This window comes from Talpa europaea (assembly GCF_964194135.1).
Source record: "Talpa europaea genome assembly, chromosome: 10".
NCBI classification, from domain to species: domain Eukaryota; kingdom Metazoa; phylum Chordata; class Mammalia; order Eulipotyphla; family Talpidae; genus Talpa; species Talpa europaea.
Genome location: NC_140077.1, coordinates 64,632,025 through 64,874,394, shown reverse-complemented (window position 1 = coordinate 64,874,394; position 242,370 = coordinate 64,632,025). Strand labels below are relative to the sequence as shown.

The window sequence follows — 242,370 nt, the reverse complement described above, 5'->3', positions numbered from 1 at the left end:
CTCCCAGGCCTCCTGGCTCCTAGCTCTCCCCCCACACAAACACTTCTATTTTAAATTACATGTTATTACATTTTCTCTTTTCTACCCGCCATTATACCAGGAGAACTTCCTGAGTCCCCATAAGTCGTGGTGCATCCCAGTGTTGTGTTCCCTCCTCCAGGAAGCCTTCCTGACCTGCCTTCCGGATCAGACCCTGATATTGTGGATCTTGACTCCTCTGTGCTGACAGTCCTAGCTGTCCAGATCTCTGTTTTGGGTCAGGTATAGTTTTTCACTGACTCAGAACTCAGTGACTAAGTGGAAAACGAATGGCAGACCCATTTCAGGAAAGTGATGTCCCCTCTACCACTAAACACATCCGTTGTCGGACCCTCCAACTTTTGTCCTATTATTGCTCTTTTGAGAGCTCGTGTTGGGTCCTCTTCTGCGTCATCTTTCCCCATCCTAGGCCTTACTGTCCTTTTGTAAGAATGACAATAACGACAGCAACAGCAGCTCCTGTGCCAGCCCAATCCAGACTTGAGAGGCAGTGCTGTATTTATCCCACCTCACCCAGCAGGACGAAATATAACTCCCCTTCCTCATTTCACAGACAGGAAAGCCCAGGGAGCTGAGCCTCACCTGGAGTCAAGACTAGGGTCTGCACAAGTCACACTTAGGCAGGTGCGTAAGTGTGGGGGCCAGACCTGGAGGGTGGCCATGTATGGCTTCCACAGTGGGGATGTTGTCACTGACAGGAGAAGCTCTGAATTGGGCAGAGGGCAGTTTGGGCCCCCTTCAACAATGTGCTGACCCTGAAGCCCCAGACCCACTCTACTCCCCGCGCTCCCTAGCGAGGAAGACAGTGTGCCCCATAAATAACCATGGCTGTGGCTTCACAGGCACTTATTCCTTTAACCTTCACAAAGCCTCAGGAGGAAGTTTCTATTTGTATTATGTCTGTTTTCCAGACAGGGAAACTGAGGTTCAGAGAGGTTAAGGACTCCCCAAAGTCGTACAGCTGAAGAGTGGCAGACTGGGAGCTTGAATCCTGGCAGGCTAGCTCTACCGTGCTGTGCAAAAGATGAGCATAGGAGGAGTGAGGTGGGCCAGGCTCAGCCAACGCCGCGGGTTCCCCAGTGAGAGGTCCGGTCCTATTCTCTGACCCAAACAGTCAGTGAATTTCATTGTCCCAAGTTTCTTGGGACAAGTGGGGATAACTGCAGTGCCCACCCTGAGGCCACCCCCAGGATACCATTGTTACTGGAAACCAGCCACTTCAGCAGCGGGAGCCGGCAGCAGCAGTGTTCTCTCGCCCTGCTGCTCCACCACAAGTCAGTTGTGGTAGTTGGTCCTCAAGCCCCTACCCCCCAACCCTCAACCCAGCAACCCCCCTTTTTATGCAATAGCCCTTTTATTCTTACTTCCATCAGGGAAAGGACCATTCAGGTGTGAGCTATGAGCTGATTGGTGCTAAATGGTCCAGCAGCCACAGGATTGAAAAATGGTCCAATCAGACTTGTGGGTGTGGCACCCTGAAAGAGGATGTAAGTCAGCATTAGAGGGAGCTGGGGAGGATTCTGTTCGAGCCTCCAGACTCTCTGTTCCAGTCTCCAAACTCTGTTCCAGCCTCCAAACTCTGTTCCTGGCCTCTGAGGAAAGAGGAAATAAGAAGGACCAGAAGCCAACATCCACTAGCCAACCTCCGAGGAGGGAAGAAAACCCAAAGACCAGAGAAGCCCTTGACTGACCTCCAGTCCTGTCTCTAATATGAGCTGAAAGGGGCATCAAAGGCTGCTGGTCTGGTGTCACAAAAAGCTGTTAACACTTGGTGTCTCTGACACCTCCTCAGGGGGACCAGTAGTGACCATCACTACTGGCCAGTGCTGTCGGCACTCCTGGTGACAGGTGACTAGTCCTCTGCTTATACTTCTGGTGGACATTATCTGGGTGAGAGAGCCGGCCATTTGTGGCTACAGTAAGCTCTTTGTTTCCCCTGTATGTAAAATAAACCCCATAGTTGTTGTTCCCAGAGCTTGAGCTCTCTTACAATTGTGTGCACAGGTGAGGGGCTGTTTGGTGACTCTTTTGTCTTAGAACCTGGGCAGATGGATAGTCATTCTGGCCTATCCTGGTATCCTGCCCCTATCACCTCTGTTTCACCATGACTGTGCAGAACCATACATGGGACGTGGAGAACAGTCAGGATGTAGTGTGTGTCTATTGGCCTTGGGGTGCCAGAGATGAGATGTGGGACAGGACAGTGTGGGGGTTATAAAGAGTTCAGTGATCTGGGGAGATACCCTGGCACAGGGCCAGTGTAGCCCTATCATAGGTAAATATTTTGTGGCACTCTTGCCCCTGGGGACTGGGTTCCAAGCGCCTGCTGCTCCATAGTGGGGCTGAAATTGCAAGATCCTCAAGGAGCAAAACCTAAAACCAATGGAAGGCTAGGAATGCTGATGGCCCTCATATTTGGGGGTGATGCATGTGAACAAGGGAATATAGGGAGACCCAGGAGGGTTCTGAACCTTGGGCAATCTGAGGTCTTGGTATTGTCCTAAGGATGATTCCGGAAAGGTAATAGCACCCATCCCAAATGCTTTAACAATACCAAATGGGGTGATAGCAAAGAGGCAAATCCTATCCTACTTTGAACAGGGGTGGCTGAGAGCTCCCTAGCTCCAGCAGATACCCTAAAGGCAGGGAGAGGGTTGCCAACATCTGAGAAGCAAGTGTATGGCTGAAGAGAGGGACTGATGCCTGGGTATGCCCAGTTCTGGAACATCTCCATCATGCAGTAAGCCTTTCCCTGTCCTCCTCACATCTACCCTCTTGTCAGTTTCCCATGTTCCCCTCTTCCCTTAGCCTAGAGTCTCCATAGATTTTTTTTTTTTTTTTTTAAGGTCAGAAAGTGAGATCTGGTAATATGTAACATTGGGATTGACACTGGGGCCCTCTGGCGGCCAGTGTGAGGATCAGCAGGGTCTTCTCTGAGTTTTTGGGTTGAGAGCGGGGGGGTTGAGAATGGGGACGTCTTCCCTGCTAGGTTTAGGTAGATTTTCAAATAGGGAGACCTAAGTTTAACCAAGTAATCCCCAGGAAATGTTTGGGGGGATGATACAGCACAGCCAATACCTGAATGGAGATCAGATGAGCTAAGGGAGAAGAGAGGAGAGGTGCCAACAACTACCTGATGATTTATTTATTGAATATATTGGAAGAAGAGGTTGGAGTATCTCCAGGTTAGGGCGCATGGGCTGAGTCTCCCACCTCCCACCTCATCCCTGACTTCCTTCTGGCTATTGCATCTCCCCAACCTAGCTTGTTTGACACAACCTGACCACTGTGTCCTCAATACCCTCTGGGCTGTCTGGAATTCCCCCACTCTTCAGAGACCAGCTCCAGCTTCTGGCTACCTCTCCAGCTCAGCCATAGGCCTCTAATATGATGGTTTTCTGCCAGCACTGTCCAGTTACCAGGCTTTGAGGAAACCAGTTCTAATTCCAATCCTCATGGAGGAATGGAAAGGTCAGGGGGGCTTTACTAGGTGGCTGGAGTAGAGGACAGCTCTGTAGGAGTTCACCAGAGAAGGGAAGTCAGGCAGAAGGAATGTATGGGCAAAGGTAAAGTGGTAAGATGGTCAATTCTGGAACTCAGAGGTACCAGCCCAATCTGGCTTGAGAGCAGGGTTCTCAGCAGTGGCCTAGCAAGGAGGGATATCAAGGAGGAACTTTTTCGCTACAAGTATCTGGCCAAAAAACAAAACAGAAAACAGCAACTAAAACTGGCATTTGGAGTGGAAAGGCCAGAAGGGGCCAGGAAATCAGGAGAAACCTGGGCTGAGGACTGAGCCAGAGTTAACCCAAGGTTGGAGGATATCCGGCGACCCTTAGACATAAGGATTTTCTGTCATCTAAAGATTAGCAATAGGGCCTCCTTCGTGGCCTAGGGGTTAAGTCTCAGCGCTGTCACCACCAAGGCCGGCCTGACTTCGATCCCTGGCCAGGGAGCTAACCCACATATGGTGCACCGACCTCTCCAGTCTCGCCCGCTGCTCCCCTCAGCAGTGTATCTCAGTCAATCTGCCTGCTTTGTTCCCTACTCTGTCTCTGGTGAATCCTCTCACCTCCCGCAACTCTGGCCTATACCCTAGTTCTTCTACACAAAAATAAATAAAATCTAAGAAAAAGAGAGATTGGCAATAACTTTCACCCCCAGTGACAGATGGGCTAGCATAAGCTACCTTAGCCAGAGAGTAGAATATTGTTCAGCCACAAAAAGGTATCTATTGGATGTTTGCACAAATGTTATAAAATTTTTCTTATAAATCACTGGTGAAAGTATAAACTGATTGCTATGTGGCTTTTGGCTAAGATCCAGGCTAGTATTATGTTCTTATCAGTTTAATATCTATAATACATCCTCTCTTCAAGGACAGTACATTAAATCAATTTTTGAAGCAGGGAGATGGAATAGAAGCTAGGTATGTTCATTGTACACATTGACCTGGTATCGCAGCAGCTCCTGGAATGATGTACCTCATTGAGGGAATTAAAAAAATAAAAAGTAAGTGGAAATCGAGGCAGTCCCTACAGAAGGCCATTTGGCAACAGCACTCATAAGTGCAAATGCCCAAAGCCTGTGATTGAGCAATTGCACTCAGGAACTCATTTTATGTTGTTTTTTTTTTAAGCCTATAATGTCTCCATCCCCCCCCTTTTTAAAGGTTTATTTTATTTATGCATCCAAGAACTGGAGCATAGGCTAGAGGTGTGTGTGTGGGGGGGTATGTGTGAGAGGACCCACCAAGGGCAGAGTGGGGAACAGAACAGGCAGATTGACTGAAATACACTACTGAGGGGAGCAGCAGGCAAGACAGGAGAGGTCTGCTGTGCATTGTGGGTTAGCTCCCTGGCTGGGGATCAAACTCATGCTGCAGTGGCTGCCCATAGTTTCATTGTGCTGAGACTTAACCCCTTGCGCCACCAGTGAGGCCCTCAGGAACTCATTTTAATGTACCTGACCACCTGAGCTTGGAAAGGACCTACATGCCTATCAACACTAGATTGTTAAATGAATGACAGTACATCCACCACATGGAATACATACAGCAGTGAAAAGAACAAGGACTCAACATGCTGATTCATAACAATCTCTTTTATAGGTCAGAAGGTGAGACTATTGCAATATCTAATATTGGGATTGACACTTGGATCCCCTGAGGGCCAGTCTGAGGGTCAACAACAGATGGGGAAATAAATCAAGGTGCAGAACAGTAAATAATCTATGCTACCCTTGTGTAGGAAAAACATTGTAAAAGAACACAGGTGGATTTGCTTTTATGTTAGAGAATAATTCTGGAAATATATATAATAAGCTGGAAGCAGGGAGATTCTGGAGAGGGCTGTCACTGGGTGTAGGGAGGCCTTTTATTGGATATTTCATCTTTCCAAACTGCATCCAATGAATGTGTCCCCTCCAATTCTGATGCTAAAGTTAAATTTCTCAAACTCCTCCTAGGGGTGTGTGGGGTGGGGGGCGGTAGGGTGGTGGTAGCTCAGGGCAGATTGCAAACCTCCTTTCCCGGAGGGCTGGCATTGGGTTTGGTTCCTTCTCTTCTTTTCTGGTCACAAAGTCTGACGCAGCCCTGCTCAGGAACCTCCTCTCTCTCTCTCTCTCTCTCTCTCTCTCTCTCTCTTTTTTTAAGATTATATTTATTTATGCATACAAGAGCTGGGGTACAGGCCAGAGATGCAGGGGGTGAGAAGATTCACCAGAGACAGAGTGGGGAGTGGAACAGGCAGATCTACCGAAGTACACTGCTGAGGGGAGCAGCGGGGGAGTCAGGAGAGGTCTGCTGCGCCATGTGGGAAGCTGGGGCGGGGGGTGGGGCGGGGGCGTGGGGGGGTGGGGGGGGTGGGGGGGGTGGGGGGGGTGGGGGGTGGGGGGGTGGGGGGTGGGGGGGTGGGGGGGGTGGGTGGGTGGGGGGGGGTGGGGGGTGGGGGGTGGGGGGGTGGGGGGGTGGGGGGTGGGGGGGTGGGGGGGTGGGGGGGTGGGGGGGTGGGGGGGGTGGGGGGGTGGGGGGGTGGGGGGGGGGGGGGTGGGGGGTGGCGGGGGGAATGAAACTCGTGCTGCAGTGGCTGCGGACAGCTTCATAGGCTGCGTCTTAACCCCTTGTGCCACCAGGGAGGCCCAGGCCCCTGCTCTTGACATGGGCTCTGGACACGGGCCACTGCCTTAGCCGTTCGCTCCACCCCTTCGCCTTCCTTCTCCCCCGGTACTCGCCCCCCACTTTAGCGATTAGCCAGCCAGGGTGCTCCTACCACTTCCTTCCGAACTACAAACTCGCAGGTTACTTAGAGCCAAAGCCCACGGAGACCCTGGAAGGTAGAGTCGTCAGAAGAGCAGCGCTGGCAGCCCCGGGGCCACAGTCCTGTCTCCCGCTTCCCGCTCCTCAACCCACCCCACCCGACCCCTCGGCCCGCCATTCCCGATCGCTACAGCTTCCCTCGCGCTCCGGGAGAGCGCAGAGCTTCTCGTCCCTCATCGCCCCCCCGCGCGGGGCCTTCCGCTCCCTTCTGCGGTGCCGGCCCTCACCCCCTCGGCCGTCCCGGTGCGCCGCGGGCGGCCACCGACGGCCCCGGCCAGGTGCGCGGGGTCTGGAGCACCGGGAGTCGGCGCTGTCCTGCCGGCGGGCGCCGAGGCAGTCGTCGCGGGAGCGGGACGGCGAAGCGGCGGTCCCGGAGGCCGGGGACTGGGCCGCACGGGTGAGCGCCACGGCAGTGCGCCTGAGGGAGCAGGTTCCCCGTCCAGTAGGGGGGGGGGGCAGGGAGCGCGAGCCGCGGGGGTCGGGCCGCGCGCGAGGCGAGGATTCGGCTCCCGGGTCGCGCGACCGGCTTTGGTCCCAACCCCGACGGACCCGGCTTTGTTCTAACACCAAGCGGACGACTGGCAACAGCTGCTAGGTCCAGGGCTCCCAGGGGCTGGCGGCGCGGGAGTGAGGGGATTCGCGGGCACAGTTCTTTGCCAACTAAACGGCCTATCAAGCCCTCTGGAGTTAACAAAGCAACTCCTAAGTCAGAACTTGGGGCAGGACCCGTGCAGCGCGGAGGGGGGCGACGATATTGACGACACCTGAGGGGCTCCCGGGCAAGTCCTCAGTCCCAGTAAGAAGCAAGCGAGTAACGGCCAAGGCAAAGCCAGGAGCTTCCCAGCCCTTGCCCTGAGCTGTTCCCTTAGCCTGGGTTACTTTTACTTCCCCTTCCCTTTCCTTGACTGCTAGGGTGGCTTCTTGAATCCACCTGGGCTCCAGCGCACCCAGCGCACCCTTACCGTCCACCCTACCGCTGTAAACATCACCAAGTCTATACCCAGAGCTTTCCTGGGCTAGGCCACAATAGCTGTGTTCCCCAGCTGACAGCTGAGCCAGAGAAGCAGGGTGTGCAGGGAAGAGCAGGGCCAAGTCAAGTCTCCAGAGGGAGCTGGGTGTGAGAAAGAGCCTCAGTGAAAATCCCCCAAGTGTCATGGTTTCTGATGTCAGGTGACGTTTCAAGACACCTGGCCCTGACCTCTGCCAGAGAACCAACCTGGGAAGCAGGTAGAGGAGGCAGGCTCCAAACCCAGGGGCACTGTAAAGAGTTTGCCCAGTAAATAGGAACCCAGGCCCTAATTGCTGACCAAAATAAACCTTTTCAAACTTAAACGCATTTCATAGGTATGTCATTGTTTCTTCCAGAATGATTTGACAGCTTTGATATTTTCATTCAAGACAAACTTTTCTCACAAGCTCTGCAGAATCCTCAAAGTAGGAGCTAAGTGCCTTTTAGCAGCATAGTTCTGTATAAATATGGATCTGTGTACTTCCCAAAACTCACTTTTCGGAGGTTACAGCAAAATCTCTCAATACACACATCGGTATGGGAACAGGGTACATGCAGCTGAGGGGCTATCAGTGTGAGCCCCTCATGGAAGATAGTGGGCCTCCCCACTTTAAGATGTCCACCTGAAGGTCCCGAAGTTCATCAGGAGGGTCATTCACAGACAGATTTAAGAGAGCTGTTTGCTATCACATCCTGACAGGATGAGTCTGTTTTTCATGTCTCCTTGAAACCCATCCAACTCTGGCTAGCTTGTGCTAAACAAGTAACAGAAGTCTTCCGGTATGGGTGCCTTGAAGAAAATTTTTCCTCGGCGTTACACTGCATGTCAACTGTTGGCACATTCTCAGAATGTGGATGCACCAGTTCCACTGTGCTCATTGGGAGTCAGTGGTCTCTCTTTCATAGGGAGCCCTGAGTGTGGGAAAGGGTCAACACAAGACCCCACTCTGTTTTGTGGTCAGCAGTGTGGTTGGGGCTGGGTTGCAGGATGCATCCTCAAAGAAGCAAGTATCTCACACATGTTTCACCTGGTGTTGAGCTGCTCGCTGGTGGGAGCTGAAGGCCTCCAGGCACTGAGGAGACACCAAAACAGCAAAGCTGCCGCTGCCACTGGCTGATACAAGTTTTATTGAGACAAGGTACAAACAGGCCATGGAAATAAGGGCTCTGATGCTGGGACCAGTAACATAAAATGGAATACAAAAATAAAAAGGCACTAATCTGTTAAGAAAAGACACTCCATGTATTCTAAGAATATAAATCATTTAATACTGTTATTTTTATAGCACAAAATAAAACAAGCTATTATCCTCAAAAATAATTTTAAAAGCTTACACAGAAAATATTGCCTGAAGTTTAAGATCTTTAAGTTACAGGTCAAAAGTTTTTGTGTTCTTTTTTAAAACACACAGTGAAGACCGTCTAGAAGCAAGGCCACTGTTCTTCCTGCAGAGACAACGACCCTGTCTCAGAGAACTGTTTTTCTACTCCTTTAAAATATGTAACTAGCTCAGTGTCCACACTGACAGCAGTTACCAGGGACATAGTTGTCTGATCCCAGAGGGTGAAGTTTGAGGCAGAGCTCAGTGGTGTCCACAGAAAGCATTAGTCTTAGGTACTGTGTTAAAACAATCAGGAATTGACTCATTTGAAGAGGTTAATGAACACAATATTAGGATTAAATTATAAACACCTAGCACAAAACACATGATCCCTTTTCAAAAATAAAATGTTCATATTCCTCTGAGCAAACATAAGAGCAGTGGCCATCTGTCTTGGCCTGCCTTGTCTGTAAACAGCTGTAAAAAGAAAGTTGGCACAGTGCCTGCGATTCTTGAGCTCTAAGGGGGGCAGCTGTCCTTCCCTCCTTTGAGTTTTCCAACCATGAATACAGAGGTGCCTCTTCTAGGCAACCAGTCATCAAATGGCAGCTAATCAATGTGCCCTCTCCATTAATCCTTGTTATCAGGCAGCACCACACCACACAGAAGTGACAAGGATGACTTCTGTGATGGAGGTCATTCCCAGGGTAACTAGGTTTTTAGTCACACTGTCAAGCGCCCTTTAGTACTTAATTCATTCACTTTCCAAGTGAGTTATTTTAATACCCAAATTTTTCTTAAACCACACATAGCAGAGCAGAGCAAGTAGCAATTATGAACGATCTGAAATGGGAATCCACCCAGGAGGGAAGGCAGCTCAGGTGAGTCACATCAATTTATGAAGCACAGATATCTTTCCAGATCATTGGGGAACCCAGGTATAAAGCCCCTCCCCCCTTTTGTTTTTGTATATTTAGTGTGAAAAAGAATTTCCCAGCCTGATTAAAAACCTAAGGTTCTCAGTCAAAAAGGTACTACTTTTGGCACATATCTGGACAGTTCAGAACTCACTTTATTTTGTGCTACGTTTTGGACAGCCCCAGACATATACACAGGCTGAAGGAATAAGCAGACTTCTTATGAAGACAAATCTAGGTTTATGGGGTGTTCTTATTCTGAAGTCTTCCACATGAGGTGGACCTTGCTACTAGTCAGAAAACAGGCTGAAAGGAAACCTTGTTTGCCATACACTTCTTGTGCTCTGAAATCACCCCTTCATAACCACTGTCACCAAAAGGTGCAAGCCTCTCTGCTGAATTTAGTTTAAAAAGGCCTTAGGGCTTGTGCCCTCTTTGAGCATGGCACATATATATTCCTCCTCCTGCCACATCAGGTCACTGGTCGCTAGGTAATCACCATTTCCAGCCAAAGTGCAGGGAACCTGCCACAATGTCACATGTTGGGGGTGGCAGGCTGGGCTCAAACTCAGAACAAGAGGCAAATGCATGGACAGGCACTGTCTGAGCAGAAGGTGGTTACAGTTTTCACTGATCAGGAGGGGGCCGATTTTTTTTCTTCTTCGCCCCAAGGAAATTTCCACAGACAGGCAGCCACAGTGGTTTTTTCCCAAGTGACCATTGATTTTGTCATCAAGATTTTTTAATATGGCAGCTACCTGCCTGATGGAATACTGATTTAAAGATAACCCCCCCCCCCCCAAAATAGCTGATGTGCAGTTTCTGTCATCATGGTACATCATTCTAAACCTCAAAACCTAAGTGGCTCTGGAGACAGGACCATGGTTTATAACTTGATGTTCAGTAAATGATAGTTACTAATTAGGTTGTTGCTACATTTCTAGGTCTGCTATATTCATTCTGAGCAGAAGCCTGTCTTTCACCAGTGTTCAGAAAGGAAACAAGAATGCATAAAGGTTCCAAAATTCTAGTCTGCTACATGCAGATTAGGGTCAGGTCACATATCTGTACAAGCTGAGTTGTATGAATAGGCCTCTTTTTAGCTGACAAGGAAACCTGAACATCACACTGATCAACGGTTAATGGTGAATCAGTTAATGGGTCTCCCTATCACTAAAACATCAGACATCAATTTCATTAACCAATTTTCAAAACTTGCATTTTTTTTCTTTGCTTGGAAGCATGGTGGATGCCTACACTGTGGAATCAGTATTAAGCATCACCATCTTTTCTCTGGCAGCCTTGTGAGTCTGAGCGGAGGCAGGGAGGAATGGGCTTCAGTCTATAAACAAACTCAACTTTTTAAAGAAATTATAGTCCTGCACTTTAAAAGGAGGTGCACTCACTGACACACTGGGCAGAAAATGGGCCAAGTACTCCCTGTCACTGGCAAACAAGGTAAGCAAAGGTTTTCCCCAAGCCGCCCCCTCCCCCAACACACACAAACGGATGCTTTTGAAGACAATGTAATCCAAGAGACTGCACACAGCCTGGCACACTGGGACTGATGGACTTTTTTTGTGTTGTTTTCTGTGGCAACCAAGACAGTAAGGCCTCAGCTTCAGAGTTGATTTTCATATTCCTTTAGTTAGAGCAGCTTCAGTTTAGAAGCTAAGAGGCACGTGTTATTCCTTGTAATATCACAGAAATCCAACCTGCTACTTAAAAACTGTTTAGAACACAAAAATTCTAATTGGTGTTCTAAAACCATATGAAAACGAAATTCAGATCTTGGGAGTTTAAGACAACATTCCCTCTTCTTTAAGGTTCACTTTCTGATCTTCAAAGGAAAACAAAATGGCGACCGAGGCACTGCTTTGTGGAACAGCAATGTGCAGTGTCTTGCCATGGCCTCAAGCTTTCTCTGATGGACATGACAGAATCAGTCTCAGTACAAAGAGCAGTGATGAGAAGGAAGATCCTTTGTTAACTTCTCTCCACTTGTGTGCTTCCACCAGTATTTCCAGTTTATGCTCCAAAGAACTCTACAATCGGCTACTCTTTGACAATACAACTATGATACAAATGCCGAGGCAGCCACTGTGTGCATTCCAAATGTGTATGACAGATGGCCAGTCTGTAAAAAGCTGGATGCCGGCAATGCAGTGTAATTTGCCTATTAGAATACTTTCCCATTTCAAAGGAGACTGTGGCAACGAAGCAGCAGGAAATGGGGCAACAGCAATCACTCATTTTCATCCGGGTTTTGAGGGTCAAAGATTTTGACGTGTGTAAAGGGGAAAAGCCCTTTTCGCCCATTCACCTCGCCTTCCCACTGGCCATTTATATTCATCCTTGTAACTTTCACAATGTCACCAACCTGTAAGGATACACAAAGAAGAGTCAGCATTTTCTCTCCAAACTAAAGAAAAAGTTTACATAAAATTACACATACTATTCTACATAAAGGAAAATCAAGTGGTACCAAAGACACGAAGTACTACACCAAGAAATCCAGTGTTTTCCTCCTCAGCTGTGAGAAAGTGTTGTGAAGTAGCTTCTGAGCACCATCTACCTTCACCCCCCAAATATTGGTTACCAATTCCAGTAGAACAGAAGTGAACATGACTCTTAGAGAATGTCATGTGACACACAAAAAAAATCCATCTTTACCTTAATCCACATGGGCTGGAACTACTGTCACCAAGATCTCTCTCACCATTGCCAACTCCTCTGAGCAGCAGAGTTGTTTTCCTGAGCTGTCCATTCCTGTTCCTAAAAAGGCCCAGTTCTGAGCATCTTTTTAGGTCTCAACTGGAGGGTGGCAGGAATTCTATCTACTGCCACAGGACAGACACCAGTTAGTCAAGGGCTACTTTGCTCATGAAGAGGAAGGCAGGAATTTTGGAAGTGGTTTCCAACTTGTTCTGGAGACTCGCAGAGAGCTCTGGGAAGATGCTACAAAGGCCCAACAAATACCTGATTGGGGGCCTCCCAGGTGGTGCAGCGGTTGAGCGCTGGGTTGCAAAGCTGCCCCCAGCCTCTGCAGCGCCGGTTCGATCCCCGGACCACCGGGTGAGGGTCCCACATGGCGCGCAGACCTCTCCTGCCGCCCCCCTGCTCCCCTCAGCAGTGTACTTCATCAGTCTGCCTGCTCTGCTCTCCCCTCTTGCTCTGGTGAATTCCCTCACCCACCCGTACTTCTGACTGTACCCAGTGCTTGTATAAATAAATAAATAAATCTAAAAAAAAAAGAGAAAGATTTAAAAAATTAAAAAAAAACAAAACAAAAAACAAACAAACAAAAAAAACCTGATTGGGATTTCAACTTTTAACCTTGTATTTTATAAAGTCATAATTAAAAAAAAAAACAACGAACACCCTTCAAATGTGCTATGGCCACTGCCACATATGGCCCTTCCAGCTGCTTTTCAGGTAGACTTTGCTGGACTGAAATTTCTTATATACATCTGATTGAAGATTGCCCCAAAAATGGCAAGGTAAAGGCTACAAGACATCCATCACCACCTGAAACAAAGGACATTCAGAAACAAGATGGATGCAGGGGCTGACATAAGATCACAGCTATCACTCATGTTATTTGCAATTTTGAGGGTCACTTTTTAACTGCCAACTTTCTTCTCAACTGCCTTTTAAAGTAATCCTTAACTTATAAAATTTGTATGTATAAAAAACTTTTTATCTGTCTTATCTGTGTGCATGCACGTTTTCTTTGGGGGGAAAATGGGTTTTCCATTAAAGCTACTGGTCTAGGATCTCAAAGCTGATAAGGCAACTTTATTTTAAAAAGAAGTTTTAGGGACACCCTGGTGGCATGGGTAAAAGGGCTATCAAGCTATCCCCAACCACTGCACCACGACTTCGACCCCCAGCCAGCGAGGGACCAACCTACATGGCACAGCAGACCTGCCTTGCCCTCTGCTCCCCTCAGCAGTGTATTTTAGTAGGTGTCTGCCTGTTCTGCTCCCCACTCTCTCTGGTGAATCCTCTCACCACCCACACCTCTGGCTATACCCCAGTTCTTATATACATAATTAAAAAAAAAGTTTTATTAATCTTCTCATGAAAAATCTGTACAGCCACCACATAGTCATTGCGGAATCTTTTACTCCTCTTTGCCAGCACCAACATTGGCCTCACAGGACCCCCAACTTTCTTCATTCTGTTGTTGTGTTCCTTTCACTGTTTTCTTGAGGCCTTTTCTCATATACAGGCCATGTCTTGTTTGGGTTCATTCTTCTTTGTGTAATCCAGGGAATTGTAAATCATGCCACTATCAGTTGTCTTAACAACATGGGCTCTAAATACAAAGATGACATCTGGAGTAGTCTTGTACATTTTAGCTAGTTTTTTCCACAAATTTTTGTCTTAGGTTCTGTTTGCATTCCCAGCGTGAAGGACATCAATAACCATTTGTTTCTGCCGAAAAGTGGTTAGTTGGTCATAATGTCCTAGCAGTCAGGGAGGAAAAGACAGTCTACTTTAGAAGTCCACCAGCACACAGTTCTGCTCATGCAGGCCACCACCATCAATGTGAAGCCACATCATCCCTTGTCCCAAATCCTCAGTGTTCACAAGCCTTGGGCAGAGTCATCTGCCATTCCCGGTTACGAAAGGAGGAATGTTTTTTTGAGGTGAATCCAGAGAGCAACTGTTTTTTTTTTTAAATAGAGGCATGTTATTTATTTATTTATTTATTTATTTGTTTGTTTGTTTGTTTTGTTTGTACATGCACTGGGTACAGTCAGAAGCACGGGAGGGTGAGAGAATTCACCAGAGCCAGAGCGAGGAACAGAGCAGGCAGAAGGACCGAAGTACACTGCTAAGGGGAGCAGCAGGCGGCAGGACAGGTCTGCGCGCCATGTGGGACCCTCCTCCGGTGGCAGGGGAGCAACTGGGGATCGAACCGGCGCCGCAGAGGCCGCGGGCAGCTTCGCAACCCAGCGCTCAACCGCTGCGCCACCGGGGAGGCCCAGAGAGCAACTGTTTTTTGAAGCAGATTCATTTATTTTATAAGCTGTGAAGGACTCAGGTAGAAACAACATAACCCAGTAATATTGTTTAAATATAAGGTTTAAGATGATGAAAAACCTCAAGATTAGATAAGCTCTAGACTCTAACACTTAACTCATGGTCCAAACAGGTCAGCCATTTTCAAGGAATCACCTAAAGGGGTGATAAAAGGGTTTGGAGATTTGTTGCTTAGGTGATTCTGACTACCTCAATACATGCCACCAGAAAGCTAACAACTCACACTGCAAAGAGCTGGGGGAAAGGCCAAGAAAGATGGAGAAGGAAAAAGAACCCCTGTGGGAAACACTGCACATCAAGAAACCAACCTGTGGCCCTAGCTTTAAGAGCAGTTTCTACCTTCAGGTTCTCTTTTGGACATGTTATTACCCTTGATCTTTCACATAAATCCACCTGTAAGGTAGGCAGGGTAACACACCCATAAAAGGTAAGGCCCTCCCCAAGGTTACAGGGCGGTCTGTCATGAAGCAAAGGTACAAAGCAAGGGAGTTCTCAGTCCTGTACACCTGGACCTGGACCATTCGATCTCTCTTCTTGGACTCTTCTAAGTCACCCTCTGCCTTCAATGTCCTATCTTTGTAACTGCCCCTGTGAATAAAGACTGGCTGCTACGAGTTTTCTACCTTTTCATCCTCCATTCTTTTTCTTTTTTTAAAGATTTATTTATTTATTTATACAAGCACTGGGTACAATCAGAAGCGCAGGAGGGTGAGAGAATTCACCAGAGCCAGAGCGGGGAGCAGAACAGGCAGACATCACAGAACAGCAGTGACGAAGTACAATGCTGAGGGGAACAGGGGCCATGGGAGAGGTCTGCGTGCCATGTGGGACCCTTGCCCAGTGGCCGGGGATCAAACTGGCACTGCAGAGACTGCGGGCAGCTTTGCAACCCAGCGCTCAACCGCTGCGCCACCGGGGAGGCCCCATCCTCCATTCTTAATTGTTACGATTCTACTCTCACTGGGATGTACAGGACCCGGCCATATAGAACTACTTTTTTTTTTTTTTTTTTTAATAGAGGCATGTTTCCTTCCTTTCCTTCCTTCCTTCCTTTCTTTTTTGTTTATACAAGCACTGGGTACAGTCAGAAGCGCGGGAGGGTGAGAGAATTCACCAGAGCCAGAGCGGGGAGCAGAACAGGCAGAAGGACCGAAGTACACTGCTGAGGGGAGCAGCGGGCGGCAGGAGAGGTCTGCGCGCCATGCAGGACCCTCCTCCGGTGGCCAGGAAGCAGCCGGGGATCGAACCAGCGCCGCAGAGGCCGCGGGCAGCTTTGCAACCCAGCGCTCAACCGCTACGCCACCGGGGAGGCCCCATATAGAACTACTTGTAATACCCCAAGTCTACTCAGAAATGGATGCAGTGCCAGCATTTACACAGAAAACAGCACTATTACCAAATGGAACTTCTTGCCTTGTGGGAAACTGGCTCCTTTTGAGCACTTGCCAAAATGAAAATGGAGAAAAAATTTTTTTGACTGTCAAGGGCTCCCTGGTTAGAACACAATATAAATTCAGGTTAAATATAATTTGTTTTGGTCTGAGTCCCTGTCTAAATTCTGACTCAGGGGCCTCCCCGGTGGCGCAGCGGTTGAGCATTGGGTTGCGAAGCTGCCCACTGCCTCTGCAGCGCCGGTTCGATTCCCGGCTGCTCCCCGGCCACCAGAGGAGGGTCCCACATGGCGCGCGGACCTCTCCTGCCGCCCGCTGCTCCCCTCAGCAGTGTACTTCGGTCCTTCTGCCTGCTCTGCTCCCCGCTCTGGCTCTGGTGAATTCTCTCACCCTCCCGCGCTTCTGACTGTACCCAGTGCATGTATAAACAAAAATAAACAAACAAACAAATAAATAAAAAACATGCCTCTTAAATAAATAAATAAATAAATTCTGGCTCAGACTCCTTTCATTTAGAACCATAGTTAAACTCAACTGAAGGATGGCTGGAAAAGAGTTAACCTGTTAATTAATAACTAGATTTTATACAACAAAAGGTCTAAGATAAAAATTAAATATATTTTAGTGTTCAGATTTATGCAGTCAAATACTGTTTGAGATCTGTTTATGAGAAAGTCAACTATTAATTGCATGTATTTATGAATTAAATTATTTTAATTAAAAACTGACTCGATCTTGGGCCTCCCTGGTGGCCTAGTGGTTAAGTCTCAGTGCTATCACAGGTAGGCCTGGGTTTGATCCCTGGCCAAGGAGCTAACCCACATATGGTGCTGTAGACCTCTCCTGTCTATCCCGCTGTTCCCCTTAGCAGTATATTTCAGTAAATCCACCTGTTCTGCTCATTTTGTTTCTGGTGAGTCCTCTTAATCCCAAGTCTGACCTACATCCCAGTTCTTCTACACAGAAGAAAAATTGAGTATCTCATGTCATTACAAGAAAAGATTTTATAAATATATATGGAGATGGACGTTAACTAGACTTATTGTAGTGGTCATTTTGCATTATAGTAGTCCTCTCCTTATCCAGTTTGGCTTTCTGTAGTTTCTAGCTACCTGTGATCAACAACAATCTGAAAATAAGTATTAGGTAAAATAAGCTATTTGGGGGAGAGAGGAGGAGGGCAGAAGATTCATATAACTTCTATTATAACAGAATTTCTATTAAATTGTTGTAATTGATATTTTATTGTTGTTAATCTATTACCATGCCTATCTTACTATTTAAACCTTATTATAGATACATATAGGAAAAAAACATTGTATAGAGTCACGTGCCAATTAACAGAAGCATCTTTATTTTTCTGGCAAGTCCCAAGTGGTTTTAATACACGTGGAAACTATACAAAAGGTGGACCCAGTGAAGGAGGAAAATGAAAGCTCTGCTGCCCTGGTCAGTACACAGGGCCTTAGCATGGATACCCTTCACCTGGAAAGCACTCAGAGGAGGGAAGAGCCCCAAATCCTAGCCTCTGTCTGAGCTAGGTCCCAGGATGGAAGGGGAAAATTGTCAGGGTGGGGGTGGCCTCAGCAGAAAATGGGAATGTCATTAGTCCCCTCACCCTCAAAGTGTCAAAAGTTCAGGGGCCCTAAGTGACTCTATCTCAACCACCTGTATAAAAAAGTGTAACACTTATCACAAAAGGGGGATATCTCATGAAGAGGTCTTTAGACTAGGCTCCTGAGACCCAAGCTCTAGCCCTGCCCTGGACACTGCATCCAGCACAGCTGGATCCTGGGCTAAGGGGTCCTCCTGGGTGATGTGAGACTGTCTTGGGCTCAAACAGGACAGTGCCTTGCAGGTGCCCAGCAGATACTACCTCATTCCCCCATTTCAACTCAGGGCTTCTGCTGTCCATTGCCTGAGACTGTGAGCTGTGACAATGAGTTTAGGGTTGGCTGGAGGTTCTGGGCTATAGGGGGATGGAGGAGTCCACTCTCTGCGCACCCAGCCTGGGCCAGTGCTGCCTCTACTGCACCCAACTCTTCATTGTGCCTTCAGCTTCAACCAAAGCAGAGCTGCATATGTGCCAAAGCAGGATTTCTTAAACTCCAGGTAGGCCTCCATCTATCACTGCTCTTTAGCTTCCTTGCTCTGGGTCTTTTGGTCCACTGGGGCAGCCCACTATTCCCACAATTCACTTGCCATGGCTTTCAAACTTGGCTTCATGGAGTTGCACCTGCTTCTCCAACAGGGATACATTCTGATTAATGTGTCATTAGACTATTTCATCATTGCATGAATGAACCATATAACCAGTAGATTTTAAACATTCAGGGGCTACGATGAATAAAATGAACACAGGATTAAATCAAATACAAGGTAGGTGTGTGGCTGTCAAGAGATACAGTAAACACGAGATGAGGCTGTTCGTTGCCTCAAGCAGCCACAACAGTGGCTAAGGTGTGACGAGGCAGTAGGAATAATGGGACCACTGTTGCAGATGTAGGCCACTGTTACTAAAATGTCACTGTGCTGTACTTGACTATATAGGGTTTGCTACTAGCTGTGAGTTTACTGGGGATCTTGGACCACACCCCAGAGGATAATGGGCAGATGCTATTGTATATACAAATATAGAGCCACTATGCTGAACATATGATGTTATATGTCAATATCCTAATTTTAAAAAAAAAAGGAAGGTTAACAACTAAGAATTCTTTCTTTGGGGGTTGTATCAAAAATTAAGGTACAAAATACCTGAATGGAAAAAAAAATGTTACAACTAAAATGGCTTTTAAAAGGAAATAAAAATTTGGGTTAGAGAGTAAACAGATTTAAAAACTAAGCTTTAAAGTATTTGGGACAGGGCCTCCCTTGTGGTGCAAGGGGTAAACACAGCACTATGAAACTATTGAAAGCCTTTGCATCACGAGCTCAATCCTGATCCCCGGCCGGCCAGGGAGCTACCCACATGGCGCAGCAGACCTCTCCTGCCTTGCCTTTTGCTCCCCTCAGCAGTGTATTTCAGTCAGTCTGCCTATTCTGTTCCCCACTCTATCTATGGCGAATCCTCTCACCCCCTGTGCCTCTGGCCTAAACCCCAGTCCTTGCATGCATGCATAAATAAAATCTTTTAAGTATTTGGGGCATACTTTGCTAATGACTTCTGAAATGCCAACTATTTTAAGATTAGTGCTTGGAGGTCAAGTATTGCTCACTTTCTCCAAGTAACAATGTTTTTATTTGTAGGTGGAAGAAAGCAAAGGGTCTGTCTTTTTATAACTTGGATAATGACACGAATGTTTTTGATCAATTATAGAAAAAATTACATTAGGTCGAACAAGGATTTTATTTTAAAATCTGTCTTGTCTTCTTTTTCTATTGTACAAAAATCATAAAACAGGAAAATTCTGATAATGATTACATTTCTGTTTCTATTGAGATATTTTATGGATCTGCATTTAAAGCAAGTTCTACTGCAAATGAGAACCTTGAGTTAGAGACATTGTAGAAATTATGTAGCTGGAAGGTGAAGTTTATGGGAATCTGAAATCATGAGTTATAGCTAATGTAGTCATCTTATTTCATTTAAAACAAAAGAATAAAACACAAACATAAGACATAATGATATGTACTTAAAACACAAACATACTTAAAACACAAATGTAAGACATAATGATACTTATTTAAAACACAAACTAAATTTGGATCTAGGTGAATAGTTATTGGGATGCCACAAATCCAAGCCCTTGCAGCTGGACTAGAGTAGCTCCCTAATTTCTTGAACTCTGCACTACCTGTCCAGAGACCCTTACCTTCTTTGAGCCTTTTAGTGTGGGAACCTGCTGTCTCATGTTTGGAGTACAATGAGGTCATCAAGGAGACAAACTTCACTGTGAGCCTTTCTCTTTTAACATATTACCATATTTTCCTCTCATTTCCTTTGCAACTAAGAAACAGAATTGTATTTTTTGTCCCTATTTTTAAACTAATAAGGAAAAAAGAATGCAATTCATGAATAGAAAACTATTGCTATTCCAAATTAACTTTTCTTTTTTTAAAGATTTATTTATTTATGCATACAAGAGCTGGGGTACAGGCCAGAGGTGCAGGGGGTGAGAGAATTCACCAGAGACTGAGTGGGGAACAGAATAGGCAGAATGACTCAAATACACTGCTGAGGAGAGCAGCGGGTGAATCAGGAGAGGTCTGCCGAGCCATGTGGGACCCTCGCCTGGCTGGCCGGGAATCGAACTCGTACTGTAGTGGCTGCATCTTAACCCTTGAGCCACCAGGGGGGCCCCCAAATTAACTTCTATTTATTGTTAATAACCCAGTTAATATAACTTACACATTAATAAAACAGACAAAAAGGCAAAGATGTGTTTGTGTATAAAGGCAAGGGCATATGGGTATATATAAGGAGGGTGTGGTGGAGAAAAAGGGGGCCAAATACCCAGGTGAGCAAACATCCAGATGACTCTGTGCAGTATGGAAGGGACAATGACCTTAGGATACCTGGGCATCTGTAGGTAGATCATGATTCAGTGCCAAATCTGATTCTGACAAGATGTTTTTAAAAAAGGCGAGGGCAAGAAGGAGCTAAGACTAAAAGGAAACAAAGCAAGCAAGGTATGCAGTGTGGGGCTGATGGATGCTATAGGCATATGTTGGGAAATCAGTGATTTCTCTGAGACTGCTATTTTGTTTGTCACACTCATTCGATGTCCTATGGAAAACTACTTTGGAATTTTGTCCTTTATCTATACCTTCTCTATCTTGAACTAGACCAGATGCTCAGAAAGCACACTTTGCCTAAAGTTTGTACACTTAGTCTATTTTAGCTGATGTCTGATAAATGTGGAAGAGAACAAAATTTTACCTTCCCAAAAACCTTGCCCCCAGTACTCTCCCATATCTTGGATGAGCTCATCCCCCCAGTTTGGGGACTATGAATGTGCTTTGACATCCTGCTATTTCGCTCACCTCTGTTTCCCCCCAGGTTTCTCACTATTTGGCTCTATCAGACCAGTCCTGAGTTACCTTTGATCATTTTGTTACCCAAGCCCCATTAGTCCAACTCCTCATCACCCTCCTCTCCTGTAGTCAAAATCTACTACTAGACTCTAACTATTGCTCCCATCATTGCACCAAGGACCTCCTCATGGCCCAAGTTTAGTTTTCTACCTATGATGCTTTATGGCACTTGAAGTGAAAACCTTACCCATCCTCCTCACTCCCTGTTGGCCCTATGCCCCTTTTTGTGGTTTCTGTAAAATAACCCTGCCAGGTGGGTGCTCCCATTTGGCAATTGTGGAAAGTTTCCTTGAGGTCAGGGTCAGGTGCCTTGTCCTCCAGTATTCTGGTATTCTTGCCCAAGGAGACCCCATTCTCTGCTCCTCTCCAGTCCCCTCCAGTACACACACACACCACCATACAGCTCTCTCTGAAGGAGACTTGCTTTGTTCAGTTTGTACTTCATGTTACAGGTCTCTTGTAAACTACTTTCTAGAGACATCTGCAGAATCACGGGAAAGAGGAAAAACTGTCCCTAGGCTGATGTCCCTAGAATTCTCTCACCCTCCCGTGCGTCTGACTGTACCCAGTGCTTGTATAAATAAATCTTAAAAAAAAAGATTTTATTTATTTATGCATACAGGAACTGGGGTGTAGGCCAGAGATGTGGGGGGTGAGAGAATTCACCAAACAGAGTGGGGAGCATAACAGGCAGAGCTACTGAAACACACTGCTGAGGGGAGTAGTGGGCAAGACAGGAGAGGTTTGCTGTGTCATGTGGGATAGCTGACTGGCCGGGAATTGAACTCATATTGCGTGGCTGGCAATAGCTTAATAGTGCTAAGACTTAATATTTTATAACAATAACAGCACCCTTGCACCAGACGTTCTCTTCTGGTCAATAATCTACTTCTGCAAAGGATTACATTGCTTCTTCAACCTAAGAATGTTCTTATTAGTGTAACCTGCTTTCCAAAAGCCCTTTCAGGTCTTCCAGCATGGTAGAGTTCTGCTACTGTCACAGAGGGGGAAGCTACTGTGAGATTCACCTGACACAGGCACCAAGAGTTCCCTTTTAAATCAAATCCCAGGGATCAACTTGCTTCTTGAAAAGAGATGAGCAAGCAAGAAAAATGACGATATGAAGACCTGTTTTAAAATCTCTTTACTTTTAGGGACATGCTTTCGAAAACCAAGTTTAATGAGGGGGGAAAAAAGCCTGTAAAACAATTCATGAAAAAAAAGTTCATCTAAACCATCACAGTTCTCTTGTAATAATATCAAGGGAATAAGGAAGTTTCAAATACTGGTACATTTTGTCCTACTCTCTCACCTTTCTCATTTTAACTTTAATACTTTTTCTGGTAACCTAATTGCAACAGTCCCAAGAGAGTTGTTTTAAACAAGATCAGACTATTCTAATAGTTTTAAAAGATAATTCATAGAAATATTTACTATGCTATGCCAAGAGTCTCATTTAAATACACAGAATGAGAAATATCATTAAGTGGAATTTTGTAAAGGTCTATTTATTTCTCAGGTCCTATTTACACGTTCTTTTGGCAACACACTAAAAGGAGACTTTGACAAGGCTTACAAAGCTGCTAATAGTGTTAAAATGAGGCTCAGGTGTGGAGACTGCTCCCTAAGGCCTGAGAGATTAGGAGAGCTGTATAACGGTCAAATATATGGGTTATCTTAAAATACACATCATTAATTGGGCTCATTCTCATCATCCTGGCCTCTATCAGGCACCTGCCTATGTACCATGCTCTAAAATCCTCCATGCTCTAAAATCCCCTCTACCACCTCCCTTGTACACACTAAGCAATACGTACTAAGACAGGGATTTCTAAAACACATGCACATCTTAGAGTCCAAGATCAACAGACAGGAGTCCTAAATGGAGCGGGGTTTTAAATCCTTGCTCAGGTAAGAACCTACTTCTTTTATAGGTTTGGAGTTCTGATGGGGATCCTTCGCCCCTCCATGGTTCTCACTGTGGTATGCCAACATTCAGCTTGCCTGACCCAGCAAATCATACCTACTCTCTGAATCCTAACTTCCTACCCCTATGGTGAGACGACAGATGTAAAAACACCTCAAAAGGCTGAAACCACTATGCAAACTGAAATGTATTTAGAACTCAGAATACCCCAAGTTATTTGAGGGCACTGAGGTATGGACTAGGCCATGTACCTGTATATGGGCAGGTCTGTGTGGGAGTGAGAATCTCAAGGATAATTAGTTAGGACACGCTCTATGGCGGCTTTGAGGAAGCAGTTTTCTCTGGTTTCTTTTCTCTTCCTTCACTGTGACATATAAAAGAACCTAATTACACAATTCCCCTGCTCCCTGCCCCCCAGCTATAAGCCTCCTTCACTCATTCTTTCCTTATAGTCAACATGAAAGACAGAAGTAGTCAGTGTCTCTGAAACAAACTTTAAGGTATAGTTCACTTGAATATTATTTCTGATCCAGAGAAAATTAAGGATAACCATGGGGAAATACATACAAAATAAATTACAGCTAACGTTTATCTGTTTCATGGGTTATTTTACTTTTTTAAGCAATAGGCTCCATTATTTCATCTTTCTGCCATGTACCTGGGCCCATCTTCTAACCCTGCCCTATTTTGACCTTGGGGAGAATACACAGAACAATCACTAAATTAAATCTCAGTTTCTCTAACATATATGCAATTTGGTAAAACTCAGTGTTCAAGTGTAACCATATTATTATGAAATATACATTGTAGTTTGTGATTCAAAGCATTTTCATGAATTACCAATAAAGAAAAAGAGCTAGGATTTGTACACCAAATCCTATCTTCTGATACAATAATATTTAGGGTCCACCTCTTTGTATGTATTTTATACCTCAGTAAAAATAACAAAATATGTATCCATCCTTTTAAAAACAGAAATTTTTGGGGCCTCCCTTGTGGCACAAGGGGTTAAGATGCAACCTATGAAGCTATCTGCAGCCTCTGCAGTATGAGTTCAATCCCCGGCCAGGAAGCTACCCACATGGCACAGCAGACCACTCCTGACTCGCCTGCTGCTCCCCTCAGCAGTGTATTTCAGTCAAGCTGCCTGTTCTGTTCCCCACTCTGTCTCCGATGGATCCTCTCACCCCCCACACCTCTGGCCTGTACCTTAGTTCATGTATGCATAATAAATAAAATCTTAAGGAAAAAACACAGAAAATTTTAAAATGTGTTTTTCAGGGCCCCCCGTGATGGCACAAGGGGTTAAGTGTCAGCACTATGAAGCTATCCGCAGCCACTGCAGCATAAGTTCAATCCCCGGCCAGGGAACTAACCCTCATGGCACAACAGACCTCTCCAGTCTCGCCTACTGTTCCCCTCAGCGGTGTATTTCAGTCAATCTGCCTGTTCTGTTCCCCACTCTTCCCTGGTGAATCCTCTCACCCCCAGTACCTCTGGCACGTACCCCAGTTCTTGTATGCATAAATAAATAAATCTTAAAAAAAAAAAAAAAAGTATTTTTCAGATCCTTCTTGCTTTCTCTCACCCCAGGCACAACATGGGGTTTGGGTTCATATAGGCTTGTCAGATGTCTCATCCAATTTCTACCTTCTGAGATACACAGTTTTACTGACCCCCAAGGCTCATCAACATTATCTTTAGGAGTTTTGTGTCTTTTGGCAAGCCACATTAATATGCTAAACTTTCTGCAAGAGACTTTTTAAAAAACCAGTTAAAGTTCAGTTAGACACATATGACTTGGTAATTAAAATGTTCAAGTTCTATAGTCATGTGTCACTCAACGAAGGAGATACTTTCTGAGAAACACATCATCGAGCAATTTTTGTTATTGTTCAAATGCAACAGAACCAGTGCATTTTGTACACTTAGGAGCAAAGATAAAGGAAAAAAAAATACAAATTTAAATCAAACGCAAGGGAAAATCATGTTATCAAGAGACACAGTAAACATGGGCTACATGAGGTCACTGCCAGCATAAAACACTAGAGAATCATCATGATGGCTACTATATCATCAGGCAACAGGAATTTTGGGAATACCATGGTATATGTGGTCTACTATTGACAAATACTTTGTTCTGCAGCAACATGACTGTATTTCACACTACTATGATTTATAAGTTCTCTAATAAATAAGGTGAGAGATATTTTAAGATTATTCCTCTGCCTAAAGAGGAATTCTAAGACATTTACTCATATTTGTCCACGAATCAAAGTTAGAAATATGTAAGTGCACAAGTGGCAGTGTGTCTCGCTGTTGATTTCATCTCTAGGTCTTGGGTCTTCGTTAACCACCATCTTTCCTTAATGGAAAGAAAGTCAACAATTATGAGACTAAATCTATGAGGTTTCATGACCAGGAGAGAGAGCAAGCAGGGTGAGAACTTGGGAGAAATAAGGAATAGGAAAGGACAAAAGCATCAAGTGAAACATAGTGGCTCTTCAAAAATCACCCAATTATCTTATTCCTGTGAATATAGCTTTAAACGAGCAGCCATTATTTTGCAGAAATGAAGTTAAAATTTAAAACCAAATGTCAAAGGACCCAAAAAATCGGCCTTAGCATATTTTACCTCTAATGCCAAGGCAGTCTTGTCATAAGCACAGGGTACTCTTTTCTGGATTGCTTTTGCAAAGACAGGTCCATTCTGTGTAGATGGCAAGGGGTTGATCGCTGCCCCAGGAGTACTGGAAACTGCAGGTAGAGGAGTTGCGGTCTGAGGTTGAGCATATGCATGAGCAGGCTCTGGGATCCCATAACTGTTGGAATTCCTATTTCCATGCTTTCCGTGTGGTGAAGATCTCACAAGCTTTTCAACATAAGGGACAGGAATCATCCCAACCCGGCCATCTTTGTTCCGGGCACTCCACCACTGTTCTTCAGGCTTCTCTATTATCACCAAGATCTCACCCTTTTTAAAGGGCAGGTCTTCAGCATCATTCCCAGGAAAATCATAAAGAGTCCGTACATATTCCAGATTTTCTTCTGCCATAGGCAGATTGGGTGCTGAAACAGATCCCATTGGTGGGTTCGGATACCTTAAAAGAGAAGAAAATTACTAAGAGAAATTTTATTCTGCACCAGTGTTTAAACTTTTTAGTAAGCCATTCTCCTCTATAAATTATTTCCTTCTCTATATTCTCAGTAGTTAGGAAAACTATGTCACTGCTTTACTTTTTGTAGTTTATATTGCAAAAGAAGTTAATATCCTGAATATATCTTATAACGTCACATGTCAAGTATGTATGTGTTTTACAGATACCTTTTGTTTACACATAAAAACTCTTGGTCTAAATTTATTTTTTAAATCTCCATTAAGTTCAGTAGCTGCCATTTTTAGGACCCTATCACAACTACCACATACCCTTCCTCCTGGTTCTAATCTATGGCATGCATTCTGAACACTTCCTTGGACCCACGGAGGAATGACAAAGGCCTCCGTCTCCATGTTCCTCAAAATACAAAAACCAGGAAGGGGTTTATATACTTGCCAAACTTTAAAAAAAAAAAAAAAAGCCACATTGCATCTTGTATAGGAAATCAACATCTGAACACCAAAATGTGAAGTTTTCACCAAAAACAAAAACAAAAAACCTCACAGGCAAGAGCTCTCAAGTAAACATCAGTATATTTCGTGTATTTACCAAATATAATGTAGAATGTACTTCCAGAGTTGGTATAAAAGTACATTTCCACTTTACAGCAACAACCCATCCATAGTGCCCCTTCTGCAACAGTAACATAGATTTCTCTTCACTTAAAAATGTTCTGAGGGCCTCCCCGGTGGCGCAGCGGTTGAGCGCTGGGTTGCGAAGCTGCCCACAGCCTCTGCGGCGCCGGTTCGATCCCCAGCTGCTCCCCGGCCACCGGAGTAGGGTCCCACATGGCACACAGACCTCTCCTGCCGCCCGCTGCTCCCCTCAGCAGTGTACTTCGGTCCTTCTGCCTGCTCTGCTCCCGCTCTGGTGAATTCTCTCACCCTCCCGCGCTTCTGACAGTACCCAGCGCATGTATAAACAAAACAAGCAAATAAATAAATAAAACATTCCTCTATAAAAAAAAAAATGTTCTGAAAAGTTGCAAATGCAGCAAGTTTTGGAATATTTGATCAATTCTCTTCCCTGCTCCCAGCGTACTTTTTTGCTTCAGAGAATCTATGTCGGAGTAACAAACCGAGGGTTCTGCCCAATGATTCTGTACCTCTTTAGGAGCTAACTTTACCTAGAGGACCATCACCAGATCTCAGTTCTAGAACAGCCCCGAGAGTAAATCCTAGCACTAACCACTGACTGTGGCTTCCAATTTGTTTTATTTTTCATGGGATCATGGCCATTTTCTTCCTTTCTTTCCCCAAATAATCTAAAAAGTTATTTCATAACATGATCTCCAATGCTGATCTTTAGTGAAACTTTAATAAAAGTTTCCTTTATAGAAAGTCATCATATTGCAACATTAAGAAAAGCAAAAGGAAAGAAACACCACAGTTCTTGCTCTAAAGTAGCTACAATTATCCTTGTCTACTCTAAGTGACAGAGTACATGGCTTTCTTAAAAGAGAATCTTGCAGGGGGCCTCCATGGTGGCGCAAAGGGTTAAGACACAGCACTATGAAGCTGTCCGAGCAGCCTCTGCAGCATGAATTCAATCCCCGACCAGGGAGGTGACCCACATGGTGCAATTACACCTCTCCGGTCTCACCTGCTGCTCCCCTAAGCAGTGTATTTCAGTCAATCCAGCTGTTCTGTTTCCCACAGTCTCCGGTGGATCTTCTCACCACCCCCCACCTCTGGCCTGTACCCCATTTCTTGTATGCATAAATAAATCTTAAGAAAAGAAAAAAGAAAGAGAATTTTGTATAAGGCTATGGGCAGTTTTTGTGATCTAGTATCACAGCTCTAGCATTTCCCCACACCACTCTGTCTTCTTCATGATCACTTTATGGCAGAGTAATGTTTCATTTTGTGAGCATGATACAATGAGGCATCCCTGTGTTTCTGGGTATTTAAAGTTTTCATTTACTCCCTACTTAATCATCACTGTCACAAACTAAAATTTTGAGTATATATTTTATTTGTTTGTTAAGCCCAGTTCCCAGATTAAAGAACATGAACATTTTCATGACCTTTGATATATACTGCCACATTACTTCCCAAAAAGACATTAACGATGTGGTAAAACATTTATCTTTTTTAATGTAAATGATTAGCTTCACAGTAGTCAGAATACTACAGTGATTAGGAACTTGCTGTAAAACCTTGAAGACCTTATTACATATTAACAAGCCCTTAACTAAGGAGCAAAGTACTTATAATCAGTAAATCTCAAAAAGAGACAGCAGTAGAAGCAGCAACAGTAATGAGTTGACACTTAATACCTACCCAGGTATTGTTTGCACTCTTTGTAGACATTAAATCATTGATACCCCAGAGCAATTCTGTGAGGTAGGTTATTACCCCCATTTTACAGATCAGAAAGGCAAAGCAAAGGTTTGATTTGCACTAACTTAGCCTGGGTCTCACTCATAACCCCTAAGCTAGTAGCCTCAAGGATAAATCTTACCTCTTCCAGGTGCATGAGAATGAATGTCATGTGTATGAAACATTCACATTAGCTTCCCACTCCCCCCGTTAAAGTACACCCTGTACCTAATTCAAAGTCCACAGAGTCTGTGAAAACTTTAGAGTACTACAAATTTCTCAGATACTGTTCCATTTCAGAAGCCATCCATGGGTATTTTATTTGTACAGCTAAAAAAGAGCAGTTAGTTCTAAAACACAGGTCATGAGGACATTATTTTGGCTTTAGCAATTAATTCACTAAGAATTCATTTATCTAGGTAACCACTGGCCTTCCTCTGTGCTGAGAACTTGGAGGACAAACAATGAACTAAAACCAAATTTCTGCTCTCAAAAAGACTGCCAATTTAGTAGTGAGAGACTGGAAGGAAAACAAGAGCACAAAGTATAATTAATGTGTGTCACAACAGAAGTTGATATGGTCAAGGAACTCTCAAGGAAGGAGTGACTTCTGCTAATATCAGAATACAAACGAAGGTGATGAACCAAAAGCTTAAGTTAAAAGATTCTGTTAAAGATGGGACAATGAGAAGCAGAGCTAAGATCAAATGCATTGAGACTATAAAGTGGTGACTGACACCTCACATTTTGCTTCTGCATCAGAAAAACACTAAAATAGCTAGATATTTCTATAATGAGACTGCTTTAGCTCTTTACCACTCAGTGGCACTGAATACTGAGGACCTTCCACCCTTGGGCATTCACACAAATGGCCCTCCTATGCCTGTGGCTGCCACTCTACCTCTTCCACAGTTTTTCCCCTGTTCATTAGGGGTGATTCCAACTAACCTTAAGACTCCAAAATCTATATAATATTTAGCCTCCGCTTTTCAATTACAAACCCATCACATTGCTAAATATCACTTTGCTTCTAGCAGGCATCTCAAAAATCGGTTCTTCTTGCTGGGGGAAGGGGGAAGAACCAACCCTTTACTCTGATCCCTTCTCTTCTATCTTCTCAAATAATGATACATTCAATCATTCCTGAAGGCCTATCTCTCCTCTCACTTCTACATACAATTGCCCAGTGAGGTGTCGATTACTTTATATTCCCAGTAATGTTGATCAACATAGAATGTGGCACCATGAAAAAACCTTTGTGTTTCTTCTTACCAGAAATTTGAAGCATCTAAATCTTACTCAGGTGAGATACAAAAACACTGTCATTATGCTGGGAATGAAAGCTTGCCCAGTTAAGAGTTGTATTACCACAACACATAAAGCCCTGGTATCATTTGATTTGTTTAAAAGTCAAATCCTTCTCCCTTACTCCTTATTTTAGAACTCCACAAAAGGGAATGTGGGGGAAGGCAACGACTGTGTTGCCTATGGTATCCTTCAGTCCATGGGTTCTGCTTTACATGTGTAACAATCCTCCTTTGAGCACTCAGTTCAGCATCCTTTCTTGGGTCTCCCACAGCTATTTTACCATATTAGGCAGCTTGGATGTGGTCTTTTTAAAAAATCTCAGAGACCAGTAACTCCCTCATGAGCATGACAGGGAATGTCCAATTCTATGTTGGTGCCACATTACCAGCTATATGTTATGTGCAGTGTCTGTTGAGTACAAATAAGATTTTTTCTAAAGATCAACCTACCTCACTTTAAAATTTTTACTTTTCATGATTTTTCCCCTAGCCTTCAAATAATCTAGAAGTGGAAAATTTTATAAGCAAAGCAAACAATGCAAAACACATCTTCAAATTTCTAAAATGTATTTCATATCTGAACAATCCACTTGAAACTTTCTAAAATGTTGTTATACTAGAAACACATTTATATAAACATTCCACCTACTTAAATTCTAACTATAATTTAATAAACAGCCTCTTGAAAATGTTTATGCTTTAATAAAATGCAGGTGAAAACCACCACCAGATTTTTGTTTATCAAACAATTTTTAATATAGAAATCACACTCATGTGCAGAAAGAGAATCTTTTACGATTACTAAAAAGCCACGCAGGAAATATCTTTCAGGGGGTTAAATTTAAAATCCACAATAGGAATACCATAAATAAAAAAACAGTAAGATAAACCTAGAGTATACAAAGTTATTTGAAATACCAAGCCATCTTTGTTTCTTCCTTTCTATTCCCCCATCTGTCTCCTTACCAGCAACATCAATTTTATTTCCAAAAAAGATGTCTAAGCCATAGCTTACTATATCAGTCTATATGATGTCTAGTATGACCCAGGATATATCATCAGTCACCATCATTTTGCACCATATTACAGTAACATCCCCTGTTAACTCTCCTGCTTCAAATGCCTTCCATGGCACCCATTGTACTTTATATAAAACACAGTTTCCTTACTTTGGCCATTGTATCTCCAAACTCTTATGTGACCCTTTTTTTCTTCAAGAGCCACAAAGGTCCTGGCCAACTTTCTCAGGACCTCTGTGGAAGCCCTTCCCAAGGGCTGGAAGGCCCTTTCCTTCCACTTAACTCAAGTCTTTACAATGTTTGCTTCTTCTCTATCCTCAGTTTCACGATTTCTCTCAGTATACTATTCCAGGTAGGTCCCCTGTTACATTCCTTCAGCCTAGGTTTTTTTTCCATCACAGCTCTTTTTTATCTTTAATATTTTTAGCATCTATTTATCTTACGAGTATTTTTCTACTTTTCAGTCTGTCTAAAGTATAATATGTAAGTTTCATGAAGAAACATGTCTGTAACCCATCTTTCCTAGTATCTATCACTGCAATATAATTATCTTATAAATATTTGAATAAAAATATAAAATTAAAGGTTAAGGAACATTCCAATAAAAAAGATCAGACTAGAACAAAGTCCTTAAACTCTGTGTAAGTCACTATAGTGATGACCTCTAGCTAAGCAAAACAAACAAAAAAGAACTATTAGCCAAAGGGCATGAAATCCTAGCTTTAAGAGGTCAATTTTGAGGCCTAAGGAGCTAAACCACTTATACTAGTTTTGCACTGGTCAAGGTTTTACTAAGTTCTACCTATGCTAATAACATCTAACAACATATCGGGCCTCCCTGGTGGCGCAGCGGTTGAGCGCTGGGTTGTGAAGCTGCCTGCAGCCTCTGCAGCACTGGTTCGATCCCCGGCTGCTCCCCGGCCACCAGAGGAGGGTCCCACATGGCACGCACACCTCTCCTGCGCCCGCTGCTCCCCTCAGCAGTGTACTTCGGTCCTTCTGCCTGCTCTGCTCCCTGCTCTGGCTCTGGTGAATTCTCTCACCCTCCCGCGCTTCTGACTGTACCCAGTGCTTGTATAAATAAATAAATAAATCTTTAAAAAAAAAAAAAGAAAGAAAAAGAAAAGAAAGAAACTTCTACACTTAAAAAAAAAAAAATCTAACAACATATCAAACCAAATCTGTGAATTTCAGGCTTGAGAGAGGCAATCCAAATATTCAGTATAACTAGATCCAAGATACCAAGAAAAATTAAAAACTAAGTTATAGCTACATACCTCGGGCAGAGGGCATAGAGAAGGAAACAAAGTTGAATATGAGGGGGAAGTTCACTGGAGAGGGCCTATTATTTGAGTGTATTGAAGCAACAGGCAAAATTTCAATTGGTGAGAAACGGGTGGGGCTAGGTGATTTAGTGAAGGGCCAACAGCCTAAGCAAAGGTACAAAAGTTGAGTAGGTGTGTTGGGGCAGCTACCAGGAAGTGAGCAAGCAGCCCTGTGGGCTGCACTAAAGGAGAAATAAGAACAGAAAAGGACAAGCATCAAGGACAGTTTCATTTGGTGTCTGAGAAGACACCTATACCAAAAATTTGGAGTTGTTTTGCACGCAGTGGGAAATCTCAGCATAATATTCCTTTTCCCCTCTCCAAAAAGGGTAATATTAAGCTCTTAACTGACACTTTTGAAATAACTATTTATAATACCTGTCACTTCAAGTAGCATAACGCTTTGCACATCACATGGCTTAATGCCTGAAATTAATGAAATTCACCTATGCTATTAAGGAATTTACTTAAACATATTAAAAAACCTCATTGCAGTGGGTCCTAACATAAAAAATCTCATGGCAGCGGGTCTCTCCAACTTCTTAAATTGTAATTATATTATGCTGGAAGTTGCCTCCAATTACCAGCTTCTTTGGGGATCTGGAGGTTTCACCAATCAGATTCTTGGTATCTAGGTCTTTGTTTTACGGTATTTGATTTATTGTCACTTTCTCCCAGCTTTTAAAGTTCATTTAGTTCAGAAGTTAACCTTACTCTGTCATGTTTCTTCTCTATTACACAGAAGCATTTAGGCATCTACTAGGTCCTCCTTAATTAATTTCAATAGCTCTTAATGTTTAAAGCTCATAATCTTTTAGCAAATAATAGAAATAGCTCATCCTGAAAAATTTGTATTAGCACCCTGTCCTTCTAAAGTAGACATTTCAAGAAAAAAGTGGGCAGTAAAATACCTTTTATTTTTTAAAATTCTACACAATTTCTTCATCTCATAAGTAGTATAATTTAAATAAATCTCTAGTAAAATAGTGATTAAGGAAAAGTAAATCAAATAAAACATTTTACTTGAAGAAGAGGAGACTTAATGTTCAGTGTCACTTTGGGTTCTTAACTTGAAAATAGATCTTAAACTAGAATAGGAATAAAATGTGTCATTCAAAATTTCCTTTAGTAACATTCTAGTCTTCTTCCTTGTAATTTAACCAAATGGATTTCCAGCCTATTCATGGTGGAACCTGGAGGAAAACTACAATATAAAATTGCAAACAAAACGCTAACGAACCACTTTTAAAAAAAGAAAACATCTGGTTCATTTCAAACCAGGCACCAGGGTAATCAATATATAGTTTTGACATCTGAGTTAAAGGCTTTTGTTTCTAAACGTTAGAACGTTTTCATTTGTCCATTGTCTCGAAGGTTGCAGACTAGGAGTTCTTAAACCTGTAATTCAGAGATATGCAGGGAGCCCAGAACCTTGAATGTTGTGCAAACTTGTATGTCTCTGCATTTTCAGGGGAAGGAGAACCAAAAAAATAAAAAGGTTTAAAAAAAAAAAACAAAAACAAAACCCTGCTTCAGTGAGGAAATCAAATGGAGAACGTGACGAAAGGCAAAAAGCGTACACTTTAATGAAAAGCTTCCCCACATTCACAGTGACCCATATCCGACACTAGTCTTCCGTTCGGAATGCCTTCTGAAAAATAATTTGGTTCAGAATAGAGGGAAATGGGTTCAACAACCCCCTCCTTCACCCTCCTCCCCCCGCCCCGGTCTGACTCTTTCCCCGATTTTTCCAAGCGAACCAGCCCGGCCATTCTCGACCCTCCTGCGAATTCAAGGCGGGATGCGCGCCGCAGAAGAGCGGGCGCTCACCTACCTGGGCGCGGGCTCGATTAGGGTGGTGGTGTCCAGGTAATGGATCTTGTAGAACTCCAGCAAAGCCGGTAAGTGCTCAAACTCCTGGTCCCCGATCTTAAAACGGCGATTGGGCAGCGAGTTGATGATATAGTGGGAGACTCGCGAGTTCTCGGACACCGACAGCACGTAGTCCCCGGGGCAGGTGGAGGAGTCGCGGACTAGGAACATGCCATGGCGCTGGCCCTGAAGCCGGGTCTGCGCCTCCTGGCGAGACACCGGTCCCATGTACCAGGCCGAGCGGTCTGAGGAGTCGAACCTGGCGGAGGACATGATGCTGGGCCGGGGCTCTGTGGCGGGCCGGGGCAGCAGCTGCTCTCGCCTGCTATGGACTCCTTTGCCCAACAAACGGCTCTAGGGCCAAAGAAGGGCCTCTCGGAACACCTCGAGACGCGCTTAGAGGGCCGAGCCAGCACCTTCCTCTCGGTTCCGGGATCGCAGCATCCTCCGCCGCCGCCCGCTTGCGCCGGGGCCGCCTCACGGAGGGAACCCGCCCGGAGGGTGCGGGCAGAGCCCGAGGTCAGGGCGGGCGAAGCCGAGCCGCAGTGGAGGCCGGCCAGGGGTTCTCGGGCTGCCCTGAGTACCAGGGAGGGTACCTCTAGGGATTCCTAGTCTGGAGCGCGTCCCCCACGGCTCTGCAGCGAATCCTGCTGCCCCGCCAAGCACCAGAATCCAAAGAGCGTCGCGTCTCCGGTGCGGTTTTATCTAACCCGTTCCCAAGAGCCACAGCAACAAAATGGCGGACGCGGGAGAAGCACCCAGCCACCTCCCCCTCCGCTCAGTGCACTCAGACTGCGCACGCGCGGACCACCGTACACGCCCCCCCCACCCCAGCCGCCGTCCGGGCCTTCCTTGGGACGTCGCGCGGTGCAGCCAATCAGGAGCGCGATCGTGACGGTCGGGGCGTGCGCCACTCTGGCCTGCTCCCGCCTTCGGGGAATAGGCGGAGTAGGCGGGCTGTGGCGGCGGCGGACACGCCCTGCCGGGGCGGAGGTGTCCCGCCGGGGGCGCTGCAGCTGTCTCGTCTACCCGCGCTGGCAGGGAAACAGCTGGAGCCGAGAGGGAGCGCCTTTTTGAAAACCTGTTGTAGGAACAAAGCATAATTGCGGGCCAAATCTCCGGTCAGGGAGGCGTGGCACTGTGGTCACCTGGCCAGCCAGGGGGCCCGAGGAGGCCGCTTTGAAGGAGATCCACTGGCGGACAGAGCCGGATGGGCCCATGTGGCTCTCAAAGGAGATGACTAGACAGGGTCGAGGTGGATAAGCTAAGTGACCCAAGGGGCCGGGCGACCTGTCAGGCAAGAATGGGGGGATGACGTTGAAGTGGCAGGATTAGGTAGTCTAGGGTATCTATTGATAAAACCTGGTCGTCTGTAGGCTGTGAATTGATGCAAGTAAAATGCAAATGCTTCTCGGGCGTGGTCTGAGGGCCTGTCTGCTGCTCCATATTCACCTTGCTTCTGCGGAGTTAATCTAGGCCCTCCCATTCCCCCTTGTTTATCCATTTCCAGCTTTGACCTCCTAGTCTGCCCCAATCACTAACCTCTTCTCCCCCAACTAGAATGTAAAATTTAAGAGGTGGTGGTAGGGGAAGATCTTGTCTATCTTGTTCATTTCTGGGTCTAGTGCAATGTCTCATCCCAAGTTAGTGCTCAAATATTTGTTGAATTAATGACCACCAGGCTACTAAGGCTTGATTATTGGTGGCACCAACCCTGGAACTGGACAGACAAGAAAGCATGTCCAAAAAGGGAGACATGGGGGCAGCACAAAACCATACTTAGATTCCACTGTCAACAGAATTTCATTTTGGTTGTTTTGCACTCATCCAGGTTGAATATATCTTAAATTTTAAGGCGATGGTCAGTAATATCCATGCTAGGGTGAGCTAAAGGGAAATGCCATGGTCTAGTGCCTTTTGTTACTCAACATAAGCAGGTTTTCATCTTCCCCAAAGATGTTACATTAGTTGCAAGTACAAGTTGAATAGCACATAATTTGAAGCTGATTGCTTGGGCTGGAAACCTGGCTGAGTGGAATGACTAATTGGGTGACCTTGGGCCAGTTTCTTAATTATCAAATGCCTCATATATTAAACAAGCGAATATAGGTAAAATGTTTAGATTACTGCCTTACAGTATCATCATATAAGAGTTTTTCTTTATCATCATTCAATCTTTTCCTGGGTTTTCTATCTCCAGAACCTAAAACCATGCAGATCTCTCAACTAGTGAATAAAGTTGGGGAGGAAATAGTTACTTTTCACTGCCAGATTTTACCACTTCATTATCACTCTAGCCTTTTTCATCTGTCCTCCATCCTTTGACTGAAGCTGGCCTTTGGAGAACATCAGTGATTTCTAAAGACCCCATCATTTTCCTTGATCTATTGGGCCCTATGTGTTTTTATTGAAAAATATTTTTTGGAACAACTTTTTTTTAACTCCTAGCACTCTAACATACTTTCTTCCACTTCTGTGTATACTTCTTCAATTTCTTTCTATAGCACTTTTGTCTTCAAACTTTAAGCGTAGAAACTCAGTCTTTAACCTCTCTACATTTTCTCCTTCGGTTGGCTGGTCATTATAAAGGCATTAGGGGGTCACCTCTCTGTTGATGACTCTAAAACCTATATATTCTAAAAGTGGAACAAAAACTAGCCACACCTTATAATTACTGTGCAAACACATGGTGGAAGCCTAAATTAATTCTTATCACATTCTATTATAATTATAAGTATCTCTCCCTTCCTAATCTGAGCATCCTCGAACCAACCTGTAGTATTATTTTTGTATTCCCAGTGTCCTAGCACAGTGCCCAGCATATAATATATATTTAGTAAATGATTTTGAACGTAGGTGGATAAAGATGGAAAGAAACCAAAGAAAAGCGAAAATTTATTTTAGGGAAGCTAAGGAGATTGTGTAATTGTTTTTTATTATAAGCATAATAAATGTATTTAAAATAGATATTTGAACCGAAAAATTTCAGCCCTATATTGCCTTTGTTTAATCTTCCATTTGGATTAAACTTTGCTTTTGAGTTTCCTTTTCTCTTTCAATAGCATCATTGTTTTCCTAATTCACAAACTCAAATCTGAGTCATCTTTTACTGAATTGAAGAACTCAATAGTAATACTAATTTATGTAGTACATCCCCAATTCAAAAAATTTCAATTCATAAAACTTCACACAATTGTTTTACATAATTCAACCCAAATCCCATGAAGTACACATTTGTAATTAATCCAGTATAGAGAAGCTGAGAGACTTACTTATGTTTTACATAATTTGCAAGAGTCAGAGCTGTCACTCTTAAACCAGTTCTTTCACTTTTTTCCCCAGCAAAGTCCCTTATACCCCTTTGACCCTTTCTCCCCCAGTCCTCCCTCAGCCTTAGAAGCCTCGTTTTGTACTGTTTTCTAGTTTTAATAAGTATTTTGCTTTGTCAAATTGTCTTCTATGTAAACACCCAGTATTTGTTTTTGTCTGCTTTGATTTGCTTTACTACACATAATTCCTTCAGTTTTCCTGTAAATTTTAGCATTTCATCTTTCCTTCTGGCTGTATAGTATCCCATGGTGTGGTTATACCAAACCTCTGATCAGTGGACACTTGGGTTGCTTCCGTATCCTATTATAAATAATGCTACAGTAAACATTATATAGAATATAATTTTGGCATTGATGGTTTCATATTCTTCATATAGATGCAGATAGAGTGGGATGGCTGAGTCATATGGTATTTCCGTTTTAGTTTTTTAAGGTAAAGCTGATCACTTTTCAAAATGGCTGCACTAGTTTACATTCCCGCCAATATAATAGGGTTCCACTTTTTCTGAATACTCTCCAGCACTTGTTGCTGGGGGTCCTTTTAATAAGTGCCATGCTCACTAGTGTGAGTGATAATGCACTGTGGTTTTGACCTGCATCTCAATTATTAAAAGTTATCATGAACTTTTTTTCCACGTGTCTATTTGGCTTTCTAGATATCCTCTTTGGTGAATTGCCTGTTCAGATCTGCTGCCCATTAATTAATTGGGCTTTTTTTTAAAAAAAGATTTATTTATTTATGCATACAAGAGCTGGGGCATAGGCCAGAGATGCGGGGTCGGTGGCGGGGTGGGGGGGGTGGATGGGGGGGAATGAGAGGGTTCACCAGAGACGGAGTGGGAAAAAGAACAGGCAGATTGACTGAAATACACTGCTGAGGGGAGCAACGGTGAGATAGGAGAGGTCTGCTTTGCCATGTGGGTTGCTCCTTGGCCTGCAGGGGATCGAACTCGTGCTGCAGAGGCTGTGGACTACCTCATAGCATGGTGCTTAACCCCTTGCGCCACCAGGGAGGCCTAATAAATTGGGCTTTTAAAAATTGATAAATTGTACAATATTTTAGTATATTTTGTATATTAACCCCTTATCTGATGTGTGCAATATGTTTTCCCATTCAGTAGGATGTTTTTTTAGTCTACTTATATTTTCCTTTGCTGTATAAAAGCTTTTAAATTTGAGGTAATCCCAATTCTTTATTTTTGCTTTTATTTCCCTTGCCATAGGAGTCATCTCCAAAAACATCTTCATTATGGATGTCATGATCATATCACCAGTGTTTTCTTCTATGCATTCTATTGTTGAAAGTCTTATATCTGAGTCTTTAATCTATTTAGAATTTGCTTTTGTGCATGGCGTCACAGTACATGTGACTGTTGAGTTTCCCAGTACTGCTTGTTAATGAGGCTCTCCTTCCCCCATTGTATGTTCATGAATCTGTTAGTGTGTGATGGGGTACCCAGGGACCCCAAACTATTTAGGGGTACATGCTTTAAAAGGGGTCCTGCCATCCATATGCACAAGGACAAAGGAAGCAGACTCTTCATGTGATATATATTTTTTTGGTTTTATAGATTTTTTTCAAAGGGAAAAAACACTTAGACAATTTAAATACAAGTCAAAACAGAATTACTCTGTCAAAGTCAGCGATGATGCCAAATGTGTTCTCACTTGCAGACACTTGCCAGCATCTTCTGAATCTTCTCTCAGTGGAGAAAGGGGGTCTGCTATCTTATTCATATACATCCTTTTTATCTGCAATGTAATCTACTATTTCTTGTGGACACATTAACTTTTCTGTGTGCTGAGGGGCCGGGCGGTGGCCAGCATGGGGACACGAGGCAGTGGCGCGAAGGGCGCGGGTAGTCGTCGGACACAGGCTCAAAGAACACGAGCCACCATGGCTACACTGACCCAGGATCCATGTGATATATTTTTGATAGAATTAGTGTGCATAGAAAGCAAATAGGAGAAAGGTTATTCCTGATATAATTGAAAATTATCCATCCTTTTGTGGGTAAATGCCCAAACAAAAGGCTTAGACTGGGGGCCTCCCTGGTGGCACAGGGTAAGGACAGTGCTATCATGCTATCTCCAGCCACTGCAGCACGAGTTCGATCCCCAGCCTGCCAGGGAGCAACCCACATGGGGCAGCAGACCTCTCCTGCCTTGCCCACTGCTCCCCTCAGCAGTGTACTTCTGTCGATCTGCCTGTTCTATTCCCTGCTCTGCCTCTGGTGAGTTCTCTCACCCCCTACACTGCTGGCCTGTACCCCAGCTCTTGTATGCATAAAAAAAAAAAAAATCTTTTTTTTTTTTTAAAGGCTTAGCCTGAAACCTAAAAGTCTGCCACAAGCCTAAGGTGCATTCTGGGAGGGAACCATAAGAAAGGTGTTAAGCAGGTCCCAGACGGGCCTCTCCTGGGGGCTCAGCGGTTGAGCGCTGGCCTGCGAAGCTTCGCACAGCCTCAGGAAGCACAGGTTCGATCCCCAGCCTCCGCAGGAGGGTCCCACATGGCGCGCAGACCTCTCCTGCTGCCTGCTGCTCCCCTCAGCATGTACTTTGTCACTCTGCCTGTTTTGCTCTCTGCTCTCCGCTTTGGCTTTGGTGAATTCTCTCACCCTCCCGCACTTCTGACTGTACCCAGTGCTTGTATGAATAAATAAACAAATCTTTGAAAAACAAATAAATAAATAAATAAATAAATAAATAATTCTTGGGGGAAAAAAAAAAAAAAAGCAGGTCCCAGAGATCAGGGACAGAAGGAGAGAGAGAAAATGCAAAATATAGCACAAGATAACAGCTGCCAATATCTCTACCAAAGACCAGAAGCAGCCTCACCACATGTCTCTCATCCATGTGTCTCTTCCAAGTATCTCTAATGTCACTCCTCCACCTGTCTCCTCCAAGTCCCTACATGAAAGTCAAAGCCAGAGAACCAAGAAAGCAGATTCACCTGCCTTCCATGTTATACAGATCCTCCTGGCACTCAGCTCTGTCCCTAGTTTCCAGTAGCGCTCCTGTTCGGGAAGTCTGGTTCATGGCATACTAGCACTTATAGTGTAAGGTGCCTGCATGTAAGTGGGGGCAAGGAAAACGGCACCTCCCTTTCTGTATCAACTCCTTTATCATTAATTATTAATATATACATGGATTTATTTGTGGATTTATTTTGATTCTGTCCCATTTATCCTTGTGCCTATTTTTATTGCAAAACCATATTGTTTTAATTACTGTTGCTTTATAGAATGGTTTTAAGTCAGGAAACACAGTGCCTCCATTTCTACTCTTAGGATTACTTTTGCTATTTGAGGCATTTTATGATTCTGCATATATTTTAATATTTTTATTCAATTTCTTTGAAGTATATTGTTGGTAGTTTTATAGGAATTGCATTGAATTTATATAAAACTTTTGGTAGAATAGTCACTTTGACTATTTTGATTCTCCACATCCCTGTACATGGGATCTCCTTCCATTTTCTTATACCATGACCTATATCTTTTAATAACATATTGTAGTTTTCATTGTACAAGTCCCTAACCTCCTTGGTTAGGTTAGTTCCTAGATATTTGATTTTTTTAATCTGACCAGGATTTTATAGCAGCCATCATAAAAATGCTTCAGTGGGCAAATATGAAAATGCTTGAAAGAAATAGAAATCTCGGGACCTCCCTGGTGGCACAGGGGTTAAGCACCGCACTGTGAAGCAATCCATAGCCTCTGCAGCACAAGTTCGATTTCCTGGCTGGCCAGGGAGCTACCTACATAGCACGGCAGGCCTCTCCTGTCTCGCCCGCTGCTCCCCTCAGCAGTGTGTGTTTCAGTCAGGCTGCCTGTTCTGTCCCCACTCTGTCTCTGGTGGATCCTCTTACCCCCCCTGCATCTCTGGCCTGTACCCCAGCTCTTATATGCATAAATAAATAAATTTTTAAAAAAATAAATACAAAACTCAGTACAGAAATACAAAGTGTCAGCAAAGAGATATTTTCAGTTAAAAAAAAGACATAAAAATCATAAATTTTAGAATTAAAAATACAACTGCAATATAAAAACCAATGGATGGGCTCTACAACTGAATGAATTAGACAGAGAAAGAACTGATCAACTTGAAACTAGAACAATGGAAATTATCCAACCTAAACAAAAGAGAGAAAATACACTGGAAGCAAAATTGAACATAACCCCAGGAAGATATATGATTCTTTTTGAAGCAATTGTTGAATGAAATTATTCTCTTTATTTCTTTCACTTCTAGTTCACTGTATATAAAAATGAAACATTTTCGTGTATTGATTTTGTAACCTGCCAATTTGCTATACTCATTATTTCAAATAGCTTTTTGATGAAGTCTTTTGAGTATTTTATCCATAGTATCAGACCATAGTTTCACTTTTTTGGATTCCTTTTAGTTCCTGTTGTTTTCTGATTGCTCTAGCTATAACTAAACAGAAGTGGATACAGTGGACTGCTTTGTCTTGATATTGATTTTTTAAAAAGATTTATTTATCTATGCATACAAGATCTGGGTGCAGGGGGTGAGACGATTCACCAGAGACAGAGTGGGGAGCAGAACAGGTGGATATACTGAAACACACTGCTGAGGGGAGCAGTGGGCAACACAGGAGAGGTCGCTGCACCATGTGGGTTAGCTCCCTGGCTGGCTGGGGATTCAACTCGTGCTGCAGAAGCCACACATTGCTCCATAATGGTGTGCCTTAACCCCTACGCCACTGGGGAGGCCCCCTTGATATTGATTTTAAAGGGCAAATTTTCACCATATTGACTGTAGGTTTGTGATAAATGGGCCTTATTAAATTGAGATACATTCATTCTATTCCCATCTTGTTTATAGTTTTTATTATAAATGAATGCTGAATCTTATCAAATGCTTTCTGTGAATCTATTTCTAGTATAGGATTTTTATCTTTTGTTGATGTAATATTTTCCATTTATTGCTTAATGTATATTAAACCATCCTTCCATCCCTGGGATGCACTTGATGTATATTCTTTGTAATTTATTGTTGAATTCAATTTGCTATTATTTTGTTGAAAATTTTCACATCAGGTTTCATCAGGAATATTGGTCTGTTTTTCTTTTCTTGTGCTGTCTTTATCTGGGTTTTGGTGTTAGAATAGTGTTGATATCATAACATATATTAGGGGGCTTACACTTTTCTTGCACTTTTAGAAATAATTCCAGTGAAAATGCCTAAGTTCTTTAAAAGTTGGATAGAATTCTCTTCTAAGGCCATCTGACCCTGAACTTTTGTTTTGGGGAGATTTTTGATTGTTTCAATTTCCATAATTGTAATTAATTTATCCAATTCTTCTGTTTCTTCCTGCTTTAATCCTGGTAAGCAATATTTTTCTAGCAATTGTCCCTTTCTTCAAGGCTATCAAATTTATCATGTATACTTTACAGTAATTCTCTACGATGCTTTGTACTTCTTTGCCATCTGTGGTAATCTTATTGCTTCCATTTCTAATTCTATTTATTGTTTATTACCTTTTTTTTTTTTTTTGGTTAACCTAGCTAGAGGTTTATGTATTTTGTTTATATTTTCAAATAACTGTTAGTTTCATTGATCTTTCATATGATCGTTTGTTTATCTCCACCCTTATTTTTTACAAATTCCTTCCTTCTACTGACTTTGAGTCTTGTTTGTTCCTCTTCTACAAGTTGCTTCAGGTGTAATATTTGGGATTTTTTCTTGCTTCTTAATTTGGGCCTCTACTGCAGTCATCTTCCATCTTAATGCCACTTTGCTGTAATAATAACTTCGTATCCTTATTTTCATTTGTCTTGAGTAGTTTTTGATTTCTGCTGTAATTTCCTTTTAATTTAATGGCTACTAAAAAACATTGTTTAGTCTCCCTATATTTATAGTTTTCTTTTTTTGTGGGGCGGGGAATGGATGGTTGTCCAAACTTTTTATTTAATAATCTGTAGTTGCTTAACACACACTTAAATGGTCTTATTGGAGGAGAGGGAGAGAAGGAGGTTCTTGCAGGTTCTCAAGGAAATGTCAGAAAGGGAAATATGGCAAGAATTATCCATTTTGGGGGATGGTTACTGAGCATATAGCACTTTTCCCTTACATAAGTATTTCATCACAGGTTTTTCATAGTGAGAACTTTGAGATTTCAGTTTGAAGACATTTTAAAATCCTAAAAATAGCGTATTCCAACCACCCTCCAGTAGCTAGCTTGTTTGTATAGGAAGAAGGATTCATCTCTCCATTTTAGATGGCTGGATGTTTGTGGAAGTTCTTAGAATTGCTTGCCTTATTTACTAGTAAAAATCAGAAAGAAGCCTTCAGGACACTTTTACTTGGAAAATTACAACACTAGTACACAAGTCAAGTCTTAACACATTAAACATTTGTTTGTTGAAAGGAATGTCATAAGATCAAATAAAATTAAGCATGCTTTACTTTTTTCCTCACAAGAACATAACAATTATGGAGGGGAACTTAACCAAAAATTTTAAAATGGTAACAAAATTTTTTCTTTTAGCAGTCCTTGGGTAATTTGACAGAATAGGTTCCACTTTAACAGGTATTTTGGTTCAAAGTTTTGTTTGTTTTTAGTATTTACTTCTTCCTCCCTCACTATCAAATCTGCTTTCTCCATGGCTACCACCTCTTGAACTGCTGTCAGAATCTACCATAAAAGGGGGAAGCCCTCTGTCTTGTCTGCCAACCCAATCATAACCATTTGACTAGAGATCATTAAGGGTACTTGAGTAACTGTCTCAACTTCCACTATATCCATCATGTGAGCTGCTGTAATCATCATAGCCACTGCTCCCACCATAAGATGGTGGGGATGGGGGTGGTTCACCTGGGTGGGGCACTAGAGTGTTACCATAACTCTCATATGAATCTCTATAGGAACCTCCACTTGGATGATCTGAATAGTCATGATCACTTGATGGATAGATAGTCCTCACATGAACTAGAATGACCATAATGATGATAGGCATAATCTGTTGGTAGTGGTGCATAATCTCTTGTGTCATGATAACTTGGGTAATGTCTGCTTGAATAGCTGTCTTTAGTAGAATATTTTTCATTTCTTGGGGACAAATAAACATCTCTTCAAGAAGGCAGGTGTTCCTACCAGGTTTCCATAACTGTCTCTTCCACAGGACAGGAGCTCTTCCTCCCGATCCACTGCTGCTTCAAACTGGTGCTAAGAGGACAGATCTTTTGGGAAAAGGACCCTGACTTCAGAGTCCCCTTTTTACTGGAAATGGTGCCCTGGAAGAACTAATTAATATCCACCATCATCCATGTGCCCTCCATGTAAGGGAGGTGCCCTGGGTGCTCCACTTCCTCTTGGAGGGACTGTGCTTCTTGAAGATGGAGACGGTACACATCTCCCATTTTCAAATGATGGTTTAGTAGCTTATTCTCCCTTGAAGGCTTTCCCATCTAGGGACTTTCCATTCATGTTTTTAGCATCCTTAGCATCTGCTGGGCTCTCAGAGGTGATAGAAGCAAATCCTCTTGATTTGCTGTTTTCATGATCTTTCATCAAGTCTACTTCCACTATTTGCCAAATACTGCTTTAAGGACTTCCTCTTTCTTTCTATATTGAGCCCACCAATGAGAAGCTTTCCTGGGCCATCTGCTTCAATGATTTCCCCCCATGAGTCATAAGGGCGAGAGGAGATGTCATGCTCCCACAGCTCATGGCAGGGGCATTTTCTAGCATCTCAGCAGGCAAGAGTGCTGCTTGGTGCCAGGGCAGAAAGGGGAAGCTTAAAGAGAATTGTCCTTTTTTGTTTGCTTGTTTATAGTTGATTTCCAGTTTTATGACATTGTGATCAAGAAGACTAATTGGTATGATGTCAATCTTTATAGTTTTATTGACAATGATTTATGCCTTAACACATGGTTAAGGGTAACACATGTTCTTGAAAATATTCCATGTGCACTTGAAAAGAATGTCTATACACTGGTTTTTGTGTGGAGTGTTCTATAGATACCTGCTAACTTATTTGTTCTAGCTCCTGAATTAAGGCATTGTTTCCTTATTTACTTTTCATCTTGTTGATCTGTCCATAATAGTAAGTGGAGCATTAAAATCACCTAATATTATGGTATTGCTGTCAATATCTCTATTTAATTCATTTAATAATTGATTCCTTTCTAGATTATAAATCTATTGTAACTGATATAAGTATAGATATAGCTGATATTTTTGGTTGCCATTTGCTTATAGGATTAGCCTGTGCTTGTCTTTAGGGTAAGATGGATTTCCTGTAAACAGGAGAAAGTTTGACTTTAGTTTGTAATCCACTCAACCACTTTATACCTTTCAGTTCATGAATTCAAGTCTTTTACATTTAAGGTCATTATTGAAACATAAGTGTTTTTTGGCCATTTTTATTTTTCAGTTAGTCTTTTTCTTTTTTTGACTTTTTTTAAAGGTTCTATTTCCATTTTTTATGTGTTACTTCCATTGACTTTTTCTGAAGGTCCTGCTGAGATTGCTTTGATGGACTATATTTGTGTTTTGATTTCAAACTCATTTTGAAGGGCCACATTTATACTCTCCTCTTCCTCCATATTGTATAATTTAGGTGTCTGTGTTCTACATTTTTGTTTTGTTGCTTTATATAGTCCCCTTAGTACTTCCTTCATGTCCAATTTAGTGTTGATATATTCTTTTAATTTTTGTTTTTCAGTGATGTGATGCTCCTTACCGTTCCTTCTATCTTGAATGATAATCCAGGATAAAGGATTCTAGGCTAGAAATCTTTTTTCTTTATTTTGCTCTCCTATCATTTCCTTCTTGCTTTTAAGGTTTCTGCCATAGAGTTCACAGGCAGTCTAAAAGGAGTCCTGTGTAGGAGACAGGTTACTCTTCTTTCCCTCGCTGCTGTAATATTCTGTTTTTGTCATTGACTGTCAAATGTTTTAATATAATGTGTCTTGGAGTGTGTAAGTCTGGTAATATTTTGTTTGGAATTCTTTGGGCCTCTTGGATCAACATGTCTTTTTTATCTTCCAGATTGAGATGGTTCTCAACAGTTATCTTTTTCTTTTTAAAAATTATTTTATTTTATTTATTTATGCATACAAAAGCTGGGGTATAAGCCAGAGGTGTGGGGGTGGTGATGAGAGAATTCACCAGAGACAGTGGGGAGCAGAACAGACAGATCTGCTGAAATACACAGCTGAGGGAAGCAGTGGGTGAGACAGGAGAGGTCTGCTGTACCATGTTGGTTAGCTCCCTGCCTGGGGATGGAACTCCTGCTGCAGTGGCTGTGGATAGCTTCATAGTGCTGAGAGTTAACCCCTTGTGCTACCAGGGAGGCCCCTGGGAATATTTTTTGAAAAAAATTCTAATATTTCAGTTGTGCTAGGAAAGAACAATGGAAAAGTACTCTTAAAATTTTTCATTATGAAAAATTTCAAATATATACAGTTCTACAGTTAGATTTCTAGGGGTTGTTTTGCTTTAATTTTGTGAACTCATCTGGTATTTGTTATTCCAGGTTTTAAGGGGTGGTTATGTAAACCCTTTGCTATTTTCTAACATCCATTTTTTAAAATGTAATTTTAATTGCTCTGTTACCTGTTTTATATGTCTACTTCCTTGTCACTTAGCTGTTTTGGGATGAAAGGCAAATGTTCTTGTTTCCCTGGACATCTAAGCACTCTAGAGTGTCATTAGTAAGATGCTAAATAGTATGGTCTTTCCAATGGGGGACACTAATTAGGTTTAAATGGTTCAGTGTTATACATTTTAGACCTGAAGCCATGAAATTTTTCTCTAAAGGGCCGGATAATGTATATTTCAGACTTTGAAGGCCACAAGGAAAATCAAATTTTGTAGGCACTTGAATAACAAGAGAAAACACATTTTCTGTAACTTAAAAAATGAAATTAAAAATGTAATGCTGTCAAAATGACTGCTGTAGTATACATTTCACATATAAGCATTATTTGCTGGGTCATCTTAGGTTGAATTTATCATGAAGTATTAAGTCTATAGGAAAAAATAATTTCCAAGGCCATTAATTACATAGGAATAATGGTTTAGTATGGTTTCCTATTTCAAAAAATTTCAGTCTTGACTTTGAACTGAAAAAATAAAAGCAACAAAACCACTGCTAAGTCATCAGAATGCTATGTAGTAGGGCAAGTGAAGTATTTTCTGCTTCTACTTTTCACAAAAATTCCTAGACCTGATAATTATTCAATATTCAATTACACATGATAGATTGAAGCATTTCATGCAAATTAGCTCTTCATGAGTACTTTGAATGCAATCAGTAAGCATAGACTCTAAATGCCTTACATTTTCTAGAGTTTTAGCAACTTGTCTAACTAAACCTTTTTCCTACTTCATACATTTTACCTCCATTAAGTGTAACAAATCTTAGTGGATCCCCCTTCAGGTTGCATCTAATTAGTGTTTTCTCAAATTTTTTGGAAATATTGTTGTCTATTGTTGAAGTCTTTAGTGATGTCTAGCACTGGCACCTCAAATAAATATCAGCAACTGAGCAGTAGAGATGTCTAGAACCAGGGAAAATCACTCAAAATTATTTATCTTTTTTTTAAATTGACTCCTGATATAGTACCAAGATCATCATATCTTTGAATAACTATTCTCAGTGACTGACTAATAGTCTAAAATATGTTTATTTTCTCTGGGATCATTCCTTCAGCTGCTGCAACCAAATACAGTCTCATTAACTCAGCATCAGTAGCAGCTTTCTTTGTTTGACTAACAGATGAGTCACTTGGAAACTTACTTTATTTGTAACCTCTTTTTCAGTTTTTTTTTTTCTTTCAGTTTTTGTTTTTGTGAAGAAATTCTGGTGAGATAGTCCATTTGAGATTTTTAATATTTCTAACTACTGCTTTCCTGGCAGTTGTGAATACTATGATGACTGCTTAGTCTAAATTGATATATAATGTGTTCTTTTAGTACAGATATAGTGTCATTGCATTAAAAAACACAATGTTTTGTCATCCAATTTCAGAACAAAATAATCTACACTCCATTTTGCCTTGAAATGTGATATTTAAGGTTTACTTTTCTTCTTTTCACAATGCATGTGCACTGACAATAAAGACAAAAAAAGATATTCTGGTACAGTGACAAAAGATGGTATTCAAAACACTATTGCATTATATCTGCATCACTGTAACTTATATGCACCAAGCTAAGCATCGTGCAAAGGGATGAGCATCACATATAGTCTCTCACCACTACTGGACTCTGCCATTATAGTGGAAGCAGCCATAAACAAGATATGTCCTGATTCCAGTGGGTGTGAGTGAAGCTTTAGCCAATAAAGCTTCATTTATGGAAACTAAATTTGAATTTCATTTAATTTCCATATGTCAAAAATATTTTTTCTTTTGATCTTACCCCCAACCATTTAAATAAATGAAAAAAGCATCGTTTTTTTGTTCATGAGTAATACAAAAACCATCAGTGGGCTGGATTTGACTCATGGGCTATTGTTGTCTACAGACCCAAAGTCTTACTGAATGTGTTTCTTTTGTCTTGCACCATTGAGACCCAGAATTTTTTTTAAAGATTTATTTATACAAGAACTGGGTACAAGCCAGAAGCGTGGGAGGGTGAGAGGATTCACCAGAGACAGAGCAGGAAACAGAACAGGCAGACGGACAGAAGACATTGCTGAGGGGAGCAGCGGGTGAGACAGGAGAGGTCTGCCGTGCCATGTGGGTAGCTCCCTGGCTGACCTGGGATCGAACCCTCACTGCAGAGGCTGTGGACAGCTTCACAGTGCTGCACTCAACCCACTGAGCCACTGGGGAGGCCCCTGACCCAGAATTTTTTAAAAAAGATTTATTTTATTTATTTATGCATTCAAGAACTGGGATGTAGGCCAGAGGTATCGGGTGGGGGGTGGGTGAGAGGATTCACCAGAGACAGAGTGGGCAGCAGAACAGACGGATTGACTGAAATACACTGCTGAGGGCCTCCCTGGTGGCGCAGCGGTTGAGCGCTGGGCTGCAAAGTTCTGCAGCGCCTGTTTGATCCCCAGCCGCTGGGTGAGGGTCCCACATGGCGCGCAGACCTCTCCTGCCGCTGGCTGCTCCCCTCAGCAGTGTATTTCAGTCAGTCTGCCTGTTCTGCTCCCTACTCTGTGTCTGGTGATCCTCTTACCCCTCGCACCTCTGGCCTGTACCAGTTCTTGTATGCATAAATAAATAAATCTTTGGGAATAAAAGCAATTTGAGCAAGATGGGTATTAATTCTTCTTTAAAGGTTTGATAAAAATCATATGTTAAAGCCATCTCTTCTGGTCTTTTTTTTTTTGAAGATTTTTTTTAAATTACCATTTGAATTTCTATGCTTTTGACCTGTCTGTTAAGTTGATCTATTTCTTCCTGGGTTAGTCTTGGTAGATTATGTTGATCTAGAAATTTGTACATTTATTTGTTGTTTAGTTTATTGGCATATATTTGTTCCTAGTAATTTCTCTTTCATTTGTGATTGCGTTTATTAATGCTCTCTCTCTTTTTCTTTAAGATTTATTTATTTATGCATACCAGAACTAGGGTGTAAGCCAGAGGTGCGAGGGATGGGGGTGAGAGGATTCACCAGAGACTGAATGGGGAACAGAACAGGCAGACTGACTGAGATACACTGCTGAGGGGAGCAGTGGCCAAGGCAGGAGAGGTCTGCTGTGCCATGTGGGTTGCTCCCTGGCTGGCTGGGGATGGAACTCGTGCTGCAGTGGTTGGCAACAGCTTGATAGCGCTGTCCCTAACCCCTGCACCACCAGGGAGACCCTCTGTCTTTTTTTTTGTTAGCTTAGCTAGAGGTTTATCTATTTATCTTCTTAGAGAACCAATTCTTAATTCCATTGATTTTGTTGTTATCATCATTTAAAAAAATCTTTTTCATTTATTTCTACTCTTATTTTTATTATTTCCTTCCTTCTAACTGTGGGTCTTGTTTATTTCCCCTTTTCAAGTTGCTTTAGGTGTACATTAGATTGTTGATTTAGGATTTTTGTTGCTGCTTTATGTGGGCCTGTATTGCAGTTATCTTCTCCCTTAAAACTGTTTTTACTGTATTCCACAGATTCTGGTAGCTTGTTTGTCTAAAGGTATTTTTAAATTTCTGCTTTGATTTCCTTTTTTAACCAATAGCGATTAAACAGCATTTGTTTAGTTTCCATGTATTCATTTCCCTTTTTTCCCCTTGTATTGATTTCGAACTTTTTTTTTTTAACTTTATTTATTTATTTATTTTTTATTTGTTTGTTTGTTTTGTTTATGCATGCACTGGGTACAGTCAGAAGCGCGGGAGGGTGAGAGAATTCACCAGAGCCAGAGTGGGGAGCAGAGCAGGCAGAAGGACTGAAGTACACTGCTGAGGGGAGCAGCGGGTGGCAGGAGAGGTCTGCGCACCATGTGGGATCCTCCTCCAGTGGCCGGGGAGCAGCCGGGGATCGAACCGGTGCCGCAGAGGCCGCGGGCAGCTTCGCAACCCAGCGCTCAACCGCTGCGCCACCGGGGAGGCCCTTGATTTCGAACTTTATGGCATTATAGTCAGAGAAAACAATTGGTATAGTTTTGATCTTTACAGTTTTGTTTAAAATTGGCTTGTGCCCTAAGATATGATCTATTCCTGAAATTGTTCCATGTGTACTTGTACAAAATGTGTATGCAGTGGCTTTTGGTTGCAGTGTTCTGTAGATTTCTGCTAGACCTATTTGGTCTAATTCCTCATTTAAGGCTATTGTTTCCTTATTTATTCTTTGTCTTGTTGATCTGTCCATAGCTGAATTGGGGTATTAAAGTCTCCTTGTATTATTTTGTTATCACTATCTCTCTTAAGTTCTGTTATTGTCTATGTATCTTGGTGTTCCTTCATTCAGTCATATATATATATATATATGTATATATATGATCTTTTGTATATATACATATACATACATACATATATATATGAGTGATATTTTTTCATGTGTTAGACCCTTAATCATAATATATCCACCTCGAGCTCTTATTTACTTGCTTAATTGGAAGTCTATTTTATCAAATAAAATGGACTGTATAGCTGTTTTGGTTTTTTATTTTGGTTGTAATTTGCTTGTATAGCTATCTTCCAGGCTTTTACTCTAAGTCTCTGCTCTTCTTTGTTGGTAAGATGGGTTTCTTGTAAACAACAGAAGGTTTACGTTTGTTTTGAAATTCATCCAGCCACTCTGCATCTCTACATCTTTTGACGGTAAATTCAGGTCTTTTACATTTAACATTATTGAGACTCAAGTACTCATTTTCATTTTGTTATTTTTTTGTTTTCTTGTTTTGTCTTATCTTTTTTTATTTTTTGAGGACTCTTATTATATTTTGTGTGTGTTCATTTCCTCTGTTTCATGTGTTACTGTTATTAATTTTTGTTTCAGTTTCTACTGAGGTTAGTCTAGGATGGGTTATTTGAATGACCTGTTAGATTTTCTGGTCTCTGACTTTTTCTGATGGACCACATTGTTCTTCTCCCCTTCTCCCCTCCCCATCTTCCCTTCCATCCCCTCCCCTTCTTCCCCCTTCTATGTTAACTTACTTAGGTTATCTGTAGCCTTGATATTTGCTGTTCTGTTGCTCTATAATAATTACTGTCCTAGATTTTGTTTCATGTGAGGCTTGGTGTTGATAAATTCTTTTAGTTTTGCTTTTCAGTGATGTGCTTTACTCTTCCTTCTGTCTTGAATGTTAATCTTATTGAGTAGAATCTTTTTCTATAAGTAATTTAAATAACTCCTTCCAGACCCTTTGTGCCTATAATATTTTTTCTAAAAAGTCTGCTGACAGTCTGACTGGTCCTTTTTCTCTTGATGTTTTTAAATATTCTGTCCTTGTCATTGGTTTTCAACAGCTTTATCATAATGTGTCTTAGTGTATGTCTGTCTGGTATTTTGTTTGGAGGTATTTGGGTCTGTTGGGTCATATCTGTTTTTTTTCCCAGATTGAGATGATTTTTTCAGCAATTATTTCTTTAAATGAAATTTATGCCTTTTTCTTCTTCTGGAACTCCCATGATTTGGACATTCTCTTGAAGTTGTCCCAAACAACTTTGTTTGAGTTCACTACTTCTTTCCATTGCTTCCGTTTGTCTGCAGTTGAGGCTTTCAATGGTATTTTTCAAAAGTCAGCTATAGTAGCTGCTGCATATTTTCTTTAACTTACTCTGTTGCTTTATAGCCTTTTTTTTTTTTTTGATTACCATATGCATTGTTAGAACTGTCACCTTGAACCCCCCTTCTGTCATGTTGTTCAGGTCTGCTGGGTTGGGGCTCCTCTCAGGGTGTTTTTGCTCTGGCATTCGTGGTGCCATTTTAAATTTTGTAAGGCTTGTAACAAGAATAGATTTTCAGACTGCAGTCTTCACACCAGGTGAAGTAATCTTAGGACTGGTACGGGCAAGGGGTAATAGGTCTAAAGGAGGACTAGGGCAGTAGGGAGCCAAAGGGTCATCTCCAGGAAACTCAGGCATTCAAACTTCCTTTTGCACTGTGGGCGCTAGAGTTGTGTGGTAGGGATCCACAGCAATCACTTTTTTTTAGGTCAGCTCCTCAGTTTTATTGTTTCTTAGAGTCTTGTGTACACTCTAGTCTAATTTTAAGCACTAGATGCAGCACTGGGCATGGATGTAGGTGATATGGGGGTCACAGGCTGGGAGTTTTTTTTTTCCAGCACAGATCCTTAATCCTTGATGTTTGCTCCTGTTCATTGACAGGTGCTTGAGCTCTAATTTGTTCAAGCATTCCTTTGGTTTGGTTTTAATATTGGGCTGTTGCAGGGTGCCAGGTGTTTTAAATGGCCCAGGCTTGGCTGAATGATATCCTTGTCTATGAGGAGACGTAGGTGCTTTGACCTGCTTCTCCCTGACAATTCAAGCTCCATCTGTTATATATTCGGAGGTGCAGAGTCAAGCCACTATTCCTTGCTCTGCCATACACCATGCCACTCTCCAACAATGCACCCTCTGTGCTGTATGCCACCTCATACACCCCTAGGCAGTGCAGTGCTGGGTCCTGGGAGTCTGTGCTCTTGGCATGTGCCCTAGTCAACAACTATAAGGGACTCTGCATAGCAGCTGCCACTCCCTCTTGTGGGTTGTACTGCTCTTTTATCACTACAAGAAAGTTCACGAAAAGTTTTTCCTGCCCCTTTCCACCAGACAGTTGCTCCTGGTGGTTCTTTCATTGTCAGGGGTTTTGGCTTTTGTTTTACTTCAAATTAGTTGTGATTGTTTGGAAGAGGTGAGTCAGGCATCTTCACTCTGCTGCCATCTTCCAGATCTCTTCACCCAGGACTTTTTAGGGTTGCTACCACAAATAGACTTCTTTCCTGAAAAAGGCCCCTGATGACAATCATACGGCCCTGGAAAATCCAACATTGGTTTGTATTTCACTCCATCACTATGCCTGGCCAATTCTCTGTTTCACACTATTCAGCCCCAGACAGCTCAGTAGATGATCTGCTGTAACATCCCACAGCATTATCAACATTTGTCCCAGATGGAGCTCCCTCGTCTAGGTATATATTCTATCCATAATGTGTTCCTTGAGCAAAGGTCTAATACGACACCCACAACACTGGTTCTTTGTTTCATCTGAGATTGGGGCACAGAGCAATGATTTTTTTTTAAAGATTTATTTATTTATGCATACAAGAACTGGGGTACAGGTCAGAGGTGTGGGGGATGAGAGGATTCACCAGAGTGGTGCATATGACTTTGTGCATATGTCATTCACATGTATGCAGAGACAGAGTGGGGAACAGTACAGACAGACTGACTGAAATACACTGGTGAAGGGAGCAGCGGGCGAGTCAGGAGAGGTCTGCTTTGCCATGTGGGTAGCTCCCTGGCCAGGGATTGAACTCGTGCTGCAGTGGCTGTGAATTGCTTCATAGATTGAGTCTTAAACCCTTGCGCCTCCAGGGAGGCCCACAAAGCCATGATTTTTAATCCTTGCTGAACATTTGTTCATCTGGGCAGCATGAAAAATAGATTCACTTAACAAACTGGGGAGAATTGAGTACTACATTAAAAAAAAAAAGTACTGCTTTCATATGGTTCAAATAAAATAATGATACAAATGATATTCATTGAGAAGTCTTAGTCCCACTTCATCTATCTCAGAGGCCCCTATAATTTACAACTTTTTAAAAAATTTTTTTTAGAAGATTTATTTATCTATTCATACTAGCATTGGGTACAGTCAGAAGCGCGGGAGGGTGAGAGAATTCACCAGAGCCAGAGTGGGGAACAGAACAGGCAGACTGACGAAATACACTGCTGAGGGGAGCAGCAGGCATGGCAGGAGAGGTCTGCGTGCCATATGGGACCCTTGCCGGCAGCCGGGGATTGAACCAGCACTGCAGAGGCTGTGGGCAGCTTCGCAGCCCCAGTGCTCAACCGCTGTGCCACCAGGGGAGGCCCTAGTTTACCACTTTTATACTTCTCGTGTGTGTTACACAATTATTTATGCAAGTAAAAATAAATCATATTATCATTTTCTCCCTTTCTTACACTATGGGAAATATTTTGTCCACTCTTCTGCATCTTGCTTTTTAAAAATCTAATATATCCTAGAAATTTCCTATATGGGTATGTAGAACGTCTTTGTTTTTTACATTTATGCCCTACTCCATTGTGAAGAAGTATAGTAGTTTAACCAGTATTCATAAGTAGATATTTAAGTTATTTCCAAATTCTTGCCATTACAAACAGTGCCACATGTCTAACTTTGTGCATATGTCATTCACATGTATGCAGGTACCTTGGCCTATTTGGGCTTCTATGATGGGCCACTACCATAGCCTGGGTGGCTTATAAATTTATTTCTCACAGTTCTGGCAACTGGGAAGTATAGGAGCAAGACAGATATATTCAGTGTCTGGTTAGGGACCACTTTCTGATTTCTATGTCCTCACATGGCAGAAGAGGAGAAGGGAGATCTCTGAGGTTGCTCTGTCTCACACTCTCTCGTTTTGTTTTTCTGCAGTATATCTTGAAAGGGCATCTCATTTTTGATATCTTTAACTTTATGACCTAATCAGCTTCCGGAGGCCTCACTTCCAAATGCTATCACATTGAGGATTAGGTTTTAACATATGCATTTTGGGGGACACACACACATACAACCTATAATTGCAGGTATTCCTATAGAATCATTTTCTAGAAGTGGGGCTGCAGCTTAAAGGGCAAATGCAATTCTATGGATATGATTTGGCTGTCCTGCCTAAAGTTTGTGCCATTTTTGTACTTCAGCAATAATATAAGAGAATGCCTCTTTCCCCACAGCCTCATCAACAGTGTGTCTTAGAATGTTGGGCTAATGCAGCTGAGGCTTAATACAACAAAGGTTTATTTCTGAAAAATACAGGGTAATGTTCTGTGCAGTGACTCAGCAATCCAGGCTGGTGGAAGCTTCATCATCTTGAGGCTATGTCAAGTGGCACACTTGACCTTCTCCCTTGGTAGTTGAAGTGAACAAAACTGGGTAGTTGATTTAGTTTAATAGCACAAGCTATTAAATGCGTTAGCCCTGAGGAAATATGTTAATTCTACTCCCATTTTATAGACTAGAATAAGTCACATGCCAAACATAAATTAAACAGGAGCATAAAATTATATCCGCCGAGTTCTCAGAAGAGAATCAGATATTGATGAAAAATTATACATCCAACTTTTAGATTATTGCCACTCTGAAAGGTAAAAAGAATGTTCAAAGTAGTTTTATTTTGCATTTCTCTTATTAGGAGTGAAGGGAACTCCTTTTCCTGTGTTTCAGGGCCATTATCAATATTTTTAAAAGCTTTTGGCTAATTCTAATGTGCAATCAGACTTGCACTCCAGCTTTCTTAGATCTTCCATGGGAGAGAAACATCTTTTCCCCTTCATGACTGACTCCAAGAGACTTGCCCTATAGTTGAGACCCTGCCTTTTAAATAATAGTCATAGTTTGTTCTCATCATAAAATAACTTGCTTTCTGCAACCGTAGAATTCATGCTATGTAACTTACATACTATGACAGGAAGCAGGGTGATCCTTCTGTAATGGAGCGAGAACTAGAATCTTTGTCTAAAAACAACCAAAACTTGATTCTGATGTGTTAAGAGTCTTGTTTCAATCCCTGTGATCACCATCTGTATTTGAGGGAGAAATTATTTTATAATTGTTCTTCATTGTAATCGTATCTCTTTAAGGGTGAACTCGCCTTCTGATGGTGAAGACAGCAAAAGGAAGACTTCAATCCCAAGTTCCCCTTTCCCAGCGCAAGACAAAAACCTCAAAAACATGAACACTTCTTTTTCACTCAGGTCTTTGTTTCTACATTTTTATTTTCTACCCATCATAATAGCAGTCCCTCTGGATATCTTGCATTCTGAAAATGACATCCTTGTTTTTATTTAAACCCCCAAGTCACCTAGGAGCCTCCCACTCAATTCCTAGTGCAAAAAGTAGTCATGACCTAGGTCAGGGACTAACCCTCTTAGGATTAGGCAATCAAGATCTGTCTATACCTGCAACACCAGAGTGACTCAGTGATCTTACAAAAGTTTACTCATCATTGAGTCATGGTATAATCATCTTAACTAGGCAAACTTTCTGCTGCAATAACTAGACACCCTGATTCAACATATTTTAAGCATAGTTTGTCATTTCCCTAAGCACTAAGTCTATAATAGAGCAGCACATTATAAATATCCAGACCCTGGGTTTACTTCTCTGTAACTTCCTTGGTTCTAACTACCTTTAGATTTTGGTCTCATCTTATGGTTGGTGGCTAAATGGCTGGAGTCATCTTCGGCTTTACATTCAGTCATGACAGTGTCGAGAGGACTCTATCCCTTCTTAAGAGCAAAGAGCATTTCCTCCAGAAACCTGAGAGATTCTCCTACCCTTTTCTACTCCATAGGTAACATGCCCATTCCTAAAACACACACTGGCAAGATGGTGCCACCCATGTCCAACTGAGACCAAACAAGACTGTGGTTTGGTCACTGGGAAGTAGAAAAATGACTCCTGATAGACACTCAAGCAAATGTGAATTAAAACTTTATCTTACTGGGATTCAGAAAAAGAATTCCTTCCCAGGATCCTGAGATAATGGACATTTAGGTGGTTAATTAATACACTTAGCACATATGTACCAAGCATCAGTGTGACCTTGTCTGGTGGCATTCAGTCTAGTGGTGAAATTAGCACTAATTGATTTTCTGATTTCAGTCTGGCTCCTTGTTTAGCCATCCTATAAAAAGAGAATGGGTTTTTCAGTTGGGACGAGAATTTCACTTTTTTGCTTTCTATCAATTTTCCTATTTCCTTTTTGACCATACATTCTATAAAAACCTATTGAAAGCCTACTCTGTGCTAGGCACAATGTACTAGAGTACAATCTTCAGAGAGTTTATATTTGTTTAAATTGTTTATTTGGTAATTATATTGTTATAAATGAATAATTATGGCCTTCCTTCTCATTTTAAAATTGATGGTGACTTTGGTTAGTATCTGTAAGAATCTAGCTGCCTCTGGGTCTATGGCCCTGGTTACCACATTTGAGGCCATGGAGGCTGAGACTGTTACAGGTGGTGCCCCTGGAGGGGAGTTGCTGGTGAGGCTAGATAGCCCCAGGGAAAATGCTAAAAAGTGGGATGGAGTGGCTGAGAAGTAGTATAAGTGGTTGTAGAAGGGCAGTGGGGGGGTTGGTGGTGGTGGTGGAGTGGGGGGGGGGGCAACCAATCTTCATAATTTAGCACAGAAGGCTCTTGTGGCCTGGCGAAGAAGACAGAGACCCAGAGCCAGGCCTTTTACTCAGATACTTGAGTGTGGCCGTTTTTTAGGGCTTTGCAAGTAGTCGAGCAACTGAAATGGTTTCTGGTTTTGCTGTTGTGGCGGCCTTGTGGAGAAGGGGAAGACCCTGGAGCCAGCTGTCTTACTGAGCAGCGGCCTGGCAGAGAAGGCGGAGACCTGGAGCCAGGTGTCTTATTGAGCTGTGGCCTGGAGGAAAAGGGAATACCCGGGAGCCTGGCATCTTACAAAACTGCGGCCTGGAGGAAAAGGCAAAGACCTGGAGCCAGGCATTTTGCTGTGATGAGTGAGTGTGGCCACTTGTTGAGTGTTTGGCTGCTATTGTTTTAGCTGCTATTGTTTTGAGTGTCATGCTTGTCGGGTGTTGTGCTGGGGCATCCCAGCAGCTCATGGAGCATCTCCTGTTGTGTCTTTTGTTGTCTTCGTGAGTCGGAACCTGAGTCTGGCTGCCGCATGTCCATACTTGCAGGAAGGCGCCCTCTTGGACACATGGCCCATTGTTTGGGTGAGGAGCTCTGCGTCCTCAGTGGCGAAAAGACACCATTTTAACTGCTTTTGTACAGGACTGAGTAATGCTGGACATGGCTCTGGCTAAGGTAAAGGCCATTATTGGCCTCAGTAACTCTTTGTTTTTCCCTGGTTTGCTAAATAAATTCCTTTGTTGTTGTTTTCTGAGCCTAAGTAGTCTTGCAATTGTGCGCTCGGGTAAAGAACTCAGACAGTGGTAAACTATTTGGGCAGTGTCCGTGGCCAGTTTTAGTGTCCCTTGCTGCCCTGTATCAGCTAGTATCTGCAAGAATCTAGCTGCCTCTGGGTCTATGGTCCTGGTTACCACATTTGAGAGTGTGGAGGTTGTCATGTGCTGCATCAACTCTGGCTCTCCTAAATGACACTTGTGTCACCACCACAGTGGGAACCAACAGAGGCTTTTAAGCAGTAGAATGACATGATTAGCATTAGCTTGTCTCAGAGAATTGAAACTTAAAAAAAAAACAGAACTCATCATTCCTTATTTATGATGCCTCCTGGGATGGTTTTTGGGACACAAGCGCTGAATTATCTATTATCCACTATTAGTATAATTATCTATTACCCATTAACAGATAATTCTAAAGTGAGCTAATCCAGTCTACAGGTGCTTTCTCAGAACTTTCAGACCCAGAAGCAATTCCTAGGTCTGTGGTCAGCCTAGATGAAAAGGGAGGCTGGATGGTGGAGACAAGGCTAGCCTTGCTTGGGGGCTGTAGTGTTACCCAGGTCAGGAGCTCTGAGGGGGAAATCACTTGTAAAGTAGCCAGTCATTCTTTATCTCTTCATCTGCAGGAATCCCTTTTGGCAGTCTGGACAGGGTGTGGCAAACTATGTATGGCTCATGGGCCCAACACAACCCACCAACTGTTTTGTACATCCTGTGATTTGTTACATTTAAAAAAATTTTTTTTTTAAGATTTATTTATGCATACAAGAACTGGGGTACAGGCCAGAGGTGCGGAGGGATGAGAGGATTCACCAGAGACTGGGTGGGGAACAGAACAGGCAGATCTACTGAAATACACTGCTGAGGGGAGCAGCAGGCAGACAGGACAGGTCTGTTGCGCCATGTGGGTCACCTCCCTGGCTGGGGATTGAACTCATGCTGCAGTGGCTGCGGATAGCTTCATAGTGCTGCGTCTTACCCCTCGAGCCACCAGGGAGTCCACTACATTTTTAAGTGATTTCAAAGTCTTAAGGAATAGTATTTTGTGACTGTAAAAATTATATGAAATTCAAATTTCAGTGTCCCTAAATAGTTTTGTTGGCACACTCTTGCTTATTTACAAATTGTGTTTGGCTTTTGTGGTACAGTGGTAGAGTAGTTTTAACATCATTTGCCTCGTGAGCCTAAAACATTTACTCTCTGGTCCTTTACAGTTTGCCAACCACTGATTTTGAGAATGCTGAAAAGTGGGTAGGGTGGTAGGAGACAGACTGGAAGAGCACTCCAACAGAGGAGATGAGAGGATATCAAGAAGGAAGCTCGTTTTGGGGGCTAAATGTGGCAGTGAGGATCAAATACATACGGTCCTGCATACAATTACTACAAGGAGGAAGCTCTCCAAAATGACCATAACTCTGAAAATGACCATAAGGAAACAGAATTTTATTAAAAAAGAACTTTGCATTTTATTTTATGGACTGTGGTCATTTGTTGAATTGAAGGCATAGAACGTAAAGAATTGTTCTGATACAGACTCTGAACAAAAATTCTGCCTCTCCCCTCCATACCCCATGAACTAGTAATGACTAGTTCATAATTATGTACAGACATTTCATTCATTAGAGCTGAAGATGCTAACATTGGTAACTTTAAAAATTCTGCAGTAAAGGCCTATATAAAGTAGATTTTTATTAAATTGGTGTAGTGTACACTTAAAATTATATACTCACAGAAAAAAGGTTAGAGAAATTAAAATACACTTGTGTATTTTTTCTTGCCACCTGATAAATTCAGGTCCTCGTTCCAACAGATTTTGAAAAAGATACACGAGGCAACCCTATTAATTTTAAGCTTAAAATCACTAGATGTTAGAAATAATCTTCTCTGAAAGAGAATGCACTTACTAATTTAGTAGCACACTTAACATATACCCAACATAAAGTTAAAAAGTCACTTTTTTTGAAGGCACAGTTTGTTTCCAACTTTACTATGGAAACAGAAATCTGTCTTAGGGATCCCTCTGGGAAGGACGAGTTCACAGGTCTTGTCTATGATGCCAAAGTCCAAAGCCAACCTCAGCCCTGGCCCCTCCGGGCATCTACATGAGACGTGTTCAGTCTAGAGAATAGAATTTTTTTTTTTGATCATAATCATCAAGTGCAAAGATTCTAAAGGCACCTCAGGCCTTCCTTTGTTCTCTGAAGATGTGAACAACTTTGCTTTATAAAGTAGCATCAACAACCAGTTCCTTTTGGTCATGGGAGCAGGGATGTGGATCCAGCAGAAAAAAGCTGCTGTTTAGCATGTAGTTTATGATGGAAAACATCCTGGCAAAGGTCCTAAAATGTTCAAATAACAGAATGAAATATATTTCAGAGGAAGACAAATTCCTAGAAATGTGAGGGAAATCTCACTCCATATGCTTAGGGTTAAAAAAAAAAGAGGGGGCTGGTTGACTCCATTAATCTAACAACAGACAGGGAAAGTATAAAAAAAAAAAAAAAAGAGGGGGCTGGTTGACTCCATTAATCTAACAACAGACAGGGAAAGTATATACAATAAATGCTACTTCGCTTCAAGTCAGTTAAATCACTAATCCCAATGTACACAGGGGATGGCCTCTCAAGAGAATGTTTGGCAGTGGCCTTTACATATATTTATTTGAAAAAGTAAGTTTAGGTCTGAGGTATGACACTCCATGCAAAACAACAATAAACAGAAACAGTTATATTATAACCTACATGGAGGAAGGTGTTAAGAGAGGTAAAACCTAGAAAAATTAGGAGTGGAAATGTATATAGAACTGTTCTTTATTCTGGCTTCATGCCTTTGAGCAGTCTTCTTGCTGAAAGTTCTGTGACCTTGTTTAGTGTTAGTTGGGTATCTATTTAAAATGTTTCCTTTTGCCAGTTATCATGAAAAGTCATGACAAGCTCACTTGATAAATGTCTAAACTTGATGATCATTAATCATGTCCTAACATTCAGGGGCATACATAACAACACAGATGGATCAGATTCCCTGAGGTGGTCGATACATGACAGAAAGTTGTGTCTGCCAATGAAGGCTGTCGGTACTTTTAGGGAGGTCATGCATTATAGGATGGGACTCTCACAAACAAATTGCTACATAAATACTGATCCATTGTTGTAGCATGTTAAAGAGTTTTCCTTTGCTTTGGGAGACTTTGTTTAATGGGCCAGAAAATCAAAGTAGCAAAGGTCACAAAGTGCCTTTCTTCACTCTATTTCAAAGTGAAATGTCCTGTTTCAAGTTTCTGGACTAACCTATCTTACTAGAATCACTTCCTTTCATGGCTTCAAAATATTCTAATTAATTTGCTTTTTAAAGAAACAAGAGTCTTGTGGCTTCATTTATTTTGTTTGAGGTGCCAACACAAAGAAATTCACTTAATCACAGAAATTAATGCTTTTAATTAGTCTTTTGTTAAGTGAAAGGAGAGCAGTTGAACAAGCTGGGTCAGTTAAAATGATTATTTGTGTGTTTGTGTGTGTGTATGTATATGTGTATATACATTTGTGTGTGTGAAATTTTTTTTTGGTCTTAAACCTTTCTATACAAAGTCAGTATCACTTGTGGCACAATAGTCCTAAAATTGGGTGTCAGAGAACCAAGTGAGTAAAATCACCTTGGTAGAAGTGCAAGAAGAGATAGGCCAAGACTCCAGGTACCTGTAACTTGGTCCAGATGATCCCTGGAGAGGTCTTGGGTGGAGCTCTGTGGAGGAAGGCCACATCTGTGTGATGCTGTATTCCCAATTCAGAAAGCCCTTAGTTGATCAGCCAGGCAGTCCTGAGTCAGTGGGGAATCTATTCCTAACCATAGGCAGAGCGAGATGAGGACATGTGGGGAAGAAAGGCTTACCCAATTCTTTACATTCCCAGATGTCACAGGGAATAGTGTTAGTCAAAGTAACTCCTACTAAAATGCACATCATGAGGTGACATCTGCCAACAGAATAGCAAACAATGCCAACACCTCTTTTACCGAATCTAACACTGACCCTTTTCTGAGGCATTAAGAGAATTCACAATATGCTCAGTATATGTGTTTGTGGGATGATGACTGCTAACCAAGGTGTAGGAGGGAGCTGCCCTTTAAAAAATCTGGCACATGGAATCCCTAAACACTTTGGCTTGCAGGTCTACAAATGAGAAACACAGCCAATGGAGAAACAGAGATTGGTGGTTCTAACATTGAAATTCTGCTCACAACTTTTCATATACTCATTGAAATAAGAAATGTAACTTGTTCTTCTCATTCTAGCATGGTAATCAAAGGTCCAAGATACTCAGGGCCAGGCCACTATGGTCATACTAAAACACGAAGCATTCAATTCAAACAAAAAGTGGGACACACATTTCCTCATCACAACATCTCTTAAGACCCACTCTTTTATGACATTTGCAAACATGTATTAAATTAAATACTAAAATAACACATGAAATTTCTTAGGAGTTTAAAGAATCTTGTGAATCTTCATCACAAGGGAGTGGAAATCTTTCTGTCTTTAAAGTTGTCGAACTTTTCTTTCTGTGCTTTTTATATTGACATCTAACTTGTCCACTTTATTTGTGAGTCGGTCAAGAATGTCATCTTGTTCCTCAATTTCTGTCTGCATCCCCAGGGCTATGTCCTTCAGTCGGCCTAGCCCCATGGACAGCTCATCTGTGGGAGAGGGAAAGGACATACAGGTTTGAGCAAACAGAGCATTAGGAACTGCATAGCTCAGCAACATTTACGTAATTCAATTCTTTTTCTCATGAGATAGGTTAAACTCTATGGCTTTCTAAAATCATTTTCTAAAATACATTTAAATGAAAATAAAATGTTTAAATACTAATTTGAAAGCTAAATGCACCCCTATGTTCACTGTGGCCAGGATATGGAAATTATCTACAAGGTCCCACTGATGAATAAGTGGATAAAGATGTGGTGTATATACACACACAATGGAAAACTACCTCAGTAACAAAAAAAGATGAAATCTTGCTACTTGCAACAACATGGATGGACCTTGAGGGGTTTATGCTAAATAAAATAATTCAGACAAGAACAACAAAATAAGATACCAAATGATCTCTCACTCATGTGGAAGATAAACAAAGTAGGATCTCCCTGGTGGTGCAGGCAGTTGAGCGCAGTGCTGTGAAGCTGTCTGCAACCTCTGCAGCGTGGATTTGATCCCAGCTGGCCAGGGTGGGCACATGATACCCACATGGTGTGGCAGACCTCACCTGTCTCGCCCACTGCTCCCCTCAGCAGTGTGTTTCGGTTAGTCTGCCTGTTCTGTTTTCCTCTCTGTCTCTAGTGAATCCTCTCACCCTCCTGTACATCTGGCCTATACCCCTGTTCTTGTATGCATGAATAAATAAATCTTAAAAAAAAAAAAGAAACAATAAAAGCAAAACCTTAGCTCTGACAACAGAACGGTGGTTAGTAGAGGGGCAGGATAGGGGGCAGAGCAGGTAAAGTAGGTAAAAGAAATCAATTGTACAGTGGTGGATGTGAACCAGACTTTTGGTGGTGATAGTATAGTATTACAGGTATTGAGCTAGTAAGCTGTACACCTGAAACTTAAAAACGGGAAAGCAAAAACAAAACCAACAATAAAACTAAACCAAATTCTTAGGTTATAAAAACAAATAAGTGGTAATAACCAGATGGGGAGAGGGAGTGGTGGTGGAAAATCAGGTAAAGGGGAGCAATTGTATGATGACTGATGGAAACTAGACTATAATGTAGTATAGACAGATGTTGACTTATAATGCTATACACTTTAAACTGATACAGTGTTATAAGTGAGTATTACTCCAATAAAAATTTAACAAAACTGGGGCCTTCCTGGTGGCTAGGGGTTAAGACTCAGCACTATTACCACTTTGGCTGGAGTTCAATCCTTGGCCAGGAGCTATCCCACATATGGCACAGCAGATCGCACTTGTCTTGCCACCTGCTTTCCTTAGCAGTGTATTTCAGTAAATTCACCTGTTTAGTTCCCTACTGTCTCTGGTGAATCCTTTTACCCCACTTTACCTGGGGCCTATACCCCAGTTCTTCTACACATAAATAAATAAAATTAAAAAAAAAAAAACTGTGGTGGAGACTTATGGGTTACCTGGAGGTGGAAGAACTATGGTGGACACACCTGAGTGGAGAAATTCCTTATTGTGAAAAAATGAACAAGGATATAAAATAACGGTAGTTCAATAAAAAAAATGTTAAAAAATTAAAAATCTGATCTGTTTATTCAATAAAAAGCAATATGTGCTTAACCACTGTTAACAAAAATGGTGTTCGTCCTTCTACTATCTTTAAAAATGTATATAAGATATACATAATTTTTCAGCTGCCTTTTAACCTTCTAGTGGGTTGCTGTATATTGCAAGATAGTGAATGCCTAAGGCAAAGAGAAGCAGAGACCTGGAAAACAGGAAGTACGAGGGGGAGAGGTGTGCTGGTCCCTAATAGACCCGCTGGCCTGCTCTTTAGGCAAAATTCCCATGTTGGTTGTCAGCACTTTACAGTGCCCACTTTCCTTCCATTTCTGGCTCCCTAAAATTAAATCAAGTACGGATCCGGAGTAGAAAAATAAGAGGAGCCATGTTTGAGAGGCAGGTCCTGGAGCCCCCTGTGCAAGAGGAAAGCCTCTGGGAGCAGCCTCGTCATAACTAATCACTCTGGTGCCAGTTTTCTTCTGAACTCATTCTATTTCCCTCCTACACTTTTCTGTTTATAATAAATATTTTCCTTATGTTTAAAAAGTTGTAAAACTCAATCTGATATTTGTTTTTAAGAAGACTTCTATAAGGACATGGTCAGCCTTAGGTGTACTCAGCACAGAGACATAAAGAGAAGTAAGAATTAGTGGGGGTGGGGGTGGGTGGAGAGACAACCAGGGTGAGCACTAAGACTGTTTCCCCAGGTTCCTCTGTGTGTATGTGTGTGTAAGCACATGTGCACAGCAAGTACAGTGGGGGCATGCCCAGAGACACTTTGTTTCTTTACTAGAAATAGCAGGCTAGGAGAAAGCCAGAGGGAAGAGAAGAAACAGTGCTTTTTCTAAGTCTTCTTATTGCTAAATCATAAGATTAAAACATAGATTTAATCATAGATTTAAAAAGTCAGACTACATAAATACTTGGCACTGGCATCATAAATCTAAGCAGGATCAGATTATTTAAAAAAACAGTTCTATACTTGAGTTTACTGAAATCTATAATCTTGTATTCCAGAGAGTAAAATCTGTTATGTCACCCCAGGCCTCAGGAAGCTTGTTGGCAATCTGGACAACAAAGAATAAGCAAATAGCTACACTGAGATAAAAAGACATAAAGTCGGGCCTCCCCGGTGGCACAGCGGTTGAGCGCTGGGTTGAGAAGCTGGCCGCAGCCTCTGCAGCGTTGGTTCGATTCCTGGCTGCTCCCCGGCCACCAGAGGAGGGTCCCACATGGTGCGCAGACCTCTCCTGCCGCCCGCTGCTCCCCTCAGCAGTGTACTTCGGTCCTTCTGCCTGCTCTGCTCCCCGCTCTGGCTCTGGTGAATTCTCTCACCCTCCCGCGCTTCTGACTGTACCCAGTGCTTGTATAAATAAATAAATAAACAAACAAACAAATAAATAAATCTTTAAATAAACAAATAAATCTTTAAAAAAAAAAAAAAGACATAAAGTCAAGCCTTTACTGATGTCAGAGGGGGACTTTTACCAGCTCCTCAAATAGGGGAGGAGGTGTAAAAAGAGAAGCATTAACGTGCCAAGAGCAGATGGACTAGCCTCTGAGCATGCCCTTTGGTGACTCTCTGGTGGAGTCTTCTGTGTTCTACCCCAGGCCTCCTCCACACCACTCTGCATGCTGCTGACTCCCTAACTGCCAAGCCTCAAGCCAACCACCTACAGCCCCTAGTGGTAGGCTGTGCTTCTGTTCACTCCAAGCAGGTGCCACTGATACCTCTTCTTCATAGGGAAACCCTATGATGGGGAGGACAGAGGTCATTCAAGTCCTTTTTGTATGTCTCTTAAATGGTACAATCCTAGCAGATGTACCTTTTGCCTGAGAAGTCTTTGGCTCCAGGGCAGAGTTCAGAGGACAGAAGCAAGGGGTGGTTGCCTGGGGTTTCCCTGGGCTCCGGGGGCAAAGGGCAGTTAAGAGTTTGGGTGGAGGCTTGCCCATGTATGGAGAGTGCTGAGATGGGCCCTCTGCCCTGCTGCCAGTGGACACTGGCCATACAGGTCTACTGTTGACATTTACATTGAGGGGAGCAGTGATAAGCTGTGGGTAGTACAATTACAGGTTTTTAATTTCTTTTCCTTGCTTTAATTTATTCTCTACAATCACTGTCTCATTTTTCAAAAGATTTCTTTTAATGGTTAAAAGGCAGATTCTATTCCTTGACTCTGCAATCCCATTTCTAGTAATGTAGCTAGAAAATGTGGCCAAAGACTTCCTCAGTGGATGGCTTCTGTTTTGGTGCCTGATTCATATGGGAGTTATTCTGGGATCCTGGACCCTGCTTGCTGTCATGATTCAAAGGAGAGATGGGGATGGAGAGAAGTAAACAAACTTCAGAGAGAGTAAGAGGGTGAGATGAAGAGTCAGGTGGAATTTGACATACAGTGAGGGAGAGGCAGATATCAGGTTGAAGTCCTGAGAAACTATGTGGCCATTGATGTACAGGCTGGGCTAGGCTCAAGCTGTCTGGAAGCTAAGTGTTCCAAATGTGAGTGGTGGAGGTCGGTGCAGTTTCTAGTTTTACCTAGATTGCTGTCGATCTTCTGGTGGTAGGCTCGAAGGTATGTGTTCTTTGGGTAAGCCTCGGTACTCATAGCAGAACCAGCCCCTTCAGGGATGGAGTCTGAGTTTAGAAAGAAATAGCAGGAGATCAGTTAGCAGACATCTCTTGACATTCTGTTTACAAAATTAATCTTAATTTGGAAAATGGGTTGAAGGAACAAAATGGTTAATTGTGAGGCTGTTCAAAGAGTGTGGGAAGGGATAACATGCAGAAGGAGGGAGACTTGGGCAGGGAGAGCTATTTCCTGGAGGGTGGGGGCAGGCAGCTCTTTGGAGATCAAAGACCTTCAACTTAAGGTCACTTGGTAAGACTCTGGCACCCAAGCTAGAGAAAAAGAGATTCATACAAGTAACATGAAGGCAGCAGAACTGCAATGATCTGAAACTGAAAGGCTGGGGGACAAGGTCTGAAGCCAAGGTTTTCAAAATCTAGTTATGGAAATAGGATGACCGTGATTTTTTTTTTTGAAATCTATTTCTATGCCGTCTTTCTATTCACACAAAACAAACAAGGGGGAAAAGGTTAAATAATGCACAATTGCCCCCCAAGAAATCTAACTTGAAGTTGATTCTAAACACACAGAAAAGTCCTGTTGTCTGGGCTTACATCTTTTGGGGAAACACCTTTTTCTAGACCTAGTGTCTTTCCTTCAGTACAACCTAGCAAAGTCACCCTACATAGAAGTACTGTATTTTTTTCTCTATTCTCCTAAGTTAATATACACCATACCAATTAAAACTCCCCTTAATTTCTTAAAAATCACATCTTTCAAGCTCAGAGTTATATTTCTTTGGGTTATGAGGAGCCTGGGTTATTCCCTGTGCTTTATGTTTTTTGTTTCTCCCTCTTGTGTGGTTTTGTTTTTCCAGACTCAAGAGCTGTATGGAGGCTCTGTCTCCCCTGAACCTGCTCCACCATCAGTGGTATCCTTAGCTGTGTTTACCAAGGCAGTGGGAGGTTCTACTTGCCTTTAAGATGGCACAGCAAGCATGTGGCTTTTTGCATCATTCCAACATGCCCTCAGGAGGCACACATTCCTTTCCAGATAAGGGAGATTTCTGGACCCATTATTCATATGAATGGGAGCATCTGACACAAAACACATTCTATCGCATATACCTTGTCCACACTGCTTCTCCACCTGCTCAGGCTTGCTACCACTACCACAAACTTATGGTTGAAGGTCTAATTTGGGTCATTAGGATAATGAACCGGTGTCAACAGAGTTGCGCTTCTTTTGGAGCTTCTTGAGAATTTGAGTCCTAGCCTTTTCTAGCCTTTTTTTTTTTTGAAAGATTTACTTATTTATGCATACAAGGACTGGGGTGCAGGCCAGAGGTGTAGGGAGTGAGAAGTTTCACCAGAGACAGAATGGGGAATACAGCAGGCAGACTAACTGAAATACAACTGCTAAGGGGAGCAGCAGGCGAGTCAGGAGAGGTCTGCTGCTCTATGTGGGTAGCTCCCTCTCTATGTGGGTAGCTCATGCTGCAGTGGCTGTGGGTAGCTTCATAGGTTGCTTCTTAATCCCTTGCGCCAACTAGGGAGGCTTCCTTTTCTAGCTTCTAAAGATCACATGCATTCCTTAGGGGGTGGTCCCTTCTTCCATCTTCAAAGTCAACAGGATAGCATCTTCAAAGTCAACAGGATAGCATCTTCAAACCTTCTTCTCATTCTGATGTTTTTCTGCTTTCCTTTCCTCTTATAAAGGATCTTGCGGGCCTCCCTGGTGGCACAGGCAGTTGAGCGCCGCACTGTGAAGCTGTCTGCAGCCTCTGCAGCACGGGTTCAATCCCTGCCAGCTGGGGAGATACCACATGGCACGACAGACCTCTCCTGTTTCGCCCGCTGCTCCCCTCAGCAGTGTATTTCGTCAGTCTGCCTGTTCTGTTCCCTGCTCTGTCTCTGGGGAATCCCCTCACCCTCCTGCACATCTGACCCATAACTCGGGTATTGTATAACTAAATAAATCTTAAAAAAAAAAAAAAAAAAAAAAGGACCTTGCGATTATACTGCGCTCAACTAAATAATCCAGGATAATGTCAGCATCTCAAGGTCAGCTGATCAGCAAGTGTGATTCCCTCTATAAACACAATTTCTCTTTTAGCTATGTAACCTAACATATTCATGGCGCACAGGGATTAGAGAGTGGACTTCCTTGCTGGGAAGGGGTCATTAGTCTACCCACCACAGGAATTTTGTTGCATTTGCCTTTATAGTGCCAGGAGAGCCTGGAAAAGCAAAACCACAGAAATGGGAGAAACAAAAAATATATAAAGCCCAGGGTAAAACCCAGGCTTCTCATAACCTAAAGAAGTATAACCCTGAGCCTGGAAGATATGATTTTTAAGAAATTAAGGGGACTTTAACTGGTATGGTATATATTAACTTAGATCTAGATAGACATTGGGCAGGAACAAGTGGCAGGGAGGTTCATTTTCAATGGGATGTAGGCCCCCACTTCCTCATTCTACTCTCCATGGGAGAGTGAGGGTTGAGACATTGTGAAGCACAACTTCAGTTCCTGAGAGCAGCTTTGGGTTCCTAATCCTTTACCTAGCCTGTGGAGCCCCTCCAAACTCCCACTATTCAGGGCTAACACTAAATCCAGAGGTCTCCCCGGAGAATCCAAATGTGGCTGGGAGCACAGGGTCCCCACTGACCTGAGTCATTCAGCTTCCTGAGATTTGGATGGCTGGCCTGGTACTCTGCCTCATGTTCTTTACTTGTACTTATGGCTTCTTTCAATCTTTGGACAAAAGTTAAGAAAAAAGGAACGTTTTAAAAAGGAAAAACACCTACGCCCACACAAGCAGTGCCTAGCTGTTGAAATCAAATGCCTCTTCTGTGCAAAGCTCCTGTGACCCAAGCAGGAATTTCATCAGCACCTCCTGGGAGATGAGCCCCGTAGTCATACAGCAATAAACTTCCAAGACATCTGCTTTATAAGAATACAATCTAGTTAGTGGCCCTCCCTTTACAAGACCAAGTGGAAGGGAGGCATTATGTGATCAAATGGGTAAGTTAGACCAGGGCCAGCAAACTGTGACATGAGGGCCAGATCCTGCCCACCACTTGACTTCATATGACTGTGGGCAGAGAATGGCCTTTATAGACGGCAACAGATTAGATGACAGGAACACTAACTTTTAGCCTCAATGAGTTTTTTCTTCTCAATAATATCAAAAAAATTGTACCCAAATTGTTATTATTTTCATATTTTGAATTTTGCCACTTTTTTTTCCCTCTTGATAGGTAAGTCCCCACAAATTATCTTTGATTTTGCTTCCTGGCCCACAAAGTTTGTCAGCTCTAGCTGTAGTCAGTGGTTTCTCAGCAACCCAGAGAAGCTCAGATTGCACCTGACATTCCATTAAATCCCTCAGCCCCCATCCCTGAGTTGAGACTCCTACACAGTCTGCTTTGCTTCACCTTCACTGAAAAGCAGCCTGCACACTTATCAACCAAGCTGGGATTCACAATTCTCTATTTTTTCCCTCCCTCCCTCTGTATAGCTCCACTCTCACAATCCAAATGCCTTCTTTTTTTTTTTAATTTTTTTTTTTTTATAGAGGCATGCTTTATTTATTTGTTTGTTTGTTTTGTTTATACATGCACTGGGTACAGTCAGAAGCGCGGGAGGGTGAGAGAATTCACCAGAGCCAGAGCGGGGAGCAGAGCAGGCAGAAGGACCGAAGTACACTGCTGAGGGGAGCAGCGGGCGGCAGGAGAGGTCTGCGCGCCATGTGGGACCCTCCTGTGGTGGCCGGGGAGCAGCCGGGGATCGAACCGGCGCCGCAGAGGCTGCGGGCAGCTTTGCAACCCAGTGCTCAACCGCTGCACCACCGGGGAGGCCCCCAAATGCCTTCTTGATTCCCCATGGATCCTAGAAATACAGCCCTTCCTTGTGTTATGCCACTCTGTTCTTACAGGAATAAACCCCTAACCTCTCCAACCTTTACCCTTCCTGCCCTCCATGGTTGTTGGGCATCTTTCTAACATTATCATGACATGTATCTCTCCTTGTCCATTAAGAGAAAGCCTGGACTCTTTTAGGCTAAAGGTTTTGCAGGTTCCAGCTCCATGGTGAGCCTGCTCCATGGTGAGCCTGGTAACTGGTAACAGGATTGTGTTACTCAGAAGCAGCAAATGAAGTTCTGTAAAGCACAGCTGGTTTTTCCAAGCATGACTGTAAGCCCACATGTTGCTGGGTTAGCTAGAAGAGGGAGCTCTGCGGTTTCTGAGCACAGCTGGTTTCTCCAAGCATGACTGTGAGCCTACAGGTTGTTGGGTTGGCTATAAGAGGGAGATCTGTGATTTTCGAGCCTGCCTGGCCACGACCACCCAGCCTGCACAGCCCAAAGCTGATTTCCCATGTGCTCTTATGTACACACTGGCAATACTTTAAGCAGAAAAATTTGGTTTATGGAAAATGGCTTCCCCCCCAAAAAAGCTAATTTTAGAGACAAGATAGAAGTGATAAGAAAAGGAAAAAGTCTAATGGAAGGGTAGTTTTTGGTCAGAATAAGTCTTGATTAAGATAGAGAGTTTCAAATTTTGGGATGGTTAAATCAATGATCATGAGCCTAATGGAAATTAGAACAAGCAGCTTATGATACTTTGTCAGCAAGAAAAAATAGCTTATCACGGGACAAATAAAACTTCAGAGAGGGCCAAAGGGCTTGTGAGATAAGGATGCACACAGGAAATGAATGACTAAACAGAAGTTTGACTAGGAGAAACTTACTTTAAAAGCTTTGAAATAACATTCCTGTATTTATGGATTAAAGACTATGATGGGGTCACAAAAATTTTACTTACAATTTGCTGTATTTTATAGAATTATACATTACAATGATTTTTGCAAATTTAGGGATTTAAGAACTCACAGGTTATATCTTCACCTCAATGTCAAAAGCCTAATGGGCTCAGTCGTATAATAGCCAAATGTCATCCTTCATCCCAGCTTCTCCTATGCTTTGATTGCCACGTGTTTGTCCTTTACCCTCTCCTTCAACTGGCAGACCCCCATGCAACCTCTACTCCATGAAGAGGTCAGCTTCCCAATCCTCAGAGCCAAACACCTCTTCAAATGGGTCTCTACTGCATCACTGCTCACTCTCTCCTCCACCTCCCCTTCTCTCCCCACATATGAACCTCACTCCTACAGCTTCATCTCCCAGCCAGAGGCAAGGCCTGCAGAGTGTGGGCGCTCAGGAACATGAAGGAAGGACCCCATACAACACCACTTGGGCAGCTTCTCTTACAAAGGTGCAAAGGGCCCCTTCAATGCACTCCAATGCAGTTACCCACTTCTACGGGTAGAAGGCCAGGTGGGTATATAATGCTAGGCACCACGAAGCCCATCTCAGTGAAATGACCCCAGCTGCCTCACCATTGGGGTGCTTTTGTTGGGAAGGCCTTGGGTTTCCAAGATGTTCCAGGAACTCCTAGGACCGCAAAGGCTTTTATAGTGTGATCATGACTGGGTAAGGGGACAAGAACCCCAAGAAGCTTTTGGGAAGAGGCATGGAAGATTTAGGAAAGCATAATCACAAACTTGCCAGCTTTCCACTTCTCTAAGGACTGGCTCCACTGCTAAGCTCACGTGAAGTGGGTATCTTAGTCCAAAGTGAATGGTATCTTAGTCCAAAAGTCCTATGGTAATTACATGGGCCAAAAATTAGAAGCAAAGTATCTTTTTGATTTGCATGTTGAAGAACAAATTCCAGTTAGGGGCAAAGAGTGACAGGTATTTGAAATTAAGGTTAAAGTGGAAATGAGTGCAGGAAGGGGTGCAGGGCCTCCTAACTGGCTGTACTCTTTCCTGCAGCTCCCTTTTTATAAGTGCCAACAACTTTCCCTGCCTGTTCTTTTTTTGTTCCCACTACCAGCTCCTTTCCCTGCATTCGTTTCTCCATAGACCCACTGTGAGCTTGAAATAATTTCCTAATTTTTTCCTTACTGTATCCTACATCCTGATCTGGGCTGTGGTCACACAGGTGTGTATACATGCGAACAGTCATCGGCTTTCCAGTTAAGATGCACACATTTTGTTGTGTATCAGTTATGCAGCTTTAAAAAATACCTCTTAGAAAGTAGTTCTGTACTCTAGAATTAAAAGAGAGAGTAAGAGAGAGATGGTAATGAAAACTCATGTAATAACAAAACAGCAAACATTTTTCTGGGCTAAATGGAAGAAGCAAGCTCCAAAACCAAAGGAATGTCTGATTACAACTATGAAAACACTTATAAAGGGAAAAACTAACTGAGATGAGAAAGCATACATTGTAAAAAAGTGAAGAACGATGTAAAAAATAAATAAAAAAATAAAAAAAAGGACTAGAAGTCAAAAAAAAATAAAGGGAGAAACTAAAGTTACATTTTTATGTCATGGCAGGTAAGGTATAATATTTTCCATAATAAGGCTATCTTATTTTTGTAATTAAAAAGAAACAATGATCTGCCATGAATAGTAGCAATCTAATTTAGCAGAAATTCAATTCTTTTGTCTCTGAATATGTGACATTTAAACAAGTTCTCCAGGGCCTCCCTGGTGGCGCAAGGGGTTAAGGTGCAACCTATGAAGCTAACTGCAGCCACCGGCCAGGGAGATACCCATATGGTGCAGCAGACCTCTCCTGACTTGCCCACTGCTCCCCTCAGCAGTGTATTTCGGTCAATCTGCCTGTTCTGTTCCCCTCTGTTTCTGGTGAATCCTCTTACCCCCCGCACCTCTGGCCTGTACCCCAGTTCTTGTATGCATAAATAAATAAATTAAAAAAAAAAAAAACAAGTTCTCCAAAATGCCATGTATGATTTTATCATATCTCTGGTGAAAACTTTTTTTAAAAAAGATTTATTTTATTTATTTATACATACAAGGACTGGGGTCTAGGCCAGAGGTGTGGGGGTGGTGTGGGGGGTGGGTTTGGGAGGGATGAGAGGATTCACCAAAGACAAAGTGGGGAGCAGAACAGGTGGATCTACTGAAATACACCGCTGAGGGGAGCAGCAGGTGAAACAGGAGAGGCCTGCTGCACCATGTGGGTCAGTTCCCTGGCCAGGGATTGAACTCATGCTGCAGTAGCTGGTGCTAGCTTGATAGCACTGAGACTTTAACCCCTGTGCCACCAGGGAGGCCACTCTGGTGAAAACTTTCAGAAAAGTATTATCTTATTTTAAAATGATAATCAATGGGAAAAAAGGATTAGATATGAAAAAGGTGGATATAAAGACTAAAAATTCTGTGAAATGAGTAAGCTTTCTGCAGTGAACATTTTTTTCTTAAATAATCGGAGTCACAATTATTGGAGCAGTTATTGCTAAGACAAACTATATGAAGAATTTGCACACTAAGTATCAATCAAATGAATATAATCAGGAGCACTAGAGAAATGTTTCAAAATGTTTGAAGACAAATCTGCTAATGCATAGCTTACACAGATCTAGGATTCCTTTCAGATACCAGATGTAGCCTGAAAGTCTTGGCCACTTAGACAAAATCTCATTTTCTGCTACCTCATATGGACTTAACTGAAGACCCACTCACCTGCTGTTGGCTGGGGGTGCAAGGGTAACATTTGGTTCAGTTGATGTCTCTGCTGGTTTGGATTTGAAGTAATTCACAAGCCCCCCAAATACACTCTTAATGCTGTTAATATGCTTTTGGCTGGTCTTCAAATCTTGATCCATCTTGTCCACCATCTTCTCTGTGTGTTCTAAGACTCCTCGCTGACGGACAAGCTCCTGGGGAAAATGAGGGGCAAAGGCATTATAGATATTTGTAGTCCTGTCCCAGCTGTACCACACATAATAAGAAAGGACCACACGTGGTGGGCTCTTCATAAACCCTGAGTACCCAGAGAGACAGACACTGTCATTTGTAGGGAGAAAGTTATACTTTCTGACAACATGGCCCTTTGTCTCTTTCCCTGCCCTACTTCTACTAGCTTCCTTTTCTTATTTGTTCCTGAGTCCTGATCTCCCTTGCCTATTTAAGGTTGGCTCATAGAAGCACGTTAAGATGGATGAAATGCACCTGTGGGAGTAAGTGTAGGGCCTGAACTGACATGGGCCCTCTCTAGTCCTCCCCACACATCGATCTTCGATGGGGCCACCTGAGCCACCTGGTCCTGGTCACATCTTCAAACTATTTCACAGATCAAGTTCTGGGGTTCTTTTTGGGCCCTGTTAATGTCTGATTCCAGCCCATCAGTTTCAGCTTTAAAACCTATGAAAACAGTGACCCTGTCATACATAAGGTCTTTGCATGTGCTGCTTTCTCTGTCTGTTATGCTCCTCATTTGAGTTCCCACTCTGTGGGCACATCCTCAGAGAAGCAATTCCTAAACACCTTCTCTAAAAGTAGAACTCCTTCCAGCCTCAAGTGGCCCTCTCCACTCCCTCCCTGTTTTAGTTTTCCTTACAGCAGGTATGCTCCACATGAGGCAAAGGCCTGCTTGTGGTGCCTGAATCAGAGCAGCTGCTCCTGTGAATAACGCTCTGCCACAGGGACAGTCTGGCCCTTAGTACTTGAGAACTGATGCTCTGGCTGTGGATGTGAATGTAACACCAGCAACATACTACCATCTTCCTTTATTTGATTTTCCTTTCAAATTTATGGATTATTTCCTTCAAAATTTTGGCCCGAACTTTCATTTCCTTTGTGTCCTTCCAGTCTGAAGACATAAAGCTTTTCTTTTCTGGTTCATAAGGCAGCCCCTTCCCTAAGTCACCTTGCTCTAAATCTTCTAACCCTGTATCTAACTGTCATTCAGCAATTATTTTACTGTGCAAATACTAGAGATATTTTCTCCACACCTAAAATCAAAATCATGAACAATTTTAAACAAACACCCTGGAAATTTGGAAGACAGAAATGAAAACTATATACAATAGGTTTGTCAGAGTTCACTTTAGATATTAAGGTATTAGTAGAAGACTTTTAAGGCATTTAGAAGCCTGATGTATAACTTGAGTTTTTAATGTTTAGTGGATAAAATTTAAAAGTATAATGCATGGGCAGGAAGCTAAAACATTGGTTCAATTTTCTATAAGGTTCTATTTTTTTACTGGAAATAAATTTAGAACTGATGAGCTTTAAAGTTTTAACATTCAAATGTTTTCACAAACTCATAAGATGTATCTGAAGAAACTATTAGGCTTTTTTGAGTAAAAAGAAAAATATTTTTGGGACAGTGTCCTTCAATATGTCAAGCAAATCCTGCAGGGGCTAATTTTTATAAGAAAAAAAAGAGTTGCTAATTTATCTGAAGTATCTACTTCTTCCAACACCTCAAGTTTGTCATCTCTAAGTCTATTCTGAGGTATGTCTTTTCTGGAACAAAGCAGAGGTATACAGTAGGACTGAAATGATTTTCTCCATTCATGTTTTTTTGGTTGATATATTTCTAACAGTCCAGTACCACCCAGCTTATTCCACAAGCTACAGAAGAATCTGACACCCAGGCACTGAGGACAGCAGAGGGTGGAAGTGGTGGCCAGGACTGAGCTGTTTCACTAGGGGGCAGGTCTTCAGCTTCCTTTACAGTGAGCTTTCCCATTTGGGCTCATTGCAGGAACCACTCTCCCTCCTCCTTCCATCTAGATTTGGAGAGTCACAGCAGTAACAAGCAGCTGATAAAACATTCCCAATTCACAGTGAGATCTTATTTTCTTATGTTCCGAAGTGACATAGTGTCCCAAACTCTTAGGACTACCTCACTGTGATGATTTGGTAAGGAATCCAAGTGTCTGATCTAGATTTTATGAAAGAAGCACAGAGAAACATGTCAGGGTGGCTTGTCCGGTGTGTGAGGCAGGAATGGAAGTTGAAGACAGTTAAGTGTTATTCTTGTCTGGAAGTTTCTGCATGCTGGAAACTGGTGCTCACGAGGAGTGATCTGCTGTTCAGGAGGCCAGCAGAGGAGGAATTTTGCCTGCTAAAATCTCCTCCCAGAGGCAGGGAAAGCACCAGGCTCTGTACTTCTGTCACCTAGTTCTAACCAATGGGAAAGAAGAGTTCAACCAAGCAAACCCCAGGACACCAAGAAAGCAGGAACTGGCCAGTTGGTTCTGCACCCCTGCCATTATGAAGGCATACTCTCGTCCCCACAAAAGGGGGATACATCCCAAAAGTGGCTTCGGTGTAGAGGGCAAACAAAATGCTTAGCTCAGGTGTTGGACAGCTGATTCACCCCACTCTCGTGAGCTCCAAAGGGAATAGTCTAAAGTTAAAGTGGGAAAAGAAGATAGTGGGAGAAAAATTTGTTTGGGCCATGGTACAATATTAATGGTAAACACAAGAGAGGGAGTGTCTCAATTTCTCTTTGACTTGGGGCTTTTTGTGAGGTAAAGGGATTATCAATAGAGCAAGAGAAAGCAGAAAACAAGACAGTTAAAGACCCTGTGAGGGCAAACAAAGCTCTGTGAGGTGACTCTGGCCTTGCAGACCCGGCTGAAGGGCCCTGTGAGGAATCACAGCTAGCAGAATGCTCTTTGAAAACACAGAATGCTCTTTGAGGTGCTGGAAGGTATCTGCCAACAGATATTACTGAGCACTTATTCTCTGCCTTGCACCATTCCAGGGGTGATGGATTTAGAGATAAACTAAAGAACTCCAAATCTCTGCCCTAATGGAGCTTACAGTCTAGCGGAGTGAGAGGAGTGAAGTTCAATCTGATTTTTCATTTGTTGACAGCACTGTAGTGCTGGGATCCCAAGGGAAGGGCATGGGTCTTTACTGAGAGTACTGGGGCTCACAGAAAAGAAGTCATCACATCAGCTCCTGGGGCTCACAAAAAGAAGTCATCTCACACACACACACGATAGATACTGCCTGGGAGAGTGCCCCTCACAGAGGATCCTTACTTGGCTTAAGGGGTACGGGGTCAGGGAAGGCTCCCTTACCCTGAAGGGGTGAGAAACTGAAAGCTAAGAAGTTAGGGAGTCAAAGGGTCAGGGTGGGGCAAGAACATTCTGAGTAGAGGGAGCAGCATGTGCAGGGTCTGGGTGTCACAGCACAGCCAGCTGGGGGAAGTGAGAAAGGAAGCGGAACCGTGTGTGTGTTGAGGGTGGAAGGGGAGCAGATGGGAAGGCCTGGCTGGACTCAGCAGGGATCACCAAGGGAAGTGGTGCTAAAGGGCAGCAGGCATCCCATATCTCAAACCTTCAAAGCCAATACATCTCATAATGGCAGCCAGGTCTTCCTTGACCAAGCACATCCAAGTTCCTGAGTGAAAGGTGTCAGTACTAAGTTTCTTGTATTAAGCTGTTAATTAAACCTAGAAGTTGAATAATAGGCAGAGGTCAATGTGGAATCAATAAATTGAATCTAGAGACTTGAAATTTCCCTATACTGCTATACTGCTCCCCTTCCAACATCAGTAGCATGCACATGGACTGAAAGGATGTAAACGTGAGAGCAGGCTCAAACCCAGGGCTCACTCTCACTGCAGTGGCAGCAGCCAAACATGGAGAGGACTCAAAACATGGAGAGACTCAGACTTACCTGAGTCTCAGGGTGCATGACAAACTACCAAGGTCAGAGGCTGTAATGCTGGCGCCTCGCACTGCTTGTGTGCAGGTTCAGTAGAGGAACAATGTCAGTAGGTCTGGACTCCTACTCCTTGGGTCACCCTGTTAGGGGGTGTTTGTCTACTGAAATCCTTAGGGCAGGCCAGACAGTTGATGATGAGGGCCTTAGGCTATATAGTATCAGCCTGATCTCTGGAGGGGTTGGAGACCAAGGTCAACTGGGTGGGGGTAGATGGGGGTAGACAGATAGTCAGCTATACCTGGATGGACTGCCCATAAAATCTCTGGACCCCTAAGTATGGGTGCGCTTCCTTGGTTGGCAATTTCGTTGGGAGAGTATGTGTTGTTTACACAACTGGAAAGCTGGAAGCTCTCTCCTGAACTGCACTATAAGCCTTTTTCCTTTGAAGATTTACCTGAGTCCTTCACTGTAATAAAACACAACCAATGAATCTTTCTAGGGAAATCATTGAACATGAGTGTGGCTTCAGGGACTCCTAAACACCACCTCTCAGTACCACCCCCCACTTTCACAACCACTTCACAGGCAGAATGTTAGAGAGAGTTCCTCAGCATCTCACAGCACATTACCTGGTTAGCATATTAAGGTCCCTTAAGACAACATGGTGGCTGTCAGTGGACATTTCAGGAAGGAGCAGCAGATATGACCAGATGCCACAGCTCTGGTGAGGCATGTTTGCCTGGGATCCCAGAACTTTCTAATAGTCTAATCCAATCACTGATCTCTTATGAAAAATTAATTAAAATAGAAATTCAATTTTAACTAAAGATACACAGCTCAATTTATTCTTCCTGTCTTAATCTCTCCTCCATACCTCAAAGAGCCTCTCCTTGCTCCTTTCTTTTTCTTTCCCTTCCCCAGGTCATTTATTCACTTGGCAACTACTCGGGGAGCACCCATTATGTACAAGGCATTATACAGAGATGTGTGGGGGACAGAAAGTTGAGCAAAAGATTGCTTCTCTGCCAGACATTTAGAGATAGAGACCTACTTGGGAATTATTTAACCTACCAGCTGTCTTTCCCCTCCATCAGCTAGTGTGTCAGGACAGGGCTGTGCTAAGAACTCTAGCTTCCTCATTACTCTTACCAGTGTAATCTAAAAAGTGGAGGTTTATGTTCTCTGCCCCACCTAATGAAGGGTGGAGCTGAGCAGGAGGGGAAGATAAAAAGGACTTGGGGGAAGACTTGGAGGAGGCCCGTGGAGCAGAGAGAGAGGTGAAGAAGCCATGTTTAGTTCTTGGCCTTGTACCAGAGTATTATTAGGGTTAATGGATGGAAACTTGAAAGACATGTGGGTGAGACCCATGGGGAGACTGACAATGGCAGCCTTTACCTTGACTACTTTGATTTTGCTCCTTTCCTTCCAAATTTTCCTGGCTCCTCCTGCCCCTTTCCTATGGTTTTCTGCCAGAAAGTGCCTTAGACTCATGGCAAGCTTTCAGGTCTCAGCGGCCCTGCTTTGAGCCAACCCTGTTTGGCTTGGCATTTACCCAAAAGGGGATGGGTAACTTTGGGTATTTTATTGGAAACTATCATCCTTTCTTCTCTCTATTGCATAAATTCCATTGAAGTTCTTTTCTACTGAAGCTCTTGCACACTGAGAATATGCTTTGTCTTTGTGTGGCAGGTGGCAAACCTATTTTGAGCATGCAAGTTTGGGGGGTCTTTGGGTGCACCTCAGTCTGCCTACTAATAGAATGATCACAAGCTGCCTTGGAGTATGGGTCTGGTCATTACAGTCCTTCATTTGGAGTGGGGAAGGGTCTGCTCCAAGATCAGCTTCCCAGAGAATGTGGGCATCACCCTCTAAATTATGGGGAAACCTAGAGAGAATGGCCAGATGTCCTTGGTTCCTAGATAAGGAAGTGTGTTCTCCTCTCATCCACCTCTGAACCAAATGCCCTGTGTGGCTTCAGAGAAACTGTTGAGTGTGGAAGGATGCTGAGAAGACGAATGACCCTCCCATCCTCCATATGAAATGATGTGCAGGACATGCAGGCTTGGGCCACCAAGTGCATCTGTTACAGAGACATCTCCACTGTTAGGGGAGGTATAATTTCCTGCCCCACTTAATGGTGGGTGGAGCTAAGCATCCACATCAAGCCATGTAACAAAGAAGGTGAAGAGACAGGGACAGACACATGGAGAAGGGGGGCTCGCTTGCTTCTTGGCTTGTACCAGGAACTTGGGAGACTTAGAGGAGACACAAGGAGGAAAGACATGTATGTAGAGAACTTAAGATGTATGGGTGAGAGACCCATGGGGAGGCTGACAATGGCAGCTGTTACCTTGATTTGTACTTTGATTTTGTTCTTTTCTCCTACTTTCCAGGGTTGCCTGCCAGAAGGTGCCTTAGACTTGTGGCAAGTTTTCAGGCCTTAGCAGCTTTGGGCCAACCTGGTTTGGGCATTTACCCATGAGGGGAAGAGTAATTTTGTGATATTTTACTGGGAAACAATTCTCTTATTCTCTTACATTGAAAGTGCACTTTGTCTTTGTGTGCGTGGATAGTTGGCCCCCTTTAGAATGTGCAAGTTAGGGGTACCCCTTGGTCTGCTTGCTTCACATTGTTTGAGTCCTACCAAATCCAAACAGCACTCCCTTTTGACTGATGTTACCATGCTAGCCCTTTTAGGCCCCAGCCTAACATCTGTTGCTGGTCTTCCCAGAATTAAGATTCTAGACTCCAGAACACTTCACTGGAGTAGCCAAAGAGGACACATAGCATCCTGGACAGGCAGGTCTCAGCTGGGATGGTGAAAGGGAGTACAAAAACTACATCCAAGCAGGACAAAAAGAGTCTTACTAAAAGGTGCAAATGACCCAAATGTCCATCATTAGCACACTGGCTACATAAACAGAAATCATGTATTCAATGGAATACGACACAATCATTAAAAAAAAAAGTTCATTATATATTACCACAAACAACCTTCAATCCTATTAAGCAAGGTGCTAACCATTCTGTCTTTATACACAGAATTATCTCCACAAGGACAGTGAGGAAACTGACGGCTACTGGTAGCCCTGAGGACAGAGGGGTGAGAGATTTTATATCCTTCTGTATGCCTTTAATTTTCAACCAAATGATTGGATTATCTCCTCACAAAAACTAAGAGGTAAAAGGAAAAAAAACACGCTTGCCAAGCAGAGGAAGAGATGAGTGGCCTGCAATTCTATGGTTCAGTACTGTGTTTTATCAGGCCAGGCAGCTTCCACCTACTCTGCCCTGACTACTTCTCATCTGTCTTTTGGTCATCTCTCATGACCTATGGCTAAAGTCTCTGTGAGAAACAAACTTTACCAGGTTTCACAAGAGGAGAAGGGTAGCTTTCCTTTCTTAGAGAGGAGATTTGACATGATTTTCCTACTTCCTTTCCTAGAGGAGATTTGACATAATTTTCCTATTTCTGCCAAGTTGGGATTGAATTATGATCTTCTCAACCTAAAATTACTTGTAAACTCCTAAACCTCTATAGAAATTTGTCATGTTTTGGCATATGCTGGGTGTTTGGCAGGCACCATCTAAGCTGGGAGATGAGTAGGGGTGACTGGTCTGCTGGGCCTGCTATGAACTTCCCTGTGTACTGATTGGCAGGAAGAATGCCCATCTTTCCCCTCCCCTCTAAGGGGAATGAATTGTGATGGGAGTGATTCTAAGATGATTAGGAGAGTATGGAGCGGGATGTTGTAGGGGTGCTGGACATTACTGCCTCCCAGGGCCTCTGATAATTGAGAACTGATTCAAGCCTGGAAAAATTCAATGTGTAATCATGCTGATGAGAAAGCCTGTCACCTGCCCAGTCATGATTTAAGGGCTGGGCCAATCCTCAGAGACCAGAGATGCCACACTGTGTCTGCTCCTATAGTTCCCACTGCATAGGAAAAAGAACCTTTGGGGGTAGCATGGGACATGTCACCACAATCCAACCTTAAATAACTCACATCTGTTAATTAAGAGAACAGAACCTTTGACAGTGAAAGTTCCTAAGCTGCCTCCCCCTGACTTTTCCTTGAATGCATGTTGTCATCCCATTCAGGAACCCAGGAGTTACAGTGCTGGATTATTGCTTTTCTCTCTCACTTTAGTCCTCCCGTCTAAGAATTAGCTTTAAAAGTCAGATTCAAGTTTACCCTCTGCCATGATACCCCACTTTGTGTCATTCTGATTACCTACTTCAAATGTTCTCACAGTTTCCAAAAATGTTTCTTCCAACAGTTTTACTTGACTTCCTTGGCTCTGGAACCCTCAATCAAGTGACCCCTCCACCAGGGTCCTAAACTCTCAGGCATTTCTCCCATATCTAAGTTAACACTTTTTTTATTTTTACTCGAAATTGGAAGCCAGTAGATATGAGATGTAAGAATAGTTGAACTTTCCCAACGAGGTTGATGATAGGAAGGCTGATCAGCGAAGGATAATACAACAGGGGGAAGTATGGAAGGAGAATAATCCAAGAAGGTGGCAATGGGGAAATGACTAAGATGCCCCTTTGAGAAGTTAATCAATATACCTCAAAACTGTCCAAGACCATAAGTGTACCTTGCCTGAGAAAATAATTACAAAGAGACCCAAGAAGGAATACACTTCAGCTTGCAGCATTAAAATCAAAGCTACAAATGCTTAAGATGAATTATTAGTGCATGTCAGTAATCTACTATTAAGCCTAAAAAAACTTTTCTCTCTGCCTCAACAAAACCATTCCATTAGTAGGCTGAAGAGAGTGTAGTACCTTAAAAAAAAAAAACAAAACAAAACAAACAAAAAAAAAACCTCAGTAAAGGTCCTAGCTAAAATCTTTTGCGGATGTACGATTTCAAAGCGCACCTGCACCCCCCTATGTTTATAGCAGCACTATTTACAATAGCTAAGCTTTGGAAACAACCCAAATGCCCAAAAATAGATGACTGGATCAAGAAGATGTGGTACATATACACCATGGAATATTACTCAGCATTCAAAAAAGTTAAACACATGCAATTTGCAGCAACATGGATGGAACTGGAAGGGATCATGCTCAGCGAAATAAGCCAGAAAGAAAAAGAAAAATACCGGATGGTCTCACTCCTAGCAGGAATCTAGAAAACTTAAATAAGAGACCAGGAAAAAGAATAACTACAAGAAAGTAAAAATCAAAATCAACAATCAACTATGAACCAGAGACACTCTATGGGGGATGGGGGGGGGGAAAGAGGGATTGGGGTCAAAATAAGGGGATTGCAGTTGTATGGGGAATATAAAAATAAAATTAAAAATAGTATAAAAAAATCTTTTGTGGATGTAAAGAATAATTAACAAAGGTAAATCGAAGCAACTGTCACAAATCGCACATCACCTAGGGCATTTTGCATTTGGGAAGTAAATATAAGGCCCTAGACTCAACCAAACAGGCTCTGGCTTACTCAACAGCTTACTCAGGCTTCAACATTCCCAGGTGGAAAAGCTGTCAGTGATGAGAAAGACACAGGCCATTTGTTCTGAAGCTCCAGGCACCAGCCTGAGCAATCCTCACTCCTGGGTCACTTGGAAAGGATCCGCTGAAACCCAAGTCAGGGTATATGTAAAAGAGACAGGCCCTCCATTTCTCTAACCCAGGCTCTGCTGTTCAGAATTTTTACTTACTTGGACCAGTTTGGAATTTACCTTAGAACTACAAGTAGGGAAAAAACATCAACTGAGCCGACTAACAGCTAAGCAGAAATCCCGGGGTGGGGGGCAAACGGCCTCTTTCAAGATGTACATCTCTTTGCCCAGTTAACAGGTTACTATTAAAAATCACGAAGTCACTGAAGTATAAGAATCTATTCTAGGTCGTTCGAAAATTCCCCAAAGATTCTTCACCCGTGTGATAATGCTGACTGGCCTCGATCCGGCCTCATACTGCTACAGACTCACTTCAGAAGTGGCGACTCCGATCCTCTCGGAGTCGTACATGACGGACAGGGACCTGCTGGTGCTGGCGGCGGCGGCCTCGGCCCTGCGCAAGACCTCCTGCCGCAGGCACTGCTGCCGGTCCGCGGGCGCGCGGGGCCCGTCGGAGAGGTCGCGGGCGTCCTTCCAAGGGTCAGGCCGGGCGCCCTCCCCCTCCGCGTCGTCGTCGAACGGGTTACAGCTCCTAGGGTAGGCCGCCATGGTGCTAGCGCTCGCGTAGGTGTGGGCAGGAAAAGGTGCGCGGCCAAACCAAGGAGCCGTCCAGCCCGGCGCGCAAGGGTCCCCGTCGTCCTCCTGGAGGCTTCGGGAAACTCCCCCCCCCCACCCCGCAACTCCACAGCGCGGACGCCCGCCGGCCAGCAGCTCCGCGTCGGCGACGCCGCCGTCTCCGCGCGAGCCCTTCCGCCCGCGGCCTCGCGGAAGCCCCGCCCCCGGAACAGCCCGCGCGCCGGGAGGAGGGGGCGGCGCTGCGGGCGCGCCCGGGGCTTCTCCTCTCCCTCCAGTCGCGGGACGCCGCCGAGGCCACGCCCCGCACAGTGCCGGCAGCAGTGAGGTCACGTGGCGCGGCCTGTCAGAGGCGTCCGCGCCTGCGCCGGCGCTCGCGGGTCGACTGTGGGAAACCGGCGGCTGCGCCGCGGCGCGCCCGATGATGGCGGCGGCGGCCCAGGGAGGCGGCGGCGGCGGAGGCGGCGGCGGAGGCGGCGGCTCCGGCGCTGGGTCCAGCGTCTCCCGGGGGTTCTATTTCAACACAGTCCTGTCGCTGGCCCGCTCCCTGGCTGTGCAGAGGCCGGCATCCTTGGAGAAGGTAGCCTTCGCCGGCCGGGGGGCACCTTGACAGCAAGACGGGCCTGGGGCAGCCGGCGCGGGAGGCGGGGGCGACGGCCCGCGGGACCCCGAGCTTCCTGTGGCGGGCTGGGGGCTCCTCACCCGCCGCGCTGGGGGCGGCTGGGTGCGGGGGCGGCTGGGCGGAGGGGCTGTGAGGAGGGCGTCGCGGGTGGGAGTGGTCGGGGACGCGGGGGCGCCGCGGGGGCGTCGGCTGCTGACGGAGGGACGTGACCCACCGGCGCGAGCGCCCGCGGACGGGCCCTTGTGGCTTTGCTGGAGCGGACCGAGCTGGGGTCAAAACTGGGCCCCTGCTCCCCGCCTCTCTAGCGTTCTATTCCGTGACCTTGGGGAGTTTCTGTTAAAATGGGGTTCGTTTTACTTGCTTTGCTCGCTTCGGGGGCTTGTCTGGAAACTGTATCTGAAAGTGCTTTCTGGAAGAAATGCAAATCTACTGCGCGTTGTTTTTCTGTGAGACTGGGTGGGGGGAGCATTAGACTGGATAAAAGATTGTGTATTTGAAGAAGGGACAGTGGCAGGGAACGGGTAATGAACTGTCAGTGGGCAGAGAATTGCCCTCAGGATTGCTTCGGAGTAAATGAAGGTGCCAGAGGGAATTCTTGGGAGAAGAGTAAAAGGCAACTCAAAGGTGTGCTTGGTATGGTGGAAAGAAAACAGATTTTTAGAGTCAGACCTAAATGTGGTCCTTGTATTGTCATTTACTCTGAGTGCTCTTGGGCAAGTTACTTCAAATGTCAGAGCCTTTGTTTCCTTATCTGTGGTATGACGTGGTTCTTGAGGGTTAAAAGAGTTCAAGCATAAAGTGTCTCCCACAGAGCTAAGCACAGATTAGGTGAGCAGCAAATGTCAGCTTTCCCCACCAGGGGGTGATGAGACTCATTGCAGTGTCTTAGTATTCAGCTAAGGGATTGTTTTTCTAAAGAGCTTCTGCTAGGTGGAAAAAGAACATTTTTTTTTGCCTGCGGAAGAGCAGTGGTGACCTGCCTGCTATAGCTGGGAGTTGTTTTGCAGCTCTGTTGAGGGGTGAGGCTATAAGGATGTTTTAGGCACTTTGGGAGAGTGATCTAGTCCTTGGCTTTAGGTTCTCAAACTTGATGTTAATCACTCACCTCCAGGGCCAGCAGATCCTGGGAGACTGATGCCAACCTAGCTAAAGAAGGAATACAAAAGAAGAGAAAGAATATGAATTATATAGATAGGACCACCTAAATTTAAATCCTGTGTCATTTCTTGTGTTAGTGTCATGTTGTACAGGATAGTTGCCCACTCTGATCCTCTGTATCTTTTTCCCTTGCTGATAACCTTCCACTGTAGTAAACTTTAGCCACCAGTACAAGTGGTAACATGTGAGTGGTCTTGGGGACCATGAGACAACTTCTTAGAGGAAACTTCTGTAGTGGCTGATCCAATCAAATACATATGAATTCCTCTTATTCTCATCTGGAATTTTTTTTTTAAGATTTTTATTTATTCATGCATACAAGAACCAGGGTACAGGCCAGATGTGTGGGAGGGTGAGAGGATTCACCAGAGACAGAAAGGGGAACAGAACAGGCAGATCTACTGAAATACACTGCTGAGGGGAGCAGCAGGTGAGACAGGAGAGGTCTACTGCGCCATGTGGGTTAGCTCCCTGACTGGGGGATTGAACTCAGGCCATCGTGGTGATGGCACTGAGACTTAACCCTTATAACCTCTAGGCTACCAGAGAGGGCCCTCATTTATGTTTCTGTTTTTTTTTTCCCCCAAAGAGAAGGCAGGAGACTGAGTGGTGTTTGGTCCTAAAAGGGTTGACCTGAGGAAGGCTAAGTTTTCTGAACTAGGCCTGATATCTCAGTTCTAGACATTGGTAGCTTTGGCAGTCCCAAAGTGCGGTTAGTGGCACTTGAAACGACTTAATGACATAACTTCCCCTATCTTTGACCCTCTACATGCCTCATTTGTTTAATTTACTCACTCTAATTCCAGGCTATGAAACCATCCATGTAGCTACTCCGTGAATTTTTTTCCTAATTCACTTTCATAAGGAAAACATTTGTTGAATACCACTGTTAATTAGTATGTGCTAAGGCAGGTCAATAAGAAGCAGTGCTAATTTGGCTGCTAAGGTGACCAGAAGACTTGCTGCAAGTCCCCCATCTACTCTTTTATTCCAGATCTGGTGACTATACTCCTGCCATGATCAGATAGCTAAATCCAAGACCTCTGCGTGTTTATTTTCTGTTCCATATTCAAGCATTGACCTTTTCCTGCTAGGCTGCTCCCCAAACTGGCCTCCTGTGCCTGAGACTCACCTCCTTCTGAGGACATCCTTTATGAGGCCCTCTACATTACATCCCAGTGAGACCAGGGAGAAAGTTGAGAAAGATGAGAGGAGGAAAAATGGAGAGGAAAAAAGAGAGACTTGTCCACGCTGGACTCTCCATGTAAAGTTAATTTCCATACTCTTTCTCTCTGATTTCTATTTGTCTGCTCATTTTGCTCTATTTTTCTGGTTCACGCGTGTCTTTAGAATGTTGCTGCATTTCTCTGACAAGCTTTCTCCTGGTTCTTCCTGGTTATAGTTTCTCTGTATCCAGGAAATTATGCCTTTTATCATCTTACCTTTGCCATACTAATGGACCCTTAACTCTGGAACATTGAGTGTTCTGGGACAAGCTGCAAAGTGGGCAGTATTCTTTGCCCTTCTATTCCTCTTTTGACCCTCAGGAGGCTTTTCAGAGTCTTCTCCCATGTCCTAAAATGTCCTCTCTCGTTTCTGTGTTTACAATGCCAGAATCTCTTCATGTGTCTTAGCTAACTATCAATCTGATGTTTAAATGACACTGTAGCATTAGGGACAGACTGAACCCTCCCTGGTGGGGAGATGAGCTTGTTAACTCACCTGTAATTGGAGAAACTTGTGGCCAGAGGCCGTGGATTTTCTGGAGAGCCACACTCCCTGTTAGAGTAGTTTGAATAGTTTGCCATGGAGGAAAAATAATGATGTTGGCATTTTTCCCAGTATCGTGAAGCTTAAAACTTCCCCATCCTCCCTTTCCTTTGTGAGATCATGTTAAAAACAAACATCCATAAAGTGGGAGAGAAAATGGGCATCAGCAAAGGGTATTCATGTTGCTGGAATCATTGTTACTAAAATCAACTCTAAAATATTTTAAAAAGAAATTGGAAGGAAAAAAGTGTTTACCTATAATCATGCCACATTAACTGTATGTGTTTCCTCAGGCTGCCGTATGGAGTACCACAACAGTTTATTTTATTTTTATTTATTTTTTAAAGATTTATTTATGCATACAAGAGCTAGGGTGCAGGCCAGAGACACGGGGTGGGGGGGCGATGAGAGGACCCACCAGAGACAGAGTGGGGAACAGAACAGGCAGACCAACCGAAATATACTGCTGAGGGTTGCAGCGGGCAAGACAGAAGAGGTTTGCTCACCATGTGGGTAGCTCCCTGGCCAGCGACTGAACTAATGCTGCAGAGGCAGTTGTTGGCAGTGTTCATTTTTTTTTTTTAAAGATTTATTTATGCATACAAGAACTGGGGTACAGGCCAGAAGTGTGTGTGTGTGTGTGGGGGGGCAGTGAAAGGATTCACCAGAGACACAGTGGGGAACAGAACCGGCAGATTGACTGAAATACACTGCTGAGGGGAGCAGTGGGCGAGTCAGGAAAGGTCTGCCGTGCCATGTGGGTATCTCCCCGAAGGGGATTGAACTCGTGCTGCAGAGGCTGTGGACAGCTTCATAGGTTGCATCTTAACCCCTTGCGCCACCAGGGAGGCCCAGCAGTGTTCATTTCTTTTGAAGCGTCCCTTTTTGGCTTGTAGAAGGCTTTCTTCCGCTTTGTTTATATAGTCTTCTCTCCGTGTCAGTGTCCTAACTGCCTCTTATAAGAGCACCAATCAGATTGATATGACTAGCACTACCTAATCATCTTGTTTTAACTTAACTACCTCTTTAAAGATCCTGTGCTGAAATATAGGCAAATTCTGAGGCGTCCAGTGTGTTAGAGCATCAATCTATCAATGTGGGGGGAAGGTTTACTTCAGTAAATAAGATTAACCGTATTAGCCCCTTACTAACTTTTAATAGTTTTGTTAGTCTTCAATAGCTATATTTACTTTATTGCTTTAGAAAAACCCGTATTTGTTATTTTACTGGCTGCATATTGTTTTTTGTATTGACTGTCTAGTTTACATAAGCATTTGTAAAGCACCCAACCCATTCCGGGCAGGTTTATGAACGGTTCTAGCAGCCACATGCTCTTCGCCGTTGTTTGTAGTCGCCGCACTCCTCTGTACACTCCACTCCTCCACCCTTAACACCGCACTACCACCACACTGCACTCTGCTGCATCACCCTTATAAATCAGTCTCTTAGCTCAGGTGTACCCACTCCAGGTGCCCGTCATCAGGCATGCATTCAGGATCACAGGGTTCCCTCATCTATCCTGATGGTGGGAGGGCAGAAAAGCCTGATTTTTTACCTTAACCCTACAGTCTACCCCCTCAGGGTTTTCTGCCATATAATCCACACATACACAACTTTGTTTCTTAGCAAACACAAACAATGCAGCCATGGCCCACAAAAGCAAATACATCGCAATATAACAAAATACAACAGAACACAAATAAGGCCAGGCAGGGCCCCAACCTAGTGCAAAAGACAATTATTAGTACCAGCAGATGAGCCACCAAATCTGCTGCCGAAGGCACTGCTCATACGAGGGAGGGGAACCATTCATGGCATCTACTATAACACACCAGGAGCTGTCGGGCTTCCTGGCCTTCTCTGGCTGTAGTCTCGGCTACAGGCCACACACAGCATCCACCCCTAGGATGCACTAGCTCTGGGATTGGCGATTCTATACTGTTGGGGGTAGTCGCCAACCCTCAGGGTTTCTGTCTGCAGTCGCGCCAACACTTGGCTTTCATAGCCACCAATGCGACTCGCAGACCCCTGCACTCAGGCCAACCAGCTGCACAAACACATGGGTCGGGGATCCAAACTCTACATTTGGCTTGGGCTCCACCCCAAGCCACGTTCCCCACCTGTCCCCCAAGTACGGGTTCCTCAGCTCCTCACCCTCACTCAAGAATGAGCAGGGCATCACCCACAGGTGATTTTACAAGACTCACAGGTCTTCAGCATACCCAGGCTGCTTAACAGCCGCTCAGGGCTTCTCAACTTAGCATCACTACCAGCTTTTGCCTTCTCAGTTGGCTTTTCTCCTCCACCTGCTGGGCATGCACAGGCTGCTTTTGGCCATCAAGGCCCACTGGCCACCCCCAGAGTCCCCCCAAAAAAAAACATACCCTGCCAAGGTCCTCTGCCTTCTGGCGGGATTGTCAGTCCGAGTCCATCAGTCCATGTCCATCAGTCAAAGTCTGTTGGCCTCTCCCTGCATCAGCACTGGCGAGCTCTGAATCGTGGTCCTCTCCTCCCTGACGATTCTGCTGCCTCAGGGGTCGTTGGCTGGTCCTTTCAGGTGTCATTGGCTGTTCTCTTGGGCGTCTCCTTCTCCTCCTCCGGGCGAGGTCTTATCCCATAGATCCTGGACATTGTTCATCTCCTGGGTCGCCATGATGCCTCCGGCGTCATCACAGGCAGTCTTTTACTCCTTAGTCCCTCGGGGTCTTCAGAGGGCTCCATACCCCATCTGCATGGATCATCCTGCTGACTATGCCAGTTGTAAAGCAACCAACCCATTCCGGGCAGGTTTATGAACGGTTCTAGCAGCCACATGCTCTTCGCTGTTGTTTGTAGTCGCCGCACTCCTCTGTACACTCCACTCCTCCACCCTTAACACCGCACTACCACCACCCCCGCACTCTGCTACATCACCCTTATAAATCAGTCTCTTAGCTCAGGTGTACCCACTTCAGGTGCCCGCCATCAGGCATGCGTTCAGGATCACAGGGTTCCCTCATCTATGCTGATGGCGGGAGGGCAGAAAAGCCTGATTTTTTACCTTACCCTATAGCATTTCAATGTTTAGATGTTCTAGTTTTTCCCATGTTTGTACACCTAGCACTTAATTGTCTTCTGAATTACATCCTTGTGTTATATCAAGATGGATCTTAATGTCCACTGCCCAGTTTTTTTTTTTAAGATTTATTTATTTATGCATGCAAGAACTGGGGTGTAAGCCAGAGGTGTGGGGGGGGGCGAGAAGATTCACCAGATAGAGTGGGGAGCAGAACAGGCAGATGGACCGAAATACACTGCTGAGGGGAGCAGCGAGCGAGACAGGAGAGGTTTGCCATGCCATGTGGGTTGCTCCCTGGCCAGCTGGGGCTCGAACTCGTGCTGCTGTGGCTGGTGATAGCTTGATAGCCCTGTCTTTAACACCTGCGCCACCGGGGAGGCCCCTTCCAAGTTGTTCTTAAAGAACTGAAGTACTTAGTTATGCTAGCATCTGTAAGATGCCTTGTGCATATTCATCTATCACTTCACTGAGGTTTGATTTGATTTTTTTCTGCAAATTCAGAAAGCATAAAAGGGTACCTTAATTTTTTTGTCCCCAAGATAATGATAAATATGAGCTATGTTATATTATGGATTAAACAAAAACTCCCAGAAGGTGGAAGTACTCAGATAGTGTGTTATTACTGTGTTCCTATTTTCTGCTATGTAGAAGTTTCAATGTAGTGTAATCTCTTCCTATTTGTAGTCCTCTTGCTTAATACTGACTCCTAGCGGTGCTTGCTCTGGGTAGCTTATTTTCAGTTGAGTTTACGAGATGAGCACATAGTCTGGAGCCTCAGCTAATTTACAGATTAGTAGCAGCTGGGTGGGGCTGGCCAGTTGTCTGTGAAAGGAGCCAGTGGTGGACTTGATTCCCTTGGGAAGATACTCGATTGTTTCGTACTTTGCTGGGGTGGAGGTGAAGGTGCAGATAATTTTTTCTTTGGCCTGAAACCTTTTCTCCATGATTCTTGAGGAGTATATGAAAATGTAATAGAAGGTAAAAAAAGTGAAACATGCTCTACCAAAGTGAAAGTGCTGTGGGCACTTGCTAGGAGATTATTTTTCAGATGAAATTTTAAATAGGGAAGGCTTTGCAGTGATGGGGATAGGTATTTGTTAATGCTAAGAGTGATTGGTGAGGGTAGATCATTTCAAAAGGAGAGAACTGAGGGCAAAGGAGAGAATGAGGAAAATAGTGGGTAAATAAATAGTAGACCTAAAGCTGGAGAAGTCTTAATTAAATAGTGGATTGGAGAAGAAAGCAGGTGACCTCATATGTAGTCTTAGATGCAGAATATGGATTTAACTGATGTTGGGGGGGAGGGGGAGGTCCATGAATATTTCAGGATCAGAGTGACTGGAACCCAACTATGTTTAGAAGGTTATTTTGTTCTTTATAGTGATGCCTCAGCAGTCTGAGAATTGACATGTTGCTAGCTGTTTGCTCCTCCATAGGGCAGAAATGTTCTGTTTCTGAATCCTTACTGCAGATTCTTTTTTTTAAAGATTTATTTATTTATTTATACAAGCACTGGGTACAGTCAGAAGCACGGGAGGGTGAGAGAATTCACCAGAGCCAGAGCGGGGAACAGAACAGGCAGACTGACGAAGTACACTGCTGAGGGGAGCAGCAGGCGCTGCAGTAGAGGTCTGCGCACCATGTGGGACCCTTGCTGGGGGATGGAACCGGCGCTGCAGAGGCTTTGGGCAGCTCAACCACTGCGCCACCAGGGGAGGCCCTGCAGATTCTTTTTTTCTGCTGTTTTTGCACTTTGCATCTAGTGGAGATGCTCTTGCTTCTAATTATCTTCAGTGATATTCCCATCATTGATTTTAATTGCTGAAATTTATCTGTGCACTTCATTTTTCTGATTACACACACACACATATATATATATAATTTATTTTTGTATTTGCTTCTCTTATGTATCTTGGCATCTGGGGAGAAGCTTGGCCTTTTATAAACATTGCCAATCCAGCTAGACCACTACTTTAATTTGAGTGATAAATTGACACAGAAATGGAGGGTTGAGGCAGAAATCCTCAGGAATCACTTACATTCTTGCGTTCTGGTGATCCTGTCTCTGATACTGAAGCCATTCTATTTTCCTGAATGTTTCTGTGTTTAGAACTGATTTGGAAGCCTGGATTCAGGACAGCTAAGGCCATCATGTTATGAAAACAGGATTGGTGCCATTCTTTTATGGTTCCATATATCTTTAGTTTTTGTTTTGTTCAAAAGTGTTTAAAATTTTAGTGGGGATTGCATTAAATCTATATATTGCTTTAAGTAAAATAGTTATTTTGATTATAGTAATTTTCCTCACGCTTGATCACGTGGTGTCTTTCCCTTTATTTTTTATGTCCTGCCTTATGGTTTTTGTTGCATAAATCCTTCACCTCCTTTATTAAATTTATTGTTAAATTGTTATATGTTGTTGAATTCTTCTTGATGCAATTGTTAATGGGTTGTTTTTTTTTTAAATATTATTTATTTATTCGTTTGTTCGTTTTTTTAATATTTTTTTTTTAAAGAGGCATGTATTTTTATTTATTTATTTATTTGTTTGTTTGTGCATGCACTGGGTACAGTCAGAAGTGCGGGAGGGTGAGAGAATTCACCAGAGCCAGAGCGGGGAGCAGAGCAGGCAGAAGGACCGAAGTACACTGCTGAGGGGAGCAGCGGGCGGCAGGAGAGGTCTGCGCGCCATGTGGGACCCTCCTGTGGTGGCCGGGGAGCAGCCGGGGATCGAACCGGCGCCGCAGAGGCCGCGGGCAGCTTCGCAACCCAGCGCTCAACCACTGCGCCACTGGGGAGGCCCCGTTTGTTCGTTTTTGTTTGTACATGCACTGGGTACAATCAGAAGCGCGGGAGGGTGAGAGAATTCAACAGAGCCAGAGTGGGGAGCAGAGCAGGCAGAAGGACCGAAGTACACTGCTGAGGGGATTAGCGGGCGGCAGGAGAGGTCTGCATGCCATGTGGGACCCTCCTCCGGTGGCCTGGGAGCAGCCGGGGATCGAACCGGCGCTGCAGAGGCTGCGGGCAGCTTCGCAACCCAGTGCTCAACCGCTGCGCCACCGGGGAGGCCAATGGGTTGTTTTTTTAACTTTTCTTTTTGCTCATTATTTGAATATAAGGATGCAGTAGATTTTTATGTATTAACTTTGTAGTCTGTATTTTACTATAGTCATTTTTTGTTTCTAAGTTTTTTGTAGATTCTTAAGGATTTTCCTATACATATTATATTGTCTGCAACTAATAACAGCTTCACTTCTTAAAATTATTTATAGGGGCCTCTCTGGTGGCCTAGGGGTTAAGTCTCTGCTCTATCTCTACTTTGGCCTGAGTTTCAGCCCTAGCCAGGGAGCTATTCCACATGGCGCAGCAGACCTCTCCTGCCTTGCCCACTGCTCCCCTCAGCAGTATATTTCAGTAAATCTGCCTGATGTGCTCCTCACTCTATTGCTGGTGAATCCTCTCACCCCTTGCACCTCTGGCCTGCACCCAATTTCTTCTACAAAATAAGTAAATGAATATTTTCAAAACAATAAAAAAAATTATTTTCCTGGGCTCCCCTAACAGCTTCACTTTTTTTCCCATTCATATTCCTTTTATTTCTTGTTTTCCGATTGCTCTAGCTAAAATCTTGAATGGTGACAGTGGACATCCTAGCTTTGTCCCTGATATTAAAGGAAAAACTTTCATTTTTTCACTAGTAATTATGATGTTGACTGTTGGTTTATGACCTTTGCTATGTTTTTTCTAAAGCCATTTTGTTGAGTTTCTGTCATAAACGGGTAATGTATGTTATCAAATACTTTGTGTATATATTGGTATGATCATCTGATTCTTATACTTTTTAAAGTTGGTATAATGTATTACATTAATTGATTTACATATGTTAAACCATCCTTGCATCTCTTGAATAAATCCCACTTGGTCATGGTGTCTGAACCTTGTAATGTATTGTTAAGTTCTATTTGCTAGCATTTTGTTGAGACTTTTTTCATCTGTATTCATCAGTGATATCGGTCTGTAGTTTCTTTTTTGTAATGTCCTTGTCTGGTTTTGGTATTAGGGTAATATTGGCATCATAGAATGTGTTAGGAAGTTTCCCCTTGTTTTGATTTTTGGGAGGATTTTAGTAAAATAGGTGTAAGTTCTTTGAAGGTTTGATAGAATTCACTTGTAAAACTGTTTGCCTGTTGGTCCTCGGCTTTTATTTGGGGGGAGTTTTTTTTTTGTTTGGGAGATTTTTTTTATTATTGTCTCAATTTCCATAATTGTCATCAGTCTTAGTTTTCTGTTTCTTTCTGGTTCAGTTTTAGTTAACTGTATTGTTCTAAAAACTTATCCATATCTTTTAAGGTTATTACGTTTATTGGCATATATTTGTTCATTATCAGTCTACTATGATTCTTTTTATGGTATTTGTAGTAATATTCCCATTTTCATTTCTAATGTTGTTAAATATAATTTTCTCTCTTCCTTATGAGCCTAGCTAAAGATTTATTTATTTTCTCAAAGAATCACTTCTTGGTTATGTTCATCTTTATTTTTTTTTTAAAGATTTATTTGTTTATGCATACAAGAGCTGGGGTACAGGCCAGAGATGCCGGGAGTGAGAGGATCCACCAGAGACACAGTGGGGAACAGACCAGGCAGACTGAAATACACTGCTGAGGGGAGCAGCGGGTTAGACAGGAGAGGTCTGCCTCGCCATGTGGGTTTCTCCCTGGTCTGCTGGGGATCGAACTCCTGCTGCAGAGGCTGTGGATTGCTTCATAGTGGGTGCTTAACCCCTTGCACCGCCAGGTTTTGTTTATCTTTCGTATAGACTTTTTGGTTTCTATTTTATTTACTTTTGTTATAATTCTTATTATTTCCTTCCAACTTCTAGTTTTATTCTTTTTGGAGTTGCTTTAGGTGTGAGATTACTGTTTGAGATTTTCCTTATTTCTTAATGTAGGCCATGTTACTACCACTTTTGTTGCATTTCATAGATTGTGATGACTGGTTGTTAATTTTTGTGTCTCCAGATATTTTTAAATCTCTGCCTTAATTTTCTCTTTGACCTGTCAGTTATTGAGCAGCTTGTATTTGATCTCCATATATTTGTGATTTTCCAAGTTTTTTTTTTTTTATATTCTGTTTGTTTTTATCTCTTAAGATAGTATCTCAAATTTAAATATTTCAACATTAAATCATTTTCTCATTTTTCTCTTGTTATTTAATCTCCCTTTTTATTTATTCTTCTAGTTAGCCTTATACTTTCTCAATCTTATCTTTGTTCTCTTTTGCATTGCTTTGTAATCCTTTTAAACAAAATCATACTTTCTAGATTTTTTATTTCTTTTATAAACAAAATAGGCATACTCATGTATGCACAAATATAAATGAATTATATACCTACCAACACACTTTTCCTCTTCTGTCACAGAAAATTTGTACCTCTCAGAAAGGCAGTTATTTACCACGTTGGTAATAATAGCTAACATTTCTTTGAGCTCTTATTATGTGGTAAACAGCATGCTAAATGTTTTTACATGCACAAGTCTAATTTATTTCTCACAACAACCTTGTGTTGTTGAAATTTAAAGTCAGTTAAATAGAATGTGTGATAATTAGATTAGAAAGAGTTCAAATATAGTTATACATAATACTTAACTTTCTTTTTTTTTTTTTAAATAAATTTTATTGTTATATTCCCCATACAATTGCAGCCCCCCCATTCTGACCCCAATCCCTCCCCTCCCACCCCCGCCCCCCTAAAAGTGTCTCTGGTTCATAGTTTTTTGTTGATTTTGATTTTCACTTTCTTATAGTTATTCATTTTCCTGGTCCCTTATTTAAGTTTTCTAGATTCCTGCTATGAGTGAGACCATCCGGTATTTTTCTTTTTCTTTTTGGCTTATTTCGCTGAGCATGATCCCTTCCAGCGCCATCCATGTTGCTGCAAATTGCATGTGTTTATCTTTTTTGAATGCTGAGTAATATTCCATGGTATATATGTACCACATCTTCTTGATCCAGTCATCTATTTTTGGGCATTTGGGTTGTTTCCAAAGCTTAGCTATTGTAAACAGTGCTGCTATAAACATAGGGGTGCAGGTGTTCTTTGGAATTGATGTTTCTGTGTCCTTTGGCTAAATACCTAGGAGTGGAATTGCTGGATCATATGGAAGCTCTATGTTTAGTAGGTCCAGAAATCTCCATACAGCTTTCCACAGTCGTTGGACCAGTTTGCACTCCCACCAACAGTGCAGAAGAGTTCCTTTTTCTCCACACCCTCGCCAACATTTGTTGTTTCTAGTTTTTTTAATATGTGCCATTCTCACTGGTGTAAGATGGTATCTCATGGTAGTTTTGATTTGCATTTCCCTGATGACAAGTGATGTTGAACATTTTTTCATATGCCTGTTGGCCATTTGCATTTCCTCTTCAGAGAAGTTTCTTTTAAGCTCTTCTGCCCATTTTTTGACTGGATTATTTTCTTTGTTGTTGCTGAGTCTCATCAGCTCTTTGCAGATTTTTGTGATCAGTCCTTTATCATTAGTGTTGGGTGCAAAAATGTTCTCCCAGTTGGTGGGGTTTCTCTTTGTTTTTGTTATTGTCTCTTTTGCTGTGCAAAAGCTCTTTAATTTGATGTAGTCCCAGCTGTTTATCTTTGCCTTCACTATCACTGCTTTGGGTGATGTGTCTGTAAAGATGTCTTTGATGTGCAAATCACGTAGTGTTTCGCCTATATTTCCTTCTATATATTTTATGGTTTCAGGTCTTATGTCTAGTTCTTTAATCCATTTTGAGTTGATTTTTGTGTATGGTGTGAGGTGGTGGTCAAGCTTCATTCTTTTGCATGTAGCGACCCAGTTTTCCCAGCACCATTTATTGAACAAACTTTCTTTGCTCCAATGCATAGTCTTTGCTCCTTTGTCAAAGATTAGTTGACCATAAATCTGTGGGTTTATTTCTGGATTTTCTATTCGATTCCATTGGTCTGTATGTCTGTTCTTGTTCCAATACCATGCAGTTTTGATGATTATGGCTTTGTAGTATAGTTTGAAGTCTGGGAGTCTGATGCCTCCATTCCCTTCTTTTTTTTTCAGGAGAGCTTTGGCTATTCGGGGTTTTTTGTGATTCCATATGAATTTCATCAATAATTGTTCTATTTCTTTGAAGAATGACATTGAAATTTTAATTGGAATAGCATTGAATCTGTATATTGCTTTTGGAAGGATGGCCATTTTAATAATGTTTATTCTTCCAATCCATGAGCAGGGGATGTCTCTCCATTTCTTTGTGTCTTCTTCTATTTCTTTTAACAGTGTTTTATAGTTTTCTTTGTATAGGTCCTTTACCTCTTTTGTTAGATTTATTCCCAAATATTTGATTTTTTTGTTTCAATAACAAAAGGGATGGTCTTTTTGATTTCTTCTTCTTCAGATTTATTGTTTGTGTATAGGAAGGCTACTGACTTTTGCGTGTTGATTTTGTATCCTGCCTCTTTACTGAACTGATTGATGAGTTGAATTAGCTTTTCTGTGGAGTTTTTGGGGTTCTCTATGTATAATATCATATCGTCTGCAAATAGTGATAGTTTGACTTCTTCTTTTCCTATTTGGATTCCTTGGATGTCTTTCTCTTGTCTTATTGCCCTGGCTAGGACTTCCAGTATTATATTGAAAAGCAGTGGTGAGAGAAGGCAAGGAACTTTCCTACCTCATGGAGATTAAAAACCACACTACTGGAAGACCATTGGACTAATGAGGAGATCAAAGAAGAAATTAAAAAATTCTTTGAATTGAACGACAAGGAGGACACCAATATCCTAAATGTATGGGATGCAGCAAAAGCAGTAATAAGAGGAAAATATATAGCAATAGAAGCTCACATCAAGAAACAAGAAAGAATGCAAAGAAACAACCTAATCTCGAAGCTCAAAGATCTAGAAAAAGAACAACAAAAAAACCCCAAAACCAGTAGAAGAAAAGAAATAATAAAAACCAAAGCAGAAATAAATGAAATTGAAACTAAAAAAACAATCCAAAAGATCAATGAAACCAAGAGCTGGTTCTTTGAAAAAATCAATAAAATAGACAAACCACTAGCCAGGCTCACAAAGGAAAAGAGGGAGAAAGCACAAATAAACAGGATCATCAATGAAAGAGGAGAAATCACAACGGACACAGCAGAAATCAAAAGAATAATCAGTAACTACTATGAACAGTTATATGGAAACAAGTTTAACAATCTAGAAGAGATGGACAAATTCCTACAACTCTACAATCACCCAAAGCTAGATAAAGAAGAAATAGAACACCTAAACAGACCAATTACAATTAGCGAAATTGAAATGGTAATCAAAAACCTCCCCAAAAACAAAAGCCCAGGACCTGATGGATTTACAAATGAATTCTACCAAACATTCAGAGACGAATTAGTGCCTATCCTTCACAAACTCTTCCAAAAAATTGAGAAGGAAGGGACAATACCAAACACGTTTTATGAAGCCAACATTACACTAATACCAAAACCGAACAAGGACAACACAAAAAAGGAAAACTACAGGCCAATCTCCCTAATGAACACTGATGCAAAAATCCTCAATAAAATTTTAGCTATCAGAATCCAACAATGTATCCATAAGATAATTCACCACGACCAAGTTGGATTCATTCCAGGGGCACAAGGATGGTTTAACATCCGAAAATCAATCAACGTTATCCAACACATCAACAAAAAGAAATATAAAAACCATATGATAATATCAATAGATGCTGAGAAAGCTTTCGACAAAGTGCAACACCCATTCATGATAAAAGCCCTTGAAATTCTTGGGATACAAGGAACATACCTCAACATCATAAAGGCCATATATGACAAGCCAACAACCAGTATCATTCTCAATGGTGAAAAGCTGAAAGCAATTCCATTAAGATCTGGAACAAGACAAGGATGTCCACTCTCACCATTGCTTTTCAATATAATACTGGAAGTCCTAGCCAGGGATTTTCCAAGTTTTTTAATAGTCAATTTCTAGAGGATTTGGAGTTTAATGAACTCTTCTATCCATTTAAGTTTTTGATGCATTTTGAGTTCTTTTTAAAATATGTGTGGAATGACATGGGGGGTTCAGCTTCATTCTTTTGCAGATGGCTTCATTTGTCTCAGCAGTATATTTGGTAAAACCATTAGCTCCCCACTGAGTGTTCTTGTCACCCTTGCCAATTTTGGCAGCCAGTAAATGTGAGGGTTTAATTTTGGACTCTGAATTTAATTCCATCAGTCCGTATATTTATCCTTTTCCTGGTACACTGTATTGATTACTATAGACCTTGTAGTAAGTTTTGAACTTGGAAGAGTAAATTTTCCAGCATTGTTATTCCTTTTAAAGATTGTTTTGACTGTTCAATGTCCCTTTAATTTCCATGTGAATTTTAGGGTAAGATTGTCAATTTCTGCAAGGAATCACCTAGAATTTTTGATAAGAAACGTAAAATTTATAGGTCAGTTTGGATATTGTTATTTTCTCATCCATGCACATACATCATCTTTCCATTGATTTATTTTTCAAAGAAACATCAGCATCATGATTAGACTATTATATTTATCAAACAACAGCATGGTTGTAGGAAAAAAAACTAACTATATTTTAACCCTTTGTTGGAATGCTTTATACTTTCCATAGAACAGAAACTAAAGTACCTGTTACACAATTAGCCACAAATATAGTCGTCAAGTTTTTTGCCCCTATATACATGACTAATGTCTAAAACATGCCTTCTTTGTACCAGGTAGGCCTTGCCATCACTGTGCCTGGCTTAGTTCACAAATTTGTTGTAACCTTAGCTTCTCTGTCCCATCTTTGGCTCTCCTTTCCTGTTGAGCCTCGTTTCCTGGCAGTTAATTAAAACCTTCTGCCATTTCCATAGCTACTGTTGCTGCTGGAACCACCACAACCACCTTGGCTTTGTGGTTTAATGAAGTATTGGCCTCCACAACCATAGGGGCAATAGCTTTTGCCTCCAAAGTTTCCTCCTTTCATGGTTCCAAAAATTGAAGATTCAGTGTTACCATTTCCAAAATCATTGTAGCTTCCACCACCTCCAAAATTGCCTCCATTACCAAATCCAATATAACCATCCCTGCTGCCATTATATCCACCACCACCATGCCTGCTGCCAAAGCCATTTTGACTACTAAGTTTCTTCCGTGACTAAAGTTGTCATTCCCATCAAAACCACCTCCATGATCACCAAAGTTTCCAGGACCACTTTAACCTCTTTGGCTGTAAAAAGCACTGGCCATCACTTGCTTAGATACAGTTTTCCTTGCTTCATAGTTGTGGCCATTCACAGCATGGTATTTCTGAATGACAGTATTGTCTGCAGAATCATGGTCATCAAAGGTTACAAAAGCAAAGCCTCTTTTCTTGTCACTGCTGCAGTCGGTTATGATTCCAATAATTTTAGTTTTCCCCTGCTGCTCAAAATAATCTCTTAGGTGATGTTCTTTAGTGTCTTCTTTATTGCCACCAGCAGAAGTCTATTTTTGCAGTTAAGTAGGAACTAGGTCTTTGAGGATCTTCTTTTCACACAAACCTCTCTGGCTCCACCACTCTTCATCTGCCTTGTGTGGCCTTACACTCATGGCTGCATCTGCTCCCTCAACAGTGGAATAAGTGGAGGCTTTGGACAAACTCAAAGCCTCTGGATCACTTGGTGTTTGGATCTCTCATTACTACACACTCTCTGAGCCTTCCCCACTGCTCAGAATGGATTCTCAGACTCTCAATGGTTTTTTTCAAATCTTACAACTCCAATGAAAAGCTTTCCCAACTGTCCTGGCTCTTTGGAGACTGACTTAGACATGGTGACAGTGAAGGGGGGACTTTACAATGCATACTTTGCAGCATCCCCAAGCAGAAAGTCTTTCCATTTATTTAGGTAGTCTTTACTTTTTCAGCAGTGTTTTGTAGAATATAACTTCTTTTGTTACATTTATTCCTAAGTATCTTTTTTTTTTTTTTTAAGATTTATTTATTTATATAAGCACTGGGTACAGTCAGAAGCGCGGGAGGGTGAGAGAATTCACCAGAGCCAGAGTGGGGAACAGAACAGGCAGACTGACGAAATACACTGCTGAGGGGAGCAGCAGGCGTGGCAGGAGAGGTCTGCGTGCCATGTGGGACCCTCCCTGGCGGCCGGGGATCAAACCTGCGTTATGAGGCTGCCCGCAGCCTCGCAGCCCAGTGCTCAACCACTGCGCCTCCAGGGGAGGCCCAGTATCTTGTTCTTTTGATGTTATTGTAAGTGGAATTATTCTTTTTTTAAATCGAGACAAAATTTATATAACAAAAGTCACCATGGAATAGGTTTCTTAATGTAAATTTCAGTTTATGCATTGCTACAGTATAGAAAGACAATTCATTTTTTTCCCCAGTTTTTTAAATTGTGGTAAAATACATATAAGATAAAATTTACCATCTTAGCCATTTTTAGGCATACAATTTAGTGGTGTTATTGTCATAATGTTTTACTGCCATCACTGCCAGAACTCTTTTCATCTTCTAAAACTGAAATTTTAATTACAAATTTTTCCTCCAATTTTCCAAAACCTTATTTTCCATCAACCTTACTTTCATTTTCTGCTTAAGTCTTTTCAGTGGTTATTCCTACCCACTCAATGGCCTGAGCATTGGGAGCTGCACACCAGTCTTCAGTGGCAGGCTGGACACTCCAGTCTTCAGTAGGGAACTGCTGGAGAGGCGCAGAGGGCATCTGCATGCCTTCAGACCAGTCTGCCTCCTCAGGCTGAGAAGCAGTAAACTCAAGACCTGGAGGCATCGATTCACACTAAAATTCTCCTTGGTGAGCCTGCCCTTGCTTTTCAGTCTCTTCAGGATCCCTGTAGAAGTAGAGATCAAGTATAATTTCCCATGAGTCTTCACAGGAGAGGGTGCCACACATGGGCAGAACTCCCTGGGCCAGTGCCCATCACATGAGACCCACTGAGGGAGCTTCTTTATTGTTGTGGGAGATGGCGACATCCACAAAGCACAGAGGCTTAGTAACAACCAAAAGTTTTGGTTTCTGGAAAGCTGCCTGGATCTGGTTGATGAAGGTTCTAGGAATGAAGCAGCCACCAATAGAAGTGGCTACAATGGCAGCGGCAAACTCCAGCACAGCTCTCTAGCCAGTGTTTCTGGACCATGTGACACTGATATCAGCTGGGTTTTCAATGGCAGTAATGGCACAAGATGCCCCCAGAAGCTTCTCCCAGGTTCTCTTCAAGTTTATGGTATAATGCTATCATTTTTCCTTTTGTTAGATGTACTGTTCCATTTAGAAGTCAAAGCTCCAAAGAATTTGAGAACATTCTCCTCCTTCATTTGCAGGACATCAAGGACTCTGGATGTTGTGAATGTTTCCCTTTAAGTCACCATGGGAACCCACCCAGCACAAGGCAGTATGGACCCTTCTTTGGGTAGTGTGGAAAAGTTACAATTTTTCAAAATATTGGTATTGTATCCTGCAACCTTGCTCAGCTTAGTTATTAGTTCTAATACTTAGTGCATTCTTTAGAATTTTCTATAAACAAGGTATGGCATCTGCAAATAGAGAAGTTTTACTACTTCTTTCCCAGACTGGATGCCTTTTATTTCGTTTTCTTGCCAATTTTCCCTGGCTAAAATCTCTAGTAAAATGTTAAATAGAAGTGGTAAGATGGACACCCTTGTCCTGTTCCTGATCTTGGGGGGTTGGAGAGGGCAGCTTTCAGTCTTTGTTATGTTACCTGTAGTTTTTCCATAGATGATCTTTATCAGATTGACGAAGTTCTTTCTACTTAGTCTATTGTGTGTTTTTATCATGAGAATGTTGGATTTTTTCAAATGCTTTTTTGGTATCTTTTGCAAAGTTAATTTTTAAATTTTGTTAGGATAAGTCTAAAGTACCTTTCATCATGGGAATAGTTTAGCTCACCGCTGAGGTGTGACCCTTCTAAGGTCTCTACTGAATGCTTTGAGGGTCTTCCTCTCTGGCAAAGAAAAACTCAGATTCCTCCCAACTCTAAACTCAGTGGGCCATTCACTTCAGAGTTTGCTGGTTGTTCTTTGCCTACCTTCATGGAATATCACTCTACACTGGTGTGTCGTAGTGTTCATCAACCATTCAGGGGAACTCTACTGCAGATATTGGAGCTTTTTTTCTCTTGAGTTCTCTCCTCTTCAGGATTTTCAACTGTTTTAGACTTCTGTGCTTCTGTTTTTGTCTCCTCAATGCAGTGAGGTTAGTATGGCCTTCTAGGGGAGTCCTTCCCTGTTTTGTGGTCTGGGATGTATCTTCTGGCAGAAAACCAGGGCAGTCGTTAGACTTGGTTTGTTTCCTCTTTGTCAGGTATTATGGGCCTGTGCTTGTCCAATATGGCTTTATATACTTGTCTACTTTTCTGGTTGTTTCATGGCAGGAAGATAAATCCAGGTCCTGCTATCCTCTCAAGACTGCAGGTAGAGGTTCTTGGATCACAGGATTTTATTACACAGTAGACACTGCAAAAATCTATCTGGCATCTTTCTATATATGAGAAAACTGAGACTTGAGGGAGATGATTTGCCAATATTGGCATACCTTTAAGAGACAGACAACATTCTGTATATTTCTGTAGATATACAGACTTGGTATTTTGTGCCTATCTTTAGGAAGGAAATACAATAGCAGAGATGTTTTGGTAGGGTCACTTAGATAAAAAGAGGCAGAGCTAGGCTGAAAAATCAAAACCTTCTACTCTGTGCAGCTCCTCTGATTTTCAGAGTATTGCGCCTTGATATGATGTGCCAAGAATTAGAGATGTGCTTTTATAGTACTGTATCATTCAGGCACATGAGAAGTAATGAAGAAATGGTGACTCATTAATTGTGCGTGAGGGCATGTGTAGTACTCACTGCCTGTATTGAATGTTGTAGGAAGCCATGTTAATGCTGCCATCTGCAGATAACCAAAGTGCATCTTGAATGAAACCCCCATCTAGAGCTGTTAGCTCAGAGTCACTTAGAACATGTCAGCTTATGATCAGTGTTCTCTGTTTGAGTTTGTAGTACCTTTGAGAAAGACAATAAAAATAGTTTCAACAAAAAAAAAATCTTCCTAATATGTAAAGCTTAATCTGTAGTTCTCAGGGAATTTTGTTTCTCCAGGAGACTATTCCCAGAGGTTTCAGATAACAAAAGTTTTACTCTCTTAAAAAATCCTTTAACTAGCCAGCTTTATTTTGACCTGAATAACTAATCTACACCCACTGTTTTGCTTGATTTTCATCTGCAGTTTTCTACTCAGTCATTTACACTTGTGAGGTTATTTTATTTTCTCCTTATCACGGCCTCCCTCTAGTATTTCCCTTTTAATAGGCTTGGGTTACAGTACTGTCAAGAGTTCTTTTTTTAAATTTTTTTTATTTTTATATTCTCCATACAATTGCACCCCCTTATTTTGACCCCATACCCTCCTCCCCCCCACCCCCCATGTGTCTCTGGTTCATAGTTGTTAGTTGATTTTGATTTTTTCTTTCTTATAGTTATTCTTCTTCCTGGTCCCTTATTTAGGTTTTCTAGATTTCTGCTATGAGTGAGACCATCCGGTATTTTTCTTTTTCTTTTTTTTTTAAAGATTTATTCATTTATTTATTTATACAAGCACTGGGTACAGTCAGAAGTGTGGGAGGGTGAGAGAATTCACCAGAGCCAGAGCAGGGAGCAGAGCAGGCAGAAGGACTGAAGTACACTGCTGAGGGGAGCAGCGGGCGGCAGGAGAGGTCTGCGCGCCATGTGGGACCCTCCTCCGGTGGCTGGGGAGCAGCTGGGTATCGAACCGGCGCCTCCGAGGCCGCGGGCAGCTTCGCAACCCAGCGCTCAACTGCTGCACCACCAGGGAGGCCCTATTTTTCTTTTTCTTTCTGGCTTATTTTGCTGAGCATGATCCCTTCCAGTTCCATCCATGTTGCTGCAAACTGCATGTGTTTATCTTTTTTGATTGCTGAGTAATATCCCATTGTGTATATGTACCACATCTTCTTGATCCAGTCATCTACTTTTGGGCATTTGGGTTGTTTCCAAAGCTTAGCTATTGTAAACAGTGCTGCTATAAACATAGGGGTGCAGGTGCTCCTTGGAATTAATGTTTCTGTGTCATTTGGGTAAATACCTAGGAGTGGTTTGCTGGATCATGTGGAAGCTCTATCTTTAGTAGGTTGAGGAATCGCCACACAGCTTTCCATAGCGGTTGGACCAGTTTGCACTCCCACCAGCAGTGCAGGAGAGTTCCTTTTTCTCCACATCCTTGCCAACATTTGTTGTGGCAGAAGAGCTAAAAAGAAACTTCTCCAAAGAGGAAATGCAAATGGCCAACAGGCATATGAAAAAATGTTCAACATCACTTGTAATCAGGGAAATGCAAATCAAAACTGCAATGAGATACCATCTTACACCAGTGAGAATGGCACATATTAAAAGAATTCTTACATAAGTAAGTAAATTATCAGTAGCTCTATCCCTTCCTGTGCAAATCAAAACTGCAATGAGATACCATCTTACACCAGTGAGAATGGCACATATTAAAAGAATTCTTACATAAGTAAGTAAATTATCAGTAGCTCTATCCCTTCCTGTTTTCCATGAATTAATTGACTTTCTCAACATGGTGTGTGTGGAGCCTTTCTGGATCATTTTGTAAATGGGAATAACCTTGGCCATCTCTCAGATTTTGAATTTGAAAACCTTTTTATAATAAGAGGTTCAACATATATCTCCAACCCCTTGAAAGCAAACAACTTGTTACTTTGCTGTAAAATTCTGGAAAAAAAATCATTTTGAGTGATTTTTCCCCCTTTTCATTTAAAAATTATAGTGTTAAAATATTTGACATTTAGGGCCTCCCCAGTGGCGAAGCGGTTGAGCGCTGGGCTGCGAAGCTGCCCGCAGCCTCTGCAGCGCTGGTTCCATCCCCGGCCGCCAGCAAGGGTCCCACATGGTACGACACACCTTTCCTGCCACACCTGCTGCTCCCCTCAGCAGTGTATTTCGTCAGTCTGCCTGTTTTTTTCCTCTCTCTGGCTCTGGTTAATTTTCTCACCCTCCTGTGCTTCTGACTGTACCCAGTGCTTGTATAAATAAATAAATAAATCTTTAAAAAAAAATTTCTATTTACATAACAAGTAGGTAAAGCAAAATACTTACAAAAACTAGTGAACAAAAACTAATGAAAGGAGCTTTCTGAGGTTAAAAGGGAGGCAGAAGGGAGAAAGGGTTGGAGGGGGAAGGGAGAAAGGGTCAAAGTGGGAGTGTAAGGGATAGTGGTGGGGAAAAGACAAAGATAAATAAGAAAGATAAAAAATTAAAGTAAAATAATTCAAATACTGTAGGAATAAAAAAAACCAAACAAAACAATAGCCAGCCAGGGCATTTCTTTTTTTCCCAATTCCTTGCCACCGCTCTTTATCAGGGGCTCCATTTTTTGCAATGCAGCATTTATCATACTGAATCATAATTGTTGGTTTCAGTGTTAACTTTCCTAGGATCCAAGAGAGAACCTTGAGGGCAGGGTTAGTGTCTTATTCACTGTTGACTTACTGGCGCTCCACAAGGCTTAGTGGGAACTTGGGGCCAGGGATGGGGTAGAGATTATAGTGTTAAAACTTTATTCTGCATTATTGACCTTGACCTCTCTGTGTCTCAACTGTAGAATGAGGATAATTGATACCTACCTAATACATTGTTGTGAAAATTAAACAATACAGACTAGTACCTGAGGTATGATAAATGTTCAAACTGTTAACTGTTATCTTTTGGGGCAGGGTATCCATAGAATTGGTTCTCCCTTCCCTGAGGTATGATGAGTTTTATGGGATCTGGGTTCAAGTCTTCACATATTTTTCTCACATGAGTCCTCGTTTCTGAGTGCATTTTTTATCAGAGCCTGGACTTTGTGCCAAGCTTTCATTTGATATCTGATTTGTTTTATTCACTAGTTGTTGCATAATTCTCACTGGATTTGTAACTCTCACTGAATTGTAAGGTTTGTGAGAGAGTGACTGTATATTATACATTGCTTTGGTTATTTTTCCATCCATCTTGCTATTCATTCAGTGTTACAACAAATATTTGTTCAGGGTCAGTTGCATGGCAGCACTGTGCTCAATACCGATTCTATTACAAGCACTGGAATGTAGTTAAGCCCTGCACTAGGAAGCCTGAATTCTAGTGGTCCTGTCCCTTTTTTCCCTCTTTTCTTATTAAATGCTTGTGGCATTGGCCCCATTAGTGTCATTAAGTAGTTAAATTTTTGGAAGTTAAGTTAAGTTTTGGAATATGTAGGGAGCAATGGCTACAACAGTGAGGAGGACATAGTTCTTTGCAATGAACAGAAGACAAGTATACAAATATTTACAAAATAAGATATAAGGAAGGTAATTATCTCAACAGAAGCACAGCATTCCTGGTGGGCAATTGAGAAGTATGATGGGAGAGATGGTGTTACTTTGCTAACCTCTGGGAAAGATTTTTTTTCCCAATTGTTTTGAAGTTTTTTTTTTTTTTTTTTACCAAAATTAACTTCTTTATTTGTATGTATTTTATTTTATTTTATTTTATTTTTATTTATTTATTTGTTTGTTTGTACATGCACTGGGTACAGTCAGAAGCGCGGGAGAGCGAGAGAACTCACCAGAGCCAGAGCGGGGAACAGAGCAGGCAGAAGGACCGAAGTACACTGCTGAGGGGAGCAGCGGGTGGCAGGAGAGGTCTGCGCGCCATGTGGGACCCTCCTCCGGTGGCTGGGGAGCAGCCGGGGATCGAACCAGCGCCGCGGAGGCCTCGGGCAGGTTCGCAACCCAGCGCTCAACTGCTGCGCCACAGGGGAGGCCCTATTTGTATGTATTTTATATCAGGTGTAGTCCCCATATAATTTCCACCACCAATTTACACATTCACCATCACCTTAGTCCCTTGTGCTCTTTCCACCTATGTTTTCTGTTTTCCTCCTCTTGCCCCTCCCCTGCAGAATGTCTCTGGAAAAGTTTTGAGAAGGAGGAGATAGTCTTAGAGAAGGATGGATAGAACTTTTATAAGGGAGACAAGGCAGGTCGAATAAAATGTTGCAAATAAGTGAAGAACATGGAAAAGGTTAGGCAGGGAGGAAGAGTGTTGTATTTGGGATCTGAATATTTGGGGGAAGGGTAGGCCTTCATTACCATCCTGGGCATGTGCATTGATTCACTGGGGCAGGGAAGCTGGTATATGTTCATGAGCCATAAATAATATTGGAGTCTGGAGAGACAAAAGTCAGACAGAGGGCCTAGTTAAGAGTATATTGCCTAGAAACACTACGTGATTTGCACATCAAAGACATCTTTACAGACACATCACCCAAAGCAGTGATAGTGAAGGCAAAGATAAACAGCTGGGACTACATCAAATTAAAGAGCTTTTGCACAGCAAAAGAGACAATAACAAAAACAAAGAGAAACCCCACCAACTGGGAGAACATTTTTGCACCCAACACTAATGATAAAGGACTGATCACAAAAATCTGCAAAGAGCTGATGAGACTCATCAACAACAAAGAAAATAATCCAGTCAAAAAATGGGCAGAAGAGCTAAAAAGAAACTTCTCTGAAGAGGAAATGCAAATGGCCAACAGGCATATGAAAAAATGTTCAACATCACTTGTCATCAGGGAAATGCAAATCAAAACTACCATGAGATACCATCTCACACCAGTGAGAATGGCACATATTAAAAAAACTAGCAACAACAAATGTTGGCGAGGGTGTGGAGAAAAAGGAACTCTTCTGCACTATTGGTGGAAGTGCAAACTGGTCCAACCACTGTGGAAAGCTGTGTGGAGATTTCTGGACCTACTAAACATAGAGCTTCCATATGATCCAGCAATTCCACTCCTAGGTATTTAGCCAAAGGACACAGAAACATCAATTCCAAAGAACACCTGCACCCCTATGTTTATAGCAGCACTGTTTACAATAGCTAAGCTTTGGAAACAACCCAAATGCCCAAAAATAGATGACTGGATCAAGAAGATGTGGTACATAAATACCATGGAATATTACCCAGCATTCAAAAAAGATAAACACATGCAGTTTGCAGCAACATGGATGGCGCTGGAAGGGATCATGCTCAGCGAAATAAGCCAAAAAGAAAAAGAAAAATACCGGATGGTCTCACTCATAGCAGGAATCTAGAAAACTTAAATAAGGGACCAGGAAAATGAATATAAGAAAGTGAAAATCAAAATCAACAAAAAACTATGAACCAGAGACACTTTTAGGGGGGCGGGGGCGGGAGGGGAAGGATTGGGGTCAGAATGGGGGGGCTGCAATTGATGGGGAATATAACAATAAAATTTATAAAAAAAAAAAAAAGAGTATATTGCCTAGAATTGAACTTAACCTCTTTTGGTCTCCTTACCTAATATGTAAACTAGGAGTAGGATCACACATGATCTGTGTAGAAGTAAATGTCAATCGCTCTGCGTAACCTCATTCAGTCCTCCATCTATTAGTGGTCCTTAGGCTTGAACAAGTTAAACTAATGTTTGTGTTCCCTATTTCTTTTTTTTTTTTTTAAAGATTTATTTATTTATACAAAAACCAGGGTACAGGCCAGATTCGTGGGAGGGTGAGAGGATTCACCAGAGGGGAGCAGCAGGCGAGACAGGAGAGGTCTGCTGCGCCATGTGGAACCCTCGCCGGCCGGCCGGGGTTGAACCGGTGATGCAGAGGCTGTGGATAGCCTCATAGCACTGCGTTCAACCACCTGCACCACCAGGGGAGGCCCTGTGTTCCCTATTTCTTTAGAAGAATTTTACCAAGAGAAAGTATGTCTCGTTCTATTTTTTTCATCATGTTTTGCTAATGAAATAAATAAATTTTGATTTATACAGAGCTGTGAAATATTTTTAAGACCATTCTGTTAGGTTAAGTTTTATATGCCCAGGTTTCTTTGTTTCTGGTGGGTCTGAAGTTTGCTTGCTATTGTAGCTGTGGCTGTCTTTGTTAGGGCTAAAATAACTATCTCTTTCTCAACTGAAAAGAGAAAAACTTGCTGAGTCTAGCAAGATGGTTGCAGAGTGAAGATGCTGGATTTGCTTCCTCTACATATTTACAACTAAGTTACACATAAACAGACACTGACTACTGAATGAGGAATGGCTGACTATTGTATGTATGATGAAGGGTGATGACACGACAGAAGCGGGTAGGAAAAGCTATAATAAAACTCAGTTTAGGGCCCTCCCTGGTGGCGCAAGGGGTTAAGACCCTACCTGTGAAGCAATCCACAGCTTCTGCAGCATGAGATCGATCACTGACCAGGGAGCAACCCACATGGTGCAGCAGACCTCTCCTGACTTGCCCGTTGCTCCTCTCAGCAGTATATTTCAGTCAATCTGCCCGTTCTTTTCCCCACTCTGCTCTGGTGGATCCTTCCACCCCCCACGCCTCTGGCCTGTACCCCAGTTCTTGTGTGCATAAATAAATAAATCTTTAAAAAAAAAACCCAAAAAACTCAGTTTAGAGCAATACTGGGACAGTACAAACTATGAGAGGAAGGGGGAGCCTCACAGAGTCCCTCTGCTGTTGTTAACTCAAGAGCACATACCTAGATTTGGGACTTTAAAAATCCTGAGGACTGTGGTAGAGAAGGGGTGCAGAGTATGCAGGACAGAAGGTGGATAACTAAAGAAGTAAAGGTGTAAGTAGTTATTGTAGTTATTGTCAACTTGAGCCTGTAGCTCCCAACTAGAACAGTTGAAGCCTGAATTGTCAAGGGCTGGCTAAATCAGATCAATTGTGTCTCCTTTCAGAAGAGGCTATTAATTTCAGCCGAAGGTTGTGAAATGCCTGCCTCACCCTCACCAGGGCAAAGCTAAGAAAACAGAGTTTGAAGCACTTGGATCTTTTTTTTTTTTTTTTAAATAATTTTATTTTTACATTGTTCTTTTTTTTTTTTTTTTTTACAATGTATGCTTTCTCATCTCAGTTATAGTCCCTGTGAAATTCCCACCACCAATTTACCATGTACCATCACCATAGTCCCTTGTGCTCTTTCCACTCGTTTTGATTCTACTCCCTTCTACCCTTGCTAGAGAATGTCTCTGGTTTACTGTTGCTTGTGTTTGGGGGAAGGGATGTGCTGAACAAACTCCATATAGGCTTTGTGGACTCCACCCCCACTCCATCAAGACACTGGGAACTACAAATCCCATGACCACCAAAGGGAGAGTTGTGAGGACCTGAGGGCAGAGTTAAGCAGCCATATTCTCTGTTTGGATATTTAACCAGCATGGTTGGGGGGGTGGTGGCAGGTGGGGGGAACCCCTTGGCGTCATGGCGCTGGGTTTTTCACCAGCTCTTGGCAGGTCATTTGGGATTCCAGGTCAGAGGAATGGGTAGGACGCATTTATGAATTTATCTCCCTCTTTTCTCCCTGAGTTATTCATTTCCTCATTTCCCCTTTCCTTGTAAATAAACCTTTGATTAACCTTTTGTGTGTGCCTGCAGTTTAAGTCCCCTTTAAACGTGTGGGTGAGGACCCACAGTCAGGCAATCTGTTTTATATCGGGGTTGCTCTGTAACACTTGCTGATTTTGCTTTTCACTTTATTATAATAACAACTTTTTTTCTCCCTGATACATTATTTTGATCCTTTACATTCCTCCTATAAGTGAAACCATCCGCTATTTTTCTTTCTGGCTTATTACACTGAGCATGATCCCCTCCACCTCCATCCATTTTGCTGTGAACACCATGTGTTTATCTTTTTCGATTGCTGAGTAATATTCCATTGTGTATATATAACACATCTTCTTGATCTATTCATCTATTTTGGGGTGATTGGGTTGTTTCCATAGTTCACCTATTGTAAATAGTGAAGCACTTGGATCTTAACAGGAATGAGCACTCTAGAATAATTCTCCAGTTACTGAAAATGAAGAGATAGAGAAACATATCACATATACTTAATCAAGGGAAGTATCAGTCCAGCAGAACTGAGGAATCTTTTTGATGAGTTTAAAGTAACAGTTATGACCATGTTTTCAAACTAAGAAAAACAATGAATGACCAAAACAGAAGAAAAATAAAGACAGAAAAAATGTGATACTGCTACAAATAGAATTAATGGGTCTAAAAGTGGTGTAATGGAATTAAGTATGATAGAGGGCATCAGCATCAAATACAAATAAATAATGGAGAAAATAAATGAATTTGAATGCACAGTGACTGAGTACATAAACAGGACATAGAAAAAAGAATTAAAAAAAATGAAAGAAGTGTAAGAACAACTGGGGATAAATTTAAGAGAAATAGTATCTATATCTTGGAGGCCCAAAAAGTTTCAAACAAAATAATACCAGACCTATATACTCCAAGACAATATAATTAAACTGTTGAAAGCTAATGACAAGGAAAGAATACTAAAAACATCAAGGAAAAGAAAAATAAGCTATAAGGCAACACATTTCAGGTCATTGGTAGACTTCTCCAAGAAGAAAATGGCAGGAGATATTTACTGAAAGAAAAAGACTTCCAACCTAGATACTTTATCCTGCCAAACTATCACTCAAGACAGAAGGAAGGGGCTTCCCTGGTGGCACAATAGCACTCTCAGGCTATCAGCAGCCACTGCAGCATGAATTTGATCCCTAGGCAGGGGGCTAACCCACATGGTACAGCAGAATTCCCCTGTCTTGCCTGCTGCTCCCCTCAGCAGTGTATTCATTCAGTATGCCTGTTCTACTTCCCATTCTGTCTCTGGTGAATCCTTTCAACCCCCTGCACTTCTGGCCTACACCCCAGTTCTTGTATGCATAAATAAATCTTTAAAGAAAAAAGACAAGGAAGGGTAAGGCGTGTCATTGAAAAACAAGAAAGAATATATCAGAACCAAGCCAGACTTGAAAGAAGTATTAACTGTGCTATTATAAAGCAACAACAAAAAACAAATTTAGAGGTAACACACCTAAATTATACAACATATAGGAGGAGGAAAGTAAAAATACTGGCACATCAGGAGAATGAGATCAAACCTTATAGAAATAGTAGCATCGTACATTAGTACAATATAACCTTCAAGCAAAATCAATAGAAGTAATACATCAGAAACAAAAATGAAACTTAAAAAAAGGAAGATGTCAAAAAAGAAAAACAAACAAAAACTAATAAATAACAAAATGGCAGTAACACTTATGATTCAGTAATGATCTTAATTGTAAGGCTTGAATTCACCAACTGAAAGGTATACAGTGACGGAGTAGATTTCAACCCAAAGTCCAAACTTCTGTTTATAGGAAACACATCTTACCACCAAAGACATGTACAGATTTAGCATTAAAGGCTAAACAGATGGTAACCAAAAAAATCAGAAAGGTATACTTATCAGATAAAATAGATTTCCACTTTAAAAAGTCAGTATGCTGTAGAGAATGACATTGCATTTTAATTAATGACCTAAGACCTTAAGAATAAATAGCACATGCACCAGATCATGGAGCATCAAGATTTATAAAGCAGTTACTAGGTGGAACTAAAAAGAGATATTGACAACATCACCATAATACTAGAGGATTTTAATACTCCACTTACAGCTATGGACAGATCAATAAGTCAAAGAATAAATAAACAGTAGTCTTAAATGAGGAGTTAGAATAGGTTCAACATTTATAGAAACTTCACCCACAAACCAATGTACAAACTTTTATTTTCAAGTGCGCATGGAACATTTCCAAGAAATAGATATGTTAGAACAAAAACAATTGTCAATAAAACTACAAAGATTGAAATAATATCGAATACTTTTCTAGCCAATAAAACTAGAGATCAACTATTTGAAAAAGGGAGGCATTTTATTTATTTATTTATTTTTAAAGAGGCATGTATATTTATTTATTTATTTGTTTGTTTGTACATGCACTGGGTACAGTCAGAAGCGCGGGAGAGCGAGAGAACTCACCAGAGCCAGAGCGGGGAGCAGAGCAGGCAGAAGGACCGAAGCACACTGCTGAGGGGAGCAGCGGGCGGCAGGAGAGGTCTGCGCGCCATGTGGGACCCTCCTCCGGTGGCTGGGGAGCAGCCGGGGATCGAACCAGCGCCGCAGAGGCCGCGGGCAGCCCCGCAACCCAGCGCTCAACCGCTGCGCCACCGGGGAGGCCCAAGGGAGGCATTTTAAATACAGGGAGACTAAACAACATACATAAATAAATACATCTTTGGATTAAAGAGGAAATTAAAGCAGAAGTCAAAAGTTGAGACTAATGAAAGATGCAAACTAATAGAACTTATGGGTTACAGCAAAAGTAGTATTAAGATGGAAAATAACTGTAGTACAGGCCCGAATTAGGAAACAAGAAAAAATTCCAAATAAACAATATTACACCTCAAGAAACTTTTTAAGAGGAACAAACAAGATTTAAAATTTATAGAAGGAAGGAAATAAAATAGTGGAAACAAATCAACAAAATCATCTAAAATATAATTGAAACCAAGAGTTGATTTTTCGAGAAGATAAATAGGTAAACCTTTAGCCAGACAGAAAAAGAAGTGAGAAAACATTAACAAGCAGAATTAGAAATGGAAGGGGTGAAATTACCACAAATGGTACAGAAATAGAAAGGATCATAAAACATTACTACGAACAACTGTATGCCAATACATTTGATAACCTTGAAGAAACAAATTTCTAGAACAATATTGTTTATGAAGACTAGGAAGAAATAGAAGAGTTAAATGTCCATCACAATGATGGAAATTGAAACATTAATCAAAAATCTCCTCAAAAACCCCAAGTTCGGGACCACACAGCTTTACAAGGGAATTCTAACCATTTTTAAAGAACTTATTCCCATCCTGCGCAAGTTGTTTCTAAAAATCCAAAAAGAGGGAATGCTTGCTGATACATTTTATGATGCCAAAATTAATATTGAAACCAAGGAAAAGTTTTTCTCATAAATGCTCAAAGTAAAAGGAGAAGTGATTCTCATCCCTTATTTTCAAGAGGGAGAATTAAGTTTCTTATTTTTCATTTGTAGTTGTATTTGTCTTTATTTGATCTCATCTCTCATACATATCTGGTTGGTCTGTCTCTATTATTCCTAAACAAAAGCAGGACGTGCCCAGTTTACCCTATATCCCCAGTACCCAGGGCAGTGCCTCCCAACGGATAGGTCCTCAGTAAATAGTGAATGAGTCAGTTAAAGGCCTATTGATTTGATTACGTCTGATAGAAGCCATTTTTTAAAAAAGATTTATTTATTTATCTATACAAGCACTGGGTACAGTCAGCAGCGCAGGAGGGTGAGAGAATTCACCAGAGCCAGAGCTGGGAACAGAGCAGGCAGACTGACGAAATACACTGCTGAGGGGAGCAGTGTGCGCGACTGGAGAGGTCTGCATGCCATGTGGGACCCTTGTTGGCAGCCGGGGATGGAACCAGCACTGCAGAGGCTGCGGGCAGCTTCGCAGCCCAGCGCTCAACCGCTGCGCCACCAGGGGAGGCCCTGATATAAGTCATTTGAAGGCTGTTACTGAAGAGCAGTAGTGTGAACATATTACCATGTAATAAGCATGTTAATGTGCTTATCATGTAATGTAAAAGTGAGTCCTGACTCTTGGCTAATGACTGTACCTTTGTAGTAGGTACATTATCTCATCTAGTTCCATAAGGACTGCTGCTTAGAATGAGGCTGAGGGTAACTGGACCATGCCAGAACCAAGACATGACTCTAAATTTGACTCCAAAGTCTGTGTGTTTCCTGCTGCTAAAAATGGTCAACTTTAGATTTATTTCTATACAACAGAAACATAAAACACAATCCTTACCCTGCCCCCAAGGAAATCTCTCTATACAGAGAAAAGGACTGAAAGCAAAAATACTTAAAATAAGAAGCATATTTGATTGATGTGGGGAGCGGGAGGGCTGATGAATTTTCTTTTGTATAGTTTTTCATATTTAATTGTGAGCTTGTGCCAGTTTTGACAGCTTTCTGTCTAATAGCACATTAGCTTTACCTCTAGAGTTTGTGGCATAAGGTATCTTCTGTGTGTTTCAGCAGCATGTAGAGAAAGTATTACACATAACAGAGCAAAGTAGATAGACTTTGATAGGACCCCAGATCCCTGACTTCAGTTTGTTGTCAATCATTAATCAACATTTTTTGGACATCAATGACTCATTTTGATATAAATAGACCTTTTGATTTTTTATTTATAGGGATTTTTCTTGAGAGACTTTATTCTTTCTGTAGGATGTATGTGGCATAGTAAATATCTCTGAAATGAATTATGGTTGATATGCAGCTCTCTTTGTATTTTGTTTTCTTTCTAATTGTGAAGCACATTCTTCTATGGAGAAAAATGGGAATTTAGCACTTCTGCTCTTCTCCTGCCTGTTACTTTATGCTCTTTTGTCTATGCATTTAATCATACAAGCATTGTTTTCCCTATATATGTATTATTTAATTTACTATTTTTCCTGATTACATGGTAATATTTTCACCTAGAACATATAAAGAAGCACAAAGAAATGTAAAACCACTGGCTACCTTACCTCTCAAAACTCTAATATTTTGATAATTTTCTTCTAGGATTTCTTTGAATATGATAATTCAGATCATTCCTGAGTTTATGGAAAATTTAGAGCATTGTTCCATGTCACTGCTTATTAGAAAAATATTTTTATTTTATTTTTTAAATTTTTTATTAAATTTTTTACATCATTGCTCATTTTTTAATAAATTTTATTTTTATATTCCCCATACCGTTGCAACCCCCTTATTTTGACCCCAATCCCTCCCCTCCCCGCACCCCACCCCCCCTAGATTATCTCTGGTTCATAGTTGTTTGTTGATTTTGATTTTCACTTTCTTATAGTTATTCATTTTCCTGGTCCCTTATTTAAGTTTTCTAGATTCCTGCTAAGAGTGAGACCATCCTGTATTTTTCTTTTTCTTCTAGCTTATTTCACTGAGCATGATCCCTTCCAGCTCCATCCATGTTGCTGCAAATTGCATGTGTTTAACTTTTTTGAATGCTGAGTAATATTCCATTGTGTATATGTACCACATCTTCTTGATCCAGTCATCTATTTTTGGGCATTTGGGTTGTTTCCAAAGCTTACTATGGAGAGCTGTGTGGAGATTTCTTGACCTACTAATCATTGCTCATTTTAAAACCATATTTGCTTACCCCCACCCCCTCAGGTGTAGTCCCCATAGAGTTTCCTTCAGCAATGCACCCATACACCATCACCTCAGTCCCCTGTGCTCCTCCCTCACTTCCTCCCTCACTCCCTCCCTCTGATCCCTCTCCCACCTCCTTCCTTGCAGTATGTCTCTGGTTTATAATTATCCGTTTTTGCTTTTTTGTGTTTTGTACTGTTACTATTTTTTTACACTGTTACCTTATTTGGTTCCCTATATTCCTGCTATAAGTGAAACCATCCGATTTTTTTTTTCTTCTGGCTTATTTCACTGAGCATAATTCCTTCTAGTTCCATCCACATTGCTGTGAATGGCATGAGTTTATCTTTTTTGATTGTTGAATAATATTCCATTGTGTATATATGCCACATCTTCTTGATCCAGTCATTTATTTTTGGGCATTTGGATTGTTTCCAGGTTTTACCTATTGTAAATAGTGCTGCAGTAAACATAGGGGTACAGGTGGTCTTTTGAATCAATATTTTTGTGTAATTTAATATCTGTGGTATTAAACTTTATGAAAACTTTGTTTCTGTATGCCCAAAATGCTTGAATATCAGTAATTTCATAGGGATCAGCCTAATATTCATCAGGAAGTTGAATATTTTTTTCTCCTAAGTTAATTAGATTAAGATTTTCAATTAATATGTCCAGTACTATGGTGAAGGTATTTCATGTGATACTTTAAATTGCTGATTGTTTCTTTTATGGTTATTCCTAGAAGGAAAATTGCTAGGACCAAGACTCATCCTTCTGTATAGGCTAGAAGGTGCTTTTCTCTGTGATATCCTTTTGTATTTGTTCATTTAAAATCAAAGCATGTAAAAGCAATTTGCTTTCTTTTAAAAGAATTACAATGGTGATTGATTAATGCATTTTCAGGCAAATACTGAGCACTAAACTGGATTTCCTTAGCTATTGGAAAATCCCACAAGACCATATGAATCTCATTGTGTCCCCAGTGAATCACAAGGCTACTGCCTCTTGGTCTGTCTTATTCAGAACTTCTTTGTGGCAGAGATTTTTCAAGATGGTCGCACCATTTTCCTTTTCATAATAAATCCAGATTTTTGTTCCTTTATGACTGACATTTACTGTTGGTTTGTTTTGAAGATAACCCAGATGTTTTTTCAGTATGTTCAATAAGTTGCTGACTTACTACCTGCTTGCCTTCTTCTAGTCATCAATATGGCATACCTAGTAACAATAAATGTTATTTATTGAGTACTTACTGTGTGCTGTGCACACAGTGTTTACACACTTGTGATTATTTATATATATATTAAAGATTTATTTTATTTATTTATGCATAAAGAACTGGAATCCAGGCCAGTGCAGGGGCGGGGGAGAGATGAGAAGATTCACCAGAGACAGAGTGGGGAGCAGAACAGGTGGAACTACTGAAATACACTGCTGAGGGGAACAATGGGTGAGACAGGAGAGGTCTGCTGTGCCTTGTGGGTTAGCTCCCTGGCTGGTATCGAACCAGTGTTGCCCATGTCGCAGTGGCTGGCGATACCTTGATAGCACTGATACTTTAACTCCTGCGCCACCAGGGAGGCCCCCACACTTGTGATTACTAAAGAATCCTCCAGGGAGGCACTGGGAGTGTAGGTAGGTTTGGGTAACCTGCTTGCTGGTACTAGCAAGAAGTGGGGACACTGGACTATTGTTACAGAAAAGTATAGACTTTAGTCATTATGCTTCATTTCCTCTGCGTAACATCTCTTTAACTTTTGACCCAGTTTCCTCAGTGTGTGTGTTTTGTGTTATAATAATTTCAGAAACTGAGATACCCTTTTTTAAAATTGATATATAGCATATGAGTTTCAGGTGTACAACATAATGGTTTGATATTTGTATGTATTATGAAGTAATTACCACAGTAAAGTCTGGTTAACATCCATCTCCAGACATGGTTATAATTTTTTTCTTGTGATAAGAACTTTTATGATCTACTTCTTAGTGGTTTTCAGATACACAGTATAGTATTTTATATATTTTTTACATCATTTTTCATTTTTGTACAATGTATGCATTTTTATCTTTGTTATAGTCCCCATACAATTCCCACCCCCCTTGTTTTGATTCTACTTCTTTCTCCCTCCCCCACTGTGTCTCTGGTTTATAGTTGCTTGTTGATTTTGATTTTTACTTTATTATAATTAGTCTTTTTCCTGGTCCCTTATTTAGGTTTTCTAAACTCCTGCTATGAGTGAGACCATCGGTATTTTTCTTTTTCTTTCTGGCTTATTTCGCTGAGCATGATCCCTTCCAGCTCCATCCATGTTGCTGCAAATTGCATGAGTTTATCTTTTTGATTGCTGAGTTGTATTCCATTGTGTATATGTACCACATCTTCTTGATCCAGGCATCTATTTTTGGGCATTGGGGTTGTTTCCACACAGTATAGTATAGTATTTTAATTATAGTCACTGTGCTTTTCACCTCTAGGACATACTTATTTTGTGATTAGAAGTTTATGCCTTTTTTATTCCTTTTTTTTTTTTTTGGTGGGACCCTCGCTGGCGGCCAGGTTACGAACCGGCGCTGCAGAGGCTGCGGGCAACCAGCTGAACCACCAGGGGAGGCCCAGAAGTTTATGCCTTTTGACTGCCTTAGTCTGTTTCATATCTTTGAGTTTAGGTGGATTTTTCTTTTAGACTCCAGCTATAAGTAAGATTACATGGTATTTGTCTTTTTCTGTATGATTTCTTTCACTTAGAATAATGCCCTTAGGGTTCATTTCATGTTGTCACATCCATTGTCCTTTTTAATGACTGAATAATATTCCTCTGTGCATATATGTGTGCCCGTGTATCACATTTTCTTATCCGTTCACCAGTCTCTGGGCACTTAAGTTGTTTCCATATCTTGGCTATTGTAAATAATACTGCAGTGAACATGGGGTGTATATATCTTTTTGAAGTTATATTTTTGTTTCCTTTGTATAAATACCCAGAAGTAGAATCATATTGTAGTTCTAATTATAATCTTTTGAGGAACCTTTATATGGTTTCCACAGTGGCTGCACCAACAATGTACAAGGGTTTCTTTTTCTCCATATTTTCACCAACACTTATATATTTTTTGTCAGTCTCACACTTGTATTTTTTGCCACACTCTTGTATTTTTTGCCAGTCTCAGAGGTTTGAGATGATATCTCATTGTGGTCTTGACTTGCATTTCCCTATTAAGTGATAATGAACACTTTTTCTTGTGCCTGTTGGACATCTGAATGTCTTCTTTCGAGAAATTTCTATTAGATCTTTCATCAGTTTTTTTTTCAGTTTTTTTTGGTTAATAGGTTGTGTGCATTCTTTATATATATTTGGATAGTAACCAGATATATTATTTGCAAGTATTTTCTCCTGTTTGGTGCGTTGCTTTTTTATTTAACTGGTTGTTTCCTTTGCTATGTAGTAGTTCATTAGTTTGATGTAGTCCCACTTGTATTTTTGCTTTTTTTAATCTTTGTTTCTGGTGTTAAATCCAAAAAGTCATTGCCAAGACTGATGTCACAGAGCTTACCCTGTGTTTTCTTCTAGCTGTTTTATGGTTTCAGGTCTTATGTTTAAGTCTTTAATCCTCATTGTGAGTTAAAGTGATTCCTTTCTATGACCTTTTAATTGGGAAAAAATAACCTCTGGGCTTTTATGATACTGAATTATTTTGAAAGTGGCTATAATAGTTTTTTAATCAGTGGGTTTTTTGTTTTGGTCTTACTTTCTAGGTCCAGAAGCTGCTTTGTATGTGCCCAGTAGATTTCCATGGAATCTTCCAGTTAGATGAAAGACGGAGAGATGCCGTTATTGCATTGGGCATTTTTCTTATCGAATCTGATCTTCAGGTAAGTTTTTACTAAATTATAAGTGTTTCTGCAGTGTTAAAGTGGCATATAGTTATGATTTAAATTTGTATCTGTTTAAAGTTATCTAAAGTATTAACATAGAAAAATGTATACAAACCCAATAAAAGTTGTCAGTTGTGGGTAAGAGAGGGTAGATGGAACATGTGAGATTAAGACTTATTAATATATATCTTAGAAAAATTTGCTTTTGAACCATATGAAAATATTACACTTCTTTTAAAAAACATTTTTGTTTGTGTGGATTTTTGGCCAGAAAGTTAAAATTACTTTTGCAAAGTGGTTGTGTGCCTTCCTGAGTATATTTGATTTTCAATCTCAGGTAAAATACTGATCAGTCAGGCTCATACCACCATTTTTTCTTCCAAAAAGAAAGTGTATTAATTCCAACTTTAATCATGCTATGTTAGGAAAATAAAGATGTTTATCTAAAAATGTTAACTTGGATATCCTGGGAATTTTGCTTCAGTAATAATGTTCTCCTGTTACATTTGGGGAAAACAAAAACTTAGTTCTAGAGCAATAGTTTGAAAATTAAATTCATTGCCTGATTAAGGTCGCATGAAAAACCAAAAATAGATATATAAGCAGTATTTTATTTTATTTATTTAATGTTTATATGTCTTTTTAAAAAATATTTATTTATGCATACAAGAGCTGGGGTACAGGCCAGAGATGCGGGGGCTGAGAGGATTCACCAGAGATAGAGGGGGGAACACAGCAGGCAGACTGATTGGAGTACACTGCTGCGAAGAGCAGTGGGAGAGACAGGAGAGGTCTGCCTTGCCATGTGGGTAGCTCCCTGGCCAGCCAGGGATCGAACTAGTGCTGCAGAGGCTCTGGATTGCTTTATAATGTGGTGCTTAACCCCTTGTGCCACCAGGGAGTTCATATATATGTCTATTTTTTACATTTTTTGTACAAATTTTTTTGTACAATTGCACAATGTATTTTTTTTGTACAGTGTTTGATTGCGTCTTTCAGATGTAATCCCCATAAAATTCCATGACCAAGTCACTTGTGAACCATTAACCATAGTTTCTTGTGCTCTCCCCTTCCCTGTTTTGACCTCTCTCCCTCCCCATCTCCTGTATGTCTCTGATTTATAGTTGCCTGTTAGTTTGTCTTTTTTTCCCCCCTGACTCCTTGTTTGGTTTCCTTGTATTCCTCCTATAAGTGAAACCATCTGATATTTTTCTTTTTTCTTCTGACTTATTTCACTGAGCATAATCTCTTCCAGCTCCATCCATGTTGCTGTGAATAGCATGGGTTTATCTTTTTTGATTGCTGAGTAATATTCCATTGTGTTTATATATATCTTCTTGATTCTGTCATCTGTTTTTGGGCACTTAGGTTGTTTCCATATCTTAGCTATTGTAAATAGCACTTCAGTAAACATAGGAGTTCAGGTTTCCTTTTGAATTAATGTTTATGTGCCCTTTGGGTAGATTCCTAGGAGTAGAACTGTTGGGTCATACAGTAGCTCCATTTTTAATAGTGTGAGGGTCTTCCACACATAAGCTGTAAGTTAATTCTTTTTTCTACTTATAAACACAGAAAGAAGGCGATAATTTCTCTTTTTCTATTCACCAAATCCTATTTAAATTTCAATATAAAAATAAAGAGAGGAAAGGAAGTTAAAAAAAAAAAAATCCGTAAGAGAAACTACTGCTGTTTACATGTGTTTTACTTGAAAATATCTTTGGTAAACATTACTTGATAGATTTACTTCTAAATCCCTAGTACTTGTATTAGACTTTTTAAGATAGCAAGGAAGAGATTAGTACAAATTATCTTTGGTGTAATTTTTGGGTTCTAGGTAAGGACTGGCAGATCATAGGGTGGCAGCTGATGTCCTGTGAACTGTATAGTGTGTCTCTAGGGTCTCATGGACACCAAGACAGGAGCCATCATGTTCGGGCAGCCTGCTGAGCCCTGGAGACCTCCTTTTTCTTGGTTCACCGGGTGTTATGTTCTTGCCTCCATCCAGGATGGACAGTGACATTAACCTTCTTCTTGTCCAGTCTTTGGCTTGCCCAGGCATAAGCTCTGGTCAAAGAAGCAGAAATAGTTTAGTCATCACAGGCTGTGTAAGAAAGAACACACAGGGCCACTTCCCCTGCACAGCCCTGCAGGCTCAGTGGGGTTTTGTGCCCATTAGTACAGGAGGATCCTGAACAGATGTATAGCCAGCTCCTTTTTATCCTTTAGAGGGAAAATTACTTTGTTTTCATTTCACTAAGAAAAGTTTTCTGTTTTGGTTATCTGTTGCAGCCTAGCGAACTACCCTGAAGCTTAGTAACTTAATGGAACAATTTTTTTTTTCTCTCCCTCATGAGCCTGCAATTTAGATAGGGTTCAGAAAGGTTCAGTCTCTGCTCCATTCACTGTCACCTGGGTGACTCCAAGGCTGGACCCTGGCATCATGTGAAGGATTGTTTATACACATGTCTGGGGTTTGATCCTACATGTTGGCTGGTTCTTAGCAGGGACTCTTAGCTATGGGACCTCCATATACATGGCCTCTCCATGTGGCTGGTGCTATTGTCTGGGTTCTAAAGGGCAAGCTGCATTGCGTTCTCTAACCTAACCTGGGAAGTCAGTGTCATTTAGTGTATACTAACGGTATATACTAAAAGGAAGTCATTAAAGCAGTTCATTTTCAAGGAGAGGTGAATTCCATTGACACCACTTTTCAGTTGAAGGAGTATCACAGAATTTGAGTCTTGCACTAAAAACCACATGTTTTTTCAGTATTTTAAAACACCAAATAGTATTCCCCTTCTCTGGAGCACACTTACTTAATCCTTAATTGGAGAAGGTATAGTTAGGAAACAACACAAAGAGCCAAGGATGAAATGTTATGAAGTCATATATTGATTGTCTAGTTTGGAAACCATAAGAAAGTAATTTTTTTCATTGATGTTGGCTATAAAATTTAATGCTTAATTTGAGAGGGAAAAAAAAGAAACACGAGGCAGAAAATTAAAAAAGATTTAAGGACAATGGTCATGAACAATAGAAGCATTGCCAAGTTTAGAAACTTTGGCTGTGAGTTTCTCTCTAGACCAGAGGATCTAATCCTGGAACCTTCTTAGGTGCTTTCTGAACCCTTCTCACTGAAGACAGTTTTGAGTGTGTGTGTACAAGCAAACTTTCTCCTTGGGAGGCTCTCTCATGTGCCAGCACCCACAGGAGGCCAAAGAACCTGTCTTGTGGGCTCAGGCAGAGCCTTCAGAAGCCACTGTGAGTGAACAGGAAGGGTGTGATGCCATGTGGACTTGCATCTTTGAGATGATCGGGATGTGAATACTACTAGTCACATATCTTACTAAATGCAATCTTATTGTTATTATTATTATTATTTTTTTTTTGTAGCACAAAGATTCTGTGGTTCCTTACCTTCTTCGACTTCTTAAAGGTCTTCCAAAAGTGTATTGGGTAGAAGAAAGCACAGCTCGGAAAGGCAGAGGTAATTTTGTATAATGTATTCCCTGAGTGCAAGGAAAATCATGTATGTTCAGTGTCTGTTAAGGATCAAGGTTTAATTATACTAATATATCAGTTAGGATCCTGGCAGCAGTCTGTCTACCCACCTGTGACTATGCAGATGCTTCCTCTCACCAACTCTCTCCCTCCGTAGGCAGCAGCCTTCCTGCCTGCCCATGACCTGTACCAGCTCTTCACTGACTTCCCTCAGTGGAGGCAGCTCTCCTCAAGGCCGCCCGCCTGCAACCATGCAGGCCTCTCTCAGCAAAGCTGCCCTTTTCAGAGCAGCTCTTTCTGCCCGCTTGTGACTATGCAAGAGTCTTTTACTCTTCTATCCCTTTCTCTAATAAACCTGCTCTTTCACATATTAAAAAAAAAAATTCTAGCTGGTTCCTTTTCTGGTTGTGGTACATACAACTGCCTGCCTACAGCAGTATGGCCTACAGCAATATGGCCTGCACTCACTGTTGTCCAGAGCCCACGGGGAAGGAAGAAGAAGAGAGAGGCTGGACAAGCTAGCTTTCCATTGTATTCTTAGAGTGAGTAGAAACTTTGAGACCTTCAGAAACCTTTTCTCATATCTCATAGGCCAGAATTGGGTCACCTGCCTATCTCCAAACCAGTCTCTATTACCCTTAGATTAATAGGCTTACTTCCTGGAGTGACGTCAGTTCTCCAGATTGCACTGCTGCTGCTCACAAAGGAAGCGAGTGAGATGGATGTTTGGACTCAACTGTAATTTTAAATTCATAATATGTATGTGAATAGATCATTATAGTTTTATCACTTTGTTGCTCTGTCTAAGTTTCAGCTAAACTTTGCACCTTTAGAAATGGAGTAAATTCACACATATTTATTTTTAACTTTTATTTTATTTTGATTCATCTTTAAGATCAAAGGGAAACTACTCTCTTTCCTCCAAGGCCCTTTTTTCCCTTCCGCCTTTCTGGCTACCTTCCTTCCCCACCTTCTAAAGTATTTTGTATAGGTCCACTATGTGCCAAGCACCATAATAAAAACACTTACAATGCTGATGTTCTTATATACTGATTTCCCAAACTATTGGATAGAAGCAAGCGCAGCTCAGAAAGGCAAGTCTCCAAAATTAGCGTGGGAGACTTCCAGCATTTTAGGTTTAAGACTCACATGGTTTCCTGTAATCTCCCTCTGTGTGGTCTGAGGCCCACTTTTGGATATAACAGGAGGTTTGTGGCGTTAAAGAGGTGATTTGTTGGTCCTGGTTTGTGTACTCAGTTTGTTACAGATGGGTTTTGCTATTCTTAAGAACATCCTGCTTGTGCCTATATTCCTTTTGTCCTTTGGGTTTTTATCATTTCTAATGATTGGCTTTGGTTAAAACTGACAGGCCTCAAGTTATTACCTGTAGGGTAAGGAAAAATGTCAGGCTTTTCTGCCCTCCTGCCATCAGGATAGATGATGGATCCTTGTGGTCCTGAATGCATGCCTGATGGCAGGCACCTGGAATAGGGTGTGGGCATAGGTAGATGGGATTCACCTGGGCTGAGACTGGGCTTTTAAGGGCGGCGTCACGGGGATGCCAACAGAAGCCGAAAGAGAAGCCGATGAAGAAGCTGAGAAGAGCAGAAGAAGCCGAAAGAGAAGCCGAGGGAAGCAGCAGAAGCTGAGAGAGAAGCAGAACGCTGGAGAGCCCAGATAGAGTGAAGACTTGCTGGGGGCTGGGAGGCCTGCCAGCCTCCTGGCCCCCCAGTACCCCTGCCTGCTGTGTACCGGGTAAACCCCAATAAAAACCTGCAAAGCCACTGAGGACTCTGATTCCTCCTTTACCCGGTCTGCTGGATCAGAAAACCTGCACCGTGTCCAGGTCCTGACTCTACAGGAGGGAACACACTAAATTGGGTGGCCAGTAAGTGAGGCCCAGCACCTCATTTTTGATGATCTGCTTTGTGTATGTTTGCCTTCCAGGTGCCCTCCCAGTTGCAGAGAGCTTTAGCTTCTGCTTGGTAACTTTGCTGTCTGATGTGGCTTATAGGGACTCTTCCCTGAGGGATGAGGTGAGTGGCGAGTTGGTATGTATTTCTATCAGATCAAAAAGAATCCCAAAGTAACGAAGAAAGAAAGAAAAAAAAAAAAAAAAAGACAGGAGTGATTGGATTGTTTATGTTGATTTATTTACTTTGGTAACACAGACCTAAGAAATATTTAGTATTTGCTTATAGAACTTTTCAGGTTATCCTGATCACTTGAATCTTACCTTTTTCAGCTTTCCTACTATTCCTGTGAGATAGGCAGCAAAAGATAGAGGCAACTCGTTTTCCTGATTCTTTTGTTGGGGAAAAAAGTTATTCAGAGAAGATACTTTCTGGATTTGAAGCTATACCTTTTAAGTGCCCAAATTTTATTAGTTTTCATTAATTTTATTGGAAATGTTGGAGTATGTCATGTATTTCATACTTCCCTTCTTTGTAGATCAAAGTTATGGTTATAATTTAAACTTCTAATTAATCAAATATCATTATTTTGAAAATCCCCTTTTTTTAGTGGCTTATTAATCCATTCATTTTTTTGAGCATTTTTATTTTATATATTTTTTACATCAGTTTTCATTTTTGCACAATATATGCATTTTCATCTTGGTTACAGTCCCCATACAATTCCCACCCCCCTGAAAATCCACTTTTATATGTTGCTATCCTTAGGTCCTGCCAAGAAATGCCTGGTTGCTTGCCTATATGCTAAATTCCCCAGCTAGCATTTTGAGTATTTGTGTCCGTTTTTAATTTTATAAATCTCATTTCTTGATTACAAATTGTATTGTCAATATTGCTGTCATTGCATTCTCTTCCATTTTTCTTTCTTTAGAGTCTTAATTTTTTGTAGATTACTTAAAGAGAGAACTATAATTGTTAGAATCACAGATTGTTGTTTTAAGTTAGCAGGCCCTGAGTTAAGGATTTGTCTATAGATAGCACTTACCAAAATGGAGAGATTAACATTGAAGATGATATAACTTTAACATGTGAAGTGGAGAAATTACTGCTTTTCAAGTCTTTATAGATTATTTAGCATCATGCCACATTAGTAAAATATAAGAAATTGGACTTGGTTATGAATGAGTTTTATCAGCTCAACATCATTCTTTGCCTGATTTCCTAAGACTGATAGTCAAGGGAAATGAGGTGGATATAGTCTAGTTGATCTCTATCAAGGCATTGGACAAATCTCCTTTTGACATTCTGAAATTATGGGCTGACTATAAAACAATTTGAAGAGTTTTCAGAACTTTCTGAAGGACCCTCCATAGTGTGACTGGCAAGCCAGAGGCTTGCCGGAGCCTCTGGTTGTCCTGTTGTTCAACCAAAATGAGCCAGGTCCTTAAATGAAGATACAGAAAGCTATTTGATCTCTTTTGTAGTTAACATAAAGCTGGGAATCAAAGTGAACTGATGATGAATTAAAATTAATAATGTGAACTTTTGAAGAGATCAACAACTACTTAAGTAGAGGTAGCAGAGCTTGGGAGCAGCATTATGAAAAATATTAAGTATTTTATTTCTCTGTATGCTCATTGAGCCCACAGTGTGATGTGGCTACTGAAAAACTAGAATCTATGTAGAGTTTGGTGATTACTTGACTACCACAACTGGATACGGTTTCAGATACACTGAAGTACAGTAAAATAAAAGACAGGCAGTCAGCATTGTGAAGGACTTGTAATCATAGGGATTGGTTGTAGAGAACCAGGGATATTGAGCCATGTGAAGAGATTTGGGAGCCTAACACCTGTTTCTGGAATATGGAAGAGGAAGCAGCACCACGGACCAATGAGTATAAGCCCCCATTGGCAACAGAGGCCCAGAGTTAGGAGGAACTCTGAAACAGTCCAGAAAGAGTTTCTATCCTTGTAAGGTCAACTGATTGGCTTCTCAGAACTGTCAAGTGGGAGTTGCATATGAGATACAGGGTTGGACAAGATGTCTAAAACTGCTCCTTTTGCTGAATTGATTTTGTGATGTTTATCTGATTTTGTTTGTGAGTTTTTTTCTGTTTCCTTGGCTATTACAGATTTTAGAGGCACTTTTGCAGGTTTTGCATGTCCTTTTGGGAATGTGCCAGGCCTTGGAGATTCAAGAAAAAGGTATGATTATAAAATCAAGTCTTTAAAAAATTTTTTTTATTTGTGAATCTTTCCTGGCTTTTTCTCAGTCTTTTCTGTTCTTTACTACCTATGTACCTGATGGATGAAAACCTTCCTAAATTAACTTGCATTTCTACATTTTAGTTAAGAGGCCACATGAGGTTAATGCACACAGCTCTTCTACTTGTGTGCTGGGTGGCCTTGGACAAGTTGCCTCACCCTTCTGGGCCATAGTTTCTTCAAGTATACCTTATCTGTCTGACTTCAAGAGTCATTTTCCCTCTAGTGCAAGACTACCACTATGATCCCAGAAAGAATAAATATCTTGTTTAGGTATAGTAAAGGCACCTGATAGTAGTGAATTAGCTGTATTGTTGAACTGGATGTGCCATGAATAGAGCAAGAACTCCCAAAGAGAGTATCTGTGTGCAGTGGAGATATAGTCTGAAGTTAATGACAGATTGAAAATATCATCAGTCAGCCTTTGAGGTCAACCTGTTACTATGACTTACTCTGACTGTTCAGATCCTTTAGTGGGTGGGTTGTGCAATGTGAGCCAGCGTTACCAGCTGCTATATTAATTATGGCTCTAACAGGTAACATTCTGCTATCATAACTTTCTCACTTTGTCTCCTAGAATACCTGTGCAAATACGCAATACCATGCCTGATAGGAATCTCACGAGCATTTGGGCGTTACAGTAACACCGAAGAGTCTCTCCTCTCAAAACTGTTTCCCAAAGTCCCGCCTCATTCCCTCTGCGTCCCAGAGGAACTGGAAGGTGTTCGAAGGCGATCCTTTAATGACTTCCGTTCCATCCTCCCAAGCAATTTGCTAACAGTGTGCCAGGAGGGCACCTTGAAGAGGAAAACCAGCAGTGTGTCCAGCATCTCTCAGGTGGGGTGGCTCCTGGGAAGAAGGCAGAGAAGAGATAAGTTAAGTGCTCACCTGAAGTAATCCCACTTGTGTGTAGTTTGAGGAAACTTGTGAAACACTGAAGATTTTCACAAGAATTCTCTTTAGTATAAACACTTGCCTTGTTCTTTTTAAGATTTATGGGTGATTTCATCTTTTAGTCATGAAATATTTGTTTCTTACCATTTGGGTGCCAAACTATTCTGAGTGGAAGAGAGTTGGTGTTCTTAAGAAGTATATAATTGAGAAAATAGGCAGGAAACACAATAATTCAGCTAGATTTATAATCAAATATAAAATATATTGGCTAGACCCGAAGAATTTAGTCGTACAATATGGAGAATGCTGTAGCTACAGTGGGCTCTAGGGAGGAAGTGAGGCTTGAACCAGGTCTTGAAGTACAATATTGGGCTGGCAGAAAGAACTGTGTCTAGGATGAATCTGACTGAGTTTGAGTAGCCTTTTTTGATCTGTAAATGTGGTTGTGTGTTTCAGATCAGTCCTGAACGTGGGATGCCCCCACCCAGCTCCCCTGGAGGATCTGCTTTTCACTACTTGGAGTGTGAGTTTCACCTTTCTGCCTGACAGAAAGTCTGACAGCAGACGCACGGAGACTGCTTATGATATTAGGGACACTAATACCAGTACTCTGCTGTCTTGCCTCTAGAATGCCAAGCTTTTAGAAAGCACTTATTTTCTACTTTTATTTAAGCTTCTTATTAATTGAAAAATATTTCAAGCGTGGGGGAAATGCAGAAAATAATATATGGGCTCCCACATACTTGCCATTAGAATTTTCATTTGTAAATGTGATAGCGCTGGTTTTCAGTTGGAAGTACTGATGGTGGGTCCTTTTTTTTTTTTTTTGTAAGGTCATTAGATATGTAGATAATATTAAAGTAGTAGTGATACTATGAGTAATGCTTTCTATAAAATGCTACTGTTCACAAAAGACTTTCATATAATTTATTGAATTTGATTCATATAACAGCCCTGTGCAGTGTCAAATAAATTGCCTTCACCTTATCCTTGAGAGAAGTAAGATGGTGAATTATTGATAGAAAGTGGGAATGTGGGGCAGCTAGAGAGAGACCACTCTGCAAACGAAGCCAGGAAGATCCCCTTGTGGAACTGAGTAAATACAGAGGGAGGGGATCCTCAGAGATATAACCCACTAACATACCCACTGTATCAATACCCTTGTGGAATTTTGGCATAAGAGTGCTGAAGTTGGTCTTGCCACCAGTTCCCAATATCCCATCAGGAGCACTCCAAAGAGATGCCCGCCAAAACCAGTGGCACTGTGTCCCAATGCTTAGAACAAATTAGAAAACAAACATCAGGGAAAAGAAAAAAAAAGCAAGCAACCAGGCAAGCCCTCAGGGAAAGGACACACAACAAAAAGAAAACCAAGCACCAGAACCCAACAGTAATCACCTGGAAGAACTTCTCAGCCTGCCAGATAGAGAATTTAATATTTCCATTATTAAAAAACTAAAGGAAGATGAAAAGGAAAAGAACGATATGAGAAAAATAATCAATGATCAGAAGAATGACTTATCCTTTTTTATATTAATTTTATTTATTAAAGGAGATTTTTCTTTTTAAAGATTTATTTATTTATACAAGAACCGGGGTACAGGCCAGACGTGCAGGAAGGTGAGAGGATTCACCAGAGACAGAGTGGGGAACAAAACAGGCAGATTGACTGGAATACACTGCTGAGGGGAGCAGCGGGTGAGACAGGAGAAGTCTGCCGGCTGGGATTGAACCCACGCTGCAGAGGTTGCAGACAGCTTCACAGCGCTGCGCTCACCTGTCTGCGCCACTAGAGAGGCCCTAATTTTTTTTATTTTTTTACATCATTGTTCATTTTTAAATACTGTTTGCTTCCCCCAACCCGCTAGGTGTAGTCCCCATAGTTTCCTTCACCAATGCACCCATGCACCATCACCTCAGTCCCCTATGTTTCTTCCTCCTCCCTCCGATCCTTCTCCCTCTTCTCCCCTGTAGTATGTCTCTGATTTATAATTGTCTGTTTTTGCTTTGTTTTGTACTGTTACTATTTTTTTTACACTGATGTCTTATTTGGTTCCCCTATATTCCTGGTATAAGTGAAACCATCCAATATTTTTCTTTTTCCTTCTGGCTTATTTCACTGAGCATAATTCCTTCTAGCTCCATCCACATTGCTGTGAATGGCATGAGTTTAGCTTTTTTTTGATTGCTGAATAATATTGTGTATATGTGCCACATCTTCTTGATCCAGTCATCTATTTTTGGGCATTTGGGTTGTTTCCAGGTTTTGCCTACTGTAAATAGTGCTGCAATAAACATAGGTGTACAGGTGTTCTTTTGAATCAGTGTTTTTGTGTCCTTTGGGTAGATCTCTAGTAGTGGGATTGCTGGGTCATAGGTATCTCCATTTTTAGTAGACTAAGGAACCTCCAGACAGCTTTCCATAGTGGTTGGACCAGTTTGCACTCCCACTAGCAGCGTAGGAGAGTTCCCTTTTCACCACATCCTCGCCAACGTTTGTTGTTGCTTGTTTTTTTGATATGTGCCATTCATACTGGTGTAAGGTGGTATCTCAATGTGGTTTTGATTTTGATATCATCATCCCTGATGATAAGGGATGTTGAATGTTTTTTCATATGCCTGTTGGCCATTTGCATTTCCTCTTTGGAGAAATATCTTTATTTTTTAAAGATTTATTTATGCATGCAAGAAACAGGGTACAGGCCAGATGTGCGGGAGGTTAGAGAATTCACCAGAGACAGAGCGGGGAACAGAACAGGCAGACTGACGAAATACACTGCGGAGGGGAGCAGCGGGCCAGACAGGAGAGGTCTGCCGTGCCATGTGGGATTCTCGCTGGCTAGCCAGGATCGAACCCATGCTGCTGAGGCTGCAGACAGCTTCACAGCGCTACACTCAACTGTCTGCGCCACCAGGGGAGGCCCTGGAGAAATGTCTTTTAAGTTCTTCTGCCCTTTCTTGACCGGATTGTTTGTTTTTGTTGAGTCCTGTGAGTTCTTTGTATATCTTTGTGATCAGTCCCTTATCAGTTGAATGGAGTACAAGGATTTTCCCCAGTCAGTGGGGTGTCTTCCTGTTTTGGGTAATATCTCTTTTGCTGTGCAGAAGCTTTTCAGTTTGATGTAATCTCAGGTTTTTATCTTTTCCTTGACTTTCTTTGCTTTGGGTGATGAGTTTAAAGATGTTATTGTGATGTATGTCTTGTAGTGTTTTCCTTATATTTACTTTTATATATTTTATGGTTTCAAGTCTTATGTCCAGGTCTTTTATCCATTTTGAGTTTATTTTTGTGCATGGTGAAAGGTGGTGGTCTAGTTTCATTTTTTTACATGTGGTGGTCCAGTTTTCCCAGCACCATTTATTGAACAAACTGTTCATCTTCTATTGCATATTCTTTGCTCCTTTGTCAAAGATCAGTTGTCCATATAAGTGTGGTTTTATTTCTGGGTTCTCTATTCGGTTCCATTGGTCTGTGTGTCTGTTTTTGTTCCAGTACCAAACTGTTTTAATTATTATTGCTTTGTAGTATAGCTTAAAGTGTGGAAGTGTGATACCTCCTTTTTCCTTTGTTTTCATCAGTAGAACTTTGGCTATTTGTGTTTTTTTGTGGTTCCATATGAATTTTATCAGTATTTGTTCTGTTTCATTGAAGAATGTCATTGAGATTTTTATTGGAATAGTGTATTCCAATAGTGAATCTGTATATTTATTTTGGTAGGATGGACATTTTAATAATGTTAATTCTTCCAATCCATGAGCAGGGGGTGTCTTTCCATTTATTTGTTTCTTCTATTTCTTTTAACAGTGTTTTATAATTTTTTTTGTATAGGTCTTTTACCTCTTTTGTTAGGTTTATTCCCAAGTATTTAATTTTTTTGTTTCAGTTATAAAAGAGATGGTTTTTTTGATTTCTTCTTCTTCTTATTCAGATTGATTGTGTATAGGAAGGCTACTGATTTTTGCGTGTTGATTTTGTATCCTGCTACTTTACTGAACTGGTTGATTATTTTGAGTAGTTTTTCTGTGGAGTTTTTAGGGTTCTCTATGTATATTATTATATTGTCTGCAAATAGTGATAGTTTTTCTTCTTTCCCTATCTGGATTCCTTGTATGTCTTTCTCTTGTCTTATTGCCCTGGTTAGGACCTCCAGTATTATATTGAAGAGCAGTGGTGAGAGAGGGCATCCTTGTCTTGTTCCTGATCTTAAAGGCCTTCAGCTTTTCTCCATTGAAAATAATATTGGTGGTGGGTTTGTCGTATATGGCTTTTATCATGTTAAGGTATGATCCTTCTATCCTGAGAATTTCAAGGGCCTTCTTCATAAATGGATGTTGGACTTTGTTGAATGCTTTCTCAGCATCTATTGATGTGATCATATGGTTTTTATTTTTCTTTTTGTTGATGTGTTGGGTTACACTGATTGATTTTCATATGTTGTACCATCCTTGTGCCCCTGGGATGAATCCCACTAGATTGTGGTGTATTATCCCTTTGAAGCATTGTTGGATTCAGTTGGCAAGGATTTTGTTGAGGATTTTTGTATCAGTGTTCATTAGGGAGATTTGCCTGTGATTTTCCTTTTTTGTGCTGTCTTGTTTGGTTTTGGTATTAGTGTAATGTTGGCTTCTTAGAAAGTATTTGGTAGTATTCCTTCTTTTTTCAATTTTTTGAAAGAGTTTGTAGGATAGGCACTAATCAGTGCTGAACGTTTGGTAGAATTAATTTGTGAAGCCATCTGGACCTGGGCTTTTGTTTTTGGGGAGTGCTTTGATTACTGCTTCAATTTTGCTCCTTGTAGTTGATCTGTTTAGGTGTTCTATTTCTTCTTTGCCAGCTTTGGATGATCATAACATTCTAGGAATTTGTTCATCTCTTCTAGGTTGTTGAATTTGTTTGCATATAAGTGTTCATAGTAATCTCTGATTATTCTTTTGATTTCTGCTGAGTGTGTTGTGATTTCTCCTTTTTCATTTATAATCCTATTTATATGTGTTTTCTCTTATTTTTTTTTGTGAGCCTGGCTAGAGTTTGTCTATTTTGTTTATTTTTTCCAAGAACCAACTTTTGGTTTTAGTCATGGCTGTCCTCTGAGCACTTCTGCTGAGTGCCCAGGTGCAGGTTGACTGTGGGAGCTTCATTCAGCTTATGCAATTAAACATTACCCTCAGCCAGCCTCTCCTGCAAGTGTGCATTAGACAGATAACTTTCTGACTCTTTCAAGTGCACCTCATGGTCCTGGAGACAGACAGGAAATTTCAGCACCTTCTTGTGCTTCCATGCCTTTGTCTCACTCAGACTGCCTTTCTTTTCAGTCTCTCTTACATAGTGCTGTAAGAATTTTTTTTACAAATAGCAGGAATTTTGAAAACCTAAGTAAGGGATCAGGAAAAAGACTAAATCAAAATCAACAGGCAACTATAAACCAGGGACACACTACAGAGGGGGAGAAGGGAGTAGAATCAAAACAAGGGTGGTGGGAATTTTATGGGGACTATAACCAAGATGAAAATGCATACATTGTACAAAAATGAAAAATGATGTAATGCCCTCCAGGTTCATCCATGTTGTTACAAATGGCAGGATTTCCTTTTTTTTTTTTTTTTTTTTTTAAGGCTTATTTATTTATGTGTACAAGAACTGGGTACAGGCCAGAGGTGCTGGAGGTGAGTGGATTCACCAGAGATAGAGTGGGGAGCAGAACAGACAGATCTACTGAAATACACTGCTGAGGGGAGCAGCAGGGGAGACAGGAGAGGTCTCCTGCACCATGTGGGTAGCCAGCTGGGGATCGAAGTCATTCTGCAAAGGCTGCGGGTAGCTTCACAGTGCTATGCTTAACCCCTTGTGCCACCAGGGAGGCCCTCCCTTTTTTTTTTAAAGATTTATTTATTTATGCATATAAGAACTGGGCTGCAGGCTAGAGGTGGTGGTGGGGGTGAGAGGATTCACCAGAGACAGACTGGGGAGTAGAACAGGCAGATTGACTGAAATGCACTGCTGATGGGAGTAGCAGGAGAGGCAGGATAGATCTGCTGCTACATGTGGGTCATGTTCCTGGCCGGGGATTGAACTCATGCTGCAGTGGCTACGGATGGCTTCATAGTCTGAGACTTATCCCCTTGCACCAAAAGGGAGGCCTCAGGATTTCCTTTTTTAATGATGGAATAAACTTCATTATACATATGTATATCTATACACACACAACCCCCCACACCCTCACAGCCCTACACCCTTTCTTATCTCCTTCCCCTCTGTCTTTGGTCTCTTCCCTCCTCCTCTGTTTCCTTCCTCATGATCATGTATTTTGTTGACCTCCAGTGTCTCAAGTTCTCTCAGCATTATCATGGAGACGATTGGTTATAAATTGCTGATTTGCTCTCTCAGGACTCATCCACTCTTAGAGGGGTTAGCAGTGTGTCACCAGCATTGAAGAACTGTACACCAAGCTTTCACACAATCAGAGTAAATTCAACTCTGCTTTTTCTGCCCTCTCATGCTTGAGAAAGTCATAAAATTTATTACTTGGTTCTTTGTAGATTTATATTGTTTGTCACTACTGTAAAAATAATACAAACTTATTTTCCATTTATAGCCTGTCATAATTTTGAAAAAATGTGATTTTCAAACAGTTATGTGCTTTTGGGTTCATACTAATTAATGAGTATTAGGTGACTGACTTTACTTTTGTTCTGACTTTGAAACTTGTAATAGTACATATTTTCATTCTAATTTTGGTGGTAAAATATGTTTTGGGTCCTCTGACCCTCAAATTTTCCCCTCTCTCAATATTTAAAATGTAATCACACCTTTTCTAAAATTTTCTTTCCTGCATGTTATATTGTCTGGCTTGAAAATATTAGGACATGATTATATCTGAGCTTTTAACCTGAAACACCCAAGTGAGTGGTGTCACTCCCCATGGATTTGCAATCCAGCCTTTATGTCTTAATTAAAAGACAAAAAGGGATTGAAGTATAAACAAAAGCAAAATATATGCCTTTGTTGGTTATTGAAGGAATTAACTTGATGTATCCATGTTGTGCATTATGCTGAATATCTCTCTGTTTTTTTGTCCCCCCGTCAGTGTCTTACTTGCCTGATGGGAGTGCCCTGGAACCTGATTACTACTTCTCCACCATCAGCTCCAGCTTTTCAGTTTCTCCTCTTTTCAATGGCATCACCTATAAGGAATTCAGTATTCCACTAGAAATGCTTCGGGAACTCTTAAACTTGGTAAGTAGAGCAATGTGCCTAATTTATGTGTTTATCAGCCAGTAAAATTGCTAATGGTGCAAGCTTTTATTTTTTAAAAGAAAGGCTAGGTGTTTTTCAGTATCCCAAAGTACAGCTTGGTAGTCATAAATTTTCAGGTTAAAGAGAGACTAAGAGTAACATTCATGGAGTCATTTGTAATTCTTTCTCATCAAATCCTTGTAGCAACCCTGCAGGAGAGGCAACCATGCATGCCCATTTTAGAGGTTAGGAAACCAATATCAAATATAGCAAGGTTTTGCATGCCAGGACCAGGGCATGCCCAGAACTCAGCTGAAGGAACCTCACCCTAAGACTGTGCATCTGGACTCTCTCTCGGGGGCTGTTGTATTTGGATTAATACAGAACTTCATTTTTCCTTATTTGGGTACCTTTGAATGATCTTTGAGGTGACATCAGAGAAGATATTGGTCTCATTCCTTAAATGGACAGGTCTTTGGTCCAGGGGTCCTGAGTTGTTATGACTGAGCTTGGATGTTTCAAGTCAGATTCAAGTGTAGAGTGATGAAGATGATATCATCAGGCATAGGCTCAAAAGATTGAACTTTCTGGAAAGTATGTGAGGGAAAGAGAAGTATACCTCTGAAAATGTGAAGGATGTGCTAAAGAGAGCGTCACCTTTCTTCTGAGTGGAGTGTGACTAGAAATCAAAGAGAATGGCTTTAAGCTGAAGATATAAGAAGACAATAAAACATAGATGATAAGTAGTGTGGATAGAGCCATAATGAATTATTTAATAGTAAAGTTTGCTTTTGAAATTGCTGTCAAAAAGAAAAATACCGCATGGTCTCACTCATAGCAGGAATTTAGAAAAATAAGGGACCAGGAAAAAGACTAATTATAATAAAGTAAAAATCAAAATCAACAAGCAACTATAAACTAGAGACACGCTATAGTGGTGGGGGGGTGAGGAGGGAGGAGGGATTAGGGTCAAAATAAGGGGAGGCGGTGGGAATTGTATGGGGAATGTAACCAAGATGAAAATTCATACATTGTGCAAAAATTAAAAATGATGTAAAAAAATACTAAAAAAAATTAAAAAAAAGGAAAATGGGGGCCTCCCTGGTGGCGCAAGGGATTAAGCGTCGCTCTATGAAGTAATCCGCAGCTACTGCAGCATGAGTTCGATTCCTGGCCAGGGAGGTGACCTACATGGCGCAGTAGACCTCTCCTATCTCACCTGCTGCTCCCCTCAGCAGTGTATTTCAGTTGATCTGGCTGTTCTGCTCCCTACTCTCTCTCTGCTGAATCCTCTCACCCCCTCACACCTCTGGCCTACACCCCAGCTCTTGTATGCATAAATAAATAAAATTTGAAAAAAAGAAAAAGAAAATAACCCCTAATGTGTTTCTTAGTGTTAGTGTCCCAGAGAAAGGGCCTGGGTGACCCATGGCTCATGTAATGTCAGAAATCCTAATTGAAGACTGACTGTTTCAGATCCCTTTTGGGGGGGGGGAATTATTTTTTCCAGTCTGTCTTAACTTTTTTGTTTGATTTTATATATTTTTTACACCATTCTTCATATTTGTACAATATGTGCTTTCTCATCTTGGCGAGAGTCCCCATGAAATTCCCTCCACCAATTCACCCATGTACCATCACCATAGTCCCGTGTGCTCTTCCTACCCATTTTGATTCTACCCCCTTCTTCCCTGCTGCAGAATATCTCTGGTTTATTATTGCTTGTTGATTTTGATTTTCACTTTATTATAATAACTTTTTTTTCCTGATCCCTTATTTGGATCCTCTACATTTCTCCTGTAAGTGAAATCATCCAGTATTTTTCTTTTTCTTTCTGGCTTATTTCACTGAGCATGATCCCTTCCAGCTCCATCCATGTTGCTGCAAATGACAGGAGTTTATCTTTTTTGATTGCTGAGTAATATTCCATTGTGTATATGTACCACATCTTCTTGATCCACATTTGGGTTGTTTCCATAGCCTACCTATTGTAAATGGTGTTGTAATGAACATAGGGGTGCAGGTATTCTTTTGAATTAATGTTTTTGTGTCCTTTGGGTAGATACCTTGTCTTAACTTTTTAAGGTAGGTTTTCTATGCAGTTATCATTTTTGTATATCTTGAAAATAGTAGTATACATGGGGGGACAGGCAGTTTTAGTGGGTGCTTCTGCAGCTGACAGGTCATGTGGTACTGTACCAAATGCTGGGGAAATAATTTCTCTTTTGGAAATTTTATTTAATTTTTAAAATTAATTAATTATTTTTCTTACAATGTTTGCTTTCTTTTCTCAGGTGTTGTCCCCATAGAATTTCCACCACCAATTCACCTATGCACTATCACCATAGTCCCTTGTGCTCTTCCCAACCTCATTTTGATCCCTTTCCCTCCCCCTCTCCTGCAGAATGTCTCTTACTTATAGTTCTCTGTTTATATTTGTTTTGTTTTGTTGTTGTTGTTATTTTTTCCTATAAGTCATCCTATAAGTGAAACAATCTGGTATTTTTCCTTTTTCTTCTGACTTATTTCACTATGCATTATCTCTTCTAGCTCCATCCATGTTGCTGTGAATGGCATTAGTTTATCTTTTTTTTTTTTTTTTTAATACTTAGGCAGGTTTTTTTTTTTTTTTTTTTAAGATTTATTTATTTTTATACAAGAACCGGGGTACAGGCCAGATGAGCAGGAGAGTGAGAGGATTCACTGGAGACAGAGCGGGGAACATAACAGGCAGACTGACGAAGTACACTGCTGAGGGGACAGTGGGCGAGACAGGAGAGGTCTGCCTCGCCATAGTTTATCTTTTTTGATGCTGAATTCCATTGTGTATATATACCACATCTTTTTTATTTTCCCTCTTTTTTTTTTTTTTTTTAAAGATTTTATTTATTCAAGAACCTGGGTACAGGCCAGATGCGCAAGAGGGTGAGAGGATTCACCAGAGACAGAGCGGAGAACAGAATGGGCAGACTGATGAAATACACTGCTGAGGGGAGCAGTGAGCATGACAGGAGAGGTCTGCAGCGCCATTTGGGACCCTTGCTGGCCGACTGGGATTGAACTGGCGCTGCAGAGGCTGTGGACAGCTTCACAGTGCGGTGCTCAACCGCCTGTGTCACCAGGGGAGGCTCATATACCACATCTCACATCTTCTTGATCCAGTCATCTATTTTGGGGCATTTGGGCTGATTCCAAATCTTACTTGTTTCAAATAATGCTGCAATAAACATAGAAATGCTTTTGAATTAATGTTTTTGTGTCTTTGGGGTAGATTCTAGGAGAGGACTTGCTGGGCCATATGGTAGCTCCATTTTCAGTAGTCTGGGGAACTTCCACACAGCTTTCCATAGTGGTTGGATCAGTTTGCACTCCCACCAGCAGTGCAGAGAGTTCATTTTTCATCACATACCTTGCCAGCATTTGTAGTTGCTAGTTTTTTTTTAATATGTGCTATTCGTGACTGGTGCAGGGTGGTAGGTATCTCATTGTGGTTTTGACTTGCTTTTCCCTGATTGTGAGGGATGTTGAACATTTTTTCATATGCCTGTTGGCCATTTGCATTTCCTCTTTAGAGAAGTGTCTTTTAAATTCTTCTGCCCATTTTTTGACTGGATTGTTTATTTTGTTTTTGTTGAGTTGTGTGAGTTCTTTGTAAATCTTTGTGATCAGTCCTTTATCATTAGTGTTGTGTGCAAAAATTTTTTCCCAATAAGTGGGGTGTCTATTTGTTTTGGTTAATGTCTCTTTTGCTGTACAGAAGCTCTTTAATTTGATGTAGTCCCAGCTGTTTATTTTTCCTTCACTTTCTTAGCTTTAGGTGATGTGTCTTTAAGGTGTTACTGAGATGTATATCATGTAGTGGTTTGCCTTTATTTTCTTCTATATATTTTATGGCTTCATGTCTTATGTCTAATTCTTTGATCCATTTTGAGTTGGTTTTTGTGCATTGTGTGAGGTAGTAATCTAGCTTCATTCTTTTTTTTTTTTTTTTAAATAGAGGCATGTTTTATTTTTTTTATTTATTTGTTTGTTTTGTTTATACATGCACTGGGTACAGTCAGAAGCACGGGAGGGTGAGAGAATTCACCAGAGCCAGAGCGGGGAGCAGAGCAGGCAGAAGGACCGAAGTACACTGCTGAGGGGAGCAGCGGGCGGCAGGAGAGGTCTGCGCGCCATGTGGGACCCTCCTCCGGTGGCCGGGGAGCAGCTGGGGATCGAACCGGCGCCTCCGAGGCCGCGGGCAGCTTCGCAACCCAGCGCTCAACCGCTGCGCCACCGGGGAGGCCCACTAGCTTCATTCTTCTGCATGTAGCAGTCCAGTTTGTTTCCCCAGCACTATTTATTGAACAAACTTTCTTTTGTTCCATTGCATATTCTTTGCTCCTTTGTCGAAGATTAGTTGTCCATAAACCTGTGGGTTTATTTCTGGTTTTTCTATCCGATTCCATGGGTCTGTTTCTGTTTTTGTTCCAGTATCATGCAATTTTAACTATTATGATTTTGTAGTATAGTTTGAAGTCTGCATTGTGATTCCGCCATTCTCCTTTTTAGTCAGGAGAGCTTTGGCTATTCGAGGGTTTATGTATCTTCATCTGAATTTCATTAATATTTGTTCTATTTCTTTGAAGAATGCCATTGGAATTTTTATTGGAAGAGCATTGAATCTGTGAATTACTTTTGGTAGGATGGCCATTTTGATAATGTGAATTCTTCCAATCCATGAGCGGGGGATGTCTTTCCATTTCTTTGTGTCTTGTATTTCTTTTAACAGTGTTTTATAGCTTTCTTTTCTTTTTTTTTTTTTTGGTTGAAGATTTATTTATTTATTTATACAAGAACAGGGTACGGACCAGATGCACAGGAGGGTGAGAGGATTCACCAGAGGCAGAGCGGGGAACAGAACAGGCAGACTGACGAAATACCAGATGCGCGGGAGGGTGAGAGGATTCACCAGAGACAGAGCAGGGAACAGAACAGGCAGACTGACGGAATACATTGCTGAGGGGAACAGCGGGCGAGACAGGAGAGGTCTGCTGCGCCATGCGGGACCCTTGCTGGCCGGCTGGGATTGAACCGGTGCTGCAGAGGCTGCAGACTGCTTCACAGTGCTGTGCTTAACCACCTGCGCCACCAGGGGAGGCCCCATTTTATAGTTTTCTTTGTATAGGTTCTTCACCTCTTTTGTTATTATATTCCCAAGAATTATTTTTTGTTTCAATTATAAAAAGGTTGGTTTCTTTTATTTCTTCAGATTGATTCTTTGCATATAGGAAAGCTACTGATTTTTGTGTGTTGATTTTGTATCCTGCAGCTATTACTGGGCAACCCTGATATGAAATGGGTCGCCTGACTGTGGGTCCTCACCTGTGCTCTTAAAGGGGACTTGTAATAAAACTCAACTGCAGGCACACACAAAAAGGTTAATAAAGGGTTTATTTTTTTTAAAAAACCATTTTTGAATATTTTTTAAAAGATCTATTTATTTATGCATACAAGAGCTGGGGTACACGCCAGAGGTGTGTGTGTGTGGGGGGGCGGTGTGAGAGGATTCACCAGCGACAGAGTGGAGAACAGAACAGGCAGATTGACTGAAATACACTGCTGAGGGGAGCAGCGGGCGAGTCAGGAGAGGTCTGCTATGCCATGTGGGTTGCTCCCTGGCTGGCCGGGATCAAACTTGTGCTTCAGAGGCTGTGGACACCTTCATAGTTGCGTCTTAACCCCTTGCGCCACCAGAGAGGCCCAATAAAGGGTTTATTTACAAAAGAAGTGGAAATGAAGAAATGAATAACTCAGTGAGAAAGAGAGTGAGAAAATTCGTGAATGTCTTCCACCAGTTCTGCTGAGCTGGAATCCCAGTAGCACGCTGAGAGCTAGTGAAAAACCCATGGCCCACATGTCTGGTTTTATACCAATCCTGGCTGCTTAACTCAACCCTCAGACCCCAGCAATCCTCTCTTTGGTGATGATGACATTATGGGATTTGTAGTTCTTGGTGTCTTGGATATCTTTGGTCTGGAGTGGGGGTGGAGTCCATAAAATCTATTTGTGGAGTTTTTTTCAGGGCATCTTTCCCCCCTCACACTACTTTACTAAACTGGTTGATTATTTTGATTAGTTTTTCTGTGGAGTTTTTGGGGTTCTCTATGTATATTATCATATCATCTGCAAATAGTGATAGTTTGACTTCTTCTCTCCCTATTTGAATTCCTTGTAAGTCTTTTTCTTGTCTTATTGCTCTGGCTAGGCCTTCCAGTATTATTTTGAAAAACAGTGGTGAGAGTGGACATCCTTGTCTTGTTCCAGATATTAAGGGAAAGGCTTTCAGCTTTTCCCCATTGAGAATGATATTGGCTATGGTTTAATCATATGGCCTTTATTGTGTTAAGGTATGATCCTTCTATCCTGAGAACTTTGAGGGCCTTTATCATAAATGGATGTTGAATGTTGTCGAATACTTTCTCAGCACCTATTGATATGATCACATGGTTTTTATTTTTTTGTTGTTGATGTGTTGGATTATATTAACTGATTTTCAGATATTAAACCTTCCTTGTGTCCCTGGAATAAGTCCCACTTGGCAATTTGAGTGCTTGGGCAGCTTTGGAAGACCTGGTGTACCAGACCTGGGAGGACGGTGGAGCCAGGAGTTCTCAGTGCCTGAGGACTTGACTATGAATGTGTCCTTGACATCTGAGAAGGAGGTTGGGTGAATGTCAGTGATGCTTGGAGTCTGAACACTTTTACATCCTGGAAATGGAAATTATCATTTGAGGGAGTTGGTGCTTTTTCTGTTTTATATCATGCCGATCTTTCAGTAAGAAAAACAGTTCCCAGGGATGACATAATTAAGGGCATTTTTGTGTGTACAGTACTATATGTAGCCATAGTGAATATGTTGTTGACCTGTTATTTCCATCACATTTTTTGCCACCTGGTTTTATCTGCCAACATGATTTATTCTTTAGTAGAAGGAGCTGTTATTCTCTCACTGTGTTTGTCAGGTGCCTCATGAAGTTACATTTTCCCTTCTAGGTGAAGAAGATCGTTGAGGAGCCTGTTCTCAAATCCTTGGATGCAGTTGTAGCCAGTGTGATAGAGGTATGTCTTTTCTGAAGGCACCACAGTGAGAATAGCCTGGTTTGAACATCTCTATGGAAAAAGCAGAAGAGTTTGTTCAGGGGCTGCAGGGGAAAGGGTTTGTCAATGAGTTTTCATCTTAACTTCCCCAGTCCTGAGAATTACAGCACATCTGAGTGCTGAGAGCTTGCTGTGTGCTGGGCTCTTTTAAATGCATTACTTTACACTGCCCCTGAGCAAGTCAGTGTCTCCATTTCACAATAAAGGAGAAGGGCCCAGGGGGACTATCCGATGTGCCCATGTCACTCAATAACTGTGGGAGTAAGAGTCTGACCTGGGTCCTCTGACTCTAAAGCTTGTGCTCTTTTATCTTTTTGCTGCTTTGGTATTTCTAGAGCTGCTGCTTATGGCTTAGTACACAACCCTCACACTTTCTAGGCATGTACAAACCTTGGCTTGTGTATACATAGGAAACTTCTGTCCTTAACGTGTTAGGAAACAAGGCCTATAGCATTATTTATAAAATCATTAAATGTTGATTACTGGGATTTCTCAAAATCTCAGGGAACATTTGGGATGATCCTTCTTTGAGTGTTAAGATCCAGAGAGCTTGCCATTTGACAGGCTGATGACTGCCATAGTTGTTTGCAGGACCCAGATATCTGGTATCTGCATCTTGTGCCTGGTACCTCAGCTCAGCTGTGAAGTGGGGAGGGATTTTCCTGTGCTGCAGACCATGTCTTTCCTGCCCTTCATTTTCTCCCAGTGAGCTGTCTTGAACATTAGGTGGATGTGCAGGGCGTGGTTACCTTTCAGTTGGTTTTTGACTGAGCAGCATGATTGAAGCTCCCAGGTTGCAGTCTGGCACTTCCTACCTTCTCTGTAATGTAATTGACTAATGTGGGTCTTGGCATGAAAGATATAGCAGCAGATCTAGAGGCATTTCTGTGCTATGGTCATGTGCCTCTTCCTCCCCTGCAGGCCAACTCCAGTGCTGACCTCTTCTACACCACATTCAGCGACCCCCTCTACGTGGCCATGTTCAAGATGCTGCGTGATACTCTCTATCACATGAAAGGTGAGGACTATGTGCATACATGTTAGTGGGTCAAATGGAATTCCAGGGCACTATCCCAGGTCTGTGCATTCTTTCAGCTGGCACCACTTAAAAAAACACGAACTAGATGGAGTTAGAAGGGATCATGCTCAGCGAAATAAGTCAGAAAGAAAAAAAAAAAAATACCGGATGGTCTCACTCATAGCAGGAATTTAGAAAACCTAAATAAAAGACCATGAAAAAGACTAATCAATACAAAGTAAAAATCAAAATCAAAAAGCAACTATAAACCAGAGACACTACGGGAAGGGGTGGGGAAAGGAAGAACTAGAGTCAAAATAAGGGGGGGGGTGCAATTGTATGGGGAATATAACCAAAATGAAAATGCATACATTGTGCAAAGATGAAAAAAGATGTAAGAATTATATAAAATAAAAAAAAATAAAAAACACGAGCAATGTGGTTAATTTGGGGGAAAAATAAGAAAAAATAACCTATCAATGATCCTGTGTAATTAGTGCCATCCAGATGATTTCCTTGGTGATTATTTCTTTAGTTTTTGTGTTTTGTTGTTACACAATTTTAACGTCTCTACTTTAGTCATTTTGTAGTTTAAAAAAGTAGAAAAATGAGGCATTCATAATCTTACAACTCAGAGATAACTCAATAGGGTAGCACGCATGTTCACGCACGTGCACACACACACACACACACACAAAGTTGAGCATTTCCTTCCAGTCTTTTTTGTGCACTTTAAAACATGTTTTCTACCTCTGAAACTTAACATTATTCATAAACATATGTTTTTATGACCATATAATGTTTTGTCTTGGAGGTGTACTGTACTCTGGGTTGCTATTTTCCTAACTTGATTCTCAGGGCTCCTGGGAAGCTGAGTCTGATCAGGGCTACAGCAGGAGTAGGTTCACTCAGGTGGGTGACTCCTCCTGGAGCCCTGAACCCATCCTTTTCACTTGAGCTGCTTTTTGTCAGCTTCCTTGGTTAGTGTAATTGTCTGTCTCAGTGGTTCTGGGTTTTCCTGAGCCGAAGGAAAAAAGCTTTTAAAAGCCACAAACTGTGTACTCTAAAGATTTAGCTTTGTAATCAGGGAATTCTCGTCTTTGGGCTACAACCGGTTTTTGCCTTTGTCTAATAACTGATAATCCTTTTGTTTTAAGATTATGAATGGCTTTTATTATTCTTTTTAAAAATATAATTATTTATATTTTATATCATTGTTCATTTTTGTACAATTTTGCTTTCTTTTCTCAGGTGTAGTCCCTGTATAATTTCCACTACCAATTCAACTGTGCACCATCACCACAGTCCCTTGTGCTCTTCCCGCCCTTGTTTTGATCCCTTTCCCTCCTCCTCCACTGCAGAATGTTTCTGATTTATAGTTGCCTGTTTATTTTTGTTTTGTTTTTTATTGTTACCATTTTACCCCTGATCTCTTACTTGGTTCCCCTCTATTCCTCCTATAAGTGAAACCATCCAGTATTTTTCTGTTTCCTTCTGACTTATTTCACTGAGCATAATACCTTCTGGCTCCATCCATGTTGCTGCGAATGGCATTAGCTTATCTTTTTTGATGCTGAATAGTATTTTATTGTGTATATATACCACATCTTCTTGATCCAGTTCTCTATTTTTTGGGCATTTGGGTTGTTTCCAAATCTTACCTATTGTAAATAGTGCTGCAGTAAACGTAGGGTGCAGGTACCCTTTTGAATTAATGTTTTTGTGTCCTTTGGGTAGATCCCTAGGAGTGGAATTTTTGGGTCATATTGTTGCTCCATAGTGGTTGGACCAGTTTGCACTCCTACTTACAGTGTAGGAGAGTTCCTTTTTTTTTTTAAATTTTACTCATTTTACTTAGTATTTTTTTTTTTTAAGATTTATTTTTATTTATTTATACAAGCACTGGGTACAGTCAGAAGCACGGGAGGGTGAGAGAATTCACCAAAGCCAGAGTGGGGAGCAGAGCAGGCAGAAGGACCGAAGCACACTGCTGAGGGGAGCAGCGGGTGGCAGGAGAGGTCTGCGCGCCATGTGGGACCCTCCTCCGGGGCTGGGGAGCAGCTGGGGATCGAACCGGCGCTGCAGAGGCTGCGGGCAGCTTCGCAACCCAGCGCTCAACCACTGCACCACCAGGGAGGCCCATTACTTATATTTTATTTGTTTCACTTCTTTGCGCTCATGCAAAGGCCTTTTTTTTTTTTTTAAAGATTTATTTATTTATACAAGCACTGGGTACAGTCAGAAGTGTGGGAGGGTGAGAGAATTCACCAGAGACAGAGCGGGGAAGAGAACAGGCAGACCGACGAAATACACTGCTGAGGGGAGCAGCGGGCTCAGCAGGAGAGGTCTGCGCGCCATGTGGGACCCTAGCCGGTGCCTGGGGATTGAACCGATGCTGTAGAGGCTGTGGGCAACTTCTCAGCCCAGCCCTCAACCACTGTGCCACCAGGGGAGGCCTGAGAGTTACTTTTTTTTTTTTTTTACCACATCCTCCCCAACATTTGTTGTTGCTAGCTTTTTTACTATGTGCCATTCTCACTGGTGTTAGATGGTATCTCATTTTGGTTTTGATTTGCATTTCCCTGATTATGAGAGATGTTGAACATTTTTTCATATAAAAACTGGTAATCTTAAAATACAGATATCTCACCAAAGTATTATCTATTACTAATTGGACCAATTCCAGTGATGAAACATCCCAATTTAAACATTTTATATATTGACATTTTAGTATATTGATGGCTTAATATATTGATGGTGCAAGGAAAGCTGTGTACAACCTTCCAAGCTCTTCCCAGCTGGTATTCTTGGAGCCATTGTTGCTGGCAGCAGGCATGCTCTCCTTGAGCTTTTGTTAGAGAAGAAACAGTCCCAATCACACCTGCATTTTGGTGCAGTTTTGTTTCCAGCTGTGATGCTCACTCTCTTTCCTATAGACCTTCCTACCTCCTTTGTGAAGGAGATCCATGATTTTGTGCTGGAGCAGTTCAACATGAGCCAGGGAGAGCTGCAGAAGATTCTGCATGATGCTGACCGGATCCACAATGAGCTGAGCCCCCTGAAGCTGCGCTGCCAAGCGAATGCTGCCTGTGTAGACCTCATGGTGTGGGCTGTGAAAGATGAGCAGGGTGAGCATCAGCTCCTGATGTGTCTTGGACTTCTAGTGTTCAATCCTGCAGTTGAGGAAACCAGTTCTGGTAGGATGGTGATGGTCAAGGCCATGTGTTTTCTCCACTATTTCCCTCTGGCTCATTAGGTTTTTTTTTTTTTTTTTTAAAGATTTATTTATTTATGCATACAAGAGCTGGGGTAGAGGACAGAGATGCAGGGGGTGAGAGGATTCACAGAGACAGAGCAGGGAACAGAACAGGCAGATTGACTGAAATACACTGCTGAGGGGAGCAGTGGGCAAGACAGGAAAGGTCTGCTGCACCAGGTGGGTTTCTCCCTGGCCAGCCGGGGATAGAATTCTTGCTGCAGAGGCCACAGATTTCTTCACAGTGCGGTGCTTAACCCCTTGCGCCACCAGGGAGGCCCTCATTAGGTTTTGTTGTGGAATAGCCTGAGCTCAATCCTAGAATGGGAAGCATGCAGCAGACCTTTGAGTGATTGCTGTACTCAAAATACTGTGGGGATGAGGGGTCTCAACTAGCAGAGGACAGCAGTTACACAGGAAGGGGTTTTCACAGTAGTAAGAAAGGAGCAGAGATGAGGTTTCAGTTAAGGATACCGGCCTCTGAACACTTCCTGGTATAAGTATTAATGAACCCTGAAAAAATATGTCTCTGGATTTTAGTTATATTATTTCATTAGTTGGTGAATGAGTATTTTGTTAATATTGGGTCTGGCTAGACATTTTCACTCTCCTCTAAATTTGAAATTAGGTGCAGAAAATCTTTGCATCAAGCTGTCTGAGAAACTGCAATCCAAAACATCCAGCAAAGTCATCATTGCTCACTTGCCACTGCTTATCTGTTGTCTGCAGGTCAGTCTCCCTGAAATTAGAGAAACTTCAATCCCATCAACAGGTTGCTCTTGTCATATCATTTAGACCATGCTCTACACACCAGCAGCAGGTCTACAATGTTGACTATAAGAACTTGAACTAGAGCCTGCTGTGGACCCAGTTCACCAATGAGAGGGGTTTGCTAATTGCATGCTGGGATTTTTGTAAGTTGGGTCCAGGTACAGATGGGTCCTCCTTTGTGGAGAGGCTGCTCTATCTCTGCCACCCATTTCCAGTGCTGCAGGTGAAGGACTGTGACATGAGCCACAGGGCCACATGAGGGGATGTCTCCTCCTCTCTGCAGTGCCAACTCTGCTCTGCCAAGACACTTACCTTGTAAACCCCAGGGACTCCACAGCTGCCATTGTTTAAAAATCATGTTTTGACCCTTTCTTCCCTACTTTGTTTCTAAAAGAAATAGACTGCCTTTAATGATATATTTTTCCCTGGGTACCAAACTCCTTCCTGTCTTTTTACCATGACCAAGTGTCCTTCGAAATTTTCAGTCGGTCTTGGGTATGTGAAAGCTTGAATATGTCCCTGAACTGAGTAACAGGTCAACTCTGTGTTGCAGGGCCTGGGCCGCCTGTGTGAGAGGTTCCCGGTGGTGGTGCACTCGGTAACACCATCTCTGCGGGACTTCCTGGTCATCCCATCCCCGGTGCTGGTGAAGCTCTACAAGTGTCACAGTCAGTTCCACACAGGTGACAGCCCCAGCCTCTGGTATACTCTTGAGGTGCCGAGAAAAGGACCAGGAGATGTTGTGTTAGCCCAACAGTTTTGAGACTGAGAAATTACAACTGCTCTATACTTGGGCTCATTCTTCCTTTCACTTTTTATCAGGGACCCTCTGGATCCCATATCTTTCCTTCTTCCCCATCCCTCTGTTATCTTCTCCTTTGCTACTAAAGGCCCCTTTCTGTCCTTCTTTCTTTGTTGTACTTCTGTCTCCAGGGTAGTTTGAAGTATGAATTCTGCATGTCCTAAACACTGGGCCAAGAATTTTATGTTCACAATCTCATCTAATCACCTGCCCCACAAGAACATTGTTACTGTTCTACAGAGGTGGTCATGGGCTCAGAGCAAACCTGGGACCTGTAACTGTCATTAATTAGCCCTGCTGTATGCTCAGGTCTCTAATGTCATATTGGTCAGCCTGCCCACAGTCCTTTGAAGGTAGCTGTTTTTATCCTCTCCCTTCAGATGAAGAAACTCAGGCACTAGGCTGGACAGTTGAAACACTTTCTCCAGACCCTGGAGCAAGGCCCTGGTTCTAAGGCCCTTGTTCTCCATTTGCCCCCACTCTTCCTGGCTTTGTGCACATTAGTTAGATAACCTTGAGGAATAAGACTGTGCCTCACTTCTCAGGCCTAGGTGCATGTAGGTGCTTGCCAGAACTTTTGAACTACTTCTTAAAAAAATTGTTAGTTTATTATTTATATCTTGTAGCTTTTTTCTTTGACAGGAACATGTTTGTTTCATGTCTTTCTAAGACACTTTTGTTTCCAAATTGTTATCTTTTTAGAGTAATTGCTTTTATTAACAAAAAATGATTAGCTTTATTATTCTGGTTTTGAATTACAGACAGGGGAATAAAAGTGCCAGGTTTAGGATGGTCTCACTCATAGCAGGAATCTAGAAAACTTAAATAATGGACCAGGAAAATGAACATAAGAAAGTGAAAATCAAAATCAACAAAAAACTATGAACCAGAGACACTTTTTGGGGGGTGGGGGGCGGGAGGGGAGGGATTGGGGTCAGAATGGGGCGTTTGCAATTGTATGGGGGAATATAAAAATAAAATTTATTATTTAAAAAAAAAAACAACAAAAAAATAAAAGTGCCAGGTTTAATCAGATACTTACTTGAATTTTTATATTTAGTTGCTGGGAATGATATAAAAATAAGTGTAACCAATGAGCATTCAGAGTCAACCCTGAGCGTCATGTCGGGCAAGAAAAGCCAGCCCTCCATGTATGAACAGCTGCGGGACATCGCCATTGACAACATCTGCAGGTGGGCAGGCAGACCGGAGGGTGGAGGGGGACAGGTTCAGGTGGAGGCTTACTAAACAAAATAAGAAACATAACTTTTAAAAGCTTGTTTCTGATTATTCTAAACCTATACTTGGTTAGAAAAAAGAAATTACTATATATTTATTAAAAAGTAAATCTTCCCTGCCTTTTCCTGATCATAAAAAAATAGAGAAAATTTGTAATGTAAAGAAAATTAAAAATAAAATTAGTCATTGGCCCATCATTCAAAAAAAACCGTTGTCATTTCTTTATCTTTTGTTTCATGTAATTTTTGAAATAAGGGAGAAGTTTTGTATGATCTCATGTCCCGTGCTCCCCTGGCTCCTGCTGGTGAGCTCACGCTCTAAACTCGGGAAATAAATACATTCTGATGTACATGATAAAGTCTTTCTGTTGGAAACTCATATTACCTCCAAAAAAAGGTGTCTTTCCCTTCTTTGCATTTGATAGTGCCCTTGCATCCAAAGCCAAATGGAGACAGTAGCCTGGCCCGTATTTGTCAAATGCACATTCTTTGACTCTGTGACCAGGGAGCCAAACAGATGCTGAAATGAGACTCCTGATAAGATTTTGTATTCTTAGGACTTTTAAAATTCTCCCTTTTCTCTGCAAAGTAAGCATTTCTCCATACTGTTAAAACCTTGATTCATATTTTGAATATTTTCTCACCTCTCTTGGGACCATCTGTCTTTAATCAGTTATTGTGACTTTTGTTAAGGAATAACATAGTAAATTTTTATTTGACATTAGGATGATTGAGACATTGTGAAGGGGACTATTCTGGGCAAAATAACGATTGTTTCCAACTGAGATATTTTATCAAGTGGCAATATCAGCAGTTCTTTGCATTCATTCTATGTAATGACTTTCATACAGATTTCTGGGGAAAAATGTTCAGAGCAGTTTTTGAATTTTGTAGACCTGAGAAAGAAAATTAAAACAAACTGAAAATACTTCTCTTTGTTTTGATGCATAATGTGTTTCCTTAACCCTCAGGTGCCTGAAAGCTGGCTTGACAGTGGATGCGGTGATTGTAGAGGCTTTCCTGGCCAGCCTTTCCAACCGACTTTATATCTCTCAGGAGAGTGACAAGTACGTCCGTATGCTCAGGGGCAGCCTGCCAGTTGTCCTCTGCAGGCTCTTAGCGGGGACTCCTAACATTTATCATGAAAATGCTTGCTTACCACACTGTGTGTATTTGTGCATTGGATTTGCCGCATATTTCAGGTCAAGTCCACGTTGGTATGCCTATCCTGGACCACACTGTTTTGTAGTAGAGGAAGATTTTTTGTCTTCCAGCCTAGTGCTTGGGACTTTGTGTTTCTGCTCATCATTAAGGATTCCAGGTTGTCACTTTTGGGTGAATGCTTCATCTGAAAGACTGTGATGATCTTGAGGTCCAGTTCCTGGCTTCCCGGTTTTATTTCACCGCTGCCTCCCAGAGGGTTGTTCTCATAGTGCTTCTGTTCTTCTCACCTATAGGGACGCTCACTTGATTCCGGACCACACCATCCGAGCCTTGGGACACATCGCCGTGGCTCTGAGGGACACCCCAAAAGTCATGGAGCCAATTCTGCAAATCCTGCAGCAGAAGTTCTGCCAGCCTCCCTCCCCACTTGACGTGCTTATCATCGACCAGCTGGGTTGCTTGGTGATCACTGGAAATGTAAGATCCCTTTTGTGAGACCCACTCACCTTTGCTATCAGGAATGTAAAAATGCAGATCCAGTTCACCCTGAAGATGAATTAACTGTCTTAGTATGGATTAGTGAAGTTTTTTCAAATAAGAAAGAATCATGTAATGTTTTAATGATATTGATTTTAATGATTTCTAATAGGATTTAAATCAAAGCTATTTCCCTTTTAGTTTTTAATTTGAGATTTGTTTGATGTTTCAGGAATAGATGCCCTTGATGACCTTTGAGGCACTTGTGGTCCATGATTCTAGGAGCTTTCCCTCTGAATGACAACCAAGGGGACTTCTCTCTGTTACAAGGGACATTCATGGAGGGATTGTGGTATGGTAACGGTGTTCCTTCTTTCTTCCAGCAATACATTTATCAGGAAGTGTGGAATCTCTTCCAGCAGATCAGCGTGAAGGCCAGCTCTGTTGTGTACTCAGCCACTAAAGATTATAAGGACCACGGCTACAGGTAATTCTTCCACACCTTGTTCTACATCATGAGTATTTAACTCCCTTTGAATATGTGAGGTTTGGGGATTTGTCTTTGAAATAAACTTCTCACAAAAGTGCTATATGGAAAAATCAGTGCACACAGATGAGAAATCAAAACTCTATATGTAGCCTCCTGGTCCAGAACATCTCAGTGCCCAAACCCACCCCTCCAAACAGGCTCAAATTGCACACCTGAGTGACATGCTTTTTTTTTATTAACAGCACATCATGCTTGTCATAAATGCCCCTTTACACATCACTTTTAATGACTATATAGTATTACCTTATATAGTGGGACTGTGATTTATCTAACCACACCCTTGTTTGCATGTTAGGTAGTTTTCTTTCCCTCCCTCATTCCCTCCCCTCTCCTCCCGTCCCCTCCCTTTTTGAGGTAACATTGATTTTCAACATTGCTTATGATTTAGAGATACAGGAACACTCCCATCAGGTGTTGTTACTATAACACACCCACCACCAACACATCCCTATGCTTCTACACTAGTACATTATGCTTGCTCTACACTTTGCTTCCCCTCTGGTATCCTCAATTACAGTCAGATTTCAGTTAGTATAATCTCCTCCAGTTCTGTCCATGTTGTTGCAAATGAGAAGAGTTTATCTTTTTATATAACTGAGTAGTATTCTATTGTGTATATATAACATGTCCCCCTAATCCACACATCTGTCTCTTGGCACTTAGCTTGTTTCCACAGTTTGGCTATTATAAATAATGCTGCAGTGAATGTAGGAGTGTATCTATCCCTTTAAATGAGTGTTTTTGCATTCTTCAGGTAGATACCTAGCAGTGGAATTTCTGGACTATATGGTAGATCTGTTTTTAATATTCGTGAAAACTCCATAGTGTTTTCCATAAAGACTGGACCTTTCTACATTCCCATCAACAATATAAGAGGGTTCCTTTTTCACCACATCCTTGACAGCACTTATTTCTGGTCTTTTTGATAAGGACCATTCTCACAAGTGTGAGATAGTATCTCATTGTGTTTTTTTTTTTTTAAAGTTTTTTTTTTTTTTTTTAAGATTTATTTTTATTTATTTATACAAGCACTGGGTACAGTCAGAAGCATGGGAGGGTGAGTGAATTCACCAGAGCCAGAGTGGGGAGCAAAGCAGGCAGACTGAAGTACACTGCTGAGGGGAGCAGTGGGCGGCAGGAGAGGTCTGCGCGCCATGTGGGACCCTCCTACGGTGGCCTGGGAGCAGCTGGGGATCGAACCGGCTCTGCAGAGGCTGTGGGCAGCTTCGCAACCCAATGCTCAACTGCTGCGCCACCGGGGAGGCCCTCTCATTGTGGTTTTAATTTGCATTTTCCAGACAATAAATGATGAGGAGCACTTTTCCATGTGTCTGTTTCCCTTTGTATGTCTTCTTTGGAGAAGTGCCTGTTTAACTCTTCTGCTCACTTTTTTGATTGGATTATTTGTTTTCTTTTTGTTGAATGGCAAAAGTTATTTGTAGATCTTTGATATCAGCTCCTTGTGAGATGTATGGTGTACAAATATTTTAGGAAGGTGTCTCGTTTTTTTTCATTTTAGATGTAAGTTTGTATGTGTTATTCATTTGAAAAAACATTTTTTATCACACAGGTATTATTATTTTTTAATATTTTATTTATATAATTCTTACATCATTTTTCATTTTTGCACAATGTGTGCATTTTCATTTCGGTTATATTCCCCATACAATTGTACCCCCCCTTATTTTGACCCGAATCCTTCCTCTCCCCACCTGACCCCGCGTAGTGTGTCTCTGGTTTATAGTTGCTTGTTGATTTTGATTTTCACTTTTATTAGTCTTTTTCCTGGTCCCTTATTTAGGTTTTCTAAATTCCTGCTATGAGTGAGACCAACCGGTATTTTCCTTTTTTTTTTTTTTTTATTTTTATATCCCCCTTACAATTGCACCCCCCTTGTTTTGACCCCAATACCTCCTTTCCCCGCCACCCCCCCCATAGTGTGTCTCTGATTTATAGTTGTTTGTTGATTTTGATTTTTTCTTTCTTATAGTTATTCTTTTCCTGGTTCCTTATTTAGGTTTCCTAGATTCCTACTATGAGTGAGACCATCCGGTATTTTTCTTTTTCTTTCTGGCTTATTTTGTTGAGCATATTCCCTTCCAGCTCCTCTATGTTGCTGCAAATTGCATGAGTTTATCTTTTTTGATTGCTGAGTAATATTCCATTGTGTATATGTACCACACCTTCTTGATCCAGTCATCTATTTTTGGGCATTTGGGTTGTTTCCAAAGCTTAGCTATTGTAAATAGTGCTGCTATAAACATAGGGGTGCAGGTGCTCTTTGGAATTGATGTTTCTGTGTCATTTGGGTAAATACCTAGAAGTGGAATTGCTGGATCATATGGAAGTTCCATCCTTAGTAGCTTGAGGAATCTCCACACAGCTTTCCATAGTGGCTGGACCAGTTTGCACTCCCACCAGCAGTGCAGGAGAGTTTTTTCTCCATAACCTTGCGAACATTTGTTCTTGCTAGTTTTTTTAATATGTGCCATTCTCACTGGTGTAAGATGGTATCTCATGGTAGTTTTGATTTGCATTTCCCTGATTACAAGTGATGTTGAACATTTTTTCCTATGCCTGTTGGCCATTTGCATTTCCTCTTCAGAGAAGTTTCTTTTTAGCTCTTCTGCCCATTTTTTGACTGGATTATTTGTTTGTGTTGAGTCTCGTCAGCTCTTTTTAGATTTTTGTGATCAGTCCTTTATCATTAGTGTTGTGTGCAAAAATGTTCTCCCAGTCGGTGGGGTTTCTCTTTGTTTTGGTTATTGTCTCTTTTGCTGTGCAGAAGCTCTTTAATTTGATGTAGTCCCAGCTGTTTATCTTTGCTTTCACTATCACTGCTTTGGGTGATGTGTCTGTAAAGATGTCTTTGAGGTGCATGTCATGTAGTGTTTTGTCTATATTTCCTTCTATGTATTTTATGGTTTCAGGTCTTATGTCTAGTTCTTTAATCCATTTCGAGTTGGTTTTTGTGTACTGTGCGAGGTAGTAGTCAAGTTTCATTCTTTTGCATGTAGCAACCCAGTTTTCCCCCACCATTTATTGAACAAACTTTCTTTGCTCCAGTGCATATTCTTAGCTCCTTTGTCAAAGATTAGTTGACCATAAATCTGTGGATTTATTTCTGGATTTTCTATTTGGTTCCATTGGTCCGTGTGTCTGTTCTTGTTCCAATACCGTGCAGTTTTGATGATTATGGCTTTGTAGTATAATTTGAAGTCTGGGTGTGCGATGCCTCCATTCCCTTTTTTTTTTTCAGGAGAGCTTTGGCTATTCAGGGTTTTTGGTGATTCCATATGATTTTTATCAATAATTGTTCTATTTCTTTGAAGAATGTCATTGAAATTTTTATTGGACTAGCATTGAATCTGTGAATTGCTTTTGTTAGGATGGCCATTTTGATAATGTTAATTCTTCCAATCCATGAGCAGGGAATGTCTTTCCATTTCTTTGTGTCTTCTTCTATTTCTTTTAAGTGTTCTATAGTTTTCTTTGTATAGGTCCTTTACTTCTTTTGTCATTTTTATTCCCAAGTATCTGATTTTTTTGTTTCAATAATAAAAGGGATTTTTTTTTGATTTGTTCTTCAGATTTATTGTTTGTGTATAGGAAGGCTACTGATTTTTGTGTGTTGATTTTGTATCCTGCCACTTTACTAAACTGATTGATGAGTTTAATGAGTTTTTCTGTGGAGTTTTTGGGATTCTCTATGTATATTCATACAGGTAATATTTTGAAATATTACATTAGAGTTTTTTATTTTATGTATTTTTTACCTCATTCTTCATTTTTGTACAATGTATGCTTTCGCATCATGGTTATAATCCCTGTGAAATCCCCACTACCAATTCACCCATGTACCACCACCATAGTTCTTTGTGTTCTTCTCACCCCCTTTTTGATCCTACTCCCCTCTCCCCTCCTGTAGAATGTCTCTGGTTTATAGTTGCCTGTTGATTTTGATATTTACTTTATTATAATTACTTTATTTTCCTGATCCCTTATTTGGATCCTCTACATTCCTCCTAAAAGTGAAACCATCCAGTATTTTTTTTTTCTTTCTGCCTTATTTCACTGAGCATGATCCCTTGCAGCTCCATCCATATTGCTGCAAATGGCATGAGTTTATCTTTTTTGATTGCTGAGTAATATTCCAGTCATCTGTTTTGGGGCATTGGGTTGTTTCCATAGACTACCTATTGTAAATAGTGTTGCAATAAACATGGGAATGGAATTACTGGATCATATGGAAGCTCCATTTTTAGCAGTTTGGGGAACCTCCACACAGCTTTCCATAGTGCTTGGACCAGTTTGTATTCCCACCAGCAGTGTAGGACAGTTCCTTTTTCTCCACATCCTCACCAACGGTTGTTGTTGCTAGTTTTTTATTGTGTACCATTCTCACTGGTGTGAGATGGTATCTCATTGCAATTTTTTTTTTTTTTTAGATTTATTTATTTGTTTATACAAGCACTGGGTACAGTCAGAAGCGTGGGAGGGTGAGAATTCACCAGAGCGGGGAACAGAACAGGCAGACTGATGAAATACGCTGCTGAGGGGAGCCGCGGGTGTGGCAGGAGAGGTTTGTCGTGCCATGTGGGATCCTTGCCAGTGGCCGGGGATCGAACCAGCACTGCAGAGGCTGCGGTCAGCTTCGCAACTCAGTGCTCAACCGCTATGCCACCAGGGGAGGCCCTATCTCATTGCAATTTTGATTTGCTTTTCCCTGATTATGAGTGATATTTTACATATTTTCATATGCTTGTTGGCCAGTTGCCTGTTCTCTTTGTGGAAGTGTCTTTTCAGCTCCTCTTCCCATTTTTTGACTGGGTTGTTTAATTTGCTCTTGTTGAATTTTGTCAGCTCTCTATAGATCTTTGTTATCAGTCCCTTATCATTAGTATTGTGTGCAAAATGTTCTTCCAATCAGTAGGGTGTCTTTGTTTTGGTTAGGTCTCTTTTGCTGTATAGAAGCTCTTTAATTTGGTGTAGTCCCAGCTGTTTATCCTTTCCTTCACTATCTTTGCTTTGGGTGATGTGTCTTTAAAGATGTTACTGAGGTGTATGTTATGTAGTGTTTGGCCTATATTTTCTTCTATATATTTTATGGTTTCAGGTCTTATGACCTTATGACCTTTAATGCATTTTGAGTTGAGTTTTGTGCATGGTGTGAGGTAGTAGTCAAGCTTCATTTTTTTTTTTTTTTTTCCTCTAGCAGCCCAGGTTTCCCAGCATCATTTGTTGAACAAACTTTCTTTCCTCCAGTGCATATTCTTTGCTCCTTTGTAGAAGATTTGTTGTCCATAAATCTGTGGGTTTATTTCTGGGTTTCCTGTTCGATTCCATTGGTCTGTGCATCTATTCTTGTTCCAGTACCGTGCAGTTTTTATTATTATGGCTTTGTGGTATAGTTTGAAGTCCAGGATTGTGATACCTCCATTTCCTTCCTTTTTAAAAATTAGTAGAGCTCTGGCTAGTCTGGGTTATTTTTTTTTTTTTTGTCTCCATATGTATTTCATCAATATTTGTTCTTTTTCTTTGAAGAATGTCATTAGAATTTTATTGGAATAGCATTGAATCTGTAGATTGGTTTTGGTAGGATGGCCATTTTGATAATGTTAATTCTTCCAATCATTGAGCAGGGGATGTCTTTCCATTTCTTTGTGTCTTCTTCTATTTCTTTTAACAGTGTTTTATAGTTTTCTTTGTATAGATCCTTTACCTCTTTTGTTAGGTTTATTCCTAAGTATTTGATTTTTGTTGTTTCAACTATAAAAGGGATAGTTTTCTTGATTTCTTATTCAGATTTAATGTTTATATATAGAAAAGCTACTGCTTTTTGTGTGTTGAGTTTTGTATCCTGCCACTTTACTAAACTGGTTGATTATTTTTTCTGTGAAGTTTTTTGGGTTCTCTATGTATATTATCATATCATCTGTGAATAGTGATAGTTTTACTTCTTCTTTCCCTATTTGGATTCCTTGTATGTCTTTCTCTTGTCTTCATGCTCTATCTAGGACTTCTAGTATTATATTAAAAATCAGTGGTGAGAGGACATCCTCGTCTTGTTCCAGTTTTTAAAGAAAGGCTTTCAGCTTTTCAACTTTGAGAATGATATTGGCTATGTGCTTGTCATATATGGACTTTATTATGTTAAGGTATGTTCCTTCTATCTTGAGAATTTCAAGAGCCTTTAAAATAATGGATGTTGAATGTTGTCAAATGTTTTTTCAGCATCAATTGATATGATTATGTGTTTTTTATTTTTCTCTTTGTTGATGTGTTGGATTATATTAATTTATTTTTGGATGTTGAACCATCCGTGTGTCCCTGGAATAAAGCCTATTTGGTCATGGTGAATTATCTTATTGATGCATTGTTGGATTCTGTTGGCTAGGATTTTATTGAGGATTTTTGCATCAGTGTTTGTCAGAGATTGGCCTGTAGTTTTCTTTTTTTGTGATGTCCTTGTTCGGTTTGGTATCAGTGTCATGTTGGCTTCATAAAACGTGTTTGGTATTATCCCTTCCTTCTCAATTTTTTGAAAGAGTTTGTGTAGGATAGGCACTAGTTTGTTTCTGAACTTTTGGTAGAATCCATCTGATCCTGGGCTCTTGTTTTTGGGAAGGGTTTTGATTACTGTTTCAACTTCACTGCTTGTAATTGGTTTGTTTAGGTGTTCTATTTCTTCTTCTTTTTTTTTTTTTTTTAAAGAAGCATGTGTTTTTATTTATTTATTCGTTTGTTTTGTTTATACATGCACTGGGTACAGTCAGAAGTGCGGGAGGGTGAGAGAATTCACCAGAGCCAGAGCGGGGAGCAGAGCAGGCAGAAGGACCGAAGTACACTGCTGAGGGGAGCAGCGGGCGGCAGGAGAGGTCCGCGCGCGCCATGTGGGACCCTCATCCGGTGGCCGGGGAGCAGCCGGGGATCGAACCGGTGCCTCAGAAGCTGCGGGCAGCTTCGCAACCCAGCGCCCAACCACTGCGCCACCGGGGAGGCCCTGTTCTATTTCTTCTTTATCTAGCTTTGGATGATTGTGAAGTTGTAGGAATTTGTCCATCTTTTCTAGATTGTTTGTATATAGCTATTCACAGTAGTCTCTGATTATTCTCTTGATTTCTGCTGTGTCTGTTATGATGTCTCTTCTTTCATTTATGATCCTATTTATTTGTGCTTTCTTCTGTTTTTCCTCTGTGAGCCTGCCTAGAGGTTTTTCTATTTTGCTTATTTTTTTTAAGAATCAACTTTTGCTTTCATTGATCTTTTGGATTGTTTTCTTAACTTCTGTTTCATTTATTTCTGCTTTGATTTTTATTATTTCCATTCTTCTACTGGCTTTTGTGTTTTTTTGTTGTTCTTTTTCCAGTTCTTTAAGTTGGGAGATTAGGTTGTTCCTTTTTGAGTTCTTTCTTGTTTCTTTTTTTAAGATTTATCTATTTATGCATACAAGAGCTGGGGTACAGGCCAGAGATATGGGGGGGTGGTAAGAGGATTCACAGAAATAGGGTGGGTAACACAACAGGGGTTGACTGAAATACACTGCTGAGGAGAGCAGCGGACGACACAGGAGAGTTTGCTGTGCCATGTGGGTCAGCTCCCTGGCTGGCTGGGGATTGAAATTGTGCTATGCTTGCAGTGGCTGTGGATAGATTCATAGTGCTGCAACTTAACCCCTGTGCCACCAGGGAGGCCCTCTTTCTTGTTGTTGATGTGAGCCTGTATTGCTATATATTTTCCTCTTATAAGTGCTTTTGCTGTGTCCCATATGTGAGTTGTGTTCTCATTATCATTCATCACAAGGTTTTTTATAATTTCTTCTTTGAATTCATAGGAATTTACCTATTTGTGAAGGGGGGATACTTTTTATTATAGTTGCCATTTGCTCCATGATTTCTGGGGACCAGATGGTGTGTGCTCATTGCTTCATGGAAAGTGTTTACTACCTTCTCCACCCTGTGAGGAGGGAATTATTACCCTTACTTTACTCAGGAAGAAACTCAGGGATTACTCCTGCTCACCCAGGGTCACTTAGCAGTCTAGCTTTACCCCCAGTGTCCACAGAAGCTAAGACATCCTAACTGGTTTATGGTTTTCTGACAGAGGGCACTATCAGCTTTGTGTCTGGAGTTGACATGGGTCCAGAATAATCCTGAGGCAGTTGTCCCACCGGGCACTTCTTAGGTGTTTGATATAGGCTAATACCAAGATCAACACCAGGGTGGAGGCATTGTTGAGAAGAAGGGGATTATCAGGGTCCATCTAGGAAATGTGTGGGAGGAGTAAGCACTTTTTTAGCTATGTAGTAATCTCTTGACACTCAGAGGAAGGTGTCTGAGACCTTCACAAGTCCCCAGTGTGTGGATTCCTGGGACCTTGGAGGCCCTTAATGCATCTCAGAGAGGTCACAGTCAATTCTGCAGCAATTGCTTTCCTTTGAAGTCCATTGTTTACAAAGACGGCATGTTCACCACTCTGGAGGGTCCCTTTGTTTATATCACTGAAAGAGGCATGGTGAGTGAGCCAAGATTGGCAGAGTCAGCTTGCTTCCTGCTGCAGTACACATCCTTTGTTGTACCAACTGTTGTTTCTTCCCCCAGGCACTGCTCCCTGGCGGTCATCAATGCCCTGGCAAACATTGCAGCCAACATCCAGGACGAGCACCTTGTGGACGAGCTGCTCATGAACCTGCTGGAACTGTTTGTGCAGCTAGGGCTGGAGGGAAAGCGTGCCAGTGAGAGGGCAAGCGAAAAAGGGCCTGCTCTGAAGGTAGGGTAGAAGATGGTATGGATGCCTGTCTGGCAGTGCCAGCTTGTCAGTCTGCTGGCCAAAACAGAGTCTCCAGGCACCATCTTGATTGAGATAGGGTATATTCTTTGTTAAATGCTTTAAACACATCTGGAGATGTGCAAGGACAAAGGGCTGAGATTCCTCCTTAGATATCCTGGCAAAGGTTGGATAGAGCTCATGGAAAAGACTGCATCACAACCTAGGTTGATAAGGTGATAGAAGCCTCTCTTCTCTTCTCTACCATGAAGCCAGGAGGTGGAGACTCATCAGAACACAGTGTAATTATAGACCTAATCTTAGGCTATCCAAGGGAAACAGATACACGGGGATAAAATGTCAGGTCTCAGATCCCCAAAGAGACAGATGGGGGAATTTGACACGTCATCTCCCCTTTGACATGTCATGTGGGCGCAAGTCCCACTATCAGTGTCTTCCTTTGTCCTCCCGTCTTTTCTTCCTGTGCCCCTCCCCTCATTCCCCAGATAGTTTCTGTTAATCTACTGTGTACTTGCTTCTGTCCCAGTTGAGGCTTAGGCCTACTATTTCTGTAAAGGGCTGCAGTGCTTATTTGCAGCATTTCAGGCCTTGCACTCTTTTTTGCAACTATTCAGTTCTGCCATGGTAGCATAGAAGCCTCTCTAGCCATTAAGTAAGTAAATAAGGTAGCTGTGCTTCCATAAAACTTTATTTCCAAGAATAGGCAGTGGTCAGATTTGGTCATGGTGTGCAGTTTCTAGACCTTTGTTCTAGATTCCAGACTTACAGAAGTGAATGGTGTGCCTGCTTTTGTTGGCTTAGTGGGGGCAGATCGTGAAAGCCAAACAGGGCAGTTTGGGGAGAGGCTTACAGGGAGCCCCCTGTAAGCCAAAGGTCTGTCTGAGAAGGTGACGGCTAAGTTGGAAACTGAATGAGAAGGAGCCCTCTGTGTGAAAATGTTGCCTGAGAGGGAGTACCCTTTTCAAAGTCAGATCTGAGACCCTTCTCTGCCTTGCTGTGCCAGGCTACCCACCAATGATCTGTGCGACTAATTTCTCAAGTCTCCCAGGTTGGCACACATTGAGGCCTAACCCGATTCACAATAGTCCATCTGTCATTTCATGTGAGACCTTTGGTATTGAGATGAGAGGACTGCCTGGAAGGTTCCTTCCTGGGACTGTGGGCTGCACCCTTCTACATGTGCTCACTGCTTACAATCTCAGGACTCTCAGGCTTTAATGCTTTTTTCACAGACTAGGGAGGAGGTTGAACCATGGGCAATACAGTGATCCCCATTTCCATCCAGTGAGTGCAAGCTGTAAATTCTGTTCTTTGCAGAATAGTTCCTCTTTCTCAGTCATGCAGTGAATAGGCACTTTTCCCATGAGATGGGGCCTCATGGGATAAAGGGGGATTGGAGGAGTAGGGAAGAGTGCTGACCAATGTGCTACTCTGTTGAAGATAGGAGCTGTGATTTTAAATTAAGAAACATGAATGGTTCCAGTCATGGTGTAGCCATGAGGTCATAAGTTTCTAGAATGGGACAGGCAGGGCCAGCAAGTGTGGACTTCAGCCTAGGACATAGAATTCCAACTATACCAGCAGCTGTGGGGCCTCTGAAGCTGTCAGACCCCTAAAATAAAGATAAGGATGTGAGCACTTGGAATTTGAGCACCTGGCATGCAGTGGGACTCAGCACCCTCAGCTGCTACCATTTTTTGTTAATATAGAAAATAAATTAAATAAATTCTTATTTATTTAAAATTTTAGCCAGTCAGTGTGTACCATAGTTTAGCCACATTTGTGTGTCTAGCCAGGGAACCTTCCTTTAATTTAATTATTTTAAAGTAACCTCCAATTTTTTCCTAACTTGATTGTATTGATAGAAGGTATAGAAACCTATAAATAATAAAAAGTACCCATAATCCCTCTACTCAGATATAGTCATTATTATTAACAATTTGGTACATTTTCTTATATTTTTATGCAAATATATTCATTTTACGTGATTGGAATTATATCAACATATTCTTTATTGTTTTTTTCTATTTAACATTTGTGATAGCGAGTTTTTGAAGTGATTGTTTTATAGAAAGTTGTCTTTTCAAAGAAAAATACCGGATGGTCTCACTCATAGCAGGAATCTAGAAAACTTAAATAAGGGACCAGGAAAATGAATAACTATAAGATAGTGAAAATCAAAATCAACAAAAAACTATGAACCAGAGACACTTTTAGGGGGGCGGGAGGGGAGGGATTGGGGTCAGAATGGGGGGGCTGCAATTGTATGGGGAATATAACAATAAAATTTATTTAAAAAAAAAAAAAGAAAGTTGTCTTTTCAACAGCTATGTATTATAATTAGTAATTTTTCAGAGGTGAGGTGCAACATTTGTGTCCACATTCTTTTACTATTAAAATTAATGCTAGATGAGCATTTTTATTGATCTTTTTTTCTATTTTTGTTTTTATATAGCTCTAATTTCTTTTTAGATTAAGGAATTCCAGGTTTATGTAACACATTATCTTTTTTTTTTAAATAAAAGATGCACTAATCAGTGACCCAATTCTATTCTCTTCTAGGCTTCTAGCAGTGCGGGGAACTTGGGTGTACTCATTCCTGTAATAGCTGTGGTGAGTATTTGTTAGTTGTGTGATTTAGAACCCAGATAACTGTGCTCAGGTTTGAGTGTTGCCTAGTCATACACAGTAAATACCTGAGAAAAATAACATTTTGAGAAGCCAGTGATTCTGCAGATAGGACTGTTTCAACCGCTTCTAGCTCTTTTGTGACTGCCCACAGGTGTGTGTCTGCTGTAGCTGTTTGGCCAGGAAACTGCTTTAGTTCCCTCTTGCATGACTCCCCAGGTCTGCAGTCTGACTTCAGGCCCATCCTGTGTCTTATGGACTGTTTTGGTACCCCTGACTAATGCTGAAAGAGAACCTGCTTCCATTCCCTCTGTTGCTCCTCCTCTGAGATGAGACCTGGTACTTCTGGTTGGTGCTTTGGCCTTGGAGCTATAGCCCTCAGTGTCCTTCTGGGGTGACTTGTTGGCATGGCAGGCCAGGCACACTGTTGGGCACAGCCTTTCCTGCAGTCATTGGCTGCCCACAGTTGGCCTTATCCCCTGTTATACACTGCTGTGGTGCAAAACCTGCCTCCATCTTTTCCTCTCTCAATCTCTAGCCACATCTTCCCAGATAATATTTACAGAAGTCATTTTCCCTTTATCAGTTGTTGCCAGCCACCGGTCCTAAGTTAGGGCCTGGGTTCTAGTATTTGTTTTCATTCCTTATTCTCTAACTTCCATTTAGCCACTTTCTAGTGGAAATTTTGCTTCTACCTTCTACTTCCTTCCCACCTCACCCATCCCAGTAGTTCATTTCTCTTATTAAAAGCACAGGGTTTGACCTTTGAGCTGGTAAGGTGACCCAGGGCATGTAGATCTTGGACAAACAGATGGAGAAGCAGCTCTCCTGATCTCAGCAAAGTGGTTTCTACAGTTATCCCATCATTCTGACTTGGGAGACTTTGATTGGTGTACAGATGGAGAAAACATAGCAATTGACTGATTTATTACTATTTATCTTGTCATAGTAAGATGTCAGTACTATATTTTGTGGAGTATTCCACTTCCAGTTCACCTTTTTTCATACCTGTGCTTTTCTTTCCTGTCCTTCCTCCAATAAGTAACACCCACCTATTAGGCACTTCAGAGGGTCACCTCTATCTTTTCAAGAAACTCTGCTGCCAGCAAAGGATCCAACAGGCAACACAGGGCAACACAGGGTCCAAACCCATGCCTTGTGACCCTAAACTTGTTGTGCTACCAGTCAACCTCACCAGTCATCATTCCCCAGATACGCAAAGTACCCCTATAGATTTCTTCCATGCATTTATTAAACTTTAAATGGCCATTGCAAAACTGAACTGGAAGCTCACAGGTATATGGTTCAGAGAATTCTGGTGTTCAAAGATCTTTGCTTAAGTGTCACCCCAAGCATGCTCCTCTGTCTGTCTCCAGGAATCTTTCTGACAAAATCACCTCTCCTGGGGAGTCTGCCACCTCACTGTTCTCCCCTCCAAGAGGCTAAGAGTGTGCCACAGACTTTATACCCCTCACATTTCCTGCCAGATCAAACAAGGGCCCTGTATAATGACACTTCTACAACACAACTGCAGGATAGTCAAAATTAAAAAGTGAAAAAAAATCTACTTGAAAAAATTAACCAAATTAATAAAAATTATTAACCAAAATAAAATAAAAAATTAACCAAAATTAATCAAAGTAAATACTATGGCAGAGGGAGTCCCAATAACCCTTGAATACTCAAGGGGAGAACACCGAATGGCAGCTATAAAGGTGGTAAGGTTCCCAAGGAAATGTTCAAAGTCACAAGAGAGACAGCTGTGGTCACTGTGCCACAGCCCTTGTGTCTTCAAGCACACTGAGGAAGAGGAGACTATTCTGACACATGTGTAGCAGGGAACAAGCAAACTGCTTCCCTTCTGAACTAAAGTATAAAGTCTATGGCACACTCTTAGCCTCTTGGAGGGGAGAACAGTGAGGTGGCAGACTCCCCAGGAGAGGTGATTTTGTCAGAAAGATTCCTGGAGACAGACAGAGGAGCATGCTTGGGGTGACACTTAAGCAAAGATCTTTGAACACCAGAATTCTCTGAATCATATACCTGTGAGCTTCCAGTTCAGTTTTGCAATGGCCATTTAAAGTTTAATAAATGCATGGAAGAAATCTATAGGGGTACTTTGCGTATCTGGGGAATGATGACTGGTGAGGTTGATTGGTAGCACAATGAGTTTAGGGTCGCAAGGCATGGGTTTGGACCCTGTGTTGCCTGTGGGATCCTTTGCTGGCAGCAGGGTTTCTTGAAAAGATAGAGGTGACCCTCTGAAGTACCTAATAGGTGTGTGTGGGTATAACTGTTATTGATAGGCTAGAACATACTTCAGATACTCATATTTCCTCCACTGTGATGACCTTTTACATGAATAGAATAAGTATTGTAGTTTTAACAAAAGTTAATGGTTATATATTGGGGGAGAAAACAAATATTTGATTCTCTTGCTCAACAAAGAACACAGAGATCATGGCTTTTTGCATTTACTTTCTGGTTACCCCTTGGACCTTATAGGAGAAACTAATTCCCAAAGCTTTTTTTTAATACTGTGCTTTCTTTTCTTTTTATAAAAGGAAAAGGTAATCTGTTTTGGCTCTTTCGCTGACACTGTCTCGAATTAATTTGTTGGCTAGAAGTGCCAGTGGGTTTGGGCAAGAAGCCTGGGCGTGAATCCTAATGCAGCTTTTCACTAGTCAGTGACCTTGGGAACCTAGAGAGAGTGGCTCAGGACTGGGTATTGTGATCTCTGAGGCTCTTTCATGCTTAGATTTGATGATTTTTAAAAAAGGTTTATTTATTTATGCATAAATATGCCTACAAGAACTGAGGTACAGGCCAGAGGTGTGGGGGTGAGAGGATTCACCAGAGACAGTGGGGAACAGAACAGGTGGATTGTCTGAAATACACTGCTGAGGGGAGCATTGGGCGAGACAGGAGAGGTCTGCTGCGCCATGTGTGTCAGCTCCTTGGCCGGAGATTGAATTTGTGCCACCGTGGCCGCAGATAGCTTCATAGTGCTGAGACTTTACCCCTTGCACCACCTGGGAAGCCCCAGATTTGGTGATTTTTGTCCTTAACTTTATGAGTAATATTTCTTCAGATATATAAATAGTGTCTATCCACTATTTAAGTAGGTATTTTGAAGGATCCGTTGTCTTAAAGTAGTGATTTAATAAGACATGTGTTCTCCTCAAAAAATACGTGTGCACCTCACTTAGAGATCTTTCACTTGTACCTTTTATAGTATTTGTGACCTTGGATAGGTTATTTATTCTCCTGGTGCCTCTAAAATGAGGTTAGTGGACTAATTTTGTAGGTCATGGACCCTGCCCAGTTTAGGAACCCTTTAGCTATATAAATGCTCTTTTAGATTGAGATAAAGGTAATAAGAAGCCCTTTGTTAGCTGTTGCTAAGCACCAAGACTGATTTAAAGCCCTTCTAGGCATTTACTCATTTAGAATAATCTTTTTCTTTTAAGATTTATTTATGCATACAAGAGCTGGGCTACAGGCCAGAGATATGGGGAGGGGGGTGAGAGAATTCACCAGAGACGGAGTGGGGAACAGAACAGCCAGACTGACTGAAGTACACTGCTGAGGGGAGCAGGGGGTGAGACAGGAGAGGTCTGCTTCACCATGCGGGTTGCTCCCTGGCTGGCCGGGGATCAAACTCATGCTGCAGAGGCTGCGGGCCGCCTCATAGTGCCGTGCTTAACCCCTTGTGCCACCAGGGAGGCCTCTAGGCATTAACTCATTTAATCCTTACAACAGCCCTGCAAGGTAAATCCCTACTTTACAGATGAGGAAACTCAGACACACAACATGACTCTCTGTCCCACTGCTACTAAATGTTGGAGCCAGGATTCACATGTACTCTGTACCTTGAAACATAGGTCATCTGGTTTTCAAGAGGGCTGTGAATGCATTCAGAGTGGATATAAATGAATGCAAAGCATGTCTGTGCTGGGCCTTTGCCTATGCTGAGTCATAAGGAACCTGAGCTGGATCCAGCAGAGGTGAGGCTACCTCATTGGAAGTGGTATTATTGACCTTTCTGGGTAGAGGGCAGACATAGGAAGAGGCTGAATGCCAAGTTTTTTGAGATAGCTACTTTTAGGAATATGAGGAAAAGAGGAATCAACATCAAGTTGATAAATACAGTATGAACACTGAGAAGAACATTGTTGAAATGAATTGGAGGAGGAATTCAAGGAGTGGGTCACCAGCAACCTCCAGTTTCACTGAGAGATCAATCAAGAGGGTGTGACAGGAAGGACTTGGTCTCAACCATGTACTACTTAGACAGTGGAAGCAGAAGGCCTGGTGCAGAAAGCTGGGAAGGAAGCAGGTGGAAAGGATTTGCCTCTACTAGGAGGGCCTGGGTTTGAATTGGGGCCTGGGACAGATCATTTCCCCTCCAGGAACTGTTTCATCAGCTGCAAAAGGTGATAACAGTGTGAGGATCCCAGGGTTGGTGTGAGGACTCCTTGATAATCCATGGGCACACCTATCACAGTGCCCCTCTTTGCTGTTCCCATGACTGGTATTGGTCTCACTGGATCAGAAGTTATCCTCTGAAACAAGAGTCCACATGTGACCCTGAGTCAGGCCAACCTCCACCTGAATGCTGGCCCCAGCACTCACTACAGCCGCTTCTTGGATAGATTTAAGTGCCCTGCCTAGTCTTCCTCCTTTGCAGATCTGGGAAGGAAAAGTCTCTCTTGCAGAGCTGTGGGATTCACAACTCTCAGCCAAAACCATTAGTGATTTTGATACCCTTCCCATCACTGGCCATTGTCTCAGCAGCCTCTTTGGATTCCAGTTGTCTTACCCAGGTAGCAATCAAGAGACACATACCTCAGATATTCCTGTTTTATTGAACCTGACCCACTACAAGAGCAAAGGTCTCTTCGCATGCAGAGATGAAAACTGAAGTACATGCCCCACATGACTGGCATTTCAGAAATTATCCAAAGTAACCTTGCCCCCAGGACTTAGCAACACTCACTCCATCTTGATTCTGAGAACATGCTTTGGCAGCATATAGGTCAGTATAGAACTCCCTGAGGAACTCAAATTACTTTTTGAGGCATATCAACTATTTTGAATTTGGCCTTCCTTAGTTATTTGTGCTTCAAAAAATAGAATATAACAGATACACAAGTAAAAGTGGTCGTATTTATTTATCTTTAGGATGTAAGGCATGGTCACATATACACTCTGTCCAGCAATGAGGTAACAGCAGGAATACAGTGACATTTAGCATGAATTTGGCAGGTTGGGCCTTGAAAGAACTAAGCCTAATGCATAGGACATGCATGGAATATCTCATGATCACTTTTCTTCTGAGCATCAGGAATGGTATTCCATCCTGCGGAGAGGAGAAAATGGTCTGGCAGTTCATGTCTCTGCTCTCTGTTCACATGAGAAGCCTGGTTAGAAAGACTGAGTAATAGAGCCAGATGTGCAAGATAGATTACTGTAGGAGAAGAGGCTGTCAGGGAGGCCCCATAGATTTGCTGTAAGGAAGTGGGAAGTACCGAGTAACCTCTCATTAGCAGTTGACATGCTACAGGTATATTCATTTCTGTGAACTGATGGCATTGTTCACCTTGCAGCATTGCTCCAGTAAACTTCTTAGTTGTTTGTAACGTTCTTCTCTCATATAGGCCTTGATTTCATAATGGTAGCATAAGATACAAATGTCAGGATGCCAGAACATCTCTGTTCTCATCATTAGAATGGAAACAGAATTACAGAGTGCCCCCAAAACACTTGAGATGCCCAGGCCTCCACTCTTAAGACTTGGTGGGGTTGGCAACTCTCCCCATGAAGAGCAGGCAGCTGGTGCGGTGCTCATAGATGAGAAACAGAAAAGGGCGGTCGACAGTGAAACGCACTTGGGTAGACAGTGGCATGAACCCCACTGTGGTCACCGCAGCAGCTTCGGTGCCCTCCTCATTCACTGTAATAGTACCTTGGTGCTTGAACTGTTCAAAATGGAAAGGAAAGTTGTCAGGCTTTATCAGTTGGCACACAGAGGGAGAAAGGATATAGTGGAATTTCATCTCCTTCAGGGAAAGGGTCGAACGAGCACATGAAAGATACAGACCATAGCTAGTCAAACTGACCCTTGAAAATTTCTTTAATCACCTTTCATGTATGGTAATTATGCTCAAAAGTTTTGTTGTATAAACATTGTTTACCTTACTCTCTGGCTTCACATTGATTCTTGGCAGTATGAGCTGTCTGTCAGCCAAGACAGTGGCTACTTATGCTCTGGGGAGCTCTGCCAAGGAAGGAGGGGTCTGGGTGTGCACAGTATTTGGATTGGTGTTCTCGCTTTTTTGCAAGTGCCTATTATTGTTGTTTGAAGTTTGATGTGCAGGTAGTACAATGTCTCTGCATGTACTCAGTGTGTCTTCCACAATTTGGGAGAAGCTATTTTGTAGAGTTGAGTATGTGCTGTCTCTGATATGAGCAGGAATGGAGCTTGCTCCCAGACTATTCCCTGAGATCACCCTCCCACTATGCATCCAGTAGACAGGGATATGACACCCTTCCCACACCAACTTGTGAAGTCAGGTGAGGCAGGAGAGGGCTTTGTTGGCAGATCCTAGGATGGGTATAGAGGGCAGGTGAGGGGAGAGGTTACCAGGTCAATGGTGATCCTGTGGTCTGAAATTCCTGACATATTGCTGTTTTTCTCAAACAGTGAGGTGATCCCCATTGACTTCAGGGCCTCCACCAGGTTATAATTCTTCTCCAGCTTGAATTTGGGCAGGAGTATCTCTCGAGTTCTAGTCAGAGAAGAAAAGGAGGCCCAGTTGTATTGAATCATGTATTTCCTTCAAGTGTCCACAACCTAATCCTCCCACCCCAGGTTGTATTTACCACAGAATGGAAATGGCACTTGTTAAAATTCATTTTCTACTGCTGTTAGTTGAGGATTTTGGGAAGACCATCCCATTGTAATTCCAGTTACTTGAAATTGAGGCATGATTATTGACATGTGGTCATTTCCTTGATAACTGTTCAATTCCTGTCTTCCAGGTCTGCAGCGGAACTAATACTGGTTTTTGATTTGCGAAGGCATCTAAGATATTTCTCTTGTTTGGAGTATATCTTATTTTGTTTAACTAAGGATTTTTAAAACAGAATCCTTCACATACCAGATGATGTTAAACATTCTTAATTCTTATATCAACTCATTCCGTCCTTAAACGGATGAATAGCAATAATAGTTGGAGGAGGAACAGAGCAGGCCAGATGGTTACTGCCTATGGCTATGGCTAAGGCTAAGAAACTGGGCTGTATTCTGTAGATCAGGGGGATCCACAATTTATGAGAGGAGGAATAGAGATGATGTCTTGGAAACACTGTTCTGGCAGCCATTGCCAGGATGGATCAAACAGTGGAGGAGGTAGGCTGCTTAGGCATCCCTCACTTAGGGTTAGAAGTCATGGGCAATGGAGTGTTAGAAGGCAGGTACAGAAGGGACATTTTTAATGAAAAATTTGATTATGGCTTAATGATTAATTGGTTACCTGGACAAACACCTCGCTCTGAGAGCCTGCTTCTTAGTTTGTTGAGTTTTTTATATTCTTATAGGAGACCCAATTCTCCTGTCTTCTTAATATGGGCCTAGCCTGTATCTGGTAAACAAAAATGTGACTTCTCTAATTTATGCTATGACCGAATACTCTTAGTAAATAATTAAAACCTGTCATTTTGACTATGGAGCAATAAATAATAATAAAGGAAAATAATGTTTAACAGGTCCTTAATGGGTTAAGAGGATCTCAGGATTTCTTGTTTGGGAAAGGGGAGTGCTCATCTTTGTGGGACCCCTCTTTGTGTGGACATCACTCTTCTATTTATTTCTCACAGTGACTCTTGGAAGTCATGAACGATTCCTCTTTTACAAATGATGAAATTGGGACTCAAAACTCAAAGCAAGTACTTGACTCTCAGTCATGTGTTTTTAACTTCTTGCCTCTCACCAAGAAATTTGGGCTGAATTAACAGTCCATTGTGGCAGTTATTGGGTATTTAAGCAGACTTCTCCCTTTTTCTTAAAATGACCAAAGTTTCAGTATTCCTGGGCTCCCCCAGCTTCCCTGAGATCAGACGAACAAACACTCAATCACAGTACCTGTTTGTCATGCTTTTCTGCCATCTCTCCACCACTTGGGGTGTCAGTTGTGTCTCTAGGGTCTTCATTCCAGACAGCTTGTGTGGGACCACAACAAACATGCTGATGCCCCCCACATACTCCAGCTGTAGAACATCACAGTCCAGCTCCTGGTCATTTGCTGCCAGGAAGTTCCCCTTGGTCTGCATCATGGAAACCTTGACCACCTCCCGCTCATTCAACCGAAAGTTGTGTTTGTGTGTCATTTCCACTGGGAATTTATTCACCCAGGATCCTGTAAAGTCAGCAGGAACAGGGCTTTTAAAAATGTTTTAAGAGCAATGGTTCTCATTCATGAGTGTGTACCAGAAACCCCTAGAGGGGTGGTTCCAACAGACTATAGCCCAACCGCAGTGTCTCTGATTCTGTAGGTTTGGGCGAAGAATTTGCATATCTTATATATGATGGTCCTGATCCAGGGACCACACTTTGAGAACCATTGTTTTTGAGAATTCTGAGAAGATCAGAATACTAACATTTTTGTAGGAAGTGTAATAATGGTAGATAGGTTGAATAGACTGGAGTAAATTCTGGTTTAGAATCTGACTCTAATTTGCTTGAGTCTCTTACTTGTTTATATGTAAATTGAGTAACATTGAGTTCATGTCAGCTCTGTTTTGATAGCTCTCATCCCTTACGCTCTTATTCCGTTAGTGACTTACTTGTACACACTGCTGATACAACACTGCCATCAGGGGCTATACTTTATATTTGGGTGGAGGACTGTATATTCAGGAATAAGCATGTGTTTTATTTTAGCTCTAAGGTGCTGGTAAGTAATTATTGAAGACCAACAGTTGATGGTGGTATGCTGGGTATCTTCTAAGTACCTTCCTTTTGTATCTCATTTTTCTCCTCCTAGCCATGATGAGTGGGAGCTTTTAGCCCCATTTACAAATGTGGGAACAGAGGCACAGAGAAGCAAAGTAACTTGCTCAAGGTTTCTAACTGGTTGGAGGAGCAGCTGGATGAGATAAGCATATTCTTTGGGAGGTTTAAACACCAGATGATTTTTGTGATGGAAACTAAGTTCCATTCTCCTTGGGCTTACTTCTGCCAGCTTCTCCACTTCAGCACTATCAACATTTAGGCCATATAGTTGTCTGTGGTGGAGTCTGTCCTGTGTAATGTGGGATGTTCAGCAGGATCCCTTTACCCATAGATGCCAGGAAGACTTCTCCCTCTTCCCCAGTTGTAGCAACCACAGATGTCTCCAGTCTTTTCCCCTGTATACAGACTTGACCCCTCAAGCCCTCCCCCCCGCATCCCTCTCCCATAACCCCCTTTGGGAATTACTGTTCTTCCTAGTTCTGCTGGAGCTGTTACATGTCTCCTGGCATTCTTTCATTTTGACTTCTTCCTGAGGCTCAACCTCTGTTTTGAATGTGTTTTACAAGGTGGTCATAACATAAAACATTTAAAATTAAAAGCAAATTAGTAAAATCCAGGCAGGTTAAATGTTAAAAAGTTCTTTGCATTGTTTTTTCCAATTTTTCAAGAGGTGGCCTCCCTGGGGCAACTGTCTCTGCCCCATATCACTGTGTACACGTGGAATGTCATTTTACTTTTTCCCATGTGGCCCCATCTGTATAATGTGAACACAATAACATTGACAGTCTCACAAGATTGTGCATAAAGCACACAGTTTGGGTTCAGTAAGTATAAGCTCTTACTGTTACCTCATCATGACCTTCCTTTGTTCCTGTGAGCCTAACCTTGTGTTTTGGTTTCCTGGATAATCAGAGCTAGACCATAGTTCTTGGCATTCAGCCTACCTGCATACTAAAAGAGTGTGTCCCAAGTTTGCTTTGAGAAATGTGAAGGTATTTCTTACCTTTAAAGTAGATGCAGTTTAGAATCATCATCTGAGTGGCTGGGTCTATGTTCTCCAGAGCATCTTTTATGAGACCCTTGGTGACCTTCAGAATGTGGTTGTTGGCTTTTGCTATGAAGACAGGGTCTGAGAAGTCAGTTGCATGAGCTTCGGCAAAGTAGTACTCTCTTACTTTACTTTTGAAGTCATCAAGGATTGGAAATTGTTTCTGGATGTAAAGATCATTGACTGATCGCAGTGTGTACCCAAAATTCCTCCTGAAGAGGCGATGGGTCAGTTTCCGGAAGAGATTATGTATGGTCATGATTTCATACTTGCTGCTGGCATTGACAAAGTCTTTAAAGTGCAAAATTGAGTGTATTTGTTCATGAGTTTTCCCCTGAAGCCCCAAGGAAATCATCCCCATGGCGGTAGAAATGCCCACAGGGGCTATGAAGATGTTGTCAAAAGTGTTGGCCTGTTCCTTCAGTGCTCTATAAAGGCTGAAAGCAAATTTTGCGTTGAGGATATTGAGACGCTGGATCCGGCTCTTGCCTTGGAAGAGCTGCAGGATGTTTCCGGCATTGGCATCAGAATCTGTTGGCAAAACTGCATCGATAATATCAATGTAGTCATCATCTTCACTGAGTATCTTCTCCAGATCCAGATAATCCTCATCTTCCTCCCCCTCGGGGATCCAGTCATTGGTGACTGTGTTTTCCTTGTGGAAGTCAGCCGGGAGAAGGGGCATGCTCAGGGTTTTATTATTTAACTGCCTCCATTGGGGATCCACAGACTTAGAATCTTTCTCTCCTTTCTCAAACTGATCCACCAGGCCTTTGTTTCCACACACAAGTGTTAGGAAAAGACAAATGACGAGGACTTGGAATGGGCATTTCATTTTGGCAGAGCTGGCAGAGAAAGCACAACATGGTGAGAGGTGACCTAGCAGACCAGTCCTAACACATATGCATCTTCAGTGCTCTAGCAGCAAGTTCCCCATGGCTCTGACCAGGAAGATGCCCTTAGTGCACCTGTCCTTAGTCATTTAGCATTAATGAACCCTTAAGAGAATCTGAGGAAGATAAATGGATACCTAACATTTTGTGTGAGCTTTGTAAACCTGCCTGAAGAATCTGTGGGTCCACAGTTGAGAATTTCGTCTTTAAAAGTTTGTAAAACTGTCTAGCATACTGAGGACTCTGGGGTCCTGGGAGGATTTGCTATGGGGATGGGGAGGAGTTTCTTTTTCATTTATCCACTATACTTTGTTCCTGTCTCCAAGCAGCATATTAGGTACTAGAGGTACAAACATCTTCTCCACCAAGGGACTCACCAGGCAGTTGGGGACAGACTTATAGTAAGGTGGGGTCTCTTATAGTATGCCACCAAAGCACTTGGGAGCTCAGAGCTGGGACACCAGGACAGTCATGGAAGCTTTACCAAGAGCTGAGCCTTGAATGGAGATGTTATTGAAAAATGAGTATGTGCTATGCCTTCTGAAAAATATGTTAAAGATAGGTGAAATATGTGTATTCCTGTAGGATTGTTTAATTTGCATAAGATTTGGAGCTTGTCTATAATGCAGAAGACCCTCTCAAACCTAATGAAATTTGATTGGTGGTTAGTCTCATTCTAATGAGGTTTTATGGCTTGCCACAGGTTTCTTTTTTCCCTTTGTATCTGCTAGTCAGCTCCCACTGTTGTCAAGAGGAATTGAATCTTTTCTACTTAGTTGCTTCTAGCATAGGGTTAGAAATAATCTCAGCAGATACCAGTTAAGTGTGAGGGTGAGGTCAGATGTCTTACTGACAGCCCTTTATTTAAGTAAACAAGATAATACATATATTTTAATATAAACCCATGATAAACCTTTCTTTTCTGTTTATACCTTGCCTAGTTCTAGGAAAGGATTTGACTTGACTTATCAAATCAGTTTTGCTGCCAGAATGGCTTTATCTTTCTCTTGTTCACTTCCTGGTTATCTATGCGGATGAACTGTTATTTACAAGGGCAGTGACGGTCAGTGTTGATAATCAAGTGCATGCAATCATACATGATCCCTGCTTCACTTCTGATCACCCCAGAAAGAAGAATGGTGTTTTCTTAAGTTTGTTGTATGCATGTAGCCATCACTTGTTAAATACCTGAGAACCAGAATATCTGTTTCCAGTGTATGTTGAATAATAGTAACTGGTACCTACTTATTAGGCCTAAAGATTGGGACTGTGTGGATGCCCCACTTGAAATTGTCGGGTTTTTTTTTTAAATGTCGATGATGGCAGTGACTTGATGGAGCACCTGCTCTATGTGCGAGGCACTTTTTCTATGTAAATAACTTCATCCTCCCAGTATGTCACATACTAGGACTCTCTAATGAATGGCATTGGCTAGATTAGATCCAAGTTGGAAACCCCCAGATTTCCCCAGGTCACGAGTCCCAGGACTAGTTTCCCTGCCCCCAGCCTTCTTCCTTTAGTGTTCCCCTACAGTACAGTTAAAATAATCAGTTGAAATATTCTACTCAAAACTGAGAGACTTTTGAATTACACATTTTGGAGAATATAAATTACAGTTTTTGACTGAAAATGTCTGTTCTTTTTTCCCATGCCCCTCTCAGCACCACTGAACCTCATGCTCAGTACCTCACACAAGTGTCAAACAGTATGTGTGTGGCTGCAATAGAGTTGGGCCCAGCTTCCCAATAGAATCAGACATGGGTGTTGATGGCAATACACTTTAAAAAGCTAGAAAGGAACAGAGTGACAATTTGATGGAAGTCTCCTTGCTAGGCCATACTTAAAGGTATCGTCCTCTGGTAAAAATAAGGTTAAAAATAAACTTAAATAAGATCCCAGTAAAACAGTGAGACCAGATAGGGTGACAGATAAAAACATTCCTCCAGATAGTACATCTATATCCAGATATATATCCGACTAGTATATCCTGTTTTTAGATAGTATATTTGGAAGCTTCTTATACACTTCCTACATTATACAATGAAAAGCCAAAAATAGAGTTCATTATTCCTTATCAGAGCAAGAAGAAAAGATCTCTGATATTTTCTGTGGGTTGAAATCCAGGATCTAAAAGGTATATCCTCTCATTGTTTTGCCCTTTCGTATAACAAAGTTATATAAGACATTTAAAAACTATGACTGGGTTGCATTTAAATTTTCCTTTGAAGAGAAAGTGTTGTTTTTTAAGGTAAATCAGTCATATATGATTTCATGTATCATATATGTTGAATTTCTGTGTGATGCTTTCTTATAGTCATTGCATGGATCCATTGAGTTTGGAATTTTTGTAACAGAATGTAACATCTGGATTGCCTTGCCACTCCTGGCTATTGTTTCCAGGCCCAAAGAGAGCAGATATAATGGGAGAGAACTAGCTGCATAGAATTTTAAAAAACTTTTTCTTTTGTAAAAACTTCAAAGGTATAGAAGTGTTGAGAGCATAATATAGAGAGTGGTCCTTATATACCCTTTCCCAGATTCATCAAGTTTTTATATTTTGGACAAGTTGCTTTATCTTTCTCTTATCTCTCCACACATATGCGTATGTTTGTGCACAGGCATACACATTTTTTTCTGATAGGGGAAATGCCTAAGAACAAGGATATTCTCATATATCATTCCAGTACAGTTATTAATTCAAATAGGCTAGCATTAGGTACAGTACTTTTCTATTCCAGTTTTGTAAATTATCCCCATAATATAACTGACAGATTTTTTTTCCATAGGCAGATTAAAAAATAAACATTTTTCCATTTCTAAGATAATGAAAACTTTGAATTTGTAGTTTGATAGAGAAATGGTGCCAGTTACCTATCGCTGACAACCAAAAATCAGTATTTTTTATCAGTAGAAATGTTAGAAACAAAACTTACCTCTGTGCTTCAGAGAAGTGGTGCTGCAGAGATGAAATCAGCCAAGGTCACCAGTGGGTTTCAATGTGAACTTTGGTGCTGGGCTGTTGTGTATTTTTCAAAGTAAATATATCCCAAATCAAACACCACTCAACTAGCTTTGTCAGCACAAATCCCAGCTGTGTATGTAAACATTACTGGGTGATTTGTGATTTGTTGGCTCTACTTCTGGTGTAAGTGATGTTTTGGATGCATGACTGTTGTGTCAGTGTGCTTACAGGAACAGCCCTTGACAAAGCTACTAAATAACCAAGATCTTCCTCGGACTTCTAGGGCTGGGCTGCATCTGTGAAAGCTAATGCTGCCCTGAAAGTTGAGGCTGCTCATCTGCCCTCCAACTATGTTTTTTCCCTCTTGGATGATTGTAATATCTGGCCTCAGCCTGGTCTTCAGGGCTAATGCAGCTGGTTCAGCTACTGAACCAGTGTCTGTGAGCTTGTTTCTCAGTGAAAAATGGAGGGGGAGTATAAGATTAATGATTTATAGCATAAAGAGACCTGGGCATTGCCCTTTCTCTAGTCAGGGATCTCTGTATTCTCTGCCAGAATTTGCAGTCCAGCTCCTTTGTGAGATGGACGGTGTTACTTAGCAGTGTAACTAAAGCACAGGTCCACTTAGACCTATAGGGATCTGTGGTGCTATGATCTTTTTTTAAAAATTGTCTTAAATTTGGGCCTCTCCTGGAGGCGCAGCGGTTGAGCGCTGGGCTGCGAAGCTGCCCGCAGCCTCTGCAGCGCCGGTTCAATCCCTGGCCGCTGGCGAGGGTCCCACATGGCGCAACAGACCTCTCCTGCAGCGCCCGCTGCTCCTCTCAGCAATGTATTTCTTCGTCAATCTGCCTGTTCTGTTTCCTGCTCTGGCTCTGGTGAATTCTCTCACCCTCCCACGCTTCTGACTGTATTCAGTGCTTGTATAAATAAATAAATAAATCTTTTTTTTTTTAAAGTCTTAATTTTGTAATTAAAAAAATTATATGAGGGCCTCCCCGGTGGCGCAGCGGTTGAGCGCTGGGTTGCGAAGCTGCCCGCAGCCTCTGCAGCGCCGGTTCGATCCCCGGCTGCTCCCTGGCCACCAGAGGAGGGTCCCACATGGCGCGCAGACCTCTCCTGCCGCCCGCTGCTCCCCTCAGCAGTGTACTTCGGTCCTTCTGCCTGCTCTGCTCCCCGATCTGGCTCTGGTGAATTCTCTCACCCACCCACACTTCTGACTGTACCCAGTGCTTGTATAAATAAATAAATAAATAAATCTTTAAAAAAAAAATTATATGAGTACTCTGGGTTGTCTGGAAAGCAAATTACCACAGAGCTCTGCTCCCTGATTTCAGTGCACCAAAGTGTGTTTGGTAGTGTCACCCAGATACCCTTTCTAAGTGAGTGTGACTCAGAATCTATGGGTGTGTGAGGGGCCTGTAGAGAGCATGTGTGTTTCTTGGATTTAGAACTTACGGCATACAAAGGGCTATTCATTGACTTCAGGGTCTAGAAGGTGTAGTTGGATGTGACTTTGGTTAATATTCAATAGGTTTGACCAGCTTTTTTTTCCAGAACCTTCATTATTCCTTCTCGATACTAAGTCTTCAGCATGTGTGCCTTCAGGCCAGCTTGAAGACACTGTTTCTTCCTCTGTGGGGTCTGCTAAGCCCTACACAATTTGCTCCTGGCCAGATGCCTCCATCCTCTCTTCTCACACATCCTGAGCCCAGGCTCCTGTCAGAGCTCTAACCCTTCCTGTTCTTTCTACAGGAGCATCTTCCATCCAAACAGTCACTTGGCTACTACTCTCTTACCACTAACCCCCCAGCTGAAGTCACACTCCAATCCCTACCTCCTGTTCTCTGTGTGTTCTCTCCTCTGATAGGAGGGCAATGGTTATACCAACTGTATAGTCATTGTGAAAATTCAATAACATGTTAACTGTATGGAAAGCACATAGACTGGTGCTCAGAACAATCAATACTCTGTAAACATTAGCTATTACCACTTCCATAGTGTACATTTTTATTGACAGAAAGGATCAGGAAGGAGAGGCAGCCAGCTTTTAACATTGGAAACAGGAGGAGGTGGAAAGCTTTCATTTATTATGCTCTATATACTTTATTGGAATTTCTTTTCTATGATTACGCAACTTTTGTTATTTTCAAACCAAAACCAATAATGTTTCCTGTATATTTGGATTTCTGGTCAGGTAACCCATTACTGAAAAAACTAGATTTTAGCCCTTCTTGCCACTTTTCACAGTTTTGGACCTATTCTTCATTAAAGGTACATGATTTGGGTCCCCATGGTAAAGCGGACCCCTCTGTCACACATACTCCATTGCTTCTTTTCCAGGTTCAAATAGTGTTGCCTCATAGATATCTTTTCTAACTTTTTATTTTGAGATTTTTAAATATATGGAAGAATTGAATAAAGGATATTCAAATACTACCTTCTTAGATAAAACGGTTTTTGCCATTTGTGCATACTTCCGCCTGCATGTTTTGGGGGAGGAGAGTCTCTTCCTGAAGTGTTTGAAAGTGTGTGACACTTCAACACTGGGCACAGGAGCCACTGTCTCTTAAGAGGAAGGGTCTTGTCTCTGCTTTGTGTCTCTGTTACATTGGGAAGAGCACAGTCTTAGATATCGATCCTCTGGTCAAGTCAGACTTCCTCATGACTACTTTGATAGCTTTGCAAAAAATCTAGGATCCAGTCGAGATTCATGATTTGCATTTGTTTTTTTTTTTTTCATCTTTTGTCTTCTTTACCCATTTCATTCTTTTCCCCCTGACCTTGATCTTGTTAGGAGAAAGCCCGTCAGTTATCTTTTGTAACCCTTTCTTCAGCTTTTGCCTCTACTGACTTGGGGCCAGACCAGAGCCCCATCATCTAAAGATCCTTTTCTAGACACTCCTGCCTCCTTTCTGTCTTCCCTGAAGTGCAGCAATGTCTCTGAACAGGATAGTTACCAGCCACAGCCATCCCATGACTTTTGTCTCCGCATACTTCAGAGCACTTGTAGTTCCTTTTATGATTCCACAGTAGGCTTCCCTTCCCTTTGGATTAGCACATTCTCAGCTGGCACAGTTGCCAGGAATTGTCAGAGCAGGGGGAAACCCACAGGGTACTTCCAGCCCCATATCCTCAGGAGAACACCAAGAATCTCAGTCACGGGGAAAGTCCCTAGTCAGAGGTAGATTTTTGAGAGTCACTTTGTCTTGTGCCAGTAGTACCTTGGGTCTCCCACTCACTTGTGGTCTGTTATCCCATTGAGAGTGAAATATTCTGGAAGCCTGACCTTGAACACTGACCCAAGACTGTGGCCTAGGAACCTCTGTCATGCTTCCACTGTTACGTGGGCCTCGTCCCAGGCAGGTACATCACTTCAAAGGCAGTCAGTCCCACAGCCTGTTATTATACCTACCATCCTTGGCCACTGGCAAGCTGAAAACCTTTTATCAACTGTGCTCTTGTGGCTCTTGCTTCCTGCCTGAGCTACATTTGTCCACTGCTGCCTTCTCCAGCATTTTCTACCTCTCAGCACTTTCCCAGAGTGCTCCCTACATTCTTAGGTCTCTCTGAGTGATTGACTCCCTAAGGGCACAATGTTTTGGTAGCTTTCAAGGAGAAACTGCTCTTTTCCCACACAGCATGTTGCAAACCTTGAGCTAGCACCTGCACCCTCTCTCTGATTGTGGAAGGAACACTTCTATGGAAGAACTCTAGGAAGTACAGACAACTTTAAAGCAGAATATTTGATCCTCAATGTTGACCAAGTGGTGAACTTACCAAGAAGTGTTGGTCACTGCTCAGTGAGCCTTTTCCTACCAAGTCTGATTCTAGGAGAATGCTGTTGGAAAATGAGTCTTGTTGATTTCACCTTTGTTGATTTTGGAGTTGCATGAGCAATTAACCTCTTTTTCTCCTTCTCCCCTTGGCACATCAGCTTACCCGACGGTTGCCACCCATCAAGGAAGCTAAGCCTCGGTTGCAGAAGCTCTTCCGGGATTTTTGGCTGTATTCTGTACTGATGGGATTTGCTGTGGAGGGGTCAGGTAGGGTATGTGTGCTGTCCTAGGAAAGAAGTGCAGAGTGAAAAATAGGCGCTGTAGAACTCAACCTGGTGATGAATGTGCTGCACACCTTCAAATTCAGTTGAAATACAGTTGTTCCTTTCCTACAAGTATTCACAGATGATGCACTTCCCAGATGTAGTTTGGGTTCTAAGAATGCCACATATCTTAGGGAAAACTTGCTCAGGTTAGGTGACAGACACGTTTCTATGCCCTGTTTTAGGATAACTGGCTCAAACAAAGGATGATGTTGTTACAGATTGTCAATGTTGATGCCAATGAGAAGCATGACAATGCTTCTCAAAGCAGGACAGTCTTGCTAGTCTCACACATACGCTCTCTCTTGCAGGACTCTGGCCGGAAGAGTGGTATGAGGGGGTCTGTGAAATAGCCACCAAGTCCCCCCTGCTTACCTTTCCCAGCAAAGAACCGCTGCGGTCCGTTCTCCAGTATAATTCAGCGATGAAAAATGACACAGTCACCCCTGTAAGGATGTCCTGCTAAGGACAGATGATGCAGGGCAGGGGTTTTGCAAGATCTCTAGAACAATAAGAACACATCCTTTTGTTATCCTTGTTGACATGTGTTTATCCTTGGGGTGCATGTCTCCTGGAGGAAGGTGGTCTTCCCCTAAAATGTTCTACTTGAGCTTTCAAACATCCCTTATCTTCCAGGCTGAACTGAGTGAACTCCGAAGCACCATCATCAACCTTCTGGACCCTGCCCCTGAAGTGTCTGCCCTTATCAACAAGCTGGACTTCGCCATGTCCACCTATCTCTTGTCTGTTTACCGGCTGGAATATATGAGGTAGACAAGTCTTTGCCTCCCTGTACATCTACAGTTGAGCTGATTTTAAATTGTTTGTGTCTTTTAGGCGTAGAACATTTTTCAGTTCTTCCCAAGACATGTAAACTTTATTTAGAAGAACCAAATACACAAAAACACTCTTCTTTTCTTATGTGCTCCTGCCTCCTGAGCACCAAACGTCATGTCTAAGAACAACCTGTTTTCACCCCTGTTTTCAAAACTGTTTTCACCCCTATCACCTCCATAGAGAGTAAGCTTCTAAGCAGTCACAATAGATTTTAAACTCAGCTTACTTGACTGGGCAAGAACACTAATTAGGAACCAACCCCGACTGAGAATAGGATAACAGTTGAATACAGACAGCAAATGGGAAGTTGGAAAGGGCCTGCTTCAGAATAATCCCACAGGGTAGCCTGACTCTCAGGAAGCATCTGTAGCCACAGCAAACATAACAGCTGCAATAATTGTTATGATCAGTAATTGTCATCATGACAATACCAGCATTTACATGGAGTGAGTACTTACGCTATGCCAGGCACTGTACTGTGTGTATTGATTCGCTCTCTAGCAAACCTGTGAGGTAGGTTCTATTACATACCCATTTTGCAGATGAGGAAACTGAGACACTAAGCAGTTAAGTAAGTTGCCCAGGGTAAAATAGTCCCTGATTTGTGCTGAGGTCCAAAAAGACTTTTCAGCACTGTGCCTGGCTGTCTATAGTAAAGGAAGGCTGGAAGAAGCATCCAGGATGCTCATACCCCAGCTGTCTGCTGCTGCCAGTGTGGGTGCTCCAAACCTACTGTGGTAAGGCTGATGGCACCACTGGGTTGCTTCCAAATACACTAAGCTACCGACTGATACTTCCCTGTCACCAATAAAGCTCACATTACACTGAGCCTATTTAAGTGCACCAGATTGGTGCAGTAAATCATTAGAATAATGCCCTTCTCAAATTGTTTGAAAAATAAAATGTTATTCTTGCAAGGAGGGCTATTTGGAGACACCACTATTTTAACGTTTATTTGATGTCATGAAACTCTGTGGTAAAGGGAGTTTACTTGGAAGCTCAATATATAAAATAGATTAAGGCTGATTTACTTAATTGGGAATTAATCTTTACCCCTGAACTTTTTCCTTGACTCTCAGCAGCTCCAGGGAGCCACAACAGAGCAGAATTTGAAAACTAGTGACATCTTTTCTCCAGTGTCACATAGAGCCAAGGGAATTTTGACTTTCTTGCTTTTCTCATTTTTCCCACTTAGTTACAAAAGTCACAGGAGAACATTACATAAAACCTTGGAAATATATAAAGGGAAAACAAGCCACTGATCTTACCACGATCCTCTACAGCACCATCCCCTACAGTTCCCACTAGCATGTATGACTGCTAGCTTTCAAATGTGCCCAGATCCTCTCAACCTTGTGTGCCTCATGTTTCTACAGACAAGGCTGCCTTCTCCTCCTCCTCCCACCTCTGTGCCTGTGAAAGGCAGTCTCAGGTTCTCAAGACAGGCTCTTTCTTGACAGAATAGTTGGATGACAGAAGAGACCAAAGGGTCTGTCTAAAGGCAGCTCCCAGACCTCAATTCCTAATTCGGGCTGCCTGCCAGGCCCCTGAAAGTACTCTTGTTAGTTTGGAAAAGCAACCCAAAACCTTTATTCAAAGGTTTAGAATCCCAGCCATTAGTTATTGAGAGAGCTTTTAACCAACAAAGTGGAAAATGTGAGAAATTACATTAAAGCTATGTGCAGGGGTTAAAGTCTCAGCACTATCAAGCTTTTACCATCCACTGCAGTATGCATTTGATCCGTGGCTAGGGAGCTAACCCACATGGTGCAGCAATGCTATCTGTCTCCGGTCTCGCTTGCTGCTCCCCTCAGCAATGTATTTCAGTAGATCTGCCTGTTCTGCTTCCCACTCTGTCTCTGTTGAATCCTCTCTCCCCCAACTCCCCCGAACCTTTGGCCTAGACCCCAATTCTTCTATGCGTAAATAAATAAGTCTTAAAAAAAAAAAAAAAAAGGAAGACAAAAATGCATGTACCCCCTGGCCTGTTCTGCTGAGGCTTAACCCTTTAGAGGTTGGTGCAGAAGTTCCTAATGCACTGTGCTGAGCAATAGCCCACACTGTCTTAGCAGAGCCCCCCAAGCCCTGAACATCCCCCCCTTCACAGAGGCCATGGCTCAAGAGTATGCATTTCTTTCATTTTCTTCAAGGCTAAAGACATTTTTTACTATAAAAGTAAAAATGTCCATATTTATAAAACAAAAAACCAACCAAACAAACAAACAAAAAAACAACACTGGGGTGGTATATAAGGTGTTTAAGGTGAAAAATACAAATATCACTTTCCTAGCCCTAAGGTCAGAGATGCCCAATGTTGATAGTCTCTTACTTTTCCTTCCAGAACTTTCTATGCATATGCAAGCATATATATCCTCAACATATACAAGGCACATTGAGTCCTTTAGGAAAACTATCAGTGGGGTCATGCTATACCTGTATCTTCTGTACCATTCTTTTTTTCACCTAGCAGTAATCGTATTTTTCTGTATAGCACATAGAGCTAACTCTCGTTTGGTGACTGTGTGATGTGCCCGCAAATGGTACATATACTTAGGTCTAGCAGATCCATCTTCTGTTACTGGATATTCAGCCAGTGAGGTTAGAAGAGTCTTATGTGTGTAATCCTTAATGTGGGTTGCTGCGTGGAACTGTGTGGGAATATTATGACAGATGGTGGACAACTGCCCTCCAGAAAGCCCATATCAGCATTTGCCCCTTTGGAGTGACATAGTGCATCTATTTCTCATGACGTCACAGTTGTGGGCAGTATCAAATCTGTGATAGGAAAAGACCTGGAATTTTCAAACTTTACTCAAAGTTGTTCTCCTTGTTAGGGTACTACGTTCAACAGATCCTGACCGCTTCCAGGTCATGTTCTGCTACTTTGAGGATAAAGCTATTCAGAAAGACAAGTCTGGTAAGTTTATTATTGTGGTACTTGCATGATGAATTGAACTTTAATAATATAAAGGAAGTGCTATTCTCTGTTTTCTCTCTGTGTGGAGAAAATAGTTTATGAAGCTGAACACTGTTGAGAAGATCGGTGTAAAACATGTGACCTTAATGTATGTATTTCTAGCTCTGCCAACTACAAGGGTTTAAGAAGAAAAGGAGCATCACTCCTACCCATTATAGGTGCTCAAGGAGGCTCTAATGCCAAGATTTTGGTCCCTGAAGGGAACTCTGCTAAAAGGATCCTGGGCTCCTTGGATGATTGCTGATCTCCTGAAGCACCTGAAGCAACTTATTGCCAGGAAGCTGTCATATTTTTCAAATATCTGAAGCAGGCTGAGAGGATCAAGAATTGGTTTAAAGGATCTCCTAGGGGAGAAATGATCAGATTTTGAATGTTAATACAATATTCTTACTATTTTGCTTAACTGAGACAAGTTTTAGACTACAAAATTGAGTTCACATGATTCTCCAAAAAGAGCAAAGTTTATATAAAAGTAAAGATAATTATTACCAAAGCAGGACAGATATTCTAGGATACACACACACACACACACACACTTACACACACACACTTATATTATCCATATTGTAAATATATATATGTGTGTGTTTTCCATCATGTATTTGTGAAGTAGTTATTTATCTTGTATAAGCACAAAAGAGCCACACCATCTAGAAAGAGGCCCAGTACCTGCAGTGGGATCAGGCCTCATCTTGGAGAATGACCAGGTAGGAAGGGTTCCCTGCAGGTGATGGGTTGGGGGATTCCACAGAGCACCCAGTTAACGATTCTGGGTTGTCCAAGGGCTCCACAAAGAGTTTGCTGCAAGGAACCTGTTCCTCAAAATGAGGGGCTCCACACCCCAGCAGTCCCGCCCATTATGAAGTGTCTCTACTCAAGGCTGTGAACATTTCCAGTGATGCCATCAGGTCAGGCCAGAATGTCAGGATCGCAGGTCAGTACCTATGGGTGACTTGTTGAAGGGCTGCATCACATCTGGGAAAGTTACAGAATACAAAAATCTGTATGAAACCTAAAGAGTCAAAAGTCCCGTGACACAAATGTCCTCAGACCCTGAATGTACAGAGCATCTCAGCTGGAACCAGCCCTGATTAAGAGGATCAGGTCCCTAGCAAGACAGAAAAATAATTGAAACTCTGGGGTAGTATAAAAATACTACAGTTTCCCCAGTCCTAGTGAGGCAAACATAAGAATAGGAATAAAAGTTAAAAGATATTCAGATAGAGACAGCAAAGAAGAAACATTAAATGCTTGGTATAGGCAGTGTTGGACCAGTTTTGGTATAAGGATACTTACTGATACATTTTATTTATTTATATTTTATATATACTTTACATCTTTCTTCATTTTTGTACAATGTGTGCTTTCTCTTCTCAGGTGTCTTCCCCAAATAATTCCCATCACCAGTTCACCCGTGCACCATCACCGTAGTCCCTTGTGTTCTTCCCTCCCCTGTTTTGATCCCTCTCCCTCCCCTTCCCTTGCAGAGTGTCTCTGATTTATATTACCTGTTAATTTTGTTTCTTAATTTATTATAATTAGTTTTTTTTTCCTGATCCCCTATTTGGTTCCCCTACATTCCTCCTATAAGTGAAACCATATGATACTTTTCTTTTTCTTTCTGGCTTATTTCACTGGGCATAATCCCTTCCAGCTCCATCCGTGTTGCTGCAAATGGCATGAGTTTTTGTTTTTTTTTTTTTTTTTTTTTTTGCTGAGTAATATTCCATTGTGTGTATGTACTACATCTTGATCTAGTCATCTATTTTGGGATATTTGGCTTGTTTCAGTATCTTACCTATTGCTAATAGTACTGCAGTAAACATAGGGGTGTAAGTATCCTCTTGAATTAATGTTTTTGTGTCCTTTGGGTAGATCCCTAGGAGTGGAATTGCTGGGTCACATGGAAGTTCCATTTTTAGTAGTTTGAGGAACTTCCACACAGCTTTCCATAGTGGTTGGACCATTTTGCATTTCCACCAGCCGTGTAGCAGGGTTCCTTTTTCTCCACATCCTTGCCAACATTTGTTGTTTCCTGTTTTTTTAATATGTGCCATTCTCACTGGTGAAAGGTGGTATCTCATTGTGGTTTTGATTTTTGTTTCCCTGATTACCAGTGATGTTGAACATTTTTTTATATGCCTGTTGACCATTTGTACTTCCTCTTTGGAGAAGTATCATTTTAGCTCTTTTGCCCTTTTTTTGACAGATTGTTTACTTTGTTTTTGTTGAATCATGTGAACTCTTTGTAGATCTTTGTGATCAGTCCCTTATTGATTCTGGTACATTTTAGCAGCATTGTATTGGTCTGTGTGTTGATTTATAAGGTATTTGAAATTTAAGAGAGTTGAAATACTAGACCCATATTTTAATTAATTGCTTAGAAGAATTGGATTATATTTGCTATCATGTTTAAATATTTGAGCTCCACAAAATTTTGATTAATTAATTGTATAGGTAAATATGTAGATTACTGATGGATAATTCTTAAGATTACTAAATTTAGTATTAATAAAAGTCAATTAGTAGAAAGGGGTTCATTCCTTGCCAGGAGTCTTTTGTACACTAATTCTATCAATTTGTTCTTGCCAGTGGAAAACCAATCTTCAGATACTTCTAGTAGCTTTTTTTTCTTTTGTCTAAAAATGGATCCTTAATTTTTTTTTAATCACCCCAGGGACTCTGAGATGCTGCTTCATAGAAGACTTTTGTCCTATAAGTCCTTTGTAGAACGCTTTACACTCCCACACAATAGTCAGGAAATTATTTGTTTGCTTTTTTTTTTTTTGCCTGGGAGTCATGGAGTTGGCAAGGGAGGGCAGTGTGAGATTCTGGAACCTCCCTCTGCTGGCAGTGGGGGTCAGGACTGGAGTGAGGAGGAAAGACCAGGGTGCAGGCAGACAGTTTCTATGGATGGACAAAACTTGTCCCTTTAGGGATGCAAGATACAGGAGAGAGGGAGCCCCATGCTCAGAGGGTCTCACATATATCCCAGAACCCCTTAGGGTTATAGTGGGGTTGACCGCTGGCTGAACTGTTCATTAATTCACTCCATTCATCCACTCAGTGTTTATTTGGCAGCTATTTTGTGCTGAACAGTTGAGGTACCCATTAATATTCTCTGGTTCTTAGAAGGAGAGCAGGCAAGAAGAAATTTGAGCCCGCCAACTGCTAGACATTTAAGAATCTATAGTATTTTGCCAACCTTCTAATGGGAATAGCTATAAACTGAATCGAATACCTTTCTGAAGCTAGATGTCTCACCTCTCATTCTCTCCTGAGCTCTGTTTTTATGTTGCTGAGTCATCAGAGGAAATCAAATTGCCCTGGAGGTTGATTTTCTCTTATACACACACACTGTACTCTTCCACATAATTTTGAATGAATTAATGTGTTTTTGATCTGAGTGTGGTACTTAGGTTAAACCAATAAATAGGTACCTGTTGAATTTACTTCCCACCTTTTCCCTCCTAAAGCATGAAAGGTGAGAAAGAAATGTCTTTGTGTGTATATGTTACTCATGAATTTTCAGAACTGATCAGGAAAGACATAAACATCTAGCAGCACTCATAGTGGGGCCTTGGCTCTTCCTCTGTACAGGCGTTAGTTAAGCCTCCATGTGTTCCTGCAATACAAGCAGGTGAGCACAAGCATCTGCTGCTCACCTGCCAGCTGCCCAGTTATTCAATACACCATTAATCCAGGGCCAACCTTCAGCGCAGAAAGGAAAGTGACTCTGCAGTTGCTACTATGTGATAATGATTGGCATCTGACCACTACCTAATTGTTATTTATTGGGAACATATAGTTTCATTTTTAAGAGCTATATGTAAAAATGATACTCTAAATGTATATGCTCCTCAAAATAAGATTTCACCCTCAAAACCCAGCCTTTTAGAAAGCAACCTGTCTCTAGCTTTGGGCATTTGTCTAGGTCACAGTGATCGCTTTTTACGTTTATGAGAACTGTTGGAGTCCATTTATCTTCATAAAAAATACCTATGAGATACTTACTTATGTTTCAGACTCTGCTGAGCTGGGCTGCAGAGGTATAGTACCTGCCTGAGCTCTCAGCCCTGCTGGCCTTGCAACCATGTTATTTAGCTATGCCAGATAAGGACATTGGGTAAGGTGGAAGCATTGTGTAGGATCAGTTGGCATTTATAACAGTTCTTTCATCTGCACTATTCTCACAGTGTGCAGTTGCTTTTTAAAATCTGCTTTGTACCCCAGTAGCAAGAAGCACGCCCACTGCCCAGATTTTGTTTTCTAAATATCATTCTTCAATAAAAGGAATGAGGGCTCCAGAGGGAAATGATTGATTCTAGGGAGGGTTGAGGCAGGGAAAAATGCAAGGTAAACCTGGGGCACCTTGTAGCACCAGAAAATAAGATTGTGCTTAAAAAAAAAAAAAAAAAGAAAAAGTATGTAAACATGTCACAAAGACAAAGGAGCCAGCCTGAAAGGACTCCCATTGTCCAAAGATGGAATAATTTGAACATCAAAATAAAGGGTGATATTATTGGATGAACCCAGTGATTGCAATAAGCATCTATGAGTCCACATTGATTGATGGGTCAATGATTGAATAAATAAAACATGAAGAAAGAAGAACAGATGTTCTTTATAGAATTCTCGTTATTGAAAGTGGAAAGAATGAGGGTAATAGAAAATCCCTGTGAGAACCATAGTAACTTCTAGAAGCAGAGACATCCCTTCCCCCAATTGATGATTAGTTTAGTTGGACAGAAGTTTAAAGAGAAATGCATATCCTCAAGTATCTTCCCCAAAATATTTCCCAATTTACTGTGGTGGTTTGAACTTAAGCCCACAGATTCTCTTCAGGAGATGGTTATTTAATTCACACATTCCCAAATGTGGACTGGCTCAGTGATTTTTTTTTTTAAAGATTTATTTTATTTATACAAGAGCCGGGGTACAGGCCAGATGTGCGGGAGGGTGAGAGGATTCACCAGAGACAGAGCTGGGAACAGAACAGGCAGACTGACGAAGTACACTGTTGAGGGGAGCAGTGGGCGAGACAGGAGAGGTCTGCTTGCCATGTGGGATTCTCGCTGGTGGGGATTGAACCGGCACTACAGAGGCTGCGGACAGCTTCATAGCGCTGTGCTCAACCACCTGCGCCACCAGGGAGGCCCTCAGTAATTTGTTTTTAAAGTTTAAAGCCAGAGAGTTTTTAAAAAGTAGAGAATGGGAAGGGAGAAATGTTGACTGGATAGTGAGAAACCTGGCAGACAGCACTGTACCTAAGCAGTCAAGGTCAGCTTCACCAGCACTGGGGGATTCTGTTTTCACACATACCCCAATAAGGTGTGACAAGAAGGGACTTCATCTCTGTGGAGTTTTCCCAGAAGTCCTGTAGTCTGAGTCTAATCATAAGCAAGCATCACACAAACCTAAGTTGAGGGACATACTACAAAATACCTGGGTTCTTCAGAAGTGTCAAGATCATAAGAGTCAAGTACAGACTGAAGAGTCAGCACACATAAGGGGAGAGCAAGGAGACATGATAAGTAAATTACATATGGCATCCTGAAACAGTAAAGGGACATTGGTGGGAAAAAGGGAAGTCCAAGTAAAGCCTGAAGTTTAGGTGGTAGTGTTGGATCAATGTCTGTTACTTACTTCTGATAAAAGAGATGCTAATGGAGGAAGCTGGAGAAAGAGTCTGTGGGAACTCTTGTTTTCTCTGCAATTCCAAAAGAAAGGAAAAATCACTTCCAAACAAAATGTTTGAAAGTATCGATACCTGGAATAGCCCCCTTTCTGTGGTTGCTCCTGACCAGAAGAAACCCCCTCTGCGTTTCAGGGATGATGCAGTGTGTGATTGCCGTCGCAGACAAAGTATTTGATGCCTTCCTGAACATGATGGCTGATAAAGTAAGCCTTGTTGGAGTACAAGTATGGTGCTGCCAGGGACATGGAGAAGGCGTCTGTTGTACCTGTCTCTTCTGACTCTTCAGGCAAAGACCAAGGAGAATGAAGAGGAGCTGGAGCGACATGCACAGTTTCTCCTGGTGAACTTCAACCACATTCACAAGAGGATACGGAGGGTGGCGGACAAGTATCTATCTGGTCTGGTAGATAAGTAAGCTTGTTTTCCTTTCAGTGCTCCGTGTGTGTGTGTGTGTGTGTGTGTGTGTGTGTATAAACTTCTAGATTTGAATAAAGAGAATAATCATCTTTAGTTAATCAGCCCTGGGAAAAAATGGAGTCAGAATTAAAACTCTCAAAGGGCAAGGTAGCCTCTCAAAGAATATTGGTGAGTTTGTTGCAGAGCTTGAATTTTAGTCCCCAGAGCTCCACTTATTCTGAATTGTCAGTGTTACTTAGCAGTACACCTCCTGGTCAGAGGGTAATATCCCTGTATTTTTGAACTCCACCCTTTTTGGTGAGTCTTCGCTCACCCACACCTGGTGCAGACCCTCTCTGGGAGCTCACAACCATCCAAAGTACTGTGTTTTGGCTTAGGACCAAGACAGAGGGCTAAGGAAGAAAAGCCCACATTGACCCTTTCCAACTCTAGGCTTTCTGCTGGGCACCAAAACAGGCTCTCATCAGTCATGCCCTGCCATAGACAGGAACCCTCAAAGGTGGACTGGGGTAGCCTTTCTGTAGTGTGAAGGCGAAAGGCAGCAAATAGCCATGCTGGGCCTGCCCACAGCTCCCTACAGGTGTGCAGGAGTTCTGGAACCTGCTGTGATGCTGGTGTGTAGGATCTAGGCAGAGTCAGAGGGCACAACCAGCATGTGTGTGGTGTCTGAGCTGGGCCTCTCAAGCAGTGGACCATGATGAACCACAACTGTGCAGACACAGACCATCTCAGCCCTGGGGAGTAGCTTCTTTTCTTTATCCTAGCCTATCATACAAATACTCCCAATTCTCTACTTGTGCCACGATGTGGAAGAAAATAGTTGGGAGCCTTGGTTGAAATTGAAGATGATCACTGAAGGGATCATCTTAGCAGCCTTAATATCAGTGCGGTTTTCCTAGTGCATAACCATGCCAAGTTGGGAATAGGTTGCTTAGGGCTGTCTCTGACAATGTTTGGCCCAAGGAGTGGGACTGACAGGGGTCTGGGAACCACTGGACTGGGCACCCAGCTTCAGAGCCTCATGACCTGTTCTGACTCTCAGCTGGGCAAGAGAAGGTGGGGCTCACCCTCCTAGGTAGCTCTTTAAGGAATGCAGCTTCCTTGGAGTTTTGGCTCCTGTGCCCTGAGAAGTGGCTCTTTGTGCAGATTTCCTCACTTGCTTTGGAGCGGGACAGTGCTGAAGACCATGCTGGACATCCTACAGACACTGTCACTGTCTCTGAGCGCAGTGAGTATCCCCGCCCACCACATACCTGATCCTGATTTGTTCTACAAGTGGCCAAACTGGGGCTGGGAGTTCCACATTCCACTGGACCTTTCCCTGTAAGCTACAGCAGGTTTGGAGGCCGTTAGAGCTGACAGTGGTGACAGGTAGGGAGGGGGACATGTTCTGCCACCCAGCATTGGCAAGAGGCACAACTTGCAGCGGCCGCTCATGTGAGTTGGTTTGGAAGAGGGAGTCTTGTTGTGCTTTCAGGATATTCACAAGGATCAACCTTACTACGACATCCCTGATGCCCCCTACCGGATCACTGTTCCTGACACTTATGAAGCCCGAGAGGTATGCTGGAAGGGTCACTTTCACTGCCATCTTGTGAGTTTGTCTGGGCTGGCACATTCTGTATGTTACGTCAATCAATTCCCAGTAGATTGCAGAGTGAACGATGTAGGTCCCATCCTATAGTTGAGGACACTGCAGTTCTGCATCAAGGTGCTGACTCACTCCCAGGTTTATCTGCCGTGCTTGCTCTTACTGCTCAGCCATGCTAAGTCAACTGCTCTTCGTGGTCCAGCTACACAAGAGGTTTTTAGCTACTGTCAGTTGCTAGCATCTCAAGGCTGCATTGAGCACACATGACTTTCATATGAGCCTCACTGCTCCAAGGTGTGCCTCTTTGTGATCATGGTAGAGTAACATGGCTGGCTTTGTTCTGTCCCGTGGGAAAGGGAATAGATATAACAGTTCCTTAATTAATGTCATTTCATTCAACATTGTTTCATGATACACTAGTGAGGGAAAAAAAACAATTCCGGCTTAATGTTGAGTAAACTTTTATTTGAGGACCTTTTTTTCATTATAGATTGTTTGACTTAAAGTTCATTTTCCAAGAACCTACCAATGATGTTAAGTGAGGACTTTCCTGTTACTGTCAGAACATAGTTACTTATTTGCTAGGGGTGCTGTAGTAAAGTGGCACAGACTGGGTGGCTTAAACTACGGAAATGTATTTTTTCATAATTCTAGAGACTAGAAATCCAAGGTCAAAGTGTTGGCAGACATTGTTTTTTGGTGCCAGACTGTATCCTAGTCTCCTCCTCTTACAAGGACACGAGTCAGATTAGATTAGCGCTCATCTTAATGACCCTCTTTAAAGACCCTGCCTTCAAATAATGTTACATTCTGAGGTACTAAGGGGTTAGAGCTTCAACATGTGGATTTTGGAGGTACGGATCAGCCCATAACACTAACTAACTGTGACATGCAGCGGACTGTCCTCTAACAGCCCAGAAACTGACCTTGATTGGTCAAACTGTCTTTCAGAGCATTGTGAAGGACTTTGCTGCACGCTGTGGAATGATCCTACAGGAGGCGATGAAGTGGGCGCCTACAGTCACCAAGTCTCACCTACAGGTACTTTCTTGAAATAATCAAACAACAATCTTGATAAGTTCTTTGCATCTGTCCAAAGAACTTTGTACAGACACAACCAGCTCAAGATACAAACATCAGTAGTGTGAATCCTAGGAACCTAAAACATTAGTCCAGTGTCTGAGAATATTAGAAACCCTAGAGGCTGATCTGCACTGAAACACCTTGGCGGGGGCGGGATCAGTATGCTGGTCAGGGGAGAGGAGGGCAGATACAGTGCTCCATGAGCAGGTGGACAGAGGGGGCCTGTCCACTCATAGCAGGCAAAGTGCCAGGTCTCTGGCAGAATTTGGGGCTGCTTGTAAGATGGACAGGGGCAATATGGTGGGCTGGGAGATCTGCCAGGCCAGCAGCAGCAACAATTTCAAAGGTGGAGTACACCTCCATCAAGTGCAGAGGATGGAGTGAGGTTGCTAAAGCAAAAACAAAGTTGGGACCCATGTCCCATTAGAAGTCTGCCTAGGATGCACGTGTTGTACATGTGCATTCCAACCAGATCCATGACTTGTAAATAAATGCAAATGAATACAAGATGAACTGTTGTTCTGAAGACAGTTAAGAAGAGATGGAACAAAAATACCTCAATATGAAAGTAGAAAAACTCATCTTGAAATGGAATAAAAATAAGGAAAATGCCTCTAGAGAAAATTTGGCTTGTGAAGTTGATGTCAGCAATACTTGTCAAGATAAAGCTAGCTGCCAAGAGTTTCTAGGTGTGGGATCCAGGAAGGCTAGAACAGCTAATCCCAAGAACCTTGGAGGTGGTTTGATAATACATTTTGAAAAAACAAACAAAAAGAAAATACATTTTGCATGAATCCATCACTTTTGCCTAGGGTTGCCATAAGGTTCCTCCTTCCACAAAGGTATTGGAGCAGTGAGGGTGGAGCAGTTGGGGCAATGAAAAAGATGGAGTCCTCTGTTGAGCAGATTTTTTTCAGCTAAGCTGGATAAAGGCGGGCTTTGTAACTAAGCTATGCCTGTTGCTTGACAAACTTCTAGTAATCCTGTATGTACACTAGTGTATGTGGAATTATGGTTGTTTCCTCAAACTGTTCATATTTGGTTCCTATAGCAGAAAGGAGCCTTAGGTCCTATAGTCTAAAGAGTAGATGTTCTCTTTCAGTCCTGGAAGGGCTCAATGGACCAAAAGGGGGTCAGTAGGGCTGTTGGTTTGGCCATTTCTCAGGCTTGGCCTAAGAAGTCAGTGAAAAATGAAAAATGAAGTGCTTTTCAGTACTCCTATTTCATCTCGTTGGTATTACCCCTGGCCATCATTTTTCCTTCCCTTGCACCCCATTAGCTCAGTTAAGCAAATCTACTCATTGTACCTCCCTGCTGCACATGCTCATGAGTCACTTCCCATCACCATGTGATCCATGGTTGAGTTTCTGGGCTTCTGGGAACCCTCCAAAACCAATGGTGTAGTTTTGTGAGTGAATGTGCATTTTCCTAAGAGGGGGTTATGTCAACCCCTTCACCCTCCATGTGAGGCCTGGCCTGGACCATCTTGCCTCTTCTTGCTATTCCTGCCATGCTGACCCCTGAATCCTAAGGTCCCCAGAGGAGGAGGCCTCTTCACATCTCCACACTCTTTCAGGTATGCCATTAACCTAGCAGCCTCTTCCACATGTTGGCTAGGCAGTCCCAGTCAGTTGCTCTTGCCTTCCTGCTGTCTGTCATGCCACCCCTTCACAGCAGGGGTGCAGCAGCAGAACCAGGGCAAGTGCCTGAGTTTCCCAGCAGTTGGCGCGGCACTTGGCAAGTGGCAGATGCTCAACAAAGATCTGCTGAAATGAGCAGGCCTTTCACATTGATTGTGTGACAGCCACTCAGGTGTCATTCTCATTCACACGTGATCTGTCTGTCACAGAGGGGCTCTCACTTGCTGAGGGTGCCGCAATTGTTAGTAAGGGTTGAGTCCAGCACTAGAACCAGTGTTTGCTCTACTGTCTCATATATTATAAAGCATTGATTGTTCCTTTAAAGCAAAATAGCATTTTTTTCCTCTTTCAGGAATATCTGAACAAACATCAAAACTGGGTCTCAGGACTTTCTCAGCACACGGGGCTGGCCATGGCCACTGAGAGCATCCTTCACTTTGCCGGCTACAACAAGCAGAACACTACTCTCGGGGTATGTGTGCCTCCTGGGGAAGCAGTGCTTCTCTGTCTGTGGCAGGGTCACAGCGTCAGGGGAGCCTCTGATGAAAAGCTCTGGGCTTCTCACAGTAGCTTTGCATAAAAGGCACCTGGCACTCATGCTATATGCCTGAGAATGCTCACAGTGCCAGTCAGCAGATCAGAATCTGGTAAGAAATCCCCAGGTTCAGAGAAGACCTGGTCATTAAATCACATGTTCCCTTACTATGCTTCTGTTTTGATTCTATGGATTGATGGAGATCTCAGCTTGATTCTCAAGCAGATTGAGATGTTTGTCCACATCTGCAAGGAAGGAAATTGATTTCTGTTAGACATGGATAGCTTTGTGTTAGAGTCATGCTGATCTGAAAGCTTTGCTGGGCCTTCTCGTAGTCCTGTTTCAGTAGGTGCTGAACTGCACATACATATCTTCAGTTTTGCCTTGTCCTGCTGGAGATTAATTTAGAGGGCAGCATGTCCACTAAGTAGAACTTTCTGGATTAAATTAGAGCTTGGGATCAAAGCACATGGTTAACAGGGGCTGATCTGACTGGCAGCATCACATTTTGGTGTCTCCCACCCTCAGCCTCAGCCCAGGGTCTCTGATAGCCCATCTGAATCAAGCATGGCCATGTGCACCTTTTGTACTTCTAAACTCTTCTCTTGGGTGGGGTGGAGGGAGGCTACCCACCTGTTTCTTAGGAGATGATACAATGGAGGAGTTGAGGCTGAGCACCTGGGAAGAAGGGTGACAGGACCACCCTCTGACTTCTCACAACCCTGGCAGGAGGAAAGGAGCCCGTTAGGCAGACTGAATGTCCTTGGCCTCCACGAGGTCCTATGGCAGTGCCAAAGGAAACCTCATGTCAGTGTCGGAATTCTTACCTAGAGATTCTCTGGAAACCTCAGCCTTTGCAAACATGGTCAGCAAAGCCAGGCCAGCCTGCACTTGCACATCCCCAGCTCTTCCGACTGTGGCAGTGGCTGCTGGCATGGAATCAACTTCCCGGTCTGGCTCTTTCCACACTTTGAAGACACAAGCGGAGACCAGAAGTAGCCCTTAAAAACTAAGAATGTTGTATGGCACTAGTAATCTTTTTTTAGGCTTTTGCCACCTCACTTGTGAGAGTCAATTTTGTGTAAAAGATTTACCTCTTTTCCTCAGAAAATAAGATATTTGTTGTTTTTTGCTAGGGAAGAAAGAGTGCTTTTTTATCATGTGTTCTGATTGAGTGTGCTAGCTATCCTGCTAAGGTGCCTCTGCTCCAGGGAAAGTATAGGAGCCCACCAGCCTCCCAAATGATGTCTCCCCATCACACAGCCTGCAGAGGGAAGAGTGGGCTCTAGGGGACAGTACCAGGAGCGTGATTTCAGGCCAGCGGTTCACCTGTCTAGAAAATTAAGAGAGAAAACCTCTGTGGAGTTTCTCATTGCACCTCAGTTTATGAACTGGAACAGTGGAGCAGGTATAAAGGGAGGAAGCTGGCCTGTGCCCCCTAATGTCCTTTACTGCCCCAGGACTGTGTGGACATTGTTGAGTTCCCATACAGCTTATGAGAGGGCTATTTATACCCCAACTTTATAGGGGAGAACATTGTGGCTTGGGGATGACTAGTGACTTCCCTGGGGTCTCATGGTTGGTGACAGAGCCAGGTTCCAGTGTGGGTCTGCTTGATGATGAAGGCCATGCCTTCTCCAAGAAGTGTAAGGCAGTTTTATATGATCTTTTTTTTTTTTTTTTTTTTTTTTTTTTTTGTGGGACCCTCGCCGGCAGCCGGGGAACAAACCGGCGCTGCAGAGGCTGAGGGCAGTGGGGTAAGGGATATGGTTTGCGAGTATTTCCCCAGTGGATGTTTCAGAACCTCTGCTGGCTTTTGCTGGCTCTGTCAGTGCTCTCACCTCAGTCACTCTTTGCCAGCTTTGTCACATTTACAAATCAGCACACACCCACAGAAGAAACACCCAGTGAGCATGAACCTCATGGTGTCCCATCAAAAATTACGGTGATTTTTGCAGCAACTTGGTGATTTTTTTACCACCAGGGATGAAAGTAGCCAAGACGGCATAGTGAAGCTATCATGTAACCTGTCTCCCAGAGAAACTTTAAAGAGTGTTTTTTCCATTGAACATATCAGACAAGGTGTTGTAAAGTATTTCATTTTATTAATTGGATGGCACTTGAGATTTTTAATAACCCAAGATCTGAGCTTGACTTTTTAATTGGACTTTGGTTTAGGAAACATGTTATGATCATCTGAAATAATTACCAATATTTGTCTATAGGCAACTCAGCTAACTGAGCGCCCAGCCTGTGTGAAGAAAGATTACTCCAACTTCATGGCGTCTCTTAACTTGCGCAACCGCTATGCAGGCGAGGTACTTCTCCCATCCTTTTGTCCTCTTGCTTTGATGCCGTTCAGCATCACTCAGAGGGATCTGAGTGAATGTGGAACTCATTCATCTTAGGTAGACTTGAAGGTATGGGATCCTGGGATCATCTGCACAGTCCAGAGCATTTTTGACAATCACTCACTACCTCTGCAAAAGCATGACTTCATGGTTTTTTTTTTTGAAGATTTATTCATTCATTCATTCATTCATTCATTCATTTATTTATTTATACAAGCACTGGGTACAGTCAGAAGCACGGGAGGGTGAGAGAATTCACCAGAGCCAGAGCGGGGAGCAGAGCAGGCAGAAGGACCGAAGTACACTGCTGAGGGGAGCAGCGGGCGGCAGGAGAGGTCTGCGCGCCATGTGGGACCCTCCTCCGGTGGCCGGGGAGCAGCCGGGAATCGAACCGGCGCTGCAGAGGCTGCGGGCAGCTTCGCAACCCAGCGCTCAACCGCTGCGCCACCGGGAAGGCCCATGACTTCATGTTTGTACACTGACAACACTGAAGCGTTCTTGTTTCTGGCTTTTTCTTTTTAAGAGATAGAAAATATCCATTGAGGGCCATACATAATCCAGGGAAGTTGGTGAGGTATACATACTGTTATTCCAATTTTACAGATAAACTAAGACTACCCAAATTAAGTAACTTGCCAAAGTCACATGGACAGAGGAGGATGGGGAGCAATAGCTGACTCCACCGTGAGGACTTTTGTCCACTTCGCCATGGTTTATCCCAGCTTGATAAGTTGCTTTACTGATCTCGACCTCAGTTTCCTAATCTGTAAAACCTGGAAGCTAGTTTATACCATTCCATAAATACCTGAAAGTCAGGGAGTGGCCTGTTCTGATTTGGGGACTTGCCTCCCCCTCATCTCTGCAACTTGTGTTTTCCAACAATCACTATAGCATTGGCAGGCGGAACTATGCTCCACCCAGCTTTTGCTGACCCTCTGTTCCCAGCTGCTAGGATCACTCTGAAGGCCTCTTTCACATGTTTGGACTACCCTGCTGGTGGTGGGAAGTCTGTCTTTGGGGTAGGTCTAGTTTTTGGAAGGAGTCAAGTTTCCTGTATAAGCAAGAGAGTACCACTTTTTCTTGTAGGAAAAAAAAATGTGTAATTTTAAAAATAGACTGATTTTGTTTGAGTCATTGATTTGCTCTGAGGAAATTTTAGTCAGCCCCTGCTCTCTGCTATGAGGCAGACCCTGGGGTTCAGTACTGGAATAGAAAGATGACAAGACCAGGTCCCTGCCCTCAAGGACTGTTGACAATGGTAGGAACACCAACACACATTCCTAACTTCTCTTTAGAATATCTGAGAGCAGTGGTAGCCTCATTAAAATGAGCTCTCACCCCCTACATGTATAAGCTTGAGTTTGGGACAGTGAAGCACCTGCTAGTCCTACCTCCATCAGGAGGTTGTCAGGGCCTTACCTATGTACTTGGATTATATGTGCCTCTGCTGATGTGTCCTTCTTGCAGGTGTATGGAATGATTCGATTCTCAGATGCCACGGGCCAGATATCTGACCTAAACAAAATGATGGTTCAGGAGCTGAATAGAGCTTTAGACCTTAGTAATCCTCAGCATTACACGCAGGCCATGTTCAAACTGACGGCGATGCTTATTAGCAGCAAAGGTAAAGACAGGCACTGGGAACTCTGGGCTTGTTTGCTTCTTAGGGAGCTGGAGTTCTGACTGAAGGAAAAGATAGAGCTCCTCCAGTGGAGATCTCTGTGGTGCCTCTGGTGGGTGGGCTTAAGTAAAAGGCCCTGGCTGACCCAGCTGATGCTAACTGCCATGGTGACTCTTGGAGACCTTGGATTCAATCCATGTTCCAACAACCTCTGAACAGTATGTGTTTGATTCTAGATTGTGACCCACAGCTTCTCCATCATCTGTGTTGGGGCCCCCTCCGGATGTTCAATGAACATGGCATGGAGACTGCTCTGGCATGCTGGGAGTGGCTTCTGGCTGGCAAGAATGGAGTAGAAGTACCGGTAAGACACTAAACGTGTCAGATCCTGAGGATTGGGTAGGATGAGAGATGGAGAGTCCCTGTCCTCAACTGACGAGCTTAGAGATGCCAGGCAAAATCCTCCCCTCTGGAAGGCTCCATTTCCTTATGTACAAAGTAATGTCCGAGCACATGACTATCCCAGGACTGGAGGGACTATGTTAATATTAAAAGCATCCCAGTGGTACCTAGATGTTATTATTTCTCAAAAGCTAGGTAGTGGGAGCCATTTCTTTGGCAGAAGACACTGTCCTTTAAATACCCTGTCAACAACTGATGTGATTGGAAACACTTGTTTCTCCACAGTGATGTTTCTCTTGACCTCCAGGCTTTGGGAGGGGCACCCTTTCCTTCTGTCCATGTTTCTGAAGTTAGCACTGGAGAAGGCCCACCGGGAACGCTATATATTCCCTTTTAGCTGATTAGAATAATTTTATTTTCCAAAGAGCCTCATTATATTCATGATAATGGAATTTTACGTTTCTTTTGTCAGTTGGGATAAGTGGCCAAAAAGAGTGTTTTGTTTTTCTTGTCCACTGAGAAAAGCTGGAATATTTTGAAAGATGGGATTAGAATGTTCCAGGCAGGGGCTAGTGGCTATAATCATTACTTCTTCACATTTGCCTGGTATTTTGTGCATGGAGTTTGTGTTCAGCTCAGTATTTAGAGTTTGAAGAAATCTTTTGTATCAGTTGACTTCTGTGGAAGATTACTGATCAGGGAGAGGTGCTTGCCCCTGCCTACCAGGAGAGAAAATAGTTGGGGTCCTGGCATACCAGTGGTTCCTGGACCTCTTTATGTGGAATTAAAGTGGGCTGTGGTCATTGTGCTGGTCATTCTCTTCAGAGAGGCTGCCCAAGACCTATGGGAACAGTGAACACTGACTGCTATTGAGATGGCAGCTATTACTCTTGGGGGGTGGATTCTATCACAACAGCCCTGCACTGTTATTACTGTCATGTGTCCGTTTTTCTCCCTGTCAACCTTTGTTTTATTTTCATCCTTTTAACTTTTGCATGTGTTTTATACCTTATAAAACTGTTTTTTTCTGTTCTAAAAGTCAAGAGGATTTTTTTAAGCTTTATAAATTTATCCAAGAATTTTCCTTTTTAATTCTCCAAGTCTTCTGTAGATATAAATTTGCCATCATTCTCTTCAGCCTAAAGCATTTCCTGTAGAGCAGGTCTGTTGTGATAAGCTTTAGTTCACCTTCATTTTTTAATGCCTACTGATATTTTTCCTGAATATAGGATCCTAGGTTGACTGTTATATGGCTGCTTTTTGCTTATTGAATGTATCTTCTGTTATCTGTTGTCTTGCTTGTTTCTGGGGGAGAAGTCAGCTGTCATTTCTATCATTGTTTCTCAGTATGTGCTGCTGCTGTTCTCTTTTGGCTTTTAGGATGCTTCTCTTTATCTTCTTTGATTTTTTGTAATTTGACTATGATGTGCTTAGGGGTGTGGTTTTCTCTTGGGCTTCATTGAACTTAAATTTAGAGATACAGGGGTTTTTATCAAACTGAGAAAGTTTTAGGCCAATATTTTTCCCCAATCTTCTCATTTTGGGATTTCATTTTCACAAATATTGATGACTTGATATTGTCCTAAATGTCATTGACATTCTTGGCATTGACTCTTTACCACCCCCACCCCCCACTTTTATTTTCGTTCACTTTAATTGGCCCGTCTTCCATTTTACTGATATTTCTGATGCTTCATTTGTTCTTCTAAACTATCACATTTTTATTTTATTTCAGATCTTATAATTCTCAGTTCTAGGGTTTTTCTTTCTTATATATAGTATGTAGTTTTCTGCTGAAATTCTCTGTATCTCTATATTTCAACTAATTTTATATTGGGAGAGGGGGTCATGGAAGGATTTTCCTGACAGGAAAATTGCTGTTTCATTTGGGCCTTTCAGGCTATGGTCTGCCCTTCTTGCCCCTCCGTCACCAGTAGTTGGGCTGGCTTCAGGTCTGTGGGCCTTTGGCAGGCCTCATTCACCTACTTGTACCAGACTCAGCCCTGGCCCATGGCCTCACTCACTGCTTCTAAATCCTTTCTGTAAATCAGATTTCAGACACCACTCCCCAGTGTTTTCACAGACACGTGTGTGTGTGTGTGTTTTGTTTTTTGTGTTTTTTTTTTTAAATAGCCACCTCTTGCTGTTAGTGTGGCTCTGAACTGAAGGCTGTGTGTTTTCCTCTTACTTCCCTTCTCTGCCTCTGCATGGGCCTGCTGTCCGAGCCCAGCAATGTCTGGGAGACCTTTCAACTTTTGTTCCTGCGTCTTTTGTATTGTTGAATTCTGGTCTTTTAATTTTTCATTTTTGCTGGATTTGGCTTTCACGGGGAGATGATTATTTAGCAAGTTTATTGGTCTCACTTCCATATGAAAACACTCCTTATGAGTGTTCTTTATTTCCTATATCCCACGAGGATGCAAAAGAACTTGAGGTCTTAGTTTGGTGCTCAAGTGCATGACCCAGAACAAATGAATGAGGCCCATACTGACCCAAACCTGTCTGTTTCCTAGTCTCTATAAATGCCAACCTACTCCTTCCCTCTGCTCAGACAACATTTTAAAGCCATTTCTAACCCCCTCCCCCCTTTTGCATTTCCCACAAATGATCCTCAGCAAATCCTCTCAGATTTGTCTTTCACCTTCAAAATGCATCTAGAATCTGACTAATTCCAGGCATCCCAACGGCTTTTGGCCCCAGCCTCCTCCTTCTCTCCCATGGACTAGGGAGGCAGCTCATGAGCCTGTTGTTCCTTCCCTGTTGTTCCTTCCCCCGCCCCCATCTCCACACCACCTTCTGCACATGCAGAACAGGTCATACAACAGGTCAAATCAGGTCCCTCGTGTGATCCAAACCTGTCAGTGCCACCCTCTGCTCACTCAGAGTAGAGGGCAGACTTGCATCTGTGACCCTGAAGGTCCTCTACCTCCTTGACTTTATTTCCCTCTGCTTTCCTTGCTTGCCCCGCGGTAGGGTACTTTGGTGCCTGTTGCCCCTGCCTTCTGAGTATGTTCCTGCTTTAGATTACTCCCTCTCCTAGAAGTGCTCTTCCCAGATAGCCACATGCTTCACTCCTGTGTCTCCCCCAGGGGTTGTCTTAGCTCTCCCCTAGCTTTCCTGGTCACCCTACCTAAAATGTCACACATGCTCACATTCACTCTTTCAAGCCTCGTCATGACTGTTTTCTTTTAGCAGTGATCAGTGTCCAGTGTCTGTAGCTTGATTTTCTTGTCATTCGTGACCCTGCAGTAGACCAAATGGTTGTGTTTGTCTTGCTCACACTCCATTCCCACATCCCTCAGGCCCTGGCCAGGAAGGGGCAGAGGGTGAGATACCAGCACTAGCTGCCCTGATCCTGACCTTCTCCACAGGCCCTTACCCACTTGACATCTCCCTGATCATTCGTGCTAATGAGAACCTGTGGCCATACCAATCAGCAGAGTTCTAGGTGAGGATACTTGTGATTAACCAAACCCAAACCAAACCAGTAGGAAGGAAAGAGGGGAGGATACTGGGCAGGGAGCCAGAGCATCCACCCCTTGTACCAAGCTTTAGTTGGCACATCTCTGCTGGATTGCCTGGATACCCTTGAAGTTGCTGCCTGTGTCCAGAACAGGGACAGAAACACTTACCTGGGCACCATATCTCCCTCCTGCTTGACTTGTAAACTGTGGGTACTTGCCAAGCATAAACCGGCACCACATTTCTCTGCAGCATCCATGTACCTTTAGGCCACTGCTCTGCTCCATCTAACCCCTCAGGGAAGGGGGCCCAAATGAGTCTGACTGACCAGCGAACACCATCCCCACCAAACCACTTGCCTGGCCCAGTGGTGGTTGTAAAACCCCACTCAGCTCCCAGGTTATTCCCCAGGCGTGGTTAGCAGGCTGAAGGTGGAAGGCAGGGCCCATGTGTGGGCTGGGGCTGGGTTCTGGAGCCAGAATCCAATTCCACTCTTGTCAGCAGGGAGGCTCCAAGCCACAGTCTTGCCTCAGGAACCACAGCTGGCTTTCAGTATCATTAGGTAGCTTCTGCCAGGTAGTGTTTGTAAAGAGCCCACACAGCACTGGGCACCTCACCAGTGTGCAGGCACCATATAGCAGGACATATTGAATGTGGCCTGGTAATATTTTAAGAATGGGCTTCTTGGGAAAAAGGCTGGAAGGTGGGTTCATGGATGATCCTAACCTTTTTCTTCATGCTTTCCTAGTTTTTGGAATTTTATTCAGTGAGCATACAGTCATTCACAATTTTAAGACCAATCACCTTTCTATGCTTCACAGAGGAACTAACAGTCACTGTGTGTTTGTAGTTTATGCGGGAGATGTCAGGGGCCTGGCAGATGACAGTGGAGCAGAAGTTTGGCCTGTTTTCTGCGGAAATAAAGGAAGCTGACCCCCTGGCAGCATCAGAAGCAAGTCAGCCCAAGCCCTGTGCCCCTGAAGTGACACCTCACTATATTTGGATTGATGTATGTGCCTCACCCCAACTGCTCTCCTGTCTAATTTTAGGGGTGGAACTCTCCCTGAAACTAGTAGCCCAGTAAGCAGGGGTTCCGGGTTTTAAGACTGCCTTGCTTGAGGGGAGGGTGTAAATGACTTTCCTGCCATATCCCTAGGGCCATTTATTGTTGCTTCCCCCATCAGCCCTCTTGTTGGCCTGGAACCCCTTCCCAGCTAGCCACAGTGGTGGCTCTGCGGGTAAGCTAGCCAGGTGCCAGCTTGTCTGCTTCTCACTTAGTTCCTGGTGCAGCGGTTTGAGATTGCCAAGTACTGCAGTTCTGACCAAGTAGAGATCTTCTCCAGCCTACTGCAGCGTTCCATGTCCCTGAACATCGGTGGGGCCAAAGGGAGCATGAACCGGCATGTGGCGGCCATCGGGCCCCGCTTCAAGTGAGGAGCTCTCCTCCAGGGAGGGGCTATCTGAGTCATTGGTAACAGGGGCTCTCTCCATGGGACTTTTCCTATAGTTGATCATTTTTCACCAGAAACTGTCCCCAGTACATGCAGGTCTCCCTGAGGAGAATTGAACACCAGTGAACACCACCATGCCATCCAGGGTTGGGAAATTTGTCAATTGCATCACCGACAGATGCCGCAGTCCTGGTCCCCAGCACACTGTCGTCTGGAAATACTCTGAACTCAGGGGCCAAGTGATTTACATGGCACCAGCACCCTTAGATCCCACCCTTAGATCCTTCCCCTGCCCAGGCCAGGGTGCCTCTGACTCAGCCCTCTGCCGTGCTCTCACATAGACTGCTGACCCTGGGGCTGTCCCTCCTGCATGCTGACGTGGTTCCAAACGCAACCATCCGCAATGTGCTCCGAGAGAAGATCTACTCCACCGCCTTTGACTACTTCAGGTACTCCCCCAGGGGTACTGTGCATTGCCTGGCATCGCCAGGACTTCCAGGAAGTCACAGGAGAAAATAGTTTGCCTGGTGTATGCTTCCCCTGACTGGATTGGAGTATCCTCAGCACTGTGGTATTTCTGTGTGTGTACTTAGAGCTAGCCTCCCTACAGGATACATACACATCTTTCCTCATTTAAAGTGATTTGAGAAATTAAGTGCATCCCCTTTATCTTTCATGTTCATGTGAACATGAAAATACTTGCTGCCTGGTGCTTTGCAAGTGTAACTGTTGTTACATAGAGCAGCTGCAGTTGCATGATCTGTACACTGTTCAGCCTGGAGCTCCTGAACTCAGTGGTAAGGTAGTCATAGGAGGGTTCTGAAAATACTACTTTCTCATGTGATAAGTGAGATTGTTGTTGTTGATGACCAGTTCTGGGCTAACCTCTTGCCATTGTCAGACTACTCACATCACCTCTCATTGCTCTGTATAAGCTGACTTCTAGTCCTGATTCCAGTTACTCTACTCAACTCTTGTCTTTTTGTGTTTGTTTGAAGTTGTCCCCCAAAGTTCCCTACTCAAGGAGAAAAAAGACTGCGTGAAGACATAAGCATAATGATTAAATTTTGGACTGCTATGTTCTCGGATAAGAAGTACCTCACCGCCAGCCAGCTTGTTCCCCCAGGTAATTATGAATTGTCCTTGAAGTGCAACTATTCACAGGTGGTAAGGCGAAGGCAGTGGGGTGGAAAGGATAGAGGTGCACGGTGGCCAGCCCTGTAGGAAGTGGGTCAGAAGAGCAGTTGGGGCCCCACTGAGCCCTGGCCTCAGCCATGCTGCATGGTCTCTGGAGGCCTAAAACCTGCCTGGTCACTTCGTCTCCTTTGACCAGGCTGAGGAGCATGAAGCAGACACCATCAAGTGTGATTACTCCCAGTACTAGCTCAGTTTACAAGCACCTACTCATATCTGACGCTGTGTCTGATGGCCTGAATTGCACTAAGACTGGTCTGCCAAGATGAATAAGCATGGTCTGTTGTCATCTGGTAGGAGACAACCAGATGGACAGATAATTTCAGCATGAGGGGTCTTGGGAGCATGGCTGAAGGTCAGACACTTGGCCCACTGCAGATGGACAACCAGGGATGGTTTCTGGAAGAGGTGACTACAGCTTGTAGGTTGGATAGGGAAGAGAACAAGTAAGGGAAAGGCACTGATGTATAAACAAGCAGCTCACTTCCAAAAGATAAAATGATGTTCTTGTCTGTCTGAGCGCATAGTCATATGAACCACAAATCAGAGCTGAGCAGATCCATAGCTGACAACCCCACTAACAGGAAAACGAAAGAAAAATGAAAAAGCTGGCTGGCACAGTGATTCTCTCTTGAATTCCGGACTGTACTCAGAAAAGGGCAAACCCCTTACCTGCCACCTCAACCATCATTGTGTTAAAGGACAGCATGGTACTAGAGACCAGATTACTGTTGGCACATGCTAAGATGATCAGCCACTCCAGTTTTTTTTTTTTTTTCCAATTCTAAAGGATAGGAACAAAAAAAATAAATTTTACAAAACTTTCCAATAGAATGGCTAAGTAAAGAACTTCCCAAGGTTTGTTCTGCAAAGCAGTCATCAGCCTTCTCTCTCCCTCCCTGCTCCTACATTCAGGCTCTATGAAAAGTTTTTCTCTATCAGTTCTTGAACTCTTGAAATTGCCTACTGCTCCACTGATTGCTTTACTTCTGGTGGAAATCCAGGTGCTGCATTATAGAAACAATAATGTGTTTGCCCACAGATAATCAGGACACCCGGAGCAACCTGGATATAACAGTTGGCTCTCGCCAACAGGCCACACAAGGCTGGATCAACACCTACCCCCTGTCCAGTGGCATGTCGACCATCTCCAAGAAGTCAGGTTGGCTGGAGGTTTACTGATAAGTCCCTTGGGTTTGAATTGCCGTCTTAGCAAGCAGACCACTGAAAGACAGCTTTCTCAAGGCTCTAGAAAGGGTGGGCCAGTGGCCTCTGAATAACACATTTGTGCCATCTCTTTTACTTCCCAGGCATGTCTAAGAAAACCAACCGAGGCTCCCAGCTGCATAAGTATTACATGAAGCGCCGGACACTGCTGCTGTCCCTACTGGTAAGCCCTTGGGTACGCCACCCACCTCATGCCCGCAGTCCTTGGGGAGGTGAGCACATTGGCATAGGTCACACACAGAAAGCACATCAGTATCTGTTTCATCTTGCCAGGCCACTGAGATTGAGCGTCTCATCACATGGTACAACCCACTGTCAGCCCCAGAACTGGAGCTGGACCAGGCCGGAGAGAACAGTGTGGCCAACTGGAGGTCTAAGTACATCAGCCTGAGTGAGAAACAATGGAAGGACAATGTGAACCTTGCCTGGAGCATTTCTCCATACCTGGCCGTGCAGCTGCCAGCCAGGTGGGCCCTAGGTCACACCTGCCTGGTGACGGCCTTGCCAAGGCACCTGAATGGAGAGGGGTGTGGCGTGGTCACTTTCAAGGAGGCAGTTTTTTTAGGGGTCCATCCTTTGCCCCAGATACTCACCTAATCCTTCTGTGCAGTACACAGCATAGACTCCTGCCTAGGAATGCTTAGCATCCTGGTGCCCAAAAAGGTGACATTAGGGCACATTCAGGGCCTGATATAATTCGAGGAGGGAAGGAAGCACATTTTTCATTCGTACACAGAGGAGGCAACAGGCAGTAGAGTGTCCTGTGAACTCTCCTCCCGTACTTCTTAAGTGACAGGACTCTTTGACCAGTGGTATCTGAGAGAAATATTGGAGGCCCCCCGGTATTAAATTCCACCACAGTGGAATTACATTTGACCTGTATGAATCCATCCAAGGAGGACATTTCTTCTCTCTGAGCCTCTACTTGCCTGCTTCCTGCTTTGTCTTTCTGGTCCTAATTCAGTCCTGTGAATCAGGACCACAATGTAGTTCTCCCATTGTTTTTAAAAACAACGTTTAATGGTCTACCTTCCCTTAGCCTGGGCAATATGCCTGGAAACTTGCACCCTCCCTCCCACCAGCTAAGGTGCCTTCTGGCCTACTTTGGGGGCCTGGAGAAGGCAAGGATTATAATGGGAGGGGTCCCTTAGAATGGTGAGTGTAGGATTCCTCTGAGATAGTTCCAGCATTTTATCATATCCAATCATAATGCTTTGATTTGCACTCCTTCCCTTAGGGCTTCCTCTGTTTTTCCCTTTTCCCTGGACACGGGAGACCTTGTTTCTGCCAGTGAGGTCACCGCCCCACACCCTCTGTCCATCATAGGTTTAAGAACACAGAAGCCATTGGCAATGAAGTGACCCGTCTAGTTCGGTTGGACCCAGGAGCTGTTAGTGATGTCCCTGAGGCTATCAAGGTAGGTCGTATGCACTGGGCCTGAATTCAAACTGAGCAGTAACAGACCCACCTCCAGGAATGTGACAAAAACCTGGTGACTTTGGTGGCATAATGATTTTTTTCTAATTTCCTGTATTCTACTCTTTTTTTTTTTTTTTTTAAAGATTTATTTATTTATTTGTTTGTTTGTTTGTACATACAAGCAGTGGGTACAGTCAGATGCGCGGGAGGGTGAGAGAATTCACCAGAGCCAGAGCAGGAAGAGGGACCAAAGTACACTGCTGAGGGGAGCAGCGGGCGGCAGGAGAGGTCTGCATGCCATGCGGGACCCTCCTCCGGTGGCCGGGGAGCAGCCGGGAATCGAACCGGCGCTGCAGAGGCCGCGGGCAGCTTCGCAACCCAGCGCCCAACCGCTGTGCCACCGGGGAGGCCCTCCTGTATTCTACTCTTATTAAGCATTTATTATGTTTATAACAGAAGAAAATTGAATGTACTTAATCATAATTGAAATGATATTTTATGGAACATATCAGGAGTGTTTTTCTTGAGTGAAAACATCATAATGCCTTGGAAACATCATTTTGGGCGGTGTGGGGGGGGGCTAAGTATTTCCACAGGAACCACAAGGACTGCCTGAGTCAGACCCTCTCACTACTTCCTTCCCAGTTCCTGGTGACCTGGCACACCATCGATGCCGATGCCCCAGAGCTCAGCCATGTGCTATGCTGGGCACCCGCAGACCCACCCACAGGTCTCTCCTACTTCTCCAGCATGTACCCACCACATCCGCTCACTGCGCAGTACGGGGTGAAAGTTCTGAGGTCCTTCCCTCCGGTGAGCCTAAGCCCTGCCTCAGTTGGCCTCAGTGGGATTCCAGAAGTGTTGAGGTAGAGACAAAGGTAGGGGCTCAGCACAAACCCAGATGTGCTCTAATTAGAACAAGCTATTATTCCCCATTTCCACTCAAGTAGTCAAAGATGAATTTAGTTCTAATTGAGATGTGTTTACTATTTAGTTATATTTGTTTTTGAACTTTCATTAGATGTTTGGGGTTAAAAAGGAAGTTTACTTGAGTTTGGTTCCAGTTATGGCCTGGTTGGCATGTTGTCCAGCCTCAGGCCACTAGGAAGCTAAAGCCACAGTAATAGGATGTCCTACATACAGCCTGACTCATTGTTGCCCCAGCCCATGGTCTGCTGTAACCTTAGCCCTCATCCCTCTCTGAGCAGGGTCACAATAGTGATCCTTCCCTGCTCCATCTAGGCATGGGAATCTTGTTCTTTCTGCTTTTTCTCACTTACCATGTGTTTCCAGTCGTTGACACTTTCCTTGCTGTCCTTTGGGCTTCCCCTGATTCTCAATCCTCTTGTGCCTAAGAGGACCATATCCTGTGGACTGAGTGACAGCAGGACCATTCTCAGTTTGGGGTGTGCCCTGGGGCTTGTGTCCATGATGAGTTGTTCTCATCTTTCCCAGAGGCAAGGAATTGTCCTCCCTCCCAGAGCTCATCGTCTTTTCTTTTCTTTTTTTTTTTTTTTTAAAGATTTATTTATTTTTGTACAAGAGCTGGGGTACAGGCCAGAGGCGCGGGAGGGTGAGAGGACTCACCAGAGACAGAGCAGGGAGCAGAACAGGCAGACGACAGAAATACACTGCTGAGGGGAGCAGCGGGCACGACAGGAGAGGTCTGTGGCACCATATGGGATTCTCGCTGGCCGGCCGGGATCGAATCTGCACTGCCGTGGCTGCGGACAGCTCCACAGCAGGGTGCTCAACCGACTGCGCCACCAGGGAGGCCCTCATCGTCATCTTTCCTTTGCAGGATGCCATCCTGTTCTATATCCCCCAGATTGTGCAGGCCCTCAGGTATGACAAGGTAAGGCTGTGCCAACACATGCTGCTCTTCCCTTTGCTCTGAGAGCTGTGCTTGGGGGTTGAGGGAATGGCCTCATTGTCCCTTTATGCTTTAGCCCACAGAAGGAGGGGAGCTAGAGCAGGCACCAAGGACCTCTGTGCGAGAGTTAGTGCTGGCCACCAGGATAGCCATGCTTCCCCACGCATGCTCAGTGCTGTGTGCTTCACATGGGCAGGCTTGGATGGGCTGAATTTGCAGAGGCTGGTGGGTGGAGATACATGTGAGCTGTGGTTTGTTTTGTTTTTGGCTATTTTTCATAAGCTGTTTTTAAAGAAACTCCTTATTTTTGTTCCTGCTTTTAAAAAATGAGTTAATTCTTTAATGTTATCCAAGTTGATCACTGAATTTTTCATTTCCCTCCCCCCCCCCCGCCCAAGTAGTATAAATATATGGGTTTTGACATGTTTTATGTGTACCAGAGTGCTACAGTTATTGCAATGTCTGTCTGACTACTAGGAATCCCCTGATTGTCTATTCTCTGCTCTATAGTCTTTGATAGGCTCTTTGCTTTCCAGAAGGATATTCTAGGCTCTTGTTCTCTTTCTGCCTCAGACCTGAAATCACCAATTTTCCAAGAAAGTTTGTTTCATTTTAGTGAGAAATGGTATTGAGACACCCTAATGTGAATGCTAAGAATGCTCACTGCCTTTGAGTGGGTTGATGGTTCTGGGCTTTTATGGTAGATAGAGCTTAAAACTTTCTTTTTTTTTTTTTTTTTTTTTTTTAATAAATTTTATTGTTATATTCCCCATACAATTGCAGCCCCCCATTCTGACCCCAATCCCTCCCCTCCCGCCCCCGCCCCCCTAAAAGTGTCTCTGGTTCATAGTTTTTTGTTGATTTTGATTTTCACTTTCTTATAATTATTCATTTTCCTGGTCCATTATTTAAGTTTTCTAGATTCCTGCTATGAGTGAGACCATCCGGTATTTTTCTTTTTCTTTTTGGCTTATTTCGCTGAGCATGATCCCTTCCAGCGCCATTCATGTTGCAGCAAATTGCATGTGTTTATCTTTTTTGAATGCTGAGTAATATTCCATGGTATATATGTACCACATCTTCTTGATCCAGTCATCTATTTTTGGGCATTTGGGTTGTTTCCAAAGCTTAGCTATTGTAAACAGTGCTGCTATAAACATAGGGGTGCAGGTGTTCTTTGGAATTGATGTTTCTGTGTCCTTTGGGTAAATACCTAGGAGTGGAATTGCTGGGTCATATGGAAGCTCTATGTTTAGTAGGTCCAGAAATCTCCACACAGCTTTCCACAGTGGTTGGACCAGTTTGCACTCCCACCAACAGTGCAGAAGAGTTCCTTTTTCTCCACACCCTCGCCAACATTTGTTGTTGCTAGTTTTTTTAATATGTGCCATTCTCACTGGTGTAAGATGGAATCTCATGGTAGTTTTGATTTGCATTTCCCTGATGACAAGTGATGTTGAACATTTTTTCATATGCCTGTTGGCCATTTGCATTTCCTCTTCAGAGAAGTTTCTTTTAAGCTCTTCTGCCCATTTTTTGACTGGATTATTTTCTTTGTTGCTGTTGAGTCTCATCAGCTCTTTGCAGATTTTTGTGATCAGTCCTTTATCATTAGTGTTGGGTGCAAAAATGTTCTCCCAGTTGGTGGGGTTTCTCTTTGTTTTTGTTATTGTCTCTTTTGCTGTGCAAAAGCTCTTTAATTTGATATAGTCCCAGCTGTTTATCTTTGCCTTCACTATCACTGCTTTGGGTGATGTGTCTGTAAAGATGTCTTTGATGTGCAAATCACGTAGTGTTTTGCCTATATTTCCTTCTATATATTTTATGGTTTCAGGTCTTATGTCTAGTTCTTTAATCCATTTTGAGTTGATTTTTGTGTATGGTGTGAGGTGGTGGTCAAGCTTCATTCTTTTGCATGTAGCGACCCAGTTTTCCCAGCACCATTTATTGAACAAACTTTCTTTGCTCCAATGCATAGTCTTTGCTCCTTTGTCAAAGATTAGTTGACCATAAATCTGTGGGTTTATTTCTGGATTTTCTATTCGATTCCATTGGTCTGTATGTCTGTTCTTGGTCCAATACCATGCAGTTTTGATGATTATGGCTTTGTAGTATAGTTTGAAGTCTGGGAGTCTGATGCCTCCATTCCCTTCTTTTTTTTTCAGGAGAGCTTTGGCTATTCGGGGTTTTTTGTGATTCCATATGAATTTCATCAATAATTGTTCTATTTCTTTGAAGAATGACATTGAAATTTTGATTGGAATAGCATTGAATCTGTATATTGCTTTTGGAAGGATGGCCATTTTAATAATGTTTATTCTTCCAATCCATGAGCAGGGGATGTCTCTCCATTTCTTTGTGTCTTCTTCTATTTCTTTTAACAGTGTTTTATAGTTTTCTTTGTATAGGTCCTTTACCTCTTTTGTTAGATTTATTCCCAAATATTTGATTTTTTTTGTTTCAATAACAAAAGGGATGGTCTTTTTGATTTCTTCTTCTTCAGATTTATTGTTTGTGTATAGGAAGGCTACTGACTTTTGCGTGTTGATTTTGTATCCTGCCACTTTACTGAACTGATTGATGAGTTGAATTAGCTTTTCTGTGGAGTTTTTGGGGTTCTCTATGTATAATATCATATCGTCTGCAAATAGTGATAGTTTGACTTCTTCTTTTCCTATTTGGATTCCTTGGATGTCTTTCTCTTGTCTTATTGCCCTGGCTAGGACTTCCAGTATTATATTGAAAAGCAATGGTGAGAGTGGACATCCTTGTCTTGTTCCAGATCTTAATGGAATTGCTTTCAGCTTTTCACCATTGAGAATGATACTGGCTGTTGGCTTGTCATAGATGGCCTTTATGATGTTGAGGTATGTTCCTTGTATCCCAAGAACTTCAAGGGCTTTTATCATGAATGGGTGTTGCACTTTGTCGAAAGCTTTCTCAGCATCTATTGATATTATCATATGGTTTTTATATTTCTTTTTGTTGATGTGTTGGATAACGTTGATTGATTTTCGGATGTTAAACCATCCTTGTGCCCCTGGAATGAATCCAACTTGGTCGTGGTGAATTATCTTATGGATACATTGTTGGATTCTGATAGCTAAAATTTTATTGAGGATTTTTGCATCAGTGTTCATTAGGGAGATTGGCCTGTAGTTTTCCTTTTTTGTGTTGTCCTTGTTCGGTTTTGGTATTAGTGTAATGTTGGCTTCATAGAACGTGTTTGGTATTGTCCCTTCCTTCTCAATTTTTTGGAAGAGTTTGTGAAGGATAGGCACTAATTCGTCTCTGAATGTTTGGTAGAATTCATTTGTAAATCCATCAGGTCCTGGGCTTTTGTTTTTGGGGAGGTTTTTGATTACCATTTCAATTTCGCTAATTGTAATTGGTCTGTTTAGGTGTTCTATTTCTTCTTTATCTAGCTTTGGGTGATTGTAGAGTTGTAGGAATTTGTCCATCTCCTCTAGATTGTTAAACTTGTTTCCATATAACTGTTCATAGTAGTTACTGATTATTCTTTTGATTTCTGCTGTGTCCGTTGTGATTTCTCCTCTTTCATTTGTGATCCTGTTTATTTGTGCTTTCTCCCTTTTTTCCTTTGTGAGCCTGGCTAGGGGTTTGTCTATTTTATTTATTTTTTCAAAGAACCAGCTCTTGGTTTCATTGATCTTTTGGATTGTTTTTTTAGTTTCAATTTCATTTATTTCTGCTTTGGTTTTTATTATTTCTTTTCTTCTACTGGTTTTGGGGTTTTCTTGTTGTTCTTTTTCTAGATCTTTGAGCTTCGAGATTAGGTTGTTTCTTTGCGTTCTTTCTTGTTTCTTGATGTGAGCTTCTATTGCTATATATTTTCCTCTTATTACTGCTTTTGCTGCATCCCATACATTTAGGATATTGTTGTCCTCCTTGTCGTTCAATTCAAAAAATTTTTTAATTTCTTCTTTGATCTCCTCATTAGTCCAATGGTCTTCCAGTAGTGTGGTTTTTAATCTCCATGAGGTAGGAAAGTTCCTTGCCTTCTTTTTATGGTTTATTTCTAGTTTGATGCCTTCATGGTCAGAAAAGATGGTTGATATGATTTCAATCTTGGTGTATCTGTTGATGTTTGTCTTGTGCCCCAGTATGTGATCGATCCTGGAGAATGATCCGTGTGCGCTTGAGAAAAATGTGTACTCCGTTTTTTTGGGGTTTAGTGTTCTATAGATGTCTGTTAAGCCCAATTGCTCTAGGTCTTTATTTAGAGCTTTGGTTTCTTTACTTATTTTTTGTCTTGTTGATCTATCCATTGTTGATAGTGGTGTGTTGAAGTCTCCCACTACGTATGTGTTTTCTCTGATGTCTGTTTTCAGAGAGGACAACAGTTGTCTGATATATTTTGGTGCTCCTTCGTTTGGTGAGTATATGTTAATGAGTGTTATTTCTTCTTGAAGTATTGTCCCCTTGATCATAATGTAGTGACCATTGGGGTCTCTTTTTATCTTTTTGAGTTTGAAATCTGTTTTATCTGATATAAGTATAGCTGTTCCTGCTTTCTTTTTTGGCCCATTTGCTTGTAGGATTGTTTTCCATCCTTTGACTTTGAGCCTATTTTTATCTTTTGTAGCTAAATGTGTTTCCTGGAGACAGCAAAAGGTTGGGTTTTGTTTCTTAATCCAGGCTGCAACTCTGTGTCTTTTTATTGAAGAGTTTAGTCCATTTACATTTAGAGTTAATATTGATATGTTAACATCTGTATTTGCCATTGTGTTTGTCTTTCCTTTGATTTTATTTATTTATTCTTTTAATAACTTTTTTTTTTTTTTTTGGCCTTCTTTCATTGTTATTCGTCGCTCTGAGGTTCTGGCTTTAGGACTCCTTGTAGTATTTTTTGGAGTGGGGGTTTAGTTGCAATGAAATTCCGGAGTTTCTGTTTGTCTGGGAAGGTCCATATTCTTTCTTCAAAGAGGAAGGAGAGCTTTGCAGGATAGAGTATTCTTGGTTGGCATCTCTTTTCTTGGAGTCTGTTGACTATGTCCCTCCACTCTCTCCTTGCCCGTAGTGTTTCTTCGGAGAAGTCTGATGTCAGCCTGATTGGTTTTCCTTTGAATGTTATCTGTTTCTTCCCTCTTGCCAGCTTCATTATTTTTTCCTTGTCCTGGATTCTTGGGAGCTTTACTATTATGTGTCTTGCTGTATTTTTCCTTTCGTCGTGGAAGTTTGGTGTTCTTCTTGCTTCTTGTATATCAATTTTCAGCTCCTTCTTCACATTTGGGAAGTTCTCTTCAATTATCTCTTTGAATATTTTCTCTGTTCCTACATCTCTCTCCTCTCCTTCTGGTATTCCTATAACTCTTATATTTCCTTTCCTCATGGAGTCAGATAGTTCCCGAAGTCTTTCTTCGTTCTTTTTCCTTCGTACTTCTCTTTCCTTCTCTGTTTTGGTTCTTTTTATTTCTGTGTCTTCAAGATTACTTATTCGTTCTTCCATTTCATCTATTCTGCTTTCATTGCTTTTCCCAGAATTCTTTAGTTCTTCCATTAATTCTTTGATCTCCTGCATTTCTTTTACTTCCCTCTTTAGGGACTCAATTTCTTTCTTCTGACCATTGTTTTCCCTCTCTAGGGACTCAATTGCATTCTTCTGATCGTTGATTATTTTTCCCTTATCATTGTTTTCCTTTATGACTTCTGTCAGTTTTTTAATCACGGCAATTTTAAATTCTCTTTCTGGAAGGCTCAGAAATTCTTCCAAGTTATTGTCGTTGCAATCTGGGGGCTGGCTTTCTTTTTGTGGTGTGCTTTTTCTCTGGAGAGTTGCTAGGTTGCGTGTGGTTCTTCTCCTCCCTACTGTCTGTTTTCTAATTTGCCGTATGCGTTGGGACACTGTGTTGTTGGGACTTGCCGGCATCTTGGGTGGGCTTCTCTGTTCCCCTCTGGTTCTTCCAGGAGTCATCTGTCAGTTTCAAGCAGCCTTTACTGGAGAAAGGTCCCTGTTCTAAAATGCCGATGTGGGGACACACTCCCCTGTGCGCCTGGTCTGCCCCGGCGGTGGGTTCCTGCTCCCCTCTGGGCTTGGACTGCAGGCCAGAGGGGGTCTGGCGTGGGCGAACTTCCCCCGCTCACCTCTGGCTCCTGGGGAAGCCTTCTGCAGGTAGTCTTTACTGAAGAAATGTCCCTGTTCTAAAATGGTGATGTGGGACACACTCCCTGCGCTTCTGGTCTCAGGCACACTATTCTGCGCGCCTGGTCTGCCCCGGCTGTGGGTGCTCGCTCTCCCTGTGGGCTCAGACTACTTGTTCAGAAGGGGCCCGGTGTGGGCTAACTCCCCAGCTGGCCACTAGCTCCTTCAGTAGCCTGTGCTGGGGTCAAGTCGCTAGGTGGCACCAGAGATCTCTCCTAGAGCCCTTGGGGAGCTGATTTTCCACCCCGTGGGACAGGGAGCAGAGCGGGGATGGTAGGGTACACCTCAACGGCTTTGGGGTGCTGTGTCTGCCTTGTGCCCCACCGTCGTGGGGAACCCACGCCCCTAATTTCGTGCCCCGGGTCTCAGTTCCAAAGCCCTCAGTTCCAGGACGCGGGCTGTAGCCCAGATCAGTGGCGCGGGAATGGCGCCTTTTGAATCCCGCTCCCCTGCCTGGGCGCCTTGTTCCTGCTCACTCAGGGGGGGCCTCTGCCCGGGTCTCAGTTCCAAAGCCCTCAGTTCCAGGACGCGGGCTGTAGCCCAGATCAGTGGCGCGGGAATGGCGCCTTTTGAATCCCGCTCCCCTGCCTGGGCACCTTGTTCCTGCTCACTCAGGGAGGGCCTCCGCCGTCTCCCCGCAAGCCTAGGTCGCAGGCGCAGGGCCCTGGGCAGCTGCAATCCGAGCGCCACTTTCGCGCAAGCTTACCGGGCGGCCGGGGCTGTGTGCTGGTGCTGGTCTCCTCCTGGTGGGCGGGGCTCTCTTTAATGGCGCGTGGAGCTCACGTCCGCGGCGGATCCTGCAGGGTTCGCCTCAGCTCCCGTTCACGGGGTGTGGTGGCTGAAATAGTTCCTTTCCACTCACAGTCCCACTTGCTGCGTCCGTTGTTCTTGTTGGCCGTTTTGGTTTGTTGTTTTCCTCCTCTCTGCTGGTCGGAGAGTGCCGCCTCTGTGGGCGGGGGAGGGGAGCAGGGTTCTGCGCTTCCCTCCCTTCTCGTCCTCTTTTATGGCAACTTTCTTCTTCGGGCAGTTTGCTGGAGTCCTCCGTTTATCTTCCGTGTCCCAGTTCTCACTGGGACCTGCCGCTTTTCCTCCCTATTAACTTTTTTTAATGGGAGATCTTACTCGCAGCGTCTCCTCGCCGCCATGTTGCTCCGCCCCCTTAAAACTTTCTTTTTAAAGAAAAAAATATTTCATGTGATTATAATGATATTTCCAACTCAAATGTAGGAATATACTCGAGTTTTTTAATTTGGTTTTATATTTGAATCTTTTCACACTAAAAATATTGGTTCCCATTAACATTATTACCTTTGTGCTTTATCCTACTATATATGTAAGATATATAGTGGCTAAAAAGTGCCAATGCCAGTATTATTATTCATAGTGTGACACTGATTTTATTTTTTCTTTTTTTGCCTTTTCCCCCCTCTGGTATATTTGCTGTTAGGGACATACAGTGAGATAACTCTATGTTAAAGTCATTTCTCCTCTGTGTGGTGATTCCAACTCAGAGCTCAATCTAGCTTCATTGGTTTCTATATTGCTTTCCGTTTTTAGGGTTTTTTTTTTTTTTTTTTTAGTCTAAGCTTGAGGGGATACAAATATAAATATATATATGTTACAATACACACGCACACACACACATATATGTTTGCCTACATATTTTTTTAAAAAGAAAAAGGGAAGAGAACACAATGGATTATGGTGGTGGACTTTGGGTGCTTTGGTGGTGGACGCACTGTGCTACCCCTGATGGAGGGGATTCTATGCTTCCAAAATACAAATGCTGTAAACCAACATTACCCTGATAAAAATTTTTTAAATGAAAAGAATAAACCTGGACTACTAGAAGTGACAGGAGAGAGAACAGGATTAAAGTGACTATATGTAGAATTTCTGTCTTTAGAACTATGTCACTGTTTTCATAATCATAAAGCAAACACATTTAAACACACTACAAGTTGAATACTTAATCGTTTGTCTTTAGAGCCACTTGCTGGGTTAGAATTGGGAAACCCATAATGATGAATTATTTAAAGTTTGACTTGTTTGGAAATAGAAGTCTAAGATTATTAGTAGTATTAATTATAAATGCTGCAGATATGTAGCAGACATGACATATGTAGTATGTCATGTAACAGATTTTAAATTTTCACACAGCTATTTGAAAGAACACAGCATTTATCTTAGTGTTTCCAGTAGTATTTCCCCTCCCACCCAAGTTGAGACCATCCATCCAAGTAATACTTTACCTGATGGAGGACCACAAACTACCACAATTCAACAGCCCGCTCTTCCAGGAAATCTCCCAGAACCAACCATCTTTCTTTTTAACTTAAGTCATGAAATAAAAACTGGAGTTATGAGTGGTAGGGAATGGCTAAGGAGGAGGAAGAGAATTCCCTAGGATGGTAGCCATGGTGTGTCAGTCCATTAAGTGTATAAACATCAGAGTTTTCTGGAATGCCCCACCTTGCACTTTGGAACGATATTCTAAACAACCAGCTAACAGATGAGTTTTAGTACACGGTCTACTCTTTCCTCATATTTGGCAGCAGCACATTGGTTTTTAGTGTTGGTAGAAGTAACCAGAGAGATACAAGCTGACTCTTGCCAACATTGCAGAACTTCCCTCCTAGAGCCTAGGTCACTGACCAGCCACAAAGCTAGGGCTGGGCTTAGAGTCTGCATTGGACTCACTGTTGACTCAGGACACAGCTCACCCAGCCACAAACTTCCTGCTCATCTGCCCCAGGCTGGGAGTTAGCTTCTACCCTGAGTTACAGGAGTCTCTCTTGGTGGGATGGCGCCCTACCCGGGCTGACAGTGACCTTCCTCATCTACAGATGGGCTATGTACGGGAGTATATTCTGTGGGCGGCATCCAAATCCCAGCTTCTGGCACATCAGTTTATCTGGAATATGAAAACGAATATCTATCTAGATGAAGAGGGGCATCAGAAAGACCGTGAGTATTTTTCATCTTCCCGCAGATCTCGCTTCTACCTCCATCTCTCATACTTTCTTCAGTTACCCAGTGAATATACTCTGGAGAGGGCAAGCTATTTCTTGGTGTAGTTTTGACTATGTTGTCCACTGACAGAGTCCTTGGGACCCCCAAGCTCCTGTAGAGGACTGCTGGTTTAGGTGCTCGGGAGCTGTGTGTCCAGCACATATGCAAGATTTTTGTGTTCAGCTGCAGGGTTCTGCCTCTTTGTTTCCTTGCCAGCTGACATTGGCGACCTCCTCGAGCAGTTAGTGGAAGAGATCACAGGCTCTTTATCGGGCCCAGCCAAGGACTTCTACCAGCGGGAGTTCGATTTCTTTAACAAAATCACCAACGTGTCGGCCATAATCAAGTAAGTGACCTCTCATTCCACTTCTTGCAGCCCATTGGATTCACCTGCTAGCCTTAAAGAGACCAATGTCCAGGCCTCACGCTCACTGATTGTGAAAGTTAAGACTGGGAATCTCTGTTCTGGCCATTCAAGTCACTTGAAAGTGTAGCAAAATGCACAGTCATGGCAATTTCATAAAACATACCTTCATGTCATTCTGGGTATTGTCCAGCACTTGGAGGCTGCTCTGCCCCATCCTACTGCTGTTACTCTTTTCCCATCATTTTCCTGATTCACCGCCTGGGCCCCATTCACATGGCACTGATGCCATCCTGGGACATCTGTGGTACTGTCCATTTGGAATGGGGCTGGAGAGCACTGGGTACCTATTCCTACCAGTAATTGCCTCATCCCTGGGCCTCCCCAATATTCAGGTTACCTTTTTTTTTATTTTTTAAGATTTATTTATGCATACAAGAGCTGGGGTACAGGCCAGAGGTGTGGGGGGTGAGAGGACTCACCAGAGACAGAGTGGGAAACAGAACAGACAGATTGACTGAAATATACTGCTGAGGGGAGCAGTGGGCAAGACAGGAGAGGTCTGCTGCGCCGTGTGAGAAGCTCCCTGGCCAGGGATTGAACTCATGCTGCCGTGGCTGTGGATAGCTTCATAGGTTGCGTCTTTACCCCTTGTGTCACCAGCAAGGCCCAATATTCAGGTTTCTTTTACCTTGGTCACGTATAGCCCAGCTTAAATCTCCTGGGCCAGGTACTGAGTAGAGTGGTGATGTGATAGCTTCTAGCCCACAAAGATAAAGGTGTAGGGAAGTGGCATTTCCTGGGCATCCACCATGTGACAGGTGCATGATTCCACTTCTTACTCACATCCTCAGGGATAAGAGGTCTAAAGGCCCTGTCCAAGGGCACACTGCAAGTAAAAAATAGAGCCTGTATGTAAACATAAAATTGTATGACCCCCCAGTCTTTGTGCACATACGCCACACAGGAAAGGGGCAAAGGCAGCCAGGAAAAATTCTCCATCTTGGTCCCCTAGGAACCATCTGGGTTTCTTGATAAGGAATATAGGACAGGAATCACTGCATGATCTCCTAGTGGAATTGGGCTTGGGAGGGCCTTCAGGAGTAGCTAGAACTAAGAAGGGAGAAATAGAGCCAACCAGATAGGAGGTGACCCTGAACTCTCCCTCAGATGTCCTAGAAGCCAGTTCCTATAGGAGATAAAGCAAAGCATTTCTGTCTTGTTCCTCAGGCCCTACCCTAAAGGCGATGAGAGGAAGAAGGCTTGCCTGTCTGCTCTGTCTGAAGTGAAAGTACAGCCTGGTGAGCAGTGGTTTCAGGAAACCAATGAAATAGGCCTCTTCCCATGGGCAGGCAGCGAGTGGAGGTAGCCATCCTCTTTGGGTAGTGTAGGGTAGGTAGGCCCCACATGGTCCTGGGCCTTGGGATATCTGGCACCCCTTTCATTCTGCCTTAGTGCCTACTATTTTTTGAAAGGCTAATGTACTGTCCTCAGTGGCTGTTAGTTTCCTAAACTGTAGTGTAACAAGAGCAGCGTAGGCCACACAGACATTGGGCATGGAATGGTGCTCTCCAGATGTCCCCAGCTGTGGTGCAGTGTAAACGCCAAACATGGACCTGGGTGCGGACCCCTGATGAGGCAAATTGAAGAATATGCCTGATTTGGACAGCTCCAAACCTACCCATAACGACACTGGAGCCAGCCAGGATCTAGGGCAGAGAGTGTGTCTTGAGAGAGAGGCTGGAACTGGCAGATAGAGGGTGAGAGGGAGGGTGCCCCTTCTTCCCCTTGAGGAAAGCCCTTAGTTTGCACCCCCTGGCAAGGTCCCCTCTTCTGCTCTGGAGGTATGCCCAGTCCCGCCTGTTCCAAAGTTCCAGGGGAGTTCTCCCACCTCTGGGAGCTCTGGAGAACTGCCAATTCCTTAACCAGGAGTAGGCTTTACTTTGTCCTCTTGTCTGACATGGGTGCTGAGAGGGAGCTATGGTTAGTGGAATGCTTTCATGCTTTGGGGGGGAGGGGTGCTCTGGGGAACGGGAGCAGAGCAGGAAGCTCCCATGTGTCCTGTGGAGCAGCAGCACCATACCTATCATGGACACAGAAGCAGCACACTGAGGACCCAGTATGTCCTCTTGGAGATAGTGGGCTCCCAGGAGGTGGTGACTCCTTTGTTAGATACCAGGAAGGACCAGGGAAAGGTCACAGAACTTGGGGGATAGACCCTTAACAGCCATGGAATAGGAAGTCCCTGAGGCACCTCAGTGCCATCCCGTCATCAGAGACAGGAGCATGGATATGACCACAATGGGTCTTCTGGAGGGAAATTGTGTTGAGGCCAGGTTGTGACCTGACCATCATCACACTCAGGTTCCTTGTAACTTACCCTGTCTCCTGCACAGGCTGCTACCTGCCCAGCAACCCTGAGGCCATCGTGCTAGACATTGACTACAAGTCTGGGACACCCATGCAGAGGTGAGAAACCACTTCTTTCTTTGGCATGTTCCTTGCCTCTTGTATCACTTGTGCCCTGTTCTTTTCATTTTTTTTTTTTTTCCTTCAGTGCTGCCAAAGCTCCGTATCTGGCTAAGTTTAAAGTGAAACGATGTGGAGTTAGTGAACTTGAAAAAGAAGGTCAGTGAAGAATTTCTCCTTTAGTGTGGGATCTAAATGTTCTCCTTTGCTAACACAAAGGTATTTATTTTGGCACATTCAGTTTGTTGCCAGCTGCCTAAAATAGATGGTGTCTGCCCAAACACTCCAAGCCTGGCCCCTCTTTTAGGGGCTTTTGTGGGTGTGCTAGTATTCTCCGACTGCCATGCAAATGGATGGCTTCAGCAACAGAAATGTGTTTTCTCACAGTTCTGGAGGACAAAAGTGGAACATAAAGGCACTGGCAGGGCCACACTCCCTCCAAAGATTCTAGGGAAGAGTCCTTACTTTTCATTTTTAGCTTCTGGGAGTTGTTGGCAGTCCTCGAAGTTCATTGGCTTATAGCTGCATCACTGCAACCTCTGCCTTTGTCCCCATGGGGCCTTCTAGTGTTCCCTCTAGCTTTCCCTCCTTCAATAAGGGCAGCATTGTAGCCTCTTAACTTTATGACATATGCAAAGACCCTAAATAAGGCCAAATTGTGCAGTTTCAGGTGGACAACGTGGGTTGGGGCCCCCAGCTAATGCAAAGGCCATGGCTTCCATTGGCCTTACCTACACACACACTTCTCAGTTCTCTCAGGCACACCTGGGTGCAGACAGACACTCTCTCTTGCCCCTCATTTGAGCTCACAGTGCCCCTCATTGTCGCCAGGCATACCGAATCCTCACTTCAATAAAAAGGGGGTTCCATCTTCACTTCCATATCAGCCTAAGAGGTCTTTAGCAGAGTATCATTGCCCTGTGACTCCACCCACTGACCATAGACATTTACTGGACCCTCAGCCTCCTCAGAACTTTGCAGAGAAGATTCCTGTGGTCCCTTCCAGGTGTATGAGCAGGGCTGACCCCTAGTACTCTGAGGGAGCCTCTCAACTGTCCTCGGTTAATAGGCAGTTTCTCTACCCACCATGCTTAGGTCTACGGTGCCGCTCTGATGCTGAGGACGAGTGTGGTGCTCAGGAAGCCGACTGCCAGAAGATCTCCTGGCAGGCAGCCATCTTCAAAGTGGGAGACGACTGCCGGCAGGTAGTCGGGCCAGATTGGGGTCATGCTGGCCAAGGCTTTGGAGTCATATTCACACACAGAAACACAAATATCTCCTTCCCCCATTTGGTTCAGGTGCCTCTTTGTAAGTCAGGGCTTCCAGCCAATTCCAGCAGCCACTGCAGTGACCCCCCTGCCATTGTGCACCCACTGGCATCCAGAGGGAATTGCCCTGAGTAAGGGGTGTCCCTTACAAGCAGTGATGCCTCATGCTCAACCCAGTACCTGGTGGTCCCAAATCCTAGCCCAGCCTAGTAGACAGGGAGGAAAAGCCCCCCAGCCTCCTGCTCTCCACAGCTTCCTGCTCTCCACAGCCTCCTCTCTCTCTCCCTCACTGGACAGGACTGCTGGGAAGGGGCAAGAGGGAGGTGGCATTAGCTGTAGGGTCAGTCAACCACCTGTCTCCTTGGCTCCCAGGACATGCTGGCCCTGCAGATCATCGACCTTTTCAAAAACATCTTCCAGCTGGTCGGTCTAGACCTCTTTGTCTTCCCCTACCGAGTGGTGGCTACTGCCCCTGGGGTAAGTAGCCCTCATAGGAGCGCAGGCTATGTTATTGGACACCTCAAGTTGAGCGTGGTCCTGCTGCATCCTCGGCACTTGGCTTTCTTCCCTAGTGTGGGGTGATTGAGTGCATCCCTGACTGCACCTCCCGGGACCAGCTGGGCCGCCAGACGGACTTTGGAATGTACGACTACTTCACACGCCAGTATGGGGATGAGTCCACCCTCGCTTTTCAACAGGTGACCATCAAGGCAACCTCCAGATCCAGGGGTGATTTGTACTCTCCATCCCACTCTCGCACACCACCTGTGAGCTAACCGCCTGTTTCCCCTCTCCCCCTTTCTCTGCTTTTCTGGGTCTTCATACATTTGGGAGTAAATCTAGGGCACCTGTTATTTTATTGGGGTTCAAAGGAACCTTGAAGTGGACTCTCCAGGAGAAAGCTGATTTGTGGTGGGGGTTGAAGGGGGCTGCTGCCAGGCACAGAGCAGGGAGAACACTTGCCCACAGGCCACGGGGTCCATCATGAGTGCTCTCCACACAGGCTCGCTACAACTTTATCCGGAGCATGGCTGCCTATAGCCTTCTGCTGTTCCTGCTGCAGATCAAGGACAGGCACAACGGCAACATCATGCTGGACAAGAAGGGCCACATCATCCACATTGGTCAGCCGGGGCCCAGAACCACCCTCTTCACTTTCTACAGCCTGGGGCAGGATTGCTGCCTGCCTCACAGAAGGGCATTACCCAGCCAGGAAGGGTCAGGATTGGGGTTCAAATTCAGCTGAGGCCCAAGTTGTTGGCCACCAGATGGGCATTGCGGGGGGCGAGAGTAGCAGCCAGGCTGCAGGACACAGGGAACACAGGTCAGAAACTAGAGCCAGGCAGACTGGGCTCATCCAGCCATAGCACAGCTACTCTAGCCTGAGCCTCCCCTTCCCCTATGCTGTCTGCTCTTCTCCTGTTGTCTCCTAGAAAACATGACCTGTGGCCTGCTTCTAGTGTGTGGGGAGCTGGATGACCTGACTAAAACTTGCCCTCTACCCTGGCATCTGATCCTGTTACAAATGACTTTTTTGCAGACTTTGGCTTCATGTTTGAAAGCTCACCAGGTGGCAACCTTGGCTGGGAGCCAGACATCAAGCTGACAGATGAAATGGTGATGATCATGGGGGGTAAGATGGAGGCCACCCCCTTCAAGTGGTTCATGGAGATGTGTGTCCGTGGCTACCTGGCAGTGCGGTAAGCCCTGGGAAGGGCTGGGGGGAATATTCTAGGATGATGGGGAGGAGATAGGCAGCCCAGCACCAATCCTGGGTTTCACACATCCAGCAAGCCCAACCACTTAAAGCCCCTTAAAGGTCCTGTGAAGACCAGCCCCTCTGTGGAGAGAGGGCTGAACTTAAGAGAGAGTGAGGAGGATGTCAGAGGCCGTCTGGTGGCCCAAGTATATCTGGGCCTTGCCATCCCATCTCTTTACCCATCTTTGCCAGTAACTTCTTTCTTGCTTTTGGTATGAGTCTGATCATGGCCTATAGCTCCCAGACTTGGCCTCATCCTGCCAATGCCTTAGACTCCCTCTTCTGAGTACCCCTTTAATCTAAGACTGAGAACCTCCATCCCCCCAGGTGGCACAACACTCTTGGTTTCAGAGTGTCATGTCATCACAGTCACATGGTGATGCCTAGCTCCAAACCAGAAATCTGTCAGAGTCTGCATCTTGCCCACTTGGTGCCCACCTCTCCACAAGGAAAGGAAGGTCAGGAAGCCTTTAGGCTGCAGCCAGTGCTTCCTTAGGCAGATACAAAACCACATCTGGAAGCCTAGCTATGGGGGAAGATGTTGGGACCCTTAGGTAGTTCAGAGATGTGTGCAGCCACTGGGGCTGCCCTGGTGATGTGAAAGGTACAGTGGGAAGGTGAAGGGAGTCAGTACATATGAACACTGTATGCAGCAGGACTGCCTGCTTAGGCCAGCTGCCATCCACCCCATCCCCTGCCTCTCCCCAGGCCCTACATGGATGCAGTCGTCTCTCTGGTCACCCTCATGTTGGACACAGGCCTGCCCTGCTTCCGTGGCCAGACAATCAAGCTCTTGAAGTAGGTCCTGGACACATAGGTCATTGGGGAGGGACAGTTGTGCCCTGAAATGGGAGGCTCTTGAGCTTTGGTTATTATGATTGTTACTGAGTGCTCTCTCTCCTTAGAGCCAGAGGACATGTGTTCCTCTGAGTCCCTTCATTTCTAAGAAAACAGTGCCAGCCCTTCCTCTGGTCCTTGAGCCCTGGGGCTACAACAGCTTAGCTCACATGCTTAGTCCCCCCCCCCCCCCGGCCTTAGCTGTGGGACCACCTGGTACCCAGGAGGTGCTAGTGATGAGGACAGAGCCATGTGGAGCCAGTTGGGAATAACATCCCCACAATAGGCCAGGAATGGCCTTCATAGCACTGTGCTAGGAGGGAAAGTTCTCAGGGTCTGAATCACAAATGCATTCTCTGGGCAAGATCCTTGGAGGGCAGCAACTCTGGGGGTAGCAGCCCTTACCCAGCCATCTACCCCAGGCACAGGTTCAGCCCCAACATGACTGAGCGAGAGGCTGCAAATTTCATCATGAAGGTCATTCAGAGCTGCTTCCTTAGCAACAGGTGAGTCTCTCTCATATACACACATACTCCCCACCCTTCTCTCCTGTGTAACCTACCACACCCTGGTGTTCTCTGTGCACCTGCTTGAGACTACAGTGGGGCCTGACAAGGACGCTGCTCTCCAGTTCCGGGGGACAGAGTCATAGGGTGCCGGTTTAGAAGGGCTGGGATGTGCTGAGGGGCCACTGAATGGAGGCCTGAAGGCCGTGACCTAGGAGCCAAGCCTGTGAGGCTGAGGGAACAGCAGGTGCAAAGGGCCTCAAGGTAGGTGTGTATAAATCAGCAGTGCCTGGTAAAGAGCGGAAAGTGAGCTCTGAGGGACTTTAGTCTCTGCTTACTTCACTGAGCTGTCTTCAGGCTTCTGGTGGGCAGTAACAGAAGAGGTGGGGGAATAGCCAGTCAGCCTATTGCTGTGATGGACAGTAGAGGGTAAGAAGAGGTGGGTTCAGATTCTGGGGTAGAGCCCACGCCTTCCCCATAGGTTTCTGTGGGAAAAGGGTAGCAGTCAGAAATGGTATTGAGGTTTCTACCCTGATCGACTGAGTGGATGTGACTCTAGAAGGTGGGTGAGGGAGCTACCCACCTAGGGACCGCTAAAGATGTAGGACTGGTGGAGACCTCTGAAGATCCCTCCAGAAATAGCTGAAGCTTGAGTGGAAAACGGAGAAGTTGAGTGCAGGAGGGCCCACTCAGGACCAGTGACCTAATGCAAATGCGGTACAGCTAGGCAAAGGAGTGCCATGGAGGCTTTGCTAACAAGGGAGCAGAGACACCAAAGGTAGCTCAGGACAGTGTGGGGGGCTACAACATCACTGAGTTGGTGAGGGGCTTGGGAGGTGCAGAACAAGGAACAAAACAACCTTCTGATATCTTTGTTGGTGAAATTTGCAATGGGCAGGCATGTATTGAGGGTGAGGAGGGGCCTGCAGATGTGACCAGGGAGAAGTGCTGAAAACAATCTCACTTCCTTGGTGCCACATCCCAGGCCAAGGGGCCAGAGTAGCACCTGCCAAAGAGGCAGCTCTTATAGGTGGGCCCTTGGCTCCAGTGTGGGGGCCCTGGGGCCCAGGACAGGCCAAGGAATATCTGAACACAATTTGTTTTAGGAAGGGCCATCCATTTGAGCCCATGTTCGGTACCCATTGAACATCAGGGGGCCTCTCAGAGGGCAAGCAGGAAATAGGGGCAAAAGGGCTCAGCATGTGACCAGAGGGTAGGAGAAGGAGCATCCAAGGAAGAGGGGCTGCCAGGTGGCCAAAGACTCTAATTTTGTGTTTACACCTAAAGGAAAGGGAGTTAGGGGTGATTCCCAAGTACACCTTGGTGGGACGAGAGGCCCCAGACCATAGGGTCCTTACATTTTTCCCTGCTCTCTTGACCTTCCAGGAGCCGGACCTACGACATGATCCAGTACTATCAGAATGACATCCCCTACTGAGGATAGAGGCAGAGCCCCAACTGTCATGGGTCCCACTCCAGACATCCTGCAATCATGGATCCTGAGCACATTCCCCCTTCCTGGCTGGCTATGCTTGGGCAAAGGGGGTGAACTGCTGGTAGCCCTGACATTTCAGCCAGTGGAGTTATTTTTCTAAAAGAAGTGTGACCCACATGTGACATGTGAGACTGAAGACAATCATTCTATGACACCATTTGCATGGGTGTAAATATTTTGGTTGCACTGGACACATTCCCTGTCTTATTTCATAGGTACATGAAGTATTTTCTTGTGTATAAAAAACAGACAAAAATTATATTCAAGTTAAGATTTAACCAACGTGAACAAAATAAAACCAGAAAACATATTGTGTTGGGACTTCAATATCAGGTTTAGTGTCAAATTTTAAGTACACCTTCAGCAGAGGGTGATTCCTGGGTCGGTCAGGCTACAAGTAGGCCCACACTTCCTTGTGCTTATATAGCCTTAGGGCACTCTCATCGTCAGGAGATGTGATAACTTGGGTATTGAGAGGGTCAGGACCCAGGAACACTAGTTTTGAGTTTCTCAAATAGAAACTCATCACAGCACAGTGGTGCCAAAGATAACACTATATTTTTCTAACTGCTCTCTTCCAATCTACAGCTGTTACTGTTCGGGGCTCCTGTGGAGACCACTTGACTGCCCACTCCATGCCTCCCTCTTTCATCGTGGGTGTTGCTCAGTGTCCTGCCTCTGCTACCATATTTCCTTATTCCTTATTCCTCATTTTTAGGTGCTCCAGGACTCTAAAATCTTTTGTAGCTACTCCTACTCATAATGGTCCTCTAACTATTTTAAGCAGGTAGGATGTAGAGAACTGGGAAGGAAAAAAAAAAAAACCTAGACTATCTTGGAGTAAGCCACATTAAATTGAAAACACAGAGGATCTGTTTAACGGCAGATAAGTTAGGTGGCAGGAAACCCATCAGTGAAGGAGCAGTGGCCCCATAGCTGCTGCAGCAGAGATGGGGAGGGGGAGGATGGCCATTATTGGTGGCCCACACCCACCCACCAAACTCAGGCACAGAGCTGTCTGCTTGCCTGCGTACCTACCAAACACAACTTAGTCCTGGGGTGTAAGCATGGCTGTCTAGACCTAGCTCCACTCACTGGGAGACTCAAGCTTCACAGATCACAATCCATGCAGAAAGGAGCAACAGGAAGGTGGGGTGGGGTTAAAGATAACGTAAGCACAGAACAGCTTGCTGTGGAATGAAAGAAGAGGAGGTAGAGGCTCCTAACTTCAGTCCTCAAACTGAGATTGAGTGGCAAAGCCCCAGATTCATGCTAGGGGTAACTAAGAAAAGAAAACCAAATCCCCAGTGTCCCCCACCACTATACACACACAAACAGCAAACTAGGCAACACACATATCCAGGAAGCAAGGAATATCTGAACACAATGAAAAAGCAAAAAGTACAGTGGAAGTCCTGAGACAAATAGAAAGGAGACAGAAACAGAGACCCTATCAGACAATTCAAAACAATATTAAAAATGTTAAATGAGTTACTGGAGCACCAGTCAAAGGCAGATAGGCAGATGTAAGATCTTAGAAAGGAGATCCAGGAACAAAGTTCCACATCAGAGATTGAATATATAAAAAGATCACAGAAAGAGACTGAATTAAGTACAGACAAGATTAGAAAGTGCTTTAAATAGAATTAAATTGGCAGAAGAATGTCAGGTGTAGAAGACTAAAATGGACAAATCACCCACAGAGATAATCAAGACAGGAAAAATGAGAAAACTATGAAAAATAAGAGATTCAACTAGAAAAAACTAGAAGAAATTTGAGAATAAAATCCCAGAAGAGAAAGAAAGGACAGCAGAAACGCTATTCAAAGAAATAACTTGAGAATTTCCTGAGCCTAAAGGATGAATTAAATATGGCTGTCCTGAAAGCAGAGAGAACACCCAGATTTTTAAATTCAATAAGACTAACATCTGGACATCATTGTCAAAGTGTCAAAAATAAAAGATAAAGACAAAGATTTAAAAAAAAAAATTAGCAGGAAGCAAGAAACAGAATGCTAGCAAATGCTCCCAAATTAGGTTTTCCCTAGAGAGAGGAAGAAGGTATTCCCAGTGCTAACAGATGAAGAACTGCTGGCTAAGAATGTTCTATCCTGTAAAATCATCATTCAAGTGTGAAATAAAGGGTTTCTCAGACAAAAAGAAGGTAACAGTTTACCACCACCAGACCTGCCCTTTAAGAAATGTTGCAAGGAGTTCTACAAGAAAAGAAAATGAAACAAATTTGTGAGCAAACTAATAATACAAAATGTGAAGCATGAGCAAGAATTTTATGATTCAGTGACAAACCATAAGTGGAAAGAACAAATGGACAGAACCTGTATAGAGAGCAGACACTAGTTAATAAAAGACTTAAGATCTACAGGAATGTAAGTAAACTCCCCACTGTAACCACTAACCAAAAATCCAGAATAGAGATTCCCAGATGACGAAACAGAAACAGAAGTACTAAGGAAAGCCATCCAGAAAGAGCAGAGAGAAACAAGTGGAAAAAAGAACATAAAAATAAAACTAAAACAATTGAAAGCAAAATGACCGGTGATATCAGCTCATATCAATACTCGCCCTCAATGTGAATGGTGTGAATTCACCAATAAAAAGACATAGACTAACAATGTGGTAGAAAAGTTTCAGTCATTTATTCTTTGTTTACAAGAGACCCACTTAAAACAGACAAAAACAAACTAAAAAGGTTAGACTAAGGCCTTGCATGTAAGTAATTCAAAGAGAAAAGGAGAAACTGCTGTCCTTGTATCAGATAAACTGGACTTTTAATTATAAAAAGGAAGCCAGGCATAAAGTTGGACACCACACAATGATCAAGGGAAGAGTTCACCAAGAAGATACAATTGTTATTTATGCACCTAATAAGGAGCACCTAGTTACATTAAGCAACCATTAATAGATTTAACAATATACCAACAAAAATACAATAATTGTTGGAGACCTCAACATACCATTGACATGAAGGGATATATCATCCGGACAGTAAATTAGCAAAAATAAAGGCCTTAAGTGTTAGAACAGATGGCTTTATTGCACACTTATAGAATATCCCAGAAGAAATGAATACACTTTCGTGCATATGGAACATTCTTAAAGATAGATGGTATACTAGGACATAAAACATGTCTCAGAAAATATATGAAAATAAAAATTCTATCAAGCATCTTCACAGACCACAATGCTATAAAGCTACAAAATGATACCACAAAAAAATATTCCTGGAATAAACCAAAACGTGGAGTCTAAGCAAAATGCTTCTGAACAACTGGGTCAATAAACCAAAGGAGATCAAAAAGTATCTAGAGACTAATGAAAATGGAAGGACAAGCTACCAGACACTATGGGATGTCTAAAAGCAGTAGCAGTATGTGTGAAGATTATTAGCAACACATTAAAAAAAAAAAAAAGATCAATCTAGCTCTGCAGCTGAAAGAAACTAGGAAAAGAACAAAGCATCCAAAAACTAGTAGAAGGAAAGAAAGAATAAAAATTTCAGCAGATATAAAGGAAATAGAAAACAAAGTCCAAATGATCAGTGAAACCAAGAGTCGGCTCTTAAAAAAAAAAAAACTTGACAAGCCATTAGGCTAATGAAGAGAGGACACCCAAATCTACAGACTCCGAAATGAAAGGGGTAAAATTACAACAAATGCTGCAGAAATATATAGGATCATAAGAATCTAGTACAGAAGTCTCTGTGCAAACAAACTAGAAAATGTGGACAAATTTTTAGACTCATACAGCCTCCCAAGATAGAATCAGGAAGCTTAAACCATCCAGTCAAAAGTGCTGAAATTGAAAGAGTACTAAAAAGTCTCCTTAAGAACAAAAGTCCATGACCACTGGCTTCTCCAGTGAATTCTTCAAAGATCTAATACCTGTCCTACAAGCTCTTCAAAAAATCAAAAAGGGAGGAATACTCTCCAACACATTCTATGAGGCCCTGTAGGGTAAAGAAAATGTCAGGCTTTTCTGCCCTTCCGCCATCAGGATAGATGATGGATCCTTGTCCTGAATGCATGCCTGATGGCGGGCACCTGGAATAGGGTGTGGGCATAGGTAGATGGGATTCAGCTGAGCTAAGACTGTGCGTTTAAGGGCGGCGTCACGACGCCAGCAGCAGCAGCAGCAGTAGAAGCCGAAGGAGAAGCCTAAAGAGAAGCCGAGAAGCAGCAGAAGGAACACTAGAGAGCCCAGATAGAGTGAAGACTTGCTCCCAGCCCCCCAGCCAGCACCCCTGCCTGCCATATGCCTGGTGAACCCCAATAAAAAACCTGCAAAACCACTGAGGACTCTGACTCCTCCTTTACCCGGTCTGCATGGGATCAGAAAACCTGCACTGTGTCCTGTCCTGACTTTACAGGCCCTAATGCAAAACCAAAGAAAGTACAAAAAAAAATTATAGCCCAATATCACAGATGAACATATGTGCAAAAATCCACAGTAAAATCCTAACAAAAGCCAATACAAAAACATATCAAGAGAATCGTCCACCATGATCAAGTAGGCTTCGTCTCAGGAATGCAAGGTGATTCGCCACATGCAAATCAATGTCATTCACCAGATCAACAAAAAGGAAGATAAAAACCACATGTTCGGGCCTCCCCTGTGGCGCAGCGGTTGAGCGCTGGGTTGCGAAGCTGCCCGCAGCCTGTTCCCTGGCCACTGGAGGAGGGTCCCACAAGGCACGCAGACCTCTCCTGCCGCCCGCTGCTCCCCTCAGCAGTGTACTTTGGTCCTTCTGCCTGCTCTGCTCCCTGCTCTGGCTCTGGTGAATTCTCTCACCCTCCCGCGCTTCTGACTGTACCCAGTGCTTGTATAAATAAATAAATCTTTTAAAAAAAAAAAAACAACACATGTTCATCTCAAAAAAAAAAATTCAACATCCATTTATGATAAAAACTACTCAATAAGGGGCCTCCCCGGTGGCGCAGTGGTTGAGCGCTGGGTTGCAGAGCTGCCCGCAGCCTCTGCAGCGCCGGTTCGATCCCTGGCTGCTCCCTGGCCACCAGAGGAGGGTTCCCACATGGCGCGCAGACCTCTCCTGCCGCCCGCTGCTCCCCTCAGCAGTGTACTTCGGTCCTTCTGCCTGTTCTGTTCCCCGCTCTGGCTCTGGTGAATTCTCTCACCCTCCCGCGCTTCTGACTGTACTCAGTGCTTGTATAAATAAATAAATCTTTAAAAAAAAACTCAATAAAATGGAAATAAATGGAACATACCTAAACATAAAAGCCATATATGATAAAGCCATAGCCAATATCTTACTCAAAAGCTGAAAACATTCCCACTTATATTATTTAAAAAAAAAAAAATTCCCACTTAGATCAGGAACAAGAAAGGATGTCCACTATCACCACTACTATTCAACATAGTGTTAGAAGTCCTACCCAAATCAATTAGGCAATGAAAAGACAAAAAAGGAATCCAAATTGGAAAAGAAGTGAAATTGTCACTATCTGCAGATGACATGTTAATATACTTAGAGAAACCAAAAGAATTTTCAAAAAACTAATAAATGAATTCATTAAAGCAACAGGATACAAAATCAATACACAAAAAGTTGCATTTCTGTATGCAAACGATATATAAGAAAGGGAGATAAATAATATCCCATTTACAGCCACACCAAAAACAATGAAACACCTGGGAGTAAAAAAAGGATATATATATTAAAAAACTATAAGGCTTAAAGGATATAAAAGATGCAAAGAAATGGAAAGATATCCTGTGCTCATGTATTGGAAGAATTAATGTCATTAAAGTGGTCCTGTTATCTAAATCAATTTTCAGATTCAATGCAATACTTACCAAAACACCAATGTCCATTTTCAAGGAAAAAGAACAATTATAAAATTTATATGCAACCATAAAAGATCCCAAATAGCTAAAGTTATCCTGAGAGAAAAGAAAATGAATGTGTTAACACTTTTCTGACATCAAATGATATTAATACAGCAACAGTAATCAAAACAGTATAGTACAGGAACAAAAACAACTCAGACCAATGGAATACAGTAGGAAGCTCAGAGATAAACCCACACAATTATGGACTGTTAATCTTTGAAAAGGAGCTAAGGTAATACAATTGAGAAAAGATAGATTATTAAATGGCCTTGGAAAACAAAGATAGTCACATGCACAAAAATGAAACAAGATCCATACTCAACTCCACACACAAAATTAAAGATCTGGATATAAGAAATGAAATCATCCAATATTTGAAAGAAAATGGGACACACCATATGACATCTACCACATAGATGTGTTTGGGGATACAACCCCAACAGAAAGGGAAACAAAATAATAAACAAGTGGGACTACATCAAACTAAAATGCTTTTGTATGTCAAAAGACACCATCACAGAAACAAAAAGGCAGCCTCCAGACTGTGAAAAAAATATTTCCACATCGCACTTCTGGCAAGGGGCTAATCTCTAAAATTTACAAAGTTTCTCTCACAATCCAACAACAAAACAACCTAATAAAAAAACTAGGCAAAGGACCTAAATAGACATTTTTCTAAAGAAGACATTCAGATGGCCCACAGACATATGAAAAATTGTTCGACATCGCTTGTTATAAGGGAGAGGCATATCAAAACCACAATGAGTTATCACTGCACCCCAATAATTATGGCCCAAATAAAAAAGGAGTGAGTCAACAAATATAGGCGAGGTCATGGTGAAAAAGGGGCTGATTCACTGTTGGTGGGAATGCAAATTTGTGTAGCCCATGTGGAAAACAGCATGAAGATTTCATAAATAGGGAAACTATATCATCCGGCAATATCTCTATTAGGTATTTAGCAAATTAAATGAAACCTGTAATACAAAAAGATTTATCTAGGCCTATGCACATAGCAACACTGTTCACAATTTACAATTCATGGAACCAACCTAAGTGCCCTCCAACAGACAAATGGACAAAGAAATTGTGGAATATATATTCAATGGGATATTATACAGTTATGAAAAAGATGCAATAGTGGCATTCAGGACAAAATGGATGGACCTCAAGGTGATTATGCTAAGTGAAGTAAATCAAAAAGTGGAAGGTATCAGATGCTTTCATCTGAGGAATATACATACCAAAAAAAAAATAGGGAAAATACAGTAGGAATAAATCTTGAACTCAGTGGAAGAATGTAATGTTTACCAGAGGGAGAGGGGACAAAGAGGAGAGATGGCGGGGGAAGTACTGGCATGGGTGGTTTGGTGGAAGGTGATTGGCACATGTGCACATATGGAAGAGCAAAAATTTAACTGTCCCCAAAAAAGGCAGGGATACACATGGATTAAAAAGTAAGACCTAAGTATATGCTGACAAAAGATGCACTTTAAATATATAGATCTAAGGTGAAAGTGAATAGGGGTAAAAAGATTTACCATTCAATCATAGTGGGTATGATTGTTTATGAAATAAAATTTGAAAAATAATGGAAAAATCATTCCTCAGTCAGAGTTGGAGATTTTAATACCTCTTTCTTCACAACTGATAGAATAATTGTAAGAAAGTCATCACCTTGACCTAATGGGTATTTATCAAGCCACTAGCAACCACAGTGTACCATCAGTCTCTGTTTACCCTCACAGGCTGTGGGTGGGCTACTAAAATCTCAGGTCATACAGGCTATGTTCTCTGACCACAAGGGATTAAGTTAGAATCAAAGATACATCTTGAAAATCTAGAAATAAGATTTATAATCATGGGGAAAAATTCTAACTGCATGTGCTGAAAAGAAAGTAAAGACTCTGTAGTGGGGGTAGAAGGTCTCCTTTTCCATCCAGTAGTGACCATCAGGTGTACCAAGATAGTGCTTACAAGGACATCCAAGAACTGGGGAAGAAAAAGCAGCTCGTGTCTGAGAGGCACTTTGTTCTCCAGGTGCTCCAATGTCAGCAGCACTGCTTCTCAGCACTCCATGACTGCCCCAGCCTGATAAACCTCTCAATATATGAAGCTTTATAACAACATACCCCCAAACTTCATTCCAGCTGAGGTGTGAGTGTTCCCAGTTTGCAAACTCTATTTTATGGTGTGTGCAGAGTAAACTTTTACTACTTACTAGTTGTTTATCAATTAATTGATCTTAATTCTGATGTTTCTGAACTGTGGATGAACATGAATGATGATCACGGTGGTCATGAATGGAATTCAAAGAAGAAAACTCCAAGGCCAGCGAGCAAACAGGTGTTGCTACCCACAGAATCCACGGAGCTCACTGCTTTCTCAAGGACCCTGGAATTGGAGGGTAAGGTTAAAACAGTACTCAACCAGTGTCAATGTCAGGGCAGGCCATTGTCTATGCAAGGTCACTTAGGCTCAGGGTGCACCTACAGTAGGGTTTATTTCACAAAAGGACATTGGGGAAACAAGAGTGTCGAAGGCCACAAGTGGTCAACTATCTCACCCCAGATAGTGTCTGCTGTGTCCAGTAGTCCCAAACAAAGGCTGCTCATGCAAGGTGGCACTGTCCTGTCAATGAGGTCAACGAGGGTCTGGAGCTGGTGGCACACCAGTTAGCAGTGCACCAGGGTCCAACTCACAGCGCCAGCTAGGGGTACTCATAGGATGGGCTTTTGAGGTGACACCACAGCAGCCACAATAAACATCTGAAGGCTGGGTTAGACAGTACAGGAAGTGAGTCCAGACAGTAATAGAGGTACAGCACCAGGAGGCAGTGCTGGATGATCAGCTGGACAGCTTTCAAAGGTGACCAGACCACAGAGACCACAGACACCAGTCACCTGTCAGCAGTGCTGGTCAGCACTGGCAGTCGTGACTGTCAGCACAGGTCACCAGGAGGCAGTGTCAGAGACACCAGTGGCCAGGTCTCTGTGAAGTTCTATGGTGGTCTGGAGGCCTGCAGATCTGTGGAGGTCTGTTGAGTCCCTGGGAGGACATCTGCTCAAGGCCTCTTTGGAGGCCTTCTGCTGGATCCTGTTCTCTTTAGAGGCCAGCTGCTAAGTGAGTCCCAAGCTGGCTCCTGCCCTGCTTATAGCCTCTTCTGGGTCCCCCACCATGTAAGTCTGATTGGACTGTTTTCCCATCCTGTTTTCAATTTGAAAAATTGTTCAAGACCTTGAGTGACAGTTGGAGGTCTTGAACCTGACTGGTCTATTTATAATCCAGGTGCCAGATTTAAAAGAGAAAACCCAGCACCTGCACAGACTACCACCCTCCCTGCCCCCCCGACCTCCTCTCCCCCGTTACTCTCTCAGGCCAGGGCAGGTCCATGGGCTGGTGACTCCCACTGGCCTTCAAGGGGCCTCTGTGGGACCTGAGGCACACTGCACCCAGTGCTCTGTCAGAGTGGCTGGGGGTAAGAATGCGTGGGGTGAGGGTGGGGGGACAGAATGCCGGCAGGTGTTGGGCTCAGTCTACACCTCAGCCCAGATGAAGCCTGCATGCCCTACTGCTCAGGTGGTGGGGGAAAGCTAGTCATGCCTGTGGCTTGCACCCTGGGGATCTGGTTTCAAGGTCTCCCCGGGATCTGCACTCCAGTCTTTGCATGTTGACTGTATTGTGCATACCTGTGCTTTACTTGTTAAAATTTGTTGTTAAGTCCCTCTTCTTTTATGCTTTTATTATGTGCAAAAGGGAAGCAGGGGACATATCACTCCCTGGGTTTTAGAATAGTCGCTGGAAAACAGAGCACCCTGTAGTTGAAGTCTTTCGGAATTAAAGGCAAAGAAGGGTTCCAGTTGCTCTAAAACTTTCTCCACCTGCCTCAGAAAACTCCTGCTTCCTTTATCTTATACCCACTAATGAACAAGGATTTTGGGCCTTTTTAGAAAATGGGTGAAAATTTGGATAATTTTCTGGGAAAATTACACTACACTCTGGGAAGTGTAGTGGCGACTTTGGAGAAACTTTAACTTAGATAAGTCCACCTTATGCTTCAGTAACCCCATTTCTGAGTACCCAT

At 42.5% G+C, this 242,370-nt stretch overlaps 4 protein-coding genes and 3 pseudogenes across 10 annotated transcripts; 1 reads left to right on the top strand and 6 right to left on the bottom strand.

Annotated features, from left to right (window-relative positions):
- Positions 1-11,845: 11,845 nt before the first annotated feature.
- CRKL (CRK like proto-oncogene, adaptor protein) lies at positions 11,846-34,282 on the bottom strand (the record flags this gene model as incomplete). Its single annotated transcript, XM_084245020.1, has 3 exons — positions 11,846-11,980; positions 25,643-26,108; positions 33,972-34,282. The coding sequence occupies 3 exons, from the start codon at positions 34,280-34,282 to the stop codon at positions 11,846-11,848; spliced, it is 912 nt and encodes a 303-aa protein (XP_084101146.1).
- A 9,644-nt stretch (positions 34,283-43,926) lies between these two features.
- On the bottom strand, positions 43,927-57,191 carry LOC311178739 (RNA-binding motif protein, X chromosome-like; annotated as a pseudogene). The gene is made up of 2 exons: positions 57,119-57,191; positions 43,927-44,893 (listed from the first exon to the last, which is right to left on the bottom strand). The product of its transcript is annotated as an RNA-binding motif protein, X chromosome-like (transcript).
- A 6,213-nt stretch (positions 57,192-63,404) lies between these two features.
- On the bottom strand, positions 63,405-85,382 carry SNAP29 (synaptosome associated protein 29; the record flags this gene model as incomplete). 2 transcript variants are annotated; one of them, XM_084245936.1, is made up of 5 exons in its annotated part: positions 63,405-63,562; positions 67,649-67,747; positions 70,336-70,436; positions 75,240-75,436; positions 85,146-85,382. In XM_084245936.1, the coding sequence occupies 5 exons, from the start codon at positions 85,380-85,382 to the stop codon at positions 63,405-63,407; spliced, it is 792 nt and encodes a 263-aa protein (XP_084102062.1). The 2 variants fall into 2 exon arrangements, with proteins under 2 accessions (XP_084102062.1, XP_084102063.1); XM_084245937.1 differs by having other exon boundaries at positions 70,351-70,436.
- A 445-nt stretch (positions 85,383-85,827) lies between these two features.
- Positions 85,828-232,619, top strand: PI4KA (phosphatidylinositol 4-kinase alpha; the record flags this gene model as incomplete). 3 transcript variants are annotated; one of them, XM_084245811.1, is made up of 55 exons in its annotated part: positions 85,828-85,986; positions 122,990-123,106; positions 126,503-126,596; positions 128,558-128,646; positions 130,658-130,730; positions 131,368-131,627; positions 132,141-132,207; positions 138,770-138,918; positions 145,954-146,019; positions 146,980-147,076; positions 150,013-150,204; positions 150,961-151,061; positions 151,657-151,786; positions 152,966-153,098; positions 154,115-154,210; positions 154,601-154,784; positions 155,168-155,271; positions 163,935-164,103; positions 166,684-166,734; positions 184,603-184,711; positions 185,079-185,215; positions 185,404-185,537; positions 188,439-188,521; positions 194,412-194,482; positions 194,566-194,690; positions 195,843-195,924; positions 196,174-196,257; positions 197,239-197,328; positions 199,363-199,482; positions 201,771-201,863; positions 203,364-203,520; positions 203,754-203,881; positions 208,232-208,390; positions 208,660-208,811; positions 209,174-209,281; positions 209,831-209,958; positions 211,069-211,188; positions 211,337-211,416; positions 211,527-211,720; positions 212,580-212,670; positions 213,318-213,485; positions 214,474-214,527; positions 223,555-223,675; positions 223,937-224,066; positions 225,315-225,385; positions 226,481-226,553; positions 226,642-226,712; positions 227,649-227,758; positions 228,194-228,298; positions 228,394-228,519; positions 228,825-228,945; positions 229,362-229,521; positions 230,289-230,378; positions 230,840-230,923; positions 232,310-232,619. In XM_084245811.1, the coding sequence occupies 55 exons, from the start codon at positions 85,828-85,830 to the stop codon at positions 232,359-232,361; spliced, it is 6,312 nt and encodes a 2,103-aa protein (XP_084101937.1). In that variant the 3' UTR covers positions 232,362-232,619. The 3 variants fall into 3 exon arrangements, with proteins under 3 accessions (XP_084101937.1, XP_084101938.1, XP_084101939.1); XM_084245812.1 differs by lacking the exon at positions 145,954-146,019 and having other exon boundaries at positions 85,831-85,986; XM_084245813.1 differs by lacking the exon at positions 201,771-201,863 and having other exon boundaries at positions 85,831-85,986.
- Positions 101,904-102,867, bottom strand: LOC311179237 (heterogeneous nuclear ribonucleoprotein A1-like 2; annotated as a pseudogene). The gene has a single exon. The product of its transcript is annotated as a heterogeneous nuclear ribonucleoprotein A1-like 2 (transcript).
- LOC311179156 (small ribosomal subunit protein uS2-like) lies at positions 103,531-104,340 on the bottom strand (annotated as a pseudogene). The gene has a single exon. The product of its transcript is annotated as a small ribosomal subunit protein uS2-like (transcript).
- SERPIND1 (serpin family D member 1) lies at positions 172,539-177,658 on the bottom strand (the record flags this gene model as incomplete). The annotated part of the gene is made up of 4 exons (XM_084244448.1): positions 176,769-177,658; positions 174,896-175,169; positions 173,396-173,540; positions 172,539-172,730 (listed from the first exon to the last, which is right to left on the bottom strand). Exons 1-4 carry the CDS (start codon positions 177,646-177,648, stop codon positions 172,539-172,541), a joined length of 1,491 nt encoding a protein of 496 aa, XP_084100574.1. The 5' UTR covers positions 177,649-177,658.
- Positions 232,620-242,370: the final 9,751 nt, after the last annotated feature.